The sequence below is a fragment of the Typopeltis vanoorti genome, chromosome 2, assembly GCF_054136105.1.
Source record: "Typopeltis vanoorti isolate ZY-2024b chromosome 2, IOZ_Tvanoo_1.0, whole genome shotgun sequence".
In the NCBI taxonomy this organism is placed as follows: Eukaryota; Metazoa; Arthropoda; class Arachnida; order Uropygi; family Thelyphonidae; genus Typopeltis; species Typopeltis vanoorti.
In genome coordinates, this window is record NC_143550.1 from 44,551,525 (window position 1) to 44,839,882 (window position 288,358).

Consider the following 288,358-nt stretch of genomic DNA (forward strand, 5'->3'; position numbering starts at 1 on the left):
TAGCCCTCACTCCCTTCTTGGCGGCCGTCATTCTCAGCTTCCAAGGATGCCCTCTCGTCCTTTCCCCACCTTCCATAAATTGAAAAATTCCATCAACTGAAATCCTGTATGACCCTTTCAGAAGTTGGCAAGTCTCAATCATATCACCCCTCTTTCTGCTAGTGTCTGCAGTCTACAAATTCCCAATCTTTCTTCATAATCAGTATTCCATCATCCTGATATCTTTCCATTGTACTCTCTCCAATATATCAGAATCATAACGGAAACCAGGAGACCAGACCTGGCACAATAGTCCAAGTGAGGTCTTCTTGTCAAGGCCTTGTAAAGAGGCAAAATAACATCCTTATCTTTACATGTGAAAGTTCATTTGAACATTGCAATTATCTTTTGAGTTGATTCGCAATATTTGATTTGATACGTGGGCCCCTAAACTTCAACTTCCTATATACTACCACTCCAAGATCGCTAGCCTGATCAGTTTCTTCTAGCATAATAAATATAAATTTAGCAGTAAATAAAGTAAGCTTATATTTACAGATATAAGTCTACTTTATCTTGGCTATCTGAATCTTTTCCAATAACATCCTACAAAAAATTATTTATATATTATGTGGGGTGATCATTACCGATGTTACTCACAAGAAGTAGTAAATCTATTTAGGTTTTAGCAAGGAAAATAACTTTAACCAACCATAAAATTAATTAACCACTAATATACACATTAATTAGAAAGGAAAAATCATTTGTTCACTGAATAAAGGTCTTCTTTTTTGGGGGTTAAAGAATTCTTCTTCTTCTTCTTTTTTTTTATCTTGCATATTTGTTAAAAGATCTTTTTTCACACAAGCTACTTTATTAATTAATTAATGCTAGAAGGCAAAACGTATTTGCAGATTTTTTGCGACATATATATTAATGCGTATTTTGTATTACTAAAATTAAGATAAACGCACCTAAACCTCCCATAGATATAAAAATCAAACTTTGGTGAAGAAACGCTATCAATAAATGTGCTAATATCGTATCAAATACATCCTCAGTATTTATTCATGAAGTATCTGAAAAAAAGTGAAATGTGACACCACGCTTGTAAGTATTAAACTTTAACTGCGCGAGATATTCTGTAATGCATTCGCCAGTGATTGCTTACTAACTGAAGCACGTATTTAAGCGTAATAACTTTTGTCAAATATGAGCCAGGAGAAACATTATATCTACTAAAAGCGAAATTTCAAAGGGCAAGAATAGAAAATAAAAAAGCAACAATAAAATGGGTGTGGTGTCATGTTGGAAACAATGCTTTGTACACGTGTCACGCCTACCATTTTTATTCTGGAGCTTTCTTGAAATAACAATGAGCAATTAAGGGGTCATGTCACGTTTGGATATGTCCTATTTTCTACTGATTCTCTAAACGCCAGAGATGAATTTCATCGTCGTCAATGGAAACTAAAAGTTTAAATTTCATCGAAATTTAAACTTTTAGTTTAAACTCAGAAACAGTTAAAACGTTAATTACTGTGATTATCTAGTGTTAATAACTACTGTCAGACTCAACTGCTTCCTTCATGAATTCTTGCATGAGTTCGTATTGAATCCATAAAGTCATTTAAACTGGCGTAATCATCCCTACAGATCGTACAAGTACACCATAATCTTGGTTTTGGAAAATACTCTGTGTGCAAGTTTTTGCTTCTCTGCAGCCACCTCTTCATCATTGGAAAAATAAAAGTTTAGAGTCTTTACTCTATGTAGGATGCTGTAGACTTCAAAGCATGTCATGCAGCACCAGTAACACACCACCTTGTGACAGCAGCCTCGGGCATATACTGCAGATAGCTTTACCCGCATAGCATTTCACTGATAGCTACACTGTTTATCGAAGCATTCCTTTCCAGTATCGGTCTTTGTGAATCTCAGAAAAATTTGCGCATCACTTTTCCTACAAAAATTGCGATATGAATTTATTTCTATTCTAGTATTTTCTATTATGAGTTCTAGTTACAAATTCTAGCTTTTGTAGCATCGGATCTACTTTTTTGTCATCAGTAACAATGCACTTCAAGAAGATGAGATGCCATCTTCATTATGATATATTTATTCTTTAAGTGGAGTTAGCTGGAGAGAAGTGACAGCAATAAGTAACAGTGATAGAAAGAGTAAGAAGACTTTGGTGCATAATATTGAAAACATGCAAGAAGAACAACAACGTTCACGACACTAGACCATCGTTTTATATCTACCACGTGAATATGTTCCGAGACAGATTTTATTTTGCAGAAAGCCAGCCCTATCCTCTAAGAATGGCTAACCGAGTCTAAAATAAGCTTAGAATAAGTCCTACGGTTTCTTCATGAATGTCAGTATTTCAAACAAGAGCGTGTCGTGTGTGTCGAAAAAGATAGACCTGATTAGCTTCGTTGTTTATTTAGATATTTTAAAAAAAAATCGAAATGACATTTAAGTTGGATTCATTTAAACCTAAATTTTATGATTTGTCTACTATATATTTTAAATTAATGATCAGTTACAAAGAACGCACATTTCCTGAGATCTTTGTGGCATTTTCTAAATGTTTCACTAATGAACTGAAATTCGCTAGCCCCAGCTCAACCGTCACCCGAATTCAGTTAGAGTGGATTTCAGAACGAAGAGGAGCTTAACCTGTCTCACCAATTACGTTGTAAATGTCAGCAAGGCAGCCCACGATATATTTCCTGTCGCTTACTGTTTTAAAAGCAGCCCGTAACCCAATGTACTCAATGTAACCCTTTCACTCCCAAAGCGTCACTTCTTGTTTTGGATTCCTGTATTTCGTGACTCTTCATCCTCCTTCTTTACTGCTCTCTTGTGTCATAAATTTTCTGTCTCTTCCGCAAGCAATTCATGAGAAATGATTGCACTTTAGTTTGCCAATATTCCATTATCTTCTAGGAAAAAAAAATCAATGCCGCGGTGACTTCTATAGATGAATAGAGCAGGTGTCACATATAGTTTAGTTCACGTGGTTCTCTGTTAGTAAGTGATGTAAGGCACTCTTTCTTCTCCTATCAGCCATTTAGAGTTGAACCCATCAATACTACTTTCGATGTCTTTTACTGTGTGTAGATGACTTAAACACAAAAAAGTACCGGTGATGGGATCAAAAGACACTTTTATATCATTATACGAGATACAACAATTCTCACTGAAAAAAAAACAGAAAAGAAAATTTTCTGTAAATACGGAGTTAGTTTTTGCGAAAATAAATGATAAAAGAAAATATTATAAGACGGTATTATTCGTATTTGATTATTTCTATTATTTCTGTTTAATTTAATTTATTTATTTATTATGACTGTTTTCAGCCTTCCCTTTGAAATCATGTGCGTGTTTCAGATGGCTGTGAGATACATTGGATAATATAGTTAATGCTCACACCCGTACTGCAGATCAGCATCGAAATATAAGGGTGTAACAAATTCACCATGTATTATGCCTTGTTCTTCATTTTACATACGTCTTTTGAATTCGGACCCTACTAAAAGCAGAATGTAGACCCTATATTGTTGAACAAATTACACTCAACTGGAATTCACTTTCATATTTTCAAACTCATTTTCAGTCCTGTCAAACAGAATCCATCTAACGAGAATAGGCACCAACTATAGTATAGCTATTCAAATCGAACACGGAGTCTCTCAAGGCACAGTGTTATTGCCTGCTCTTTTCAACATATAAATAAATGATATTCACAACTTCTCTCCATAAAGAGCCAAGTAAATCAGTACCAGATGACATTCCACTATTATCAATCCGCACAAACAATCAAGATCACCTTCTCTCCAAAGCACAAAACTTAAACGAACGGACGAACTAAGTTTTATAATAAATTAATCATAATATACAACACTAAAACCCAAGTGTTATAAAAACCTCTGAATCGCGTACCTTACACCACTTAAACCCTACAAAGTCACACACATCACTTCATGAACAACGCCAGTAATTGCTGTTGTCCTGAATCTACTCCCTCTAAATACCTCTACCCTTATATGGAGTAGAACCTCTATAGCAGGAGTATCAAACTCAATTGGTACCGCGGGCCATTCGCTATAAAAGTGTATCTCAAGTGGGCCGCAAAAAATTTTAGACTAAAAAACCTTCCCTAATTAGAATCGAAGGGAAGTGAAATAATGAGTATAAATAAATTGGAAAATTAATAACAAAACTTTTATTTATTCTAAGTTATTACAAGACATAAAATATATATACTATTATATATAAAATAATAGTATAATGATTATGACAACTAAAAAAAATAAAAGAATATTTTTATTATATTTATATTATGGGAATAAAAGGTGTTAGCTGAATTTCTTTTTATTAATATTTACAACAGATGGCACTTAAAACCAATTAAACCGAAATTAATTTTATTGTTGCTTTGCATTGAGTTAGTGGGCGCACTCACACACATCAAACTGAAAACAACAGTTTTTAGTTAGATACTGTGTTTGCCGGTGCAACCTGTTGCACCGGCAGAAAAAAAGGCACTTTGAGTCTAAACAGCATGGTTAATGTAGGAGGAGACATGTGATTCATTAGTTAGTGCCTCGCTTATCTCAGTTGTTTCTAATTGCACCAAAGAAATATATTAAACATGTCGAGAAATATATTACACAGACACCAAATGTCTCTGTACAATAAAACTATTGTACCACTTCAGTGGTATAATAAAATTACTTGTTTTCCTTACATCTGCAATAGAGTGGCAGTTGGAGGAGGGCATGTTGCTCACCGCACGGAGCGAGTTATCGCCCCAACTTGAAAGTGGTTAAACTTTATTTTCGTGTGCGATATATATGCAAAACTTTTAAATTTATTTTTTCGTAAAGTAAAATCAGGGGTGGGAGTGATACGCGATGGCGAGTTATATTCGAGTAAATACGGTCTTTCTGTTTTATTATAAAAAGCAACCATCCTTTTTTTTCCATCTTTCCTTGAGGCATCGTGGGCTGCAAGAGATTGCTTTGGGGGCCACCAGTTTGACACCCTGCTCTATAGCTTCATATGGGAGAGTTTGCAAATTTTCGCTCTATTATATATATATATATATATACGAGATCAGAACCCTTGGTTCTGGATCAGAACACACACACACACACACACACATAATATGCGTGTGTGTGTTTTCTTACGACAATGAATTTTATCTTGAGTTAACACATACCTAATTTAATGCCAGCCATGTGTATATTACATCATTTATTGCCTTAGTACATTATATGTGTAATGATACATAAATATCATAAATCAACTAACTAAAATACAGAAAGTGAATAAAACAGGATAAAAGCAACTTTAATTTCTCAGAATTGGGTCTGTTGTGAGTGGTGAAGTTCTTCTTAGATCTCTACTTAATAGAAACCGTGAAAATAAAAGAACCCCGTCTTGTGGTGAAGCTACGTAGAAGTAATGCCATTTATATGTCAATCATTGCAAGGGAAGCTATTTGTTCGATTGTGACCATGGAAACGAAAACAGATTGCATAGTACCCGAGTTGCGAGTCTGCCTGACATGGTTGTGGTTATTGTCATTCGATAACATTCATTACTGAACAAATCTATGTTCGATGGAAACCATAGAAACAAAACACAACGAAAAGCACATCTTTCTGCGAAAACTATGTACGTATTGGAATTAATAGGTCACTAGGTGTTTCTCAGTGTTACAAATTTCCTAACTATTTTCACAGAAGACTAACACGGGACTTTTATTTTTAAAAAAATATGCTTTAGAGAGATAAATGAAATAAGAATATATAAAAATATATTGGATTATGTAATTTTCCTAAATATTTGTATCTGTAAATTACATAATATAGATAATAGTCAGTTATTGAAAAACTTTCACTTCTTTTTATAATTTTTTTTTAAAGTGTTTCCTGATAAAACGAAATCTTTTGAGCGTGGCAGTCTCTTGTATTGTTCGATGTAAGCCGAGTGTGGCGACATTCTGGCGTGATTCAAATACCCATTAAAGTTACGTACTTTCTACCACTGAAGAAAAGGTTGAGGAATTTCTTGTCTACTGAAGACAGTTAAGTAGCTCTTTGGCTTCTTACTATCTACAGCCCTTTGTTATCTCCCCATCGGTTTCTGCTGCGTGCTTTGAGTTTTTCTTACGCTGTTTTCTGGTGACTGCCACGAGACAAGGTTGTGAATGTTCTGAACAAATTCCTTTTCTTTGGTTTCTCTTTTGTTTAAGGACTTTTCGATCAGATTTCCTTTGGTTTCCTACATCAGTCATTACGCGTAGTTGCTTTATATATCACTGACTCTCTCTCTTAACTTCGTTTTGTTCTTTTATCTCGTGCTTATTCAATAGATAAATATATCGACGTTTCTTTGAACTTAACATTTTGGTTTAGATAAAGTTTTGAATAAGAGCAAACCATTATTTAACTTTAAAAAAAGAATAATTCTTTCTATACAATTTCGTTAACATAATCAGGGATCTAATATTTAATTTGAATATCTTATTTTTCTATACAAAGAAATCTGTGTGTGTGCGCGCGGACACACACACACACACATGTAACAGCTCATTTAAAAATAAAAAGATACAACCGTCTTTCTTATGCATATCTTAGCTGGAGGTGGTCAAAAACGAGTGTTTTCTGATAACCAGGTTGCTCTCTCTTATGGATAGCATAAAATATTTTAGCACCGAGTCAAAGGCAAAAAACAGTGTTCTAAAAAATGATTTTTTGGAAGTGGTATGCAGTTATTAGCTATAAGGTCGGCGCGGTTAGCCTAGCGGCTGTGCGCTTCGCAATCATATGCCTGGGGAATGAGTGTCCTAGGTTCGATTCTCGTCGCCGACTTGAGGAGCTTAAGGATCTTTCTCAGCCATAGCCAAGTTAGCCGGTCTTGGGCATGGACAGCAGGGTTTTTCTCCCCAGTTTATCTGGGGGTGTTTCATCCCGAAAGCAGGCAAACCGGCCCCGTGAACACACTCAGATTACAGTCAGGAATACTTAGACCAAACCATAGGCCTGATTTTTCAGCTATGCCGGTCCCTACCTCAGATAAAATTTTGCGGGGGATTGAGATAGTGCCGTACTTCCCCGTAAAAGGGATCTCACGGCCGTTATATCATCGTACGAATAAATAAATAAAAAGTAGCTATAAGGCTCTAAACTATAACTCAAAAGCAGTGTTCTAGGCAGAAAAAAAAAGGTGACTTTTGGGGGTACGAGAATGTGATGTACACAGTATGCTCGTTAAGTAATGAGACAATTATTATGTCAAAACAAAGAACTATATTTGGAATTGTCAATTACACAGATTCAAAATAATCTTCCTCCAACTCCATACGACGTTTACATCTGTCGTACAGGTATTCGAAGGCACGACGAAAGTCCTGAAAGGGAACCTCCTTCAGCGACATACAAAGCGGGTTACACAGCTTTGTATGTCGCTGAAGCGCTTCCCTTTCAAGCACAAAGTCTGCGGGAGTCAAATTTGGCGAATCAGAGAGGGGCGGGGATGTTCGATCACACAGATCGACTTCGAAGTCAGAAACTGATTCGCAGTCAGCGTACAATAGTCGCTAATTAATTGGTGGGTCTAAGCGTAGCCAGAATAGTTTTTGATTATCCCCATCATTACTTTTGAGAAAATCGAAATGTTAAGTAGAATTAATTCAATAAGTACAATAATCAGTAAATATCACCGATATATATTTGCATTTATTCGCGTTAAAGACTCCCCTAACTGTTTTAGGTATCCAGCGTGATACCTGAAAGTAAACACAATACGGTATACTAATGCTTCATGAAGAGGACACATTTCGACGCGTAAATATTGCATCAGATTCGCCTTCATAGTCCAAGTGTGCATTCAAAATATATATACCTTTGGTCTCTTTGAAAAGATGTACAAATAGCGTAGCGGATCAAATTCTTAGCGTTCTAGTAGTGTTAAACCACTCAGAAGGCCAGACAGTTGAGCTCTGAGACAATAGCATTCAAAGCTGTGATTGGTTATTGTGTCAACCAATCCAATTCAACGTTGTTATTTTTCATGAGTTGCTGTTTTTGTTTTCTGGGTTTCATCTGTTTTGCGTGCGTGAAGTGTGAACTGACGTAAGTTTTCATATATAATATAGACAAGTTTTTATATATAATTTTCGATAAATTTATAACTTATTTTGCCCATATTTACAATAGTCAACAGTATCGTAGTTGAAAGAGGTAAGCCTTTTCCTTCTCTTCCAAATTTTACACCTTTGAGTAATTCAAATATACCAACCAAATATAGCATTATCTTTCATTATTGTTTTCTAATATACAATATCTTAAAGCAAACACATTTTCCCGCATGTGCAGATTTGGTTGCAATCAAGGGATAAATTAAAGTATTCAAAGTTATTCTACAATTAATTGCAGTAGACCAATTAAGACGAGCACTGATGTGCTATACACGCTTAAAACTACTGTTTTTTTTTTAATAGTTGATTACTTTATTGATGTCCTTTATCTATAGTTGAGACCTATATTTTTCTCAACCTTTCATCACTAAAACATCCCTTAAAACCAAAACACTTCACAAACTTTAACTCGTTTACCAGTACCCAATTTCCTTAAAAGTCATTGGCGACAGCGAGTTGCTACAACATTGAGAGATAGGAGGAACAGGCACAGAACTAATCCAATAGTGACTTCTTACAGTTTCTGAAAAGATATCTTAATGTGGGGCATGAGTTTCTTCATTGCATAAGATAAAGTTTAACGATGTCATCGTCAAATTCCAGAGCGTTTAAATAAACATTGAATTTTGCTTACTCCGTCTTAAATGCACTTTCAGTTTTCTGGTATTCCAAATTATGTGAAAAGCACTAAAAAAATGTGCGTTTTATTATGCAGTGCACGAAACAAGCGCTTGCACGAGCACCTAAAAAGACAACATTAAAATGGCAACTGGTCTCCGGATGAATATAATTGTATTAAGCGGGTCCAACATAATCAAGGAAAAGTACCGGCTTCTTCTCATAACGTATTATGATTGTAATGCTGAAACTGTCATTCCGGATAATAGTCAACAATAAAAGATAACTGATTATGACGTCATCCGGGGATTCAAGACAACGATCTCATTTCGGTTATGAGATGTAAGGTTTTTTTTTTTTTTTTTTTTTTTGAGTGTGGGTGGGTGGGTGGGTGAAATAGTACTTAAAGAAGTTGGAATATTCGACGTCATTATAGCGTACATTATAATTTTTATTGATTTTAAATGCTGAGATATTTTTAACATTTTACAAGCCCTGAAAGATTAAAAAAATGAACTAAGACAAGCAAAAAGAATTAAATGTAATTTGAATCATACTGAAAACGAAAAAACAGAATTCCCTTTCGGATTGTTAACCGCTTAAATTCATGCTCATGCCAGAACGCACTTTTAGCTTGTTAATTATTTTTTTTTTATTTGATTATTTGTATTTTCCTGTTCGTAACTAAAAACGTGTACACTATGCCATCCGTTCTCTCATTTAACGGACTTTTCTTTTAAGCCTTCACTCTTCCCCTCCAACACCCCCCCCCTCGCTTCACAAACAGTCACGTTTCTATAAATAAATAAATAAATTTTCATTCTGGCGTCTCTAAGTCGATGTGGGCGGACAGGTTACTCGAACCAAGTCCTCACGGAATTCCGACTAAATATACGGGGTGACTATTCTTTATGCCTTTATTGAATTGGATTGTCAATTGCTTTAGACACAAAAGATTTTTTTTTTCACATTTTTTTAAATAAAATTTTAAGAAACAACCATTATTTAACTTCATGCTTGCACATACTAAGGAATGCACATAATAGGGTCCGCTTTTCTATTTGTCATCTTGGATATTTATCGCCCTATTACAATGTATGCGATATTATAAAAAATGACATCAAATTCTTCAGACTATTTTTTACTTGATACATGTATGAAGTGCTTTAAATTAATTTTAAATTTACAATTGCATTATCATTAAAAACGATGAATGCTTAAAATTACTTTTAAAGTGCTTCTAAATTACACTCAGTTCTAAATTCAGACTGTTCCATTGGAATAATTGCAAATGTTAAATTATATCGAATGCATTCGAGCCCAAATTATTATAATAAATTAATAATATTTATTATATAATGCATTTTTAAAATATATTTTAAATTTCATATTTTCAAAATATAATTTTCTTCGTTAAAATTTTTAAATAAATATTTAAAGTAAATATTTTCTTTAGCAAAAATAACTTATATTTAATAAAATTAATGATTTTATTAACAATTATTACATTTTAAGATTAATTTGAAAAAAAAAAACTAAAATTATTACATCTTATGCGCTTCACTAATAACTATAAGATTTATCGCATTTATTGATTAACACATGATTTAATTTAAAAAATAATCTATTTATTTCTTAAATTGATTTCGAATAACGCAACGTTAAAAATTTGAAATTCTGAGTGAATGTATTTTTGGAAAATATTTCGTCAGAACACTTTCAGTGAGTTGGAAAATGAAAATAAAGTACGCAATTTAAATTCTGTGGTGTAGATATATTATGATTACGTGATCTTCTATTCCATGGTAACGTATTCTCTAAAGAGTCGACAAGTAGCTTATTTTCAATTAAATTTCAAATTTTACTGACTGGAAGATATTTTACTGAGATATTAAACAGACGTTGCTCAAAACGGGACATGCATTTTACTGAGGAAAAATTGAAATATTTCTCGTAAGGGAGTTCCCACGTACACACCAACGTGCGTATGAAAGTCATGACCAATGACGCTCAAAGGATCTTAAGATGACATTAAAGGAAGCACATTATTAAAGTGAAGGCATTTGCATGCACAAAGTAAAGGTATTTATAATGAATATTAATAAAAGCGTATAAAAACCGAAACGTATAAAAATAAAATTATTTTACATCAGTGATACTTGTTTTGAATGGTACGATATAGCAGAGCTTTTTTTTTTAACTATCAAGTGTAAGCAAATTGCAATATATTTATTTTCATTATGCACGTGTGAGAATAATCCTATTGCAGAATCATAAGAGCATAAAGCTGATTGCTTCGGAGATGTTACAAGCATTATATTTCTCGTTTGACACTTTTTATGTGACGAATGAAAAAATACGTTACGTCAATATAGAAAAGAATGTGAGAGAAATGAATTTTCTACGACAATTTAACTCACGCTTGTAATTCACGTTATTGAAAATGGTTACCATAGCTACCAGCTTACCTGCATTGTTGGCTACAAAACTGCCAAGCAACTGTTTTAATTAAAAGGCAGTGCATAATAGAAATAAACTTTGTATGACGTCAGTAATCAATGAAATAGAAAAAAAAAGTAACAGCATGGTCACGTGATGAAGAGTAATTGTATGCCAACACAACAGCCCTAAAATATTCGAAGTTCTTACAATATTTTGGATTCATGCGGTGAACATCGATTATAGTAAGTTTAATTATTTTATTATCTTTTTCTATTTATTTCAAGGTCTTTTATTCTGGATAATTTTGGAAAACCAAAGCAATTTTTGTGTGTATATGATTTTTAACTGGTTTTGGTGATTCATTTCAGATGCACAGTGAGGATGATATTTTTTATCTCTCAAAAAGGTTACTCACTATGGTGGAAAGACACACTACAACTGTTTGTAGTATGTCTTTAGGGCTGAATATAAGGTTAATATGAATCCTAGAAGTAAAAAGATAAATGAATAAGACTTATGAAGACACCCGTTTTGGAAAAAAAAAAACGTGCAGAATATAATGGAAATTTTATTTATATTTATTTATTTATTTTTACAATGGAAAGTGTGCTCCTTAACATTTATTCTCATGTCCTAAGATCAATTTCTTAGAACACGAGATATTTCTTCGGAATTTCTTCTTCAAACGCATACCAGTCACTGAATTAGAAATCTTTATGTAGATGTACGTAAACATCACTTTCGCAGCGTGTATGCAAAATGTTTTCAGGTACGAGATCGCGTCGTCTGAGAACTCTTGCACTCACAAACAGAACTTCCTGTGTGCAGCAATTAACCGAAACATTTAATGAAAGCTTTTTTCTGACCCTCATCTCACTGAACTATGCTCAGGAAACTGAAGAGGATGGGTATGCAGACGCATGCCTATACAGAAACCACTAATTTCTGCAATGAACCGGAAAGTTCGTCTACAGTGGTGTCAGAAACACCGTCATTGGACACTGGAAGACTAAAACAAAATCATGTGGTCCGGCGAGTCACGGTACACCTTGTTCTATATCGACGTTAAATATTTTGCATGTGATGATTTTTGACACGTTTGCGTTATATTACTCGATTTTTATAAACATAAAACTATGTTCGGGTGGAGAGAAACCTTTGGACGGAAAGACTTACGGTATAATCCCGTTCTAGCCTCAAGGAATTATAAAAACTTTTGAACTGTAGGAGGAGTTAGTCTCATACGAGGAGAGCTAAGATTTTTAGTAATAATAATAATAAAAAAAACAAGGAGAAAAGGAACGACAGGCGCACTCCCTGGCCGTTATTAGACATGATAAACATGTCTCGTAGTCTTAATTCCATCATAATGTTACTAAATAACAACATCTCACATCTCCCAAACCTAGTTAACTTCCATACTCACTGATATTTCAATATCTGTTCTCCAAACTTTTGATAGCCAAAATAAACACCAACGGAGAATAGACTTCCAGACTACTTCTATAATATGAAACGAGCACAAGGCATACTGAACCTTCCCCGTCTGTTTATATTATAGCTTATATGACAAGATGCATAGTGAAGTGTTGAAAAAACATCACTCAACAGATTTCCTGTAAGCATGATAATGGTATTCCCATACCAGGAGATGAATGTCAATTACTACCGAAAGATAGTACTGTAGAATTCGAGTCTGCACTCTGTTAGCTGCAAAGTTGATATATAAGTAGAGAAGACATTTTATTCTTTGTCGGATGTGATTTTGAATTTCTGCATTCATATAAGTAGATGTAAGTAGAAAATGTATGGTAATGACTTGCTTCAGATGTTGATGATGTATATTTGGTGAAAGATTGGGTTTCATTCTTATAGTCAATCCAATTCGGCTCGATGGATTACTGAAAGTGAAGACTGCTATTAATATGAAGCAACAGACATCCGTCTGTTGCTTCAAACGAACTTTATTTATTATATAGAGAGATAAATAACAGTAGAAAAGTATGGATGGTAAGTCTCTTCACTAAAATACTGCGTTGGCTTATGCACGGTATCTATTTCTTTTTTATGTTTAAACAAAAGTTGCATATAAAAAAAGATCTAGACCAAAAATAGTAGCAAGTACTTTTCAGAATGACGATTACAGTACAGTGATCAAGGTCTTGCTTTGTGCGAATATATCAGTCTGATGTTGTTCCTGTCCAACACTAACACAACCTTTAAAAACTGTAAAAACTGCTCTGTCTGGGGAAACTAGAAAAGATAAATACAGTCACACATTGCCCTAGGAAATGTTTAAGGCGGTTTTTCTGTTGATAGGTGCAGTTTACGCTTTAATGACAGCTTAAATGTGTCCTTCAGGCCTCTTTCTAAAATAAATGTTGCAAATACCAGTGCATGGCTCATGATTGCGAAATATCCTAAGGGAAAAGTTGTTCTTGGAATAGAATGGTTCATTTTGGCATTTATATAAGGATGTTGCTGAAAAAATAAACAAAATTTTTTACACAGAAATTCGCCATCTTGGGCATTTGCTAAATATATTCTAAGGTGCTCTTGAATTTCTGGGTTATAATTGAAAAGAACTCTTTTTTTTCTTTTTTTTTATTCGTTATACTTTCCGTCATAAATTATTTATCCACAGGCAATTCTGCGCATCAAAAGTTTTCTTCTGTTATTTTTTTTTTCACGTGAAAATATTGTGACGTAGAAGGTGGGTGGAGATAGTAAGAGAAATGACAACAATGAATGCAGCACGTGGAAGCTCAGGCTTGCGAAAGAATATATGATATCTTGCAAATTGCATGTATATATATATACACACACACACATATACTATAATTGGAAGTGTATGTTTATAAATAAAGACACGGGAAAACATTTTCCATAATCTGTTATTTGTTAGCTTACAAATGATAAACGAATCCTACAATGACAAAAGAACGTACATGAGAACAATGTCAATATATGAATTGAAATGATTCATGATACTATAGATACGGTGGGTCCTTCAGTAATTTTAATAGTTTTTCTCCTTATGACGATTATTATTATTACGATTATTATTACTATACCATTAGTTGCAGTACTGAGCAATACTAAATCAAGTTTATCACCTAGATCAATTAGGGAAAAAAAAGCTGAATCACTATTTATTTTCAATGCTGCATTTGATAGCCAGGAACCAGTGCATTAAAATCAAGAAAAACACGCAATAATTACGTAACAAAATTGTATAAAAGGAATTAAATTAAACATAATAAATACGACAGGTTTTTGCTATACGTGACAATTAAATTTTAGCAATTATTAACAAAAGATTCTTGCAACTGTTCAGTAGTATAAAAAAATTAATAAGGCTTAAATGCAACAATTCTTTTATATCTCTACTCTTATTGCATATCAACATTATGCTTTTATGTCTGGTCATGACTGCTCACACAATATATGTTTATAAAATAAATTTATCATTGTAGCAACAATTATGCAAATCGCCATCAAAGCCAGCAAGACTGAATACAAATTCTTCCAAAATTACAAATATAATTTCATATTGTTTATAAAAATACAGCCAAATGTGCGCAGAAGTATTATATCTTTGGGGAAAAATAATAATTATATACCTAAATACTAACGAATTATTATGGAACTAGGTTTTGTTTGCAATTTGCATGTCATTGCGCTAAATTATTATGAAATACACCAAGTGATACATCAGTGCTTAAATCTATACAAATTCTGGAAATTATAATAATTAGAAAGCTTTAAAACTGGTAAAATAATATGGTAGAAAAATTAATGAAAAAACGAATATTTTTTTATGAAATGTATTCAACGCTTAGGAAAATAATCGTGATTTTTTGTGAAGACGATAGGTAAAAATATAAAATAATCAATTATCTTCAGAAAATGTTACAAAATAAGATTAACGTGAGAAATACACAGCGCGCTCATTACTAGAGCGTTGAGTGAACTAGAAAACGTTCTACCTAAGTCCAGGTAATATGCTACGTACAATATATACATGATTTTACATCATAAAGAGCAAATGGCTATGTCTTTATACACAAGGCAGCAAATCTATCCAAATTGCCGAGAATGATTCACTTTTATAAGTTCACTTAAATAACAGGCAAAATGTATTAACAATGGAATAGATTTTAATAGACCTCTGGCAATAAAAATAAACTCACAGAGATAAATTTGTTATAACAATCCATCAACATTTGTTAGAAAGCTCATTGTTGACTGCGAGTATTTTGTACTGTATTATGTAACAATAGTTCATTGTAGATGGCGAGCATTTTGTACTGTATTACGTAACAGTAGCTCATTGTAGATTGAGTCTTTTGTATTGTGTTACGTAACAATTAAACCATAATGTAAGGTAAAGTCTTACATTAGTTTGCTTTCTCTCTCTCTCTCGCTCTCTCTGTTTGCAATATCAACTAAGATGATGGGTGAGTTGCATGACTAATTGTTTAATTTTATAAACTACAAAGGATGTTTGCTATTTGAATAAAGCCTAATGGACTCTCTCAACGCCGGCACGATGACTTCGTTAACACCCCCCCCCACCCCCCACACACACAATCTAATTTCTTTCGTTAATATTATTCAATTATTATTTTAATCTGAAATATATAGCTATGCTATTTTAATATTTAGGCATGGTTATTGAAATTTGCTTGAGAAATGAAGGCTCTTTAGAGGAAATGACATCGATTAAGTGTGTTTACTTTAAAGTTAACGGTTTTATTAATTTATTTATTCAAAGTTGAGATATTTCGAAATTGATCATATTTAGAAAAACGGATATTGTGTCAAATGATTATTAGGTGATTTGAAATATGTGAAATCGTGGTTACAATAAGTAAACCAAGAGCTCATTATATACATTCTCATAAATATTAAAACATAAAAAATAAAAACTGATTACAAAGGGGGAGTTCAAAAAATTGAAATCCAAGTAATGATTTAGCTACTGTATACTAGCGATTTATTTATATAGTAAGGGTGGTTTAAGTTGCAAATGTGTATAGAAATATCTTAGATATACTGCAATCTTGAAAGAAGTTAGACTTGTATGTCGTAAAAACACGACTAACTGATCCTCTTATTGACAGTACGATAATTAAATGAAGTCGCTTCGCTGTATAAAATAGAAAATGGCCTGGCTTTAGCTTGTAGAAAATACTACATTCTTCTTAATTAAAAGATGCCTTGTAATTGTAAGCGGACTCCAAATACAACTTCTAGCTCTTTATCCAGTTTGGTCAAAAATTTGAATTATTCCAAGAAATGGGGAAAAAGTGATAAAAATATGACCAGCGTATTAACTGTGTGTTGTTGTCTTTACGGCTCAAACAGTTACACTCAACAATGCGGAGTCATTGTTATACCAATCAAACGATGCTCCTAAATTGAATAATTTTATATACTGCATTTAGGTACTTAGTACAAGGATAGATGCAGACAATTTTTAAGCCTAAATAGAGTGATTGTAATGTACGAGGCACTGATATATTAAGTTTGTTCCATACTTACCATCATTTAGAGTAGGTGTTCATGGATATTCAAGGCAGTAGATTAAAATTATTTACCGATTTCTAACGAACACGAATTGTAACCGGTATTGTTCAGTTCTGTTGATGACCCTTTATTATTGTTGAAATTAAGATTAATTCACGCTTAATTTGAAGTCGATGTCATTATTTCCTCTTCTCTCATCTTTGTCTATTTCTATAGCGCTTTTGTGCCTTCGATATATATACTGACACATACTAAGATTGCCTTCCTGCTCATGTATTGCTAATCGGAGATAGGAAATTCTTTGTCATTGGCAATTTCTGTGGTTTTATTTCAGACAAGCGAAAACTGACGTTTATAGCATTGATGACTTTTAATTGTTGGCAGGCAATGTTGATTTAATTATAATGATTTGATTGTTACAATTGTTACGTTTTTAGAAACTGGCCATTAGAAATTCAACTCGTTTTAATTGTTATCTTTTCATTCGACCAACAATACTTCAAAATCTACCATATCTCGGCATTTCGCATTTTGGATTCGCTGCCTAGAAAAAATAAAATAAAATAAAATAAAAATTATACTAAAATATGTTTAATGCTAGCAATCTAGGGATGTTGAGTCCGTTGTACATGATTTGTCCCTATTTGCTTCTTCAGGCACATCCGACTGAGAACTTGGAGAAGAAGAAGTTAACATAAGCCTCTTGTTTTTGATTCCGCTTGTTCTAATAAGCGGAGTATCCTCACAAGGGTGACTGTCAGAATGCGATGGTGAACTGTAAGCAGTAGCTTCCCTTCTTAATAAGTCCGATTTGTCCGTCTTGGGAAGAAACTCCGATTTCGCAGGCGACGAAGAAACACCACCGGAGTCGGTGTACGAAGTGGAGTCGAAACTGCACCTCGGATGCAAGAGCGGGTTCCTTTTTGGAAGAAGAAGACGGCGAGATGACGTAGCCGACTCGTCTTTTTCTTCGCTCGAAAATTCCCGTGGGTCTCTGCTGTGCCAAGGAGATCCATCGGAAGAAGACGAACCCACTTGTTTACCATCTGAAGTGGAAGGCATGAGATTGTAACAAGCAGGATTCCCACCTAAAGCACCAGGCGTCCATTCACAAGGTTTTTTGGACGTTGTGTCGCCAATGGTTGGGGATGTTCGCAGTGATTGTCTTTCGGGAAGTTGCAGTCCTTCATCACCACTGTCTTCCAGGGAATGAGCTTGCACAATCGAGAGATTCGAAGAAATCCACGGAGCTGGTAGTTTCACATCGCAAGAATCGTCTGCTTGAGGATTCTCTCTGACGACAATGCACACGTCACTGGAAGCTATCAATGGAGCTTGAAGAGTGGAAGGTGAAGCCGAGGTTACTCCGAATGGTAACGGACTAAGATTGGCCACTGAAACCTTACTGTCCATTTCATCCGGAGATGCCCGTCGCAGATTGACATTATTGATTAACGATGATGGAGTCGAGGGAGGGCAGGAAACCACAGGAGTAATTGTAGATGGCGAGACATCGTCAGGGTCCTCAAATACACTGTCTGAAACATCACTGACCAGAGCAATTGAAGAAATATCCAAGTCTGCTGGGGAAAATATCGAAACAAATATTAGTTTACATAGAGGACATCTTAATATTTAAATCGTTAATTATAAAAAATAATGCGATGAATTTGTTTTAATTTTATATTTTCAATTGAATTTCGTGTGCAACTGGAAACATAAAAATGAGAAGCTGAGCACTTTTTAACAGTAAGCGTTAACATGAAATCGCAGAATTTATTTGTATAAGAAAAATAATTATTTGATTTATTACAATTGATAAATTTTTTAAAATGCATTGAGACATTTAAATACATAATTCAAACCAAAATAGGGATAATTTCGGAGCAACCATTTCATACACAACACTATGTAACACGGAGTTTTATAAATAAATAAACGCAAAAGGTTACCAGTACGAAAGCATATAAAAAGATGTAAATCCCTTTCATTGTTGTGATGTTCTGAGAATATAAATTTTCCAGACGTAAAATCTGAACTATCAATTTCATTGTGTTGTTTTGAGAATGTAAATTTTTCAGGCGAAAAATCTCAGCTATCAATTTCATTGTGTGATTTTGAGTACATTTTACGGACGAAAAATCTGAACTGTCAATTTCATTGTGTTGTTTTCAGAATGTAAATTTTGCAGACGAAAAATCTCAACTATCAATTTCATTGTGTTGTTTTCAGAATGTAAATTTTGCAGACGAAAAATCTCAACTATCAATTTCATTATGTTGCTCTGAGAATGTAAAATTTGGAGACGAAAAATCTCAACAATCAAGTTCGTTGTGTTATTTTTGAGAATGTAAATTTTGCAGCTAAAATCTCAACTATCCATTTCACTGATTGCATATTGTTATTACCTTCTGGGCATATTTAATTATGAAACTGTCATGTTATATTATATTTGAAATGTTTGTTCCGAATGAGAAAGAGTTTAAATATTTCTGAACCTATTTAGCGAAGTGGTGACTCCACATTGATTAAAATCTCTAGAAGTAAATGAAACTCGAGGAAAAATTGGACAATTAAATAAATTGCTCCTAAGAGAAATCGCCATAAGAATTCTTTTACGTTGTAAGGTACTACTCGAACGTTTGCTTTAGTTTAATATTTCACTGAACACTCTTTAATCAGAATGGGAAAATAGCAATTTATCTAGTTAATTAGAAGAAAACGGGTTTGTCGATGTCAGTTTGAATTCAGATTTTGAAATTGATTAATTTAACCAAGAACAGAATTCAAGGATTTAAATGAAAATTGTCTTTGAGTAGGGTGTATTGCTGGGTAAGTTAGAATATCTCTCTATAGTTCTTGTCTTTTCAATAATACAGTAACAAATGAAAATGGGAATGAGAGCGAGAGAGAGAGAGAGAGAGATCTGAAGGGGGGGGGGGATATGTCAATGGATCGGAATGTTTAACCCGGCGTTGCGGTTTGTCGATCGACGTTTAAAATATTCCACAAAATGTAAACTGAAGCCTTTTGAAGATGAATGACATTTAGGGTGGAGGTCGAAAGCGTACAAAGTTTATTTTCAGTAGGATAACACGGGTTGAGAGTCTTAACAGAGAGCTCTTTTATAACTAATGTAAAGTAACTGATAATATCTATATTAGCATTGCGGTTCTGAATAAGAGTTTTATTTTGCTGACAGTTTTACGAGAAAGAATTTCTTTAAAATTTTATATATCTAGACATTGACCAACATTTCTAATAAAAAACGATTTTACTAATCAATTTCAAATAAAATACTTTCAAGGATAGCGAAACATTTTACTATTAACATGTATATATTCATTTGAATATATAATAATTTATAAATTTTATCCATAAAAAGAAAAGCAGTATCAGTATCTGGAAAATGATTTGGGTTAATAATCATGACATCGTTCAAACAAATAAAAATTAAATCATACATTACCATCATCGCCATTCATAAATGTAAAAATGAAGTTAGCAGGAAGCGAAGCCATTTTTACAACTGGATGATGAACAACTGGCTTGCTCACAACGACTTTTCGATGTTTACGGCGACATTCCTAAGAGAAAAGAAGGCGTTATTATTATTATTTGTTTTTCATTTTTATAGCGGATAACTTAAAAAGCCTGTCCATTACTAGAACACATTTAAATGTAACTCCACATTAGCTAACAGATAGCTCATGCACGATTGTTGAATGCATTAGTTTGCACGCACAGTATTATTCAGAATCACCTGACATGCGCTGAAAGCAACTAATATTAGCACTCTGGTGAGTGTTCTGTAGTTCTTTTATTTATATTGAAAATGCAAAACAGTAATGGAGAATTTCATACATTATATTAAACGATATTCGACTATATTTAGTTGGAGGAACAGTTCAGCTGTTTAAATTTTAAAACAAGTTTAAATTCTGCATTAAAAATATATCATCAAAACCACTGATGGTATATTTTCTCCATATTATCTTTCTAAAAAATGATAAAGATAAAGATATCTATAAAAATAATTTTTTTATCTTTATATAAAAAAAAAAAGATAAGTGGAAATCTTAAATCCTATTTCACACAATATCGAGTTTAAAAGTTCGTGTTTTAAGATGTTGATGTTGAATAGAAAAACAGAATATATTCTTACGTGCACTTTTCTTTCGCCCATTTCTGCTAACTTCTTTTCTTCTTCTTCGGCTGCCAGCAACTGCTCTATTTCGGCTTCAATCTCCAGATCGTCATCCATCTGTTTATGAGAATCTTCCAGGTGTTTCATGAGCACCGCAACAACCACATTCACCAAAACAAATTGAGCCATCAACACAAATATTACAAAATAGAGTGGAGCGACGATCTTCGATGTACAGCAGTTACTAATGCAATCACTAGATTTGTCGCAGTTATCACGCAAAGTATCCTATAACAAAGAAAAGGAAGATATTTTTTATTACTATTGTGGTAATAAATAGCTTTACTGTGATTTATATTGATGCAGTTTAAGGCCGAGGTTCTTAATGTCATCAGGCCATAAACATATTGTCAGGATGAAGTTAAAAAAAAAAAGAAAAAGATAAATAAAAATAAAATAAATAAAATAACAAATTTCAGGACATATTTTTCAATTGTTATTTTTACATTGTTTTCATCCACAAAATGATGAAATTTGATTCTTAAAGGAATGCGGAATTAAAGCTTGTTGTAAGATGTGTTTTATAGCGAAGAATTTATTTTTAAAAAATAAAAATTTCAAACGCGATTATAACGATTATATTTTGTAAGTTTCGAGTGACTAATAAGAATAATTTTAATGCTATTAATTAATGTGACACTATTAATGTGCGGAACACAATTGTAGTTATCATCAAACTTATTATGAACAAAAACGTACTAAAGATAATAATGCCATCAAGGGTTATTATTGCCATATGTTACAGATATATGTAAGTGCTACATAAAGATAAAGAAAAAAGGAAGCTAAAATAAAGGAAACAGAATGTGCACTCATGAGCCAAAATTATGACCATGTAACCTGTTCCAGCCAACCAGACCAGCATTGAGTTTATCCTGTTATGGGGATTGTTTTTATGCACATCACTGAGTCATCTCTTCCCCACTGAACATATCTTGAGCGCTAGTTCTTAGCTGGGAATAGTTTCGGACCTCCCTACATAATGACAATATGATTCGATGGATCTTCTGACTCTTCCAACAAGTGTTTTCATGAAACGCGTTATGCAAGCATGGCTCAAAGAACATATCCAAACTTCCCGTGTGTTCAACTGGTGTCCTAATTCTCCTAATGTTAATCCCTTAGAACCTTTGTCAGATCATGTGGAATACAGCATCTGCGGTAGAGGCCAGTACCTCATTCGATTGTTGACTTGCAGGATATTATTCTGTCTAGTTTGTTTGTCTAGATTACCTCAGCACACCTCTCCTGATGTACTGCAGTCAATGCAAGACAAAACGCGATATTATGTTTTTCCAAAGGAGACCCAACACATTGCCAGGAGAGTTAGTCATAACATTTTGGCTTATAAGAATTTATTTAGCTATTCGTTTATTTTTTTTTTTTCGTTTATTTCAATGTATCTTCATACATTGAAAATTTCGTTAAAAAAATCAAATATTAACATAGCTGGTGTTACAAGATAAATTCATTCTAAGTTGAGTGAATTAATTAAATAAAATTTCTGAAAATAATACAGTAATTCATTCTGGAATAAAATAACAGATTTCAGAATTAGATCGCATAACTTACAACAGCATTTATGGAAGACTTACCTTCATAATCCCATTCCAGTTGTCCCCAGTAGCCACACGGAAGAGTGTGAGGAAAGCCATGCCAAAATTACGAAAGTGCGCATGTTCACCCAGACCCTCACATGGGTAGTTGTCATTGCATTCTGAAAAGAAAAAAACATCGGAATGATATTTGTTGAAAGTTTTTCACTTGGTTATAATATAAATTAAAGATACAAAGAAATTATATACTTGGCTTAATCCAATATCCAAGTGTAAGCAAACAAAGTTTGCGCCTGAAGTATCATTCAGGACTGGAGCAACTCGTGGCAAAGGTGGTATAACTTTTCATCACTTGCCTTAGTATCCCATAATGCAAGGCAGATCTCCTTGCTTACATGTATAATGCTATGCATTATGGGAAGGGTCACTACCCCGACCACCTTCAGGCGCAAACTTTGTTTGTTTACACTTGGATAATGTATTAAACCAAGTATATAATTTCTTGATATCTTTAATTGAATATAATATAATATAGGAAAATATGACTTCTGCATTACTTCAACCTTGGTATCTCACCTTCGGGTCTGGCTCCCACTGATGAGACCTCAATAAAGGTCGAAACCGGTCAGGGTCTTGACCCTTCTCATAATGCATAGCATTATACATGCGCCCGCAAGGAGATGTGCTTTGCATTATGGGATACTAAGGCAAGTGATGAAAAGTTATATCACATTTGCCACGAGTTGCCCGTCCTGAAAGATACTTCAGGCGCAAACTCTGTTTGCTTACACTATGATAATGAGTAAACCAAGTATATAATTTCTTGGTATCTTTAATTTATATCGGAGTAATATAGCTATTAATTTTGTGGAGATGATTTTTTAATGAATTAAATAATATAAAATCCTAACGTGAGTTAGAAATTTAGATAAAGATGGCACAAGTGGAAGTGGTATTGATATATTCTTGTATAGTCCGAAGCAAAATGGAAGTGATCTAGACTGACTTATTCTATGACGAATGTGAATCTAAATTCTAAATCGTTTAATCTAACTTCCACCCACGAAAGTCTGCATATCTATAAAGTAATACCTAGGGCGAGCTGAGGATAGATAATTCGATGATTTTACTCTGGACACCAAATATAGAAATTTTTTTCAAGCCACCTCAAGCTCCAGTATACAAATAATTACCTTAAAAGTAAACATTTTGAAAACGTTTTCAAGTGAATGGGAGTAGAAAATTATTATCGAATTCATTTTCATCGCATATTAATTTAACAGAAGAATGATTTTCAAAAAAAAAAAAAATATAGAAATGAATTGTAGTCCTGGTTTGCAATGTGGTTAGTGTATCCGTTCTATACTCAAACAGGTTGCGGTTTTCCAGTTCTGCCATGGCAAGGACGTTTGTTATTGTCTTTAGGTGAGAGACCGCAATCCCACTTATTGAGATGGTGGTCTTACACATCCCACTTATAAAGAAAAAAATATTTAGTCTGCACACTGATCGAATGTATTATTGGATTTTAAAAAAAATCTTTGGGTAGAACTACACATAAAAATACTAATTACAATTTCAAATCAAAGTTACTTTTCACATAAAACTTTGAACTTCAACCATTTAACACACACACCCGCACGCAAAATTAAGAGCGCTTCGAGGTACTTCCTTCATATTTCATGATTAAATGCTGTGGTATATTTAATATAGTCACACTGTTTAGTATGACAAATAAGATCATTAAAATCCATCAAAAATCCTTATACTGGAAAAACAACGCCTACTTAATGCAGTACACTGTTGCAATTATAATGAGACAACTCGTATATTAAGTTGTACTAGTTCTCATTTACTATTACACACGTCATCAAAAAATAAACATCTGCAACTAATTTTTTCATTATTCACTGTTATTATTCCCACACAATATTAGATAGGGGGAGATAAACAGTATTTAGCACCGTAGATGAATTAAAGATCATATGATCCGGGTCCTCCAACTCTACAAATTTTCCGAAGTTATCAAACATCGAAGAGTGGAAAGGTGAAGGATTTTGAAGAGTGGAAAGTTGTAAGCTGCTATTTAGGATTGAACCGATCTACGCGTTTTTGTCGATATGAAACAAGCTATTGTGATATAAAACTAATATCTTTTATCTCACAACACAATACTCAGATATCAATCATTCGTGTACATCGAAATAATGACAATTTATAACACATTTGGAAATTCATAATGTATTCCAAGTAAGTTATTGCTTTTTAGATTGGGTTTAACTCTTCTGTTTTCTTTGGAAATGACATGAATGATTGTCTACGTATATCACTCAACATTTGCTTGGTAAAGCTTTGGAGTGATTCACCATGATATATAATAATAATAAAAAAAATTGAAATGAAACATAATAATATAACACAGTCAAGTCGGACTCTGTCCGCGCGGTTAGCCTAATGGCTTTGCGCTTCGTAACCATATTACTGGGGAAGGAGTGTCCTAGGTTCATTTCTCGTCAACGTGAGGAGTTTAAGGATCTGCCATAGTCAAATTAGCCTGGCGTGGACAGCAGGGTTTTTCCCGCCAGTTTATTTGGTGTTTTTCATCCCGCAAACCGGTCTGAGAACACACGGATTACAGTCAGGAATACTGACCCAACCATAGATCTGATTCGTCAGCCTATGCCGGTCCCGGAGCCCGGATAAAATTTGGGGGGACTAGATGGTACTGTGAACTCCCGTAAAAAGGGGGAACGCAGTATCATCACACGAAATTTATTTTAAACTCTTTGTTTTTGAAATTCTTCTTGGGATCCCTGAATTTCAAATCAAAGAAATTTTCCTTTATACGTAAGAAATTTAATAACATATAAATCACGGTGAAAAGGAAATATTTCCAAAACCAGTATATGTGAACGAAGCAATAAAAATGTTTTCTTATAAGTAACAAATACAAATGACTGCATTGATCACTGTGTTTTGAGTACTTGGAAATTAAGTACTCAAAACACAGTGAAACGCAGAAAAATAATACTAATTTCCTAAGAATTTTAGACACGAACTTTATTTTCGGAGTCAGTTCTGTTAAACTGAGGTTTTCTTATTTATTCTTGAAATAGTCCAATTTCGTTTCCGTATTTTCTTTTTTCTCACTCCATTTGAAACACTTACGTAAAGAGACCTTACATGTCATTCAGTATGAGTCATTTACACCATAAACTGTCTGTACGTTGTGGAAAAAAAGTGGATGACTCCATTATTTCTGAATCGAATATTGTTCGAAATAGCATTCGAAGACGTTTTCTTCGCCAAAGAAACTTTGATTAAATGAGATGATTTATAGGCGTTTTTTTGCACTCTTTTTTTTCGTTCTTTTACTGGATGTTCATTCTACTGTTATTTTTTATTTAGTTCAAACAAACAAAAAAAAGAAGTAAATCACTTTCAGTTGGTTGCCGCAGAATGACCCACATCATCGTTAGAATAGGGTGGAAGAATCGCTTTAAGGATTTCGAAATTGTAATCTGAAAATGATCACCCACTTATAAACGTGAAACGATATTTTTTTTTAGTTGTGAGAACAATAAAAAACAAAGAAAAGTAAAAATTCCAAGTGATCTTGCTATTTGTTGAAAACACAAAAGTCCTCTTTTAAATTCTGCGATTATAGTAAGCAGCTTTTTTCCATTGAATCGTAACGCTCTTACTGACCTCTCCTGAGTTCAATAACTTGAGTTCCTTAAAATAAAAATGTTAAGGGACAGATTTGCGGAATAAGAATGATGCGGAACAACAGCGGTGTTGTTTATATTAAGTAAAGTGAGTGAAAGAATTACCTTAGTGGAGAAAGAAACCAATCCCTAGTTCTACTGTTAGCGTTTATTTATTTTTTATTTTTATTTTTTTTTCTGTGGACGTTGCAGAGCGTCTGTCTGGATATGTTGTTAACAGTTTTTGATGTAAGAAACAAAGTCGTAATTTTTAATATACGAGAGGGGGGGGGGGTTTGAAAAGTGATGATAAACACCTAGAACAAAAAAGCAAAGGATATATTCCCGTATGTAAAGAATATTCATAAATAAAAGGCAATTATCCACGATACAATATTCGATCGAGTACAGCAGTTATGATTTTGATTAAAATACGCTTAGTAGGTCTCACTGTAGTCTGTTCCATTCAAATAACCTTTGAACTTTTGATCCAATAATTATGACACTTCGCATGGCCAACAAGCCAACCCGGATCATTGCAACGTACGGTTTTTTTTTTCAAAAGCAAGGTGGCAATAGTAGAAGTTCTTCGTGGTATTACTGCAATAATAATTCGAGTTCTTTTACGTTTGGTTCGTAATGCGTTGTATTTAATAGTATATTAGGTCAAGTAATTTTATAAAATATTTTGATCATTTCTTTCACCGTAAGTTTGCTTAAATAACATCTTCAAATAGTGCAATGGAGTAAGTACTTACCAAGTCTTCCAAAGAGTTCAACACCCAGAGCTGCAAAAATAAAGAACAGAAGAAAGAAAAGTAAACCGAGGTTCCCAACCTGTGGAAGCGCCTGCATGACAGTGTCCAGCAAAGCTCTGATCCCTTTAGCCATCTTTAGTAGCTTCAATACTGAAAGATGGGATGAAATAATAAATCCACAGCTCATGACAACAACAACAACAAAAAAAAAAAAAAAAATATATATATTTAAGAAAATTTTCTTTTAAGATGCAAACAAGAACAGTATTTATAAATAAATTGAAGAAAATTCTCTAATAAGTAAGCTTAGTAATGTCACAGTAATAGGATCTATATGGCCCACGAGCGGTTTCCTCAAAATATCATTTATTCCGGTCCTTTTTATATATAAATTGTGAAGAAAAGTTACGGGCTATCATGTTTTTCCGTTTAAGATTATGAAAAACATGAAAAATTGTGTTTAAAATTGTAGTTCTGAGAAACTGTAAATTATAAGATGCATGTGTTGAACAGTATTCAATATACGTCCAGTTCATCTTTATTTAAATTGATTTAATACAAGCCGTTATAAAGAATGTTTTCAGATTTGAGAGGAGCTCCAGCAAATGTAACGGTAATATCTCCAGGCATAAAATAACCCTACTTTATAATCTGGGATTTAAATTCATGGACTGCCAAGTTGAGATAAGGAAGACATACCTCACTGTTTCGGGACTAATTTATTTGGTAAGTGCTTCTTTTGGACATACCCTCTAAACTTGCCGACTGCCTGAACTCAAAATAATTGAACTTTAGCAAGCATTTAATTTAAATGGTTATTTTCTGACCTCTAACACAATTTATATCCTTTGAAAACCTGTTGAGAAAACAGAAATGTCATGTTGAATTAAGCCCATATTAGGTTCGGAGGAAGAAAGTGTCTGTTCAGAGAATTTGAAGTTATTGATAAAGTTTAGAATTGCAGCGGAAGAAACTAAGGCTACGAAATCATCGATTATATGTAACTACGTGTTCTGTCAATTTGCCCATTCTGTGGGATGAAAAAAAATTATTACAGAAACATCAGATTATTCTCTTCGTTTTATCATCTGTCAACGTAATAGTTTTCTAAATTTACTAAATAAATAATTAATAATAATAAAATAATTCCTCGGATATTCAAGCATTTATACATGATTTAAAATACACTAAACATGAAGCACTTAATGCTGAACATTGAAATATAAAAAGTTATGGTAGATAGTATTCTGATGATAATTTACCTCTAGCTATTCTTAAAACTCTCATGACACGGATGATTGTGGGATTAATAGGGATCAAGTCGGACTCCATCTCTTCCAGGATTATTCCCACAATGGACAGATTAACAATTATCACATCCAGTTGGTTCCATCTGAAAATAGTCCATATCGTTAACTTCATTGAAAAATGTTGACTTCATAGAGTATACAAGTGCATAAGGCGAATTTATTATTTTAATACAATTTTAAAATTGACAGTTATGAGGTAAACCAAAAGACTGGTATTAAAATGGAATCACCACGAAAAATGTCGAATCCATAATGTGAATTGTCGTAAAAAATCAATAAACGCTCGAGCACTTTATAAATGTTATATTTTTTAATCATTGTTCTGATTCACGTAATCTTTTATGTATAAACTTCATTCTTCATTTTCTGATATCAAATGTGAATTACGGTCAATGAAAAAAAGGGGGCCTACAAAATAAATACTTGAACAATTTCTTGAGTTCATTGCAATAAATTAATTATCATATGATATCATTGAAGTTTATTATTTAAACATTGCACACAATATTAATAATAGGAGATAATTTCATGCATATTTCATGTACATTGCAGCTCTGTGGGAAGATTAATACAATTGATATTGCACAAATGTGGTCATTATAATTATATTTCGGAAATTTTATTTTTTGGGATTTCTCTGAAGTGATTTTAACTAAAAAGTCCTCGTGGCTATCACTTAGGAGAACGAGAGTACTAATTCATCGAATCAGTGGCTTTTCAACTCCCTTAGAGGTTTCAACGCCTCTATATTATTCTCCCCAATCGATTGTTACTCATCAATTTTATTCTCTTGAATAGGTTGCTCCTCCTATTATTCCTCAGTATTATCCTCCTCAATAAGTTGCTACATCTCAGTATTATCTCCTCAATAAGTTCCTTCTCCTCAGTAGTATCCTCCTCAATGGGTTGTTCCTCGTCAATGCATAAACAACGAGGTGTTGGAAGAAAATATTAAAGAAAGAGATTTATCTTAGTGCACTTAAAGAAACAAATATAACGTATCTCATTCATACAAGACGAAAAGTTGCTCTCGCCCACTGATCAATGAAAAACATTACAGCACCAGGTGATTTATGATGGAATTTAGCTTCAAATATCTTATAACAGATAATGCCTAAGTAGTCATGGAAAATCCGGTTAAAAATATTCATGCTTCACTGAATATTTTAGATCGACTTCTGTCGTCAGTCTTATTATAGAAACGTGAAGAATTATGTCACAGTTAAGGTTTTTTCTGTCTGCGCATTCTTTCGAGTTTCCTAGTTCTTTCTTATTTTTATCGCTTTTATCTCTTGTTTCGTATTTATTGCATATTTCAAGATCACGATCTTTAACACGATCACCTGAAAGGCGCTGTGTCTTGCTGACTTTAGATCTCATATATGCGTATAAGAGCGGAGACAAGTCACACTTAATATATACTGATAACGGTTTCTCCATGAAGTTGTAACAGGGAAGTTGTAATATAGGCTATTAAATGAACTAAGCGTAGTAAATTAAGAAAATGTAAATATCTTACTTGTCCTTCAAATATCGTGGTATTCCTAATGCAATCACTTTCATTGCCGCTTCAAGAATAAATACTGCAGTGAAGAAATAGTTGAAAATTTTCAGGGCATATTCCAGCTCCTGAAAGTAGATTTAACAAATTATATTGTAAAATATTACCTTTATTATTTAAAGAAAATTTTATTTTAGAGATGATGTGGGTTTACTTTTTTATTTTTTTAATTTCCTTCTAAATTTCCTACGAGTTAAATATGATAGTTTAAATTGTCACTTACTGCCATACGAGAGAAATGTTTCTGTCATCACACAGAAACAAATATGCGTAATGAACAACAGTTCGGAGACATTTTCATGTCTTAGAACTTCCGTTCACATCGTTTTAGCCAATTAAAATGCTGTTATATGCTAATGTAAACTTAAAATACGTAAAAATTAATGCAGAATAATAGTATGTTAAGTGTATACAAAAAGAAAAAAAAAACTATTGAAAAAAATCACTTCTGTGAACAACGAACATATTTTTATCGACTGTTCATTTTCAGTTTAATATTTTGTCCGACAGATGGCAGCAGTTATGGTAAGGAAAGATGTATTTTATCTTCCTACGGGTTATCTTTTATCTTATAAATAATTCACCGCTTTAAAATGAAATAATTTGAACTCTTTTAATTATCGGAAACATTAACAATTCTTTACGTGAAATACAATTATAGAAATCGAGGTATAAAAAGTTCATGTAATTTTTAACATGAAATTATAACATAACTGCTTTAACGTAAATTTGATCACGCCTTTTACTAAATATTTAATTCGCAACAATTGAGGTAAAAGAATAATATCGCAAACAATTAAGGTAAAAGAATAATATCGCAAACAATTAAGGTAAAAGAATAATATCGCAAACAATTAAGGTAAAAGAATAATATCGCAAACAATTAAGGTAAAAGAATAATATCGCAAACAATTAAGGTAAAAGAATAATATCGCAAACAATTATACTGATATTAAAATGATAAATCTAGCATTTAACATTTAAAATGTTTCTCAATTTCATTTTTATTTACAAATGAAAAGAAATAAACAGAATAAAATATTTTTCTTTAAATATAAGATTTTTTGTTATATAATCTGGAGAAGCATGTAACGCTTACCGAAGGCATCATATAGAACTCCATTGCCATAGTTACGACATTGAGACCAATTACAGCAGCTATTGCAAGGTCGAAGTATTTGCTGGTAATAATATTATGAGTAAAGAGACGAGGCTTGGAATAATTCATATAATATGGAGGTTCCCGCATTTCTATAAAATAAGAGCAATATCAAGTTCAATTAAGAGAAATGATTATTTTTATATTATGCATGTAATGGTAGTTTCCTCAAAACAGGATAATAGTCAAACAATGTGATTTCTTTAGAACGACGCAAAAAAAAAAAAAAAGAGAAATAAAATAAATAATAATAATATTTGGTATTAATTGCGTATCTTCAAATCTTAATCTGGCTAAAAAAATTCCAATTTTGTAATATATTTAAAAAAAAAAAAATTACAAGAAAATTTTGTTATGAATTAATATCCTATCTTTTCAACTGTCTGAATATATTTGTTACTGTGCCACGTTCATGTGTTGTAATTAAAATTATGCATTGGGTGAAATAGTATAACGTGTATTGTTGTTTGAAAGACAGGAAATTTACGCTGTCAAAGAAAATGGCTAAAAAGTATTTAGAACATCATAATGACCGTGATCAGTCATTGTGACTGTAACGCTTAACGTTTTTCACTTCTTGATACGTCAAGTGTTTGATGCATTGTGTTCTACATAGTTCCGAGCTTCTCTAGAGTTAGCAATGATGCTAATTCTAGAGAAGCTGGATTTTAATAACAACTTTTCGAATATTGTGTTTAGGAGTGCTATGTTTATAAATGTCTGACGAAACTGACAGTTTTCTTAATGGGGAAGGAAATAAAATTTCATGGGGCTTATTTTACAGTTAATACGATTTAAACAACAGTCAGAAAAGAAAATTATTTTCACTAAAGGTCGCTTTCATTGAATAAAGATGATATCGAGGGATTCGCTTTACAAAGAGCTTTCAGGGCACTTCTATAACTAATGATGTTGTATAATAACCACAGACTACAAATTAGTTTCGTATCTATTATGTATGTAGAAGAGTGGTCAAGTGTCTATTTAGGGGGTTGATTACCGTTATGAAATTTTACGTTTCAATTAAAATAATCATTCATAGTAGGTTAATAATCAAATTTATTGCATGAAGTTTAATCGTTGATTGAAAATCTAAAACATCTGGTAACTCATGTACGTGGATAAAATTGAAAACAGTTCACAGCAAAACATTGAGAACTGTAGACGAACCTCTTTTCATATACAGACACGGCAATTTTTTAACTACTGACAACAGCAACTTCTCCCTTGGTATTGTTCTAAAAGAAATTCATGCAATTGAATGCAGTTTTCATATTTCTTATAAATCACCAAAAAATCTGAAACAAAATGTGATTATTATTTCTATAAAACATTTTCTTATATAACCAAGAACAAAACAATTCCTAACGTACTTTTTTATCCATAGAGCCTGGCTTCTGGCCAATGATAAAGAGAAACATCCTATAGAGTATATACAGGGAGTTAATATAACGAAGAAAAAGATGTGAAATTCGTAGGGAGGAGAGAGAGAGAGAAAGACAGGGAGAGGATGAGCTCACAAAGAAGAGAGAAAGAACAAAGTGAAGTAGATGAAAACAGAGCGATAGGAGTAGTGTCTACGAGGTAGGAGAGTTTGAGAGGTAGAAAGATAAAAAAAAAATACATAAATATCTAAATAAAAATGGGAACGATGGCACATAATATGATAGGAGGAGGTTGTCAACAAATAAATATGAAAACTGGAAATAAAAGATTGAGGGCTTTGCTAACGCAAGGATTTATGTAACTTATATCTATCTATGATTATAAGAGGGATATAAAACTGTGTGTTAAAAACAAAACTGTTAACGAAATTATTACAAAATTAATACTACTGGAACAGATATGAATATAGGTCTTTTACTAAATATGTAATGGTTTGTCTTTTGACATATTTTATCAGTGTATGAACGTTTACATACAGGCACTCAAAGATGCGGATATTCCTCTAGGAAAACTATTCCAAAAAGTTAATAAAAGATCTGTGTTATCTTTGTTATAGAGAGCCCCATCCCCAAGGAGAAAAAAGTGTCTCTCTACATAAAAGCCTATATTTCCTTCACACCACGAATTATTTACCATTAAAGATCACACACACACACACACACACACACACACACACACACACACACACACACACACACACACACACACACACACACACACACACACACACACACACACACACACACACACACACACACACACACACACACACACACACACACACACACACACACACACACACACACACACACACACACACACACACACACACACACACACACACACACACACACACACAGAAAGAGAGAGAGAGAGAGACTTAGAAAATAATAAATTAAATAATATATTTATTAAATAACACGATGTAGATCATACGATAGATTCCCACACAACAAAATTAAATATATGAATTTCGTGCAATTTAAATTAAAAATAATGTCAGTTAAATTTAGTCGATTATTTTTAAACGCCCAACACAAGAAAACTGACAATAGAACTCACATTATTAGGACAAATATATAGTGTTAGAGTTATGCACTACGAGATGGCGGTAGTTGTCTGACGCAATCTCCCTTTCAGATGACTATTAAAATCAATGATATCTGTCGGTCAGCTGTCAATGATTGGTTAATGCAATCTTCAAAATGTTAGTTTGGATTGAACAGCCTGCAATTTCCTTTGGGGGGGGGGGAATTAAAGGCATTAGTAAATTTATTTATTTTCAACCTTAGGTTTGTGTCAGTAATAACAATATGTATATGATTTACATACTGGCATGTCTTTTGAATGATTGCAGGTTGTCACTTATATCTACTCAAGTTTCAAAATATTAGAGGATCATGGTAGAATTACAAATTGAAGATCAAAACGCTTATGGAAATATCTACAGAATTCCCATTTATGTGAGAGAACATCAACAATATATTGAAGAATGAGAGAAGATGAAAGAACAGAGAGCTGAATACATCAGCATGGATTCAGCAGGTAAGAAAATAAAGCTTATTCATACTTTTAACTGCTACGTAAGTTAAAGCATAACCTTCTATAATTTAATTACAAACTATTTTAGCAATGCCCTTAGAGGTATAAAAAGAACTAAAGGTTAAAGCATACAGAATAAGAAAAAAGGAGAAGTGGAATATGGGTAGTTAAGATGAAGTTTGACGACAAGGCTAAGAAACAGTGGCACGTTTCATGGTGATTAATTCAGCATTATTAGCCTCTATGCAACGGTTTGTTATGACCATTTAGGTGGATCTGATATGATACAAAAAGAGCCAAGATAGAATCTTGAAGAATTAATTGAAATATGGAAAAAGAAATAACCCTGTGTGAATCTGTGAAGCACTGAAAAGAAAACAGTTTAAACAATTTATAATACTTTTTCATAGAGTAGCGATATTATCTATTATATAAAGAGTGAGAAAATTGTCAACTGTGCTTATTTGGTCATGCAATCGAACGAAATTGAACTCAAACCAAATAAAGAAGTGCAATGGGATATTTTTAAAGATACATAGTAAATAAGCCTGATAAAAGTTTTCTGTAGAATTTCTACTTTCTGTTATCAATTACTTGGCTAAAATTGCATGCATACGATGATTGAAAAAAACCAATCCAAAAAATCCTACGGTGGAAAAATCCTACGGTATTCCTTCACTCAACGCTGTACACGGAAAAGCAGAATTCACTGTATTCAACATACAGACACTTTAAATTGAAAGCAAACAATGCTAGAATAGATATGTTATCCTTATCATATTATGACAGATATTTTGTAGAATTAAAAATTGGTTTTTATTATATTATACAAAACACAGACGAATTCATCAGTGACATCACAATTAAAAGTTCAACAATTGAAAAGATGATCCAATAGAAAGGAAGGATCTGTTAATAATTGAACAATAATTGAGTAATAAAGTGAACAATAATATTTAAAAAAAAAAGGATATTTGTGAAAGATGACGAAAATTATAATCACAGTGCAAAAAATATTGCTACCATCTTATAATTAACAAAAGGCTGATTCCCGATGCATGCAATTAATTGGTAAGGATTTTTTATGTAATCAGCTGAATTCGAAAGTGCTTTTAACGAATATTGGTGCTGCTTTAAAAAGCTGAAGCAATAGCAGTTTTGTTACTTCTAAGAGCCTCTGCATTATAGCCACTTAGCCTTGCCGTACAGCCAAAGCCAGACTCTCAATCTAACTACCGACCCTTTTGTTGCATACTTCGTCGCCTTTTTTCGAGTTTCTTTGCCCTCTTAGCAGCTCTTCGAGCTTTTTCTTCGCGTTCTTGTTCTTCGCGACAACGGTGAAAATTTTCCACTACAACTCCAACGAACATATTTAGCACGAAGAAAGCGACCAACAGGAGGAAGGAAATGAAAAACAGCAATCTCCACTCGTTGTAATTTTCCTGAGGCTGCAAACAAACAAAAAAATAAAATAAAATGATGTTTAAAATTACCGTTTGATGGTAATCTGATTATTTATGTACAACAACAATAATAATACATTTAATGAATTTTACGATATATAATTATTTACATAAAGGTCAAAGACAAAATGACCGACTTATAGAATGCATTGATGAAATTGTTTGATACTTTTATTTGACACCTAAAATGTTATTTTAGGTGTCAAATTTTATTTGACACTTAAAATATTCACACTGCTTGCTTGAATATTACCAGATCCTTCTGAAACAATGGCATAAATCAAAGAAAGAGCAAGAAAAAAAAATCTTGGATGATCACATCTTATAAGCAACATGCAAATGGCAAAGTTTGTCGTGTAGTTTCTTTTCCATTTTCGTTAGCATATAAAATGGCAAAAGATTTACTGCGACCTCTACATATTTCAAACCACGTTTTGAAATTATTATCATCTTTGATATATCGCCGAATTATAGAGCAATAGTCAAAAGACGTGTCTGGTTACCAGCATGGAATAGCTCGCGTGATGTGGAATTTAACAATAGAACTTACAAGAAATATTTCAGAAAGATATCCGAGAACTAAACCAGAGCAATATGTAACATATAACAAAAGAAAAATTAGGACTGTTCTGAGAATGCGGAATATCTTACACACGTGAATGCAGTATATTTCGATCGACTGTAGCTATAATTTTTTTTATGTAAATGAATAAAGTAATAATATTACCATGTTTTAAATACGCTCTCCATCTTATCGTGTAAAAATGACATAATAATAGTAAACTTTTGTTTTTAGTATTGATAGCAAATTTTTCATCTTCTAGTTTTTGCAAAATGCGCATGTGCATTTTTAAACATTCATGAAATGTCGAATTTAAAGAATATAGTTTATATCGAGTTTAAACACAGTTTTACCTTGTTTAACTTTTCCATAATAGAACTGAGGTCTTATTTATAATAAAAATTATGGATAAGACCTCAGTTATATTTTAAGGAATAAAAATGTTATATAAAGAGCATTAAGATACATAAAAATGCTCGATCAAAATTTAATTCGTTCTTACCTGGATATCTACTCCAACTGCATCTAAACCGGTATACATAATATTCACCCATCCATCTTTCGATGATAGAACAAACAATGCCATCAACGCCTACGGGAAAAAAAAACAAGATATATATATATAAACATACCTAATGAACAGGGATATCCAAGTACTTAAAATCAGAAGAGATACACTTAAAACAGGATCAAATTATAATTTTTTTTTTCATTTTTTATAATCCGGAAGCCCTGCTCTAGATACCAAAACATGAAACTTTTTACAAGATACTTTAGACCTCCAAATAAGCAGGGCCTAAGAGCCTGTGTAGCTCAGTAGAAAGTGGCTCATTAGAAAGCTCAGTAGAAAGTAGAAAGTAGAAAACACAAACAACAATATCAAAGGAACACATATACACGGAGAAAGTGACGCCAAAATTTTGGCATATGCTGATGACGTCACTTTAACACTAGGAACACAAAAATCCTTGGACACAACACTCAAAATAATAAAAGACTTCAGCAAAGCCTCAGCACTGAATGTGAATCTGGCAAAATCCCACTGCAAAATAATTGGCAAGTGGGAAAACCAACCAAGGATTCCTTCAGGAATACATGTGAATAATTACATACCAGTTCTGGGCATCAACATCGGAAGCTCAGAATCACACGAAGAACAGTGGAAAGAACTCCATGACGGCATAAAGAAGAAAATTAATGCAATGCGCCCTAGACAGCTGTCCGTCAGAGGAAGGGCCCGGGTTTGCAACATCTACCTAACATCTCGCCTGTGGTACAAGATACACAACACCCCGTATCACGGAAGGTGGGCCGAAAAAATACACAGGCTCTGCGCTACATACATCTGGGGCTCTCAGTATGAACCGATGCGCAGATCAACGCTCTTCCATGAAGTTGAAGCTGGAGGTTTAGCATTGCTAATCATCCATCTGAAAACTCTCATCGGCAGGGCAATAACAGCAGCCCGAGCACACACACAAAACCTATCATGCCTATGCGGCAACATTCTTACAAAAGTGTTTGCCGCATAGGTTTATAAGCTCACTTCTAGATATAAAAAAACCAAGCCCGAGAATGTTCAAAGAAATAGCCGAAGGGTACACATATATAATGAAACACTCAGATACCGAAACCTTATTGACAATTAAACCAAGAAAACTATATAAAACATTAAGTCAAGTGACATTCCCACCTCCCCAACACAGGGAAATAAGAAAAGGAGAAATTAGGCTAAGTCCGGTGCTTAGCAAAGTTTTCCGACTTCCAATATCACCAAAATACAAAACATTCTTCTATAAAGTACACCATGCCTGTCTCCCCACAAAAATGTGGTGTGTAGCAAAAAAAAATCCCACTACAAGGCCCAGCGAAGTGTCATTTCTGACCCGACCCAGAAACAATATATCATATTATGATGTTCTGTAGCAAAACGTCCACAGTATGGAACACCATACAGAAATTCCTACATAAGACACAACCATTCTCTGAAAACACATTATTTGGTTGGAAGATCAAAAAATGAAAAAAACAGAACTAATAATCATAATAATAGCAATGTATGCAATATGGTCCCACAGATGTGACAAAATACACGGAAGAGACACCAGACCAGACATACTAGCAAAAATTAACAATTATTTAAAGGAAATTATCATAAACACTACACAAACCAAAAGCATAACAACACAGCAATGGAGGAAACTCGGCCTAATTGAAGAAGGAGAAGTAGAAGGAAAAATAAAACTTATACCGATAATGGAACCCCAGTAGTTAGTGGTAGACAATAATGATAACCCACTATCTGAACAAAAAGCATAATCCCAGACAAAGGTGCTGTTAACGTAGGCCCATTCGCCCCACAATGAGAGGAATAATGACAACAAGATATCAAATCTAATAAAAAAAATAAAATAAAAATAAAAAAATTAAAAAAGTATATATGTATATAAAATAATAATTAAAATAAATAAATAAGTAAAAGTTTAAAAAAATAATTAAAAAATTAATAATAATATATAGATACGCCTATATATAAGGGATAAGAATGTTTTATATATATGTATATCTAATTGTGTAAGAAAAAAAAAGGAGAAGTAAATAGCAAATTACTCCTTAAGATAAGTCAATACTACTCTAGTAATAAATATGTAGATTAAGATATATTACCACAAATATGTATATGTTCTTGTATATACAGACACAAGGACGGTAGAAATGTCAATTGTAAGAAATGCAGATAACATAAGTTCATAACATGATAATAACCCAAAATGTTAATAGGATATATTATCCATTTATAGACCTGTAACTAATTCTGCAATTCAGAAAACTTTGTATATAAGAAATTACAGATTTACCTCTTAAGTTAAGCAAACAATATAATGTTAAAGCAAGATGGAATTATTTTTTGTAAAAATAAGCGTGCCCACAAAAAAATAAAATCTGCATGAGATATAGAGATACTACCAAAATATATGCATATATAAATGTAAATAAAAACATAAGCAATGTATTTATTTTAAGAATAAGATGTGCATTTAAATTAAGTTAATAAAATAGTCTTCCAAAATATGTGAACAAAGATATAAAATGAAGATATATGTAAAACGAATTGTACATATGGAAAATGTCAATGCTGACATATATATGTATGTATATGTGTGTGTGCGTGGGTGTGGGTGTATATGTATATATTTATGTATATGTGTGTGTGCGTGGGTGTGGGTGTATATGTATATATGTATGTATATGTGTGTGTGCGTGGGTGTGGGTGTATATGTATATATGTATGTATATGTGTGTGTATATGTATGTGTATATGTATGTATATATGTATATGTATGTGTATGTATATATGTATATGTATATGTATATGTATATGTATATGTATGTATGCATGTATATATATATATATATATATATATATATATATATATAAACGAGAATAGACTGATCTGATAATGGAACTTATAAATAGACTGAAATCACTATGTAACATATACAAACAAAAATAACAGCTCAAGCAATTCAATAGGACAATAAGGATAATAGAAATTGAGCATGTGATGTTGTATCTTATTAAACAGTGATTGTAAAACAGGTGTCATAAGTATATTGTAACGAGTAAATGAAAATGCCTAATAGAATTAGCAGCCTATGTACAAATTGTAAATAGCTGTATATATATTTATTTTTAAATGTACACAGCTGCTGTTGTTGATACAAATAACCTCAGTAGAAGTAGCCTCAAGAAATGTAAATCAAAATGTCAATTAGAATAAACATTCTATGTACAAATGTATATATTGTAAATAGTTGTATATATATTTATTTTGATTGTACATAGATGCTTTAGTGTTAATAAAAATATACTCAGTAGAAAGTGGCGTTTGCACTCTACAGCGCTTGACCGCACGAAGAAAGGATTTGGTGGTTCAAATCTAGTCGCCGACTAGAGGAACTTTTTCTAAGCCTTTTTTCGGCCGGTTCCCGAGTTAGTCGATCTCTGGCACGGGCTAGCGGGTTTTTTTTTTCCGGAAACTCGGGATTTTCGTCCCGTAAACTCAAGAAAATCGACCGTAGAACCCACACTATTTTCAGACATTAAAAATATTGTGTTAGGGTTAGAGACCACGAGATGGCGGCACTATCTTGCGGCCTTCTTCACTGCGTACCGATGAATCAGTGATACCCTTGAGCTAGCTATCTCTCTGATTGGCTACCATTGGAGATTGAACTCCCCCACTGTCTCCAAAGTTAGATTGGGTAAACGGCCCCGCCTACTTCCTATACGGGAACAACATAGGCGTTAGCTGATTTTTTTTTTTTTTTTTTTTAATAAGCAGGGCCATGGTCTCACACCGAGCGATGAAATTCCTCTCCCACCTAAAAACAATCACAAGCATCCATGTCCATGGAGAAATTCGAACCTACAACTTGTTGGTTGGAGAGCTCAATACGTTAACCACTTGGCTAACCAGATAAGAATGATTAAACATTTAGTTCTAAATAAATCAAAATAAATAAATAAAATCATTCATTTAAGATTACCTAATCTACAGGCCATTAATTCTCAAACTGATTTGCGAAATACTGTGAGTAAAATCTAATTGAAAACTTCTATTATTTGCAAGAGTAAAACTAAAGTTAAACGCGAAAAACAAAAATAAATAAAAATAAAATAAACACATTAATTGCGAGTAAACTGTTTTATGTACATTTCTTTATTTAAGAACAACATTATATAAATATTCACTTCATTTCCAATGCATGACAGTTAGAACTGTTTTTCCCCTCTCTTAAACTGTTTATATGTACAGGGCTTACATTTCTCTTAAAGTCTACAATTAAGTGAAACACATTAAAGTTTCCCATTAGGTTAGAGTTCATCTTCTTGTTGAATCCTTTCCGCACATGAACTAATGCGCCGTTCTAAGCGTTACAATATCAATTTTTACATTATACATCTAGATTTCTATTCCAGAATGGCAAAAATAAAATTACTGCAAAAATAATTAGTATGCTCATTAATATTCCAATATTATTAAAGTCAAAAAAGGTCGTAGGCGTCGACGGAGGTCTTTCTTTAGCTGATCAGCTTCTGAACAAATAACTGGTAAGTCGTGATTTCTCGATTAATCAAAGTACAGGGTGGCCATAAAATAACTTTCCCTCTTTGGAGGCATCTGTAGCTAAAACCAATAAACGGAATGAGACCAAATTCTATATTGAAACTTTTGAAGGCATGGGGAGATGATTTCCACTAAAAAAATAGATTTAGTACCAAAAGTCGCCGACAGGGGAAATTTTAGCGCTGGCGGAGCCGAAAACAAGCGGATAATTACATTAAAGGCAGATAAAATGGAATAATAACGAATAAATATTAATGGAATAAAAACGAATAATAATAATAACGATAATGCATTTTGGACAACCAGGCCTTCTTGAGCAATTATCAGGCTGTAGGTTCAAATTCTGCTGTAGATTCTGCGCATTATTAGTGTCTTTATGAGCAAGATTTCGTTGCCCGGTGAGAAATGATCATTCTGATTTTTGGAGGTGTAAAGTGGTTTGAAAAAAATAGCATATCTGTTGTCTGCAGCAGGTTTTACGAATTCTCTAATCCTTATCCTACCCGCATATATAGGCCAAATTACTTATGAGTGTGGAATTATTATTATTATTATTATTATTATTATTATTATTACTGGCATTACACCAGGAGACCGAGCCCATCTAGGGTAACCACGGCATAAAAACAACGAATCATTTACATACTGTAATGCTTAATTATCGCTGTATTCAAATGCTACCTGCCGCACAAAATCTTCACATTATTTTACTTTAATTTAAAATTTTTTTTCGATGTTTATACACAGTCATATAACAATACCACCATGTTCAACACTGTCTGATTAAAATATCTGTATACAAATGTTTAAAATTACCTTATCAGACAAACACTATAACTATCTAATTCTTTTTTTAAAATTACACATATATATGTGTGTGTGTGTGTGTGTGTGTGTGTGTGTGTGTGTGTGTGTGTGTGTGTGTGTGTGTGTGTGTGTGTGTGTGTGTGTGTGTGTATAATATTCATCAAACCTTGATTTGCTTCCTCAGTCTTAAGTAAAAGGCTGGTTATATTCCACTAATTCGAGCCCTACCCAAAGACCTATGAGTTGTGGAAATGCTTTCTGAAAATGAAAGCTGTGCCGAACAAAGCGGCCTTTTGCAGCTGCCCAATTTTTAATTCATCTAACTCGTGTGCTTTTAGATGTTTTTTCAATGTTTTAGGGATGACGCCTAAAGCACCTATTATTATGGGAACAACTTTCTTTTTCTTTTGCCAGATTCGTTCAACTTCGACTTGCAAATCGCGATACTTTGTAATTTTTTCATTTTCTTTGTCGTCAATCCGACTATCTCCTGGTACTGATATTTCGATAAACTTAACACCCTTGTTTTCACTTTTTTCAACCACTGTAACATCGGGTGTATTACATTCCAAGCTTTTGTCAGTCTGGATTTTGAAATCCCAGAGTATTTTAGCTTTTTTCATTCTCAATCACCTTTTAGTCAACTTTATGCTTCCAATAGTCTTTAGATACTTTAAACCCGTACTTTTTACATAAATGCCAGTGGATTATCTTAGCTACGTTATCATGCCTTTTACGTACTCAATTTGTGCGATTTTGCTGCATCCATTGATAATATGGTGTACCGTTTCATCCTTTTCTTTGCACAATCTACATTTACTGTCTTCTTGAATATTTTGTATTTTTGCCTTCATAACGTTGGTTTTAATGGCCTGTTCGTGCGCTGCAAAAATTACCGATTCTGTTTCTTTCTTTAGTGCTCCATTTCTCAACCATTGTCAGGTCAAGTTGCTGTCAGCGCAATCCTCTATGCTGTGAAGGTATTTTCCATGCAATGCCTTATTTTTCCATCTTTCAGTTCTCACTTTTATTTAGTTGGTTTTGCATTCCAATTTTGTCTATACGGGTTTAAATAAACCCTCTTTCCTTACCTCAATTAGAAAATTTTCCGTTGTTTGCTGCAGATAATCATTCAAATTTCGTTTTTCTTTTTCAATAACTTGCTTTGCTTGTAATAATCCTCTACCTCCTTTTTTTGCGTGATAGATAGAACTTATCAATGTCACTGCGAGTATTGAGGGCATTGGTGCATTGTCATTAACTTTTTAGTTTTTCGGTCTAAATTTTCCATCTCTAGCTGCGTCCATTCAACAATGCCTGCTGAATATCTCAGAACAGGTATGGCCCAGGAATTAATTGCTTTTATCAAATTTCCAGCATTAAGCATTGACTTAAGCAATTTTCTTAGTCGTTTTATGTATTCTGCTCTAGTTCTTTCTTATTGTGCAGAATTTCTGATGCTTCTAAAATTCCCAAATATTTGTAGGTCTCGTCAAATTTTATTACATTGATTATTTCACCATTGAGCAACTCGATTTTGTTCATATCATCAAAATTTCTTCTTGTTATTCCAGCAATTGCACATTTGTCTAAGCCAAAATCCATTAATATATCTTGACTGAATATGTGCACAGTATTAAGCAATGATACGAGTTCATTCTCTGATTTTGTATACAACTTCAGATCGTCATTGCATAAAAGGTGAGATATCTTTGCACTCTTTTGCGCAGTTTGATAACCATGAGCAGTTTTATTTAAAATTCTAGTTAAGGGGATTATTGACAAGATAAACAATAGAGGAGACAATGAGTCTCCTTGAAAGATACCCCTTTTTATGTTTACTTCTCCAATTTCTATTCTATTCAGGACTAACGTTGTTTTCCAGTTTTTCGTGCTGGATTGCAAAACATTTTTAACGTTTCGCTAATACCGATTAGTTCTGTGCATTTTAAAATCCACCTATGCGGCACCGAATCAAACGCTTTTTTATAATCTATTCCAAGCCATATGAAGGTTGGTTTTTCTACGTTCGCAATTTTTCAGAATCATTTTATCAATAATCAATTGGTCTATATATATATATATATATTGAGTGTGATATTGGTCTCATAATAATAATAATAATAATAATAATAATAATAATAATAATAATAATAATACATGTCGAATGCAAATTTTGAGATATGTAATTTCAAAACGCAAAATAACATAATTATTAGTAATTATGAGAGAGACACAAATGACATAATTACCAGCGTATTATTTTTGTTGACAATTATCAAGTTACTGATAGTTTCCAGTTATTTGAATATTCTTCTATTTAAACATTCTTCTGTAAAGTTATAGCTTCCAAGGTCACACCATCTGCGCAGCATGATGTAGGGTCTATCAGTGAATACATGTGTTAATTTTCCATAGCTATTGAAAGGGAATGTAGTTCACTGTTGCTACAGACTAAACTGCTTTCTGCTGTCAATGGGCTGACTATACGTTAATTCGTCGGCTCACTTCCATTTCATTATGTCGTATTATGTGGCGTGTCTAATACCTACAAGACTTGCAATCAGCGATATTTAGTACCTCGTATTTCCAGTTCACTTAACTACACACTGGCGGTAGGAGACACTTTGTGGCACGTGGGTATTAGCTTACCAAACAAAGGCTTAGCGGGAGGTAAGGATTCTTAGAATGCCACTGGCACACATATTGTATATCTGATTGGGAGTGACAAGCTGTACACTGTTCTTAGAACGAGCAAACCCTGTTGATAGCTTTGCTTAGAATAAATTGGCAAACGTTAGAAGGAAAACAAGTTAGTGCTATATAGAAAGATGGCACCTTGATATTCGACTTCTCAGTTAATTCAGTGCTTATGTAGGAATGAAAACAACATGAATTATTTGTATTTATTAGAGAATACTTGTAAAATGTGACTCTTGAAAATGCACTAGGGAAAGCGAGAAAGAAAAATGTTCATATTTGAAGTGAATGTTATGAATACTGAAATGAGATACAGAAGTCAGCAGTGAGAACAGCAATCTTTTGAATTCAAGAAAGAGTAGATAGAAGGAAAAAAAAACTAGCCGTTTTAAGAGGAATGTATGTAGGGTGGGGGGGGGAAGGGATTGAGAGAGTATTACTTTCTGATTAAACTTTACTTTTTATTTTATGTGAGTATGACCCATGAATTATTAAAATGTTTGATATTGTGATTAAATTTGATAGTGTCAACGTATTAAGCTGAAAAGGCTTTTCAGCTAAAGATGAGTTAACCAGTCTCATACGGAGGTGGCAGTAATTACCTATATTGGAGCAACCTTAACGAAGTTAAGGTTGCTAGGAAGGTTATAGGAAGAAGAGGAATCATAATGCCCTGATATCCTATACACCCTATTGGTTCATATCGGGAATTGGATTGTTCGTATCATCATTATTATTATTCTATTAAGTAAAATGATATCACAAAAGTCGATTTTTTTCAGAATCCTAATAAATCGATAAAGCTACGAAAGAACTATCTCATGGCTCGGTGGGTAAAATTCATAAACGGAGTTTGCTAGTAACAAGTTATGAAAATATGAAACGGGCGACTTCGTACCTAGTTGGTAACGATGATGCTATTTTGTTAAAAATATATAATGCTTTAGAATTCCTTCTAAGACGAGAACAAACGTTTATAAGAATTTTCTGCCGAAATATGAATTATCTGGTGCCACGAAAGTTCACACACGTTGCTATGCACCCTCAGGACTGAAGCAATGATGGATTTCCTATTTCTATAACGATCTAATTAGAAAATTACCTTAGGGTGCATCTTACAACCTACCAGTTGTTCTAAGCTCATTCATGATTTTATTTCATTGGTTTACAAGGTATTGACACTAACCTACACTACCACATTCAGTCGTGATTGTTTTAACTTCCTACCGCTCATGCGTGGTAAGTGAATGTTAAATCTCTTAGCTTTACTGCAGCTTCCCAAAGGAATTTTTAGCATCACGCTTTTCGTGTAAATAAACGTTGTTTTCATGTTATAAAATTATTATCATGCTTTCGCTCAGCAGGATTTGAAAAACAACAATTTTATTATGATATAAATAATTTTATTTTTTAACTAGAATATTACTTAGCACTAAAGCTGTAGTACAATACAGGTCAATTATAACAGAATTGACACTGTGATATTTGTTTTTGGATGAAATCAAAATAAATAAATAAATAAAAATAAACATCACATATCTAAATACTGATTGGTGATTTGTATTCCATACCTGAGGAAGATTGTCAAAATTGTACTTCCTATTGATCCAATTATTTCGTTTATCAGCTTCACATTCACTTTTGTTCTTAACGTGTCTAACGTCTGGTCCATCACAGTAGAAGAGACTACCTTTGAAAAGCTTGAAAAAAATCGATATATTTATTATATATTAATGAATAAAATATTCTTACATTAAAGGTAACGCAAAATATAAAGGAAATTATCTATCTTTAAACATAATGGTAATTCCAAGATTTATCTTAGACACAGGCACATGTTTGTTGTGTGTATGTTTCGCTTTACATTTATATATATATATATATATATATATATATATATATATATATATATATATATAATATGCTCTGCAAATTTCGTCGCCTGAACTAATGTCGAAAAGGTCCACTATCTTCATGCACTCAACGACGAATGATTAGTCCTTTTGAAGAAACGAGATCGTTGGGAGTTAGACCTGGTCACAAATCAATCAGTTCACAACAAGTGAATGAAGTTGCCACTGCCGTTGTGGAGCAGGCCATGAATAACAGCGTTGGTTCCTGTAGTGCACGTGCTGTATCAAGACACATGCATGTGTCTTACAGAACTGTCTGATAAATTCTATGAAAGATTCTACCCATTCAAGATAACCCTCACGCTGGAGGCGTGCTCGCAGGACTTCTAAAGTCGACTGACATTCACTTTAACATTCCTTGCTCGAGTGGAGTTAGACGGTGCGCAGCAGTGGATGATTTGATGGAGAAATGAGGATCACTTTGAAGTGCGATTAGCCACAATTTCTGAGTGTGGGCTAAGTAAAACTGGCATACAAACCAACAAATTCCTATGCATTCACCTAAAGTTACTGTCTGGTGTGGGTTCACAGCTTCGTTTATCATTGGACTGAGCAGGTCACAGGATCCAGTCTGGTCCTGTGGCCTGCTCGGTTGCTGCCGAGATGCATGGCGATAGAATAAACAATTTTGTTGTGCCATGGCTATAGCAGCGTCTTTGCATGGACTCAATCATTTTCGTGCAAGAGAGGGGGGGCCCCTCCTCCACACATCGGTCAATCCATACAGGAGGTTCTTCTAGAACATATTTCACGGAAGCAAGAGTGATCAGTCGTGCGTTGCTGCATGGCCGCCTCGTTCACTTGATCTGACCTCCTGTGACTTCTGGGGATTTCTCAAAGACATCGTTTATTGGAACAATCCTGATAACTCGCCAGTGATAAAAGATGGCATAACGCAGCATGTGCGCAACATCAATCCTGACCATCTGTGTTCCACAGTTGAACACTCTCCGCAAATTTTTGGCATACCGGGAAGGGCAGTACATTGAACAGTCACTGACCGTAAATGCATAATAAAGTGAATAAAAACTGTTATTTATGCTTGTGTTGTATTTCTTCTTCTTATTCACACAGAAAAATCACTACATCTACATTCGGTACATCATACAGCAGTGGAAATATCAAGGGACTACTTAAATTTCTCCAACCTCATGTTATTTTATATAAACTGGAAAGTATCATTATATGCAATCGAAATATGAAATAGTTATAGCTTATCCTCTGTTAATATAAAAGGTCAGCAACTCCCCCCCTCCCGCAAAAAAAGTCAGCTTATCGTCCCAAAAATCAGCAGCTGGATTGCTGACTTTGGGAGGATAAGCACTAAGATAAGCATTTCTCATCGGCTGGTATATCCAAATATCCGACAGGTTAACAATCTTGAATGAAATAGAAGAAATCTAAAGATTACAGAACTGTTTACAAAAAAAAATGAAACTCAATATTTTACAATAAATAGCTTGCCGGTATTCAATTAGGAGAGTGCCAATCGATTTATGTGCATTGTTTATAAAGAAATAGTTCTGCGAATAATACGAATCGCAGACTACATTATTTGCTGATTTAGTCTATATAAGTTCTCGAAAATTCCTTAAGAAAAAAGCGACCTTTCTCACATATACATAGCAGATAGAATAACAAATAATATTGTTAATGGTGGTGAGCAGCTATGGTGATAGCAATAGTATTGTTTTATATATACATGACATCCATATCTTAGTAAGTTTCGGCGAAGCGGAAACAGATTAAGCTATGGAGGTAGGAAAGTCCGAGATTTCAATCCCATATAGGACGAAAAGTACTTTTATCAGCGATTTTCAGTTGAAAATGAATTACTCAGACTCATTCCGTGGTGGAGGTGTTTCGCTTCCTGGAAACTTTTTATTTTTTTATTCCACAAACCTTCGAGGAGTAACACTAGCAAAGATAGATTTTTGGCACAAGACTAACCAACTTTTCTTGAAATAATGGTAACGAAAGTCAAAGATACTTAATAAGCTATGGACTACAAGGTTCTATAAGTACTGTGGATTGATATCATACTTATTATCGTAAGCATACCAAATCACGCACGTTCTTAATGCGGCTTCGTTTTCTAGTGTATTAAGATGGCTACAAAGTTTGAAAGTGTTGCACAGTGTTTCCACCAGACATGCTGAAGACATTGATGAATTGTGGAAGTATAAATTGTTTTCAAGTTATGGGCGTTCGATGTTCAAGTGTGGTCTGTGATCCCCAACTATAACCAAATAAAGAACATCTCCCTTTTTAATAGCCAGCAGAAACTCATAATAATAAGGTGAATCATGAAGTGTAATAAATGTCAAAAGGATCTATCGACTGAAGGAAATTACGCAATGCTTAAAATTACCTATAAAACTGCACTTTAAATGTTCTAGCCTTTCACGTACACTTGGACTTAAAAGGCCAGAATACGAAAAGGTATAAATATAATGGTTTTTACTATATGAGAAACATAGAAACGTAGCCAAACCTCTCTACCAGCTGTGATGGATGAAATAGTGATATCAAATTGCACTTCTTATCCATGTTATTGAATAGGTGTTACCGAATCGTATCCAGATTCTGCTGGACATCTATAGACATCGTGGTCGGTTGGGGTGTTAACAGCACGAAAAATTCTGACAACAACCCAAGAATAAGAAAGGTAATTTTGTTTTAAATTCTTTATATTGCCTAATCGAAGACGGACTTGGAGTCTTGTTCAAGAACGTTTTGACTAGGCAATATAAAGAATATATTCTATCGGATCTTGTCAAATATTATAATTTTGCAGTGGAAGCAGCAATAAAAACTTTAAGGCATATTAAAATAACGTTCATGTAATAAGTAAGAGACAATACAGTCTAATAAAAGAGACAGTCGAAGCGAACTACTCCTAGAAATTGACTTTAAAACTGTGAAAGAACTTTTAAATCAACAACAATATAAAGAACATCTTATCATAGGCGGAACTTCTGAAACTACACCAGCAGGAAGCCTAAGGGACATCATTCTAAAGTTAAATCATTCTATTGGCGAACCTCTGCACCTAAATGACATTCATTTCGTAAATAGTCACCCTCCTCGGTCAGATAAAAAGCAAGTTCACCAAAGACAATCTCATAACAGCCATCTGAATGAAAAGACCAGTTGCTGCAAAGAGTGAACGAATCCCAAGATAATACTTCAATCTTCTTGCCTAAGCATTTAACATCATTCTACAAAAATCTGCTACGCAGGGCAAGAAAAGAAAAACCAGACCAGAAAAAAAACTATTTTTATGGATCAGACAAGCTAATATATTATTGAGAAAGTGACAAAACTCAAAGCCAAAAGAAATCAAGAGATCCGAAAGAAAAAAAAAAAAAATAACACACTATCGCAGTGAAAGCGATGTATTTTTAACTACATCGATCACTGATCCAGTGAAGGAGCACTCTTTTCTACACATACACATCAGAAGCATTAAAAATTACCGACTTATGCTACAAGATCATCTGAAGAACCATATTGGCATTATTGATATATTAGTCTTAACCTAAAGTATAACAATACTAATAATGAAGCAACTAATTACAAAAATATAAACTCCTAACTAGATACGCACTGTTGATAACTTAAGAAAGGGGTTGGAATATTAATAGTCACAAAACAAAAATTATTAATGAAAATAATTAACTGTAAATTTAAACATGCTGAAGATATTTGCATTAAAAGAATACAAGGAGTTTATCAACAGCGCATATTTATCAATATGTTTGCAATATTTATCAACATAAATATTGCAAACATAAATCACAGCAACAGTACACAATATTTCGCCTCAATATCTGGTATAACTTTATGCCATCAATAACTTCATATACACTAGGGAAAAAGCAGCCAGAAACACTGTCATATCTTCTTGAATAGCCATAAACGTTAAGACACCATCATATACTGTAGCTATACATCAACAAGCATAAAATGAAAACTCGAAGTCGTTCCACCACGATCCAAATATGCACAGCAGAGCATAATCTTTTCAATGTTCTCAATCTGAAAACAGTTCGAAAAGAATAATCAACGTGGAAATAGTTATTTAAAAGTTATTTAGAAATTATCTTCAAAACAGAAAACAAATCACACGCATCGGATCATCCTGAAGTACACAGTTAACAGTAATAACCTTTGAAGTTTCACAGAAAGCGGTTCTTTTTCGCCTATCATTTGTAGATCTATATGGATGAGTTAATCAGCTACCACTCAGAGGAAAGATCTATTTTAATAAGCAGAGGACACGACTATAGTATTCATTCAGAGTGAAGAAGGTGCTTCTGATTTATGAGAATAAAGAGGTTTCTATGAGAAATCAGATTGTAATAATGCGTAAGATAAACACACACACACACACACACACACACACACACACACACACACACACACACACACACACACACACACACACACACACACACACACACACACACACACACACACACACACACACACACACCCTACCCTTACGCTACAGACCTAATGCAAAACACTTTATGTGTGTGTGAGTGTGTATCTTAAGCGTTAGTACATCCGATTTATTTTTTCCTCCCTCCTTGCTGTTTTTTGAGAGAATGATCTGTTATCATTGTATATTACTGAAGAATATTCCTTTATGATTCCAACGGCCCATTTTTATATTTTTTATATTTCCTGTGTACCTTTTAAATTGTATTTGTTCCAGTTTTTTTCTTTTCAACTCAACTGAATTTTTCGATTATTTTTGCGGACTTTTTCTTATAACTTTATAGAGTTCCATAAATCCTATTTTGCCGCCTGGTTTACTGTCTTCATTTCCTTCAACTTTTTCCATTCCGTATTTTGGTTTCTTCCGAAATTTTATTTATCTTTTAGTTCTGTTGTCTACTTTGTCACTTTTTTTCCCGGCCGATGTCGCTGTAGTTTCGATTGACTCTTTGTATCTTGTCAGACTTCAATATTCTTTTGCTGTAATTGCTTCTCTTATACTCTTACCGTATTATTCCCAACAGACTTTTTTTTTCCTACTATCTTTTTAGCTTTTCTTCTCGTTCCTATTTTTCGTTTTTTTCTTACAGACATTCTTTTGTCATTTAAAATTTCTTTTATCCATAACTGTTTAAATTGCAAGAGCAAATTGATTAGTAATTAGTTAATATTTTTTTTATTCGAAATATTCAGAAACTGATTTTATAGCTTTTTTTCCCTCAGCAAATTCATCAAGTTTGTTTTCCTTAAACCTTTTCACCTATAAAATCATTAAATATTATTATTATTATGCTTACACCGTATAACATTTTGAACATATAATTCCATACATACAACCTTTTATTTCACAAATAATTTTCTTCTGTTTTGTTTTTCATTATATTTTGTTTTGTCTTTATGTTACTGTGAATCGTTTTAATGTGAATTTTTATTTATTATTTTGTCATTGTTACTTAATAATCTTATTGTTATTATTAATGAATCATCTTGTTGTTAATCAATAATTTCATCGTTTATTGTTATTTATTCCTTATATTCTTAATTAATTATTATATTGTTATTTTTAATCGGTTATTTTATTTTAATTGAATTTCACGTAAGTATATACACTTAGTTACCTTTATTTCCAAATGATAAAAATCCATACCTGAACACCAAGGATTCCAAAAATAATGAAGAATGTACAACAGATGAGAACGATATTTCCAATAGGGCGTAAGGAAGACAAAAGAGTTGAAACAACTAATTTCAGGCCTGGAGCGCGATTGATGACCCTGCGATGCAAGCAACCCAATGGTCATTGTAAAATAAACAACACAAATAAGTTTAGTGAGAGTACAAACTATTAAATGAATAATAATCGTCATAAAACTAGCATGCTTTTGTTCGATAAAAATTCGACGTATATTTTTACCTTAGAGGGCGCAGTGAGCGAAGAAGGCGGAAGACTCTCAATATCCCAAATATTCGTGGGCTACCTTCAGCTACAAATGATAAGAAAATATCCACGAGGGAAATCCCTACTACGAATCCGTCCATAATATTCCAACCACTCTTGAAATAAGCATTTTCGCCATACCATAGCCCACACGCAACAACCTAATATTTTAGAAAAAAAAAAGTAATAAAATAGTTGGAGTAATATTATATACATATATATATACATATCATTTCACCTCTCTCTCTCTCTCTCTCTCTCTCTCTCTCTTTCTCTGTGCTTATTGGCTTACCTTGATTCCCATTTCCACCCCAAAAACGATGGTGAATATGTAGTTAGCGGCAGTGAGAAATTCGCGTTCTTTGCTGTGAGGTGGGATGGTTGGTCTTTCCATAGCTAGGGTTATGCAGTTGAGAGCAATGAACACTAAAATGCCATAATCAAACCATTTCTCTTTAGAGATCCGAATGCACAACAGCCTGAACCTGAAATATAACATGGTATGTGATTGGTTACTTTTTAATGTTATAATCAATGACACGTCTAAATATAAGATGAATAATTATAATGGTTAGTTAATATCGATCTACAAGCTAATAATATCTAACATTTAAAATAAACTATTATTTTCAAAAGGGACTATTATTAGTAGACTTTATGGCGTTGTAAAGTATATGTAAGAACATATTCGACGTGTGATAATTATAATTAAAAGTTATGCATTTATGGACATTAAGAAACAAATTACATAAGAAACAAATTAAGAAACAAACAAACAAATTCTAATATTAGTTACTTCACAGAGCTGAACATATCTGCTAAGTTAATAAAGATAAATTTGCATTTTTTTAAACACAGCTTACCAACTTGTTGGGGAAAACAGAAAAAGAGAGTAATCCTCCCTCTCCTTCAAACATCCGCGTGGCTCAACAAACCAGCAGAGCTAAATTAAAACAGTAATAAAATGAAAGATCTTTAGTATCTACCTCAGAGGAGAGTAATGAAAATATAAATAAGAAATTCTCAAGAAGATAAGTGGTTATAACGAATAACTTATTTACTTTTTAATACGGAAATTTTCACCAAAACTAACATTCAGTATAAATAGCATAAATAACATAAGTACAGATAAAATTCTCATACCTACAGACTAGAATATAATGTAATAATAGAATAGAATAAAAAGAATGTAATAAAGAATGTAATAATAGAATAGAAAGAATGCAACAATAGAATAAAAAGAATGCAATAATAGAATAAAAAGAATGCAATAATAGAATAGAAGCTAATAGAAAGAAAGTAATTATAGAATCGAAATTAATAGAAAGAAGGTAACAATAGAATAGAAACTAATAGAAAGAATGTAATAATAGAATAGAAAGAATGCAACAATAGAATAGAAAGAATGTAATAATAGAATAGAAAGAATGCAACAATAGAATAGAAAGAATGTAATAATAGAATAGAAAGAATGCAACAATAGAATAGAAAGAATGTAATAATAGAATAGAAGCTAATAGAAAGAAGGTAATAATAGAATAGAATAAAAATAATGTAATCAAGAATGTAATAATAGAATAGAAAGAATGCAATAATAGAATAGAAGCTAATAGAAAGAAATTATAGAATAGAAACTAATAGAAAGAAGGTAACAATAGAATTGAAACTAATAGAAAGAAGGTAACAACAGAATTGAAACTAATAGAAAGAAGGTAATGATAGAATAGAAACTAATAGAAAGAATGTAATAATAGAATAGAAAATAATAGAAAGAATGAAATAATAGAATAGAATAAAAATAATCTAATAATAGAATAGAAAGAATGCAATATTAGAATAGAAAATAATAGATAGAATGTAATAATAGAATAGAAAGAATGCAATATTAGAATAGAAAATAATAGATAGAATGTAATAATAGAATAGAACAAAAAGAATGTAATAATAGAATAGCAACTAATAGAAAGAATGTAATAATAGAATAGCAACTAATAGAAAGAATGTAATAATTGAATAGAAACTAATAGAAAGAATGTAATAATAGAATAGCAACTAATAGAAAGAATGTAATAATACAATAGAATAAAAACAATATAATAATAGAATAGAAAGAATGTAATAATAGAATATAAAAAAAAAAAAAAAATCAGCTAACGCCTTTTTATTCCCGTATATACGGGAGTAGGCGAGGCCATTTAGCCCTATCTAACTTTTGGAGACTGAGTGGGCAGTTCAATCTCCACTGGTACCCAATCAGAGACAGATGGCCCAAGGCTATCACTAATTAAGCGGTACGCAGTGAAGAGAGACGGCTCAAATGTGCCGCCATCTCGTGGTCTCTAACCCTAACACAATATATTTAATGTCTGAAATAATGTGGGTTCTACGGTCGATTTTCTTGAGTTTACAGGACGAAAAACCCGAGTTTCCGGGAGGAAAAACCTGCTTGCCCATGCCAGAGATCGACTAACTCGGGAACCGGTCGAAAAAAGGCTTAGAAAAATTTCCTCTAGTCGCCGACTAGACTCGAAACCAAGACTTCCTTCGTGCGGCCTAGCGCGGTGGTGTGCAAACGCCACATCCACTGAGCTACACAGGCTCCATAGAATATAAAATAATAGATATAATGTAATAATAGAATAGAATAAAAAGAATGTAATAATAGAATAGAAGCTAATAGAAAGAAAGTAATAATAGAATAGAAAGAATGCAATAATAGAATATAAACTAATAGAAAAAAGGTAATAATAGAATAGAATAAAAATAATGTAATAAACAATGTAATCATAGAATAGACAGAATATAATAATAGAATAGAAAATAATCGAAAGAATGTAATATTTGAATAGAATAAATATAATATAATAAAGAATGTAATAACAGAATAGAAAGAATGTAATAATAGAATAGAAGCTAATAGAAAGAAAGTAATAATAGAATAGAAGCTAATAGAAAGAAAGAAATAATAGAATAGAAGCTAATAGAAAGAAAGAAATAATAGAATAGAAACTAATAGAAAGAATGTAATAATAGAATAGAAAGAATGCAATAATAGAATAGAGAGAATGCAATAACAGAATAGAGAGAATGTAATAATAGAATAGAATAAAAATAATGTAACAAAGAATGTAATCATAGAATAGACAGAATATAATAGAATATAATAATAGAATAGAAAATAATCGAAAGAATGTAATAATTGAATAGAATAAAAATAATAGAATAGAAAGAATGTAATAATAGAATAGAAAGAATGTAATAATAGAATAGAAAATAATAGATAGAATGTAATAATAGAATAGAAAAATATTAGATAGAATAATGGATAGAATGTAATAATAGAATAGAATAAAAAGAATGTAATAATAGAAAAGCAACTAATAGAAAGAATGTAATAATAGAATAGAATAAAAAGGATGTAATAAAGAATGTAATAATAGAATAGAAGCTAATAGAAAGAAAGTAATAATAGAATAGAAAGATGGTAATAATAGAATAGAAACTAATAAAAAGAATGTAATAAAGAATGTAATTATAGAATAGAAAGAATGCAATAATAGAATACAGAGAATGCAATAACAGAATAGAGAAAATGTAGTAATAGAATAGAAACTAATAGAAGAAAGGTAATAATAGAATAGAATAAAAATAATGTAATAAAGAATGTAATAATAGAATAGAATAAAAATAATGTAATAAAGAATGTAATAATAGAATAGAAAATAATAGATAGAATGTAATAATAGAATAGAAAATAATAGATAGAATGTAATAATAGAATAGAATAATATTAGATAGAATAATAGATAGAATGTAATAATAGAATAGAATAATATTAGATAGAATAATAGATAGAATGTAATAATAGAATAGAATAGAATAAAAAATAATGTAATAATAGAATAGAAAGAATGCAATAATAGAATAGAAAGAATGCAATAATAGAATAGCAACTAATAGAAATAATGTAATAATTGAATAGAATAAAAAGAATGTAATAATAGAATAGAATAAAAAGAATGTAATAATAGAATAGAATAAAAAGAATGTAATAATAGAATAGAATAAAAAGAATGTAATAATAGAATAGCAACTAATAGAAAGAATGTAATAATAGAATAGAATAAAAAATAATGTAATAATAGAATAGAAAGAATGCAATAATAGAATAGAAAATAATAGAAAGAATGTAATAACAGAATAGCAACTAATAGAAAGAATGTAATAATAGAATAGAATAAAAATAATAGAATAGAATAGAATAAAAATAATGTAATAATAGAATAGAAAGAATGCAATAATAGAATAGAAAGAATGCAATAATAGAATAGCAACTAATAGAAATAATGTAATAATTGAATAGAATAAAAAGAATGTAATAATAGAATAGAATAAAAAGAATGTAATAATAGAATAGAATAAAAAGAATGTAATAATAGAATAGAATAAAAAGAATGTAATAATAGAATAGAATAAAAAGAATGTAATAATAGAATAGAATAAAAAGAATGTAATAATAGAATAGAATAAAAAGAATGTAATAATAGAATAGAATAAAAAGGATGTAATAAAGAATGTAATAATAGAATAGAAGCTAATAGAAAGAAAGTAATAATAGAATAGAAAGATGGTAATAATAGAATAGAAACTAATAAAAAGAATGTAATAAAGAATGTAATTATAGAATAGAAAGAATGCAATAATAGAATACAGAGAATGCAATAACAGAATAGAGAAAATGTAGTAATAGAATAGAAACTAATAGAAGAAAGGTAATAATAGAATAGAATAAAAATAATGTAATAAAGAATGTAATAATAGAATAGAAAATAATAGATAGAATGTAATAATAGAATAGAAAATAATAGATAGAATGTAATAATAGAATAGAATAATATTAGATAGAATAATAGATAGAATGTAATAATAGAATAGAATAATATTAGATAGAATAATAGATAGAATGTAATAATAGAATAGAATAGAATAAAAAATAATGTAATAATAGAATAGAAAGAATGCAATAATAGAATAGAAAGAATGCAATAATAGAATAGCAACTAATAGAAATAATGTAATAATTGAATAGAATAAAAAGAATGTAATAATAGAATAGAATAAAAAGAATGTAATAATAGAATAGAATAAAAAGAATGTAATAATAGAATAGAATAAAAAGAATGTAATAATAGAATAGAATAAAAAGAATGTAATAATAGAATAGAATAAAAAGAATGTAATAATAGAATAGAATAAAAAGAATGTAATAATAGAATAGCAACTAATAGAAAGAATGTAATAATAGAATAGAATAAAAAATAATGTAATAATAGAATAGAAAGAATGCAATAATAGAATAGAAAATAATAGAAAGAATGTAATAACAGAATATCAACTAATAGAAAGAATGTAATAATAGAATAGAATAAAAATAATAGAATAGAATAGAATAAAAATAATGTAATAATAGAATAGAAAGAATGCAATAATAGAATAGAAAGAATGCAATAATAGAATAGCAACTAATAGAAATAATGTAATAATTGAATAGAATAAAAAGAATGTAATAATAGAATAGAATAAAAAGAATGTAATAATAGAATAGCAACTAATAGAAAGAATGTAATAATAGAATAGAATAAAAAATAATGTAATAATAGAATAGAAAGAATGCAATAATAGAATAGAAAGAATGCAATAATAGAATAGAAAATAATAGAAAGAATGTAATAACAGAATAGCAACTAATAGAAAGAATGTAATAATAGAATAGAATAAAAATAATGTAATAGAACAGAATAAAAATAATGTAATAATAGAATAGAAAGAATGCAACAATAGAATAGAAATAATGCAATAATAGAATAGAAAATAATCGAAATAATGTAATATTTGAATAGAATAAAAATAATATAATAAATAATGTAATAATAGAATAGAAAATAATAGACAGAATGTTATAATGGAATAGAAAATAATAAAAAGAAAGTAATAATAGAATAGAATAAAAAGAATGCAATAATAGAATAGAAAGAATATAATAGTAGAATAGAAACTAATAGAAAGAAGGTAATAATAGAACAGAAACTAATAGAAAGAAGATCATAATAGAATAGAATACAAAGAATGTAATAAAGAATGTAATAATAGAATACAAAGAATGTAGTAAAGAATGTAATAATAGAATACAAAGAATGTAATAATTAAATAGGAAATAATAGAAAGAATGTAATAATATAATAGATTATTTTGTAAAGAATATTTTAAATATTTTTAAGATTTAAATAATTATTAAAATATTTTAAAAATTTATAAATTTTAATTGACTATTTTAAAATATTTTTGTAAATACAGAAAATATTAGTGAATTAAATTCCAATAATAATTACAAATGAAATAAATTCTAATGAATTGTACCCACTTATATGGAAGAAATGAAAAAGATACAATTTATCGTATGATCGTATACAAGGGTCGGTTATTCTACAGGTAATCAATTACGGTTTATAAATGCATCAATTTATCTTAAACATGAACCTATAACAAATTACCTTTCCATTAATTTCTGTCTTGTCTGCAGACATTCCATTTTCAACCTTCACTTGGAGGGAATCTGCAAGATTATTGGGCTTGAAATCGTCTTTGTAAGAAGACGCTGAAACTGAATTCTGCCTAGTTGGAACGAGACTGTTTCCACCATGAGTAGTGGGTGGACTTAAAGTATTCTGACTAATTATACTACTGTTCAGAGATGTTTGGCGACTAGGTGGAATATGACTGTTCAGTGGCGCCACCTGGGCAGTGCTCCTTGGAGAAGAGGAAATGCTTTTAATGGAATTCTGTGGACTCAGAGTTTTGTTACTGTTAATGCTGTTCTGCTGAGTCAAAATTGGCCGTTTGTTATTTGGGGTATTGCGAAGGGTTGGTAATCCTCCGTTGCAGTGCGTATGATCTGTAGCGATGACGTTGCTAAGGAAAAGAAACAGACATTTAATTAGTGAGCGTATAATTATCACCTAATATGTAAACTATTAGAATGGATAAAATATTTGATCTCAAGATGACATTTTAGAAGTTATTTTAAATGGTATTGTTGACTAAAATATGGATTAATTATTAAATCTATCAAATGGAAGGTTTTCTGTGAGAATGATATCCCGCAAACCGAAAGAACAGTAACTTTTATTATTCGAATAAACAATAAAGAAAATTCAACAAGAGTCAACAATGCGATTGTGATTTGAATAGGTTTACAACCTTTTATGGGTGGGATTCACAAATTTTATATTATGCGGTGGACAATCTAGTGTTAAATAATCCAGAAACCTACATACACCTGCATGTTGAATTTTTTGGGCCACTTTCAACATAAATTAATAATCTCTCACCAGAAAATTAATTTCATCTTTCACATATTCACAAAATATCCATGGCATAGCGGGACATCTATTGCTTTGAAAGTTCAAATGTTATCCATTTAGCCTCTCAGCTGAATATATATTTCTAAAAAAAAAAATCTCTGTATACGAAATTTTTTATTATTATTTTGGGCCATAATTAATGATTATGGCCATGAGTTTAGATTTTTAATCTCGTCATCTAAAAGTTATGATTATTGACAAATACTCATGATTGCATACTTTTGAGTTAACAGTTTTTTTTTTCTATAAATCATACAGGTGGCTTTTTTGTATGGAAGTTTCTAGTAAATGCTCTTGCTGTAGAATTTTGGAAGAAATTGAATAGTTTGTCATTAAAATTATGTAGCGAAATTAACCGGTTCGGATAAAACAAAAAGCCCAGAAAGTGTGGTGAAATAAGTTAATGGCAGCAACATTTCCCCAGAATGAAAGCATAAGTGGTTTCTGGTCATTAAACTGTTCTGTTTATATCGCTACTTTTGTTGAAATGTAGATCATTTCTACAGTTATGAAAGAAATATAATTTATGCGTATTTAGGCAACTTTAGCCAAAGAGAGCAGCAGCATCATGGAAAGTTTGCTTGTTCATGCCACTGACTCAATAATTACTCCTTAAACTCTGAGATACTTATGTGGACTTTTATGAGCAATCGCACTTTTATATTCTTTAGTTAGTCAGAGGAGAAACCTAACTTTTTTTAAAGGATTTTATTCCATCTGTATATAATCTTCTGAAATGAAACTGTGATGAAATTTTCGACAACTTTGTAGAGAGAGAGAGAGAGAGAGAGAGAGAGAGAGAGAGAGAGAGAGAGAGAGATGGTCTTATCAGTATTATTAAGATGGCATGAAATGACACCATTATCCTGTGTCATTTCCTTTAATTGAACCTCTAAAATACGCAGACAGTTTTAGAGCCAGTTAGTTTCGACAGCGCTCTTTGATTGAAAAGATCCTCGTTCGAATGCCGTGTAAGACGCGAAGAACTTTTATCAGGGCTTTTCAATCAAAGGTGAAGTTAGCCGGTCTCCTTATAAGACCGACTAAAAACAGTTTTGCATTTTCTCTCGAAACTCTGGTTTTTTTCGCCCCTGAAAGCAGGAAACACAATCCCACGAGCACAAACATAAAATACTTTCTGTTAGATATAGGGAAGGTCGCAGCTGAGGAAAGGATGGATGGATGGAATATTATATTTATTGGTCTGAAATGTTTTGATATATCTTTCATGCTGAATTTGATCTATGCAGAATCCTTTCAGATAGGCAAATGTACAGGGCCGGCGGAAGCGAGCATGCAGGGCATGCGGGCGCCGCCACCGGGGAAGGGTTTATAAGTTCATTTTTAAGAAACAAAATTTTTATCATAAAAACAAAAAATTCTTAGAATGATCAATATTAAAATAAATAAGGCCAGATACACCGAATAAAAATTTAAAAAAATTGCATATTGCCGCCTCTTTGATCAGTCGGCTGTTTACAATTTTGCAGCGAGAGCAGGCTAAACTTGCTTGCAGAATGGTGTGTCTACTGCAGTCTATCTAAAGTGAAACGGTGAACGGTTTTTATGCGCAAAAACAAATTTTCGTACAATATATTTGTTCCTAGTTAGCCAGTCATATGGTACGCATCTCAGTAGGCTACTGAGATGCGTACCATATGACTGAGGAAATAGCATCGCAGTGCGGACTATTATTTCGTCTCTGTGTCGTGTTGTGTAATAATTTCTTGTGGGTATAAAATAGAAATGGAATCAAAAATTAAAAAAACGTTATCCGGTGCACAAAATCGTAAGCGTCATGCTGCGAAAGAAGCAGTTATTAAGAAACAAACTGGGGCTTTTAATAAATTTGTTAAAATATTAAAATATTCTGATGCAGATTGTAACCAACTGGATACATCAGAAATCAGATTTGAAGAACCGTGCACATCATCCAGTTTGCATGAAAGTACTATTGCAATTATTAAACAAGATAACAAGACGCATGATTTAAGTGAAAAACAGTTAGGAGAAGATTTAGTTGTAGTTGACCACGAAACTAACACATTGTTAGTCTCTGTGAATTTAGAAGATCCAGGTGAATGGGGAAATATTGATGAAAATTTAGGAGTTGTTTTAATTGAAATGGGGCCTGTTCAAAAGAAAAATATAATATATCCCAGAGATACATATGGGCGTAAATTTGACGACAAGTATTATAATAGAAAAATGGAAAACGGAGAGCTCGTGCCAAGAACATGGCTCATTTATTCCGAAACTTTAAATTCTGTTTTTTGCTTTTGTTGCAAACTTTTTTGCACCTACTGAATCAAGTAGTCTTGTAGAAGGTTATAAAGATTGGAGAAATGTAAGTACAACTTTGCATAGACATGAGACTAGTTTAACTCACATGAAAGATTTCTTAAAATGGAAGGAACTTGATTTAAAATTTAATAATCAAAACTACTATTGATTGCCAGACTCAAAGCATGTATGAAATGGAAAAGAAACATTGGACGAGTGTTTTAAAACGCTTGATTGAAATTATAAAATTCCTTGGAAGCCGAAATTTAGCTTTTCGCGGATCATCTGATAAATTATATGAAAGGAATAACGGCATTTTTTTTAAAATTAGTCGAACTGTTTGCGAAGTTTGATCCTGTTATGGAAACCTCATGTTGAAAGGGCCCTACATCGAAATAATAGAGTACACTATTTGAGTAAAGACAGACAAAATGAAATATTGGAAACTTAAAGTAATGCAATCAGGGATACAAGTTTATTATCAATTCGAAAATCTAAATATTATTCCATAATTTTAGACTGCACACCTGATGCAAGTAAAACAGAACAAATGACCATTATTATTCGCTTTGTTTCCTGTGACAATGGAATTGTCAAGATCAGGGAAAACGATTTAGGTTTTGCAGATATATCACATTCCACAGGACGTGGTTTATGTGCAACAATAATGGAACAACTGGAAAAATGGAACATTCCCATTGAAGACAGGCGAGGTCAAGGGTATGACAATGGGGCAAATATGAAAGGGAATAAAATATGGGCTCCAAAATTTCCTTTTGAACAAAAATCCTCGAGCTTTTGTGCCATGTGCTGCTCATACTCTAAATTTAATCACTAACGATGCAGCCAGAGTGAATGCAGGTACAATTAGTTTCTTTGCAATTATTCAAGAAATATACAATTTCTTTTCATTCTCTTACAAACATTGGGCAATCCTTTTAAAGTTCGTAAAAAAGTTAACATTGAAACAGCCATCAAAAACGCTATGGGAAAGTAAAATTAATGCAATCTGCCCTCTACGATATCAGTTAGGAGAAATTTACGATGCACTTTTTGAAATTTTAAATAATGAAAATTTTCATTAAGAAACTCAGCATGAAGCACAAACATTATGTGCTAAAATAAAGGACTACACATTTATTTGCTCTCTTATAACTCGGCATGATTTAACAGAATAAACCCTGTGAGTAAAATGCTCAAGACAAAATATGAACATTACACTTGCTTTACAATCTATCGAAAACTTAAAAATATTCTTACAAGAGTATCGATCAGATACAAATTTTAAAGAAGTTCTAAAAACGGCAAAAGAACTAAGTGAAGAGGTGGATAGAGAACAAGAATTTAAAACTGGCACGGAAGTTCGACTACGAAAGAAGAAACGACAATTTGACTACGAGCATCATGACGAAACGCCACAATCGCCAGAAGATAAATTTAGAGTGAATGTGTTTTATACACTTCTAGACGTTGCAACGTGTTCGTTAATAGAACGTTTTGAACAACTAAAAACATATTATGATAATTTCAATTTCTTGTATAGATTACTACAAATTAATAACGAAGATTTACGAAAAGACTGTGACGATTTAGAGATTCTCTTGAAGGACTTCGACAATAAAGACGTAAATGCAATAGAACTATATATCGAGTTATGTGCTTTCCGGGATATTTTCGGAAGGATAATTTAAATATTCAAAACCCTTTCGATATTCTTAATTTTATTCTGTCCAATAATTTATTTTTCCCTAACTTTTCAATTGCTTTAAGAATACTATTAACCTTAATTAACTGTTAGTGTAGCGAACGGTGAACGTTCCTTTTCCAAGTTGAAATTGATTAAAACCTACTTAAGAACAAGTATGTCACAAAAAAGGCTTTAGTTTGGCGTTAATAGCTATTGAAAATGACATATGTGCGGAATTAGACGTTAAGAACATTATTTCTAATTTTATGAATATTAAATCAAAAACCCAAAAATTTTAATTTACAAAAATTTCAAGTATATTTATGTAATTTAATTTATTTTCTGTTATTCTGTAAAGATATTATTTTTTGAATACTTATAATAAATGTTCTAATTATTTCTGAATTATTTTCTTATGTTCTCATCTATCTTGAGTTTCTTTTATTTTCCTAAAAGATAGTTCCACTTATAAAAATTATTCAAAAAATTTTACAGGTTACTAAGAATTTAATAACTTGTAAAATTCAAGAATTTTTTAAACTTTAGTTAAAATAAATTTTAACTTTAATTAAAATTCATTTTAATTTTGTTAGCGATTCGGGTCGGTGAGAAGGCTATAATCCCTGTATCATTATATTCAACGATTAAAGTGAAGTGGCTTTATCAAAATTTGCTTTAACTTTTGAGAATTTTTTGAATATTCGGGTTTTTAACGATTATCCTGCCTAGTCAACACTCCCAGTTTGTTACATTTAGCGAAACAACGTGTGGCCGTTCTGTCAAAATTTATTTAAGAAATTTCAAATAATTTAAATTTTTATTATCGTAAAAGAACCACACACGCCCGGATCGTTACAGGGGCGCTTAGATAGAAATTGTATGCGGGCCCCAAAGACCCTAGCGCCGATTCTGCATATGTATATCCTCAATTAATATATCTACATCCTCTGTCCAAAAAGAAACCGAAGTTTTCGAAAATAGAAGAAACTAGTGGACCACCTGTTGTATCTTTTTGTTGTCGAAAGCGGAAACTTTCATTAGTGTTGTGTCAATTGTTTAATTGACACCACACTAATGTCAATTAGTGTTGTGACATTTGTTTCATTAGAAGCCGAGTTATAGTGCCAAGAGTGACAGTGTGTTTTGACGGACGGTCGGAAAATGAGTTTCAAACAGAGAGCTGCGATTGACTTTTGTGTTAAACTTGGTAAAGGTTTTACGGAAACGCATGAAATGCTTCAAAAAGCATACGGTGATGAATACTTATCCCGTACTCAAGTTTACGAGTGGTTTAAGCGATTTCAAAGTGGTCGTGAGACGCTTGAGGACGACGAAAAGCGGGCCGTCCAAAAACTGACTGAGCGAAGTTAACATCCAAAAAAGTGCGTGATTTCATCAAAGAAAACCAGAAATCGTCCGTGAGATTGATTGAAGATGAATTGGGGATTCCAAAATCAACTGTGCACAACATTTTGATCGAGAGTTTGGGCCTTGGTAAATTGAATTCGCGATTTGTTCCCCACAAGTTGACCGACGACCAAAAAAATGTATCGAATTGAACACTGCAAGGACCTCATTAAAACCGCACGTTGGTGACGAAACGTGGTGTGTTGAATATGAGCCCGAAACAAAGCGCCAGAGTGCTGAGTGAAGACCACCAGAAGAGAGGCATCCGAAAAAAAGTCTCTCAGAGAAGTCAAAAGTAAAGACAATGCTGATTTGTTTGTACGATTCCATTATCCACAAGGAATTCGTTACGCCTGGCCAAACGGTCAATGGTGAGTTTTATCTCGAAGTTTTGAAGCTATTGATATCAAAATTTCGTCGCGTACGGCATGAACATCGTGACGACCGACCGTTCGTCAAAACATACTGTCACACTTGGCTCTATAACTCGGCTTCTAATGAAATAAATGTCATAAACAGTTGACAGTTGACTAATGAAGTTGCCGCTTTCAACAAGATACAACAGGCGGCGCCACTAGTTTCTTCTATTTTCGAAAAGTTCGGTTTCTTTTTGGACAGAGGGTGTATTTCCCCTCCCTTATCATGCAAAATAAATAAAAACAATCAAGGAAGTAGCGTAGTCGGTAGCGGTGATGCGCTTTGCCTGAAGACTCCTTGGTTAGGGTCTCTTCCTAATGCAAGAGGACGATTTATGTGAGAGGGGTTCATACAGGAGGTGGAGGTAAGGATTGCTGCTCTAAAATTCGAGAGCACTTCTAGAAAATGTATAAATCGAAAGAGCACAAAAGCATTGAGACAGGGAAACTATGGACACAAGATTAAACACTCATTCACATAAAAAGAAACACACATTTTAAATAAAATTATTGTTAATACAAAATTATTTTAATTAGTAAATAAAAGCTAAATCCAACTCATGAAAAAGAGTTGTGTTTAATTTTTAAATAATTTACTAAGCTGTAAAACATGATATTACTTTCAGCATGAACATCATGAACAATATTAACCAAATGTTGCTCTGAAGGTGGAGGATTTCAATGTTCACAATGTTAAAAGTGTATAATGGCAGTTTTACCTCTGAATCTGGCTATTGGTCATATTGTTGAGAACAATGTCTTCCTCGCTACCCGTGTCAGCGTCAGAATTACACCCTTGTTCTTTATCTCTGTTTATTTTTTTGCAGTTCTTCGAGCCCCGGATACTACCGTTTTGATTACATATAATGGCGCTAGTTCGACTAATCTGACTTTCTTTTCTTTGTAGATGAGGCGATAACCCTGTGGATTTCTGAAAAGAAAATGTCTATTTATCAGTACATCGTCATTTTTGCATATACCAATAAGGATGAAATTGATTATGGTGAAGTTATCAAAATAGGAATGTGATTATTTTTGTAGAGATGTATTTTAGTATTATATAGTTAATTTATTATGGGTAAAAAATTTAATTTTCTTGATTAGCTAATAATAATTACCGACTAATGAAGAAAACCGAATAAGTGTCGTTTATAAATTAGTTGTGTCAATTCTTAAAATTATTTGGAATTTCTTGAAGTACATAACTCATCCTAGAGATGGCAGCACCTGAACGATTTGATTAGCGGTCTAATTTCACATCAACGCGAATAAACTTCTATTTATCGTTTATCATTTTTTTCAGATAATTTTAAATTTTAGTAGCAAACAAATAACGAAAAAAAATTGCTAATTTTTTTCTTTATTTGTTTCTATGGCATAAGCCATCTACAACATTTCAATACCATAACTTTTCATACTTATTTTTTTAAAAAGTAAAGTAATGCGAAAAAATATTCTTAAACCTAGCATATTCGCGGCACTTTAATTCCAACATAGCAGCGCCATCTTGTGTTTCGATAGAAAACTTCTTTAAAAAAAAAAAAAAAAACTACCCAATTTGAAATATGGCAAATTAGTCTTCGAACGCTATCGCCACCTGTCGTCGAGTGTTAAAACTACATGGGCTAAACAACTTATTTGTACATATACCAAATAGCAGAATGAGTCAACTTTTAACGATCGCCATAACCCTGCTATTCATAGAGTTATGCATCATATCTAATATACTGTATTCACCATTAGTAATTAGAAGACAAACATGTTTCTGTTTACCTTTTTACTGTTGTTGGAATGAGTCAAACTCGGTGATCTGGAAAGTGCCAAGGACAGACTGTTCCGCCTGGATATCTGAGGAGAAAAGGAGGTATGAGAGGGGATGTTTAGAGTCACGGGTGGTGCATTTGGAACACTGGTGACATTGTGGTGCTCAAGAGGACTAGTAAAGGATGCCTCACTCTGATTTAACAAAATAACAGTGATAATGAATAAGCATATTTATTAGTGCTAATTCACAAACAAACAAGCAAACTTAACAGTGTAAATAAGCAAGCATATTTAACAGTGAAAACAAGCATATGCATATTTATTTAGAAATGCGTTTAAATTTCATTAGAATATATAATTGCAATATTTTTCTGTTGTTTTTTCTTTTGAAATAATAATGATAATTCAAATTTAGTAAATTTCAAATTATATTGCGAGTTTTGTATAATTTTTTTTACTCATCAAAATTTTGTCATTTTGCTTCTCTGAATGTCTTCATAATGTGATATTTTTTATATGTAATATTGAATACTTTAAATGTTGTTAAAAATTATGCTTCTTAGTTGATTCTTCCCTTACTAAATTATGCAAACGATGGATAATAGGAAGAAAATTACAAGACGAAAATAGATAACACATTTCTTTACGTGCATAAGTCAATATATGGATGTACATTTTAAAGGTTATATTTCAAGGAATTTAGTTGGTTTTGAGAGTATTATATATAATTTCATTAAATAATGCAGTCAAATATAATTATGCTTGAAATCATTACTGCTAACCTATATTCTATTATTTCTACTAAGAGTTAACTAAGATCTACATAAAGTATTCACTTCCTTCATCATTAAATATTCCATTATAAATCTCATCATCGTCCTGCTGCCAAAGAATATTTTTGGATATAATCTTAAGCAATTCATTTTTAGTATATAAACGTTCACTGAGCACATCCGGACAGATTTTATTTTAAATCGGGAATTTAATTCACATTCAGATGCCTTTGATTTTATTTTACCCTCCAATCCTAAAGATTCTTCTGCATTTCAATGAGTCTGTGAATGATTCCGCTTAAGAATGATTTGCAATTGCCTTATCGCATTCAGTTGTACATATGGGACGACTTAAATTTGTTTTCTCTTGAAGGTGTTTTGAAATGTCTCGATATGCTTCGAAGAACATTAAGTAGATCTCGGATATTTGGATGCTATTCTGGTTTAAGAAATGGGCGGTCAATATGAAGGTAAAATTGACTGCTTTCTTTGAAGCAAAGAATCTAATGAGTGAAAAATTTCTTCCTAAGAAAGACCATGATTTAATGAACAGAAGATAATTTTCCATCATCCATCCCTTCACTTTGTTGTACATATCACCGAAAACAACTTCCCAAAATGGTCATCCATCTTCTCTTTTTTTTTTCCCTATACCAATCGGATTGGATTCGGAATTTTCAGCAAAGTATCCTCAAGAACTTTGCTCATTCAATTTGGGCCCCCTCCACAGTCTGAAAATCACTTTCAATAGAAAATAACTTTGAGACATTCAAGGACTGTAAAGATAATCAATTACTTTGCGTCCTAAAAGAAATTCGAATCGACTTTTTCTTAGCCGACATAACTCTGTCGCAACCAGTGACAGAAGATTTCGAAATATAATTTAATATGTTCGTTTACGTCATAAAACACAAATTCATGTTTGTTCTGTTAAAATAGAGAGAGAGAGAGAGAGAGAGAGAGAGAGAGAGAGAGAGAGATAGAGCGAGAGAGAAATAAGTCATTACATATTTGTTTCACTATTTCTATGAAAGTCATAGCGAAACAAGCGGGTTAAGTGTTCGAGAAGCCTATTCCAAAGACCAAACGTGATTTTTAGTGTCATTTCACGCTCCCAGTAATCAGAATAAAGATGGTACAGTAGAAGATAAAAGTCTGTAGCATTTTGTCCTTTCACAAGCCTCCATGCTTTAGTGAAATTCGAATTGATTGCGTTCGGTGGAGAAGAGTAGATGACCTTACACTCCCTCGAACAATATGGCCGCATAAAGCTGGAAGTTTTTCTACTTATCACTTGGCAAAGACCCTCAAGAGGTATTTAGGCTGGTAATCATCGCGTTTATTTTAAACAAATGACCTAATGACAACTTCATGAAGATCTTTTTTTTATAAGAAAAAAAAGAAATCTCAGAAAGAAACTGACATAAAATCGAAGACAATATGATAAAAGTAGTTAATGATAGGCTTGTAAATATACGTATATGGCGTAACTTGTTCGTTTCTGATAGGGCCTCAGTAACTCACTCAGGTAATAATGATGCCCTTTGATTGACCCGGGCTCAGATTTGTCTAGAACGCCAAAAATTTTACGTATTTTTTAAATGAATATACTTTAATCGATTCATATGAAGGTGGAAGGGTTTTTGGAAGAACACACGTGATTAACATTCGTCGTACACCGGCCACAAAGCATCAGTTGCTTACACCTTTTCGATGTTAAAAGAAAATTAGACAGTATGACGTCACTGATTATTAGATATCATCAAAATCTACTCAACTGTTCTCTAGTCGTGTAATCCTGATGTATTGGCATGACTAATTTAATAGGCTATACTTACAAAAGAACGCATGTAAAAATAATGGTAAAATTCCCCTGAAAATAGAAAAAAGAGAGCAAAGCTTCTTGCAAAGATTTCAGATAACTTTTGTTCGTGAATTGATCTGTTCTGTTCTACTGTAGAAAGCAATTTTGTTCTGATATGCAGTGTCTAATATGGAACTGAATCCTTATTTCGTTCTAACCCTTACAAAAGCTATTTGAGATTCGCAAATAGTTAACTCTTATCAGTGGAATAAAAAAAGTTGAAGAGGTGCAAAGATGTTTTATTTTAACAAAGAGATAAACATTCTAACCCAGCAGAGTACTGCTCATTACTACTATGGTTACGTTTTGTTTTGTTTTTTCTCTGCCATAATAGGTATAATAAAAGATACTGAAGAGCAAAGTTATCCACTCGCCTACAAAGAAAGTCTGCAAACTTCCAAAAGAAACACAAATAGCTTCGATTTCCGACCTAGGCAGGATTTCCGTTAAGTTTCCAAGGTTTCTACTTATCCTTTTCTGATGAAGCACTAAAACAGTAAGAATTATGTTCTCACGAATCAAACACATTTATCCTTAAGAAATGGTGAGTATGCAGAAAATTAAGCTGTTTAAATTTTGTGATGAATATCACATAATAAAGTGATGCTTTATTTTCATGTAAATAAACAAATTGCCATTTCGTATTGTTTTTTTTTTTTTTATTATGAGAAATATCAGGGCCTTAGCAGGTTAAAAGATTGCATTTTTTACCTTCATTTCTTATGAATTTCTTTTATCCGTACTTCAATATTGATAAACTGTGCAATACTTTAAATATTGTGTAATTATAAACTGTGCAATACTTTAAATATTGTGTAATTATAAACTGTGCAATACTTTAAATATTGTGTAATTATAAACTGTGCAATACTTTAAATACTGTGCATTGATAATCTGCGCAAAAGTGTAAAATGCTTGCATTCATATACTGTACAACAGTGTGAAATAATATGCATCGATATCCTGTGCAATAGTATAAAATACTGTGCAGTAGTAAATTCTAAGGTCGTATGAATTTACCATAAAATCCAATTAATGCAATAGCTACAATCTGTTAATTAAAAATTAAATACATTTTTAAATTAATAATTGATTATCTGATATTTGGTTTTACTCAGAGGTAGCTTTTATATCTACTTCCGACAAGTTACTAAATGCCTAAAAATGCATTGAATTCATAGAATAAATGAGATTTTAATAATACATGATGATTATTTGAAATACTGAAGGATTATTACATCATGCTATTGGATGATGTTGAATAAAGATTATTATTTATAATAATTTGAATTATGAATAACTTTAAATAGAATAGGACACTTACAGAAGTTTTGCCAATAGAGTCAATGGACGGACTGTTCACTATTGAAGATTTGACAGGGATGAGACGGTTAGTAAAGTCTTTCTGTAAAGTGAGGGTGGCATTGGGCGATCCTTGAGGTGTGGCGGCTGTGTGAGTGATTATGGGTGGAAAGCAAAACGCATCTGTCAGCCGATCCTGTTTCCCAGCTGCATGGGCAACAGCAACGATAGGAGCTTGATATTTCATCCGGGTTTCTGAATGGAAGAGAAACTCATAAATAAAATGAAATTTTTACAAATTCTCTGTAAATTAATAAAGTGCGATGAAATTAATATAAATGATTATTAAAATAGAAATTATTATAAAGTTTCTGAAAATGTCGAAATTTTATGTCAGTGTTATCAAATTTATTAAATATTCGTTGGAGTTTAGTTCAGTGACCTAAAGAATAGATTATTATTAATAATAAAACGACATTTGTGTGTTTATTGTCACTTAGATTGAGAAACAACTTTCCCATTGATGCTATGAGTTAATTACAGCGAGATATCGGAATTACCTTAATTCCGTAATTATAGCTTTTTAATCGGATACACGAGACTCGCTAATTCCTATGAAGGTTAATAGAAAATTTCGAAGAATGCACGTCGATTAAGATGCTACCAGCAATAGAGAAACACTAATTCTTTCACAACGCGAGATTAATAGAATCAGATCATTTAGTAAATTTTCCAGTCATTACCGAGGATTGTTCCACCAGCTGTGTTTCGATAGCTTTTCTTCTTTTACTGGAAATTGCGAAAGAAATCAGAATACCTTTATGTCTAATGGAAGAATGGAAGTCTACTTCTCAGAAGAAATAATTATATTGCAATTGAGACTTGTTTGTTCTTATTTTCACCCATGATCGAATATTAAGTGTCTAATTATATCATTTAGGGGAAGAATATTGATTATGTTCTTATGTTCTTGCCGGCCTGGTTGGCCCAGTGAGTAGCGTATGGATGTTTGTGATTGTCTTTGGAAATACCAGTGGTGGTCGGCGGTAGATGGCGTTGATGTACTTGTAGTCAGCTGGTGATTGAATGGTGGAGATGAGGTTGTGATGTAGTTGTCCTCCCTGAATGAGTCCTTGGACTCCCTGGAGGTGTCAAATAATAATAATAATGTTTAAGAAACTGAGCATTTTTGTAATCGTTTTGATTTTCAAAGTGAATTGAAGAATTTCATAAGCTTAATAGCTTTTCCTAAATATTTACTAATAAAATAAATAGAAATAGAAATTTTAAAAAATATAAACAACATAAATAATAATAATAATAATAATTACCTTTCTCAATATTATCTTTAGGATCATCCTCTTTGGGATTCCATTTTAGTGGTTCCTTTTCTTTATCTCCATTAAGCTCATTCCCTTCTTGGTCCCTGGATTCATCGATAGATCCGTCCTCTGACTCGTTTTTGATTTCTTCCTGAAAACCAGATATTAAAACCCTTAATAATTTGAATGAACAGAATATTTATCTTCTAAGATATTTGGCAAGATGTATTATTATCATTATCTATATGATTTTATTTTTTTTCGTTTTTCTTAAAATTACGTAAATTCTTACCTCTGCAGAGAAACCTTCAACTAAAATGGCTACTAATAGATTGAAGAGAACGTAATTTCCAAATGTCATTAAAGCAACAAAGTACAGAGCGGCCCAATGAGAAGTCTTTTCCATCCCATTAAAAAGAACAACATTCCAATCTTCTTGAGTAAGGATCTGTTAGATAATGAAAACAGTTCTTTGGATCACTTGAAGCTGTAATAACTATTACAACAGGACTAATGGTTTATATAATAAATATTTATTTTTAATGAAGCGAAAGTAAAAAGATATGCAGTTTAAATAGTAAAATTAAGCAGAAATAACGGTGCATCTAAGTAATATATCGTAACAAGGTCAATCTATGTTTGTTATTTTTAAAAATTACACAGGAGATAAGTTTGAAATGTTTATCATTTGTATTTTGAATATTACATAATATTATTTCTGCACTCCTCCAGGGGGGGGGGGGGAGCGCTGTTGTTTGCAATCAAACAATACAAGAGTAAATGCTTACCTGGAAAACTGTCACAGTAGCCCAAATAAACGAATCGAAGTGTCTTCTATCGCATACACATCGTACAGAGGGGCTCTGAGAATGCCCACATGGACAAGGCCCTCTGCCATCCACACGGGTACAAAATTTACCACCGAATAAAAACATGCCTAAAATACTGCAGGAGTGAAAACAACACATCATATAATGAGAGAAACATACGCCTTCTTCATATTAAATTTTATGTCACAAACGATGGAATATGAGGGATTGTAATTAGGATTACTTGATTTCGATTAATTCGAAATAAAAACGGAATGGCCAAATTCAAGTCGTCCACGAAATGCTCCGCAGTATACTTTATCTTGAATTACGATGCCAACATTGAAAATAACGTTGACGTTTTGCACAAATAGCCTCTGCTGTTGTCCGAAGCCAGAAAGAAGAGCTTTTAAATCAATGAAAGAAGTGATAGAGCGGAACGAAAATGTATCTGTATAGCAGAAATTATTACCATTTAAGAAGGGCAAATAATTCATCCAATAACTACATCGTGAGTCTCAGAATAACTAAAAATAAACATCCTGTCTCCAGTAATTCCAGTCTTGTTTCTTCTAAATGGTATAAAAATGCAGATTCTTTCTGAATTTTAAACGGGTATATTATTTGCCTTTAATTTATAAATAAACTAGAACTATATATTAAAAGGGAAAGCAATAGTGAACACTGAAAGGATATAACGCTAACACTTTCGTCTATATCATCCAAAAACAGCGTAGTATTCATTTGATTTATTTAAAATGAACAAACTTTCAGAAGCAAACAGCTAAATGATATATTTCCATCAAACATCCTTCAGCAGTCAATAGAAATACACGCTGATTATCCAGTCAGTGTATTTCTGCCAACTAGAAATTATTGGGCAGAACGATAACAATAGTAAATTATTAAACAGTTGGCAGAATGAGAAACTATTGTTGCGATGGAAACATGAAAGATCATGCCATTGTCAATAACAAACAAATAAAAGTAGCTTATTATAGTGGATGGTACGTCTCATTGTCGATTCATATAGTAGGAAGAATGACTTGCTATTGGTGACAATGTGACATTCCTAATTAACCTAATAGACTTAATTTGTTGGATACAGCGATTAATATGCACATGGAAGGTTACTGACGCTTCATACGGAGGTCATTGAACTTTTCTTAAAGAAACTGGGGTTGTTACATGCGGAAAAAGACAAATTGGCAATATTTTCTTCCTTGAGACGAAGTTTTCCCTTGGTTTATTTTTTATCTTACGAAACAAGCAAATCGGAAAACTCACACACGCAATTAACGTCTTAATAAAATCATTAATAAAATAAAATCTTAATTAATGATTGATATATTAAAATTTAACCGTAGGTGACTGATCATTGACCAACGAATTGAGGTGTTTAGATACACAACGTTGATACAGAACATTAGTTTTCGTCTATGAAATCATGAAACTACACAATGAGAACCAGTGCGGCAAAACTGGAAAATAAACTCACACTGAAGAGGAAAATTATATTATTCACAAGACGTTCCGTGAAAAGGACTTTCCTTTCTCAATTAAAATAATAACCCGAGTTAATGAACCAATACAACGCAACTTTCATTTGGCATGACAAAATTTCATTAAAAGCTGCATATTTATAGCGTGTTTATCCTAATTGAAAAGGATCGTTTTCCTTTGTCGCTATCTAAAACCCATTTCTCTGTCAACTTGTGAAGATAACTCGACATTAGCAGATAACTTTAAAACTAAATTGTGGAACAAATGCGTACGTTTCCTATTGTTAGGTCGTGCGGGGAATATTTAAAACAGATAATAGATTAATGAACGCTTCTCGTGATAAGCTAGCAGAAAGTTTCTTAACTTGTACGTAGATGAGTTCTTCCAAGAAACATTTGTAATTGGAGGAAAGATAAGCATCTAGAAATGACAGAGTAATCATTGTTAAATACTACCGTAAGATGTAGTATCATCGATGTAAGGAGGCCAAAGCGAAACTAGCTTCTGAGAGAGAGAGAGAGAGAGAGAGAGAGAGAAACAAATCCACAAATGCCACTGTGCACTAATACATGTAATGTTACGTTTTTTTTTTTTTTTTTGAAGCGGAATTAATTTATTAAAAATATTAAAATATGATAAAAATAAGATAAAAATAAAAATCAGATAAAATAAAAATGTGATGAATTTAATTTAATTTTATTTTTTATTTTTATTTTTGCTTGGATTATATAATGATACCTTTTTTTTTTTCTTATATACAGGATGGCCAAAAAATAACTTTCCCTCTTTGGAGGCATCTGTAGCTAAAACCAATAAACGGAATGAGACCAAATTTTATATTAAGACTTTCGAAGGCATGGGGAGATGATTTCCGCGAAAAAAAAAAAAAAAAAGTGTCAAACGTCGCCGATAGGGGAAATTTTGGCGCTGGCGGAGCCGAAAACAAGCGGATAATTACATTAAAGGCAGATAAAATGGAATAATAACATTTCGACGGTGTAAGCGACAGCCACGTCACTCATTCCAGCCGGATATGTGGCGCGTTACAATGATATGGATAGAAGTGAAGCATTTTCCGTAAGATTTTCCAGACTGTACCATAAGCCATATCAAGTTTGCGAGCTATGGCACGAGCGCTTGGACCAGTACAGGTCGGTGTGTCGTCGAACACCGCGGTAGCGATCTGTTACTGTCTCTTCTTGCACTGCTTTTCGTCCTCTGCCAGGTCTAACTCTTAGTGATCCAATTTCTTCAAGCTTCTTAATCATAGATCTCAGTGCTACCGCTCATATAGGACCTGCACGCTGGTTATGAAGCCTTCTAAATTCCCGAAGGGCCACTACGGCATTGCACTGTTTAAGCTAAAACAACTTAACAAGTAAACGCATGCTGAGGAAAGGTGGGACGCATATTGAGGCACAATTCGTCAGTCATTCGAATAACTGCCTGAACGTTCCCAATCCCTTTTTAAGTGGAATTGGTGGCGCTGCTGACACGTACGCACAGTAAAATTTGCATAATCCTTTTTACCTGCGTTTACTTCAAATATTTGACTGCTTTTGGCTCCGCCAGCGTCAAAATTTCCCCTATCGGCGACTTTTGGTACTAAATATTTTTTTCGCGGAAATCATCTCCCCATGCCTTCGAAAGTCTCAATATAAAATTTGGTCTCATTCCGTTTATTAGTTTTAGCTAATGCCTCCAAAGAAGTGAAAGTTATTTTATGGTTGCATATATATACTCGTTTATGCAGTGTATATATATATATATATATAACGAAAAGTATTTGGATATATGGGTGTTATTAAAGGAGGAAAACCCTTCTTATAAAAAGTTTAGAATTCCCGAGTAGAGTCATGGTATATTTATGTTAATGAATTACATGCATACATTTTAAGGGTACGTCGCAAAATACTCAAGGACCGAGCTCATTCATTTTATCCATCCGTCAATTAGTATGTCCGAGCACATCATATTTTAATGAAATATAGTGCTTCCAATTACTATGCCAGTTGACCGAGTTATGTCCGTTGCGTTTTAAATTGGAGCAGTTCTAGTGGTGTGGTCGGGCAGAACGATTCGCCTTGACACGAGGTACACATGCCGTCCACTGAATTAGAACTTCGTACAAATTAGTGGTTTCCTTATACATAAGCGACTGCTAACGCCGATCCTTTTCAGTTCCTTGCGCATAGTTCCGCCAGATAAGGATCGGGAACAGCCCTTTATTAAATTTTTGTTCAGTTGCTACACACAGGAAGTTCTGTTTATCGATAAAAGCCTTCGCAGACGACGGCGATCTTGCTTCTTACAGACTGTCTTACGACCACAGTTACTCCTCTTAGACAAGCAATGCGGGTTATTTTTCTACTGATTAAACACCCGGGATATCTCATCTTTTGAAACAGCAGTCAGCTCTGCTGCTTCAACATCGTGACTCCAGCCAGACGACTGTTTCATGTCGAATGTGGAAGTAGTACCAACAGCAAAAGATGACATCCACACCATGTAAAACATAGTAACCACAACAACACTCGAGCATTTTACCCGCATAAACAACAAACAGCAAAAATAGTTATGTTAATCCCAACGCTTTAAACTTTAGTAGAAATACACTGCTTCGTCAACTCTTCAGCTGTCAATATCAAATTATTTATTTTACACTATAATTATAAAAATAATTGATAATCTTATTTTGTCTTTAGTTGCGCTCCGTCTTTTTCTCCCAACTTCTTTTCTCTTTCCTTCTATTTAATAGTAAAAATGATCAGTTAAAAAGATCCTTACGACAGTGAAACAATGGACATGTTTAAAACTTCAGTTGTCGCTTATATTTCGCCAGCCAATAACGTTCCACCAATCATAAGAGCCAGTATTATTTTTTCAACTCTCAACTCATTAACACCACAGATTTGGAAGAGAAAAAAATAAGCACTACTGAGACTATAATATCATGGTATTAGCATATACATGAGAATGTTGTAAATTCACTATAAAATTATTATAACGCACAAAGAAATCATACAAAAATGAGCAAAGCAATACGGAAAAGCATTGTAAAGGAGGAAGTATTGCTAGCATAATACAACTGATAAGAGCATATTTTATTATGAATATTAATATTTAACTTGTGAGAAATGACTTCACTATTAGAGACTGGAGAGGAATAATGCACGTACGTCCATTTTAGTTTAAAACTATGTCTACTTATGCCTACCTCTTGGAGAAGGTTGCAAACTGAAACACTTAATTAATCTCAGTCTGGATGATTCACAAATGCTTAATAAAACTTATATGATTTTCCCAAAGAAACCGTAAAACTTACACGATTTCGTAAATCTGTTGATTCTTCAGGAGGTAAGCTTATGGAATAGTTTAAGGAATTAAGAGTGATATAAAAGTAGCATGACATCTGTTATCTTTGTTATTACGTTTGATAAAAGTACATTTTAAGGAAAAAATCTTATTTATAAAGAAATAACGTTATATTTTATAAAAATATTTAAAAAATTTGCATAAATTTTCAAAATCGGTCTTATTTTATTTGCACAAAGAAATACACCTTAATATTTATAATATGTATGTATATTAATATTTCCTTTCAAGTCCCGTGAGATACGGTGATTGATTTTCAATCCAATACTCTTGGAGGGTAATGGGTGGCAATGCTGTAGCCAATGAAGTTCTAACTGAGGCTCGGCTATTGCTGTTACCCTCCTGCCATGATCAGAGCTTTAATTAATAGCTCAATAACACCTTATCCCTACACTGTCCTCTACAGATAACGGGGAATATGAAAAGCATTCTTGCTTCGCCCCTTTAAGCCAGTCCTTATAAGGACTGAGGCTAGGAATATTTTAAACCCTGAGAGGGTAATGGATGACAATGCTGTAGCCAATGAAGTTCTAACTGAGGATCGGCTATTGCTGTTACTCTCCTGCCATGATCAGAGCTTTATACAGCTCAATAACACCTTATCCTTACACTGTCCTCTACAAATAACGGGGAAGATGAAAAGCATTCTTGCTCGCCCCTTTAAGCCAATCCTTATAAGGACAATAGTTTCCCACTTCATACCAGTTTAAGAGATTCGGGGTAAAAACTCGTGTGCATTTTCTATTTATATTTATAATGTTATTATTATGCAAAATAAAACTTTAAAATGAAGTAACAATATGACTAAATATTGCTCTTTGTATGACATGCGTGTCCACCTGTTCCATTTAACGTATCTGATCTTATGGACGAGTATGGATAAAAAATATTCTCTCGCTCTCCGCATAGTCCTGAAACCAACAATACGGACTTCGATACGAAGCCAGTGCTTATAAGGACTTAAGCCAGTCCTTTTAAGGACTTAAGTTAATGTACTGGAGATGAGTGAATCCAGGCTAACGGATGGCAATGCTGTAGCCAATAAAGTTTTAACTGAGGCTCGGCTATTGCTTTTACCCAGCCATGATCAGAGCTTATAACTAAATAACATAACACCGCATCCACACATTTTCTTCAATCAGATGAAGGGATAAAGAGTCAAGGACTCAGTCCATCCCCCTCCCTCCCAAAAAAAGTTAACTTATTAAGGAAGATCTCCAGAAATGGCAATGCTGTAGCTAATGAAGTTTTAACTGAGGCTCGACTGTTACCACGCCAATACCAGAACTTATAGCTCAATAACACCCTATCCATACATTTCCTACTACAGATAATGGAGAATATGAAAAGCATTCTTGTTTTAGCCCCCCCCCCCCAAAAAAAAAGTCAATGTTTTAGCATTCCGTTTGGTTTAAATGTCCAGATTATTAACAGAAAGATAGAATTATACATGGTATTTTGACATTGTTGAATAAAATATCTCTCTGAGACTTTTAGAAGCTAAAATAAACGTTTCTTACAAAAACAAGAAAGCAAATCAGTTTAATCAGAAAATCAGCACAGTGCACGTGCAAAAGAAATTTAGGAAGAAAGAAGAAATAGAAGAAAAAAAAATGAAATCGCTTTTATATCATAATTAAGTACTACGTAAGTATGATATCAGTCTTCGGAAGAATACGTTTTATGTCATTTGTTTTGCGGGTAATGTGGAATCACCGTAGAAAGTACGAGTAATTTCCAGTTGGCTACGATTGTAAACTCCTATTCGACACTTACACGAATGCACTCGCATAGATTATAAATTTAAGTGGAAATGTTTCGGCTAAGTACACACCGGAAATTATTTCTGATTAAGTTACATAAATCTTCTCCGGCGTTCATTAAGTGCAGGAATTTGTAGAGCTCTGCTGAAACTCCAGCTGAGTCAATACCTTTAAAATGATTTATAATTCTCAAATACTCAGAGATATTTGTTCCCAAGAGAAAAGTTCAAGGATAAGATTACTGCTTGAATCACTTGAAAGGTATGCACACATGTGTTGTTAAACTCAACATTTATTTCACACATACAAATTTATATTCCATCAATACAATCTCCATTCTGCTGCCCAACTTAAAGTAAGATTTGTATTTTTTTTTAATTTTTTATCAAGCATCCTTCTTTGTTGGTACATTCGGTAAGTCAGAATAGTTCAGCAGAAAGTAGTGAATCATATCTAACGAAGTGGTTCTTTTAATTTAGGGAATAGATCGAAGTCCGTATTGTTGGTTTCAGCACTATGCGAAGAGCGGGGAGTGAGAGAATATTTTTCATCCATACTCGTCCATAAGATCAGATACGTTAAATGGAACAGGTGGACACGCATGTCATACAAAGAGCAATATTTAGTCATATTGTTACTTCATTTTAAAGTTTTATTTTGCATAATAATAACATCATAAATAGAAAATGCACACAAGTTTTTATCCCTAATCTCCTAAACTGGTATGAAGTAGGAAACTATTGCAACTTCCCAATGACCACGCATGCGCGGTGTACAAAACTTTCGAAATCTCAACACACTCAGTGAGTTACATATATTTCATTATTTTTTAGAAACAAACTTTTTACTGATAGTTTTGGAATTATACATTATATATATATATTCCTGAAGTTGTTTGGATCACCTATCACTACAGGAAAGATAGATAGATACAAAAATACCAGCAACACTACCGCCAGCAAAAACGGATTCGCGAAACGCATGAAAAAAGGAGTTCAAAAAATGAAATTCCAGCAATGGCTCAACCACGTGGCTGAATGACGTCATAGAGTGAACGTCCTGCTCTAACTGCTCCTCCATTATCTCACAGCAGGCATGCAATCCGAAGGGAACTGCCTTCAAAAACAAAGTACATGCATCCGAATTGGCTGAAGATGTATTAATCAGTTGACGTGAAGGTTCACATCGAAAACGCATGGAAAAAGAGAAGACGGGAGGAGTGCAGATTTCTTTATGCATCACGTTACTTCAGAGGGTGGTAACTTACATGGGAACCTTAAGCATCAATATGGAATATTCTGCACCCATTTACTAGCAGAAGAATATTCTCGGGGGTTTTCATGACTTTTCAGAATGCACCTTTTCTTAAAACGTGGATGCCTTCTACTTCTCACAGAGAATGCACTCTTCCCAATGGACTGGCAAAATATGAATAGAAATGCCGGGTCTGATCTTATCGGATAATGCTGAGAATATTTGAGTGAGTGCTTTTGAAATGAAACCAATGCTCTATATTTCTTTAAGCGCATGAATGTAAATATCATGTGATAAAAACAGCCCTCATGCACAAGTACATTTCAGTAAAAAGTTTAATAGACTCCTCGTTAGTTTTTAAGAACTGCTTTGTTAATACGTGAAAAGTCACCTAATGACGAATTGTTGACTGGGCCAAGCGATTGAGCAACCGATACCCTTTTTCTGGTAATGCTTAGTTCAAAGATAGTGTATAACGTCTAATCAAATCTGTGCTGATAACTAGTTAACACTAGACTCGTTAACAATACACCATATGTATTCTATGGGTGAGAAGGTTTTGTAATTTGATAATTACTTTTTTTAATATATATTTGCATTTTATGAGGCTTGTTAAGAAAATGAAATGGGTGTATTTTGTCCCTTATTTGAATTCTGTGGATTCCTTCTCAGCAGAAAAAAAAAAAAAAAAAAAAAAAAAACTCGAGTTTCTACGCATTACCAGCTAACTAATGGAAACTCCTTATAAATGGATGCAATAAAGATGATCTTATCTTTATTATCGGTTTATCAATGCATTCCACTTACACGTTTTTTAAAATATAGCCTTAATGTATTAAGAGTATAATCAGGACTCATTCAAATTATTTTTAGAGCCGTTTTCCTTTAAATCACATTATTATTAGATTAATATTGCATTGATTGAAGCTTAACATGCTCATACATGCAACTATAGAAAACGTTTATTTTACAGTTTTTGTTAATTTTTGTGTTCCTCAGCAATTTATATAATTCCTTCTAAGCGTCTGTACAAATTAGTGGTACGAAATAAATAATAATAATAAAAGTAATTCAGTAATCTGATGTTTTGACTGTATTAGTTGGTTCTTCGATCCGTTACCAGCAAAAGAAAGTGTAATTAAGAAACCTTGTGCCTCTCTCTCTCTCTCCGTCACACACACACACACACACACACACACACACACACACACACACACACACACACACACACGCTCATTTGAAATGGACGAGAACAACAATTCGAGCAATAGCAAAGGTTATTTCTTATGAAACACGTGGTACATATCGGTTTACATACCTCTGTTATTCGTTCAATATTACACTGCCTTGAGAAAAGAAGCCTTCCCTGGGTATTCTATTACTTATAAGACCACTCCTTTTATGAGCTGTTATACACGAAAGCAACTCAGCTATCCCTTATGAAAACAGACATTGTTCTAATATTTCAATATCCATTAGACAATTTTGGAGCAAGCATTACAACGGGATTATTCAGCCAAGCCAACATATCTAGTGGGAATTTACAGGTTGTAATCGGGTTATTTCTAGGATACACTTTGATTAATCTTTTTTTGTTATCTGCAAGGTGTAATCTTGCGCACTCTTATGTAGAGAAAAATAAAACAAATAAATAGGACTGGCCTGGTATTTATTTTCTTAAAAACAGAATTTGTTTTACTTCATATGAAAAACACAGAATTACTTCTATCGACATAGATACTATAGTTCGCAGCAAGTGTTGTATTTCACATAAGAATGTATTTGAAATCCGGAAAGAAAACATAGCAAAACACTCTTGCAATCGTTCACTCAATCAGATTGAAGTGATGTTGTCTACAGTAAAGTCTTACGTTGGAATCTCACAGTGTAATAAGTCAATCAAAAGGTGTTCATGCAGTGTCTACAACACCAATTTCATGCAAAGATACAGCATGCAAGACAAAGGATAAAGGTTTCTAAAGATGGGTAAGGCAAGTTGTAAAGTAAGGAGTGAAAGAATACCTGAAATACGGTAACAATGGCCCAAAGCAAGGAGTCAAAGTTCTTTCTATCACACTTCACTTCTTCATCATTTAGCTTTCGACAAAATTTACATCCGAAGAGATTCATGCCTAGAATGCTAGAAGGAAGAAGTCAGAGGAAAAGAAAGTATCAAATTACGTGTACAATCACAGTGGTTTACAGTAATGTTATAGTATTCAAGTTTTTTTTTTCTTTTATAGGTTAAATAATGATCAAAGAAGAGTAGGAAAAATTGTTTGGTTGTTAAAAACAAGGAAGAAATAATAGAAAGAAGTAATCAGTAGCTTTGGAAGATAATTATTAATGACTGGTGATTTTCGTCCATACATACACATTCTCTCATCCTACATAGAATTAAATATCCGTCTTATTCTCTCTATTATTTTCAAAAAGAATATTTGTGAAGTTCAAGTGCCCATTATTACATTGATAATGAAATTTTTGATCACCTTGAAGCTCACAGTGCCTTTCAACATGAAGTCTTCCATGAAATCTTCTTTCCAACATCGTATCTAGGGTTACCGTGTATCATTTTCAAGCGAAATGCCAACTTTTTATCTGGTTCTGGTCGTTCCGTGCATATTATGGTAGATGCTCCATTTCTTCAGATTTCCCAGTGCTGTAGTTTCCAAGATCTCTGTACTTTTACTCATACTCTTTCCCCTATTCATAAATAGCCTTCATCCTATTGCGTTGATGATGGCAGTACTCACCGTTCCTGTTTTACATCTGATAGCGTTTATAGTACTCACATATTACAAGCTACAAGATTTGCCTTAAATACTAATATCGTCTAGCCATAATTCAGTGGGTGAGAACAACCTTGTCACTAACATGCAACCTTCTCTTTTATATCATCAAAGAAAGGAAGACCATACACACAAAAACTGAGAGATACACGTAATATCAACTATTTCTTATTGGATTGGGAGGGACTTCATACCTGTAGTCTTGTAATCACAGTATATTACATCTATCATCTGTTTCTGCCACCAAGAAAATGGCTGTTGTATGACATTATTTCACATCTAACAACGTATAAATCCCAAATCTGCCTTAAGCTGGGATACTGTTTTGCAATAGTAAAACAGTATTATTATTATCATTATTATTATTATCATTTTAGTCACTTTCTTGCAGACCTTCCGTTTTCGCCTGAGTCGCAGTGATATGATGACCTTCTCTCTCTCTCTCTCTCTCTCAGATTCATTTTAGCCACTTTCTTGCAGACCTTCTGTTTTCGCCTTATGTCTCCTTTAAGTATTTTTAGACACCGTTCCGGCGAATGTACTGACACAATTCCTAAATTTTCTCGAAAGTCCATAAATACACCAACTGCTAGTCAACATGAGTTTAAAATTCAGTCCAAACTGCAGAAATCAACAATTCTCGTAGACTTTATTAATACCATCTGACTCTATGCTTTGGATCGGTCTTCGCCACAAAGTTTTCCCCTTAAGAATACTATAGCCTCGGAATATTCTTGATATGAAACTATAATTGTACAAAGCAGTATAGTGATGCTACATGAAGCAACTGCTGTATGTAATGTCTTCTAGAAATCACTGTCAACAATGTTTATTATAAAACATTCAATTGCTATCGGTTTTGCCATAATAACTTTACATTCACGCAGATTAGCTTAATGATGCCATCAGGCTAACCTGCGTCCTTTCTTGCCATCGTACAAGCTGTCGATTCTAATCCCACTGTGGTCATGAATATTTATGAATGCTTTTTTGGTAGTAGATGATTTTCACTGTTCCCGTGAGGCCAGCAACTTGCTTATTAAAGGCCTCAAGCGGATTGAAAAGTGGAGTGTATGCAGAGAGATTTCCAAGGTATCCTATTCACAGCATTAATGCTATCGTCGTAAGTTCATAATATTTTCTCGTGGGAATTGTCATCAATTAACTCCTCGGTATCGACTCAACTCATGCTGAAACATTCTATGAAATAAAAAAGATTTTTATCCAGTTTGTTTAATAATCCTTATCCAATGTTTATCTTGATTGAATCTGAAGTATAACGGTTCTGATCACAATACGTTCTCTTTGTTTTTCCTGATATGGCTTCCATTATACTTGCTATTTGCCTATATTTTTAAACCTGATAGTTCACCTAATTTCTGGAGATAACGGTAATTTTAGGGATAGAATCTGCTATATCTCAATTTGAAAACAATTTGAAGGTGGAGTTGGGATTAGTTTTGTGGGAGATAAGATAGAAGTATCTGAGAAGATCGGAACACAGTTCATTCCAATACAGATCGTGTATTCTGATGACTCACTAGAACAGATGAATTGCAACTACTGTTATTATTTCTTCTTTTAATTCTACTATTGCAGCAACAACAATATCAATCAACTACTTTTGACTACTACTACTATTACTACTACTACTACTAACTACTACTACTACTACTAATAATAATAATAATAATACTTAAGCATATTAAATGTTTTCTTCTTCCTATTATTATTTTTTTTTTTTAATCTTTTTTTTTTGGTCGCATCTTATAGCCAACGGCGCAGATTGTCTGTTAGTATGTTACATCGACTAACTGACGAAACACGAACATAAGCTTGAACCGGCGATGCCTCAAACGATTTTCATGTTAGCAGAAATGTGTGTAATCTGTTGTTTTTATGATTTGCTTGTAAGAAGATTGTTTTCGGGACCAAAGATTCTGGCTGAAGATTAAAAAAACATCCAAAGAAGTCATGTCTAAGATTATAGTGCTTAAAAGTTCTTGCCAAAAAGGGGAAAAAAAAGATGAGTAGGAGATAACTGGAAATACCTAGTCCCGTTACACTGCACATATGTGGTGCAACATGAACTTTTTCTGCCAGTAGAGAGGATGAACTCCAGAGAGAAGCTGATTAGCTAATCATACGGAGATGGCACGATTTTCTTCCGGAAACTCCTGATTTCCTTCACCATAACAGGCGAACCAGATAAAATAACACTGGCCTCTTATTAGATGTTTTGGCTGCTAATTCCAGAAATAGTAGAATAAGCAGAACTGCAACAGAAGCATTTTCATAATTATTTTGAGAAAATATAGTAGCAGGATAAGAAGAAAGAAGGAATTTGTTGACATGTTTCCTATGTTATGCACGTCATTTATCTGTGTAATTAATAATATGACAACAGTCAAATATAGGCGTATAAGAACTGTTCCGTTATAAACAGTTGTCGCTGACTTCTGAATTTTTGTATCTATTTTAAATGGGGAAAAAAAGTAAGAGAATTCTTATTTATTATACATTTTAGCCACAATTCGCTAAATTTAATTTCCCCTTTCCACAAATCGATCATAAACCATCTTTGACTTCACGAGGTAATTGCAAGTAATAACAATAAATGCACAAAGCACGCAGCAAGGTACGCGATACCGCGAGAACAGTGGAATGATTTTTATGCGTGATGAATTGTTCGATTACTTAAAACGAAACGGCTAGTTAGTTAGAACACAAAAGTCCAACAGTTGAAAGGTACTATTGGCATTTTAGCTAAAGTGGGAAACGATTTAATATTTCAGCAATGGCCGAAGTTACAGCTCTTACTCCTCCTTCTCCTGCACGTTCCCTTAGTTCTACTTCTTCAATAAATTCTGGTTCTTCGTCAGCATCTAGAAGCCGACCTATTATCAAAAATATGGTGCTCGCAGCTATAAAAACATTAAGCCATGGCGGAAGTTCCAAACTCAAACACATCCAAGGATTTATTGCAGAGAAATACAATATTGATGTCGACAACATAATCATTGAGACGAAGAAGTTCTTGAGGACTGCTAAAAGACAAGGAACAATTTCTTATTCGAAGGAGGGTTACAAGATCGAAGCCAATCCTGTACACAAGAAGGCAAAAACAAAGCGTACACCTAAAAAGAAAGTTGAAAGCAAAGAAAAGAAATTGATGGCCAAGCAGGCAAACGTCCCAGTGAAAAAAACTACTGCAGTAGCCAAGAAAGTGAAGATAGATACGGCTGCAAAGAAACCTGCAAAAAAGATTACAGTGGCCAAGAAGACTGCAGCAAGGAAGAACCTTAAAAAGGATAACAAAGTTCAAAACAAGAAGCCAGCGAAAAAATGGAAGAAACCAGCAAAGAAAGGTAGGAAATAAATAACCGTGATTTGAACTGTTTTCAAAATTTTGTTTGTTATTTGTGCCTTTTAAAGACTTTTTCCCCCCATGGAATTTGGACTTTTGAAGCAGTGGAAAATGTGTTTCTCGATTATGAAGAGAAATTTTATGAATGTTCAATTTTGTGTATATTAAATGTGTGGAATGATTTTAAAAAGTAATAAACTGTGTTGATGTATGTAATAAATCATTTTTATGTTACTACTACTTTTACAATACCTATTAAAACAACAGTAACATGAACAACAACACAATAACGACTACTAATAGTAAATTATTTAAGAAACTAAAAAAAAAAAGAAAATTTTATTTTTATTCTAATAAATGCGACAGGAAGAAAGTCTCCTTCATATGAAATAGTTGTCGATCTTAATAGACAATTGATTAGTAGATATTTATCTCATTTTATTTTAACTATTACTGAAAGGTGCAACTTGTGCGCAAAAATTAATTTATTTGTCTTTTATTAAAGCGTTTGTTTGAGGGTTTCACTGGTCAAGGAACTTGTGCTAAACTTTCAGTAACCTTTCAACGTTCTATAGAGAAAGATACTCGACTTATGAAACAATAACATGTTATTGTTGTTATTATTTTTAGTTTCTAAGGTCAATAGGAAGTGTTTTAAGTTCGTTTCTTTAATAACAGTAAGTAAGGTTGGAGGAGTGTTTGAAAAATACAAAAGTAAATAATTGAAATGCAAATATCTGAAAATTAATGTCACTATTATTCCGAAGGTTTATTTCTAGCTGAAATGTTTCATATTTAATCTGCATTTCTATATATATCTTCTTTCATTTAAGCGTTTTCCTAAATTTATAACTAGAACTTAACTAGACAAGCATGTGACCTAAACATTATATATATTAACAGGTCTTTCTGTAATGTTGCATATATATACATTGACCGACTTACCTATCCTAACACTTGCATGTTAACTCTCAATCATTACAATAAGCAGAAAAAAAATAATAAATTACGTTTATAAACATTTTTATCGATATTACACGACAAGAAATTATATTTAAGTTAGACATTAAATTCATTTCTAAAATACGTGCAAAGAACTTCAAATGATGCTGTTAATAATCCAGTCTTTTGATAAGCGATGAACATCAGTGAATAATTCTTTGTAAACATCATCACACAGACAAGTGAACTACAATACATGAACGACTTTAAAAAATGTGTGCGTTTGCTTTTATTACGTGTTTCTCGTTATGTCAATAATACAGATACAATTCCATCAGTGCATGTTGCTTTAACATTCATTTCTACCTCTGGTTGTTGATAATATATACCAAGAGAAACGTGATGTTTGCAAACCTTCCAGCGAATAATTAGCACTCCATTCACAGTAACGTACTCTCAAGCAAACTATAATAAAGTTATTTATATATCTTCCCAAAGGCCAAATATCACAGAGTCTCTCCAAGTGAATAATTACAATCCCTCATTTCCATAATTAATTTCAACTTAATTAATCAAGTAGGCAATCATGCTTAATAGGAAACTTAAGAGAAATTTAATGAATTACTTAAATAATTATTAACAACAGTATTCTAAAAAAAATGCTGTTTAGAAATTACGTTAAAATGTGTAAAATAAAAACCAAAAACTCATTAATTTAATTACATTATGCAATGAGAAGTTTTGATAGTAAGAAAGGATGTATTAGATATTGCTCGGAATTAAAGGTTTATTTTGATTACTTGTTCGTTATATAATTATGATCGTATTTTTATATCGTCTATAGTTATGAAAATCATCGTATAATAGTAATTCAAATGTAGTATTATGGTAAACTCTCCCTGAAAAAGATGACTGGAATTCGCACAGAAATAAGTATGTCATGAGAAGTCCAAATTTACAAGAAGTCTCATATCAATTGTGATTTGTATTCAGTAAACGGTTTATATCATCTGTGGAGAGAAAAAAGGAGAATTTATCAGGGAAAAATAATTGCCATTTCTTCAAGAGACTGACTTATGCTCTCCTAATAAAGGTCTAGAAGAAAACTCTTGAATCTTACATAGAATCCGGGTTTTCCTAACTGTAAATCATTCTGAATACTCCATTGAGAATACTGAAGTAGAAGTTCCACTAATATTTCATTTGAGTGGGTTTATGGGTGAATATATTGAATACTACGAAAATATCTTCGTATTATTCGATGTTAATCTGATTGTTAATTCGAAGAGTTCTTTAATTAATTTTGTTTTTCGTGCCTCACAACATGAATTATTCATGATATATTGAATAATATTTTGTATAATATTATATTTTATTTTTATATTTTATATTTATTTTATTTTTTATTTGTTTTCAAAATAAAATTCATTTAAAGAAATATAGTTTGTTTGTTCTTTTTTTTACTGGTTCTCATTTCGCTTTGGTAGAAGTAATTACAATATCTTGACATTAATTAGTTTTCTACAAAGTCAAGTTACTTGGAGTAAGAGGTAATTGAGTTTAATACAATAAGGAGAAGAAGTTATGAGTCAAATGTTTATTTCGTGCTACTGCATTGAATTTGTGTCCCTAATCAGTCTATGTTTTCTTCGTTTATTAATGACCAAGGCAGAATATAACAACACTTAAAAGATATATTGCGCGAATTACAGCAGCTCTTAAACCTACTTTTGGAACACATGATGAGGCTACGTAAAGTGATTGATCAACCAGATCATCTGAGAAGTTGCAGTTATTGCATGATCACAGAATTCACAGATTACTGACCGTATGGAGAAAGAAAAAGATAAGGCACGACCCATTGTTAAATTTCAAGCATTGTTAAAAATGGTATTAATATTATTACATGTATTATATGAAGTGCGTTGATGAAAGATGTGCACGGAAGTAATTAAAATTGACTGGCTATACGGAATACAAATCATGACGTAGCTATGTTCCATAATTTAATGTTGAGTCTGTGCGGGTCCCATCTCAGATGTGGCAAACATCTCGGTTTACATTAGGTTTTAAACTGGGCAATGTGGTTGTTCTATTTAGAGATTATTTCAGTGAAATTATTCAAAATTAAACAAATACGGACCGCTTCTTTACCTGAATATAAATATGAAGAGAATGAGTAAGGCAAAGAATACAGCCACATTATCCACAGTCCTCAACATCACTACAAGCTGACGTCTGAGAGCTGGCATGAAACGTACCAATTTCAGTATCCTCAACAGACGAAATGTGCGCAGTACAGAAAGTCCACTACCACTACTCTGACTCAGTTCCACCAGGCTGTAAAATATAGAAAAGTGTCAATGATTTGAAAATCGCATGCTTCCAAAAACATGTTTCATAGGTGAAGAGATAATTGCTTCGGTATCAGGAGAGTTCATCGAAAAGGCAATTCATCGAATGAACAATTCATCGAATGACAATTCGTCGAAAATGCAATTCATCGAAAAAACAGTTCACCTAAAATTTTAAATTTCCTAAAATGCTATGAAAAAATTGATCCATTTAGAACAAAACTAAACCGTGCAGAGTGACATAGCAATGCTACTTTAATAGGGAATAAATTATAGAACAATATGTTTTTTGCAGTCTTTCTTGTCCGATAACTGTTTCATGTCTGTTCATGGGACTGATTTGCTGTTTCCGGGAGGAAAAGCCCAGCCATCTCCGTGTATTATGCCTGCTAACTTATCTTTAGCTGAACAGGACTGATAAAAATAATGCGCGTCCTAAATGGAATTCCAACTACTCAGGTCTTTCTAAATAAATGGCTTCGTTTATATCTACTGAACTCCCTTATTATTACTGTTGCTAGTGGTAATATGCAACTTCAATACAGCAATTATTGTGGGATGAATTTTACTCAGTTTCGGTATTTGAAACTTTTACAAGAAAATATCGAATCATTTTCAGTTCAGCTATATTCGGGGAAACAAAGAAATAACGTGTCCAAATTATGTGTTACAATAACTCTCTGACTTAGCGGAATTAGTAGAAGTTGCCAGTACAAGAAGCTGTCGGCATGGTTCAGTTTTTGTTCTAAATGGATCGCTTTTATCATAACATTATCGAAAATTTAAAATTTTCGGTGAATTGTTCATTCGATGAATTGCCTTGTCGATTAATTTTCTTGGAAGCAACTGTTTTTGATATTGAGATTTAAAATGCATTTTATTATTTATTTATTGTGCTACTAATTCAATAGGAAATATAATAATATTATTAGAAAATTAAATTAAAAGAAAAGAAAAGAAAATCAAATTAAAAAATTAATTAAAACAGAATGTTTTTTTTTAAAAAAAGTGAAATTAATTATATGTTCTTACCTAAGCACAACGATGACACCATCGAAGACGTTATATCCACTACTAACATAGGAAAACATCCCTTCTGCAAAAATCTTCAGCATCATTTCCAAAAAGAAGACGGCTGTGAAGAATAGATTGCTGATTTCTACTGCAAATGTCAATTCATCTGGCTAAATGAAAAAAATTATTTAAAAAAAAATCACGAAATTAATGTTGAAATATTATGTTGTATACAGAAAATTTGTAAATTTAAATAGCCGAATTTTGCGCTATGAGAAAAGAGTATATTTGTTTAAAGAACTGAAAAAGGTTTCAAACTGGACGGTACCCTCTACCCACTTTTAGAATCTTATCAGCGCGTAAGGGTTAACCCTAAAGACACGTACCTGATTGTGGTATTCTATTCCCATACTGAGAGTGTTGATCAGGATAGCGCAAAGAATTCCACGTTGAAAATAATTGTGATCCACAAAAGATTTTAACTTCGCTTGCTTCTCTTTCCACCACTGAAAAAACTGCCCCTTAGATGAATCGCATTCTTCGTCTTCCCTTTCTAATTCAGAATCGAAGTCTGATTCCGTCCAATATTCGTCAGTGGTCAGACGTACGTCTTCCGTTTCCGTATCTGGACTATAGAAGAGTAGTTGAGGGGCCGAATAATGCTTTTCTCCTACGAAGTTGGAAAAAAAAAAAAAAAACTTCCATCATAAACAATTCTTTGGAGTCGTACATACTTTGAATAATCGTAAACAATACTTTGACGACTTTTGACAAAATATTTGCGATTATCTGTTCCAATTTTTATATTTAAAATGTTTGTTTCGAATTTTGATAATGCGATCAAGGAAGTAGAATTTAAAAAAAAAAGTGTGGAAACGTCAGGGACGATTACTGTTGAAAGCAAATATCAACCACGCTAGGCAAAACAGGTAACAATAAGTATTTACGTTTACTATTTTTGATGGTAGATGATTTTCACCTCCCGGTGTGAAACTGCCAACCTGAATGAACGGAAGTGGTTGAAAAAAGTACGAATTGTGTTGGAAAGTGATATTCCTGGATTATATCGTCTTTAAACCACAATACTAATCTGTTTTAGTTGTAGTTGTTACAGTCTTTTTTTTCTTTTTTTAGGGGGGGGAGGGGATAGGATTGATATGAAATATATTCAGACTCTCACATGCGACAGCAGTCCTATTGTACAATAAAAAACTGTCTGTTTGCTTGTGAAAATTCAAAACGTTTAAAAATGTATGGTGTAACAACTTGTTTAAGTGATAAAAAGTTTAAATCAAATCTCTCACTTGAGTGCGCTGATGTTTTCACCGTACTCAATACAACAAACCAAAATTTATTTTGTTTCACGTCTAGAGTTTGCAAAAAAATCTTCCAAAAATAACCAGTCAAAACTTTAAACCAACATTTTGAAACCTAACGAAACCACAAAATTGAAACAAATCATTACAGTGTTCTAGTAGTCTGCAATACGTTACACGTGTTGGTGTTTGTTCCAATATGTGTAATAATAGTTAAATCATCACTAAATAATTATCTAGTTTATCTTCGTATATGATGTTGCAACACTGCCATCAGTTTGACCTCAGTTATTGATATTTAACCTGTATTTTCCCTAAAATATTTTTTACTTGCTTAGATGACACTTTTCCTAAGATGCAATTTATATTGATATCACAATAAAACTAAAATTTCGATTCTTTTCTTTTTAATGTCACATTTGAAATATCCCTTAGTAGTGTTAATACGGGGGTGAAGATTTTGTTGCATTGCCGTAATTGTGGCGTTGGTTCCTCCTTACGGTAAAGTTTTTCGAGTCCAACTTCTGAAAGGCTGTTTGGCCAATGGTACACACTTTATTCACCACTAAGCAAGGGGATGTCTCGCATCAGGTAATGGAATTCTCTGTCCAAGTAGAAACAAAAGAATTAATGTTGAACTCATTATATTCTTTTAACTTACACTCGTCTGATATTATGGCTGTGCTGTATTTTTATAATCATAAAAATCATTTTGTTTTAATCTTTAAATAAAGAATATTTAAATTCCGTTTAGTTTTGACATAACTAGTAATTCTCTCAAATTTTATTATTCAAATTACACGGTTATATTTCAATATTTTAAGGTACATTGAAAACATGCAAGGTTAGCATTCAGTAACTAAATCCCTTAGCAACAGTTACCGTATGGCTAGTCGTCATGACAACAAGAAATGTAAATCGACCTTAATAGATTTTTACAGAATTGAGTTGTTTACCATACATATAACGACATGAACAAAGAGACTTGCGAAGATTTTTTTTTGAAAAATACACTCGAAAAAAAAAGTGAAGGAAACTGACGAAGATTGGCACTGAATTAAAGTTAGATTAACCAGGGAACCATACTCTAAAGACCAAATATATTTATTTTAAACCATTTCAGAGGGGAATCTGCACACAGGACAGTGAAAATAATGTACTTGTTCAAAAAAAAAAAAATAAATAAATAAATAAATATATATATATAAAAAAAAAACAAAAAAAAAATACAAACATACATGCAATAGCTGGGTTCAAACTTACGTCTATTGGATATAAGAATACCACCATTGACTTGGCATCTTAGAATTTCACATTAATTTATAGAATTTATTTTTTTTTTTTCATTTTTTAAAAACGAAAAAAAAAAAGGAAAGGAAATCAAAAAGCATGAAAGGTACTCCAGGAAAGCAAATTTATTTATTTATTTTGATTTTATTTTCGGAAAAATCAAAATATTCTAATAAGCAACACTAATGATCTTTGGTGAAAAGCTGATCTGCATGTCTAACTCCGCACAGCTCTAATTCAAATAACATAGTGCTGCCATCTGCCGATCAGTATTGAATACGATGAGCGATTTTTAAAATTAATTATTTTATTATAATTTTTATGTGAAGCATGAAAACATAACTGAGACGCAAATTCATTTAACTACTTTTTTTAAAACTTAATAGTATTATTTTATGTTTTCGTCTTTATATATTATGACGACCATGTAATTCACTAACCTAATTATAATGCATTAGTTATGTATAATTGTTAAGAATTATATTTATTCGAGATTAATATTTACGTTTTTGTAAATGATTAATTCAATGAATATAATAACTATTAATATATATTAATTAATCAAATTAATTATTAATTAAATTATAATTTAATTGTAATTTAATTGTAATTAATTTAAATTTCATTCATTTAAATTTTAAAATTAATTAATTTTAAATTAATAAATTTAAATTTAATTCGAATTTACATTTTTAATTTTAATACACTTTGAAAAACTTATAACAATTTTATAAAATCAATATTTAAAGATAATTGTTAACTATATTTAGCCAATATTTTTATTAGTCGTAGGCTCAATTATTATCGACGCAAGTGATTTTTACAAAAGAAAAAAAAAACATGAAATTGTTTCGTAGCGTCAGCTTTTAAGCTTCTATAATCTCTCTTTTCCTGTTTTTCTCGCTCCTAATTTAATCTCAGTAATATTCACAAACAAGCAAGATAAAAAAACATAACAATTAAACGAAACATCAGGGAACCTAACCAACTGTTGGTGTTGTAAATAAATCTGCTTTTCCAGTGACTAAATTAACAGTTGTTGACCGAGAGTGTGCAACTGACAGCACGCTATTGTTATCAGTTTGTGTGCTAGCTTAAGGTGGAAGTCACTTGAACAGAACATTGTTGAGATACTTCGTAACTGTCTTCGCGTAAGTGCGAAAAAAAAAAAAAAAAAAAAACATCGCCACATTTATTTATCTCGGGAAAAATAAACCAATTAAGTTTTGGGTTTTTAATGTTTATGAAGTCGTCCTTCCTGTTCAAGAGAAATTTAATGAAAGAGCTGTCAGTTATTTCGGAAGCTATTGAATACCAACACAAAGAGCGCGGATTATTCTGACTAGAACTGCAAATTCTATACAGATAGGTGAAGCTTTGAAATTGCGATTGTGGTGAAAGACAGTAAGTACATGGGGAGTTTATAGTCTGACATTTGGTAAACTATCTCTTATAGCGGGGACAAAGAGTAGCAGCTTTCAAAGCAATTTATTCCTGTTGCAAGCGACCTCTATAGTCAGTTTTAAAATTTCATTTAAAATAATAATATTATTAATAAAAGTGAGATGCTCGTTGTAGCAAATGATTATTCTTACATTAATTAATGTTTCTGAGTTGAAGGAATAAAAAAAAGTGCTAGAATTATAATAAAAATATCTTTACTTAGCATGAATTTTCAAGCAATATACATAAATATTATTACTTTGTGATCGAATTATTGGCAATACTAAATTTTAATAATAATAATAATCATTTAATAATTATTATGATACCTCCTTTATAGTATGCTTTATTTTCGATTTTTTTTTCCTATTAAATAAAATAGGCAGGCCCTTGTAAAGGTTCCGGGAATCGAATCCATAGCTAATATCATCAATTACTAATTGTGTTTTGATGCTTCTTATAGAATATTATTTATTATTATTATTAATAACTTTTTAAACATTTTATTATGTCTCAGATAAATTAAATGCATGCTTATAATAATAATAATAATAATAATAATAATTTATATATATAATATTTATAATACATTGCATTACATGAGCACAATTGTGCATAAATGATACTTGCATGTACAATAATATTTAATTTTTTTTTAAATATATATATTTTTTATTGATTGCTAAAATATTTAGACATACAATAAACATCTTGTGTGACATTGCACCTTATAATTTTACAGAGTTCAGCAATAAGTGCTGCAATTCCCACATTGGATTTCAATTAAAAATTTTAATAATACTTTTTTGCCTTTATATTATGTATTTACAACACATGTTCTTCTAATATTAACAATAAAGAATATACAGAATTTTTTGTATAATTTATTTTTTTGTTTTTCAATGTTTGAGAAAGAGCGATTATACATACGAATTTCTGCATTTGCTTATAAGGATTACTTGTAGATGAGTGAGGCAAGTTAATCCCACCTACTTCGAAGCCTGGGTTAGCTTTTATGAAGAGAGTGGGATTTAGCCTTCACTATTTGTGTTGTTGCTACTGTTTATGTATGGGATGTAGGCATTGGATGCTAGTGATTTGTGATGTGTATATTAGTGTTAATGGTTTCTTAACTTTGTTGGTATATTTTCAAGAGTTCGTTTTTTAATTTTCTGCAGTTATTTACGTGTTTTAACTTTCTTGGTAGGTTGTTGAATTGCGTGGGTATCTGATGTGGTCTCACAAAAGACCCGTATGAGTTGTTGAAGGTGTGGGGATGTAGAGAGTTGTTGTAGGTCGTGTTATACGATATGTGTCTCTGTTGTTTCGATAGGTGATGCTGAAGTAATTCCTTGTTAATGGCATGTAGTGTTTCAGGTTTTTAATGCTCAGAATTCTCTGTATCGCCATGTGCTTGTCGGATATTGGTTGTTGCGTGTAAGGTGTCCAGATCACTGTTGATACGATTTTCCCGTGTAGTGTTTCTAATTTTGTTAGGTGGCTGTTTGATGTATTTGCATAGACTGCTATTCCATATCTGAGTAGGGAATCGCAGATACCGTGATATAGGAGTTTTTTTTTTTATGTTGGGTGGAATAATGTCTTTAACTTGGAAGAGTTTTGCTGCGATGATCCGGAATTTGGTGTGTAGGTATTCTATATGTTTTGTCTATTTCAGGTGGTAATCTATATAGAGACCGAGGTATTTTACGTGTGTTACAGGTTTGATTTCGGAAAATTGGCAGGTATTTTTGTTGTTAATGCAGTGGTATATGTGACAATGTATCGATAGTGACGCGGGGCGCATGATTCTTGGGTTGTGTATTATCAACATCTGTGTTTTGGTGCCGTTGATTAGAATTGCGTTTAAGTATGTTGTGATTTAGGTCTTGTTGTGCTTTGCAGAGAGCTGTATTAATGTCTGTGTGGATTGCTAGTAGTGCAGTGTCTTCTGGGTATTGAAATATTTGACTTCTTATGGATATGTTATGAACATCGCTAATGTATATGTTGAATAGAGTGGATGATAATATGGCACCTTGAGGTACACCGTGTTTTACTTGTGTACTCCGACTGTGACATGTGCCTATTTTTGTTACTTGTGTTCTGTTTAAGAGGTAGTTCTTGAACCATGTATGCAGTTTTCCTCTTATACCTATTGAGTATAGTTTGGTGAGTAGTATGTCATGTTCAGGTGTGTCAAATGCTTTGGTTATGTCCAGCAGTATAAGGACGGCGTACTTGTTTTTGTCGAAAGCTTTGTTTATTGTGTCGGCGATATCTTCTAATAAAGTAATGGTGCTTTTTGTTTTCTGAAAGCCGTATTGGTTTTGTGAGATGATGTTGTACTTCCGTAAATAGTTCTGTAGTCTGGTGTGTGTTATTTTTTCTCGAATTTTTGAGATGATTGGTAGTGTAGCTATTGGTCTGTAGTTCTGAGTATCGTTTCTTTTCCCGTGTTTGTATATTGGCGTAATTACTGCAGTTTTTTTGTTGTTGTGGAATAATGCCTGTGTCGAATATTATGTTCACGAATTTCAAAAGTATTGGATTTATTTGTTCAAAGTGTGTTATAAGGTCTGTGAGTCTTATTTTATCTATTCCTGAAGTGGTCTTTGGTTTTAGTTGTAGGATTGCTTCTTTCAGTTCCTGTTTTGTTATGGGTGGAAAATACATCGTTTGTTGTTGACTTTGTGTCTGTAGTTTTTTTGTTGATCGTTGGTAGTTTGTCTTTTATGAGTTGTGTGATGTTGTTTGTGAAGACATGGTTGAATGAGTCTGCTAGTTCCTCTTGGTTTGTGTCCCGACCGAAGCTTTTTGCAATAAAATCTTGTGCTGAAGTTTTCTTTTTTCGGGTTACTAATTCGTTGAGTGTAGCTCATGTTTGCTTAATGTTGTCGTTATATTCCATGAATTTTTGGAAGTGGTAGCGTCTTTATGTCCTACGAATTTTTGTTGTTAGTTTATTTCTTGTGTTTTTGTATAAGGTTTGTAAATGTGTGTTACTGGGTGACTTTTTAAGTTTTTATATAGATTTTCTTTTACAATAATAGTATTTAGTATGTCGTCATTTATCCATGGATTGTTGTCTGTTTGTCGCCTCGTTTGTGTAGGTTTTGTTGCTTTTTTGTATATTTCTGTGAACTTTAGTTGAAACTTCTCGTATAATGTTACAGGATCGTTTATTTTAAGTAGGGAATTCCAGTCTGTATTTTTTACTTGGTTATCGACAATGCTCTTTAGTATGATCGAGTTTTGTCGACTTTTGTGGTGGTGGTTGTGTGTGTGTGGGGGGGGGGGGGTAGGAAACGTAATAAAACGAAGTTGAGACAAAGTAGTGATCGGCAATTTTTACGTTAATTACTAATGATGTATATGTATGGATTGGGAGCCCGTATATTGATATGATCAATGCATGATTGTGTTAGTGAGTTATTGAGTATTTCTTCTCTTGTTGGGGAGTTAATGGTAGGGCTTATGTTTACTGACTTAGTATATCAAGATATGTGTTAGTGGTTGAAGAAGCGTGGTCAAGAGTATTTATGTTAATATCTCCTATTAGGATGAGCCTGTGTGTTGTACGCGGTTCGATGCCGCTTAGCCATGTTTCTTAACTCGTGAAGAAAATTGAGTGGATTATTATCTGGGGGTCTGTATATTGTGTTTATTGTGTACTTGATACTATTGTGGCTATTTGTGATTCCCAAAATTAGTGTTTCCGCATGTTCGAAGTGAGTTTGTTTTTCTGTCACATTGTATTTTTTTTTTCTTTGATGAATGCCACAATGCCACCTCCTCTTTTGTTTTTTCTACATAAGTTGTAGGTTTGGTAATTATTAATGTTGTATGCGTTGATTTCTGTGTCGTTTATTGCAACTTCGGTCAGTATCAGCGCATCTATGTTTATCATGGTATAATTGAGCTGTGCTATCAATGTAAGCCAGTGTTTTTTTATACTTCTTATGTTTGTGTGTATGATAGTGAAGTTAGTGTTGGTGGAAATGCTGTCTGACCATTTCTTCAAAGTGTCAAAGACCTTGAAGTTTATGTTGTCTGACTGGATATGTTCGCTTATGTTTGAGATCTCCATTATATAGTTTTTAAATGCGTTCTAATCTTATTTTTAAGGATGTGAACAAAAAAATAATAATTTATATATATAATATTTATAATACATTGCATTACATGAACACAATTGTGCGTAACTGATACTTGCATGTACAATAATATTTTTAAATAATAATAATTGTTTACAACGTAGATTATTATAATATTAATAATGATGATTATTACAGTTTTTTTTTTGCATTTTACACTCTATATATATAATAACAATAGATATTATTTCTCTATATAATAATTTTTTTAATAATATTTTTTTATTATTAATATTAATATAAATGTAACATATTACATTTTATGCTCTGTACAAAATTCTGTACAGAATTTTACAGTGTAAAATACCTTATTTCTTTTTAATATTTTTTTGTTTAAATATAAATACACAATTTTTTTGTTCATATCAGTATCATTATTTATTATTATACACGGTATCGATATATACATTACAATAATTTGCAGTCTATGATTATGAGGATTAGTTGATTGAGGCGGACTAACCCCCCTACTTTGAAGCTAGGGTTAGCTTTAATGAAGAGATTAGGATTAGCCTTCACTATTGAATATAATATACAGTAAGTAATTATTACAGTAATTAATCAGCTAAGAAAACTTTAAAATATTGAGTAACAAGAATTTTTTTTTTTTTAAATTTACGACGTCTTAAAATTTTCTTGGCTATTTTGAAAATTATTCTTAACCGAGTCTGCAACAATGCAATGTTCCAGCCTTATTAATAAAGAATGTTGTCAACATCCCTATCTAATATCATCAAGTGCATGTGTTATATCTGTCCATCGAGTGTGTTGTTCATGCGATTTATCTCTTTTATGGGAGGGGAGGAACTGATACCATTTATCTCACCACGAGTTAAGCAGATAAAGTTTTGAATTTTCTGATTTTTTTTAATTTTTATCGACTGATTTTAAAAATTACTACAAGTATTGGTTTATATAGCGCCTACACAAGAAAAAAAAAACTGTCTCGTAGAACGTACAAACTCGGCTAGTTTCGTGTGCATGAACCGAATACTTTGCGTATCCCCCATTCTAAGGACATAAGAACATCTAACGTTGACAATCCCTTAGGGTAACGGGAACAGCATGAGGAAAGAGAATAAGCAATTTATACGATATCCAGAGGAGCCTCACCTGTGAAACCCTCGCATATCGAATCTTAAGACAGAAGGGGAAAAAAAAACTTTTCTGATTATTTCTCTCATGAACAAGATAGAGATGGGGGTAGGGGAGTCCAACAACAGCAAGAATGATTCCAGCCGAAAGACAGAGATAAACGATAGGGTCCTTGAGGTCTTAGGCTCTTTGTCTCTGCATACAGACGTGCTAAGACAGAACTTATCTCCGAGGATTTCAATAAAGGTTCTGAATTGCTCATTATACGAAGAGAAGTGTGTCTAGATCTATATAAACGAGGTATATTCGTAGCTGTTTGCCTTTTAGGAAATATCTTATCTTAGTTACTGCTAGAGCAGTAACAGAAAGCTTGTCTATAGTGGCTTACAAAACTCATATTTTGGCTGTCGATCAACAAGTAGAATAATATTTTGGCTTGTATTTCAAAATGACTACGTGAATGTCTTAATCGAGATACGTTACGACTGTGGATCAACCTGCTGTTCAATCGGTAATGATTTAAGAGGAAGAAAAAGTTTGGGAAGGAAAATGTACTGCAGTGGTCTAAGAGAACGTGACTTGTATTCATGTTTTCAGCGTGATGTCCCCTAATTTGAATATTGTCGAACAAAAGATATTTCAAGAGGCAGCATATAAAACAGCAATAACAACTCTCTCTCTCTCATCCAAATCAGGTCAAACTTAGTGATACTTGTGTTTCTACAGCTAAAAAACGGTACAGGACAGAACTCACAGTTTTACATCATCGCTATTAATTGCAAATATGTGATGTTTATTTATCATCATTTCGTTTATCTATTGAGTTGGTTAGTCGGTATCTGTTCAGGAAAATATGGGATTCACTAAGAGTTGTATTTTTTCCCCTGAAAGCTCAGGAATAAATCAGAAAAAGTCAGGAAAATCAGTAAAATTATAAATAAATCTAGAAAAAATTGAGTAAAATCAGAAATAAATCAAGAAAAAATCGGATAAAATCAGAAATAAATCAAGAAAAAATCGGATAAAATCAGAAATAAATCAAGAAAAAATCGGATAAAATCAGAAATAAATCAAGAAAAAATCGGATAAAATCAGAAATAAATCAATAAAATAATAGGGAAAAAACAGAAATAAATCAAGAAAAAATCGGTAATTATTAGAAATAAATCAAGAAAAAATCGGTAATAATTAGAAATAAATCAAGAAAAAATCGGTAAAAAGCAGAAATATGAAACGAAGTTTTACTAACTAAACTTTATTCTTCTTATTAGTATTGTTGTTGTTGTTGTTGTTGTCAATTTGTAACAGTAATATAGAAGTTCTATTTCAAAACTATCGCAACAGGCTGTGTGACCAAGCTAAAATTATTTTAAGTAACTAATAGCTACAGACTCTGTCTGGTTATTTAATTAAAAAATATTAATAGCTTATAAATTATATATTATTTAGTTTAAACATAGTTAAACGAAGTTTTTATCGATTAAGCCTTCAGTGTCACGACATAGGAATTCCAGTCAAGTGTTGCATGGCTATTGTTACCGCTTCCAAATTACATCAGTGTAAAGGTAATAGGCACGCAACATACCTCTCTCAGGTATATTGTTTCCGATAAGATGTGGCGATTCTTAACTGCTTTACAACGCCTATCCTTTATATCTACTCAGGCAATTTTCGAAGAAGGACTCGGGAATTTCTCTACTGATGGAAGCAGTATTCAAGCAGAAAATTGCGTATCCAACAGATAACGTTAATAGTGAATTAGATAGAAGGAAAGTTTCTTAAGGGGACGATATAAATAACTTTCTTGTATAGAATCCTCCTTTGATTGCACATTAGATTAAGTAGTAGATGTCTTTTTTTGTTTCGAAAACTAAATTCGATGTCTATTAGAGAATGAAACGAAAGAAAAATCCCATTTCCTTTCTTATTTTTATTTCTCTCTCTCTCTCTCTCTCTCTCTCTCTGTGTGTACTTCTGTTTCTTTAGTTTTTCTTGTTTTGCCCTTTACTTCATGGGTTTACTCGTTATTTATGTATTTCTTGTTGTTTTATATCAGTTCTCATTAATTTTGCTTTTTCAGTAAACATTCTATTGCCTAATCCGTACAACTTGGTCTATTTTTTATTGTTTTGATTTATTATGAATAAGCAGACGAAGTTTCGATGATTCATTGTTTGAGGATGAACAACGAAATTATCGTATTATTGCATTCTGATATTATTGCTTTCATTAGACAACTGAGTTAATCTACATTCGTTCCAGACAACCTATCTGACGAAACAATCTAGCCTGAAAACAATAATTTGATCTTCAATAGACGCAATAATTTTATGTGCATGAAGCTGAAAATTATTCTGTCAAAATTAGGTACAATAGGATAAATTGTTAAACAAATTGGCAATAGAACTAATTAGGCTTAATAAAGAAAATAATAATTTTATCCATTTTGAATCAGTTTCGCATTTTCTTATATTTTTTAATTATTTATATATACTTCTAAACGACGTTTAATGCCAATATTAATTAATATTGTAAATAATTCAACCAAGTATCTCCAAATCTTGAAAGTTGAAGAATCTAGATTGTAATAAAATATTTCACTCGTGTGCATTTTAGATGTAGGATTGAAATAGGTGTCGTTTTAATAAATATGTCAAATGGAAATTTCAGGCAGACGAAGTTAGAAAATCCTCACAACATGAATATCTTGAGAAGTATTCGTATATGAAGTCAAGATAGTGGACTGTTTCAAGCCAGTTGGAGAGAAAGAGAAATGAGATGAAGTTACAGGAATTCATTTTAAATAGATAAATGTTTTAAACCTAAATGGTAGGATCACAAAGATAAATGAAAAAGGTGTTCAATTTCTTTCTGGGACTAAGCTACAAATTTGCATACAAGTGGAATGAATCTGAGAGCCTCCGTAGCTCATCTCAGTCGGTGTAGACGAAGCTGTTTGGTCGGAAAGACCTGGGTTCGATTCCCGTCTGCGATGTGAGAAACCTTTATGGGATCTCTTTCGACTAAAGGTGAGTTAACTGGTCTTATATGCAGGTAGAGTGTTTTTTTGTCCCTCAGAACAGGCAATCTGGTCCCTTGAGCACACGGATTTACAGCTATGAATACTTACGATAATATGTGCAAGAGATAGGGTCCTCACCTGTTGCAGTTACACCCGTAGTCATGAGTTACATCTTCGTACGCAACCTCCCGGATAGGAGACAGCACTTGAATGGGATGGAGCATGACTTTGCAGTATGTATGAATTTATTTGCAGTTAAGAATGCTCACTAAAAACCGACTGTTAATACTTACAGTAGAATGCAGCATTCAGTCAGCATCAACGATGAATTTTGATTTGATCTGGAATCGAATCCTGCCTAATAAGCGAGGTGAGCTAGACGGTCTGTATGGTGGTGGTGGTAGTTACTTCTTTGTCACTAAGTAAAGTAAATGGTCTCATAGTCTTAGATACTCGAGCGTAGTTCAAAACAATACCGCCATACAGAAGCATATAGCGTATTCTAACCGGAAATGTACGTTGAATTTATAAGCTTTATTTAGAAATTTTTTATGTCACATGTTGTAACAAAGCAGCTAGTGGCATACGTCATTTATTAACCTTTCCCGGTAAAAGTTTCATGACGTAACAAACCTCTTATATTCTTATCCCAACGTATTGACGGAAATTTGTATATATATTCCTGAAGTACGTTTTTCTGTTGTTTTCCCCATAATTTCCTTACCTAGAATAGGCAAGAACAGTTACTGTTGCTCTTGATTATTACCGAAATATGTCTTAGGCATTGTAGGTCTTAATGATGAAAGATCATCCCTCTACTTATGCTGAAAAAATGTTTCTAAAAAGAAATCTTTGTGTCATTCCCCAAGGTATTATAAAAGGAGCATCTGGGTGTTGGAGACTGCGCAGAACGGACAGTGCAAGCCATTAAATTTTTATTTGCCAAACCTTTCCTCGGAAGATTTTGAGCCCAAATGGAGTTGTAAAATCATTCTGTGACGTGTTTACAGCGGATGAAACTTCCTTTTAGTGCATGTTAGGCAGCTACTTTTACCAATAAAGGTGATACACGAGTTTAACATAATTCGTCATTTTAAACAACTTCTTCTAGACACTTTCAGCTAGTTATTTTTTATTCTCTTCCTTTTTACTTACGAATGAAATAAATTATATAATTATATATTTACATCTGCAATTTAACATTAGATAAAATAATTTTTAAATTTGAATTTTTAAATGTTGACTCCTTTCTTTCGTCATATTCTGCATGTTAAATGTAACATCCAGAATATATGGTCGTTTGAGATATCGATAAAAAAAATCCGATGTAAATAAAGCCCCTTACAATCAAAGTATTACGAGCTTACATTAGTAAGTACAACAATTATGCTCATTTTTAATTTTACCTCACTTTTATGTCTGGAGAGACATGAAAAAGTGATAATTCTTTTACTTTAACTTGGAACAGACTTGATCTTTCACGTTCCTTTCACAGAAAACGACCTGATTTTTTTTAAAAAAAACCTATAAGCCTCGTTTTATTAAAATATATTTGTTTTCATATCCCAGCAGAGCCTCCGTAGAGCAGTATAGACGAATCCCTTTGGTCGGAAAGACCTGAGTTCGATTAACGTTCTAGGCGTGAGGAACCTTGATCTGGTCTCTTTCGACTAAAGGTGAGTTAACCGGTCTCATACGGAGGTAGGGAGGTTTTTTCACCCTGAAACTCGGGTTTTTCGTCCCCCAGAACAGGCAGACCGGCCCGGTGAATACACATAGATGACAGTCATGAATATGTCCCAGCTATATGCAGGTCCTGAGCCCGGAAAAAAAGTGGGGGGAAGCAATGGTGAACTATCCTGTAAAAATCTCACCAGGAATACTTTTTGGGCAATGCCCACAGAGTCCCCTATGGTCGGAAACGACTGAAAGGGAAAATCAGTTCAGATCATCTCCCATTCACTGATTTTAGTTTTACCATTTTAAATCTACTTCTTCGTAAACAACTAGTTGCTGGTAATAAAGTTGACTGCAATATTCAAGCCGGATTTAAGTACCACATGGACTGGCAGATATGGACGAATGAAATACCAGTGCACAATAATAGGAGAAGTCATTCTCTAGAATTTCTAGAAATATTTTATGATAATATTGATAAACATTAACTTTTTATGATACTACTATACTGCAGTTTCATATTGTCGAGTCTGATCAAATTGGTGTAAGACATAGCTCTTATACAACCCTATGAAATATCTAATGAAATCTAGCAATTTTCCTTGAGAGAATTTACTTGGCCATGGATCTGTAATCAGTAATATTCAAGACTGGTAAGCATATCTGAGGTAGTCACCGCGTGATAGTATAGAACAGTGCTCAGAAAATAGATACAAAGAGCTAAGGTTGGCTGTGCTATGTTTTGTATTGTTATGTGGCTTCCACCTAGGAATGAATGCAAACCTATAGTGCATTATTATCTTGGATTAAATTATAAGAATTTAACCCACCTCATTAGCTTATCGTTGAGATGAAAGAAAACTTTAGATTCTGCATCACAATTATTATGTTAATTTGAAAGTAAGGAACACTCTTACACATTTTATAACGTTGACACCAGAATGATTTGCATTTTATCACAAGTATTTTGCTTGAGTATTTTATACTCAAGTCCAAAACTTTTATGTAAAAGTTAAAAGTTAAAGTGAAGAAAGCACGGATGTAAAGCGATATTTCCATGGCAACTACAGGTTCCTCTTTTATTTCTGAGTAGTAAGTTTTGCTCCAAGCATGTAGCCTTTGTTCGTGTTGATGATACTTCACACATATTAATAAATAAAATTAAAATAAATAAATACTTTAACACTTTTTTTCAATCCTTCATGGATTTACGGAACTCTTTAAGACTTGCATTTACTCTTCTTCAACATTGGTAGCTGAATTCATCCCTACCAGTGATTCGTACATGTAAGGCTGAAAGAGATGGACACCAAGTGCTGGCATCTCGTATACACTATTGTGTGAAATCCTGAGTTGCGGATTTAAAACTGGAATTTCGAGGGGAAAAACCTTATTTACCTGCAACAAAAAATGAACTAATTAAAGAATCGACTTAAAAAGAAAGAAAGAATTCCTCCATTCAGAACTAGAACTGAACTTATATCAGTATTCCTTCTGCCGATCTTGATTCACAGAAATTATAACGATGTTACACAGCCACCGTATTTTAAATGAGAGAGAGAGAAAGATATCTATGAACACAATGAGAACATTTTGAAATGGCCTCCATAAAAAATAGTATTGTCCGATATGCAATAATACTGCACTAACATATTGCCTGATATTGCTTTTCGCTTGTGTTAAACAATATTTCTTAAACACGTCGATTATTTTTGTTTAGCTTGTTATGTCTGCATTCTAATATTTCATTCGTTTTGGACATTTTGGCCTTCTTACAAACCAAGTTTAGATACGAAATACAACCAATCTGCAGGTGTGTTGTTTAAAAATGCACAAAGGTTCTGGATGAGTGGGAAACAAGTGGAATCGATGGACTGTAGTCAATATTTTGAATAGTTTCCAGAGTAAATTTGTAAATTCAGACGTGCTTGCAGTTTCTGATAGTGTAAAACGTTATCACTGTACGTTCTTCTTTTATTTAGTTATATTTTCTTTTGTTTATTAACTGTTTTAAAACTTTCTTTGATGAAAGTAATAATAATAATAATAACTCATTTTCAAGTAGTGTCGTTTTCATCTTAATATTGATCCTACATCAGTAAACTACTGTGCCATTCAGAAGTTCTCTGGGGTAGAAGTAAGCTCAGTAATCAATACAACTGTGTTTAGCATCCCTTAATCAAACGCTTTTTTATTTATGATATACAGAACCCTAATTTGTTTTTGGTGTGGTCTGAAAATAGCCATTTTTTCCATCAACAGAAAATATCTAATAAGCACCAGATACGCCGTTTAATAATGAATACAACAGCAAATTATTTACTATCAGTTCCTAAGTTATATATTTTTTAAATTTCTTATTCTCTTTCTTGTCATTTTCATTAAGGCTTATTCTGTCTTTGCTAATAAAACTTTCTTTAACCAATTATAGTTCTATATGGTGCTATATTTTAAAACTGCGCATCGATTTATACTAGTAATATGGAAAATATATTAATCCAATGCGAAGAAAACTTTGTCCAATGAAAATGCTTCGAATTTATGTATTGTTGCTGTTAATCAGGAAAATCCCATTATAAATGTCATTTTGAAAGGCAACATATTTCATGGAGGCACAGCATTGTTTAATTAAGGAAGTGCTACTTTGTTATGGTCGTTTAATATTGGCATGAAATACACCATACGAAATACAAATACTATAATTCGTGATAAGTATAGAGATGTATGATAAGATATAAGCATTTTTATATTATTTCTCAGTCCAGAACTAAGAATCTTTGTAAAAGTGTTGGTTGTTATCAAGAAAAAAGTTCAGCATAAACGAAAAGAAACATTACAAACTAATGAACTTTGTTTAGTTCAAAATAAAAGAGTCTCCTTATAGGAAGCAGTTTTAATGTTGCACAATTTATTAATCAATGAAGGCAATATATATCATTATCCGCGTCACAGGAAATAACCTGGGCCACGTGCATAGTCATAAACGTCATTTCCTCATTACATAAACCATTGTTGCGAATTCTACATTGTGTAAAATTTGCAGTCTTGCTTAATGTAAGCTAGCTTAAAGAAATTCTGATACAATTTTTTCTGTAACGAAAAGATTTTTAGTTTTTTTTTTCGATCTTACCTTTGCTAAAACTTGAATAAAAACGATGCATGGCATAGTTGTTTGCTATTCCTGCTGCAAGTGCAGCTCCTTGAGCACCGGTAATTGCTAGAAGTTCGGCACAAGTTAACTGGGATGTTCTTCTGCTACTTCCGCTTCCGCAAGATGGCAACTGATGCGTTCTAGAGACAGGTAAATTTCGCACTTGTGGTTGTTGTTGTTGCTGTTGATGCTGTTGCTGAAGAGCAGGTGGTTTATTTTCAGCCGATTTTTCTACAAAATAAACAAATGAAAGTGTGGTAGTAATAATAATATTAAAGAATAACACTAAATTCACTGTGAGTCCGAGGAAATTACAATGAGCTCCATACTTAGACATAGATAATACAGTACAATGAATTTGGTAAGATCAGATTTCAAGTTATAATTCGGGTAGGCTTAACCAAAACGAGTACGCGGTTTTCGCCCTAAGCCCAATTACACAATTGTTCTTCCGTTTTTCGTGACAGGATCATATTAAGGATTATTCGTCTTATGATAGAAGAAATCAACAGAATAAAAAAATAAATAAATAATACTTGATGTGTAAATTGAGAGAAAAAAGTTAGTTTTGGATTAATTATCGAATTAGTTTAGGGGAATTGTCCATCCCAAGAATTTCAGTTTTTATGAAACATAAAAATAATTCAAAAAAACCTAAAAAAAAATGAATAATCGTAAACACTGAATTAGTTTTCAAAATAAGGAAGATAAATCATAAATGTTATGGAATAGGATCATAAAGAGAAAAATAAAATGTCTTTTGATGAATTAAAACCATTAAGGTGTATTCAGTTTTCTGTCTTAAATGATATTGTAAGCTTTTCCACTATACTACACACTGCTTAGAATGTGAACGTTATCCTGGATGATTACTTTTCCGTTCGACCTGTTTTCTACACTTTCCTTATCTAGCTTCAAAGGATTTCTTGTTATGGTCATAAACACTGAGCTTTTATTGTGAAAATGTCAAACTGCAATATCGATAATATGGATGAGGGGAACGAAGAAATATACCTTGCAAGAGAAATGTGCTCAATATATTGTTATGTTCGGTTATGTTTGAAGGCATCTGTGGTAATTTATTCACAATGTAATATTGCAATGAAAAAGCAGTAAAGTACACCATACTGATAGTCGGTGTGTTAATTCCCAGTTCATTCCTACAGAAGATTACCTTAGAATTGAATCTCAAGATCACTTACATCCAAATTATTTCTCTTGGAGATTTTTTCATAAGCAAAAGCGATAGAAAAAGACTACTGGCGTTAATAAATCAACAGGAAAAGGAGAAATGAAATTTAATACACAAAGATTCATATAACAACTTACCTTTTCTTTCCTGTATGGATGAAGATTCTTCGGATGATTTAATGCCTTGGTATGTACGGGATGCTGTGGAGACATTTGTTGCGCCTCTTGGAGATGCCACTAAATCAATATCCGACACTTCAGGACTAGCAACAGGGGCTTGGGGACTGTGGTCAAGTGGGAGAGGAGGAAGAGCGGCACTGATCTCACTAGAGTCGTTAACATAAGACATGGAAGCCACAGATTCGGAGTTGTTGTTATTTACAGTTTGTTCGCCGTTGTTTTTCATTGAACTCTGTCCTGGTTTCCAGGGTGGGCGAACTCTTTTCGTGCGAAGAGAAATCGAACAGGGTTGTTCTTCTTCTTTCCGTCTTCTGCGAACTTTTCTGTACCATCGCAACACCATACGCCTCCCCCTCCTCCACAGATGCGCCAAGTACTTAATAATTTCGGCATAGCAACCCCCATTAGGTTCAGATGCAGTAGTACTGCCCAGGGTGCTGTTGGAATGGTAGCGAGAGCGTTCCATTCTCATTCTTTCCATCTCTCGCTTCTTAGTCTCTGAGAACTGAGTAGCGATCACAACTAGGCACAAATTGATCATGAAAAATGACCCCACCTGATAAAAGAGAATTTATAATGTTAAACTGGAATAAATTATTGTTTTAAATGTTTCAGATAATTATCTAGATGTTTAATAATTATCTGTAGTTTGAGATAATTTCTGCATGGCTCAAGAGCTAAAGTCAAGAATAACGAGATATTATCGATAGTTATTAAGTCGTCTAATTAGTGCATGGATGGAAAGATTATAGAGATGGAATCGTTTGTGAATAATTATGAAAATATTATTATATTATTAACAGAAAAACATTACTCACTCTACTCTACCTATAAAAATTAAACATCTTTTCTCATTTAGTAAATTTGAAGATTTCGGTACATATTTCTTTATAATTAAATCTAATAGGAAGCTATAATTTAATTAGAGATAACCTCCTGGATGACTTATGTTCATTTCTCATTAATTATCTTGTACTTCATTTCTCTGTTACTCCTTTAAGACATTACTTAAGAAGACTGCCTAGATTGAGCCTTGTTTATTCAAATTTAGGATCGATTATGTACTGGACACTGCAATGTTCCGATGCTGAGTCCGGTATTGCTTTAATACAGCACTATTTTGTTAGAAGCTCACCGTCATGTATATGACACAACTATGCAAGCCTCTCGCTCCTAGCATCTTCACAATCTAAACACATCCATCTGAGTGGCTGACTATATAACCAGCTTGTCACCACTATACAAGACCAGTTTCTATTAGTTAATGATTCAGATTCTTCACGCTTTTGCTCATATCAGTTAATGATGCGCGTATTAATTGTTAAGAACAATTAATACGCATATTAATTGTTAATATTGAAAACTGCAGTTATTTCGTTATAATTCATGATATGTAGTAGCCCTCTTGGAAACACTTATGAGATTGCGTTTGACACACACCTCTCCAAAAACAAATTTTTCAGGTGTCTGAGGATGAGATGAGGATGCCTTGTAAAGAACTCTCCACTCTTCTCAGTTAGTATTTTAGGCTTTTCTGATCGTATTTGATTCATGTCACCTATGGACTAATACTCCTTCATAATAGTTGGAATACGTACTTATTCGGTAGCATTTTCAGAGAGTTTTTTCCAAATAGCATTACCCACTTAAATTCCGTTTATAAAAGATCGGTATTTCCTACAGGATATCCTTTAAAAGCCACAAAATTTAAATATTGCGTTGGAACATCCATTTCCCTACATTTGGAAAGGTGTCCGTTTACTTTTATTGTGATAGTGTATTTCCTTTTGCTATTTATTATTGCATTTTCTATCATCTGTCAAATGCAACATTACAATTATTTTCCATCGAAACCTTTAGAAGATATCGACTTCTGTAAAACTAATCAGGAATTAATAAATTGAAGTTTTGACTTAACTTTCTACAAATAAATACAAGATCGCTGTTGTTCGGGAAATGTTTGTAAATACCATTTATAAACGAGCAAGTATCTTATCTGAATCATAAGCTAGTTCACTTACAAATACTTCTCTGTTGAATAAAACGAGAAACTCATTTTCGCAAGAAAGAAGGAAGAAACGAAATAAATTTATTTGTTTTTTGGTTGCTGCCAGATTAACGTTATCCTGATGTGTCAAGAACTTATTTAATTAATTTCTTTTACTATCTTCGTTCTCCCCAATGATAAATGAAATATATTTTGACACACACACTCTCTCTCTATCTCTCTCTCTCGCACTTTTCGCGGTATAAGAAGAAAGCATTTTGAGTTAAGAGAGCTGGAAAATGGAGTAATTTGTATTTCGTTTAGGAAGATATATAGACTGTTACATGAGTGTCAGGGTATTGAAGACAGTATCGCATCTTTTATTTCAGCTATTCCGACGCAATTTCACTGTTATTATAGATTACATAAATAAACCATAAAGTAATTCTTATGACATAGTCGGAATAATACTAGATTCATTTGTACATTCATACACATCGGTCATATATTTTTTCTTGATAATATAATACGGTATTGATCAATGACATCTATTGAAATACCAGACGCAGGATGGTTAATTTGTAGAGAGAAAGCATTATGATTTCTGATGGTTGAAGACTGTGAATTTTTTTAAACTAAACCCTGAATTCATAGAATAAATGCGCAGTCATACGGAAAAAGAAAGGATTTATGGGAATTTAAACTTCCTTTTTCACTCTTGCCATCTATTAATTAAAGATGTCTTCCGTGATCTCGTCATAAATACAGACGTTCAAAATATTAACGTTATTATATTAAATTTATTAACTCAAGCTCATGTGAAAATCAAACACGTATTCATTGCTATTTCTGATAATATGTCATTTATTAGGATCGTAATGAATTCATTATCTTTTACATTTTACTTTCAGAGAATAACATTTTAAGTAGACATTAATTTGAAATTAGTATTACATTTAATATTAACAAAATAACAAAAACTTTAAAACTGAAAAATGTTTAAATCTCATTATATTAAATTGACTCATTCATGCTGTCCTTTTCTAACAGTTTATTTATACGAAAAAAATCCGGTTTCAGTTGAGTACGTAATATTTTCGATCCATTAATCACACTGTTTACATTTCCATGTTAAAGTTCAATCAGTCAAATGAAAAGTAACACCATTATTTCAGATACAGTTTCACATCATGTTAATAAGAAATTTAATTCATATTCATATTTAATAATCAGATTTCGTTACCATATCTTCAATTAGTTTGATCGCTACTTACCACAATGAGTAACACAAAGTAGATCCAATCCCAAAACGAATGAGCATCTTGGACATAGTACATAATATCAGTCCAGCCTTCTAAACTGATAACCTAGCAATAATGAGCAGAAATGAAAAATAAACACGTATTATAAAAATAATTCCAGAGTAAACCTTTATTAAAGTTATTAAATAAGCATATTGTAATGAATCCTAACAGACTATTTTTTGTTTTATATAATACATTGCAAAGAAGCATTTTGGTCGATGTCTATGTTAAAGCTAGTTTAAATATATCAACTACAACTTTACTTTTAGTTTTACATTGCAAAGTCAACGGAACAAATTTGAATAGAAAAGTTTCCACTAGTATGCTCATTTTAGCACGCACGCACGCACGCACACACACGCGCGCGCATGCAAAGTTAGATGTGGTTCTCTGATTTACAATCGAATGAAAACAAAAAAAAAGTCAGATGCAGAATGAGACACGAGATGTGCAGGTGGATGGTTTCTCTTGCTCATCCATTCTCTGTCAAATTGGGCTTTTTTATTCTAAAAGTAAATTTTTATCTGACAGAATAATTTATTAGTCGGCCTAAATAGTGATTGTTTCTAGTAGATTCCGTTTCAAAGATAAGTGAAAATGAAGCACGATACCTTTTGATTTATTTATTTATATCAAAAACTAATATTTTGATAACGAAAATTTAGAATTAGAAACACAAACTATTTCTCTCTCTCTCTCTCTTCTGAAATGCAGTTCTTATTTTTCAATTGTTTATTATTATTACGTTAATTTTATTATTATTATTATTACATGATACCTCCAGGGAGTCCAAAGACTCATCGAAGGAGGTCACCTACTCTACAACTCCTGTCTCGTCATCTACACGAACGCCATCTACCGCCGACCACCACCACTAATATTTTCACAGACAATCACAAACATCCATGCCCACGGCGAGATTCGAACCGCAACCTTTTGGCTGGACAGCGGATATGCTTAACCATTCGGCCATATATATTTCAAACAAATAATGATGATGTGATAATGATGATGATAATGATGATTATAATAATAATAATAATAATAAAAATCAGCTAACGCCTTTTTATTCCCGTATACGGGGAGTAGGCGAGGCCATTTAGCCCTATTCTAATTTTTGGAGACTGAGTGGGCAGTTCAAAATCCACTGGTACCAATCAGAGATAGATGGCCCAAGGCTATCACTAATTAAGCGGTACACAGTGAAGAGAGACGGCTGAAATGTGCCGCCATCTCGTGGTCCCTAACCCTAACACAATATATTTAATGTCTGAAAATAATGTGGGTTCTACAGTCGATTTTCTTGAGTTTACAGGATGAAAAACCCACTTGCCCGTGCCAGAGATCGACTAACTCGGGAACCGGTCGAAAAAAGGCTTAGAAAAATTTCTTCTTGTCGCCCACTAGATTCGAAACCAAGTCTTCCTTCGTGCGGTCAAGCGCCGTGGTATGCAAACGCCACATCCACTGAGATACACAGGCTCTTCATTAAAAAAAAAAAAAGTTATATTTTTTTAATATAAAAAATAAAAAATAAAAATAAAAAAAAAATAATAATAATAATAAACTGGTATTTCAATTTTAGTTGTTGTGTGCTAGTAGAAGCAACTAATTCTTTAAGTTCAACGTATTACGTTCTGTTTGTGTGTTTTTGTTGTCTGTTTGTGAGTAGAAAAAAAATAGAGTATAAGGTAGGAAAATCCCATTCATCGTATGAGACCGGTAAATATAAATCGCAGGAACAATACATCAAAATTCTGAATAATATCGTATCAAAATTATTGATCTTAAACAATAATTAATCATATAGATCTGAAAATTTATAACACTTACTAAAAATATGGCTACCCAAGCTAACCCTATGTTATCAAATGATATGGCTCCTTGGAAAGGATTTCTATTTCCTGCACTACATTTGGTGTAATACTGGTTCCAATTGACACATGAGGAATTTGAAGGGGTGTTATTGCCAAAAGGAGCAGCTGGATTAGTACAAGTTGTTCCTTGATAGCGGGATGGAGGTAGATGAGAGCAATTGTGCATTCCTCTGTCTTTATCCTGACTGCAAATGAAGTCCCTCTCGGCTTCCATACTTTGATAATATGATGATATGGGGCTGAAAAATAAACACATAAATAAATAAAATAAAAAAATGCGTTTAATTAATATATAACGGAATCAAACATAGTGAAAAGTTGAAGTATTTCTATTCTGGGATTAGTCAATTTGGGAATCTTTTGCATTGCTTTCTTTTGTGATAATTCTTACAATTATAATGACGTTGTTTGAGTCGAATAAAGCCGTCTAATTGGATCGAATGGATCACCGGGATTTCTGTTGTAATTAGAGCGATCTTAATATGCATAAATAGCGCTGACTTATACTAATGATAAACAATCAACTAATCTTGTAGAATAGGCGTCTGGCTTCCATTCACGTATAATTCCCTAGATTTTAAAACGCGATTAATGTTAATACTAATACAACTAATAACAACTTTTACTAATACGTAACAGTATTAGAGATTACATTTGGAGCGAACAAACGAAATATCTTGTTAATTAAAATGCTTATTCTCTTCAGAACTATATATATATATATATATATATACAGTATATATATAGTTCTGAAGAGAATAAGAAGCTAGAGGATTTCTAGGATAAAATAAATAAAATAAAGGAAAATGTGGGTAAAAATGTTTTAACGTGCGTCTTAAAAAATTACCTTTCTTAAAAATTACCTTACGTTTGACTCTTTTTAGGTAATACTCCAAGTTAAACATCGGAGTGAACTGAAGTAATATTTCATATTTTCTTACAGTTCTTTTTAATTTTTTATTTGAAAATATTCCCGAATACAGCCTAAATTCCTCTCATCTGTACTAGGGTCATAAATTAATTCACGCAAAGTCATCGATTTCTCACCCTCGAAACACCTGCTCAGGATAAGTCACTGCTTCGCCATGTTTTTGCAATGTGCGAATATCAGCAATGTGAAAATATGAGAAACAGCGATGTAATTGATTAACAGTAGACGAACAACAATAAGATTGAAATAAAATAATACTGAAGATAATAAATTAATAAGTCTAATAATCAAAATAGAATTAATTTCGTGTAATATATCAATAGTTAAAGCTCGTACTCAAAAAAAAAAAAAAAGAAGGAAAGTATTTTAGTCATATTATGTTATATTTTGCTGATTCTTTACACCTTTACGTACTTGATTCTTCATTAAACACTTTGATCATTAAATATAATTATGTCTTAAATGCATTAAAATATGGCAATTAATATCACATAACCAATACTGTTGCACTCGACATTGCAGATATTAAAAATTTCGAGAGCAGCCAGTAAATGAAATTTTATTATGTTAAAAATGAACAATATTTACGTATATGCTTCTAGAATATTTTTTTCCGATTTAAATATGCTGATCGGAAAGAATGCTCAGTTCCTTAAAATGTGATGACCACAGACGTATTTTATGTATATGTAATTATACACGAGTATCATTTTACATTTCTAAATGGAACAAATACGTTCTCATCTAAAGAGATATAAAAGATAAAAAATTCCTATTTGCTTTATGAACAATGAATCTCAACAATGAATTTAGCTGTTTATTTTTTACTTACTTGACGACTTTCACTTTTTCCAGATAAAACGGTGAAATATGCCTAAAAGAGTATAACAGTTCAAAATCTATATGTTAATATTTGCAGATATTTTTATAAGTTGAAAAAAAAATGCAGTATAAAATAAATATTTACTAAATCATCTGTATAATGTTGCGTTTATAAAAGTAAACATAAAAAGAATAACAGTTTACATTTTCTGTATGTATACCATCGTGTTTTAACAGGTATACTATCCTGGTAGATTGAGTCTATTTCGTTGTCAAAAGTTTTATAATAATAGAGATCCACATTGCTTAAGCACGATTCTATCATGATCATTGAAATTTAGATAGGAAACAATCAGTTTAGAAGCTTCACTAAAATAACGATCAATAGGTAGTCTTATAATAGTTCGAAATCACATTATTATGGTACGTTATTGTTAAGAATATGAAAACTCATTGTCAGTCATTTTAGGCATTCGAAGAGAGGCTAGTTATCTACTATAGACTTTTCCATAGAACAAACATAATGCATCCCAACTTTTGAATGTCTAAGGATGTTATTTGTCATTGGGGGAACAGACATCTTGTCAAAATGCGTGAAAGAAGAGTCTATTTAGAGCAGAAAACGCGTTATTTTGATGTCTAGGTGTTTCAAGATAGTGACATTGGGTTCATCATCTTTAAAAAGCAGGGGGGACTTTCAAGCGGAGTTTCCTTCAATAGAAGCGTTAATAGGTTGTTGTTCTCGTATGTTCTATGGATATTCAACTCCTTATCTGATTTCTGATAAACGCTGGAGACTTTTTAAGTGAACAGATTGCTAATTATATCTGGACTCTCTTTTTCAGTATTTCGATTACGACTTACACTGAATGACAGAAAGCATAATTTTTACCTTCACACTTCAGTAACTTTTTTGTATTTGTGTCGCCCATTAAACAAATATAATTATTTACGAATGCTCATTTCATGAGTGCAGTTTGACCAGGACTTTTCATATTTCTTTAGATATTTTTCATAAAATCAATCCACATAGGTCGTAATAGAATTAAGAATTATTTCATTTCTATTTATAGAATTGCTTCTTTAAACACCTTCAGGTAAAATTAGTTAATTTTATCTGAAGGGTAGGTTTTATGATAGATAACCTAATGTTCGAAGAATAAATAGGTTGGGAGTGAAATGGATGTGCAGCCTTATTAAGCAAGAGATCCACAAGAAGAAGATGATCTGGAAAGAATATCGTGAGAATAAGAGTGAGAGGAGTTATGACAAATATTAAGCTCATACCATAAAAGTAATGAGTAGTGTGAGGAAAGCTAAAAGAGTATGAAATGAAATTGGTCATGCAAGCTAAAGGCAATCCAAAAGAATTTTATCGTTATGTCGCAATCAAAAGAAAGAATGAACGTGGAAGAATAACTGTATTGAATGCAGATGGTACTTCAGTGTCGGAAGCTAAGGAGATTGTTCATTTAATGAGTGCTCACTTTGCTAAGATATATCAAACAGGTGTATGTCGCATAGTGCATGGTGCTACTGCTACGTTGGATGAAGAGTTAGAGGTTCATGAGAATGAGGTTGAAGAGCTTTTGCATAACCTGGATAAGAATTTGTCAATAGGGACAGATGGAATATCTGCCCGTTTGTTAAAGGAATGTTCAGCTGAATTGGCTAGGCCTTTCACACATTTGTATAACTTGAATCTCAGCTCAGGAATGATACCACGGGCATTAAACTACCGACCTATTAGTATCTCTGGTGTGGTAGTGAAGAGTTTAGAGAAGTTGGTAAGAACTCGCATACAGAAATGGGTAGACAAGCATTCTATACTCTGCAGGGAACAGCATTGGTTTACTAAAGGAAGGTCATGTTTTAGCAATTTGCTCATATTTTATAACAATGTTACGGCCGAGTTGGATAAACGGAATGGATACACTATGATAATATTGGATATTTCTAAGGCATTTGATAGGATACCACACTATAGGCTGTTGTGTAAACTGGAGAATATGGGATTGTAATATAATCTATTGACTTGGATCAGGGGATGGTTGAGAGACAGATATCAAAACGTAGTATACAGTGGGTGTGAATCTGCCAGATTTAGGTTAACCAGTGGTGCACCTCAAGGTTCAGTCCTTGGGCCATCATTGTTCAATCTATACATTAATGACGTCAAGCAGGGCCTATCATCAGATTTCAGTTGTTTGCTGATGATGCCAAGATAGACAAGGCAATCAGGGATGCTACTGATATTCATCAATTACAAAATAATTTGAATAGACTGGAAATCTGGGAAAACGAAAATGACTGTCAGTTTAATGTTAGTAAGTGTAAAGTTATGCAATTTGGCGTGATTAGAGTTCCAGCGACATATTATATTAGCGGGGTTATGCTACAAGAAACTGAAGAAGCAAGGGAACTTGGTGTGTTGGTGGGTAAGAATTTAAACTTCAAAGGTCACATACCAAAAGTTGCAAATACAACTCAGAGGATAATTGCGATGTTGAAGCGAACCTTGACATGTAAGGATAAGGAAGTAATGTTGCCGCTTTATAAGGTTTGATAAGACCACACTTCGATTACTGTGTGCAGATTTGCTCTCCCGGGTTCCGAGGGGATAAAGAAGCTGTAGAAAGGGTGCAAAGAGGAGTTACAAAGATTATATCTTTGTAACTCCTGGGATTTAGATTATGAGGGAAGATTGCGAGTATGTGGATTACAGACTCTGGTTAACAGAGGAAAGTTCCATATAACGAAACATTTCATCATTTGAAATGATGAAATGTTTCGTTATATGGAAGGTGGGGAAAGAACACTGGGGCATCCTTGGGAGTTACATTTATTTGCAGTCAAGAAGGTAAGAGCTAGGTTTTTCTACCAGAGAGCAGTAAATGAGTGGAATAATTTGCCCTTACTGGTAGTGAGTGCATCTAGTGTAAATGAATTTAAGGGAAGGTATGATAGCTGGGTTAGGTAATTTACAGCCTCCCTCGATGAGTCCTTGACTACCTGGAGGTCTTAGATAATAATAATGATTTTTTTTTAAGTTTGAGAAAGAATGATTATACACACAAATTTCTGCATTTGCTTATAAGGATTACTTGTAGATGAGTGAGGCAAGTTAATTCCACCTACTTCAAAGCTTAGGTTAGCTTTTATGAAGAGAGTGGGATTTAGCCTTCACTATTTGTGTTGTTGCTACTGTTTATGTATGGAATGTAGGCATTGGATGCTAGTGATTTGTGATGTATATATTAGTGTTAATGGTTTCTTAACTTTGTTGTATATTTTCAAGAGTTCGTTTTTTTTTTAATGTTCTGTAGTTATCTACGTGTTTTAACTTTCTTGGTAGGTTGTTGAGTTGCGTGGGTATCTGATGTGATCTCACAAAAGAACCGTATTAGTTGTTGCAGGGTGTGGGGATGTAGAGAGTTGTTGTAGGTCGTGTTATACGATATGTGTCTCTGTTGTTCGATAGATGATGTTGAAGTAATTCCTTGTTAATGTCATGTAGTGTTTCAGGTTTTTAATGCCCAGAATTTTGTGTGTCGCCATGTGCTTGTTGGATATTGGTTGTTGCGTGTAAGGTGTCCAGATCACTGTTGACACGATTTTCCTGTGTAGTGTTTCTAATTTTGTTAGGTGGCTGTTTGATGTATTTGTATAGACTGTTATTCCGTATCTGAGTAGGGATTCGCAGATACCGTGATATAGGAGTTTTTTATGTTGGGTGGAATAATGTCTTTAACTTGGAAGAGTTTTGCTGCGATGATCCAGAGTTTGGTGTGTAGGTATTCTATATATTTTGTCCATTTAAGGTGGGAATCTATATAGAGGCCGAGGTATTTTGCGTGTGTTACAGGTTTTATTTCGGAACATTGGAAGATAATAATAATAATAATAATAATAATAATAATAATAATAATAATAATAATAATAATAATAATAATTCCCTATTAAAAGCAGAAGTCCATCAAAAAAAAGTGGAGTTCGTCATAAATTCAGTATTTATACAGTGAAGTACAGTAAGTAAGTACAGAAACTACAGTAAGAGAAGTACAGAAGATTTATAAAATGAAGAACAGTAAGTCCATTCAAACGACGGAGGAAATGGCATCCTAAACTCAAGAATAGTTATTGTAAATTTAGAGAGAGAGAGAGAGAGAGAAATTCGAATGTAGGATTACCTCAACAGGTGGTTTAACGTCCACCAGACTTGGATAATAATTTAAAGCATTATATCCATCCCATCTTCCCTTTCTCTTGTGAGACTCGATGGTCTGTTACGGTCAAGTAGCTTGTCTTCTTAGAAATGTGCTTACTTCTTATAACAGGTTGTTAATTCTTCCAGCATCGTTTGCCGTGTCTGTTCTTCCGACTGGCTTGTATGTGTTTGCAGGATGAAAAACTCTAGTTTTCGGGAGAAATGAGACTAACTCATCTTCATTTAAGAAATCCAGATGAGATTCTTTGTGTTCTAGACGGGACTCGATCCCAGGTCTTTCCATTCAAAGGCTTCCTCTATAGCGTACTTGCTTCAGGTCATTCCAGTTGATGTTAACCCATTGAAATAATATTGCTCCTGTCTCCTTGAAAAGCTCTTCTAGTTTAATTTATATCAATATCACAAAAAAGTGTTTATACTTAAGAATAGGGATGGAATTTCCCATTGATATCAGTCACGTTTTGAAAATAAACATATAATAAATAAAAAAAATAAAAAAGGTTGATGTTTTGATGACAAAACTCTTGCGGTGCATTAGAATGATCCTTGCAAATTACACTGCTATGAACCAAGTAATGTCAGCGTTGCATTTATGATGTGCAAACAGTACTTATCGATGAAGCAGTTAAGGTAACCATCTCAAAGATATTCTCTTCAGAAGGCAGCATATCTTTCCTTACCATTTGAGATTACCATAATGCTGTTATTTTTCAAGACTCTGAAATTGCCAGTGTCATTCACGGACAGAAAAACACAAATTTTTATTGCGTTGTTTTTTACTAATCATAAAAGGCAAATTGCTGTTATCTTTCACAGATTTCAAGAAAATGATTAATTTCATATTCCTGTTATCTGATCTCATTATTCGCTGTCACAATTCCCTCTGCTTTCATACTGCATGTTAAAACACGCAGGGGATATGGCGCTAGGATGTTATAGTTATTTTTCATAAAATCTGGGTAGGTAGTTTTTTTTATTTGAAGAAGTCTAAATACTGTGTAGAATTCAGAATTAATTTCACATCACAGTTCTTAAACATGAAAGAAACCATTGTGTTTTTTTAAATAAAAACTATGCATTTTAGTCTCTTTACCTTTTTATATTTCCTTAATATTCTGATGTTTCATTCTCATCAAATTACGTTATGCCAGAGCTAAAAAATTAAGTCTTTAAATGAAAAGTTTAAAAATAACAGTATCCACAGCAAAGTAGAAAAAAAAATCTTAAAGAGCTCGTCCTTCAAGGAGATGACGAGAGGAATGTAAACAGTTGTGATTTTTATAACTTTCTTGCTAACGATCAGCCTATATATATCATGCAGCGTCATCTTGGATATTGTACGACCTCAAAGTCCTTTGTGAACGTGCCATGCATTTGAGGAAAGATTCCCTAACTTTTATACTGCGCCACAAGACTTCGATTGTTCGGTCTGTTCAACGAAATTAATAAAAAAAAATCGTGTTTCTAATTTAAATATTCTCTGCCTATCTCGACAATATAATAAGGTTATATATATTTCAATGATGTATACAAGATAAAAATTAAATAACAAATAAATATATCATCTAAAATCATTTTATTCCCGAAAGGGAAAAATCAGAACTATTTTAGCTATGAATTTGGATATAGAAGCGACCTCTATCGACTGTTTCGTTTTCACCGATAGTCGAGTTCATTACTACTAATGATTTGTAAGTAAAAAAAGTACATCTATTTTGTGTTTTTAATTCGAAACATTACTACTATAAGAAACAAAGTTTTTTCCTTCTGAGTTGTGGGGTTAACATCCTAGTCATCAAGAGAAAAATATGTTCCTGCACAATAACGATCAACTAACTGGCGAATCCGCTAGGAAAGAATTATTCTGCATTTTTTTTTCAGGCAGCTGCCAAGCTAGTTGATCTCTGGAGTGCAAACAAATAAGGTTTTATGGGGGTTATCGTTATGTATGTATCTCGTTATTCTAACAACTTTTCTCTTGCTGAACAAATTTATGGAACGTGTCACAAAGTTATTCTGATGCGGAGAAAAATAAATCTATTGAACTTAGTGAATTGTACAGATCGGATTAGACACAGGTCCTGAGAACGTTGAAAGTAACCAAAAATGGATTGACCATAAATGGAAATTTTTAATATTCTTTTCTGTGCAGGAAGACAAACATTGCATTGGCTATCATGGTATCCTAAACATGACCTCTGTCTGGTCTTTGTTAACATCAGAAAAACCATGAAGCGTCATACTTTTTGGTCCTAGATTTTCACTCTAAGTATTATTTTTTGCATAACGCCGGTTTATTTTCAAGTAATGAACTAAAATTATTCAATTTACTCATAATAAGGTGATTTCATATTCATTATAAAAATACAAATGCACCTTTTCGCAATGTTGCCATCCATTTTTCAGTTGCTCACAGAACCAATTTATCTTCCACATTCTCCCCATTCAGAACCCATATTTGGAATGCCATGACGCGGTTCCAGAGTAGCAATCAGATGGAAAATGCATGCATATGTCATTCATATATATTTTGAAATTTCGTAACCCTAACATATGTGAAATAAAAATAACATTGTTGACAAATGGTCTTCCATAGGCTAATATAATGATGATGTCACCCAGATTGATATTGCAATATTTACGCGTTCAGTTTCATTAACATGCGCAGTTGGTTATATTCCTCTCTTAATATGTATTAGAATGCCATCCGTTTAGTGGCTACCTTCTTATAATCCCTGATGTTCGATAAAATGCTGCAAAAATCAATACTACATTCTATACAACTAAACTGCTAATTTTGGAACCATATTTTATAGTCATTTTAGAAATATAGTTTTCCCAACAGCATATACTGTTTCTACTTCCGACTATTTCTTCCACTTATCTCTTCTACACCGACTATTTGTGAATTCTTTAAAACCTAAATGTTCCTATATTTTCCATATGTTTTATTAAACAAAATAATGAAATTAATTTGTTTATACGTCATTTTCCTTCGGTAAATCCACATTTCTCTTTGGCCTTAATTTAATATATTTGAATGTTATCTTTTATTAAAGTATTATCTCTTTCCATTACCCATCTTCAATTTTATTTCGCATTTGTTATATTCGAAGAGCGTGCTCTAGATTTTTATTTATACACCTGTTCAATGATAATTGGATCTCAATCTGCATCAAATAATCTTCTTAAAAGACTTGTGCGTGCTTTCGCCATGATTATCAACGACATCAAGCTAAGCAGAAGAAATGCAAAACTACGGTAAGAGGAGAGCTGTGTGTTGTCATTCTTATAATTCTGCACGCGTTTATTACCATAGCAACGTCTGCAGCATTATAGTGACCTTTAGTAAACAGATTTCTGTCACGTTTCGTCTTTCTGTAAGCCAGATATGTTTTTTCCGCCCACTATCCCTTGCGTCCTTCGAAGAAGTAATCACCTAACACCAAATTCTCATATCCAGAGATGGTAGGCTCCAGACTCAATCGCGAGAGTGTTTTTAGATGTACTAAGGATTATATAGAAAACTTCAGGGAATCTGTGTCGCAATAGATATAAATATTACTTATAAGCATATTTCATATTTAACTTTTAAGAATCGATTGGATTTGGATTTGGTTTCAGTTCCTACAAAAGTAAATTTCAATAAATCGATCAGCAAGTATAATGATTTTTATTCCAAACATAAAAGCGATGCGATATAACTTGAATACGATGTAAAGATGCCTTTCTGATCAATGTAGGTGTAACTATTAATTTTGAAATAAATAAAGTGAATTAAATAAATCAAGGGAAGTTAGATGAATATTAAATTTAATTTATATTAATTAATAAATAAATTAGTGAAAATAAAAAAAATGTGCGATTAAATATTAAGTAATTCAAACTCTCTTAATTAAACTCTGAGAGAGAGAGAGAGAGAGAGAGAGAGAGAGAGAGAGAGAGAGAGAGAGAGAGAGAGAGAGAGAGATATTATAAATTACGTTTTGTCTGTTTAAAGAAATTAGGATTATTACTAGTACATGTAAAAATAACAATAATAGAGAGTTTCGCCTATAGAGGGCGCAACACTTGGAAACGATTTTAACACCTTTTATATCACGTATTGATTAGACCAACGTTTTCGTATATAATCCTGTGAGTAGAATGAAATTTAACGATGCAAATAGGTGGGTAGTAGTATTAGGTTATTATACAAAAGACATACTTTTAAAAAAAGTTTTGATTTTCAAACACAGTTTTTTTTTTTTTTTTGCTAGGGGTGAAGCAAGAATGCTTTTCATATTCCTTATCTGTAGAAGGAAATGTATGGATAGGGCGTTATTGAGCTATAAGCTCTGGTCATGGCGGGGTAACGGCAATAGCCTAGTCTCAGTTAAAACTTCATTGGCTACAGCATTACCATCTGTTACCCTCCGAATTTCTTACCAGAAACATAACTGAAGAGGTTTCGGTAAATTTCAAAAGTTTAATTTAAAAAATACTTTGGTAGATTAACAAAAGTTTATTTTTTATTTTTAAAAAAGACTTCGATGGAATTTCAATTGATTAATTTTATTTAACTTCGATTTAAAGATACAGTTTAATTATAAATAACTTTATTTTTTTCAGTTTAATTATAAAAGTGGTTTGATCTTCCAAAAATTAATTAATAATTTCAAAATAATGGCATAACGAATAATCACTATGATAAAGATTGCTGGATGTATAAACACTGTAGAAAAATACTGTATATTTTCATTTGCGAAGCTACTAAATGGATGCAATAGGAATGAATAGTTCAATTAATAAAATTATTTTATAAAAGGCTACCACTTCTTATGCAAGAATCTAAGCGACTCACCCTGGATAAGAAACATTTTCCGGAAGCTCAAGATAACACCTTTGTCGCAACAGTCCTGCCCAAAGTTGCACACCAACAATACCAAAAATAAAGAATACAAAAAAACACAAAAGAAGAACATTCCCCAACATTGGAAGGGTGTCGAGGAGGAGCATCACAAGAATACGCATACCTGTAAAAAGAAGGAAAAAATAATAATTATTATTATATACGAATTAGTAATAAATATTGGTGCAATGTTATTTAAAGCCATTGATTTATGAGTCAACGGTAACCCATTTATTCAACAACGTAAGAACCATCAAAGCAGTTTGGATATTTTTATTATATTAAATTTTGAATTTTTCACTGGACAATGAATAAATATACTTGATCGTAAAATTTATACTTTAGAGGAAAATTATAAGGAGTATATGTCTATGTGTGTTCATATTGAATTAATTATTCATGTTTGATTCTGAATAACTTTCATTTTGATTAATTCAAATTATCTGATTTGAAAGTTTCAATTTAGGAGTGTGACTTTTGTCGAAACAATTGCAGGAAAACTGGAAAGTATTACTCTTTCATTCTGGAGCGTTCCCTCCATCATTCTTGAGACCATTTAAGCTGCCATCCGAATTATGTTCTAATGGAAACTGTAGATACTAACTTCAACAGCTTCAAGGCTCAACAGTGGCTATCCAGATGTTCTGCTTTGGCATCAGAACAAGCTCACATCATTCCAATGTTAATTACGAATTGGTTTGAATTTCTTGGAGCTCCATCATACGTACTATAATCTGTGAGGAAATGTGGGTCTGTTTCAAACACTAATACACAAAAATTAAGTGAATGAATGAATTAATCAGACCGTAGCAGCATTTCCAGGTAATAGATTTCCAGATAATAAGACGTTAGAGATCGATATTGTGTGTGTGTCTCTCTGTTCAAAAAGTGCGTCATCGTTATTGTAAACTAGGAGGCAATAGTTAATTGAAAGCGGCACTGTTCCTTAAGGATAAATGTTAGGCTGTATACACAACAGTTCGCAAGTGAGAGAGAGAGAGAGAGAGAGAGAGAGGAGCTGGAGCTTCACTTTGTATCTTTAATCAATATGCTGTTTTATCTATTATATGTCAATGAATTTGAAATTGCACAATGAAAATTGCATAATCCTAAATGAAATTTAATTGTCCAAATTATTTTCAATTGTGTGTTGCACTTATGAGGATGTTTAATTACATTTTAATTTTGTAATAAATATTTGATGTCACAATATTTATTCTCTGTGATTTGAATAAAGTATTAACAAGTCTGTTCAAATTTGTAAATAAGTCCAGGTAGCTTTAGCTTACAGATGTAAATGAGCTCATTTACATCAGCAAATGCAACAGAAATTCCTACAATGGAACTTCAACACCTAAACCGTACCAGTCCAGAAGCTACTTCTTTGTATCTGAAAGAGAGGCCCTCAACCATTTTTCTATTTTTATTCCCATTGGAAAGAATAATTTCCTAACTTTAACGTAACTCTCTCGGTATCATCAGACGTGCGATAAATTCACGGTGATATGATCTTCACAAGTAATGAGCTCGTGATAGTTTAATTAATCTGAAAGATAATTGTCGATATCAAAAGAGAGAAAATCCATTATGTGGTCGGTTATCGTATTCACATATCAGTAAAGTAACATCTGGTTTTTGTAGATTTTTCAAATGCTTACTGAGGCGTAAAATGACAAAACTATAAAACATTTATCTCAGCAGATAACATGGTTGAAATGATAAAATGTAGGCAAGAAGTATTTTAAAAATAATGAAAAAAAGAAGGAAAGAAAGAGTGCAAAGTATGGAATATGTACGCGAGCATGGTAATCCCTGATACTGGAAGACAATAATTACGAAATTATGATTTCGGTTTAGTATTTTTAACTTGCAAATACAACATAACATAAGTTGGTTTAAAAATACAAAATTTTCATTCTTTGAATAGAAGAAAATTTCCTGTTTAAAGTCAATGTCTGTTTCTTAGCAACAACAGCTTATTCGCCACGCCCACCACACAGATGCCATCTATCATCTTGACAGTCTTTGATTATTATGAATATTGCTATACGAAAACGAATTATACAATTCCAGCTCAACTGGCACGTATTTTAGCAAAGTATCAGAATTTGTATTCAATAAGATATATAATGAACTATACAAGTGTTGAAAATGAGTTCTGTATTTATTTGCGAACTAGACCGGTCAGTGGGGAGAATTATTTGAAGTGTACTGTGCTATAGTTTGATGTTTCGCATTTTCCTTTTAACAATGCAATGTTAATGCATATGGGACATTTTCCATCATTTAGCTATTCACCCTCTCTCTCTCTCTCTCTCTCTCTCTCTCTCTCTCTCTCTCTCTTCTAAGAACGTGGAAGTCACAGAATTAATATCTGCTACATTTTCATATCAGCAAAGAAGCAATCGCTGGTCATGATGCTTCCAAAAACCACATGAACAGTCTTTAAATGTCGATGGCCCCATAGAGGTTGCACATAGTGAATCAGAAAATACCGTTCAGAACGTGGTCCAATTGTATATTTATTCTTCAAGGTTGATTTTTTCTTTTGAAAAATATACAGTAGAATTTATTTTTGAGAGGTTTATTTTGGTCGTTTTATGAAAACTCAATCTAAAATATGAGGGATATCCCCCCCCCCATATGTCACCGTAGACGAAATGTAGCATGAAATCTGAACAGGAAAAAGAATCGTAGTCATTATACTTGTATATGCTCCACATGCTCGTGGAAGCATACGAAGATGTCCTTCGGTGGAATATGGCCAATAGCAAGTGCACGGTCAAGCGCGTGAAGCACGCCTCTTCGCTTTAACATGTTTGCGTTGTGAGATTGACTTGATCTCCAGCTGTCAGCTTTTATCTTCTGTTATGTCCCACGTATTTGCCTCCTTTCTCTAGTGGTCCGTTACGTGTTGTTTATTCAAGGGGAAAAAAAGTATTTATTGCACACCACAAAATTTTAATGTAAGAATTACGTAAATAAACTATTTCTGAAAGAAGAAAAAAGCTTCATTGTGCATTTTATATTGTTTAAGTCTAGAAAAAATATTATTATTAGAAAATAATTTCTAGAGTAAGTTTAAAAAAATTAGATAAAATATCAAATATTATTTTATTTAAAAAAAAAATAAACACTTACTTGGTATCCTGTTAATGGCACGTAAAGGCCTTAATACCCTGATTGTTCTAATGGCAGACAGGTTAATATTTCCTACATCTAGACAATATTCTAACGACCTAAGTTTAAAAAAATATATATAAATATAAAGCAATGATCAAAATATGTCTGTAGAAGAACAATAATGTATTAAATTTCTATAACATTGTTAATGATGAACTCATAGCAGTTATATAATGAATGAAAGTATCTAAAAAGAAAAAAGACAGAAAATTCAATTCTCAGAAAATATGGGACGTATCCAATGCTCGGATCCTGGTGTGTCTGATAAGTGATAAAATTTCTATTGCTTACTATTGTTTTTTTTTTCATTCTTTCTTTATTGTTGAAAACGATGTAGGTGAATTAATATTTAAAAAATATTTTAAATATTTTAAAACTGATTCAACTTTATGGTTTAATTAAATGATACGAAGGCGTGTGACGTGATATTTTGGTGATATGCACACACACGCGCGCGCGCGCGCAGACACGCACACACACACACACACACACACACACACACACACACACACACACACACACACACACACACACACACACACACACACACACAGTGTTTAAGCCTATAACAAAGGAAAGTGTGGCCAGTCGTAATTGCATGTTGCTACACTGTTGAAAGTCTCACTGGCTATATACTAACCTGTCGTTATAATTTCATCGTTGAATTTTCAAAAACTTTTATGTCTAGGATTTCGTGATACACACACACACACACACACATATATATTTATTTAATTACGAGGCCTGTTTAACTTTTATCTTGGTCTTATGTCATATCTGCAGGAATGAAGTTTGATATCATTAGCTCCTAATGATATTAAATTTCAACTGTTAAAAACTGTTAGGTTCTTAGCAAAGATTAAATCTTTGGCATGATTCTTATAAACAAGGCCATACCAAGACCTGATAACCTAAAAGATTCCTTCTTTCTTGAAGAATTTGTCTATTTTGAAGATGACAATGTCCCCCTAGATCTACATCAGTTGCTTGAGAAAAATAATGACGAAGTCAGACATGTCTTCACATTTCATTAACTTCTAATATCAGTAAATTTATTTATAAACCGACAAATGTTATGAACCGACAGCTAGAATTCTTCAGGGAACATGAAGGAAATTACAGTTCTAAAGCACTGGTTTATTTCTGTGCAATAGTTCAGCCTACGTGCTCATCAAGGTGTAAACTGCTGAAGCGTAATTTATTGCAACTGGCGTAGAGTTATGTATTGTCCAGTACATACCTTCAGCAGCACTCTCAACATTCATATTTATAATTACTGTATTTTAATTTCTAGGACTGCTCGGAACTTTTGCTGGAACCCTTGTCTCTTGTACAGAGAGAAAGGCCATGCGGGTTGAAGTTTACGAGATTGTCAGCAGATACAGCATGATTTGTTCAACTCGAGTTCTCTGGATAGTAGAAGTACGTGATATTACGAAGTATACGAAGAAGACATTGTAGAACATTCATTCGCTGTAATTAATACTACGCAAGTAATATATCCAGAAGTCACGTTCAGATATCTTTCGTGGCCATCTTAGATCCCACCAACTGAGAATTCATGGGATTGATTATAATTTAGCGTACGCTATCAAAGTTCGTTACCCTCATCATCCTTTATTATAAGTATTATTGAGTCATGAGTGCCTTTAAATTACTATGTATCTGGCATTAATCTAGAGAACTTATTGGATCCATTTGATGAATGCCCAAAGCGACAACATTTAGGAACAACTCCTCTCTTCACCTTGCAGAGTAGAGAATATATTATGCTCAAGGATTCACTCTATATGGTTCCTTAAGTTAATATTTCGTCAATCAGGATTCATTTTTTCTAAAGGAAGATAATATCTTACTATGAAAACTGTAATTTGATCTCAGAAAATCAGAACAGCTGTTAATATGCAGTCCAAGGTTGTTAATTACAACAAAAGCGGCTAAGGATATGCGATCTATGTATTTCTGTTGATTAATTATGTTGTTTGATCGGTTTGACTGTTTGGTGAGATTAAAAAATCCCCCCAATTTGCTGGGATGTATGAACACTAAAATTACTAGTGAAGAAATAAAATCTAGTCAGTAGATCACAAACAGAAGCAAAAATACTTCGCGAATAAGGTTCTTGAAAAGATAATGCAATATTGCAGTATCCGGGAACAATTAGCTGACACTCTATTACAAAACTCATTCACTTTTCTAGGAAATAGAAAGATAACTTTAAGCATATTTGGTGTTAAAATTCAAAAACATTTCAAAAATCAGACACATCACGTAAGTCAATCACCAATGAAAATGGTTTGAAATTTTTTTTTTCTCTTACCATGCCATTAGTGCAATAATTCTATTCACATATGATAACGAGGAATTTAGTTCCATCACAGAAGACGAAATAAACTATACTGTATGTAATTTATTCAAATTTGGTAAACAAAAGTTGGAAAATATTGGCTATTACTTTAAGCGCGTCTTAATGAAGATATAACTGATATAGTTGCCATGATATCAACAGAAATTTCAATAAAGCGTACTGACTGTACAATATAAACGACATTTTAAGTTATTCATGAAAAATAAAAGATGTGGGATTATTGCCAACGGTAAACAAAAATAAATAACGATTAAACTAATAGGTAAATATCTAATGATGCTTGAAGTGTTCGTGGAGGAAGTAGAAACCTTGGCTGAAAAAAACAAGGTTTCTAGTTTATCCTTAATCGGCCTATAATTATATATATAGAGGCATCATCACATTTACTAACCCAAAACACCAAACCAAGAGTAACTCCCATTTTACTGTTCAACAATAAAAATTAACCGAAGAAGATCACAACTCTCTGCTTCAAAAAAGTATCCAGAATTTTGCAATATGGTTTTAGACATTCATATAGCATACTATTTAATAACACTTTCAAGGAAAAACTATAAATTTAAGACCAAATCTACCTGAACTTGAAAAATAAACAGTAACAGTATTTAAGCACTGTATTCACTTAATACGAAACCGCTTTCGAACACTGGCTTCGAAAGATGTAAATGGAACTAATTATCCTATAACAAATCGAATCAACATACAGCCTTCATAACAAGTAATTATAGCAATACATATAATAGAGCAACTCGACAAGTCATACTTTCCATACCTACAAAGAGTGTGGAATATATTTGGCCCAGAAGAGTCATTTGGTGGTTTTTGTACTCACTATCTGGAAATAATAATGCTTCATATTACTAAACTAGCGACATCAGCCGGTGTAGTTGGCTCATTGGTTAATGTATCCACTTTCCAATCACTAGCCTACAACTTCGAATCCTGCCGTGGATAATCTTTGTAATTGTTTTTAGCTGGAAGATGAATTTCGTCTTCTGGTGTGAGAGATTCGTCCCGCTTATTGGAAGCCTGAAGTGGTTTGAAAAAGTTCCATGTTTGGTCTCTCAGATTTTCCGGACCAGGTAAAAATGAATAAGAATAAATAGTAATAATAATAAAATCCTTGTGATCCTTATTCTGCAGAGGTACTAATGTACAACAGGTTTCCAATCTTTCATGTATGGAGTCACAAAGTTATTTTTTTCTACTTCTGAAAAAGGAAAATAAATATATAAATTTAGCATTTGCGCATGTCTGCAAATGCTAAGTTTATTTTGGTAGGATAAATTGCATAGAATAACGTAATAAATATCTGTTATATATTACAAAATATTATTGTTTAATTAAATAAGCAAACATATCTAATTTTATTTAAACAAATTAATACCTACTGACCATACCTTTATTCAGCTTCCAAAGTAATTCCTTATTCTTTCACGTATCAAACATTTTCCAGCAAACTTATTCTACAGAAAACCCTTTTCCTTTCCCTCTTCTGTCTCTCAAACAGTTTTCATTATTCACTCCTTATTTTCATTATTCAATCCATATCATTATTCAAATTACAATAATTTACAATCCACAAACTGTCAATCTATCTTCATACCAAGCATTTCATAACATAGTTTTGCTTTCATCTTAGTCAGCAGCTAGAGAATACTCCCTACCACTTCATCTTCCGAAGAAACACAGGCAATTAAATCCGAACCAGAGTAGATTGTAGATGATAAATGTCTAATAAAAAGTGACAGTAACTTTCTCATTTCTAGTCGTTAGTGTTTCTCAACATCCAAGAGATTCGTTTTGCTATTCGTATCCATTTATGGCATTCCCTCTGATCTTCAGCATCCTGCCCACAGTTACTCCCAAATCCTGATCTCCTCAATCCCTAGTAACCTTCAGCATAATATATAGCTTCTAATCATTTCAGCATAAAGCGCACAACTAGACATTTTGCCACACTGTATTTGTAATCGTAATTTTCCACAATGCCAGTGTATTCACGTCATCTTGCAGGAACAGTATGTCATTTGTATTTAATATTGTCCTTAATATATCCTCATTAAACAACCAGACATTACACAATTAAAATTATATCCAACATGATTAATGTGTGAATCGAAAAGTACAAAGTTTTTCGGGACATCATTAGTTCCCTGCCACCCATTCTCTTATGCATCTTCAGATCACCAGCATCATGTATATCTCCATTTGTTCCGGGTTTCTGTACTTACCAGAATGTCATGGTCAAATTCTTTTTTTGAAAGTCCAACACTATCAGACAATAACTATTTCCTTTATCAGTTACTAATATAGAAGGAGAATAAATGGGTTCGAACCCGGCAGTGGGCATGGATGTTTGTGATTCTCCTTAATGGAAAATGAATTTCATACGCCAGATAAAATTCATTTCTGGGGAGGTGGTCTCCCTGGGGTGATGGTGGACTACTGAGGAGGTGGTCTCCCACCTGGCGATGACACCGCTTATTGGATTATCTGAAATGTATCGAAAATTTTCCATGTTTGTCTCTAGGACAGGGTTTTCTAATAATGTAAAAAAAGAAATAAACAGTGATGAAAAATAATAAATTATTTACAAGTAAACAGAAGAAGTAATATTTATTAAATATACTGCCAAATATTTTAGTTTGAAACTAATAAATTATCATCAATGGCCTGAACGACATTTTTTACAAGGTAGAATGCAAACAATTGAATTATTCAAAATAGTACGAGCTGCGTGATGTTATATCGCTAATGGAGTTATACTTCACTAAAGAAAAGTCTAATCATAAAAGTGATTAGAAAATAATTATATAATTTATATTATCATCCAAAAATTTAATTTATAATATACTAAACAGATCATTAGATAGATGCAGTATCCAGTGGCTTCTTAGGATCTATCTTTGTATATATCACTATTGGTCTTAATTAAAAACAAATTGATGTTTTATTCCGATCAAACTTTCCCATATTTTTGACAAGGATTGGCAGTCATTCCCATTCAAGTTAGGGCGGTGAAGTAAGGCCTCAGCTCTCTGTTTTAACAGACGTTCGAATTTATACCGACATCTATGTAGAAAACGATTTTTGGACCAGAATGTTATAGTTTGTCTCTATTCCGTGTTGTGCTAATCCAGACTTTTCGGATTTGTTGTGTTGAATATAAGGTGATGTTTTTGTATTCGTTTTTTTCTATTGAGCGTCCAGTTTGTCCAAAGTAGGAAAGCTGGTAGTCACATGGAACTTGAAATACATCAGGAAGAGACACAGTTGAGAGTTTATCTTTAGACGATGGGAAATACGTGGATAGTTTATTAATGGGAATATAAGTAGCACTAAATCATATTTCCTCAGAATTCTTGAAATAAGCTCTGATATGCCGGAGATATATGTATGGGATCGGAACTCGATGTATTGATTCTTTGTTATTTTGGTTCGGTTTGTAGGAGTCAAGAAGACGTTGTGTGGTTCTTTTGGAGAAGCCATTTAGTTTCATATACTGTTTGATAGTAGAGAAGTCTTCTTGTAACCGATGGGGGAGTTGAACAATTTAATTATAGCTCGTCGAATTAAACATTTTATGATTCCTGCCTTTTGAGAAGGATCATGTGCAGATTGTTGGAGAAAATATCGTCCAGTAAAAGTGAGTTTCTATAAACTGATGTTAAATTACCTGATGGTGAGCGGATGAGAATAATGTCTAAAAAGGATAATTTGTTGTCTTTTTTAATTTCCATAGTGAATCTGATAGGCGGGTGTAACGTATTGATTTTAGCAAGGTCATCTAGTATATCTAACCCAAAATGAAGGTTTAGGGTTTATAGATGAAAAACCGATTTCTTCTAAATGCTCTAAATAAAAGTTGGCTAAAGCAGGGGAGAGTGGACTTCCCATTGCAGTTCTTTCTATTCGGGAAATCCATTCTCCTGGTTTATCAAGGGAGAGTGGATTTCCATGTTGTTCTATCATGTTGTTCAGGCCACTGATGATAGTTTGTTAGTTTCAAACTGACATATTTGGCAGTATATTTAATAAATATTACTTCTTGTGTTTACGTGTAAATAATGTACGATAAAACTATGACACAAGTTTCCCTCAAAACTAGAATGGTGAAAAATAGCCCACCCATGGTATTAATATACTATTGGTTTACGATCTTTCATCAGCGAGACACATACACACGCATAGGGAGAGAGAGAGAGAGAGAGAGAGAGAGAGAGAGAGAGAGAGAGAGAGAGAGAGAGAGAGAGAGAGAGAGAGAAACTTACCATGTTGGGTCCCCTTTTTGCCAGTAGCATATGCTTTCTAATAATTTTTTTATGTCCACAAGTCTTTAGTTTTCTTGCAACTCCTGATTAATGAAGTTATCTGTACATTTAATATTCACTTAATTTATTCTCCTAACCTTCTGTATACAGTATGATGCAACTTTTCTCAAACACCTATTTACTCTTTCCCATTCACTACAGCTAACATCTTTCTCTTCTTCATATGTCTGGCGTACTCAAATCCACTTCATTTTGAGTTTGTCATACTCGCCAGCTGTCTCCCTTCTAAACTGGAAATTCTAAATAATGCGTTTTTATAATAATTTTTGAATATGATATTTAATTTCCATAAAATATCTTAAAATAATGCAATAATTGCTCAAAAGTAGCTACACAGCACTTATAGGCATATAATATCACCCGAAATTAATGACTGGATATATTTAACTATGAAATCAAAACGTTTTCTTATTTTTTAATATCTTGTTTTATAGAAAGTTCTAAAGCTGTGCTATAAAAGGAAATTTGGTTCTGAGCTTAAGGGGAAACTTCAGCAGGAATAGAAATGTTTATCGCCGTAAAGGGAATGAAATTGTGCGAATGAGTTTCTAATTTCGAACTTTCATATCGAGAAGAAGTAAATCGAATGTGTCCTTGATTTTAAAAAAAGTTCATCATTATCTGTTTAAAAAAAAATGTGAAATTAATTTTCAACTTCAATCGGTTGGTTTCTGCTTCGGTGATCTGATAGAAATCTGAAGACCGCGAGGCATTTTTTTTCGAACACACACACACACACACACACACACACACACACACACACACACACACACACACACACACACACACACACACACACACACACACACACTCGTACAACGTCAGATATTTGAATTCTTTGACGAGAACAAAGAAGAAGAAAATCTACAATTTAAACCTCTGGGCAAATTAGGAAATATAAAAAAATGTAGTTCTAAAGTCCGTCAATAATTATTGGATTTTTCAATGAATATAATTTATCATAAGTCTTCTTTGTTTGTTTGTTTTCGGTTTTAGTTGTTTCGGTCGTCGATAATTCGGTTTCAAATTAATCAAAGTTAGTCAACACTAACTTGGGTTAATTTACTTTAAAATTGTAACAGTACAATCCTCTAGTATTAACAGAAAGCACAAATACAATATTCTTATTTGTGACTGTAATCAATCACTAAGCACCCCTTACCATGCATCCATTGGCCATATTGTGTGTGTATGTGGTGGGGGGAATAACCATAGTATCATGAGTGGGCAAAGATTTTTATTATATTATACTATATTTTTAATAGTTATTTTTTTATTTTTTACATATAGATTTTTATCTAATCTCATCTTATTTTGAATACGTTAGACATAATTATCTAACATAATATGTTAGACTGTGACAGACAAATTACTTGGTTTAATATAAAGCCACTTTTAATGCCACATACAATTCTGTTTGTAGAGTGCACAGAGCTTATCAGTTACGTATGTAGAGAAGCCCTGCTTTATGGGATGAAGAAACCAATGATTCCTAAGAAATATCTCATACCTCACTCCACCGCATGAGATTGAAGAACTGAACTTCAGCTGAGAGGCCTTTAATAATAAAAATTTCCTCGGGTTTTAGCGAAATTCAAACTCCGCTCTTTACAACAAAGAATATTTTAGTTACTGAGTAGGGTGAAAGTGCAATATGGTTTACTTTAAAGATTCCAAGAACCACATTTTTTTGAACATATAAGAGAAAGAAAGCAAAAAATAGTATCTGCTGACGTAATCATTTCAATCGCCAACTAATAGCGGATTCCTTGACACCAGACATTTACCAGAACCAACATTGTGGGGTTCAAGGCCAATCCAGACATTCTTATGCTGAAAATAAGTTTAACTAAAAGTGGGTGTTATTATTCTACGGGCCATTTTGGTTACCAGTACCTACCTTATTACTGCACTCAAGAACTACAAGATTTTAATATTAAAAAAAATCATCTTGCTCAAATTATTTATTTCAGCAAGATGATTTTGAGCATTTTCACACATTCTGAGTTAAAATGTCATCGTTTATTATCAGCGTACTTAGATTCGAAAGCTTAAACAGTGCTACAATCACTAAAATAATAACCTTAATTTTGGTAATTAGCTTAACTCATCATCACCAAGAGCTTTATTACTAATTGGGTTGGTAGAACAAGCATAATGTTTTATGGACAGAATAATAGGTTTTTAAAGATATTAAACTGCAATACTGGTAGAGGACTAACAGAATACTGTTCTAACAATATTCTGACTTACCATCCTGGAAAAGAAAAAAATAAATAGAACTCCTATTTGTAAACAATTCCAGTTCAACTACGTTATCATTGCAATAAACGCACAAACTATTTGAATAATACAAACATTTTGTTCCTAAATCATACTGAGCATGTCATGTACTCTAAACCACAACTCTTGCTGTCGATAACTCAATACTCACAAGTTGAATTTATCATCACGATAATTTCTTCTATGAGATTAATAGAAGATACATTGGACAATTCTGAAACATTTTATACTTTTTAGGTAATTATTTAAGATGATAAGAAAATAAATATGTAAAATTCAAACTTACCCTGCAAATACGATGAAGAAATCTAGCCTGTTCCACGTCTCCGAGAGATAGGCACGTTTTCCAAATATTCCTAAAGCAATCATCTTAATGATCATTTCTATAGCGAAGAAGGCAAATATAATGTTGTCGAAGTGTTGCAAAGTTTTACATCTACTGTCCTCACATATCTCGTCGGCACATGGTTTGTACATTCCTAATGTAACACAGTTTAACAAGATCACCATCATACTCACTCGTTCAAACCATGTATACTTGAAGTTAAGGAGAATATCAAAAATAAAACACATTTTAATCAAAATTATTATATAATTTATCTTCACATTTGGACATATAAAAACGTATGTATAAGTTAAATCATTCCTGTTTATTAAAACTTGGATAATTAATATTTTTTCATATTCTTGAATAAAGTTTAGATATAACTGTCGAAACTTTTATTGTTGTATTGCACTCTCAGTAAATTTAAAGGTTATGTTACTTTGCGAGGACCGGAGATCCGAAAAGGTCTTCGTAATTTTTTAAAATCATATAATAATTATAAATTATTATAAATAGAAAATAAATGCTGCATTATTAAATGTTATTGAACACTGCCTAAAGGATACATAAAATAATATATTTACAAATGTAAATTACCCCACAGATAAAAAGATAATGCTACGGCTCTGACTTTTGAAAATCCGTAAGGATGTAGATCAGCATAAGAACACTTAAATCTACATTTGAAAAGATTAGCATGTTTATTGTTTTCAATAGTACAGAAATCATTTAAAATCTAGATAATCAATTCAAATTCTATTTGATAAAATTCCTAATCCAAGAGTATATTAAAGCGGATCTGATCTACATTGATTAGAATCCTAATTTGCATAATTTCAAATTTAAATCATAATAAAGGGAATATAAAATCGACAGTAATTACTAAATGATAAAAAAAAAATAAATAAAAACAAACATTTTTTTCTGTTATTTTTAAATTTAATTTAAAAACACATTTTAAAGCCGTCTTTTTAATTTCAAATTAAGTGCGACTTTAAACTAAGTGCAGTCCTCGTACGATCCATTATTTAGCTTAATGTCGGGAATTTTTCTTTGCTTGAAGAATTCAAAAATAATGGCTGCATGCTCTTCAAGGAAATGAATGTACTAGAACAGCTACAGAGTTGAAAAAAAAAAAAAAACTTTGGACTTGTAGGAAACATTAGCGTGATCTTGTGTCGAGAGTATGCAGCATTTGCGCAATATCTCATCGTTTTCATCGGAGTCACAGACTTTGTAGATGCTTTCGGAATATGGAGATTTCCTCGTTCTAACTTGAACAAACACAGTAAAACGCTGTCGGTGTCCTTTCTTTCGTTAATGCCCCTTTTCCTTCATAATTACTTCAGCCAGTGTTGCCTACCAGAAGCTTGCATCTCTCGTTCTTTTATATTAGTAATCTGATATAATCTTTTTTTTTTAGTTACAACAATAAACGCTTTTCAGGTTCAAGAAGAGGGAAAAGATAAAAACGTTTGGTTGAGATATATTAAGTACTTTAATTAAAATAACTCAGTAGATTAAAAAATCCTTTACGTCCAATTTCTTGTAATTACTCCTCTTTGAAGATTTCTGCCATTATAATTCTTGTTCAATAGATAAAATTATATAGCAACAGGTGCAAACCAGTAGCAACTATTTTATTTATCTAATTTTTTATATATTTTAATATGTAAGTTCATTCCGTACATTACACATTGATTTTTTTAATTGCTGTTTTTCGTTTTTAACTTTTCTTTTTTTTTAATATGTTGATCAAAACACTTCATTGGTATATTATCTTTGATATAATGAAGTCTATATTATTATAGACTTCATTATACCAAAATACGTGTTCACTTATTTATTTATTTTGTTTTACTAATAGCTCTTACTCAAACATATACTTCTTATGATTTAATAGTTTACTAAGAAGGAAAAGAGAGAAAGTATTAGTTATGACTATCAGATCATGAACAGCAACTACATTTTCAACTTCAGCGTGTAAAATTAAAAAAAAAAAACGTCACAGGGAATTAACGTAATAAGAATACACACAGTCGTAGCAAAAATCACGAGGCGATTGAAGTAAAATAGATGCAGCTATACTATATGCAAATTTGATAGTCTATAACGGCTGATCATTTCCATCTTGTTCAACTTTTGCTATCAGTACAAGACAACCAGCCTTTCAGAAAGAGAGAGAGAGAGAGAGAGAGAGAGAGAGAGAGAATGATAGTGAAATTTCATTTGGATGAAATGTCTACTTCTGCTCATAAGATATGGGTGCATCCTTTCTCAGAATGCTTTAAAGAAGGTATGGAACAATATTTCATCAATTTTCTTCCAGAAACCGATATATGGCCTTCCATAACGCATTAATGTGGCAATTATTAATGCTAAAGATGCACACTCAACATCACTCTCATCAGTGTCAGTGGACCTAACATTCCCTTAAGCGCCCACGATCTTTCAAGTACCATTAGATTTAGTAACCATAGTTTTAGGATTGGATTGTTAGCCACGTGCATATCTTATGTTCAAATTGTGTGCATTTTTCTTGCCGATTTTCTTGATTGTGAGATGAATAACCTGAATTTCTAACAAGAAAAAATCCTTCGCCACCTCCGTATGAGACTGAATAATTCACTTTTAGTTGAAAATCGAATGGCATTGCATACTGAGATTACGTTATTAGTTTCTGTCATTGGTACACCTGCGCACACTCTATGTTCAAAGTGAAACCAGTTGGCCAATTCTTGTCATAGTCTTTTCATTTAATCTAAAAAAAATAAAGATATAAATAAAAAATAGAATAAAATAAATAAATAATAAAAGTATTAAATATACAAATTCGTACTCTTCTGCAGTAACTTTCACGTTACTACCACTAGTATTTATCAATCTGGTCTAAGAAATCTATTTTGCTTGTAATCAGTTAAAATACGAAACCAACAAAGGAAAATGGACGATATGCTTCTAACCGTTTATTTATAGAAAGGAATTATAAACTCCCCCTTCCAAGGGAAGCCATACTTAAGAATGTAGGGAGACATGACAAAGTTACTTTCCGAGACTGTAAATCGATGGAAAACCTCGACAGTACGTTTAACTTCACCGTTAGTCGATTGGTAGAGCCTCTGCTACTAATGGCTCAGTTAAGTAAATTTGAGCGCGGTTAGTAGTTGGAAGGGGACCAATCGTTCGATGCTGTTGGCACACTCTCCTTCGATGAGTCTTTGGACTCCCTGGAGGTATCAAATAATAATAAAACACAACAAGAAATATTAGAATCATAAGTTTCAGAAATAATATATCAATCCTTCGCAACCGTGTATCACGTGTGTATTTGTTCTTGTTTATAATTTCATATTTCCAGTTGAAAGCTATTTCAAAAAGTTAAAACTACTTATTTTTTTTTTAACATTCTGATTTAATATACTTTTATTCGTATTTAATTGTTTGCTATTTTCATTATAAAAATGGAAGCAAATCTCGTTTATTAACGAACTTCTTAGGAAATATTATATGACCAGTTCTTGTTCATAACGATTTTTTCAGGGGATAAAATGATTACCTAAAAAGAATAAGATAACACGATTTGAATTTCAAATAGTCTAAAACATTATAGGCAGGTGATCATTATTCTTCAAAGGTGATTAATAATAAACCTGGTGTCCTAAAAACGTGCGGTTGGTATCCACCTTGTTAACACTAAGGACGCGAACTTAGCCAATGTAATAAGACGCCATAACTATTAATAACAGTCAGAGAACGGATCGATTTTATCTGTGTGAAGTTCATCACCTACCTATCCAACTGTACATCTATCTTTTTTTTAGCTCATTAATCAGACTTTTTTTTGTACTTTATACTCACACAAAGCTTTTACCCAATTCTTTTTATCCTTCTGTTGGAAAAAAAAGTACTATATCAACCATGGTATAATTTTGTGACTAACAAGAGTTATGTGCCAATAATACAAGAACTATATAGAAATCATGGTTTTGAAATTAACGATTATTGCCACTAGATGGCAGTCGAGCAGAATAATTCGTCTATGGTTGACTAGGAAATAAGTAAACTTTTGCGTTGAAATATTCATATGAAACTCTTATATGAGCATTTCCTGTTCACCAAAATTCAGTATTTTTTTTGTCGTAAATATTCAGAACGTGAGGTGAATGAATGGCAGTCTACTCGCTCTTAGCAATGACGTAGTCATTTGGCACTAGCATGGCAGACACTCGCCAGAAATGACAGTCTATACACATATTTCTATAGGATATAAATAACATCTCTAAAGAATGGAATGCGAAACCAAACGTTCCTCTCCACATACACAAAAAAGTGGTAATTTATCCTCCCAAAATAACATTTATAGGTCAAAGAAATGGTTAATAAACGTTCATCAATCGGTATATAAAATGACATACTAAATAGAATAAATACAAACTAAATCGAGTAATTAATTTTTATTAAAGTGATATTTCAACAGTAGTTGAAAAATCAAACGCCATTACGTGTATATATGGATGGATTTATGTGCGTTATCGGTGATTTATTATATGTTATTTAAGAGCACATTTTAAAATGTGCTCTTAAATAACATATTTAAGAGCACATTTTAAATTCAGCTATGTATATTAACAATTTATAATGCGTAATCTTCAAAACCCTTTCCTTGATATTTACATCCGTCAGCAACTTGCTCTGCTCAACATTCTAGTTAATGCATGATGCTATTAGATATCAGAGAATGGTGTATTCCTCTGTTCCTAATACCTCCTATTAGCCTTTAAACACGTTACTCGATACAAACTTAAGCGAAAAGTTTCTTAAGTGGATAACATTTAATTTCTGTTAACGATATCAGCAAGTCATCTCAAAACAAGATATGCAGTTATAGTTAAACAACCGAACAAATGTCCACTTGTGTGTTTAATTAATGTATTTCAGCTTTGAAATTGAAACTAAGCCTTTTATGACTTTATACTAAAATTTATGAAAATCATATATTGAAGTTGGCTTTCGTAAATATAAAAGTTTATCAATTATCTGCTATGTTAATTTGTTGTTAGAAACTCTGTTCAAATATGTATTAAAGGATAAAAAATATGTATTGAAAACATATTTAATCAATATTCCGGATCAGTTTTATATTTCAAATCTTCATGTTAATATAATTTATACTAACGCGTTATATGAATATAGCAGTCAGCCATACTGTCATATGTAATCATTGAATGATAATTGTGTTGAGTTCAGGGAACAATCTTGAACGCTGTAATATTAAATGTTATTACTGAAGTACTTAGTATTAAAACTAGATCCTTTAATACACAGAGAATAAAAAGCGTTCCTTGTAATGCTTAAATAAATGAAAATTCTACGTTGGAGTACATGTGATAAGAGGCTAATTTTGAACACCGGAAACATGCATCAGAATACCCATCAGGAAGAAAATCGATATATGACCGTTGTGTCGAAACTATGTGTAAGCTGATTGTTCCACCTAAAATTCTATTTGGGTCGACGATAAAACTAATGGTGTAAGAAGCAGCCCAAATTACTGCACGAGCAAAGAGAGAGATGGAACATCTACGACACGTTTGAATTTCTTTGGCAAGAATTCCGTTTAGCAGAGGAAGATATCGCAAGCTTCCTTTATTAAGAAACTCAGAGCACGTTATGAAATCAAGGATAAACGTAAGCCACCCACTATTAAACGTCATTTGATGACACAAAACTGTCTTGTAAACAACTACATATGTGTGTGCGTGCGTGCATGCACGCACGTGTGTGTGTGTGTGTGTGTGTGTGTGTGTGTGTGTGTGTGTGTGTGTGTGTGTGTGTGTGTGTGTGTGTGTGTGTGTGTGTGTGTGTGTGTGTGTGTGTGTGTGTGTGTGTGTGTGTGTGTGTGTGTGTGTGTGTCGTTTAACAAAATTGACTGTTCACTACAAACATGTTTATGTTCCTTTGATGACCTCATAAAATTTCTATGAATGGTCTTAAAAGAACTTTCTGATTATTCTTTTATCTACTACCATAGGTTTCCCTCTTTGGCAATGTTAACAAGTGCAGTAAACCTTATTCTTCATCATGTAAACTTAACAGGCTTGAAGAACATTATGGAATGTGAAATACGTAAATTATTCCTTGATTGTTCAGTAATAAATTAGTTTCCCATTACAATATCATTTATTTTAAGGCTGTTTAATATTCTTAAACAGTTTTGCCTGCTTAAGACACTTTAAGAATGCGTCGTAAGATTCGAAATCATTTACCGCGTGAATTACAAGTCAATGAAATGATGCTGACCTTTAAAAAGTCAAGAAAGGACATTCGGTAGTGCTTTTTTTAATATTTTACGAATCCTATGAGTTTATATTTGGAATAAATTTTTTGTTGCCTTAACTGTACTAATATGTTCAACCTACATTTCTTACTTTTTATTATTTACTTTTCAACATCACATTTTTCTACTCCTAATTAACAATTTTCTTTAATGAGCAGTGCTTTATCTATAAATAAATATCATTCTATCTATATTTACATCTCCACATGCTTCTCTAAAGATAATAAGAAAAACAAGAGAAGTGACAGAGGGATGTGCTTGATGAAAGAATTGCTTACGCTTGTCTTGAAGACAAATATTCCACACAAATCAAATTGTGACACCTGTCTCGGTTTCTACTTCTCGTTCACTTAGTCACTCGACAGACAGACAGACAGATAAATATACTGACTGCTAAAATTGCAAATCTCACCCTTTACTCACCTAGATAGTTTCCTTTATGTTTATTTTCTGGTTATGCGGTTGTTGGCAGCACTAATGCTAACCATTAATTTAACTCCTTGAACAGGGTAAAGTCAAAGGACAACGATGAAGGCAATATTCCACTTGAATTATATCATATATTCATTTCTTTGTTAAATAGAAACGTGTAGTGAATATCTGAGATCCAGATATTTTTTTTCAATACCATTATGTGCAAGTTTACGTCTTCATCATTGATAAAATCATTAAATACTTTTATAATTTTAGCGTTAGGGATTAGGTTTCCCCCTAAGGTGAGCTGAAACAGTTATCTGCATATTTCTCATGAGTGGTAATGGTCCGGTAACAGAAGCTAAATTTAATGTTCGCATTTGTCCATATTTCAAAAATAGCCTCACTTAATCTAAACATAGGTTAGAATTGCATGGTTAGCCTCCGTTTCTGTCGGTTTTCTAAGAACACATGGTTATTTATGGTTACATGCTGTGACATTTCTACTATAAATAACATCAAAATGAAACATCTTCCTGCGGTGTATATATATAGGAAAGGTGGAAAGACTGTCTCGGTCAACACATTTATAACGCAATAGCCCCCTTTTATATATATATATATTATCCCTCTTTAGTTCTCCTTACTCAGGTGTCCAAGAAGCAATTTGTCAACTAAAAGGTTTTTGAACTTCCTCTGCCCTCGTTAAAATGCAGATATCCGTTTCTGTGAATGAGTTGGGATTTCTGGAGAATAATCAGATGAACCTGAAATGCTGTTGCTTGAATAGTTGTAATTTAAGACTTGAAACATGGCTTATTATTTCATGAAGAATATCTGGAATATGCATACTTTCGGACATGGATTGCGTACGTCGTCACAAGGCGTTCTGTTAAGTGACAGCTTTGTGAGCATGCTCTGACAGCCTTCATTTGTAATGATATTGTAAATTATGTCAAAGAATGTTGTCTTTCTGTGAGATATTGGTTTCAGAGATGACTTCACTTTTAATGAAATTACCTAAGTATGAAATCAATCTAATAAAACTTTTGTATATTTATTCAAAATATATTTACATAGATGTCCGGTTATGAAAAATACCATGAAAATATATATTCCAGGGAATACGAGGATAACGTTATTTCGAAAATAGTTATGCGATTTACTACAATTTTTATTTTTAAACTACGTCTTATATCGTATCTTATTAATAATTATTTCTTCAATTTAAGATTTCATATAAGTGCCAGTATTATTTAAATAGTTTTCAGTTGCGAACTTGGGCTAGGTTTCAATTCAGTATGAGTTTTTAACCAGTCAATGTAATAATACAGTATTTGAATTTCGAGTAGTGGCGCTATCTGTTAACAAGAAAATGAAACAAAATAAAACTTGACTGAAACTGAAATTTGAGGTTGTATGAGTGAATCGAGCTGCACCATTGAAGTCCTGTTGTTGTACGCATTATTAATTAAATTATATTATAGAGAAAAAAAAGAAATATATCATTCCATAAGACAAGGATATAATAAGCTAAAACTTAGCAAATAACATTTTTACTTTTTGACAAATAATATTATTTTAATCGCAGACACTTGTTAATGATATTAGTGACCCAATGGCTAAATCATATCTGCATACTAATGAATGCAGATATTACAAGGTTATTATATAGGTGCGCACACGCACGTGCCATGTTAAGTCAAATACCTTTCTGGTAGGCACACTGATCCTGCTCACTTAACTACAATTGTGAATTATTCGAATTACTCGTCATGTGACTTAGCTTGTGTATAAAACTGTGAAAATCAACAACGCAATTTAATTAGTGAAAAGTTTTTAATTAGAATCGTTTTCCAATATAATGCATAAATGCATGATATTGTTAAACATGAAAAGTCTGAGTATTTGATTGTTAAGCATGAAAAAGTCTGTGAATGGTATTGTTAAACAAGAAAAAAAACTGCACATTTTATATTGCTAAAAATAAATGAAGAAACTTTGACAAAATGCACCTTTCATATCTACTTTAATTTTAGAAATTCGTTCCACCTCCTTTTATTACACACAAAAATCCTTAGAGAGCCATTGATTAAAACTAAAACGTAAAAATATTCAAAGCATGAATGTAAGTGTGTTTGCATATTGTGCAGGGTGATGTGTCAACTATTGAATTTATAATTCAATAGATGATACATTAGCTTTAGTTGATAGCACAGACGCTGTCAATTAACAATTGTCCTATTTCCACTATTTGTATTTGCGCTATGTAAATACACTCAACACGACTCTTTGAAAGATCTTTGCATGGAAACATAATTCATTTTACTTGTATTTCCAAACAGAGGCACAACATTCTGGAGGGATAGCGTTATTCAAGAATATTTTAACTGAAGAGTAAATAATTTTATAATTCAATAGATGCTTTTTCCCCTCTTTAAATGAACGATATGCAAATAATAAAAACTGATGGTATTATTTATCAGACGGAAAACATTCTCAGATACGCTGCTGAACAGATTGTTAATTATATAAGTATTGGAAACCAATCTTATGTAACAAGTAGAACAGCCTTAAAATTTAACTTCTGCTATCTCATGCACGAGCCTCTGGAAACAGATTCATTAAAAAAATAAAGAAAAAGAAATCGCGTGCTGCTTTCTTGACAAGAAAATTTAATTATAAGGTGAAAATCTTTTAAAATATAAACGTTTCTTTGATTCCCTCGTGATGAAATGTTTTTGAAAATCCTTCAGAGAAAAACGGATATTTCTACTGTGTGACAATTGTGTTTCTTGCTAGAAAATATTTTATCGTCAACCCACGAAGAATAAAATGATAAATGAAGGTATGAAAAAAAACATCCCGGGCTTCGACATTTGTCGTTACGTGCGTTGTCAGTGAAAGAAAGATGTAATTTTGAATGCGTCACTATTACATGATCGATCTTATAGTAAGTCGAATTACTTCCTGCTAGTATCGCAAATCTGAAAAACCGTCACTGGTAATTTCCTGGTAAGAACATCACCAGGTGGCATTACAGGACACTGCTTATTATCCTAACTTTTACTTCGACAGGATCCATCACCAAAACAGAAACGTTATCAATATATATTTAAGTTACTCTCATCTTTATTGTACAGCAACATAAAATATTTAAAGTAGTAACATTCATTGATTTGCTTTCTATAGAAATCAATTGATGAAGAGGAGATAACTTCATCTTAAGTTTCTTTCATTGTATATGGACGATGAGAACGAGAAGACGAGTATCGAAGTGATGTATTGAACTTCTTCAAGTTTTGCAGCGTCATTCAGTGCACTTCGCATTAATCGCTGAATAACAATGGATTTATACAACAGCGATTTATTAAATATATCACTGAGATATATTTGTTAATAAACGGTTTAATTCCACTAATTATACTGATAGATGGCGCTGATACAAATGAAAGGTTTGAAATGAAGGATGTATGCTTGTTCTTCTAATTACAATTAAACTATCCGAAGAGATATGTTAATGCATTTATTATTCTTAGTAAGTATATTGTTATCCAACTTGCACAAAACTGTCGTGTTAAGTTAACTTTTCATTAATTTTAGCCTAGAATAGAAACATCATTTGTTTTTAAAAAATACAAAGAATACAAAACAAAGAAACAATTATCCACGGATACATGCCTGGAATTTCACAGCTCTGAACCGCCGCAAGCTGCAAACAGTTACACTAAACTTAGTCTGATCCACACTTCGGTAAAGAGTAACGTGCATTAGGAGGCATTAACGAGATCAAAGTGTCGTCTGGCGTTGAGGGAATCGTTTGAAGTGTCAGTACTTTGCCTCCAGGAAATGATGACATTTCAAACAAGAGAAGTACCTGAAAGCCGATGTCACTCTGTTGTTAACTGCATCTTGAAGTCTAAGTTAAGGTGAAGCACAGAGGAAGGCTATATTCAGATAGTTGCATTCTAATCTCATTCCTGATTTGTTCGATATTGCATTCTCATATTGTTTATTACTTTCTGAAGTTTAGGATCCTTTTGTGTAGATCCACTGTGAAATAATAAGTTCCATGGCTTATCTTCAGTGCACGAACTAATATGCATCTGTTGTTGAGAATATATGTTAACTTTAGGTGAAGGTTATCATTCTATTTCTATAGGCCAAAGGGTTATTTCTCTTGTGAGATGATGACAAAATGTTCTATCATTCTTCATTATAAATTCTTTCTCACCCTATGACTTAAGTTCACAATCTAACTCATCATCATCATCATCAAAAACATTTTGGCATCATACATTAATTATATTATTCAAAATATCAGTAAAATGAATACTTATTCTCCATATTATCTCATTGGAATCTAGTGGTTTGTAGAAATTAATGGAGAAATTTTCATTGATTGGCTTATAATTTTAAAAAAAATGGTTTTGACGTAATTGTATAAAGTGAAGCCACACACACACACACACACACACACACACTTTTTATTCCATGATGATCTTATCTCCATGTGTTCTCTGGACATGTTGCATGTTTGATGAGGAGGTGGGGAAATAATCCATCTCCGTACGAGACCGAATTAGTAACCTTCCCAAGAAAAGTTGTTATAAGGGTTTCAAGCTTCATAGATACGGCCAACTCACACTATCGTGTTTGCATTTCACTGTTTATTTGCCAAGATACTGCGCTCAAATAAATAAAATTAATTAAAAATAAAACTGACATTTCCAGGAATTTAATCGTATGTAATTTTTTTAAATATATAGTCACTTATCATTATGAAAAATTTAATAGTTATCATTTCAGAAAAATTTTCGCCGACAGTACTTAGTGTAACCTATAAAATTATCATTAACTAAACTTTCGGGCACATTAAATTTCATTGAGTATTAAACAAAAAAATCAAACTGTATGCCATCTTTCTCATTTTACAATTGAAGAAGGATATTTTTTGCTGTCGTTTCTAATTAAGGATAATTTTCAAAAATATTTTTAAAAGCTTAACATTCTTCAATAATTTGGATATCTTTTGGTTATAATAAAAATATCCATTCTTTCTTATACGCTATCTCATAATTAGTAAGTTTTTAAATGTGAGTAGATTAACAGTGTTCAGTAGGAGTAAATAAACTTTTCCATTCGTTTTTTTGTTTCTTTTATGTAAGCATTATTAACAAAAAGGTTAATCGCAAATTCATTATCCCTGAAACTAAAACAAAAAAATCAAAATAATACGCCATATTCGAAATACATAAAGAGGGCAGATGTTTTCGTATTTCGTCTGTCTATAAATAACATAAAGAGGAATAAAGAAACAAAATTAAGAGTATAAAGATTAATTGAAAAGATTTTCATCCTAGATGAATAACAGCTACCAGAATGATAATTAAAATCCCATGCACGTGTAGGTTTATACACATTTTCTTCTGCGTTTTTTATAACTAAGCTTTATCTTCATCTTCTTTAAGCAGTTCTTTCACTTGCATGGTCGCATGTAATGAGAGATACATTCCTTCGTCGCTGGATTATCCTGTTATTAGTGACGTACTTATTATTTTGTATAAAGATACGTAGTCTACTTACTTTCAAAATCTACTTGTATTTTTTTACTCGTATGTGTTTTCCAACCATGAGAGGTTTTCGTATACCCTTAACCCACACACCATATATAACTTGCATCTCAGTATGAAACTGGCTAACTTATCTTCAAGTGAGAAGCCCTTATAAAGGTTCTTTGCACCTCGAATGCGGGTACGAAGTTAAAATATTCTGTCTTTCTAAAAACTTGCTGGTTTTAAATAGACAGAATGAGAAATCTGTTCATTAATTACCGAAAATGAATGAAAACTAGCAGCTGCTCTTAGAAGAAAATAAAAGTATGGCGATAGACGCTGTGTACTGGAACTTATTGTTCATGGACATTCCTTCAGAATAGGATTCAGGCAGAAATGAAAACAGAAATATGAGAAAGTGATTTATAGATATAACAAGTGTCGTCAATTAATAGGCTGTACTCTTCTGAATAGCATCAAGCATGCTTATGGTTGCTGTTTTGTGTATCACCCCTGATGTTTATATGTGCGCGCGTGCGTGTAGCGCTCCAAGTTTGGACAACTTTAGAATTTTTCGCATTGGTCTTTTGATCTCAGGTTCTTTGGATTTTTTTTTTTTTTTTAATGTTGAGCCCATACAAGAGAGGTTGGTCAATCAACCTATAGTACGTTGGTACCGTGTATTGGTAGTGGGTTGAAAAAGGAAAAAATTGTTTATATTTGATTTAAAAGCCTGTATATTTTTCCTTGGGAATAATGTTTTCCATTAGGAAAGCTTGTGATTCCTTGGGAAACCCATCAGAGGGAAGAATGTTCCACAATACATCAGAGGAGGGATGAAGGAGGAGGAAAATAAACTTGTTCTGTGAGTCTCAAGGTGTACTGTGAAAGGATGTTGGGCGGCAGCGGCACGTGATCCAACAAACTTAGTACTGAGTTGGAGAATTATGGACGTTATATCAGATGAACATTTGCCATGAAAATATTTTTGGAAATGTGGCGCTATCAAAACGCAGTCTTGTTTTCTTTCTTGAAAGGAGAATTTCGCTTCCCTATTTCAACTGATGATGGTTCTCTCCATCAATACACAGAGAGTTGCGCCCAAATCTGCTCACATATGTCACCCATCTCTGGAAGAGCTTTTTGGACCAGCTTTCTTAATGGACGCACGCTATGTGTGATGGTGAATGGTTTATTATCCTTTCACCATTCAAATAATGCAGGGTCCCACAAGTTTCTGTTTTCTCACTAAACCGTCTTCCGTTTATATGCCGATGACCTACTTCATTTGACCTCCAACCTAATATACAATATGCAGAAACCAAATGTCTGTGCGAACGTGGAGGGGAAGTGAGTGGTAAGAAATGGATTATTCCATCCATCCGTCCATCAGTGGCTTTAACAGGCACTTAAGTGCCCAACGCCTTCTAAGCATCCTTGGACTTCCCAACCGTGTTACGAGAATAAAGCTGTTACCTCTATGCCTCAGAGATGGGTTATTAGTCAATCTGTTGTAATTACTCTCATCTGTATTGAGTTAGAAAAGATGGTAAATTAAATATGGAAATAAACAACAGAATCAACAAAGCTGGTATGGTAGGAAGTCAACTGAATAAATTTATATGGAATAAGAGAGAAATTAGTCGGAACACTAAATTAGCTCTATACAGGACAGTGTTCAAACCAGTTTTAACTTATGGATCTGAGTTAGAAGTAAAACACCTGACCAAAGACTAGACACCACAGATATGAGAGCAAGATTAGGGACATGAACAGACGACATCAATGGCAATATCATATTAAAAACGAGGATATTAGGAAAGAACTTGATTGCATCCAGGAATATGCTAGTAGAGCTAATCTCTGGTCGTATGGTCACTTAAACAGAATAAGAGAGGAATGATTAGCGAAACAAGTGTTCTTTGCCAAGTTGGCAGGAAAAAGATTCAGAGGAATACCAAGATCTAGGTGGATTGATTCAGGACTCCAAAATTATTAAAAGACAGAAATATAAGATCTGATAATTTTGGAGTCTTGACAAATAACAGATTATCCAGAGTAATTTAATAATAAGATGAGACACCTTTTGGCAACTCGTATAGGTAAATATGTATTCTCCATTACTTCCACCTTAGTAGAACCACCTCTGGGTCTGGCTCCTACTGACAAGACCTCAATATAGGTCGAAACCGGTCTGGATAGTGGCCCTTCCCTTAATGCATAGCATTATACATGTCCGAAAGGAGATGTGATTTGCATTATGGGAGACACTTCAGGGGCAAATTTTGTTTGCTTACACTTGGATAAAGGAATGAACTAAATTTATTATAAAATAACAGATTAATCTGGAGGAAAATTAGATAGGAATTAGTGATGATGTAAGTTTATCAGGTGGTACTATCATATCCTGTACACCCCTTGAGGGTTCATCTCAGAAGTTTTATGATGATGATGATGATGATGTATTGAATTAAACATTTTGAGGAAGCTTTCAGGGGGCCCCACTCCAAATGTGAGAGCAGTATTCGATAACTGGGCAGATTTGTGATTTATATAATGTCAACAGCTGTTTAGAGGTGAAGCTTGAGCGGAAAAGAAATCCTAATTTATTAGACGCTGAGGATGCAATGGTTGTGTCGTGTTTATGCCAGGAGACACTTGATGTCAGGGTAAGTCCAAGAAGAGAAATCTCATCTTCTTTGGAAATTTGAGCGTTGTCCAAGGTAATACTTGGAATACGTGAAAAGGGTTCTTTTTTTGTGAGAAATAAGACAGAACTGGGTTTTACTAGCATTGAAATTGACGAAGTTATCTGAACTCCATTGGAGGATGGCTTTTGGAGATCACAATTGAGGGCAATGGTGGTGGTTGATGTTCTGTAGGTCGGGGTAATTTGGATAGAGTAAGGTTTATGAAATAAAAGGGAACAGTGGAATATGCTGTCGTCTGCAAAACTGTGTATTGGGTTGGAGGTTAAACGAAGTAGGTCGTTGACATATAAATGGAAGAGGTGGTTGGTGATGAGAACAGAAATTGTGGAATCCAAAAGCAATTGAATGGTGAGAGGATAAAAAACCATCGACCATCACACATAGTGTGCGTCCATTAAGAAAGTTGGCAAACCAACAGGAGAAGTCCTGTGACAGGCCAAATGGTGGGAGATTACTTGGTAAGCCTTTGTGCTAGACTCGGTCAAAAGCTTTGGAGATATCAAGTACAACTACTTGAGATTCACCAAACGTCTCCATCGCACTCGTCCATAGATGGTTGACATAAGTGAGCAAATCTCCTGTTGATCTACAATGATGGAATCCATACTTCTGGTCTTTATTAGCTGGGCATCTCTGGGTTTTGATGAAGAGAACCATGATCAGTTAGAGTACGAAGCGAAATTCTCCTTTCAGGTAAGAAAACAGGACTGCGTTTTGATAGCACCACGTCTCCAACATTATCCTCTCTCTACCGAAAGGTAGTCATCGGATCAACATTTTAGGTGTTGTTTACGGAAGATGCCGACTCTTCGGATGACTGCGCTCTCAACCCATATCAAGAAGAGAAGAGGAACGGAGTGTACTGTCATCATTGCGAAGCTATGGATATGATTTGAAGTCAGTGATTTATGTACAGAAGGAAGAAAGGTGCAGAAGCTTGTGATACTCTAGAGTTGGTGGAGAAATCTGAGGGAAGGAGAGATGAGGAAGCCATCAATGGTGACACGTAGAGAACGATCAGAAAGAAAATCAGCGAACTACTTGGAAACGAGTAGAAAGCAAACCATGGGATAACATTTTGCTGAACCAGCTTTTGTTCGAGAGCCAAATAGAATGTTAAGAACGAACGCATGGGTTTCTTTCCATACCTTGCCTCCAAGGATGGATTGTTATTGCTAGGGAAACAGCTGTGAATCGATAGTTGAGAATGAAATTAGAATCCAACTCATATGGTGCATATGAGGTGGATTCTGATTTGACTATCATAAAGGGAGAAATCTGAGAAATCCTTTCATAAAGGGAAAAAACATGATATCACAATCTTCTGATGAGAAGATTGTGATATATATAGTGATTGTGATATATATGAGAAGATATATATATATATATATATATATATATATATCATATGTAAAGAGAGAAAGATTAGTATACATAGTTGCATCTAGAGCTGTTAAATGGATATTTTAATGATAATTTTATATTATATAGTGCTGAAATAATTGTATACTTTATTTTCAACATAGCAATTATTTTTTTTTGTCTTTGTTATACGGAAATGTAGGAATTTGATTACTTTATAATGTACTATTGCACATCGGTAGTACATACATGTATATAAAATTGTTAAATTGATGCAGTATATAAAATACCATTGCATCAATTTAAGAAATTGATTTGTAATAACAATGTAATTTTGTAATGAAAAAAAATAGTATTGATAAAAAAAAATGCTTTTGACTCTTAAAAAAAGTTGTTCATTGTTGCAGTATAGGCCGAACCCTGATCAAGCTTCCAGGCTCCGATTTACCCTGCTACGGCGCTGATAGCAACTACGATGTTTTGACCCTTCTTAGATTGCCATGGGTTAACAAGGATTTGTAGGCTTAGTGATAAGGGATTTTGGATGGATTGGTATTTTATAATTCATATTATAAATTTTCTTTTATTCTATTCTACTAGAGAATAATCAGTACATGAAAAGGGATAGGAGAGTCACGGAGGTCATCAGTTGATACGGTGGTTATATCAAAAGGCACGAGAGTGCATGACTGTGCAAAGGATGGTCTATAGGAAGAAAACTTTAACGAAGTTTTGATCTGAATCACCAACCGAGAAATTTTACAGGAATACCTTTCGCATTAGGATGTTTAAATCCTATGAATAATTAAGTCTTTATGAACGCAGTATAGGAAGCCTGCCTAAATTAGGATTGTACAATTAACTGTCATTACTTATATGCTTTTCTTATATGTCAAACACTGTCTAAGTCCAAGAACATTTATAGGAATCTTTAAAGCTGTAGTTAAATTAATCGGGCAGATAGAAGGTAATAGGTTTCGCCTTTCTGGAAATTTGGATTTTTTCCTTGGAAAATAGGCATACCTGATAGTAAAGTGATACGCTATTATTATTATGTTATGTATAATAATGATGATGATAAATGGCATTTGAGAATTAAGATGATATCCTATTAGAATGCTATTTACAATTATTTCAACCAATTAATCAAAAAAAAAAAAGAAAGAAAGAAAAGAAAAAGAGAAATCACTTTCTCTTGTGAAGTAGCTTAATTAACCCCTTAGCGCAAACTATCAGTTTTATTACTTCGTTGCAGAGGTACCTGTAGTATTATGTGCTCTGTTAACGAAATACTCGTTGCTGGCAGATTGCCTATGTTTTATTTTTTTTCTCCTCTCCTCTCCTTAAAAACTATTGGACGATTCCACTGGATCGTAAGAGAAATTCTAGTCACTTCATTTATCTTAATCAAAATGCATTTGATTGCAATGTTTGCCATTTGATGTCCATTATTTGGCCTTAGAAATATAATTTCTTCCTTCTATAACTTTTCGTAATTGGTATTCATATAAAGAGGAAGTAATAAAAACAAGTGCCAATATTCATTCATGCAACTTCAGCCGTGCATATATTTCCTAGAAATCGACTTTTTTTTTTTTTTCTGAAAGTTTTCGTATGATAATTTGTAAAATTCTAAATCACTTTTATGTTTAACGCCATAGGAACCTAATGGTTAGAATTAATACTGGAATTTAAAAGTACAGTTTCAATTATATAAGACGATGAAAAAGTAAAACAAAGGCTGTAGAATACTGTCGAATGCATGAAATTGAGAGTGTTTGTTCCTTCCAGTAGAAGCAAACACAAAGACCTTCCTACTGTAGGTTTGCGGTATTGTTTTAAATACACTTGTCAAAATCTTGCATTAAATATCTTGAAAATTGATAATACTGTACATTATCACGTGATTTTTTCAATTTTTTCGCCTGTTATTTACAAGAGCCTCTGTAGCTCAACGTCTATACCGTGAACAACCTTTATCAGATCTTTCCAGACAAATAATGAGATAATCGGTCTCATACGGAGGTGGAGGGTTTGCTATCCTAGAAAATTGGGTTTTTCGTTCCTCAAATCAGGCTAACCTTCCCCGTGAACACCCAGATCTACAACCTTAGGCGATGGAGCACAGGAATGGCAAACCGGCTGCATAAATTACTTAAAATTCCTAATTAGGGGAATCACCACATCGGGATGGACGAGATTTGGACGTGCTGTTTATATAGCAAACCCATAAAACAATAATAGGAAATAAAATGGGCCTCTGTCACTCTAAAATTATTCTTCAACACTCTTACCAAACAAAAAAAAAAAAAAAATTCTCTCGCATAACTTAGATCATTCCTGTTGCTAGCACATAAATAATCTAGATAGGTACAAATTTTGAATTCCAAGACAAACGGAAACAAAGGACTCAGAATTTCATGCCTAAAATTTTAAATATTAAAATCGGAACTTATTTTTATATACAAAAAAAAAGTTGGCTGTAATATATTCAACAATATCACCTTATGATAATATCAAATATTCACGAAGAAAAGGAATTCCTCAGAAGAAAAATATTTGAAACAAAAATACATAAATTGCTACCACAGATATACAGGAAGCAGTTATTGGAAAACTTAGTTCCGAATAATACCACTAGGTGTAGTCGCATTCGATATAATATACTGAATTGCTCGATCGTGCTAATGAGACTCATCATTCTTTTCTTAACGCTTTTTTTTTATCCCACTACGAGTTACTGAGATTAGTGATGCAATCTCCCAAGATTTAATGGAAAAAATAGCAAAAGGATAAGAACCATTTTTGAAATGCGATAAGAATAAAATAAGTGGAATGTATATAAAGCTTTAAACTTTTGTCATTACCTGAAAATTGTGCTGAAATATATATACAGTATATATATCTATTTTTTTTCTTTTCTTTGGATAATGGGAATAATATAGCTAATAAGTTGATCACTCAGTATATAATATAATCTAAAAAAAATCAACCATCCTTAAAATTGGTGTTGGGTTATACAGATAAATGAATGTTAAGATATCTTTCTCTAGTTGCTTACAGAAATGTAGTAAATTCCAGTAAAATCATTAATTTACTAGTAGCACGACAGAGATTTGATTAATGATCTGCAATCTAGTCTGTACATTTACTTTTTCTTAAAATATGATTCAAGAGTTTTTAACAGAGCAATACATCTTAGATAATTACATTGACATGACACAGTTTCATATATTTCCTGGGATAGATTTTACATCTTTGCAAGCAGTAGCAGAAATAAAAGGGTAAAACCTTTGGCGATATGTAATATGCATTTGCTTGTTTCCCCCAGCTATGTTCGCTTCAACAACCTTTTAAAATGACATTAAACTTTTTTTTTTTGTACAATCCTTTCCCTCTTTGGTCGATGATGGATGTAAAGACAAGAAAGAGACTCTGACAGTACTTTTACAGGAAAGCAATTGTTCAGCTTTACATTTTTAAAATATGAAAATCCACCTTTGATAACGCTGCAAAAAAAATAAGCCGATGTCTTTGTTTCCTTTAAAAGTAGAGGAAAGGAATGCTAACGATGCAAATGGAACTCTATTTGCAAATTATTGAATTATTGTCTGTAGCCCGAAGTGTCGATAAGATATGTATTTGTATATAGTATTGGTTTTCTTTCGTAGTTGGTGATACAGACAATCGCTGCGTATCGGTGAGGCAATGGAGGATCAGACAAATATAAAGAAAAAATATAATAATAATGATTCAGTTCAAAAATGAACTTTTTTTTTTTGCTAAAATATATATAAGAAGAACGGTGCATTAATTGAAATACGCATTCAAAAACAACATTTACTTGGAATAATTTTATGTAACTTTTTTTCAACAAGTAAAATTACATTATGCAGTTTTGTTTATCATTTTCACACGAATAATCTATATTTATACAACACGGGAACAATTTTCCCTTGGCAATTTAAATATATAAATTTTCCTCTATTGCTAGACGAGCTCTTTCGGTCATTGACCTAAAATCATCTTGAAATGCATATCAGGTGTCACATACGTCTGTACACTGAATTTCAACTGCACTGGCTGTTTAGAAACTATCAATATCAGAATAACCAATGATAAGCTAGAGAAGCTTGCGTGAAGTATTGTTGAAGCTAGGATTGATCATCAAACCCATTATTTCGGACGAAATGTTCGTGCTTAACATTAACTGGTCGATATCAACGGAAATGCTGTATCACGTATTTTGCTCATTATTACGTATACAATCTCAAAGTTAATTAATTGTAACATATCATAAAATAAACTGAGAATGTTAAAGCACCGATCCTCCTAAATTATAATGCACAACTAAAAATATTTTCCAAGATCATCTTGGGAAATATTTTTATTATTATGTTTTTTTATTCCTTCTCCTGCGTTTCATCGATCGACGACTAGCGCACCCTACAGTGTTCCCTTAATTAAGCCAGTTATTAAGTAGATAATTCTCGTATTAGCTTTTTGTAAATTGAACTGCTACATACTGTAAACAAATAAATATAAAAATACAATAAATAAATAAAGAAGGGTCAAGGCCAAGTAAACTGGCACTTCTAAAACTTGATTTATTTTTAGATAGTCATTAATCCCAAATACATAGTTCATTAATTAGGGCCGCCAGTTGCGTGTGTTCATCTGACGAGTTTTACTGTTTTGCGGTGAAAAACATGTTTTTGTTTTTTGTTTTTTTCCTCGGGCTTATTCCTTCCTGATATCTCCGCATGAGATCAGATAACTAATCTTATGTTGATTAGTTAATACAAGTTCTTTGTCTCCTAAAGGGGATTTGAACCTAAGTATTTCTAAATAAAGGTCATTATGGAAACCCACTGAGATTCGCATCCAATAAATGATATTTTGTAGGTTCATATGAGCCTGAATTAGACGTTCTTCCTAAACTAAAAAAAATTGCACTCTCTATAGCTTTATAAAATGTACTTGATGTATGAGACATCACTTTGAAGAAACTTTTCAGAAAGGGATTTTTAAGTAAATATTACAAACAAATAATAATTTTTGAACTCACTAATATTTCAATAAGAACCCAAATATAAAAATTGAACCACACCACGTTTTGCTACACTATTATTTTTAATTGAAGTCATGAATATACTATTTTTAAAGTAATATTTTCTGCAAGCTAGTGAGCTCATCTAGTGAATAAACCTTTCTGTAAATTTGACAGCGTTCAGCCAATGACAGCTTATCACTTAATATTTAAAGGTGGTAATTTCCGTTCCAGTACACGCTTGTCTTATCCAATTTTTACACCTCTTTCTTTGGGCCAATTTTCTGTGCCGTTCTAGTCATTTATGAGAATTTTCCTGAGTTGGGAAAACACATGCAGAGGAATGGGGGAAGAACTACTTCATTTATGTTTACAACCTATTTTATTCGAGTTTAGGTTTAATAGAATGCATGGAATTTTGATAGAGAAAAATATAATTAAATGAATAAAATTAAGTTTAGCAGTTAACCTATATTTTATTTAATTCGTTTATTTAAATACACCGCATGCGCAGCTTCTAGTAGGCTAATTGCTGCGAACCATTTTCTTCACCCATCTTTTTTCTTGTAATTTAGCCACATTATTTTCACTATTGCAAACGAACACAGGAAGTTCCTCTATCTGTACAGGAAAATGTTATTTATTTATTTAGTTATTTCTAAATCCCATCTACCTTTTAGCCAAGTGTCTCTGTTACATTTATCAAGATTTATTTATTCCGCTCTTTTTCACTCTCGACAACCCCTTTCCCCTATTTACCAGCAATGTAGTGTGAGTGGGATTGACCATTCATCATCATAATTCAATGAAGTGCCTTGGATGGAATGTCAGCCTTCTAGGTGGCATTGTGAAGGGACAGTAAAGGAAACCGTTACCATGGCATCCGCATTGTCTGCGGCTTTAGGTGAACCACACAACAATGCAAAAGTTTTACTTCTCTAAGAGGGCATGTCGCTTCCTTTTTTTTTTTTTTTCCTTTGCCGCACTACACACAATGAAGGGTGTAGTATTACCCAAAGATTGCATTTTCCAAAGGTAAATCAGGTGCCTTTAGTCTACTTAGGAACTGCTGCACATTATAGGCGAACAGTAAGCAGATTTGTTTTATATCGATAGGCGATCTTAAATCGAGAATATAATTAGAGTTCAATGCATGATATATGAGTATAATTGCAATTTCCGTGTGTTGGACCATGATAATTATACAATTAAGTAATTAAGATCATTGTCCTTCAGTCAGACTTTGATCTTTAAGGATTAGGTTTGATTAATCTCTGCCTGCAGCGGAGATTATGTTCTATCCTAATTTAAAGGGGAAGACTCCTGCAAGAACAATTTCTGAAACTGTGGGAAAGAAAATTATATAACTGAATCATCATTATTAATTTGAAAAAGATTCATTTCAATTGAAATCATTATCAGTTGATCGGTATAACAGTTAAAAAGATAATTTTTCAAAGCATAATAAAATTTAAAACCAAAAATTGTTTTTAATTTTTATTATGATTTGAAACAAAACTTTTATGATAGTTTGGAAAAATTATTATGAAAGATTTTATTATGCTTTTAATTTTTTTTAATAAAAAAATTAAAAGCATAATAAAATTAATAAACTCGTCTTCACACTGCCCAGTGTGAAGATGAGTTTATTAATGAAAGAAGAGTTTACGAATGACTTGAAAAATTCAAATTAAAAACAAATTTTTCATGTGATAACGAAACCAAGGAAACGTATCAAACTTATTTTCGAAAAAGACAACAATGTTTTTTTTTTTATTAAGTTGAAAAGCTTCGTGAACAATTAAAAAAAATTCGGAAGAAAAAGGAAATTGACTGCATTAACAATTGGTTTCTGCATTTAACCATTAGTTTTAGTTTAAAAAAAAAAAGCAGCTGCCATTAAGTTGAGAAAAAAAATCTGTCATTTACTTTATTCATTTATTTAAAAAGTTAAATAAATATTATAAATACATAAAAAGTGAATCAATCAATAAATAATGACTTAATCGTATTCCGAATCTGTTGTCCGTGTGTTAATAAATAAACATTTAGGTCATCGGTTGTCTTTGCTAAATTCGTTATAGTTCTGTAACGAAGTGTATGCATTTGCATTTCTATACCGTTTACTATTATTAAACATTCATTAAACATCTGCAATATTATTTAGTTCATAAATTTAACGAGTATATATTTATTCGCAATGTTGAATATTTCTAGCCGAATATAAGCATCGATTGTGGATAATATTATTCTAAGAAATCCAAAGCGAGATTAATACAAAAAAACTGTTATATAAAAAAAAGGAAATAATTTAATAAAGACAGTTATTCTAGTTGCATAACGCTCATTATTCTCCTATTTAAAAAAAAGTGCTTATGCGTATAGATAACCATCATAAACCAATCGATCGTATATGTAAATTACCGATTTTATGATTTTCATTGTATTTTTTCTTGTTTCACCAGTTTGGAGGGTTGCCACATGAAAAAATGCCCAGTTTGCTAAGGAATTTGGCAGAGTCGGAGGTTTAGTGAGCATGAGTAATGAGTGTACTTTTTCAATGAATAAAATCAATATTTTTCAAGTGCAAGAACCTCACGTTATCTCGTGTTCTTCCTCTTCTAAGAAAACCCAGTTCTGTTGATTTGAGACTAGAGGTAAGGGAACTGAATATTTACCTAAGTAAGTACTCAGATTACAGAAAGGTCAAAACAGACAAGAAGAATTACATTTCCATACCAACAACCTTTTTTATATTACCTAACAGGCACTCCCGAATTATTTTTTTCTTGGAATATTACTTATTAGTTATCTTAATTGAAAAGGCCATCGACTCAACTTAGCGAAAGGTATTGCACAAGATATATGTATATATATGCCTACAAGTCAGAATTCATTGGAATTGAGTCGTTTCAACAAATTACTTAATGGCCATTATTATTCGGAAACCTTGTATGGGTTTATTCCAGAATATACTTATGTGTTGCACGCAAGTACACTCATGCAAAATGATTCCTTGTTTTGTTGCTGCTTTTATTGTTTCCTTTGTTCATTTTTATAGTAACTGCAGTAACGCTTCTAGATTAATGCATAGTACCGTCTGGTGCCACACCTGCAAATCCACCATCTGCACTGCAGTCATCTGCATGCTAGGATTTTTTAAGTAAAAAGAATGACTGCCTTATAATATTTTCCTAAGATTTATATTAAAGAATGACGATATTTAGATATCTGAGAAATTCTCTCTTACTCACTACGGCTCTCTTCTTTTCTTTTGCAGATTTTGGGATAAACGAAATGACTAATTGAAGAATTATAATAGTTTCAAGTTTTCCACTGTTTTCGTCCGCAATATAGGTTACGTATTGTGTGAGTGAAGGTTATTACGCCCTTCCTTCCGTTCTATATAAATCTCATTAAATTTTCGAGGAGTGGCTACTGTGAATTCCAGGTCGTTAATCTTTCACTTTTGAAACAAGGCAAAGGACCAACCGGTGTTTGATCAATTACCATTAGTAAATGGAGATTTAGTTATTTAAAAAAGTAATAATAAATCAACTTTTATTTGAAATTTCGGAAATAGCTTGCATCAAATCATCAACAACAAGTGTGTGTGTGTGTGTGTGTGTGTGTGTGTGTGTGTGTGTGTGTGTGTGTGTGTGTGTGTGTGTGTGTGTGTGTGTGTGTGTGTGTGTGATAGTGTTGTGAGCCAAGCTACTTTTATATGATTTACAGTATAATATATCTTATGCTTGGAAGTGATAATTAATAACTGAGATAATATTTTAAAATTTAAATTCATAAAAGGGATTTCACAAAAGGGATGGCCTTTTACTGCGATGCTCAGAACATGTGACATGCTTGGGTGAAAATGATATAACTAAAAAGATGTGATATCATAAGAATCAAAGAATTTTCCTAGAAAATAATAATAATACTTTTTTAATAGAAAGGATATAATACAGCAATGTGGATGAACTTATGTATATAATAATTGAGATCTGCAATATATATATATATATATATATATATATATATATATATATATATATTGCAGATCCCAAATATATATATATATATATATATATTGCAGATCTCAATATATATATATGTTAAATATACCAAGTTATTTTAAACCTGATTTTTACTCCAGTTCCCAAGTAAGCAAACAGACAAATAAGTCAAGTTTGCGCCTGCACGTAGTGTGAGTCTAACTGACCCACAAGATAGTGCAAGTCTAGGCAACTCGTGATAAACTATTCTTAATATTTACCTTTAATATTTACCCTTACTATTCTTAATATTTACCCTTAATATTTACCCTTACTATTCTTAATATTTACCCTTAATGCAAAGCCCATCTCCTTAAGGAGATGTATGATGCTATGCATTAAAGGCAAGAGGCCACTACCCAGACCGGTTTCGGCCTTTATTAAGGTCTCATCAGTGGGAGCCAGGGTAAGAAATACCGAGGTTACGTAATACAGAGCTTATAAGTATTTTACCAAAACAAGTTACCAAAAGGTGCTTTGACCTTATTAAATAAAAATATCAGGATGAGAGATAGATGTAGAAAGTTTTTTACCTTGGGTATAATATATGTTAAAGATACCAAGTTATTTTAAACCTGATTTTACTCCCTTTCCCAAGTAAGCAAACAGTGTTTTGGTAAAATACTTATAAGCTCTGTATTACTTAACCTTGGTATTTCTTAGCCTGGCTCCCACTGATGAGACCTCAGTAAAGGTCGAAACCGATTTGGGTAGTGGCCCCTTGCCTATAATGCATAGCATCATACATTTCCTCAAGGAGATGGGCTTTGCATTAAGGGTAAATATTAAGAATAGTGATCAGAGCTTATTCCAACTTTACCACGAGTTGCCTAGACTTGTACTACGTGCAGGGTTAGCTAGACGTGCATTACATGCAGGCGCAAACTTGACTTATTTGTCTGTTTGCTTACTTGGAAAATGGAGTAAAAACCAGATTTAAAGTAATTTGGTATCTTTAACGCACACACACTCACACACACACATATATATATGTTAAAGATACCAAGCAATTTTAAACCTGGTTTTACTCCATTTTTCCCAAGTAAGCAAACAGACAAAAATGTCAAGTTTGCGCCTGCAAGTGATGCAAGACTAGCTGGTCCTACAGGTAGTGCAAGACCAAGGCAACTCGTGGTAGAGGTGGAACAAGCTTCGATCACTAATCTTAATATTTACCCTTAATGACAAAACACATCTCCAAGAAGGGGATGTATGATGTTTTGTATTAAAGGCAAGGGGGCCACTACCCAGACCGGTTTCGACCTTTTTTGAGGTCTCATCAGTGGGAGCTAGGCTAGAAATACCAAGATTTAGTAATACAGAGCTTGTAACTATTTTACCAGAACGAGTTACCATAAGGTGTTGTAACCTTATTAAATAAAAATCTCAGGAGGAGATCTAAATGTAGAAAGTATTTTTACCTTGGGTATAATTATGTTAAAGATACCAAGCAATTTTAAACCTATATATATATATTATATATATATATATATATAATATTCATCAAAGCTTGATTTGCTTCCTCAGTCTTAAGAAAAGGCTGGTTATATTCCACTAATTCGAGCCCTACCCAAGGGCCTATGAGTTGTGGAAATACTTTCTGAAAATGAAAGCTGTGCCGAACAAAGCGACCCTTTGCAGGTGCCCAATTTTTAATCCATCTAACTCGAGTGCTTCTAGGTGTTTTTTTTTTCAATGTTTTAGGAATGGCGCCTAAAGCACCTATTATTATGGGAACAACTTTCGTTTTCTTTTGCCAGATTCGTTCAACTTCAATTTGCAAATTACGATATTGCTTTGTCGTGTACACACACACACACACACACACACTGTTTTTTATTTATTTGTAATTGGCATCGCTGATTTTTGTGAGAAACATGGACTTTTTAATGAGTTTTTTTTTTAATTTTTGAATCACTAATTAAATGAGTTTTGAATGTTACAAAATCATCGGATTTTCAGTGAAAAACGAGAAATAATTGGAGAAGTAAATATCAAACATTTGAAGCTTATGAAGTCAGAGGGATGAAAAAAAATCCCTAATAAACTTGAAGAGCGTATCTTAATCAATTTACAAAAATGTCTTTATTTCAAGAATCCAAATACTTAATTAATTCGAGGTCATTACTGAAAAATCTCTTCGGAGGCTTAATTACAATCCATAATACTTGAATCACAAGTGTTACGATATCGATTCTTTTACTTATAAATATATTCCCTTTTTCTATACAATGTATTGTATTAATAAACACCGAAGATGCTCTGAATATTAGCACGCATTTTGCTCTGTTTATCCATTAACTTTGTACCTTAAATACTACCTTCGGAGTTTTCACTTTGCCTCCCTTTTATCTCATTAAGAATTTCTTTTTTTTTTTTTTCCTTTTTTCTTTTTTTCCTTCCGTTCTGATCCGAACAAAGGACATCTTAATGCTATATCCACCATACGGAAGTTGCTAAAGGAGTATTTGTGCTTCTTAACTGAGCCTTCTTTACACAAGTTAAAAATTGCCCAATTATTTTTAATCAATAAAGCGAACTCTGAATTATTTTCTATTGGTTACATAAAGAAGTACCGAGCTGAGCAAAATGTGATAAGGGATGTTACGGAAATTTAATTAACGTAATACACCTTAGAAGAACTGTTCCCTTATTCGCATGTAACAGAGTGTAATAGTTGCCAATGCATGCAAAGAATAAGCTGCCTGCGAAGTAAAATAAAAATCATAATTAAAAAAAGTGTTTTGTAAGTTTGAACGATGAAAGACTTTAACTTTAGAATTTTAGTTACTTAAATAACATCAGAGCAATATAAGTTCATCATTGGTTAAAGCGCCTGGATGAGGAACAATCAGTCAGTGACTGTTAAAATAAATTGTTAGAAAAGTAGATATTTTGTTGATAAGTTCCGTGTATTACGTTTTTTTTATTTTTTATTTTTATTTTTCTATACACATGTAGTTGATTGTTACGTTGGTTCATTGTTAAAGATTAACTTCGGTCAGATTATCGTTTGTACTTTGACATAGCGTGAGCATGCTTCCATTAGGAGACTGTTGGATATAAAAGTTCGCAGTAGCACCAAAGACCGGCTTGTTAAAGTATCGTAATGCTGAAATAATAGTCCCCAGTATCTGAAAGAACTGTTTTTTTTTTTTTTTTCTGTTGCGAAAAACGATAAAAGATTTTACATGCTTTGATAAAGGCACACATGAATTTTAGAAGGTATCGGTTAGGTTTATTATTATTATTATTATTATTATTATTATTATTACATTTTAAACTAAATTGATTCAATATATATATCTGTTATCTTTTATTTTAATATCTCTCACTTTGTCCCCCTTGATCCCTTTCTGTCCTCTAAAATGTCAATATTAAGAAAATAATTGAAACACGTGATCATGTAGTCTCGATTTCAGGCTACTAGAAAACATAAAGTTTATATCGTGATCCGAATTCCATTTAGCAGGTGCCTGGTAACTCTGCCTACACTTAGAAATCGATAATCTTAAAACCGAGCAACAATTTTCGCAACACTTGCATTGAGAAATAACAAGAAGGTTTCATTGTTCCATTATTTTGTATAAGCTCTTCGAAAACACTACAAAAACAGAAGATCAAAGGAACGCATTTTCGATTGTTAACATTCTTATTATTGAGAGAGAGAGAGAGAGAGAGAGAGTGGTGCAATCTTCTTGAGAATTCTAAGAAACAACATCTCAAAGGTTCACAACATCGTCTACTTTAAGAAAAAAAGAACAACCCCTCGTTAGCATTTCTTAAAGATAATGGAAATCAAAATAGATAAATGAGACGACAGAAACGTAAACAAGAAAACACAATATTGCCTGATTGGGATGGAGAGTTTTCGAAGATGTTTACTGTATTATAAAACATTTACCAGAAAACAAATTTCACAGTGAAAACATATCATTTTCCATTCCCGATAAAAGTGGTCCTTCGCTAACAACGGAATTGCTGAATAAATAACTGTTTATCGAGTTCTCCATAAAAGCATTCGAGACCGTCTAATAGCCACTAAGTAAATCTTTAGCTCGAGAGCGCCAGAATATATGGATTTTCTATTTTAAAATGCCTTAATTTATATTGCAAACACTTGATTAGACTATGAATAAGCTACAGAATGATATTCTATACAGCGGGAAATGAGATTGTTCAGCAGTATAAAATATCATAATGAACTTGGGTGAATAACGATCGACATTACTAAATTTCATCAACATTCGTCAAGCGATGTCAGACATGACTAACATGACTAACATGACATTCGTATACAAAAGCGATTAAGTCAGTGAATTAAATTTAATTCTTGGATCGAATATTTTTTGTATTAGTTACTTCTCTACACTTGACGTCGGTTTTGTTCACAGTATCGCCGTTGTATTAAAGGGATGCTACCCCCCCGTAGAGTTTGATAAACAGAAGTATTATGGATGTTAGTGTTTGTGAATTCCCAAGGGTCTCCTTGAGGGAATCCATACTCACACCACTCCATAACAAACTCAATTAAGTTTAAGATACCAAGCAATTTTATAAGCTAGGTTTTAATCCTTTTTCCCAAGTAAGTAAACAGAGAAGTCAAGTTTGCGCCTGCACATAGTGCAAGTCTCAGGCAACTCGTGGTAAAGGTGGAGTAAGATCGGATCACTTTCCTTAGTATTTTCCCCTAATGCAAATCTTTCTAAAACTCAATTAACTCATTAATTTGTAAATATTTAATTGTTAATTAAATTATTATTTCAACATTCTCTCGTTACAATTGTAAAATATTATCTTGATTACCTTCATGAACCTGTTTCATTCTGGGTGTCTTCAAGAATTCAGGTGGAGACCTCCAACTAGATGAGAAGACCCTGTAACCAGAGTGACAGGAAACAAATGGATAAGAATGGCTCACGATCGCCATTGCTGAAAACTTTGCGACCTGCATTGGAGACACTCAGAATGAAACAACAGGTTCATGAAGGTAATCAAGATAATATTTTACAATTGCAACGAGAGAATGTTTCATTACATGATGAAACATTCTCTTGATTACCTTGATGGACCTGTTCTTTCGTTCTGGGTGTCTCCACGAATGCAGGTCGCAAAGTTTCCAGCAATGGCGATCTTGGACCATTCTTATCCATTTGTTCTTATCACTCTGGTTACAGGGTCCTCCCATTTAGTTAGAGGTCTACTGGGTTTTCTCTTGGTTGATTTTGGATACCAGTTTGTGATACGGTAGGTCCACCTGTTGTTGAGTCTTGCAATATGACCTGCCAACTGTGTCTTGTTGTCATATATGGTCTTCACTATTTCTTTTACTCTGGTTAATTTTCTGATAGTTGCATTTGTAATGGGGTCTTTTTGAAACATATCCCTAAGATTCTCCTTTCCATGACATGCTGAGTTTGTAGACTAAGTTCTTCTTTTTGCGTGGTGCTCCAAGTTTCGAAGGCGTAGGTTAAATATGGGAGGACACATCTGTTGAATATGCTAGCTCTTATTTTGATATCTAGCTTAGGATCTGTGATTATGGATTTGATACGGTTAAAAGAGCTCTATGCAGCTCTTTTTCTTTTTGATATTTCTTCGGAAATATTGTTGTCCATATTTACTGTTTGACCCAAGGTATATGTAGGATTCTACACTTTCCATGGTGAAATTATTTAGTTGGATGGTGTACGTTTGGCAGTATTTGTTTCTGATCCATTTAGTTTTGTTAGGGTGAATTTTTAGTCCTAATTATTACAGTCATCATGCACTTGATGAAGCATTGTTTCAAATTGCGGAGGGTCTTGAGCTAGGAGTATTATATCGTCTGCAAACATTAATATTTGGGGCAACTCTCCATCGATTTGTATGCCACCTTTTAAGTCACTTTTACTTAAAGTGCTTTCCAGAGTACATGTAAAAAGGTTGGTGATATGACCTTTCCTTGTCGCACACCTCGTTTTATGATGATAATTATAGGGTCGTCGAATAAGGTTATTTGTGTAGAGCTACCAGTGTTAATTTCTCTAATTGGATTGATGTATACTGGATCGATGCCTTGTTCTTGAAATACCTGTAAAACTGCCTTATGTTCTATGGCATCGTTCACTAAGTTGGGTGACGACTCGTATGTGATCTATTGTAGAATATACTTTGGTGTGATCTTGCATGTTATTTAATATTATTTTCTTGAAGGATGGCTTTCATTCTGTTTGATATAATTTGTGTCATTAACTTATGTATATGTGATAGCAAACATTTTAGAATGGTAATCTTAATGCCTTTTTTGAAGAGAAGAATTGTTTCTGATGTCTTCCATTTTGATTGTATTTTTCCTTCTTTTAGGTACCAAATAAATTTTTCGGCCAGTGCTTTATAAAGTTTTGGTCCTTCTAGTTGAGTATCCTCAAATTTCATCTGATCGATGCCGGGATCTGTATTTGGTTTCGTGTTTTTGAGTGCATATTCTATTTTGTCTTGGAGCACTTCTGCTACATCACCTATATTATCAAGTTTTGGTTCTGGTAAAGGATATTTTGATGCATATAAGGTCATTGTAGAAGTCTTGAACTATCTTTTCCATTTTTGTTCTGTTTGTATGTCTTCTTCCATCTTGATCTAGTAGTGCTGCTGGGATTGGTCTTCTCACAGTAAAATTGTAAAATATGCTTATATTTATTTGCTATATTAGCCGTACATACAAATAAATAAATAAAATAATCAGAATCCGGTTATTTATAGCACTCATGTAATAAGAATTCATGTACGGTATATCAAATCTTTCTACCAGGTACTTTACAATAACGACACACAGCGCCCCAATCTCTTATAGAAGACGAGTGGCAGTGGAAAGAACTATTAACTGAAGTGGGAGTGAGACAATTGCAGCTTGGTAGAAATCCGATTCCCTACCGGCGTAGAGTCTACATGTGGTAGCAGGCAGGGAGAGAATAAACCCTTGGTAGAATAACTTCACACCTCTCACCAATTTCAAATAATCTTGTTGGTTTTTTTACAGCTGATGTAGCCCGCGATCAATTAATAATCTCTTATAGAAACAGTATTTTGAAGGTGGAATTTTGTTTCAAATTTAAAAGAAAATTATTATTTAATATATGAGTACAATGACATTGTGGTGACTCAGTCACGTTATCAAGGAATTAATGCTGACTTACTTGAAGTATCAAGAGCAAAATACCTTATCCCGAAAGAAAATGAGCTCAACTTCCCATGAGACATTAGCTGTGCTCACGAGATCAACTTCGTTCGCTGAGCAGTGTAGTTGGTGGTGATAAATGATAGATGAAGGACTTTGCTACAAGATAGACTTCATTTCCTTTAGTCATAAATCCATTTGTGTGAATGTAGTGACAACAGGAGAATCTCCCCTTTTTTTTATTAATGTCCTCCCCTCTCCCTTGTAAATCATGTGACTTTGGACTGCTGCCATTATCCGCTTACTTCATATGCACTTTTACATATTCGTAGAGCTTCTGTACGCAATTTGGCGACGTTGTCGTCCATTACATTTTCTATAGAAATCTCGTGACAGCCATTAACTAAAGGGGTAAAAAAAGTGCAGACGATGAGAACATACAAATGAAAGAATTGAGAGATGAAGGAAACGGATATTTTTTGAAGTTTATTCAGTGGAGAACTTATAAAATTAAACTAAAAAATCACTAAGGAAATTTTTAGATTAAAGTTTGTCTAAAGGTTATACAAAAATTTAGATTAAATATTCATTAAGGTTAACCGAGTGGTTATCATAGAGGTTGCAGGTTCAAATCCTGCATTTACCATGGATTTATTTGTGTTTGCCCTACTGACTTTGTGTGGAAAGGGCATCTGGGAATCCTTACCATTTCTTCTAGCACGAGGCTTCACTCAGAAAACCGTGTGAGGTACGAGAGTAATCATATGGCATTCAATGACATCCAGTGACGTCATATGTGAATAACTAACTAACTATACAACTCAAATTACCTGTTTTGAAGACAATGTCCAATATATACATTGATGTTTCTGAACCTTCTACATTGCTACGATGCCTTTAGTTTGAAAATCTTGAGTTCAATTCCCGTCTAGGAAGAAACAAATATTCATTTGGACTTTTCAACTGAAGGTGACTCAAACATCGACAGAAAGAATGCACTCCTCTCCACAGCCTTAGTTGATTTAATTTAGCCATTGAAAGTTCGCACCATACCCATTGCACATTGTATCTTGTAAGACTGGCTTTCATTATAAAGTACGCAAGAACACCACCAGATAGTGTAATCGCTGATCGGTGCATTGAGAAATTATTGTGCGATCCTATCGATAGTCGGACAACGTTGTTTTAGAAAAGACCAAAAGAAGAAGACCAAACGACCACCATCAGAATGGCCTAAATGCTGACGGTGTAGACCATGAACATTATAGACTGTTTTCTCTTTGACAGCTAATTTATAAGTGATACTTTATTTTTTTAAATTTTCTTTCAAAGAATTGAATTTAATATTTAGACCAATCTGAGTCCTGTATTACTTACAATAGTTGTAAGATGCTCGACTACATCTTTCACTGCTACTCTACAAGCGAATACGTCATCTTTCATGTGTTTAATCAGTGTTTAACCATGAAGGTTAGCTTTGTTGTACGCAGTTGGCAAAGACGATGCACTTCAAATTGAAAGAGTCTGGGTTCGGTACTTTCTAGGTTGCGAGGAGCCTATTATCAGGCCTTCTTCACTTGAAGGCGAATCAGTAAGCCTCATAAGATAAGGGTGATGTTTTTTCCTCTAAGAGTCTCGAATTATTCTTTCTCCTTTAGGTATGTCAACCAGCTTGGGCAGTGTTCAAAATTTCGAAGTACAGAGTACTCTAGTCCTTACCCAGGAGTTTACCCGCTGCTTCTCTTCCTTAGAAAATCGACGTAATATCTTATATTCTTAGCCACGAATGCTGCTTTACTTATGGATTCAAGTGATTTTATTTATTTCTAGCAGTAAGCATTTTCTATAAAGAGCCCTCCAAACTATTTGAATTTTAAACAATTAATTTGATTATTTGATTCAATCATTTGATTGAAGCGCTGCGTTACTTTGGTCATTATGATACACATTTTGGATTGGTCATATTTATTATTTTATATTCGTTTTCTGATGTTTAAACATCAATTCAGGTGGATGATGTTTCGACCTATTGAGGAAAACTCACCGTAAATGCTTTGGGAAATACAGGATACACTCAAGAAGTATCTCGGGCCAATAAGAAGACCAAGAAATTCATGGATATCAGCTTCAAAATGGTATGTAATCGAAGGAAGTGGATTGGAGAAACAAAAACACAAACACAGAGGAACTGAAGCACGTACGAGATTATATAGAGAAGTTAGAAGAGCTATCAGGCAAGATAAGGAAAAGTTTTATGCTAACAAATGTGAAGAGATGGAGTCGCAGATTAGGAGGCACAATTATAAAAGGAAGTTTCTTTGATTTGTGATCTAAAGCACAAGTTTAAATCCAAGTTGAATGTCATCTAAGAGAGAAATGGAGCAGTACCAACAGAAGAAATAGAAATCAAAAGCAGATGGAGAGAATACTGTGAAGAAATGTACAGCAGAGAGGATAAAGAAAATTTCCAGGAACATCCACTTATGCATGAGGTTGAAAGAGAAGTTAAACAGCTTAACAGCAATTAGGTCCGGAATTAGAATCATGGCCTAGAGAATAAAAGAAGTCGGTTTGGTTTTCATACCACAACATAAAAGGGAGATTGAAGGATTGTAAGAACTATAGAACTATGAGTCTAATCTCTCATGTAATCAAACTTTTATTAAAGATTATTCTAAATGGGATTGTCATCTAAATCTAAATGGAATCTCAGGCATCTCTGCCTCAACTTTGTGTTGAGGCAGAGATGCCTGAGAAACAAACAGATTTTAGTAAAGGTAAGGGTTGTAGAGATCAAATTCGTTTCTTTAGAGAGACTAATAAAACGTATAAAGAATTTAGACTCCCTATGGTAATGTGTTTCATAGAGTACTCTAAAGTTTTTGACTGTGTTCAGCATGTGAAACTGTGGGAAGTAATGAAAAAAAAAATGGGTTTCCTCAACACACTATCAGGTCGATAGCTAAATTGTACAGGGGAGCAAGAAGCTTTGGAAAAGAACAGGTGTTGAATTAACTGATTGGCTTCAGCTTGGAAAGTGAGTTGAGTTAGGCAAGGATGACTACTTTCTCCTCACTTGTTTAGTATCTGTGCTGAGAATATCATGCATGTGGCACTGAATGAGGCTCAAGAGAGGAACTAGGATAGGTGGTAAATTGATCAATAATCTGAGGTAAACTGATGATACAGTACTACTTTGTAATGACAAGGAAGAACTAGGACAATTCTTGACAAAATTACCGAAATCAGTAAGAACAAAGGACTTCAGATCAATCCTAGCAAGGTAAAATTATGATGCTCAAAGGAAATAGAGACAAGGAAGCTCCTGAAAAACAAATGTATTTTAATGGTAAAGAATTGAAGAAGTCAGCAAGTACATGGACTCCATGCCAAAAATTCATAAGAGGTCAGTAGAATATTAGAAATGGCTACAACGACAGTCAGAGATTTGTCTAAAATCTGGAAAGATGGATCTATCTCCACGGGAAAAAAGTTGACGATTTTGGATGCAGCTGTTTTTTTTCAACATTGATTTATATATGTGAGACGGGGAGACTAAAGAGGTCTGATAGGTAAAAGATAGCTGTTTTTAAGCTGTAGTGTTACAGAAGCTGTAGAGGATTTCACATTCTGAAAGGGGGACAAAAGGATGGATGCCAGAATGGATCCGTAGAACATTAAGGACACGGACAGAAGAAAGTTGAAATTCTTTGAACACATTGATAAGATGGAAAGAGGACTTCTCAAAACAGTAAGAGATGTTCAAGTTCCTCAAAAAAGAAGTGGTAAACTGTCAATGAAATGGATGGTGTGTCCGGAGTGGCTGATCGTCAGAGGGTTGAAATCTCTAGAAAAGAGTACAGCAGGACCACATGAAGAGGGATAGTGTGGCACATCAACGAGCATCTGAGTGACTACGGCATCAGTGAATGTCGCATAGTCATTCAGGGTCACTCAGCCATCCATCCATTTGTTCAAATTTTAAGAGATGAATGGATGGCTGTTTAAATTGTATATCATTATGTCTGAGTAATTTTTGATTTGGATGATAACACCCTCATTTTCAAATCATAGAAACTTGATCGTAAATCACTGGCATTCGTCAGTGTTCTTTCCTTTCATGTTATATGCAAAAATAATGAAGAATATCAGTGAAAACAGGTATACTGTTTGACACACGCACCTATTGCGATGTTTCACGAACTCTAGTTCTAACACCTAATGAAACAACTGATTTGTTTGCTCGCATTTGTAATGAAATATTTTATTTTGTTTTTTTCAGTTCCGGATACTACACAAATGATTAGACACTAGACCTTCCTAATTTAAATCCTGGGACTTCCACAATCATTCTATTGCTATTTTTTATTGTACTGTGTTGTTGCTTTTATTTCTTTCATTCGTTCTTTCATACTTTGTTTAAATCGACAGACTCTGGCTGTTCTACACTAATATTTTAACAATATTTCCTTCGTTTTTTCGTTCTCTTTTTTCATTCCCATTTTTGTTCAGCTTATATTTCTTTTTTGTTACTTAATTCTGTTTCATTTCGGTTTATATTTCTTCGTTCTTTATGGTTTATGTCGTGGACATCCAACGTTTTCTTGTTTTTTTTCCCTTTGCCATCCAATATTTTTAATTGTAACAATTTTCTCTATCAGGATTTTCCACTGACCTTCTTGTCTGGTGTTCACTCCTGGAACTTAATTTTTGTTTTCCAATTTTTCATCCATCTTACTTCTAATATCAGCTAGCCACAGGAAATTCATTTCTCTTCAATTTCTTAAGTGTTCATGTTTTTGAACAGCACTTGGTAGAGAACAGAACGACAGAATTTCCAAGATAAATTATTGGATTTTACTTGGTCTTTATATCCATTTTACACAAAGATATAATAGAGTTCTTATGATTACCAATAAATACGTACGGAGAATGATTTATTATCACTCAATAAACTGATACTAAATTTGTAATAAATAATAATATTCCATTATCGTAAGGAATTCCCATTCAATATTGATTTTTTTTTTCTATGATAAATCCATACATATGAGGTTGTGCATTCTATAACAAACTGGCTATGAATGAACACAATATTTAAAGGAGAAAGAAGACTGAAGCTAAAATTGCGTTTAAAGAGCTCTGTTCTTCAGGAGATACATACAAGGGAAGCGATTCTCAAAAGAGTAGTAGAAAGAAGGATGGAATGAATAGAATGTTCTGCTGTAAGTGTAAATTGTAAAGAATTGGCAATAAATAGTGCAAGTGTTTTTAAACAGTTAGTGGGAAATTATCGATGACATTTCTGATGTAAAGTTATGAAGTAACCATTATTTGTCGAAAATTCAAAAACGGAACATCTAAATTAAAGAGTGAATTGGGTAGAGTTCCTTCCTTAATCAATCCAGTTACGAAATCCTGGAACATACACCAAACGTGAAAACAGAAAAGTTCATTAATGTGGGTTTTTTTTGAAGCTTTTTTTTAAGTATCGTATTACTTATGAATCACCCTAAATGTTGTACCAGTTTGAACATACGCTGTGAAATTTCCTACTTGGCAAAATCTTTCGCTTGGTCCAAAGATGGGAATATTGTCTTTATATAATTTCATAGGTGATGATTACATTAGAAACAAGATTTCCACTAATGAAAGGTTGTAAGCCTATAGTACAGTAGTTCCGCGAGTGGTCTAAGGATTTTGTTTTCATTTTTATGAATTTTTATATATTTTCGTATTTTTATTCATTTTTACGTATTACGGAAATTGTTATAGGAACCAATCAGGGAATTTTCATGAAGCCACTTCAGCCCTCCCATAATTGAAACTTTACTCAAAATCCAAAGATGTTTGAACCAATCTTAGGAGATTTTTAGTATATAAAAAGACAACGGAAGGCGTAGATAACAGAAGTCGGAAACCTCCCCAAAAATGAAGAAGACATAGGTTTTGGAAAGCTTTAGTAATCCTCACTTAATAAGTTTCTGTTGGAGGTCCAGATAATTTTGTTTTCAACTGCTACTTCAATAAAAAATTAAACGATCATTAGAAGAGAAAACATAACACCGCTAAAGGAAGGATACACGTTTACAGATGATTTAAAGTAAGTTTGAGAACAGCAGTTTTGAAAATATTACACCAATTAAAATTATCGGCATTGTCTTCAAAGTAAAGCCCAGGTCATCCTTATATGTTCAGTTTGATTTTATGAGTTTTTTTGTTTACTAGTAAATCTTCCACTGCAAATAATACGAAATCAAAAAAGTTGCAATTTAAGTTCCATTCACTGATATACACTCATTACCACATTATGCAGTGTAAGTTGTTATAAATATTGCTTTGCTTGGCAACAATGAGCAAAACGAAAAGGGAATCCCAAATCGCATGCTAACAATGAAACGAGCAAAACAGGATATTGTTGATATTATTAAACATAAAAGACAGGTTTCGTTATGACGTCATAATAAGATATTTCTTGCCAGGTCTATAAATACCCACGTTCTACTTGCGAAGTTGTCCATTCCAGTGGACCCCTGGTGTTGTTAGAAAAAAGGTTTGGCCAAATAATTTTAGTGAATCCGATTTTTTTAACAATATCATGGGTATAGATGTAATGATTTCTCAATCACAGTTTGCAGCAGGAGACTATGATGGAAATCACAGCGGGTGAGAATTCGGGTGGGTTTTGGTTGAATTTTTAAATAAATTCATATGGGTTTAAATAAAACTATTCGTTTTGTTAATATCATTTAGTTTATTTTTTTTAAGAACTTCAGATTTGAAAACATTAATATAACGATATCAAATTAGTGTGAAAATTCTTCGTTAATCTCGTATATGTTGTCTAGAAATTCTAGTTATTCCGCTATTTTACTTGTATTTCTATGCAACTTCCATTGTAAACTTGCAAATTTCAAGTAACATTGTCGCTTTTATTTTTTCTTTGTTTTCTAAGTATTCGCACAGTTGAAATCAATAACACTTGTATTATGCAATGTCGTGGTATGAATAAGGGCATGCGTTTTTTATTTTATTATTATTTTATATAATTAAATTTAGAATTTGCCTTTACAAGGTGCTAAATGAACTAGTAAAGAAGTTTGGGGTTCTGAGCAAAAACATAGGGGGAAATTACCACGTTAATTTTGTGCATCTACACAGGACATGCAAAAGTAGTTCGTATTGATACGAACTCGACAATCACTATATCAAAATAAGAAAGCAATTAAAAATTATAAACTAATGAAAATTAATTAACATTACTAATTTAGCCATCATACGACACTTTCCCAAACGTAAAGAGAATGAAGTAGAAGACCTCAAATTATAAAGAATTTGAGGTCTTCTATTCCATGGTCTGCGAAAGGTAACTTTCAGAGATTATGGAGTTAGTAACATCACCTTGCTCCAGAGGAAAAAGAATTTTTATTTTTATTTTTACTCAATTAGAAAACTCTGACTATACGAATTTCCAGGTAATTATGACATACTTAATTTTGCAGTATATAAAAAACATTTTTTCTGCAAAAAAAAAAAAAAATCGGAACAGATTTGTATGTTTCGAATTATTGCTTATATTTGTTGTTTTTAATCACTAGACCAGAAGGCAAATTTAGAATATCTATAAAATTGGTTTATTTGAATATCTAATTTGCAATGTTTCATGTTTGTACACAGAATACTAATTCAAAATATTGCACAAGCGATCATGCATTCAACCTCTCCAGCAGTTAATCTTAGCGTAGAAGTAAAATATAGACTTGCGCCTACAGAGATATCGCTTACCTCATACGGGATTAAGCAAAAATTATAACGGAATATAACAGATTAATTAGAAGCACATCCTTGTCAATTAGCAGGAGTACATATCCTTCCATGCCATTAGTTATCATTCTTGATAAGTGCTATCTCTTGATTCCGATTTTGACTCAATTTGTTTCTTATGTCTGGGTTTTTTACCTTTGCTAAATCAAACTTTTTTTGTTTGTTTCTTAAGTATAGCTTTCAGTCTAAGTTTTAACTCCATTACCAGTAGATTATGATCAGAAGCAATATTCGCAGTAGGATAGGATTTTGTACTCTTTATGGAACTTCGAAATCGTGGATTAATTAGCAAGTAATCAGTGTGGTTTTTCTGACTATATTTGCACTATTATCCTGTGGTTATCGCCAAGTATATAGCCGTCTTGTGGTAGCTTAGACCACATGTGATTATTAGCTCATCTTCTTGGCAGAATTGATTAATAAGGTCTCCTCTTTCATTTCATGTTCCCAGTCCATATTCGCCAAGTATATAGCCGTCTTGTGGTAGCTTAGACCACATGTGATTATTAGCTCATCTTCTTGGCAGAATTGATTAATAAGGTCTCCTCTTTCATTTCATGTTCCCAGTCCATATTCGCCAACTATATCTCCACTTCTACCTTTGATGTTAATATCATGCTTTTTTGTGCTTTTTATTAGTGATGAGTTCATAAGAATTCAGCAATTTCAACAATTACGGGAGTGTGTAACAAGAATAAACGCAAAAATATAATATCGGTGATATTGTTATTACGCGGGGGGGGAGAGATGCACTTCACACCTAGCACATCCTCATACGCCCCTGATAAATACTGAATGCTAATGATTAATTTGATAGACTATATTATAAAAATTAGAAATATTTTTATGTTAGCGGAACAGAAAAATCATTTTCTGTTAAAATGGTACCGAATTACAGCAATCATATTCGAAGGAACAGCCCAGCTTACAACAGAATGTGAAATGTATACTACGAGAATTGCTTTAATACTTGAAGAGTAAAAAATAGATATACATGATCTCTATCGCCTTGGAAATATTTAGAGTTTTATGACAAATTTTAAGGTATAGGTGCAGGAACTATTTGTCAGCACGCAAAAAGAATACACAACAGAAGCTCTCTGTAAAAACAGGGGAGCTAAAGTTGACTGTAAAAAGAGTAGCATCACCTGTGAATGTTAATATTGATACCAGTAGCTCATACGGAATTGTTTGCCACTCAAAAAAGGGGTTTTTAGAAAGAGGTGGCAAACGACTCCGTATTCGCTAGCAACTTAACGACCTAAACATGTTTGTGGGGTCATAACGATCTTTAACATAATTGTATTCATTTGTTTGTTTATCATGATGTAGGAACATGGCCAGCCCTAGGAATTTTGTCACCCCGTGCAATACCATATTTTTCTGCCCCTTCCCCCTAAAAAAAACTCTTTTAATGACGTCTTAAAAGCCATGATGTTTAGCTGGGCTTCAACATGTCTGATCATAAATTCCAAATAGATGGATTCCATCCATCCATCAGTGGCTCTAACAGTGCACTGAAGGCACTTAAGCGCCCATGGCCTTTCAAGTATCCTTGGATTTCTTAACCTTAATACGAGGATAAAACGGTTACCCTCCTCCAAGTATTTTTGTCTGTAAATTGGGTGTGTTCTACTGGCTGGTTTTCCTATTTTCAAGGACGAAAAACCCGAGTCTCCAGGAGAAAAAACCCTCTACCCCGTATGAGACTGGCTAACTCACCTTTCGTCGAAAGAGATTAGATAAAGGTTCCTCATGACATGGGCGGGAATCGAACCTAGGTCTTTCTGGACTAAAGGGCTTCCTCTATACCGACTGAGCCACGGAAACTCAAATAGTAGCATTAGCTAATGAAAATTCATAACGTAATGAAAATTATCATAAACTATATTTGGTACAGAAAGAGAGAGAAAATGAACCCTTTAATGGTGGAATTTTGTTCTGAAAATGTTCATCTGCATGGGTAATTAAAATCAATCGAAGACCAGTATACTCGTCAAATGCAGAGGAAATGCACCTGCTGTAAATTTTTATTAAATTATAACAAAGTGGCAATTATTAAAAGTTAGTTTATTTGAAAAATAAACAATTTTATTGCTCCAAAATTCATTATATCACAAATATTATCAACACAACCTAAAAAGTATTGTTTTTATAATGTATTACAATTAACGTACATGTAAGTAATGCTCATCACGTCATGTAGAATGAAGAACTGCTAAATCACAAACACGTAACTATGGTAAATACATTTTTTTTTTTACATTTTAGAACACATGTCATGTCTTAACATAAATTAATTTACATTTTCACTGTTAAAATGTAAACCTACTGCTTAAAATGAAACTTTTTTTTGCTTTCATATTCGCAAAATGACAAATATGGCTGACCGATTTCACGTTCAATTGAAATCATAGTAAGTCCTTCCAATTGTGTTTCGGCAATCGTAGAAGTAAATAAGTTTTAATAAGCTTTAGTTTTGAAAGACTACGCTTACCGCTTGCAAATATGCAAAGTTATTTTCAACTATACAACGTAGCACTTCACTTGAGGCGTATTTTCTAGTACTAAGTGGGAAACTAGCTCAGTGTCATCGATGTCTCTATTTTCGTGATGGGTTAGAATACTTTCTAGATTTTTACATTTGTTTAAAAGCTCATTTGTTGCCTCAGATTTCAATTTAGGGATATTATATTAAAACGAAAAATGTGAACTGTGGTATTCCAATTGCCCAAATCTTTCGTGGATAGAACTTTGCTACATCAATAATAAGAAAGAAAAACTCAATTCTAAATTTAGTTTTGGGATCAGAAATAGGCTCGTCTTTTGCTTCATAATCAGGTTGTTTTTTCTGCCGACGCACTCTAATACTTACAAATCACATGCTAACAATGAAATGAGCAAAACAGGACATTATTAAACATAAAAGACAGGATTTCATTATGACGTCATAATAAGATATTTCTTGCCAGGTCTATAAATACCCACGTTCTACTTGCGAAGTTGTCCATTCCAGTGGACCCCTGGTGTTGTTAGAAAAAAGGTTTGGCCAAATAATTTTAGTGAATCCGATTTTTTTAACAATATCATGGGTATAGATGTAATGATTTCTCAATCACAGTTCGCAGCAGGAAACTATGATGGAAATCACAGCGGGTGAGAATTCGGGTGGGTTTTGGATGAATTTTTAAATAAATTCATATGGGTTTAAATAAAACTATTCGTTTTGTTAATATCGTTTAGTTTCATTTATTTTTAAGAAGTTCAGATTTGAAAACATTAATATAACGATATCAAATGAGTGTGATAATTCTTCGTTAATCTTGTATATGTTGTCTAGAAATTCTAGTTATTCCGCTATTTTACTTGTATTTCTATGCAACTCCCATTGTAAACTGCAAATTTCAAGTTGCATCTTCGCTTGTATTTTTCTTTGTTTTTAAGTGGGTATTCGCACAGTTGAAATCAATAACATGTGTTGTGGTATGAATGAGGGCATGATTTTTTATTATTTTATATGATTAATTTAAAATTTGCCTTTACAAGGTGCTAAATGAACTAGTAAAGAAGTTTGGGGTTCTGATCAAAATCACAGGTGGAAATTATCACGTTAATTTTTCCAAGAATCATATCTTTTGGTGGAAGACATAAGAATGAGAACAAGTGTTGCAAGAAGATATCTAAATGCACCAGAAGTGTTCTCTTTGGATGTGAGAGGCGAGGAGAGACACAGGGAACGGTGAGATCCTCAACATATACGAATTATTTTAATTTGTACAACGTCTAAGAGATTTTATCAATCGCTTAGAAGTAAGAGTTATTTTAAAATGGGGAAAAAATCTCTAGAAGTGCATGTATACAGGACATGCAAAAGTAGTTCGTATTGCTGCGAACTCGACAATCACTATATGTCAAAATAAGAAAGCAAATAAAAATTATAAACTAATGAAAATTAACATTACTAATTTAGCCATCATGCGACACTTGCCCAAACATAAAGAGAATCAAGTAGAAGACCTCAAATTATAACGAATTTGAGGTCTTCTATTCCATAATCTGCGAAAGGCAACTTTCAGAGATTATGGAGTTAGTAACATTACCTTGCTCCAGGGGAAAAAACAAGAATTATTATTGTTTTATTTTTACTCAAATAGAAAACTCTGACTGAAAGAATTTCCAGATAATTATTTGATACTTAATTGAGAATTGCTGCGGTCGTAAAGTTTCAACGTTGCAGTCTATTCTACAAAGGAAAAGTGAAATAAAATCCAACTCGTGAATATTATGATATGCATGAAGGTTTGATATTTCACGCTTTATTTTAATTTTTCATATGTAATAGTATAATAATAAATGAAGAATTTTAATTTTTAACGCCACTTGTTAAGTTAGTATGTAAGAATAATACGAAGAAATTATGTAAAGTGTCTATAAAGAACTTAACAGATTAATTGGAGACATATGAATTAACAAAAAAATAATCGGAACAGATTTGTATGTTTCGAATTATTGCTTATGTTTGTTGGTTTTTTTAATCGCTAGAGCAGAAGGCAAATTTAGACCTAGCTATAAAATTGGTTTATTTAAATATCTCATTTGCAATGATGCATGTTAGTACACAGAGTAATAATTCAAAGTATTGCAGAAGCAATCATGCATTCGACTTCTCCAGCGGTTAATCTTAGCGTTGAAATAAAATATAGACTTGCGTCTACAGAGATATCTCTTACCTCATACGGGATTAAACAAAAATTATAACGGAATATATCAATCCCATTATATTCAGTGAATATAACGGGACTATTAAAGAGTACATATTCTTCCATGTCATTATCTACCTCACTGGGAGAACAGTATAACTCAGATGACAACAAAGATGTCCTTTGGTTATAAAGATCTGAGTTAGAAATTCGTCAAAGATGCAAAGAATGATCATAAAAGAATACTTCCTACAATATCTGAGTTAGCTCTTCCAAATGCATGTGAAAGGATCCTGAAAATTAGAATTGCATGGGAATGAACATATGACCCTCGCAATAATAAGATGTGGGATCGCATTTTGCTGGAAGGACGGCAGAAATCTCTAGACATGATTTCCACGAGCATACGATACCAATCAATGGGAATTTTGGACCGTTCTTCCTGTGTTCGTGTAATGAGATCCTGGACTATTATGAGACCCTTGACCTCACCCGGAGCTCTACTTCATCCCCCATTGAATCCTATGTAAAATAGGGTTGAGATCGGAGATCGGTGGAGGATTGTCATGATTCTGACCTATGAGAGGTTGTAATCCAGACAAAAATGACTTTTTCTCATTTTTGTGAATTTTTATATTTTTCTCATTTTTAGTGACTTTTACGTATTATTGAAATCCTCTGCTAGGGACCAAACATTGAACTTTCATAAAGTCACTTCAGACCTACAAAATTCAAACTTTATTCATAATCCAAAGATTTTTAATAAAAAAGTTTGGAAAATTTGTAATATTTCAAAAGACAACGGAAAGCTCAGGTAAATAGCAGTTCAATACTACCTCAAAAATGTAGAAACATTCTAGTTTTTAATGATAATCTATGTACATTGACTATTTTGCTGTTGGTGATGTCCTGATCATATTTTTTCTCCATCTGATTTACAATAACAGATTAAGAGGTAACTGAAAAGAAAACATGACAACAGTGAAGGAGACACCATCGTACACTGGTGTCCAAAAGTTACAGATGAAATAAATTTATGTCCACATCAGGCTGTAGTCATGAATACGACAAAATTTTCATGACAACAGCTAAATGTGGATATGAATTTATTGCAGACATACTAATAAATTATACTTCACAAAAAATATGTTATAAATTTCGTAAAAAATAAATTGAAGTACGTTTTCAGCAAACGTTTCAATCATGTTTTAGTTAAGGAATTATTTTAGTTAAGGAATGCTTAGAGAAATCTATGCAATAAAAAGACATTTCAGAAAAGAATACGATTACCTCTAAACTGCGATGCACTTGACATAACGTGGAACAACGCTTAAGGAGATCTTCAGGCAAACGTGCACACGTCTCCTTCAGAGCAAGGATAAGGTTTTGATTTCTGGAGGGGAATTTCAAGCAGCAAAGCGACTCTATTGAATCCCAAACGGGTTCTGTGGGGTTGAGATCTGCGGAATTTGCTGGTCACACAATTTAATTAATATCTTCGGTTTCCAGAAATATTTCGCTGCTCGTGTACGATATGGTGTGGCATTTCCATCAATAAATTGAATTATTCGCTTACAGAACCACGGAACAATCGAACATAACGTTGAAAATCTTCCTTGCAGTATCGTTCGCCGATCACAGTTCCCTTTTCCAGCACTTGTATCTCGATACCCATTAAGTATAAAGTCTCCTCACGCTATGACCCTAGCACCACCGTATCTATCCATTTCAAGAACATTTGCGTAATGATAAGGAGTGCCACCTTCACCTCAGATCAGGTATGGTCTAGAATTAGAGGAAACACTAAAATAACTCTCATCTCTAAAGAGTAAATTAACCCATTGGTGACTTGTCCAATTTTTATGGATATGCCACTGACAACACGAGCAACGATGAGTAGCTAAAGGGATTCAGACTGCAGACCTTCGTTTCATATAGGACATTGGCGCCCTCTATCTGAAAAAAAAAACACTATCACATAAGTCTAGAGTTCTACAAAAAAAAAAAAAGAAAAAAAAAAAGGACCACAAAAAAGATACGTCCGGAATTATCATTATGGCAAGTCGGGCCTAGCAGACCATGCTCTGGATACCCCTGCACACAGGATCAGCTGGAAAAACACAAAACTACTACACAGAAACTCTTATAAGTCGGAGAGATTGTTCTTAGAGGCGACAGAAGCCCTGAAACACACTCCAAATCTCAACAAACATGGCTGTATTAACTTGTCTAAGATCTGGGAGACAGTCATCCTAAGAAAAAACTAGTATACTTTTTTTTTTTCAGATAGAGGGCGCCAAAAAATCAAGACTCTAATCTTTGTGTTGCTGCTACAATTTTGTTTAACCAGTCTGCTGATTACACCATGTTGTCATAGTCTCGCGTATTGTAACAAACTGTGTTTTTGTGCTCTGAAGATGCTGGTTATAACACCAGCGAAATATCAGCAATAAGTTAATAAATTAATTATTTACTTAGTTTCTGTGTTCTAATATATACCGTAAAAAAATAAACAACATGTTCGACGAACACATAAGTCTGTCCACACGTTTAATATTAAATGAATTAAAACAAGTTGCTACTTCATATTTCATTTTTTTATAATATAATACGTGGTATAAAGCTCTACATAAATTTTATAATATAATGAACGACATAACAATTTAATGTGAAGATCCTTGTACTTCAACTACGAGACTATCAATATTGACGTTAATATTACTTAAGGATAATCGCATAGGATTTTCGAGGTTTTCGTCCGTTATTCTTGTCCAAATGTTTGATTTATTGTATTTTATCCTTGAAAAAAACTATTCAGACATATGTGCTGCCGAAAAGACAAATGATGTTTCTTGAAAAGGAGCGCAAATTTGTATATTTTTCTTCCACCAAATAAAATTTATAGAAATCCGTCAAATCCATGTTGTTAAATTGTGATTTTAGCACTAAATCCGCCTGAAGCTCAATAAGTTCCATCTGTAAGTTTTCTGGCACATTATTTACATCAGTGTCCATCGGACGAGCAAATATAGCGAATGTGGAGTCCTTGTTTTTGAAGTCGGCAAACCTTGTATCAAATTGCTCTATTAGTGCCTCCAGTTCATCTCCATAACACTTATAAGATATATTTTTATGAGTTGCTAGAGTTGGAAAATTATAACAATTTTTAGCTCTTATCTGACTTTCCAACAATCTTAGTTTATTACCAAAAGCTTTGACATGTCCAGCAGTTCATGAACCAATTGTCCTTGTTTTTGCAATTTAAGATTCAGTTTGTTTAGGTATCCGGTGCCATCTACAAGGAATGCTAAATCACACACCCACTCATTATATTTTACTTGGTTAATTGTGTTTCCTTTTATGTCCATAAAATCTACAATGTCTTGTCTCAGATCATAAAATCGTTTTAACATTTTACCTTTACTCAACCACCTCACTTCACAATAATAAGACACATCTTCATAATCCGAAAATAGATCCGCCAAATACTCCTTAAATTGGCCGTGATTAAGTGCACGTGACTTAATAAAGTTAATACTGGCTACTACAACCTCCATAACATTTGTGAATTTAATCGATTTTGCACACAGATTTTGTTAGTGGATAATGCAGTGAAAATTTGTTAAATTTTCCGGATGGATTTGTAGTTCTATTGTTCTTTCATGAACTATTCCAATAAATCCCTTCTGTGCACGAACCGTTGCAGGGGCTCCATCAGTGCATATGCCAGATAGTGAACTCCATTTAAGCCCAAATCTCTCGAAGACTTTGTTGACTGTTTCAAATGTATATTCACGGGTAGTTGTTCATTTTAACGGCCGAAGCGCCAATAATTCTTCTGTGATATTGAAATCCGCATCAACTCCTCAAATAAATATTGCTAGTTGTGCTGTATCGGAGGCATCGGTGCTGTCGTCCAAAGCAATTGAAAATGCTTCCAATCTAGCAATCTTCTCTTTTAAACTTTTTTGATATCAGCAGCCATAATTTCTATCCGTCGGACAACAGTACGACTCGACAAACGAATATTCTCGAAGTCTTTTTTCTTTTCAGGACATATTATACTTGCAACATCCAGCAGACATTCTTTGATAAATTCTCCTTTACCAAATGACTTAGAATGCGTAGAGATTTTTTCGCTTACCACAAAGCTGGCTTTGACAATGCAAAGTTTGACAATGCTGTCATTATTTTATTATTATTATTTTATTCCGAATAAAATAATAATCCTGTGGTGCTGCGTTCTTTGCTTGTTGAACATTTTCTGCTCGGTATCCAAGTTCTTCTTCAAATTCTGCATTTCATCTTTTTTGTAGCTGCCCATCAATTTTTGGGTGATCTGCATGTCTCGAAGTAAAATGTCTCTTCAAGTTGTATTCTTTGTTGACGGATACGGATTCGTTGCACAGCAAACATACAGGTAAACTTTTATTCCGAATAAAATAATAATCCTCCGTCCAGTTGTCTTAAAATTGACGATTCTCTGCATTTACCTTTCTTTTTTTTTTTTTCAATAACCCTCTGACGTTGTTCGAAATTTATAAGCGATATTCAGAACTGTCAAACAAAACTGTCTTCTACGCCGCAGGCACTGAACAGAACACAACATCAACGCAGGCACCGAACTGACACGTTGCAACACGTTCACACACGCCGCTAGTCAAAGCGAGAGAGACCTTGGTTGGAGAAAACATAGTGTGTTTTGCGCAAGTCATATGACGTCAGCTTAATGTGAGTTAGTAGAACACACCATCTTTTCTCCCACCATGAATCAGACAAATTTCGCTGAAATAGATTAGGGCCGCATCAAAAGAAGTAGCGAGCCGCATCCGGCCCGCGGGCCGGGGGTTGCCCATATGTGATCTAGGCGATGTCTTTGAGACATTACAAGACATCCGCGTTAGCAAATTTATTCCTTCATGAAGAGAGCTTCCTTCAAACACAATTCGCTTAGCTTAGAGCAATCTTTAGCCTTTTATCCTGTCGAGTGCTTCCACATGACCTTTTTGTACGCGATTCTAAAATGTGAATGTGTACCCGCTTTATACTCGAAATCGTCAGTTATACCAATTGACACTAGCTGATTCGTTTGAATCTCTGGTAGTAATATTCAGAAATAGTGTTCGTTCGCACTAGTGTTCATGCTTTAAAATTAGTGTGAGGACACTAATTGAAATTATTTTCATTGTTTTCTAAGTAAAGCTTTATGTTTAGCTTAATTTTATGATATATTCTTTGTTTTCTAGTGCCTTTCAATAGATTAATCCACTGTAAATAATATGAAATCGAAACGTTGCTGTTCGAGTTAAATCCACTGATGTACTCTCATTACCACATTGTGCAATGTATATTGCTTTGTATGGCAACAATGGGCTAAAGGAAGAGGCAATTCCAAATCATATGCTAACAATGAAATTAGCAAAACAGGACATTATTAAACATAAATACAGCATTTCATTATGACGTCATAATGCGATATTCCTTGCCATGTCTATAAATATCCACGTTCTACTTGCGAAGTTGTCCATTCCAGTGGACCCTTGGTGTTGTTAGAAAAAAAGGTTAGGCCAATTAATTCTAGTTATCCCTAATTTTTATCAATATCATGGGTATAGATGTAATGATTTCTCAATCACAGTTCGCAGCAGAAAACTATGATGGAAATCACAGCGGGTGAGAATTCGGGTGGGTTTTGGATGAATTTTTAAATAAATTCATATGGGTTTAAATAAAACTTTGTTTTGCTAATATCATCGAATTTCCTTTTTTTTTATATATCATAAAAAAATGAAATCCAATTAATTGTTGTCATAGTCGAAGTAAGATAGAGCTATTTGAAAATTAAAAAAAAAAAAATTAGAAAATTAGAATAGTACAAAGTACTTATACACAGGATGTGGAAAATGAGTCTGACGTCGAAACAAGAATGCAAATAGAAAATTATAAACTAAATTTAACTAACATTACCAATTTAACCATCATACGACATTTGCTCATACCATAAAGAGAGTGAGGTAGAAGATCTCAAATTTTACATAATAAAAAAAAAGAGTGGTAAGAGGTGAAGGCAGTGGCTTAGCTAGTGCTTTTGTCCCCCGGGCAGTCCCTGATTTTGTCGCCCCTCTCAATACACACCAAAAATACTACAAAAAGTCAAAACCACGTATAGGGAAATAAATTAAAAGACTATGTTTATTTTTGAAGTAAAACTTTAATTTCAACATTCTCAAATGTTATTTTTCTTGCTTTTCTGTTAGCAAAGTCGTCGATGACATTAGCGAAGTCTATTTCATAGTAATGTAGGTAATTAATCAATTTTATTTAGAAAAACTCCTCTCACAATTAGCAACACTTAACAGCAATTGTGAGGAAAATTCATAGTAGTATTACAATATTTGGAAATGAGTTCTCGAGACAGTATTTTAGAATTAACTGTAAAAGTTCAAAAAGTCAAAGTACCGCCCGGGGCAGACGGCCTCATCCGCATCTCTATATCTACGCCATTGGGTGAAAGACTGTGAAAGGAAACTTTTACAGATTATGACGTCAGTAATATTACCTTGTTCCAGAGAGAAAAAAAAATATTTTATTTTTTTACAAAAATAGAATACTTTGACTATAAGAAGTTTGAGATAATTAATTGAAACTAATTCGAGAATTGCTACAGTCGAAAATTTGCATTCTGTTCAAGAAAGGAAATGGTGCAATAACATAAAATACAACGCATTCTAAACCGTATTGTGAATGGTCCTGGACTGTTAACAATTATGATGTTTTGGTATTTATTTAATTTTCTCATCAAAAAACATAGTAGTGAATTACTATGTTTTTTTTTTTAATTACTGTGTTACTTTTTAACGCTAACTGTTAAGTTAGTAGATAAAGATAATACGAAGAAATTACTTAACCACTCGTAACTGAAGCAAAATAATTTTTGCACAGCATTAATTAGTGGAAAAAAAATTCATTAATAGAGAAAAAAACGTGGACTGCAAAAAGAAAAAAAAAATCAGAACAGATTTGTATGTGATAAAAATAATAAAAAACCTCCAGCAATCATTCGGAGTATAATTTCCACAAGCGTATAATTTACACACAAAGATCAATGGGAATTTTGGTCCATTCTTTCTATAGTCACGTAATGAGGTCCTGGACAGTTTGGGGGCGGACATCCCTTCATCCTACGTTCCAGTTTGTCCCACATTCAATCCCATGTACAATAGGGTTGAGTTCAGGTCTCTGTGGAGGCCAGTCAAGTGTGCTGATATTCATGTCCACAAACCACTCAATTACACTAGCGACCTTATGACTCGGTGCATTGTCTTGCTGAAAGAGACCATGGTCAGTTCCGTAGAAATGTCACAAAATAGGATACCTCTTTTAGGTATACTATTTTATGATTTATCCCCAAATAGGTCACAAAATAGGCGGTTCAGACACCTCTCGGAGTTCGATGTTCGTGGTTTACAGAATTCAAAACACCGATTCAAAACAGATAAACAGCCCACACTATGAAACTGCCAGCTGCGAATTTCATATGTTAAGCACGCTGTAGGCACTTTCATGTTAAGCACTCTGGTAAGAAACATTCGCGGGGCACTTCCCCCCCCCCACACACACACCTTCCATCTGGTAGATAGAGGAAATAGCGTGATTCTTCGGTCCATAAGACAGATTTCCAAGTTCCTTATTTGGGTAATGTGGAGTTGGGATATATTGCGATCCTCTCATAGAAAACAGTGTTGTGAGCCTCGATTCTGAATGTGTTTGTGCAGATTCTTGTTGCAGTCGTTGCCCGGAACTTTGTATTCAGCTTCTTGGGAGAAGGAATGGAGATTTCTACATATCATCCTTCATAGCACGGTACTTTTACAATTAACCGCCTCTTTTTTTTTAATTCATAAAAAACGAAATAGTGAAAGTCTAACAGAAACATGGTTTGAAAGTTTTACTTTCACTATTTTTTCACTATTTTTTTTTTTAATGTTCATTGTATTTACCTTAAAACGTGTGAACACTTGATCGAGTATATTTCGTAGCTACAAGGAATATTTCGAAAAATCTATCATTGATAGTATCCTACTTTAGAGGAGATGATCTAAATGTGAATCCAAATACTCGTTTGCTTTTCGTACCCTTAAAATATCTTCTTCAATATATCCGTAACTGTCACTTTTATACGACATAACATTTCTAATAGAATTTGGAGTATATAGCCGTTGTTAACCTGATGGTAGTAACTGATTTTAGCTCCACTGCATCATTTACCTGAAAACCAACTATTGCATGAGGTTTTTTATACAAATCATACAGCCGTTTTCCAGTGTAACAGAAATTATCCATTCCACTGAATCGAGCACCCTCAACTAAACTGCGATAATATTTCATAATAAAATTCGTTGGGTTCAAATTATATATACATTTGCCCTCAGACTTGCCAGAAACGTCAAAGGTATTTGTTTCAACAGAAATGACTTATAGTTGTATTGGATACAGGTTTCTCTCACATAATCACTATCACAGTAAGATCATTGTTATCGTTAGTTGGAATTAAATCAGAAAGCTAAGGATACAAGAATACGATATAAAAAACTGTAAGAAAAGTGTTTCGCCATTTGCTATTCTTTGTTGTTCCTGGTAATGATGTTCCCGAAATTTCGGCTAAACAGTCTCATTTTATGTAATAACAGTGATACATACGGATGGAATGCAGTAAATGAATGTTTCTCGTATAAATATTGTAAACTTTGCTGCGACTGGTAGTAAATCCTAGTTCTGGCATGTCTCAATTTAATTGTGCAGCTAGTTCATTGTTTTTTTCCCAGCATGCTTTACGATGAAAAAAAAAAAGAACATGGGATCTATTTATTTAATTGTGTTTTATCTAGATATTCGTGATCGAATATAAATAAATATTTGGTCTAGATATTATTCTAGTTTTCGTCTATGGCATGAACATGTTTATTTCAATTTCTCCTCTATCTGAGTGCACTGTAGCTGAGGTTTCGAGAAGAACTATATAAACAAATGCTTCTTCTGATATTTATCTATGTATCTCAAGCGACACGTCCTCAGGGAGGTGTCTCTTGAGATACACAGATTTGAGATACGCTATGTTAGGGCCAAACACCCAATATGTTGATTTATTGTTGATTACGAAAGGAATAAAATATACAGAAAAATCAAATTTTTCTTCACTCTTTTTTTCTCAAATATAAGTTATGAAGCCTGTCGGTGAAGTTTTTCATAACTTATATTTTTCTCAAATATAAGTTATGAAGCCTGCTTCAGCTTGTGAGCTTTCAAGAAAGCTCACAAGCTGAAGCAGGAAGAGGTAGATACTCAAAACATCAACTCTGGAGAATTGTTCTTAACTTCTTGACGTTTGAAAACTTCCATGAATTTTGCATGGAGCAGAGTCGGGAAACCTTGATGCAGTCTGAACACAGGTGAAGAACAGATTTTGAATGGAACGAAGTCACCCTCAACAGTAGATGAATCAGATAATGAAGGAATTGCAATCCTAGTCAAGTAGGGGATCTATAGTCACATCTCATTTATCTCCAAACCTCTGAGAGAATAATGGCCATAACGTTAAACTCAAATCCAAAAGCAACAATAAACTGTACGTACACACCCACCAAAACTTCAGATGAAAACTCCAAGAATGCTTTTACAGTCAAATCTCAGCCTTTCTCTACTCTCTCCTAACACACAATCATTACATCATAGGTGGAGATTTTAACGCACAAATAGGATCAGATGTTTCAGGAATCACAAAAATATAAAGAGCGTTTTATGTATCACAGTACAACAAATGCAAATGGATACTTTCTATCTGAACTATGCAACACTCGACAGTTTCAGTCTACAGAGACAATTTCCACACAATTCCAGAAGAAAATTACCTGGGAACATCAAAATCAACGGTGAGTGAGATAAGCTCAAAACTGCAGAGCTTACGATAGTATAGAACTGAATTCCGATCATACAGTAGTAAGTACAGATACAAAACTTAGTCTCAATGCTTTTAAACCTAAAACAAGAATAACAAATAAATACCACTGGAATGACTTAACTCTCCCTACCATATAAACTCAATATAAAGAAGCATTAGAACAGAAACTAATGGAATTTTCGATACCTGAAAACCCATCCCTGAGCTTTGCTCTTATTGTGCAATGCATCCGTGAGGTAGCTTCAAACAGTTTGGTCGCCAAGGCTTCTTTTATCTTCTAAAGGAAATGGGTAACACACACCACTGAAAAAGTGTTTCATATTGAACTGCCAGATAGCGGGGACTGAAGAGCCTCGTAGAGAAGAATGCTCCACATAACAGTTAATATTATCAACAGCTTTGGGAAAAAATGACTCCGAAGATTACTCAGATATACATGGCAAGATAACATTCCTAATATTGTCATTCTTGAAGAGAGCCAGCAAAGTCCCCTACACAGAAACAATTAGCAAAAATTAACTGGAATGGTTGGGACACCAACATAGACATCCACCTTCAGTGTTATTGCTCTATATAGGTCAATTAATGGACACAAAGAGAGGGAAGACCAAGAAAACAGTTTTTGCAATATATAAGTAAACTTCTCTTTGAAGATGAGGCTCATGAATCATCTGCCATTTACTAATTGGCATAAAACCGAGCAGTCTGACTCATTTACATAATTATATTTTATATAAAAAGGGATCAGTAGAGGTGATATCAATAACTATTCAGTTTGCTATCACTATGGTACGAAAGTTTTATGTTCATTACATTAAATTGAATCACAAAATTTTGGATGACGCTCAGCCATATGAACAGATAGGATTCAAAGCAAGATTATTTACAACAGATCATATCCGCACTATTAACTATATAAAAACAAATGAATATGGACTTCCTGCATATCTGATGTTTGTAGATTTTTTGAAGGGCTTTCATTCTTTATAGTATTCGGCAATAATAAACTGATTGAATCCAAAAGCCATCCCGGGAAGCAAAGGATATCAGATTATCTTGGAAGGATCAGATTACCTTATCAGGAAGCAATTGGCAATTGCTTCCCATGAGGATTCAAAATCACTCGAATTGTTTTCTGCTGCATTAAAAGAAGAAGAAGTAAGTCTTTAAGAATGTTTCATGGGAAAACTTTGCAATTAACATCAACAGAATATATTTATATCTCAATCACGTTTTGCAGATGACATTGTTCTTTTAGCAAAAATAACAAAAATGTTCTAGAAATGCTTAATGACTTTGACAAAGAAAGAAATAAAAAAAAAATCAAAGATCAACATATCTAAAACATAACTGATGAAAAATGTAGGTGAAATGGAGTGAAAATTAGCGAATAATCTATGAAAATTGTGCAGGACTATAATTACATAGGTCGATTATTTAGTTTTAAGGAAATCCATGATAATGAATTAAGTAGAAGAATCACAGAAGGAAATAAAGCATTTTAGCTATACAAAGCAAACGAGCTTTGCCTGTACGTTAAAAAGGAAGCTGTTTAATATGCATTATTCTAGTGTTTCATATTGAACTGAGACATGGCTTAAAAACAATATGCCAGATAGCGGGGACTGAAGAATCTCGTAGAGAAGAATGCTCCACATAACAAAACGGGATAGAATAATAAATAGGAGAATTAGATGATTGTAGTAGAAGCTATTATGAAAGATTGTAAAGCATGAATGGTCATATTAGTAGATCATCAGACGCAAAGTAGAAAAAAAAATAAGTACCGAGTAGATACCAAGAGATGGAAAGAGAAGGAAACATTGACAAACGAAAAGATGCGAGGATGATGTACGAAGAGTTGATATGAGATGTGGACATATCCTGAAGACAGAGAGAATTGGAAAGTTAATCAGGAGCAGTGGATAAAAAGAGACTAAAGATGAAGGCTATATTAAAAAGACACTTCATAGGCTCAAGCGTTTTAGAATCCGTCTTTCTATGGAAAGCTGCTAGAGATGTGTCTGTTTCCATGGTGATTTCTGGCAAAGTCTGTCACATCACCTTATGCGAAAATTGAATGGCTAAATATCTCCAATTTAAAACGGTTTTGAAAACCTTGTGGAAATTTAGACTTACAGAAGTCCCAGGATATTTTTATACATCACAGAATGTAACTTCTTCGACTACAACAATTTCGATGCTTTGAATCATTTGTTTTGAAAACACGTCGCGATTGTATTGAGTTGATGACTCAACAGAACTCTTTACTCCAGTATTTGTAGTATATTCTGGTCGCTTATCTTCAACTTAAATTGTTTAAATTAATTGTTATTAAATAAATAAGCAACAAAAGCAGTGATAAGTGATAAAGAGAGAATTCAGACGAGAATGGGGTTTCATTTCAGTCGGTATTTTTAGTTGCTTTGTTTCTGATTAACCCACAGCCTATCTACGCTACTACCTCTAATGGATTATAGGCTAATAAACGTTTATTCGCTAGGATTCATGGATCACACAGAATTGTCTTTATATTTTTGCAATTATGGATATTGTGCATACGTAGTAACATAATATACTGAAAGTATTTAACACTTTTTAGTAGGAAAACTACTGTTAAATAAATACAAAATCTGCCTGTCTTAATCACTACGGAAAAATATAGAGTGATGTCTGATCTATAATTTAAAATGCAGATATCTTTTATATGATTATTATGCGATAAAAAGGTCCTCTCGATAAAACCAACTGATACTTAGCATTCTGTTTATTATCCACCTTAACCCATTCTGATTCACTTTCCTTTGGTTAGCATCGATTTTCACCCGAAATTGCCACTGCCTCTTCCTTCGTCTAATATGACCTTTGGGGACTACTACAACAGTTTCTGCCATTCTTCGTTCCACTGATGCGATTAATCGACTTTAACGTAGTGCAATTCACAAAAAATCACGAATGTACTCTTGTATAAGCTCAGTATAAAGAGGAAAGTGCTAGAATTTCAAATAAATCTGTTGCTCTTCGATAAACTGCTCTTGGAAACCGTACACCTGTAGACATTAATAGGTATTACAAATTAGATAATACCAACAATTCTGTATTATTATGTCATAAATCCTTGGAAAGGATTTATGAAATTCAGTTTTGATGCTTTAATTGTTGATGTTTTGGGTGCGACTGCGCTTTAGATGTTCGCATTGTTGTAAATCAATTTCAAATGCCAAGAATCTTGTGCCATTAAATTGGAAAGAAAATGCGTGTAATACAGCCTTCATTCATTTTTTTTTTCGTAGAATTTTTATAATCTTATCGCTTAGGAAATCGATGGCTGTGTGACCATTCACACCTCATATATTCTAGTATGATTACTGTTCCAAAAGAAAGATTAATTTTCCAGGATATTTGTGAAAATATTTGTTAGTAGTAGCTCGTAACAGAAAGTGGATGTTGTGATTAACTAGGTTGGTTTTAAATGGTAGAGAGCATCTAAAGTTAAAATTTTCATGAACGTACTCTGTCAGTCTTGCTTTCATCAGTCAGAACTCGCTGCATTGATGTAACATTTATGCTAATTGTATTTCTCTTAGCGAACACTAACGAATCCACCTGATCATCCTTAGAATATTATTCGAGTCAAAGGTTTCATTTTGTTCACTGAAAAGTTAAATAACAATAAACATCAGCCAGGAAACTGGGAATATTGCAATTTACACACGCACACACGCACGCACACACACACGCACGCGCGCACACACACACACACACACACACACACACACACACACACACACACACACACACACACACACACACACACACACACACACACACACACACACACACACACACACACACACACACACACACACACACACACACACACGCACGCACGCACGCACGCACACGCACGCACGCACGCACTGTAGGCTTTCAATGATTTATCCAAAAATAAATATGTGATGACATGGGAGAAACTCAAACTAGTTAAAATTAGTTGTTGTGTTTGGAAGGTTAGGCAGAGGCACATTGGACGCAAATGAGTTGCGATATGCATACTTGGTAAATTACTTATTTAAAAATACAATGAATGACATTTCTACTATACTTCATCTTTAAAAATGCAGAAAATAGTGTTTGTTAATTCCAAACTATTTTCCATATTAATATGGATAATTTTTTCCATCTTGTAATACTCTCAACCAATCTCATTTCAGCAATGTCATGTTGCTGTGTAACTTGACAACAGCACGAAATGCTGTTGTCAAGTAACACAGCAACAGCAATAACTGAGGCATTTCCTGTGTTCTCGTGTAACGAACCAAATGTCGAATTACCAAATACACTATCTACCAATAATTGTCCGGATATTTTAGCAATTTATAGTTGATGCCAGTAGGCAGATCCTAGTATCGGGTATCTTCACGTGTGACTTTGATTACTTCCTGCACCCTTTGAGGGAGTATTCCAATGTGCGGCAGACCTCGGGTGGAATTTTTCCCCATTCCTCCATCAAACCAGCACTGAGTTCAGCAACAGATCGAGGATGTGCTGCTCTGGGCCTCAATCGCCGCTCCAATTCTTCCCACAGTTGTTCGATGGGGGTTGAGGTCAAGACTCTGGGCAGGCCAGGACAGTCATTTAACACCCTTCTCTTCATACCATTCCATAAACAGCTTCAGCTTTGTAGCATGGGGAATTGTCGTCATGATAGTAACACGGGTCCGTTCTATAAACTCCACAGTGTAGGCAGCACCTGATTATTCAGAATATCAAGATACTAAGCTGCCTTCGTGGAACCACGGACAACGACCATTGGTCCCACTCCAAACCAACTGAATGCACCTCACACCATTACTTAACCACCAAAATTTACTGTGGATGCAACACACTGTGGTAAGAAGCGTTAACCAGGCTGTCTCCATACCCTACCATCAGAAGGGAAAAAGGTGAGCGTTGATTGATCGCTCCACTGTACCGTTTTCCACTGGTCTATTGTCCAGTTTATACGCTCTTTGCAGAGGCCAGACGAGCCGTCACGATAATTGTTCTGATTTTCGGCTTGTGTGCCGCTTCTCTTCCGTAGAAACTCACTAAATGGAGTCATTTTCGTATAGTATTAGTACTCTCCATGAATGTTACTGGTGCTCTTTTACTGCTAAACGCCCTGGATGTTTTCCTGCACTAGTAATGACAGAACCTCTCCATTTGTTGATCACATCGCTAACCGTTGATTTCAGTTGCTCCAGTTGAGCGGCAATGGCGCTTATGGACATGCCACCAATGTGACAGCCAAAGATGACACCTCGCTCGAAGTCACTGAGTTCATGTCGTGTTACCATATCACCTGTATTCGACTGCTACGATGAAATACTATTCTTACTATCTGTACACAAAATTTTCCAAATCTCAAAATCAGATAACAAAAGCTTTCAAATCTCGAAACCGATAGCTTTGCAATTTCTAAATTTCTAAAACCAAATTGAATTGATGTGAACTAATTATTATTTTTCTCGAATTTTAAAGCAATTAATTATCATTTAAAGAATTATCATGCACGAGCATATCCTGCAGCATAGATTTTCATTTTTCTAGTTGATTTATTCTTCTAAATAGCCTCTTATAGTCTTACAATGGATATTTTTTCTTCATTATTTTAAGCAATAAAGTTTTGTATGCTTTAGTTTTGAAATGACTTCCAGTTATGCAGTTTGTGATCTTTTGATATCAATTGGCAAAATCAAACCCGATATATCAGATTTCCGTAACTTGACATTGCCTCTAACTAAAGTAATTACTGATTATATGTAAGAATTATTAACCAAATAGTAATGCTGTTGATCATTCCTGATTACACGGGTAAACTTTATTATTTACTGATTGTTTCTAGTTACTATTTGCTGTATAAAAGTGACATGTAAAAGATGAGTTAGAAGCGTATAGTATGAAAAAACTAAGGAATTTACTTTACTTTCCAGCACTGGCGACAAGAAATCGACTTACGGCGCGTCTTTAAGGTTACATTCCAAAAGATTAATGATAAAACTTCATTTTGTAGTAGAATTACAGAAGAAACGCACACAATAGTGAACATTTCAACACAGAAATTGAAAATTCTATACTTTTTTGTGTGTCACTTAAAGTGTGACGTCATTAGCAAAATGTCACGATAATGTCCCGTGATTTCCAGGCGACAGAGTTTTTACACTTGTGAAATCAGCCATCATTCCGTCCCCATCGAAAGTTCGCACTCTGTAATATTTATTATTTTGGTGAACAATTTCTTATTTTCTTTCTTCATTTTTCAGTTACAGATTTTAATCTATCGATCCACCTTTAAGGCAGCTTAGTTATTATTTCTTATTATTAGAAATAATAATAAGAACCTATTTGTCTGCACTATGTCGACCTTCAAAGAATACTTGTTTCACAGGCAATGTTTTGTTTGTAAGACTAGAAATTTAAGACTAGAAATTATAACTATTTATTAGCATTCATATTAATTAAATTAGGGAAACAAAACACACGTGTTAAAAAGATTATTTTACTGATTACAAATAAAATAATAGCTTTACATTTCGACCTCTGTATTGAGGTCATCTTCAGAAGGATACATTCAGAAGTAAAAGAACAAGCTACATGCTGTAGCACACTACACAAGTAAATTACATCTACGTTGTTAACTAATCTTTTTGTCTTAGCCTGCCCTCTAGTGGGAAAAAACCTACAATAAACTCTGCTAAAGTCCTCATGTACTAGGATTCTTCTGGAATTATACAGTTATATTACGATTATCTTCTGGATTTGTACAGGTTGCTATTGAATGTTCAAGAGAAAAAAAAAAACACTTCACTGGGTATTGTATTGAGATTTTTCTTTGTGGTTGCTATGAAGGTTGTAGATGGGTCCTCCACATTCTTGGAATTGTTAGACCATCGTTTTTATTCAGATTCGGATCATGTTTGAGCATTTCACATGCTTCCTTGAATTTACGCTCAAACCAGGTTTTGGTGCGGTGAATTTACGCTCAAAACCTGGTTTGAGTGTAAATTCAAGGAAGCATGTGAAATGCTCAAACATGATCCGAATCTGAATAAAAATGATGGTCTAACAATTCCAAGAATGTGGAGGACCCATCTACAACCTTCATAGCAACCACAAAGAAAAATCTCAATACAAGACCCAGTGAAGTGTTTTTTTTTTTCTCTTGAACATTCAATAGCAACCTGTACAAATCCAGAAGATAATCGTAATATAACTGTATAATTCCAGAAGAATCCTAGTACATGAGGACTTTAGCAGAGTTTATTGTAGGTTTTTTTTCCACTAGAGGGCAGGCTAAGAAAAAAAGATTAGTTAACAACGTAGATGTAATTTACTTGTGTAGTGTACTACAGCATGTAGCTTGTTCTTTTACTTCTGAATGTATCCTTCTGAAGATGACCTCAATACAGAGGTCGAAATGTAAAGTTATTATTTTATTTGTAATCAGTAAAATAATCTTTTTAACACGTGTGTTTTGTTTCCCTAATTTAATTAATATGAATGCTGATCACCGTAACCTTAAAAGAAAGAGTATTTATTAGCATAATACTTAATACCTTTTCAGTTAACATCAATCTACTTTGGCAGGTGAAAATCAAGCAGGTTTAGAAGTAATATTGCAATAACACAATTTACGAAGAAAAAAGATGTAAAATTACTAGAAGTAAATCACTGAAAAGTATCCAAAAATTTGGTAAAGTGGGCTCTAATAAATTACTTTAAGGTTATTTAATTCTATATGATTAAATTTTATACCGTCATCTATTCAGAATGTAATACAAATCATTCTACGGTAAATTGCATTTCTTTGTTTGGATCTGGTAAGAGCATCAGAAGATCTATCTAAAACTGCAGTAGCAACTCCACATCTGATCGGGGAAAGTGACCATATAGACTTTTCCTTCTCTTCCAGAACAAGTCTGCATGGGCTTGTCTCAGGACAATACCGCATAACCTTGTCCTATGAGGTTTCTCAACATGTGGAAATTTCAGTAAAGAAAGGGTTTAATCGGAACTACAAGGCTGGGGTTATGACAAAGTTAGCAGGCAATTTGGAGCAGTGTCGTGGTATAAGAAACATGGAATGAATGCCATTAATCTGCTCCAAGAGAGAAGTAGTACAGACCAATTACAGACCAATTAGTATCTCTAAAGTGGTAGTTAAAGTATTGAAAAAGTTGGTTAAAAGTAAAATTCGGGAATGGGCGGATAGGAATATGATACTTTATAGGGGACAGCTTGGCTTTGTAAAAGGGAAGTCCTGCCTCAGTAATTATAATAACGTGACAGCAGAATTGGATAAAGGTAATGGCTACACTATGAAACTGCTGGACTTTGCTGGAAAACTATTACATACGTTAGAGCAAATGGGAATGGATATGAGTCTGGTGGCATAGATAGAGGTTGTAACTGATAGACAGACTTCAGAGGGTGATGTATTGTGGAGTTGAATCAAGGCGAATGAGGGTGACTAGTGGAGTGTCACAGGGCTCTGTATCAGGACCACTACTCTTTGCTTTGTACATGAATGATCAAAGCAGAAGATTTGAAGTGGGTCATTCAGCTGTTTACGGATGATGAAATAGTTGATAAAGGTGATGTAGATATCTTACAGGATGATTTAAATAAATTGGCAGTGTGGGAAAAGAACAATGGTTTTCAATTCAATGTTGTAAAATGTAAAGTAATGCACTTTGGGATGTAAAGATTACACTCTTTGTATTATATTGATGGTACTGGTTTACGGGAAATTGATGAGGCTAGAGATGATTGTGGATAGATATTTGGAATTCAATTCAGAGGATATATTGCAAGAGTTATCAAAATAGCTTAGAGGATTACTTGGATGCTGAAGAACACATTGACAAGCAAAGTTAGGGAAGTTATTATCCCTCTTTATAATCCCTCTTTATAAGGCTATTATTCCGTTACATGTTGACTACTGTGCACAGATTTGGTCACGTGTTTCTTGGTGATCCGGAGATAGAGATGATTCAGGGACAAGTGACCAATCTAGTGACAGGTGTGTGTGTGTAGTGTTCCCTATAAGGACAGTGAGGTTATGTGGGTTTCAGAGTTTAGCTGACAGGCGGAGGAGAAGGGATATGACAGAAACTTACAAGTTACTAAAGGGATACTAAGACGGATAAGATGGATACAGAAGTAACAAATTAGTACAATTAGCAAGTGCAGACCAACTAGTGTCTCTGGAGTGGTAGTTAAAGTATTGAAAATATTGGTTAAAAGTAAAATTCGGAAATGGGTGGATAGGACTATAATACTCTATAGGAGGCAGCCTGGCTTTGTAAAACGGAAGTCCTGCCTCAGTAATTATAATAAAATTGTCAATACATGTGGAGTAGGGGGGAAAAAGGGTCGCACTTGGAAGTTGTCTAAGAGTGTGGAGTTAGTAAGCGTGTGAGCAATAGATTCTTTACTTCGAAAGTGAGCGGAATAGATTGCTAAAGATGGTTATGAGGGCCCCAACAGTGAATAGGTTTAAGGAGATGCATGATAGGCATTGCATTGAGAGATAGCGCGGGTCTCCCGCGATGAAATAAATGTTCATAATATCCGATGTAAATGATAAGTTATAAACTACGTTTATATGTATAAATATATAAATTAAAGATGTGAAGAAATGATATTCTTGGTTTTAACTCTTTATCCAAGTGCAAACAAACAAAAGTTGCGAGTGAATATAACTTCATGATTGGGCTACTTGTACATAAAGGCTAATGATTTCACATCAATCGCCTTAGTATCCCATAATGCAACATACATATCCTTATGGACATGTATAATACTATGCATTATGGGACGCGCAAATTTTGTTTGCTTACAATTGGATAAAGGATTAAACCAAGAATATAATTTCTTCGCATCTTTAATTTATATATTAATATATATAATCCTAATTTATAAGTTATCGTTTACATCCAATATTATGAACATTTGTTTCTGCTTTGCTACTAATGGTTTTCACAGTTCAGTCCAGAAAATACCTTATGATTACTTTAAAATATCGAAGATATTTAAAGAGCTATATATTTAATCCCCGAATTTACGTGTCCTGTTTAACTTCAGTCAAAACATCAATATTTTATCCTACACTTTATGTGAATCAGCAATGAATAACTGCTAACACATACAGTGACTCACCCTATCACATACTCGCACCACTCCTTCATAGTTGTGAGTGAATAACTGCCACGTGTTATTTCTTTTCCAACGTATGACGATATGCAAGATTTATCGCGAAATATTTTGCATTTAGCTGTTTAACTACCACCTCCACCGAGATGCACAGCTCCTATCTAAACAGTGGTCGTTACTGAGAGTACATTTACACCCACAACATCTTGCTCACTAACGTCAAACTACAAGTAGTGCTTTTACGTAGTTGTCATTTTCTTTCTGGGAACAGTTAAACTCATTTGTCAGACCGAAGAGAAAAATCGACGTGTCAACGATTTGCTAATGTGACTTAGAACATACACATATACATCCCTTACCGCTACTCAGGTATCGTTGCCAAATTCTAGAGATGTTTCCCATCCCTCCATAACTTGTCTTTCAACCGTGACATGATCCATTCGTCCCGAGAGGTACCAATGAAGAGAAAACACAAAGATGAAAGGAAGTGGAATGGAGTTAGTGTCCCAAGGTATGAATCACTTTCAGGTTCCACTAGGATGGCTATTAGCGAGAGGTAGTTGACACTGCATTTATTCCGCTACATTTCAGGAAGCTGTTTTCTGAAGTATTCTGAAGTGTCTGACACTGTGGGAAGTAAACGGATACTCTGACTTACTCCAGACATACCGAAATAGAAAGGGATACTGTAAACGTAGTATGAGAATGATGGTAAAAATGAGACCGAATGTAAACCATATAATACACCTAATCGGGATATAAAGGAACGAAAGGGATTTTCGAATGCTCTGTGGGTCTACTCGATACCACTCTCTACGATCTTTATTCGTAATTTACGTGTACATCAACACAGTTTTACATAAACTCTAAAAGTGTTCTCATCAAAGCAGAGGACATTATGAAGTTTTAACGTGGGATCAGGAAAGGTTGTGAAGAATTAAATCAGGAATTACACTTTAAAGATCGATATTTACAAGCTACGATAAGCGTTCAATAAGAAAGATATCACAAGAAGACGTATACTTTATGTTTCACCAAAAACTTTCTGAAAATATGTCTTCATATGGAATTCAAAACCTGTTCAGTTAACGAAGCCTGAAAATTTAATTGTGCGAAAAAAGGCATTTTTGGATATTACATCAAGTATTCGGCTCACCATTGATTGAGAACTATCTCATTTATATCATCTACTTTCATTATTTTAAGAAGTGTTGATTAAAAAGCATTAATATAACGATATCGAATAAGAGTTGATAATTCGTCGAGCTTTTACAAACCACAATAAAATTTTATCCACTAGATTTCAACAACGTGATGGTTCACAGTATCAAGCTTCAATAATACAAGGTCTGAAGAACATACTGCATTTATTTATTAGTGGAGTTAATATTTAAATTACACTGTTTATTAATGTTAGTTCAACCTGTCTGTTATTAATAAAAAAAGAGTTATCACCGCTATTTTCTTATTGAAATCTTTGCATGCTATCACTTTTGGAGTTCGTTGTACAGGAGAATAGAAAAATCAGTAGCAAAAAATTCTGATAATTATCCGTTCTCTTAAGAAAAACAGAAGAAATTTCTGTTAATCTAAAATTGTCTTGTAAGAGACTGTTTCCTCAAATTCCCATATTTATTCTCTTCTTCGACATCAATAATTCCCGAATTTTTTTGAATATCCTAATATGTTTTAACATTTCATTTTTTTAAAATCAATGTTATCAAAAACTTAAAAACGACACTTTCAAATAAACTAAACACTTATGCATCAGCTATAAACTCGACTTGATACAAGATATAACAAAGTGGAATAATAACTACCCTACCCAATCTTAAGAAATTTCTACATTGTAAATTTACAGCTAATATTCAAGCAAACAAACAAATGAAAATTAACATACCCGTGTTGAAATATAGTTCCGATATCTTTAGTGAACAGATTAGGCCATGATACCTTAATATCAATAGGATGAAGGCAAGGAAATGGATATTCATATAATCTCTTATGAAAGCACTTTATTTGTTCAGTAGATTGGGGATCTGTTTAAAAATATTTTGACCGATGACCGTTTCCTATTTTTGCAAGATACATTTTCTGATTGCTGTTTTTTCAGCTGTAAATTGTGCTACAATTTCATAAGAAGATATAATGATACACTTTGTTGATAACACTTAACTCGCTTTGCTTTGGATGTATGAGTTAGAACACCCGTCGAATCATCTGCAAGCGGTTGTAGTTAAAAGATAACGGTTAACTTATACAAAAAACTGTATTGAATCTAACACCGTTTTATCATTTAATTTTCGTATTTCTTCCAATTATTTATCCTGCTTACTCCTTCAGAGAACGTTATTGTTATGATTCGCATCAAGAACCAACTGTGCGTGCTTTTTTTTCAAATAACATCCTTGCATAAAATTTGGCAGAAAATTATGGAGTACAAGAAACACGATGATGCAATGAAAAGTTCACGGATAGAGTTTTTTAATGCACAGAGGTTAAGTGGGTTATAACTGCATCATCCTCTCATACGAGTATGGATCTAATAGCTACTTATAAGCGTACATACGTTTTCCCTCAGACTTGTGCCAAAGGTATTTGTTGAGTTGAACTTTCTGCCGAATAGCTTCTTGTTAGACTTTACTTTGGAGTAGTTAATTTGAACAACAACCAAGGATTGACTACGTATCGGATGCAGTGCGGTAAATTAATCCTTCGCACATGTAAATATCATGCAGCGTCGTCAACATTGCTGTCACTGAGCATACATTTAACATCTGGCATGTCTGAGTTTAATTTTGCCACTAGTCCATCGGTTTTTTAGTTGCTTTGTTCCAGATTATCTAACTCAAAGCCTATCTATGGTACTACTGTATTATGGGCTCCTAAAGCTTTCCTCGGCAGGATTCATGGGTTACATGGAATTATCCCTATATGCAATACAACGAATATATATTTGAAATGAATTTCAAATGTACATTTGTCAGTTCAACAGTGTTTTAACTTATCAAGTGGACGTCGTTTCGTTTTCATCAGAACAGTTTAATCTGTGTCATCAAACATTTTACATGCACCTTTTCAAAAAAGAACAAGTACTAACAAATACGTTCGCTATCGTACACGATCATGACACTAAAGATATTTGTTAGTAGCACCTCGTAACAGCAACTATTTTGTCAAACTTTAGAGACAGACATCCGCTTTAAAAGAACTCGATGCGCTCTAAAATGCAAGGAATATCTAAAGTTAAATTTTGCATGAATATACATTCATGTAGTCTTGCTTTTATTAGACAGAACCTGCTTCATTCGGATGACATTTATGCTAATTGTATTTCTCAAAGGAGAACACTAACGAATGCACCTGATCACTCTTAGAACATTATTCAAGATATATTTGTAATTCATTCGAAGGTTTCATTTGGTTCGCTGAATGGATAATTACTACAGACCTACAGACTTCGCCAGGAGACTGAGAATACTGCAGTTTACGCACGCACGCATGCACGCACACACACACACACACACATGTATGTTTTCAACAACTTATTTAAAAGATTTATAAGTGATATCGTGGGAGAAATTCTAACTAGTTAATGTTAATGTCTGTCTTTGTTGGAAGTTAGGCGTAGGCACACTTGAAACTGGAAACGAACGCACTGTAGATATATTAAAAATTAATTATTTAAGTCCAATGAACGAGATTTCTACTATATCCTAGCTGACAGAAACAACATCAAAATGAAGAAATAAGTGTTTGTTAACTCGAAATTATTTTGCATAATTGTCACTGATAATTAATTATCAAACCTTTTTTTCTAGATTGCAATATTCTCATTTCAGATATAATTAAATATTTATTTGTTATTGATTATGATATAATTCTAAATTTTAAATTATAACTTCAACAGTTACAAAACCAAAAATTTCCTGATCTCAACACCAGACAGCAAAAACGTTCTAATCTCAAAACCAATAGTTTTTAATCTCGAAAACCAAAACTTACATTCTATTGGATGCGAAAGAAACTAAATTATCGTGTAAAGAATTATCATGCACATGCACACATTGAATCAATGTTTTCCATTATTCCATCGTCATGTTTATCCTTCTAATAGCCTCTTATAGTCCCACATTTTTTTCCTTCATTATTTCCAGCGATAAAGTTTTCTATACTTTAATTTTGAAATGACTCCCAGTTAAGCCGTTGGTAATCCTTTGATATCCATTAGCAAAATTAATCACGTATATCAGATCTGTAATTTGGTATTGCCTAATGTACTAATCGCATCACTTTGTTTGGGATTTAACCATAATATATATATATATATATATATATATGTATATATATATATATATATATACACTTTAAGGGAGAGCATTCATTACTGTAGATGTGTGTGTGTTCACTGGCTGGTTGGCCCAGTTATGAAGGATAATAAACTGAGTTCCATGGGGAAAAAACCCTGCTTCCTTATTAGCCTGGCTAATAATGAGCTATGTAGACTTCATATTTTATATAACTTTTTTTAACTCCTTTTAAGAATCGTATAATTATTGTTCGCTAATTGTTATTTATCCAATTGTAGGCAGATTAATGTATTCAAAACACAGTAAAATATCAAAGATATTTAAAAAAAATAAAAATAAAAAAGAAGTTATATATATAATTCCTGAATTTACGTGTCGTGTGTAACTTCATTCAAATCATCAATATTTTATCCTGAAATTCATATGAATCAGCAGCGAATAATTGTTAACACATGTGTAATTCCTCATACTATCTTATCTTCACACAACCCTGTCATAGTTAAGAATGAATAACTATTCACTGGATTCTTTTCAAACGTATGACGATATCCAGGATCAATCACGAAATATTTTGCATTTTCTGAATACAGTTTAACTACCATATCCTCTGCGGAGTACAGGTCCTATCTAAACACCGCTCGTTACAGTGAATACATTTACACCTGCTATATCTTGCTGACTAACGTCAAACAGGAAGCAGTTATTTTCCGTAGTTGTCATTTTCTTTCTGGAAACTGTTAGATTTCTTTGTCTGGACGAAGATATATATCAACGTGTCAACGATTTGCTAATGTGACTTAGAACATATACCCCTTACCGCTACTCAGGTATCACTGCCAAATTCTAGAGATGTTTCCCATCCCTCTGTAACTTGTCTTTCAACTGTGACATGATCCATTCGTCCCGAGAGGTACCAATGAAGAGAAAATACAAAGATGAAAGGAAGTGGAATGGAGTTAGTGTCCCAAGGTATGAATCACTTTCAGGTTTCACTAGGGTGGCTGTTAGCGAGAGGTAGTTGACACTGCATTTATTCCGCTAAATTTCAGATTCTGAAGTGTCTGACACTGTTGGAAGTAAACGGATACTCTGACTTACCTCAGGCATATACCGAAATAGAAAGGGACACTCTAAAAGTAGTATGAGAAGGATGGTAAAGATGAAACCGAATGTAAACCATATAATACACTAATCGGGATATAAAGGAGAGAAAAGGAATTTTTACTCTGTGCACCATTTACACTACATTTCTTTATTCGTAATTTACATCATAATCTCCAAAAAAGTCCTCATCAAAGCTGAGAACGCTAAGAATTTTTAACGAGGGATTGGGAAAGTTTTTCACGGATTAAATCAAAAATTACACTTTAAAGATCAATCATTGGATTTTATGAACAGTCTTCGAGTCTAATAAACAGCATGTTAGTGGATCACTAACAAGCAGAGGCAAATATTCACCGCCGTTTTTTTAATGACATTGTAGATCTACATGATCTAGCCATATTTCTAAATTGTTCCGACAATATCATCGCTTTTCATGTGAATTCCATTGACAAAATCTTTAAAATCTACTTGTACGTTTAAAGATCTACTGGTGGACGTAGGATTAGATTAAGAATGAATTAAATTGGTTTGAAGAGCAACACAAATACAGGACTCTGTAAGCAGCTTGAATCCTCTAGTAAGTACAGGATATCACACGAAGGCATAGATTTATTTTTCACCTAAAACATGTTAACAGCAGGTTAACGGTAGTTCTGTCTGTCTACTCGGCTAACCAAGCCGGAAAACTAATTGTAAGGAATAAAAGTATTTCTGATATTCAGTGGCTATTTGGCTCATCGCAGATTGCGAAATATCTCATCGTCTTATAAGAATTCTTGTGTCATTCAGCTTATGCTGCTTTTGCAGATGGATAAAGGCTGGTTGGTGTGTATGGAAAGAGTTTTAGGAAATAAAAATATGTCCTTTTAAAGCTAATGGGTCTGGTTTATCTACATTATTAAATAATCACACATATATAAATAATTACCGTATTTGCCGGCGTATAAGACGCACCGGCGTATAGGACACCTACCTTTTTTTGTACACATTTTTTAGGAAAAAATCTTTAACACTGAATATTATAATGAATTTACAGTATTTGAAATATAAAGTAATAAGTAGGTCTACTTTCAACAAATACCTAATCTAACTAGGAAAGGGTACCCAACTTTTAATCGTCAAAACCCAGAAATTCATCTCTAGAGCTAAATGAAGAGACACTTGAAAAAACCTTTTCTAAATCAGAATTTGAGTCCTCATATAACGAATTGTCCTCTGTACCATCCACTGCATTATTAATTCCACACTTCTTAAGTGATTTAACCACTGTCCCAGTTTTCACAGCATCCCATGAAGCTTTGACTTGACCCATTCACAAACTTGAGAAATGTTAGGCCTCTTCCTTCTTCCTGATGGCATAACCTCAAAATCTGAAGACTCCATCCAGCTGTTCCACTTCTTCTTCATAAATCCCTTAAATGGTTTTTTAATACAGACATCTAAAGGTTGAAGCTGACTAGTTAGACCTCCTGGAATTACAGCTAACTGAGTTTTCAATTCCTTGAGTTTATTTGTAACATCTGTTCTGTGAAAACGAAACTGATCCCATACTAGCATGGCAGACTTCTTCAACAGTCAACCAGGGCACCTAGACCAAATTTTATCTATCCATAACTTCATTCCTCCTCCATCCATCCAGCCTTTTGCGTGAACATGTACAAACATTCCTTTAAGCAGTTTTTCTTTAGGTAGCGTCTTCCTTTTAAAAATAAATAGTGGTAGCAATTTTGTCCCATCAGCACAGCAGGATAAAGCAACCGTGTAGTGAGTTTTTTCGTACCTCGAAGTTTTAATAGTAACACTTTTAGTGCCCTTGGAATCTACAGTTTTCTTTGAGGGCACATCAAAAGTCAGCGGAACCTCGGTCATGTTTCCTATTCGTGCATGTTTCCTATTCGTGCAATTTCCTATTCAATCATTTTTTCTTCATATTCAGCTGGCATCTTTTGTGATTTTTCGTTTTAGTCCGCATACATAGCTGGTTTCTCTTCATGAATCTTGAACACCATGATGTTGATCCAGTAAAGTTAGCGATTCCTCTGTTAGTGGCTTTCGTTTTCGCTTGATGAATAATCATTTTTGTAGACACTGAAAGTCCCGATTTTCTGTGGTCTAAAATCGAAGTATTCAGTTCTGCCTCAAGTCCCGGCCATTTTTCAGTTCCACTTAGTAGGTTGTGCTTACTGTGAGTTGATTTTTTTAAATCCTTTTCCTGATTCCGCCGAGTACTTATCATTTTCTCAATTGGTCCGAAATGCCTCTCTGCAGCCCTGTTTCCATGTTATTTAGCATACGCAATCGCACATAGCTTGTATGCAATATTGTAACAATGCCGACGTTTTTCAGCCATAATTTGCCAAGAAATTTAGAGAAAATTTAACGGCAGAAATTTATCACCGTTCACAACTGCGACAACAATTAGAAAGTTTAAACGAACAGGACACAGCTGTGATCATCGATGACAGTGCATCCACTGAACTCTATGTCAGTGTTCCTCAAAGTGTGGTACGCGTACCCCCAGGAGTACGTTAAAGGTCTTCAGGGGGTCAGTGGTAATTTTCGGCTAAGCATCATTAACGCATAGAATAAAATCCAATGTATCTGTGAAGTTCGAGTCGTAAAACATTCCTATTGTATCACTGAATAAGGTACAGAGACATCTGCAGGCTGTGCAGTATGTTTCTCAACAAACAGTGCAATTAGAGACAACTGGGATAAAAACGGCACTAACTAATGAATCGCATGTCCCCCCTCCCACAGAAAATGCTGTATGACTCAAGCAAAACCATATGTTGCCGGCTTTCCATATGACTCAAACAAAACCATATGTTGCACTCAAACAACATATGGTTTTGTTTGAGTGAACGTGTTAAAACGAAGAAATATATAGTGAATGTGTTTCAGATAGTATACAGGGTGTCCCAAAATTCACGCAAGATTTAAATTTAGCGCCATTTGTGCGGTAAAGTGTTGCCAATGAGAAAAAAAAGACAGCATGAGAGCTGACAGTTCAGGGTTATTAAAAATGACCACACACACAGCGAAGAGAGTTCATAAGAGTGTTGCTGAGAGTCCAGGAACATCAATTCGGCACCGTGGTCTTGAATTGGGCATTTCGAGAAGCTCTCTACAGCGTATTCTTACGAAAGATTGGCATCTTTATGCTTACAAAGTTCAATTGACTCAAGAACTGAAGCCGACTGACCACACACAGCGAAGAAAGTTCGTTGAATGGATTATGGAACAACAACAAGTGGATGCTTATTTTTCGAACAAAATCATCTTCAGCGATGAGGCTCATTTTCATCTTGATGGCTTCGTTAATCGATAAAATTGCCGCATTTGGGGTTCAGAAAATCCACGAGTGATTGTTGAGAAACAAATGCATCCACAACGTGTCACTGTTTGGTGCGGATTTTCGGCTGGAGGCATCATCGGTCCATTATTCTTCGAAAATGCGGCTGGTAAGGCAATAACAGTTAATGGTGATAATCCAGTTTTTTGTGCCTAAATTGCAAGATATGGATGTGGACGACATGTGGTTTCAACAAGACGGTGCCACATGCAATACAGCCCAAGAAACAATTCAATTACTGCATGAGTCATTTCCTGGTCGTGAAATTTTCCGTTTTGGTGATCAGAATTGGCCGCCCAGATCATGTGACTTAAAGCCGTTGGACTTTTTCTTTGGGGTTTTTTGAAGTCTAAGGTTTTATGCCAACAAGCCCACGACTACCCACGCCTTGAAGGAGGAAATTGAGCGCTGTATCAACGAAATTCAGCCACATTTGTGCAAAACGGTCATGGAAAATTTCGACAAAAGAGTGCGTATGTGCCAGCAAAGCCGTGGAGGCCATTTACCCGATATGCTATTCCATGCATAACCCTATACTGTATACTTTATGAATCAATAAGAAATTACAATTTTTAATTAAAAACCTGTGTTTTCTATCAAAATTACTTCTTGCGTGAATTTTGGGACACCCTGTATAAGGAATTCGGTTGAAGAGAATTAGCATTTCAACTCAACTGTCGGGTTGTCTTTGTCATTTAGTAGCACGATCTTTTGTTAATACCGCACCAATCATATGAACGCGGATGTCTTAAGTTTCAGAAACACTGCTCTACGTAACTGGAATGCTCTCTCTCTCTCACACACACACATACCACAAAGAACCAATAAAGAAATCGCGTAACTCGGAACAGAGAAAATTTCCAGAAATGAAAATAATAAAAAAATGAGTATCGGCCTATAAGACGCACCCTGTTTTTCAGACCTATTTTCAAAGAAAATAAGCGCGTCTTATACGCCAGCAAATATGGCATATATTTTAGTTGATTGTTTAAGATAGTTTATGAATACATCCATAATTATGAAATATATAAAATAAATGCCAGTATAACCGATACTCTTCATGAATAATGTTAATAGTGAATTTCGATACAAATCATTATTTAAAATATTAATGAATCTTGATCTTTTTTTCGTTTAAAATATCGATGTTTCAAAATAAGGATATTTAGCAAGCAAGTTATTTAGTTACCTATTTTCACGTTTTGTGTCATACAAAATGTCGGCATCTTGCGATCAATAATAATCAGTTTTTTTTCGTGTAATGTGATTAACATAAAAATATTACACAACTTAGTATGAACGTTCAACGTGTATTGCAATAAAGTACACAAATCAAGAGCCTGGCTTATATAAGCTTGTAATACTCATAATAGAATATCTAATCGTATGATACTCATAATATATGTCTTATACGTTTATGAAGGATAGAGTATAAATTATAATTGCATTTGTCCTGATACTACACACGTAATACATGTTAAAGACAGTATCTGGGCCTTTATAGTCACTTTAAATGGACCAAACACATTGAATACCTTTAAAGGAAACTTCGTATTACTGCAGCCAAATTGTTTCAAATTGTATGATACCAATCAACACTAAGAAAAATTTTTACCATGTCATCTGTGATACGGCAGAGTAGTCTATGCGAGCACAGCAAACAGTCACCTTTCCAAATTAGAATCGTTGCACAAAAGAATAATTTCCATGGAGAGCCAATACACACGAAACACTGACAAACTCTTTAATGGCTTCACACAAAATTTCATGCTTATCAGACATGAGATAATTCTTAGTCATATTAAAAAACTATCTCAATAGCGATTACCGTTATAGAGATATATACTGTATCATGAAGCCCACCACGATTTTCTGCACTACCAGGCACTTCAACAATAGATAAGGATGGATTATAAAATAGCATCTTATATCTGCTGTATAGTCTTTCAGTTCTACGAGTGTGTTGTGCACGATTAGCACACCGCACTCGTTGAACTGAAAGACTAAACAGCATCAGTTATCTAGGAGACTAAAGGAAAAATACATGCATATAATACACCAAAACCACCAACAGTAAATACGCAATAATCTCTTGTCTTCCCAAAAAAGCTTATTTTAGTTTTGAAGATGGTTTGGTTTATAAGGCCACACTATAATCCTATCACTGCAATTAATTTTCAGGTCACATTATCATAACTGATATCCTCGATAGAACCTTGTCCTTCTTCCTGATCCCTTAAAGATGATATTTACTCCTACGACAATCTGTTTCATACCTTGTGCATTTGTGCATATCATAATATATTTGTCACCATCTATAAGTATTCTTCATAAATATTTATCTAAAAATGAATGTTACACTATCATATCATTCATTCCGTAACAAACAAAAACATCATCTGTATATCCATAAAAATACACTTTTTTCTCAATTGAAAATATCGGATCGAAAGTGAATTTTATATATTGAAATATATACAATTTTAATATATATACATTATATTTCAATATATATTGAAATATATACAATGAAATATTTGCGATATATACAATCGAAATTGTATATATTGTAAATAATTTTATATTAACACTGTCAACTTTTGGGAAAACTAAAGAAATTTGTGTGTGTTATTATTATTATTATTATTATTATTATTATTATTATTATTATTATTATTATTATTATTATTATTATCTGAGACATCCAGGGAGTCAAGTACTTATCGAGGCTATAAAACACTCCAAACCAGCTATCATACCTTCCCTTAAATTCATTCACACTAGATTCTCTCACTACCCCTAAGGGCAAATTATTCCAGTCCCTCATTGCTCTCTGGGAGAAAATCTAGCTCTTATTCTTTATTGACTGTGAACAATAGTTAACCAGTCTGCAATGCACATACTCGCAATCTGTCCTCATAATCCTCGTAAATCTAATCATCCGTTTATAATCTTTGTAACCCTCCTTTCCACCCTTTCCACAGCTTCTTTATCCCCTTGAACCCGGAAGATCAAATCTGCGCACAATAATCTAGGTGTGGTCTTACGAAAGCCGTAAAAAGAGGCAAAATGACTTCCTTATCCGTACATGTCAAGGCTCCTTCAACTATTTGCAACTTTTGCTAAGTGACCTTTGAACCATAAATTCCTATCCACCAATACGTCAAGATCCTTTGCCTCTTCAGTTTCTTGTAGCATAACCCGGCTAATATAATATGCCGCTTGAACTCTAATCACACTAGAGTGCATAACTTTACACTTATTAACATTATTAACATTCTTATAAAATATGAGCAAATTGCTAAAACACGACCTTCCTTTAGTAAACCCATGCTGTTACATGCAGATTAACTAATTTGTCTGCCCATTTCTGTATGCGAGTTCTCACCAACTTCTCTAAAATCTTCACTAGCACACCAGAGATAATGGTAGGTCGGTAGATAAACACATCAGTTTTTGTGTCACCAAGGAAATGGATGATAGCTCCATTGTACAAGGGTGGTGTACAATGTAACTATCATACATTTCTTCCATTCCTGTGGTATGATTCCTCAGCTGAGACTCAAATTATAGCAAACATGTGAAAGGCTTAGCCAATTTGGCTGAACATTCCTTTAGAAAACTGGCTGATATTCCATCTCTCCCCATTGATAAATTCTTATCCAGGTTATGCCAGAGCTCTTCAACCTCTAACTATTCATCCAATGTAAGAGTAGCACTGTGCACCATGCTACATACACCTGGATGATATATCTTAGCAAAGTGAGCACTCATTAACTGAACAATCTCATTGGCCTCCGACATTCGAGTGCCATCTGCATTCAATAAAGTTATTCTTCCACATTCATTCTTTCTTTTGCTTCCTTTAGCTTGCATGGCCAATTTCTTTTCATACACCGATTTTGCTTTCCTCACAGTACTCGTTACTTTTATGGTATGAGCTTAATATGTGTCATAACTCCTCTCACTCTTATTCTCACGGTATTCTTTTCACATCATCATCTTCTCGTGGATCTCTTGCTTAATAACGTTGCACATCCATTTCACTCCCAACCTATTTATTCTTCGAACACTATGGATACATTCAGATACTGCCTCATTTAAGCACTTTTTCAAAGATTCCCGTGCATTGCTGACATTTTTCCCATTCAGTAACTGATACCATGGGACCAAAGATAGTATTCTCCTAAGTTGATCATAATTTCCAGCTTTGTAGTTCAACAAGTTACTTTTTTTAATCGGAGCATCAATACAATTAGATACTTCCAAAGAAAGTACACCACGATCACTGTCACCAACGTAGCTCACAAAATGTAAGCAAATTTGTAAAGCATGACTTCCCTTTAACAAACACATGTTGACCACTATAGAGAATCCATTCATTTAGCACCCAACCTGTATTCTATTAATAATCAATCTCTCCAAGACCTTAATAACCACTCCAGAAATGCAAACTGGTCTGTAATTGGAAACATCCGTTTTGCTTCCACCTTTATGTAATGGAACAATCTTGCCTTCTTTGCATTCATTAGGGATGGTTGAAGACACTAAACTCTCAATAAACAACCGAGTTAACGGAAATGTTAGTTCCTTAGCATATTCTTTCATAACACGTGGTAGTGAAATTCTTTCCAGTTCAATAGACGTATTCACATCAAGATTACTTAAACAATCATAGACTTCTACCTCATTCACCTTCAAGGAAGTGGGTTGAAGTATTGATTCCTCAACTTACTGTTTCCTTGGAATAATATCATTACCATCAGTATGAAAAACCTTAGAAAATTGATCAGTGAACGACTCCACAATAAATTCTTCCTTGGTCACTCTTGCACCATATCGACTCAGCAGAGTTATCTTCCCATAATCATTCTTTATCTTGCTGGCTGCATGACAGAAAAACTTTCTGTGCTTTTTCTTAGCATATTTTGCTAGTCTCCTCTCATAATCTAATTTCGCCTTTCTTGTTATACTTGTCGCTCTTCTTGCTGAACTTTATAGATTTCATTTAACTGTTCACATCTTCAAAGTTTATATTTTCTGCATAATCTTCTCTTCTTCTGCGATTCCTTTTTAATTTCCTTATTCACCAATTTAAAACCTATTTTGTTAATCCTTTTTTGATTTACGCACGCACTCCGTTATTGCCCTCATTAAATATTCTTAACTGTGATCCACGCCATCTTAATCACTTTTCCTTCAAGTCCTTTTTCCCCTCCTTCTAGAACTCCACAGAACTCCTTCAAGCTATTTTCTGAGTTTTCTATAACCTCCTACCCTATAGTTCCACATGTAACCTTTTACTCTTGATGGCTCTGCATGCTTTCGCAACTCCCGACATTATTACTAAATCTAATACATTTTGCCCACGAGTTCCTCCCATCACCAATTGTATGAGATAGTAATCTCATACAATTCCAGTCAAGATATCATTTCCAGTCCAGCACGTTTCCGATATTCCTATTATCTGAGGTTGGACTATAATAACCAATGCTATAAACTCTTCTGACTTATTCCTTACTTCTCGCATTGGTATATAAACAGAGGGTGGTGTTTTGTTTTTATTTACCCTTGATTTTCCAATATCCCCCCACATCCCTGTTATTTTGTAACAGCATCCACATTCCCTTTCATCGTAATATCTCTCGTTTTGGTGATCTAATACCACACGTTTTCATTAAACAGTAACTTTTGTAAACATTTACTCCCACACTTATTTAAATGCAGACCGTCATCAGATCATAATTCCTTTCTCCCATAAAACTCATCCCATACATCCACATACTAAAACACTCTCTTCCTACACATTCTAGCTATTATTTCATTCATCATCAACGCCCTTTTTCTCAATCCTCGACTATCATATCTAGGCAGCACACTGACTATCCCAGCACTCTTAAATCTAAGAGTCTCCAACGTGTTTCTCAAATTCCTTTTTGCACGATTTACGCTGCTTCTCAAATCATTCAGCCCAGACATTACAAGCATTTCATCTACATTCTCACTTCTCTTTATATTTCTTGTCACACACTTTAAAGTACCCCCCGGCAAAGATTCTTTAAACACATCTCTGCTTTTTTTACATTACGAATCATAGCATCCCCTAGCATTATTTTCGTAACTTTTCCATCCACGTTTTTCCTCTCCTGCCTGTCTATTTCTACCAGATCCATTCTTTCCATTCTAATTCCAAAACGATCTCTTATACAAACCTTGAATCTCACTCTGTGCTGTCTTCATTGAGCTCAGGAGCGCCCCCAATCTATTTAAAATCTCGGTTCCACACTTCGATCTCTTCACTCATCCCAGAAACATCCTCTCTTTCATGCACATTTTGCCTTATGTTTTCACGTATCATCTCTTCTATAAGTTTACATTTCTCATCATACAAATCCTCCTGAATCTCAATCCATATGATTTTTAAAGCCTGAATTATATATCAAACGAATAAAACATTTAACATTATTTTTGAGCAACATATTCTTAAGTACTGATGGACGGAAAAAAGAGATGTACTATTACTTATTCTGTTAATTAAACTTTGACTAAAATCTTTTCAATTACCTGATGTTGTCCCAATAATCTTAGTATCATGTAAAATTCTTGCTCTACCAAATTGATTTTTTTCCTTAGTAGATGTTGCTAATATAATAATAATATATTAACAACAATCACTGAGGTAAGGCCATCGGAGCATCTACATTCATCTACATGGATATATATTAGATGCTTATTTTAAAAAATAGAAATGATGCTAAGCACTGAAATTTAAAAAAAAATCTGCATATTAGCATCGTTAATATTCTAACATTAATTATAATTTTAATTATTCAAAAACATAAGAATTCCTATCAAACATCAATACAAGGACACAAACAACCTTTGCCCTTCAAACTGCAGTCTTGTTCGTGGGCACGTTTGCTAGCTAACAAGAAAAAATGTACCTATATAATAAAGATTATAAAAATTAAGATATATAAATGTAATATATCTTTATATGCATGTAAAGATATATAGCATATATAAGTGCACTTTTTCTGGTCATATGAACATAACATATAAACAGTTAAATTCAACTTAGCAGCCGTGGGTACTGAAACAAAACCATGAAATCACCGCTATCTTCCTCCGATAAGCTCAGCACAAGCTTCGGAAGACAACAAAAACGCCACTCGAGCAAACAAACATACAAAAGAGTTCGGCGCAGCAGTAAAAAAAAAAAAAAAAAAAGAAAATGACAGATATTTATCAAAAAGAATGTTCCCAGTATTATGTATCTAACAGTATTGAAGAGAAAATGAAATATTTTGTCTTCAGCACAAATTATTACAAAACACTACATTGTGATTATTATTTACGAAATTCGACGAATTCAGTGCCAACATTAAGTAAACATGGTCTACACTTAATAAATTATTAAGACGAAAAAGGAAAGCCTCTCCACAAGATTTTATCACCAAATCTTCTGTCAAGAGAAAAACCACAAAGAACTCGCGGAATCACTTAAATGAGCCTTCACAAACAGCATTACACATAAAAGATATTTTTCCTATTAGACTCAACGCAAAACTCTTCACCCAAAGTCAACAGAAGACCACGTACTTTCCTCCCGTATATAAACTGGAATTGAAGGATGCTCCAGCACAAATAAAGCGAAAGACGAATCCAGGAATTGACAATAACAGACTTAATGTCCTGTTAACATATTTTGAACAAATAAACACTGTACTTCTCAATCTTGAGAACATGATATTTAACACTGGCGCTATTCCTAAAGATTTAAAAGCCATAGTTACACCTATTTACAAACAGGGAAAAAGAAATGACGTACACAACTACAGACCTATAACTAATTTGCCTGTCAATTTCTAAACTTCTTGAAAAAAAAAGTAACATACACAAAACTACAAAACAACTTACAGAAATATAACATCGTCTCACAAATCAGTACGGTTTCCAGAAAACGAAAAGCACAATCATGTTATTAGAAATGAACTAAATAAAGCTCTTGGTAAAAAAAAAATAACTTTGCGATCTTCATACATCTGCACCTAACCAAAGCATTTCTCACACTTGACTGAAATATTGCTTTCAAGTCAGGGATAGATTACTTCGTCTCATCTTATGCTGCAATTAGCAGCAAAGGGATGACGTACTAAATATTAGCTGAATATATCATTTCCATTCCTTTGCATTATCCTATGCAAAAGGAAACGGAAATACTTTTACATAGGATACTCAAATTAATTATTCAAATAAAGTTCTTAGTCTTTTATAAACATTATTTAAAGTGAACAAATAACCGAAGTATTTATTGCATCAAACATAAATAAATTAATACTAATACAAAAATTACTAATTGTAATAATAACATTATTATGTAAAATATGAATATTACTAAGTGTAGTGTATTAATATAATACTATTACTATGTAATCTATGAAAATGTCTATGTATAATGTAATCTATTAAAATGTAATGTAGTAAAATATTAATATTGATAAAATTATATAAATAATGAATTTATTTTGTACTGTATGTTGGTACGAAATAAGAAATGTAATATATTAATTGCCTGTATGTAAATACTGTATATAATCACGCTTTCTCATACTTTGAAAAAAAAAAATGTTAACTGCAACGTCTAATATTATTTAACTTGAGTAACTGTGAATTATATAATTGTAAATTATTAATGTGATAATTATTAATAATAGCAACACACGAATGATTATTTTATACTAATTGCATGCAATGCAAATTACAATGATGTTATTTAAACTTTGTACTGAACCACAAGCAGTAAAATGTAGTATTGTTTTCTAAATTGTGCAAGATATATATATATGTAATTACGTGTAATTTATTTGAGAGATGAAAATATTATTACTGTGGTGAAAAATATTATTTTTTTTTCTATTAGTAATAGAAATGGAAAGAATATTTAATGAAAACATATCCACATATCTAGAGAATTTCGATGTAATATCCAACATTCAATACTTATTTCATACAAATAAAAGAACCGATATCTTAAAATGTAAATAACGATTGTAAATTAAATGCATAATACGCAAGCAATGTCTAATTATGTTTAGCACAGAGGTAAACAGTAGAATTTTACCTTACAAACTAGACTAGTGTAAAAAGAGTCCTGATACGCATGCGTATATGAACAATGTCCTGACTGACATTTGTTCATATACACACGATTACGATGTAGAGGCACATATGTTTATGCTTGCTCTTCTTGTATGCAAAAATATTATTTATATATTTATTTTTACGAACTTTAAATCCTGAATTTCTAGGATTTACTATCAGAAACTCATCTATAGGCGACCAAGAAAGGAAATACTGCATACAAGTAAATTCGATCAGTTTTGTGTTTCTTCCTTGTTGCCAGTAATTGCTAAAATGTTTATGGAAACCCTGGAACCTTCTTCCTTGACTACTGAGATCCTTGACCTGGTCATCAAGTGGGTTGTTACAATTGAAGTAACTCAACAATATCCTGTCTAGAAACGTTGGAAAACAACGACACGATTTCAGACTTATTAATGTTTAAAAAGAACAGTTAATGTCCTGCGTGACAGGATAATGAACGTGGCAGCAATACTAAGAGGAATAATGCTGAATATACGGGAAGAATATCTCTGCACGAAAATATATATAAAGCGAGGTCGTTTCAGCGAATGTTGACTCCAATTTACCAACTATAGAAACACGAACTTTCTAGTGAAAATATAAACATGTTTGATACAAATAAGGTTTTGAAGAAGAATACCGTAGGGGAATGGTACGGCATTGGCTGGCACCAGTCTACTTAATGCTAGAATCAATATTTTGTAAACAAAAGAACAAAATTCTTTTGTTTACACAAAAGAACGCCCCACCCGTTTGTCTGTGACTTATGAAAATCCACTGTTAGTTCAAGTTGACAAAAATGATTTCATTAAGTTTGTAGATCAAAATGTTTTAACTCTACACATTTATTATATTTATTATTATTATTTTTTTTATTATTATTTCTTTTTTGTTAAGAGTGTAAAGGAAAGGTAGGTCAGAGACAGAAAGCGTCCTTTTCTTATTACAAGCAACACTTGGAACGGAAATTTGCACATGCAGCAATAATTTATAACTGCAGCTTGTAATTTTTTCGATATACATACATATATAGGAAATTAATTCTTTATGATCATTTAATGCAATTTTAGCTAATAAAATCATCTATGACGCTACTACTTACTCAAATTTCTATGATGGAAAACTGTATTTAGAGAATATTAATTATGTTTCTCATATATCGATTTCAAAAATGCAACGAAACTTTAACAATCATAAATGCAGGCTCGAATCAATAAATGAAACGTAATTAAAAGTGAACCACCATGCTCTAATTATGTATGCAGTCACATGCAATTACTGAATATTATAAATAAAACAGAAGTAATCACGCTCAGAAAACTGATTTTAAAATACGTTCAAACGTGATTTCATATTTTTATTCTAGAGAAGTGAGTATAACGCATTATTATGACGTCATAACAATTGGGTATTGTGACTTCATAATAACGATGTTGCCTGGTAACAATTAACTGGCTATACACAACAATGGATACGTTCATAGTCAGTCTAGCAAACTAATTATAAGAATGTGCATTGCACTGACAATTTTATAAACACCACAACGATCCATCCTGGATCAAAACACAATATATTTTTTCCCTCTTACACAATTCATAAATTAATTCTGTGCCATTGATCTTGTACACAATACTAATGAAAAACATAGTGCAGATAATAATGTGGATAATTTCAAGGCTTCCACAAAAGAACTGTTTCAAATACTGCAGTCTTAAGGCTTCTTTAGAAAATTTTGGCTGTGTGCCTGATTCTTTTGCGCCCCACCCGTTCATCCTCATCTAGCGTTTGGTTGTAGCGAAAATTTATTTTTATTGAGAAAGTCCCGTTTGTGGAGAGGAACATATATGTCGCAGGAAAGATGTCCATTTTTCTTAACCAATATGTGTAGACTTAATGTCTCTTTCGACGCCGGCCGTCCTTTCACGTGTTGGCTGTGTGCCACCATTGTTAATCGGGGCGGAAGAAATGTGACTAAAGCGCTAGCTGCAATGTATGCAGGTTCTCTTTAACTGAGAGAAAAAGCACAAAAACTGGAAGAAAAGGACAGAGAGAGAGAGAGAGAGAGAAAGGGAAAGAAAGGGAGAGACCGTGCGTTTAACCCTGTTTCTGATTCAAGTCTTAAAGGAAGCAAAGAAGAGTGAAATCATGACTAAGGTGATAGCACATTTTGTGCAGAGATAAATGCTATTAGAAGATTCTTTTGAAGTTAAAGACATACTTAATAAAACATCTTCGAGTTAAACGTTAATTTGCAGTGCTTTAAATAGTACACGCTAGAAAAATAAATATGGTTCGGTGCAATCATCCAGTTTCCCTAAGGACTACGTAGTCAGGGGAGTTGAGGTCCTCGTTGGATAGACTTGGGTTTGATTCCGTATTAGGATGAAGCAAGTTATAACCTGTTTTTCATTGAAATTGAACCAGCGGCCCTCATAAAGCTGTTTTGAAATGTTCATTAATTTGTTGTGCTTTTAAAGAGTTACTGCTCTTGTTTTCAATTGGCTTTAACTATGAAAGTCATTACTAATTAAGCAGTTTTCATGTGACTTTGGTAGAGGTCAAGTCAAATTATTCAGCACGAAAGAACCTTCGTAGCTCAGTCTGTATAGAAGCCATTTGGTCAAAAAGGCCTCGGTTCGATTCTCGTCTATGACGTGAGGAACCTTTAGCAAGTCTTTTCGACTAAAAGTGAGTTCGCCGTCTCATACGAGGATAGAGGGATTTTTTTTTCACACGGAAACTCGGTTTTTATCCCTCAAAACAGACAAACCGGCCCGTGAACACACACGGATTTACAGTAATAATAATAATAATAATATATTAATAATAATCAAAATATATATATACCGTAATAATAATAATAATAATAATAATAATAATAATAATAATAATAATAATAAACATTACACAAACACTATATAAACAGAAAAATCAACTAAGAGACAAAATATGCATTAAGTGAAACAATTGCTTCCAGAATAAATTCTCTGCAGACAACGGCAAAATGAAAAAAAAAAAAAAAAAGTGAACACTCAACGAACTGCTTAAAACAAAACGCAAGACATCCCTCCCAAAGACTCCAAACCTTTTTAAACCCCATTACATCACATTACTCAAGAAAGAGATCTCTCCGATCACGCCCAATACCAAACCAACCTACCGCAGTCAGCAGCAAACCATATTCTTTCCATCTGTCTCCGAACCAGCACAAAGGTTATCTCCCCCATTTAAACCCTAAATCTAGCTCAGGGATAGACAATATCAGGATAACAGATCTTATAACCCATTTTGACCAACTATATCCGGTACTTTTGAAACAGATCAATGGAATACTTGATTAGGGTATTATCCTCGGAAAATTAAAAACAGCAGTAATTACACCTCTCTACAAACAGGGTAAAAATGGCATACAAAACTAAAGACCCATGAACAATTTACCCATAATTTCAAAAAACACTAGAAAAATATTATCCACTCGAACACAAAATTACTTACAAAAATGCAACGTAATCTCATAAAAGCAATACGGATTCCAAAAAAAATAAAACTCACAAACACATTAGTAGAAGATATTAATAACATTCACAATCCTCCCATACAAAGCCAAATATATCATTATAGACGACACTGCGTTGCTAACAATACACAGACATTAATATCGCTCTCTCCAAAGCACAACAAGATGTTAATGAATTAACGAGATATTTTCATAAAAATTCAATCATAATAAACAATACCAAAATTAAAATGTTAATTATTAATAACCCAACATTCAGTACCAATTACACCGTATAGTCACGTGCATCATTCTATTATCAATGCCAGCAATTGCGTTTTTTACTGAAACTATACCCATAACACGTGTTAAATACCCGGGACTTCATATTGATCACATTGATTCAAAAGAAACGTCGCATTATTGCACCAAATTATCAACACAAAGAAAATTGCGCGAACAGAGCAAACAGTCACCTGTCCAAATTAGAATCGTTGCACAAAAGAATAATTTCCATTGGGAGGCAGTACACACGAAACACTGATAAACTCTTCAATGGCTTCATAAAAATTGTATACTAATCAGACTTGAGATAATACTTATTCATATTAAAAAAAAAACTACTTGAATAGCGATTACCGTAAACATAGAAAGTACCGTATAATAAAGCCTGCTGCCTTTCTTCACACTACCAGGCACTTCAACAATACATAAGGAAGGACTATAAATTAGCATCTGATACTTCAGTTCTACGAGTGTGCTGTGCACGATTAGCACACCGCACTCATAGAACTGAAAGAATACACGTGATCAGTTATCTAGTACACTAAAGGGAAAACGCATGCACATATACACTAAAACACCAACAGTAAATAAAACATAATCCCACTGTTTTCACAAAAACAAAAGCTATCTAAGCAAAATTCAGACTATCGATTTGAACTTTTATATCGTAGCAACAAAATTTGAACTTTTATTTTCTTAACAGTGCAGAGGAATTTTAATTCGAATCTCTATTTTTCATCTTTAAAATCGAATATTTTTAAACGTCTTTTTGATGAAAAATATTGTTCATGTTATTGTTAATTAATAACTTTACGATTAATATTGATTAGTATTTTAGTTACAGTAATAAATATATTTTAAGTATTTCTTTCACCATTCTATTATGGATGCTAATAAATGCAAACGTTTTTTATTTTTATTTTTGTGCAGTTACGTGTGAAACCGGCTAATAATTATATTAATATTAATATAATTATAATATTAATAACAATGATCGCTTGATCATATTTAACTCGATCATACACGTTAAATGACAAATTATCTCGGAGCAAATGTTGCTCCATTATCACATTCATTTGCTGATATCAAGTCTTAAATCTTTTTTTCTTTCTTCAAAGAAATATGAGCAATTTATTCTTATCCTGTACTGAGCTGATAAAATTTATAGCCTGTTCCACCCTAAAACGCATAAATGGCTTCTAAAATACCTTTCATGGATTATTCCATACTAAATATCCACTTCGCGTAATTAAAATCAAAAGGCATTATACAAGAAATGTATTCTCAAAATAGCAAGTGCAAATGAGCTACATAAATTTAACCTTAAAAATATCAATATTGGTGTGGCAACTTAATAAGCGAATTTAATAATAATCAAGTCCAATTCGCCATTATTTGCGTAATTCAGGTAAGAAATGTCTTGGGGCTAAAAAAGAATAATTGGTAATTACAATGAGAGAGGAAACGAAAGATATCGATTTAAGAAAAATCTCTTGACATAAAGGCAATCCTACAACCGATAACAAGGAAATGTAATGAGCATTCAGGATAAAATATCCAAACAAGAATCAGGAGAGAGAGAGAGAGAGAGAGAGTAATAAAATTGAATACTAAATAAAAAACAATGACTATTTCCATAGAAAACTCTTTTTAAATTCCATCGTTTATTTATGTGGTATATTTATAATAATAAAAGCTGGCTGAACCTGCTTAAAAAATTTTATTCAAATTGTTTTTTAAGCAGATAGGTAGAAATGGTCGAAACTTTTCTCGTAAAGAAACAAAAAAACATCCTGTATTTTCTTTCTTACGAATTTGGTTTAATGACAGAAAAATAAATGAAATAGTTCCTAGAAGATTAACACGAATATTTAACAAAGTAAAAAAAAAAAAAGAAATGAAATAAACAAGACATTTTTGAAGAAAAACAAAAAAGCGATGTGAGAAAATATGTTCCATTCAGAATATAAATCGAGAACAGACTGAAAGTCACCTGTGTATCGTGTGAAAGCTGCTAACCTTCGCAGGGCTGCTTATGTAGGATTAGGTTTGAAATTGGTTGCTATGACAGCCAAGGCAAAGAGGGTCACGAGATTGCCTTGGCCGTCATAGTAACACAGAATTAACAGACATATTGTATTATGTTATGTCTGCTAATTCCGGGATTTCCAGCATTTCTACTTGCAAGGAGAAAAAAAACATTGAACCTAGCTCTATCTAAGTGGTAAAGATTGCTCCAAACCTCAGAAACTGTGCAACAAGGTAAATTATGGTATCGTGCTCATTTGCATAGTAGTACAAATCGGGTGTCCCGCTAAACTAAGTAAACCTGAGTTTATTATGATGAGAGAGTTGCTAATTTCTATTTTAACGGCTCAAGAAGGAGATTAACTACCTGAGTCATTGACTTACAGACAGAGTCCATACTACACATATCGGCCACTGAATTAGAACCCTTCATGCTGGTGTACGTAAACATTACTTAAGCAAAGAATATACAAAATACTTGATCACGTGCGTCACCAGGTGTTCTAGTCAACTATTTAAGAATACTGCTGGTCAGTAATCGTCGACAGTGTTGATCACAATGGGGAAAAAACAAAGGATCTTTAGGAGTTCGATGAAGAGTTTATTGTGAGTGCCGGTCTGGATGGAGTCACGATTTTGAAAACAGCAGATCCGACTGGTTTCTCAAAAGGTGGGATAGCCCCGAGTGTTTAATAGCGGAAAAATAACCTAAAATGCATGTCTAAGAGGTGTAACTGTGGTAAAAGCAATTGACCGAAGCATGTAATGAAGGCTATTCCCAACCCACACCTCTCCGAAATATGAGCAGAGAATGGTTTTGGCAGTCGCATGCCTATACGTAAAATAAAAGTCTAAATTCAGTAACTGGAATGTGTGCTGTAATATAACGGTAGTGATTTGAAGATTTCGGCAATCGAAGAAATACTTTATGTTCGTGTGCATTGAAAAAATCTGTGATAATATGACTTACTTTCTTTATTATGTTTATTGAAAGTAATCAAAATTAATTCCATCAAAAAAACAATTAAAAATATCATCAATAATCCTATAGAATGGCCCTTATGGGCCACCCTGTATACACACACAAAAGAGAGAAAAATGAAAAATTGTCATAAACATAATGCCATCGAAATCAAAAATAATGCACGCAGAGGAACGCAAAAATACCATCAAGTCCCATTAAGAGAATAAGTGAAATGATAATATCTTTTGATTAGAATTATCCTTCAGATCAAAATGTACCAATCGGATTGAGATCTACTTTTAACATAAATATTAATTAGCAATATTTGCTTAGTTTAAAGTATTGCCTGTTTCGCAGATTGTAGAGTAGAGAGTTCACACATGGGTATTCATGGAGAACTAATTAATTAACAGTGACTTCATGTTTGTTTAAAACAGACAAGCCTATCTATAAAAGAATCATATACCCGGTTGAATGCTTATTATAGAATTCCTTATTAGTCCTTTCCAGATAACATTGTCGGAAAACTTCTGATTTAAAAACTTACATTTTCAGTCACCCTCTTTATCAAGGAAGCGATAAAATTAAAAAAAAAAAAGACTTTAGTTATAAGGACACTTCAAGGGTAATGCACTAGTTTCCGTAATACACTTATCCTTGAAGAACTGGATCTTTACCAAGGTACTTACATCATATATTCTCCCGAATAATTGTATTAAAAAAAGAACATACATAACTGCGCCTCTGCAGACAGACAGGATCCGCCTCTCTATGCAGAAGAAACTAGGTGGGACCTACATTTTCTCTAGTTATTAGTTAAAGACCTTTATTATCTTGTTATTAATTCAAGATGAGTAGGTTAGACTTAGGGGATTGACTTGCAGTTCATTCTGGTCATAATAATTTATACAGAATACCAATGTACTTCGAAAAGTCTCTCTAAAGAAAACATGGTTTTCTTCTGATACTTCAGGTTCAAAGTAATGGATCTTAGCTTCGCTATGTCTCGCGTTTTCAAATGAAGAATTCTCATCTTTGCTTTAATGCGTTTGTTAATGCAGTGCTTAGCTTTAAGCGATGTTGTAAAGTGTTCGTACGGTTAAAGAGGACGCATCGAAAGATTGGGCACAATGCCAACCTTTACTGCATGGTAGTGTGATATGTACAGCCTCCAGACATTATAATCACCAGTAATAGGTTACAAATGCACGACATAGTTTAATGACCATATGGTAGAAGGAGACTTTTGCTAGATGCAGTCGTTCCAAATATCGGAGTGGAATATAGCCAATGGAAAAACAGTAATATTATTTCGATGTTGTATTTCTGTGAAATAGCACAACAGATCAATAATACTCTGATTAAACAAATTTGGTTTGATAATAGTCGCAGATATATGAGGATAAGCTAATCATTCATTTTGTTTTGTTTAAATATGGTTCATGTGAATCAAATTTAAATATAGAATTCTTAAAAGGTGACGTATAAAATAGAGCATTCGTGATTTGGGAAACATGTTGTCGAAGAGTTCATCACTGATGGCACAGACATATTAACAGTCATGCCGGCCGACCTAGTTTCCTCGTATCCAAGGCTGCACGGTATCTGAAAAAGAGCCATGTGGAGCACGTGAATTCATAATTCATTGCTTCTTTTTATGACTGTATTTAAACAGCAAAGTTTTCTTATTTGATTTTTCAATTCGGAACTTTTTTAATTGTTATGTTATATGAATGTGTTCAATGTGATACTGTTTGAATGGATTGAAATTTTTTTGATATGAAACTAAACAACAATCACACTTTATCTGGAATACTTGATATTTATAGGTGGAACAGGGTGATCCAAATACAAGTACATTCTTTGGTAAAATATAGGTTTATATTATGAGGTTTTGTATCATTTTAAAATACAAGGGTATTTTAGTGGAGAGTAAGTCGGAAAGAAAGAAAGTCTCAAATTTACTGAATTTAATCATCAAGAATATTACATTCCCATAAGTTTTCTAAACTGGTTTCGTATAATACAGGGTGTTTCAAACAAAATGTCCCGTACGGACAACACATTGAGCATTTATAATTGTGGGGAGTGAAACTGTAGGCCTTACTTCATACTTGGTAATTTATTTTGTAACTGTATCACATTTTCATTATTAAATATAATTATTTGAAATCGGGTCATTCTTTTTGAAACATCCTTTACAATTAGTTGCTTGTTATCTACAGTTAGCTGCTTATGGTTGAACAGTTAGCCACTTGTGATTCAAATGTTAGTTGCTTATGATTCAGCAGTTAGTAGCTCATATCCAATAATTTTTACTTATGGTTCAACAGTTAGTTGTAATCTACCAGGATAAGCTATACATAATATTCATCACGAAATACCCATCTCAACTATTAGGATATATTTGGACATTAACAAAAATAAATCGAAAATAATTACCCACAATGTAACAATCAAAAGGAATTATCTTGTCTACTTTTTTTGTAAGAGAATTACCAATCCAGTATTGCAACAAACAGAACTGCTGCTATTTCTTGAACTAACTTCATTACTAGAAATCTTTTCTCAAGTGTACATTCTATGTTAGTGCAAGTACTTTACGTGGTATTGTGTTATGGTTGAAGAATTACAGTCTGCGAAGTTCTCACAAATTATATTTCTACATCCATTTTCGTGATGCAATCGGTTTCGAACCAAGCCCCAGAGATAAGTAGAAAACATACAGACAGACAAAGGTATATATATATATATATATATATATATAGAGAGAGAGAGAGAGAGAGAGACCCTAATTTTCTTAGAGAATTCGCTAGAGTTTTAACTTAGGCTTTGTGGAACTAAAGTAATTATTTCTACTCCATTTAAAAATTTAATTCTAAAAAAAATTCAAACTTTAAAAAACTTTAATCTTCTCTTTTAATATAACTGGATAAGAAGAATGAATGCGACAAACAAAGAGCTTTTTTCAGTATAATATCTCTATTCCAATAATTATTTGTATTTATTTAAAGTACTCTCTTGTACTAAGAATCAGTTTGCAACAATCTAATGAATAAATTGATATGCCTTGTTATTCAGCTCTGATCGTAGTAGAATAAGAAATTTAATATTAAACAGCAGAAAGTATAACTGGATTGAATTGCATTTATGAAACTGTTTTCGTTATCGAGGATGATGGTAATAACAAGTTGCATCCTTCTTTTTCATATTTTATTATATTTCTATATTTCCGGTAGCAGTGATTTTTTACTGTATGAAAACAAACCCTGGCTTCAAATTGTAGGATGCAACGAACCTTCATTTAATTTTTTTGTTTCGTGAATATCAGGTAGTTTTCACTGTACCTTCTTTCTTTGTTTCGTACTCCAAACTAAAGTAGGATATAATATCCTTCGACTTCATCACGGTATTATTTATTATCACTATTTCATTCTAAAAGACAAACTCACTAACTGCTGAGAGTAAAAACCTCTAACTCCATTGGAATTCTTCTAAAATGAAGACGTATATTTTAATAAACAATAATATTACCTTAATAAATCTAGTTTAATCCTTTATCCAAGCGTGAGCAAACAAAGTTTGCGCCTGAAAGCATCTTCGGAACTGGGGTAAGGTGGTACAACACCATGGCACTCCTTGCTAAGGTTGAGCAAGCTACCAACACTCCTATCTCAGTATCTCCCATAATGCAAAACACATCTCCTTGCGGATATGTCTAATGTTATGCATCAAGGGAAGGGCCACAACCCAGACTAGTTTCGACCTTTATTGAGGTCTCTTCAGTGGAAGCCAGGCCCAAGTGGAGATACCAGGCAGAAGCATTAGCAGGTCATCTCTACCTATAGGAGTTGCCAAATGGTGTGCCACCCTTTTTTTTAATAAATTACTCTGGATTTAGAGAAAGATCTTGAAAGTTTATTTTTCACTTGGTTAGAGTATAATAAATGTAGTTTAATCCTTTATCCAAGCTTGAGCAAACAAAGTTTGCGCCTGAAAGTATCTTCAGGACTAGGGTAAGGTGGTAATTTGGCTACTCCTATAGGTAGAGATGACCTGCTAATGCTTCTGCCTGGTATCTCCACTTGGGCCTGGCTCCCACTGAAGAGACCTCAATAAAGGTCGAAACTAGTCTGGGTTGTTGCCCTTCCCTTAATGCATAACATTAGACATATCTGCAAGGAGATGTGTTTTGCATTATAGGAGATACTGAGATAGGAGTGTTGGTAGCTTGCTCCACCTTTGCAAGGAGTGCCATGGTGTTGTACCACCTTACCCCAGTCCTGAAGATACTTTCAGGCGCAAACTTTGTTTGCTCACGCTTGGATAAAGGATTAAACTAAATTTATAATACTCTAACCAAGTGAAAAATAAACTTTCAATAATATTACCTGATAAACGTATTCACAGATATAAAGCCTCCTGACTTCATTCAGTAATCAAAAATGATAAAAGTTGATAAGAGATAAAAGGTATTGGCAGAGAGTAATGAACAACTAGCTTGTCTGAGTACCAGTCAGTGAATTTATTGTCAAAAGATACTTTTCTTTAAAGAAACATTCGAAAAGAATGTGAGTTGTATTTCAAAGTAATCATGGTGTCTGGAAAGTGAAATACTTCGAACTCCTTGAGGTTATTTCCCCGGAACACTGACTGATTATCCCCAGAGCAAATGTTACCAGATCCATCACTCTTTCAGAGAACAACTATTCCACACCATACAAAGTGATTAATTGCTATCTATATTTTTCTAATCCTTTTACTTGAGGAAATAATTCTTCCTGAAAGAAGATGGTGTGAAAATCTGAAAACTAATTAACCAGGGACATTAAGGCTAATTAAGAATGATATGTCAAGTGGTAAATTTAACCACCTGTTCACTTCCTGTCTGGGGTTATTGGATTTTCTCAATAGTAATTCATCATTAAATGAATTCTCTAAAAAAGGCAATAGTCACCAATCAAATCGGGTGTTTATTAACTCAAAAATACCTGATAGAGTGTTACGTAACTATCCCATTTAATGTAGTACCATTAATGACTTATTCTACTACTGACTGAAAATATGAACTCATTAAAATTTAAAGGTACAATAAAGAAACTTACATATTTCTAATTCATTAAAGCTTGTTTTGAAAAAAAAGCATCTTTTAAAATGAATTTTTAAATATATAACAGTGTAAAATTTTTTTTAAAATTATAGATCTTTGGATAATGTATATTTCAGTAGTAGTTCTAATGTTTATCCTAGAAGGTATGGAAATTGATGATACTATAACTTCACTGAAAACGCAATGGAGTTCAATGTCCGCCCATTTTATCATTACGCGTAGACTCACTCCGTGCCATGAAATCAGATCCAAAGGAATAGGCTGATTAATCCTTATTCTCGAAGTAGCGTGAGTTCTTCTGGCAGGGTCACCTGTTTTGCATGATAAAAACTCGAGTTTCCTGGCAAAAAACATCCTGGTGGGAATTCAAATCAGATCTTTCCAAACGAAGGACATCGTCGAAAGTGATTGAGCCAAGGAGACTCTGACCACATCTAAAGTCATTTAAATACTAATTATGCCGAATTGCTTTTCTTATCAGCACAAAAATGACATATTTAAGTCAGCTTGACTTGTAATTTCTTACAATGCAAACGGTGTTAACGCTAGATCCGCTTTATCAGACATCTAGTGTTTTCCTTAGAAATATTCCGATTTACAGGACAAAAATTCCGATTTCCAGTAGGGAAAATCCCTTGCCACCCCTTATAAAACCGGAAAGCTATTGTGTAAAAGTTCCTTATAAAGATTCTCTTGATCCTTGTATGATAGAGGAAGCACGCTGAAACTTTATTCAAATAATATTATTTTTAATTTTTAAAAATTTGAACTAATAGTGATATTACTTACATCTAATTTTTCTATAGTCTATTCCTTGCATTTTCGATATAAAGAATTTTAAAATATTTCATTTCCTGCATGTACATTAAACTTTCATGTTGCTACATGTACATGTAGCAACATGAGAACGTCGTTTTTTTGTGTATTAGAAATCTAAGCGAAATATCTCAAATAAAAAAAAAATCATTTTATTTATTATGGTTCTACAACATTCCCCAAATATGTTCTCCATTAGCGGATAATTATGCATCTGGTGATTAATCGCTTTCAGAAAATATTGTTTCTATTTCCTAGTGTCAAAGTCAAGGTTGAAACACACCACAAACAAATGAATCGTAGGTTGAAAGCTTCGCCAGATTCACCAAGAATGCAGGAACCAAAAGCGGCAAACATAAAAGTGCGCTCTGCTCAGTGGACACTGACAAATTTCATTGGAGCACCAAAAGTCGATGAAAAATAATTTATAATGAGAGTAGAGGCAGAGACTTTGCACGCTGAATGGAATACGTGATGCAACGAAACAAACTTTTGTACTGAAGCGTAAAAGTGGACCGTAAGAGACAGATGCTTCTATCCAATTGTTTTGGCAAGGTCGTATATCAATGGAAAGAAGTGGGGACTTGTCAACAATCATTTGGAAAGTTGCCTGTTAGTTTATTTTTTTTTTATTTTTGGAGACAAACGACTAGGAAGTAAACTCGAATATTGTCATGATCTGGGAACATTATAGACGTTCTAGAATTGCTTATGTTTCCACTACTTACAAGAATTACTTCACTGATGAGTGAGTTGATTATGTTTACAAGTAGGATTGACGTCAAATTAGCAGAAAATTGACGTTGTTGAAGCACTAAAAGTTTTCTGTAGTATACATTCAATAAAATTGAAATTAATTTTCAATTGTAATCATCTAAGGAGACGTTCGAAAGTTAGCTTTTCAAACTAGCATCTATAAAATAGCTCAATATGCAATGCATTGCCGCACACATGTTCTTCATGAAATTGCGACCTCCTATAGGTTTTCAAAACGTTCACTGTATAACGGCCAAGTCCTTAGGTTTTCCATAAACCTAATTTTGCTATTGATTGGCAGGTCAGTCCTATTTAAAGTTTACTACGGAGTGCGTGCTATTTGCAGGAGAAAATGAAAGTGAATGAATGAAATCAAATAAAAATATAACAAGACATAAACTCTTAACATAGACTTTTGCTCGTTCTTATCTTTTATGTCTTTAAATTGCACTTAGATAATATCTACGTGCAATTTCGTCATTTTTCCAAATTTTTAATTTCATTTTACTCTTCTTCTTCTTCTATTTTTCGTGTGTAAAATTTATTTATGGCAAAAATGTTTTCGGGATCTCATTTCATCAGCTAAACTTTATGTTTGCTTCCTATCATCAATAGGCAATTCATCCTCTTTTTTATTTTGTAGCTCTTTCATTTCAGTGTCATAGGCAAAGATATCTGAGGTTCACATCTAATTGTTATGCCTATGAAGCCGAGTTAACAGAATTACAAAAAAAAAAAAAAGAAAGAAAGAAAGAAAGTAAAAGAATCTGCATTTCTATTAATGATACGAAAGAGAGTGGAATTTTAAATAATGAAATGGAACTCGAGAAAACGATTAAGACTACTGCTCTTCTTACTCATTTAGCCTATGAAAAAAAAATAGTGTTTAAAGACCACACCCAATTATAGTGCCTATGAAATTGCTATTTGGTTAAACTGTTTGGTCAAATGGAATTACTGTAGCAAGTTTATATCTTTAGTAATTCATAAAATGAGTCAGAGAGAAAGAAATAGAGAGAGAGAGAGAGATGAACGTCATGGGTCGTTGTGTTTACTATCTTCAAATTCTTTGAAGAAAAATATGAATTTTTGAATCAAAAATTCATATTTTTGAAATATGAATTTTTGATTCAAATACCTCTATTCGGAATGAATTTATAGTTTAATTAATTAATATGAGAAATAAAAGTATCATTTAAAATGATAAATTTAATATTTTATCATTTAAATATTTTTATTTATATAAATACTAAATAAATTTATATATATGCTTATTTTCCAGTCTTTATCCCGTAGCTATCAACGATAGCTTAGCCCTAGGCTACCGCTGAATTTGAAGACATCGGGGATAGAAAGTACGCAGGCAACTAGGCATCTAAAATCATATTATCATCCTGAAGCCTAACTAATATATGACTCTCTGAAATAGTGTGTGTTTTATGGTCGATTTTTAGAATGGCGGGATTGAAGATATCCAGGTTTTCTGGATAAAAGTATTCACTTGTTTGTTCTAAAATATTGACTAACTCTGCAACCGATTGAGAAACAAATCTTAAATTTAGGTCGAAATCGAATCTTTAACGCTATTTCGACTGGTAATTTCAAGCAGAAACATTGCCGCATGGCTAGACAGTTCTTCCTTAAATTTATAATTTTTATACAAATACTATAAAAATTCCAATCTGTTGACCATGAGAAATACGCATATCATCACTGATTCAGTGACCTAAGTTTAATAGTTACATCATTTTGATGATGATTTCATGAACTATAACAATGTCGTATAGATATGTAACAAACATGATTAATTTTTAAGATTTTCATAAATTATTGACGCATTATGTAAAGAAAATTCTCAAGACAATTTGTTTTATTTTCGTTGTCATGGATAACAAAGCCAACTTAATCTCATAATTTATATTAAATGAAAGCAAGACCCATTCCAGTTAGTTGTAAGCTTGCTTTCAATCCCATCGAGCTATTTATTTGCTATCATAATCATTGTAAAAATGTACATAATGCAAGTGTTTCTTACAGAAATAACGAAATAGAGGAAAGACAAATTAAATCAAAATGTATTTTGATAGTATTGAAATATACAATTTAATTCCATATATTAATATTTTTCGATTATTAATAAAATTGTGTTAACTAATTTCAGGATGAATATGATTCCTCAGAATCCAATAAAGAGAAAGGTATGTTAACAAATCTCTGTTACTTTTATTGTATGTTAACAAGTCTCTGTAAGAGGTTCCAATGTAGACCATTTTATATTTTAAAAATCATCTTTCTGCGTTACCAATCTCAGAGAGAAATGGTTTCTAAGTAATAATGTATTAAATGAATATAAAATATTCTACAGTATCAAACATTTCCCATTTTTGTCTTATTTCAAATCAAATAGAACGAAAAATATATGATTAGGAAAGAACAGATATTAACTCAAGAAACATCACTGAAAACTGAGAAATGCTCTCAAACTAATCGACTTGGAGACCTAATAATGAAGTAATTTAGTAGTTAATTTAGAAATACTCGCCTTACAGTTCTTCATGAAGTTTTATATCATTGCGTGTAATGCGACATTTGCTAATCTACAACTAAGGAGAGAAATTACTAAAACTTAGGTATCGAAGGAATAAATGAAGCCCACGATTCATTGTAATTCGGTAACAGCAGTAAGTTCTACAACCTAATTTGCAATTATTTCTTCCAGTTCCTTAATTAACAAACTACGATTTCTTATTACTCAACAGATATAATTAAGTTATAGGAAACGAAATTTGTCTTGAGTAGTTTATTAGTTATCAAGTAGTTCCATTGGTCGGCATTTTTCTTTTGAGTTTTGAATTAAATTACAAAATTTAGTTTGGAGTGTCATTTATCTCTCAAATTAATAATTCATTTGTAATAATACATTCATTTCATTATTCCGTGCAATTTTCAGATCAAATCTTTGAAGGCCGACTTTCTAATTCGTTTTATAATGCGATAAATTCTATTTCACTGATGCAGTGTTCTTAAATGTGTGATTATTTATTCATGAAGAGTGGTGAACTTTTATTTATATATGGAGACGCCTTGAGAGCGGTGAACGTTTTTTTAACAGCTTTCCTTACATGATGATAAATGTTAGTGATGATCGTTATTGGTTGTATTCGCAGTTTAGGTGCATTTAACTTAATCTTTCGCAGATACGAAAATATTTTATTTATTTATTTTTCTTTTAAATTCTGTATAAAATTTATAAAATATTCTTAACTAACATCTTAAATATTTTTATATTTTTTATGACGTCAAACATGAAGCTGATAGCATGTGACTGTAAAGATCTATTCTATGACCAGTATTATGAAACACGAAGATAAAGATCAGCCTTTCTTTGCATCCATGCAATAGAAGAAACTGAAAAATTAAAAAAAAAAAGTAAATTATAAAAATGAACTTTATGCAGTATTCTACTGCATAAATCGTGAATTCAATGTGCAAATGCTGTTGTTTTTAAGCAGGCGAAATATTTTACATCTGCTAATGAAGTATCTGGCACATAATCTAACTCTGGTGTATTTCGATCTTGGAAATATAATCTTCAAGAGAAAGGAGTAATATTGATATAAATGCAACTATATTAAAGAGCTTGTTTTATATAAATGAAAAAACAATTATCAGAAATTGGATAACCGAAAGACGTATTTTACTACTGAATTTAATATGCACTTAGTAATAACCATAGTTATAAACTGTGCATTTATTATGAGAAACATTATACTAAAATTCATCCTGTTACCGTTGGAGGCACAACAGATATGATGAACAATCACGATATGATTATGAAGTAATTTTGTTCCTCAAGAACCACTTTTTTAATTTAGATGAACAGGATAGTACCATAATAAGCCAATTGGAAGAGAGACAGAACCTTCCAAGTGGAAAGTAGCTTGTGAATCCTGCTTAGGACGGCAGGGGTCATTGTAACAATTCTTTTCAGTTGAAGTGGGTTCCCTACCGACCTAAATACTTACTCTATTCTATACAGAGTTCTATTTAATATATGAAAACTTAGATACTCAAAACAGTTACAGGATATGTATATTAAACAATTAGATATTCAACATAAGTGAGTAATTATTATTATTGAAAAAAAAAAAGATTATCAACCGTTATAACCATACAAATTTAAATATCTGAGTAATAGTTTATCAAATATCAATCTATTACTATTCAGTAATTTGAAAATACTTACATTAAATAATAAAATATGAATTCAGTATTAAAACTGAAATATTTTGCTTGGAATCTGATTAACATACAAACAGCTTCTGAAGTAATTTTGCTTGGAATTGTCCCAGTTCTGGCACTTGCGACATATCCGTTGATTTCTTTAGTCCAACACTGGGTGTAACGTATTATATTATGATAGATCTAAATGGAAGACGATTTTCAATGTCACGAAAGGAGAAAACATCCGTACGTCAACATGTCTGGAATTTTTCAGACTGGAATTCTGTTCAATTATGATTCCGTGGAAGGAATGGCATTAAGAGAATATTTGTTGTTGAAGGATCATTTCTTGAATATTTACCGCCCTTCGTGGTGTTCAACCATGTTATGGAAGAAAATCTGGCTCTAAAATAGACATGGTATTTACCCAAGAATTCTCTGTCTGTCTGTCGTTCTCTTTGGTAGATGTCAGTTTAATACCAATACGAGCTCATCGCATACAAATTCTTTTTTACTGCGAGAAGGTAAAGAGAAGTTGCAATGTGTTTGTGCAGAAAACTCTATTGCTTTCAGAAATCAAAAAGTGTTAGTGGGAGGTCCAGATTAAATGTCAAAACCGTCTGGGTTTTTTCCTTTCTCTCTCTCTCTCTCTCTCTCTCTCTCTCTATTGCCTGAGTAAATTCAATGTTTCTCATTTTTATCTTGTTTTTCTTCAGCGGTCTCTTTCATTCCGTTCACGCATGCTTTCTTTCTAGTTCTGCCAACCAGTGGATTTTGAATGTGCGTAGTTATCTTGCTTTTTTTTTTATCTCGTATTAACTCTACCCCCTCCCTCTCTTTTGATATATTTCTCAGCTGCTTTCGTTTCTATGAACTACGGTACGTCCTTATGTTAAGAGGATTTATAAGTTTCCTTAATAGCTGATAAGTAAGGAGGACAAGGAACATCTAACGAAAACGATGCTAGAAACAAAATTCCCTCGTCATTACTGAGGTCCATTTAAAGCTTCTAATGATGAAAAACTTTCAGGTAGAGTAGTCTTACCGGAACTCAGGTAATAGAAGACGATAAGAGGCAAAATGGGATGTAGAAGATTAAGACCAGACTGACTTTTGTAATTTTTTCTTGCATGACATCGTTAGATTACTTTAGCTGATTTTTTTCTCTTTTTTTACCTTTTGGTACAGGAATGTGAAAGTCTTAAAGCTCTATAAGAATAGTGTGCTTCATAAAAGATAACAAGTTTGATTAATCAAATGATATTACGTGCGCCATGGGGAAGTAATAAAAGCAGGCAAAAGAAGAGGATATCCTGGTCGATTTGTTAATCCTATTTTCGGATTATGATATTTTTTAATCTTTTATTAAAAAAAATTACATTTTAGCCTTTACCTTCCTTTTATCATTTTCCGACTTCACATTTTTCAAGTGCTGCTATCATGAATCATTCTACATGAGTCGACTCTTTAAAAATTGTACGTTTAAAACTTATAATTCAACTGATCTCGATGAGTATAATACAGTTAGTTGTTCATCAGTTTTCATATTCGTTACATATTCGGGCACAAACACTAAAAAGACATGAATGTAGAATTAATTTGATGGTTTCATGGCCTACTTGTAATACGTATTGGATGAATTTTTTTTTTCGAATCTCTATGACCAAAGTTATAATAGGTTAATCAGGAAATTAATGTGTTTTTCATTATTGTATATACATTTTTTCATCTTAGTTCGCGCATTTCAAACACAAAATAATAAAAAAATAAATAAAGACGAAATCTTTGTTTATTTCGTTTTGTGAAAAACAAATCACTGTTCCTAATTATGACTGGAAATTGTCCGCGCGGTTAGCTTAGTGGCTTTGCGCTTCGCAACCATATGCCTGGGGAAGGAGTGTCCTGGGTTCGATTACCATCGCCGACGTGAGTAGCTTAAGGATCTCCCTCAGCCATAGCCAGGTTAGCGGGTCTTGGGCTTAGACAGCAGGGTTCCCTCCCCCCAGTTTATCTGGAGTTTTTCATCCCGCAAGCAGGCAAACCGGCCCCCTGAACACACATGGATCTACAGCCATAAACACTTAACCCCCCCATAAGGGGGCTCAACTCGCCCCAATAGGGACAGGGGGGGAAAGGGAGGAAACTCCATATGAATAAATTGGAAATTGCAACATTTCTAACTATCAAAGAAGGTTGACTGGACATTAGAGCCTATCATTCAACGAATTCAATCATCCAAGTTACATAGCACTAATATTGCTATTTAACAATAATGATTCCAATATCCCAGTCACATTTGAAGCATTATGATATTTCTCTGGAGACAACATACCCAAATCTTCTCTTGGCAGCAGCAAATTTCTTTTTATATTCCTTTGGATATCCTGCCTAAATTTCTTTTTATTATGTTCTTTTGGAGAATACGTTTCAATTTAGTTTTTTTTTTGGCTATAGAAATACAGGAAATTCATTTGTTGTTTTTATCAGAATAAACATTTTTAACTGGAACGAGCACAATCAGCCAGAAATTCCATTTCCACTGAACATCAAATCTTTAACTGACTCAGAGGCGCGCTGCATTGAATCGGTTCAGTTATACTGTGATACGTGGAATATTGTCTCAATGATCCATCCATTTTACCTACTAATACATGCGATGCTATACCTATAATATCATATGATACATGATATGATACGAAAGCATTTAATGAACTGAGTATTCACAGTATGTACAGCATATAAATACATTTTGAACAGCATTTTTAAATGAACGTATACGTTAATATCATGAACGAACTAAAAGGAAACAAACAAACCAAAGGAAAAACCGTTGAAGTTATTATATACGGTATATATTTCAAAGGACGTAATACTCTTCATGCTTTGTCTTTTACTCTAGTCTTATTTCACTTTCGTGGAATATCCTTTATAATTGTTAATCTTTTCGGATTAACAATTGTATAATTTCTAGATGACATCACCCATTAAACCTGTTATAACAATGTTAAATCTTGAGGCAAAGAAAAACACACGGGCGAATTTTATTTACTTTATAATAATATTTTTTTCCCAGAAACAACATACCTACGGCATTATAGACTAAAGTTCGTGTTTTAACATCACAGATTTCAAAACCCCAATACGACAATTTCTCCATGTTCTAGTACATTGCAAATAAAATGCTAACGAGGAAGTGGGACACTATGACTTAAAATTACTTTGCAATATCCGATCAGGATAAAGTTTACAAATCTGAGTGCTCCTTTCACAAGTTATTTATCCTAGGAGACGTCATTTTTTTAAAAAGGAAACTGCTTTTTTCTACTCGAAAGAACTCGAAGTCAAATGTTTATTTTTTGCAACAAATAGAAATACCTTCAGGCAGATTTATGGGAAACTCAAGGACAACAAATGGATCCTTCTAGTACACTATGCTATGATATTTTTTACACATTTGCTATTCCGTAGACGACAGATGATTTAAATGCAGCTGTGCAACCATATCTCTCGGTAATAATTTATCTCTTGTGTTCGTACAATTCCATCGATAACTGGAAATCATAACATGCAATTTAAATCCAAAAATCAATAGACCTCGGTAGCTTTTTGACATAAATTCTGAATCCAATGCGGAAGTTAGAGTAAGCAAGGAAGTGACCTCATTGTGGCTATTTTTTAAGAGATTATAAATGTTTGTTGGCAAGAAAAAAATTTTTTTTACTGAAATTCGATTTTGTCGATATAAGGATTTTTTTTTCTTTTTCCTTAATTTGAATTTAAAGTGGCAAATTGACATTTTCATAATTTCAATTTAAATATTGATAACAAATTCCAATGCATTTCTCACATACCAAAATAAATAAAATATTAGGAATACCAGAGAGAGAGAGAGAGAGAGAGAGAGAGAGAGAGCTCGACAACGGAAATTACCAGAAAAAAAATGTATTCAGTAAGATTGACTAAAATGAATTCATGCTAATGAGTGAAACTATTTTTTTAGGAAAATAACTCAAAATATCCAAATACATATCTGAGAAAGCTTCATATTTATTTAATATAAAATTAATTCCGTTATAAATTTAATATAAAGTATCCGCTCTCCAGCCCAAAAGGCTGCGGGTTCGAATCGCGCCGTGGGCATGGATGTTTGAGATTGTCTTTGGAAATATAAGTAGTTGTGATCGGCGGTAGATGGCGATAGTGTAGTTGCGGTTAGTTGAGTTGGTGGTTGAGTAGTGGAGACAGACAGTTGTGGAGTGGGTGTCTTCCCTCGATGAGTCTTTGGACTCCCTGGAGGTGTCATATATTTAATATAAAATTAATATTTCTCTCGTTGGTTCGGCCATAATCTAGTGCAAACTAAAACATAAATGGGTTGACCAACGGAGATAAGATGTCAATAGTTGTTATTAGATTATACTGACTTATTTCTATGAATTAATTTTCCTTTTTAATGTTTTCTTTTATGTTTACGGCAACAGATTTCGTGTCATCAACATTTTAAAAAGCGATGTGTTGAAAATAAATATCAGTAGTATGACAAAATTTGAACCCGGTATGCATGCATGCATGCACAGTGTCATTTATGCTATGTTGAAAGAACCAATTTACGTTTTAAAAGAGTACTGAAAATTTGAAATATAACTCAAACACACAAAACATTACATTGTTGTTGAAATAGTGTAAATGTATCGAGAAAATAAAATTATATCGAAAAGAAACATTCAAATCATCTTAAACTCCAATAATATTTTCTTGTAGGTGTATGTGTGTGTGTGTGTGTGTGAGTGAGTGAGTGAGTGAGTGAGAGAGATTCCAAGCTACGAATTTTCTTTCTTTTTGTTTTGTCATTTCACTCTTCGAGCTATTTATTTTCTATTCCATTTCTAGTCTTGTATTTACACACTTTCCTGCTACATGAAGCCACACTATCCTCAATGATTGGGTCGCAGTCTATATAAAGGTAGTTGTCAAGCACGTGAATTCGTTGTCGACTGCAATTCGCGTAGTGATGTTTTTTTTTTATTTTTTATATGTAGTGGATAAAGGAATTCCTGTAACCTCAGTTATTCCCGGCCTTGCACTAGTTATTGCATTAGGTTTTGCCTCCGACCTAGGTCGTGATTTACATCTTTGTTATTAATCAAGTTGCATATAACGACATGATGAGTGCTGAACGAAAGAGGTAGCTTAGTAAATAAAGAACGACTATTCCAAAGAGTGAAGTAATACAACCAAAATGAATATGTAAAGTAAAAGAAAAGACAAAAAAAAGTGGTTTAATATATTTGTGGTTAGAATATAAATGATTGATTTGTCGTACCTGTTTTCATATGGTTATAAAAGTGTGATCGAAGTCAGATACTTTGTTTCCAGTATATGAGTAATGTATAGCACTGAATAGATGAAGGATGAAATTAAAATATAAAGTATGATCAACAAATGACGGGAGGCATTATTCAGAAGAGGAAGTCTGAGAGGAGAAAAAATCCATGTTTCTTTTATGAGGTCGGATCTGATCATTCAATATATATAGGGAAAAATAGCTGAATAACAATGCTATCATTTAATCATAATTCTTAGCTTTATTAATTTCCCTATATTGTGTCCACGTTAACAGGAATATTATCATATAACAGTGAATCTGTTTTTCTAAAAAGATGTACTGAATTAGTAATGATATTGTAGTATGTATTTAATTTTTAACAAGGAAATAATGCAGGCTTTATGCAGCATTAGTTATAAGAGTCATTTATCTTTCTCCTCTCACCCTCTGGTCTATGTCTACACTCCATTACTTTTAAGTTAATGTTTGAAAGGGAAAAATCTTTAAGTATGCCTTCCTTGCGTAACTGACGTGGAATAAACAGTCCATTAGAAGCACTTTTGAGTGGATGCTCTTAGTCTCTACCTTTGAGAAGTAACATTTCCTTTTCAACTTTTTTTTTATTTCTTGAAAACATGACAAAAAAGAAACGAACACTCCAACGAGCTGGTCTTTCTATATTGAGTATCATATATTCTTCTGAGTTGCAGGTAAATCGCTCATAAATATTTTTTGCATTTAATTGTCTTAACTCTACCAGGAATGCCTAAACTGCATTCCACCATTGTGACCGACACTTTTTTGAGTTGGGCATACTTCCAACAAGCAATATTAAAATATGCGTTTTCCACAAATAAGAAAAAAAGGAAAATGTTAAATATATATTAATTAAGCATTTTTCTACGAGTGTATTGAAGAATTAATAATTTTTGTATCACCTTTTGGAACACAACTTTAAATATGCAAAAATATATATAATTACTAACCAAAAGACAAAGAGGAAGGCCAAGATCTAAGTGGACTGATAAAGCAAGAAGTTCCGTAGAAGATCGAAATCCCAGATTTGATAATATGGAGTCTTGAACGATAAGAGATTAATTTGGAAAACAATTGTTGATAGGAAGTTAGAAGTGATGTAAACTTTTCATGTAGAAAATCACGTCTTGTACATCCATTGAAGGTGCATATCTCCAAATCCTTATGGTAGACAATTAAAATTAAACAAAGTGCTTCTGGAGGGCTTTGTTGAGGTATAAATCGAATATACTATACTCAATACAGTGCATAAGTTCAAAGGTTCCACTCATGCGGATGTTGTAGCAATACACTTTGAAGTTAAATCTGTGTATCAGACAAATAAATTGACGTCAGCAAACTTCCTTCTCTTAGCGTGTTCAACCAACTCCTAGTTGAAGGAGGGTTTGTTCTCTTCGATTGATTCTGTAGAGCAGTGCATTACTTTTGTCTACCACCTGTCACCCTGTTTGCAGAGCATTCTCTTATCTCGTTACCTTGATTGGACACCTTCCCAAACGTCATAAATCCTTCTGTGTTCCACCGACATGTGTCACCAAGACATTTTACACTTATTAGAAGCGACAAAGAATTCTTCCTTTCTTCCCAAGCGTTGAATTTCATTTTCCTCTGAACAAACTGTCTTTGAGGATACGTGTACAAAAAGGGGGGGGGATGGAGAAGCACATATGAACATACGCACGAGCACAGCAGGCGAACCGTAATTTCCGGCTTCGACGTTTCAACAATTTTCGCAATTGCCATGCGACTGTATTAACAGATTTCGTGTTGTTTCGACGCCTGCAGTGATTCTAGTTATCAACCCACACGTGACGTTTTGACTTCACCCTATTGTTTCGTCATTTGGCGTTTGAAAGTTGGAAGAATTTTGGATATTTTGTTTTCATTTTAAACAACTCTTAGTTTTTGTTTGCTGAAAACTCTAGCAACTCGCATAGCATACTTTCTTTCTTTCCTTACCAATTTACTCGCCCAAGTCTCCCTCCACTTCCTGTTTCTAATTATGTATAGATTTGTTTCATAAGTTGTTTATCTTTTCCGTGTTGCGAGTTCCATTACAGAATGAGCATTCCCTGTTCTAGGTTCAGATTTTTAAATATTGACCCAGCATCTTTATGCGTTTTACAATCGATTTTGCATCGTACTTGTATAATAATTAGCATTTGTTACAAACGATGAACGATTAAGATATTAAAACGTTATGTGTATTTCATCCTTGTGAATGCATACAAAAGAAATAATTAACTCTTTGTGTTCATTCAGCACATATGATATGTAATCACGCTGTAAAATGATCACTCAGATCACTCAGTTTCATTTATAACCAACGTATCGCTTTCCTTTTCGCTTCATTCTTTATAGGGGCAGTCTAAAGTAAAACCTGCTTTTTCGCGAGCTTTCCTTTGGTAGAAAAGGGAGAATATCAAATGCAAAAGTGAATGAATGCGGAAAACAAACGAGATAACTGTCTTATAAAAGCATGACATAAATTTGCAGCAATTCGGTATCTTTGGTGTAAAAAAAAAAAAACAACCGAGCCCACTGTACTGATGAAGATTGTTTTAAGCGATCCCATTCAGATTGCAACTGTGAAGAATGCAGGATCACTTTTGTGGCAAAGTTGAACTGCACTGGAGCATGTCAACTTTAATGAACACTAGATTTGGAAAAAAACTTTCTGTTATAGAATACAATAAGATAGTAGACTCATTCATAAATCAGTTCACAGCTTACACTGATTGATAGTTCAACTGAAAACATTTCAAAAATACTTAAAAAATGCAAGATAATTTTTAATGTTTGATATGAAAAGATGAAATTATTTTCAATACACAACACTTGATAAATACACCATGTAGATTAATAATTTGGAGTGGATATGCAACTATAAATTCTCATTAGCGACCGTTAATTAAATTACTGTGCACTTACTATAAAATAACAGACACTGTAATTAAAAGTTATGAAGGTGCAAATAGTGAGTAATACACCTTACGCAAAGCAGAACGTGTGTGTTGTTTATTTAATGAAGGCTGTGACAAAGGATGTCTTCAGGAATAAAACTTTAATGTCTGCATGGTAATTACGTTGTTTCAAATCTTTCATTAAAAGTCATTAAAGGGTGTTGTGTTAATTAAGATGCTGGCTTAAGCGACCCTAACCCTCGCATTCTTCATTACATGTCAACAGGAAATTGCATTTCACCAACTAAAAATTTGTGAGGCTCCCTCCAATCTAAACAGAAATCCTAGAGATAGTTCCAATGATTCGATACAATTAACGACATATAACTACATATAAGAAATGACCACTGTTTTGGAAAATCTTATATTTAAGAAAGATAAAAACGTAATATTAATAATATAGCTTCAGTGCACATTCCAGGAAACATGCAGTGAAGTGGCCACACAGGTGCCTTAGAATACTAAAATATTATGTCTGTGCGAATACTATCTTGGAATTTTAGTAACTCAAGCAGACCAATCACGTAATTTAAAAGATAATATTAATAATCTCTGCATTTATTAAGCATTCACTTTAATGGTTTCAGACGCTGTTAAATTATGTCATTAATTTGCTACTAATAAATTTAAAACTGAATCTGATGCGATCTGACGCTTGATCGGTACTATTTATCTTTTATCTTTTGATAAGTTGAAGTATAAATACATCATTGCAGAAGATAGTGAAAAACATAACTTTCAGTAGATCATCACTTCAAGTCTGCCTAATACGTTGATTAGTGTTGATTTTTTAAAAAGGTTGATTATTTCATCCAATTACTTTTATGTAAGGGAAAGAAAACATCTATTAATTGAAAGAGAAGCACAGAAGGGTGTAAATCATTTAGCAGAATAACTAGTACTCCTCTGAGAATTGACACAATTAAGCGTAATGGAATATAAAGCTGCATACCAAATTTAGAAGATTTCATTAGTCAAGTGAATTAGTATCAACCGTTGCGATAGATTTTCAGAGGAAGATCAGAAAATAACCATATCTGTGCCAACAAACAGAACATATAACAAAATTTATATTCAAATGATTAGAACAAACAGGATACAGAATATATATACTAATTTCTTTAGGCCTTCCTAATTAGTAGATATTGAATTTGTGGAAATGCTAGAGAGAGAGAGAGAGAGAGAGAGAGAGAGAGAGAGAGAGAGAGATTTAAAAACATGTCAGCCAAATTATAATATCTCATTGCTGGTTATATGCTTATCACTGATATTCGGATGGACTTCTCTATATTATAGTATATTAAAGATGTGTCACTCATAAAGGTTTAAATACATCTAATCCTATTTAAAGGAATTCTCAAGGATTACTGCTACTGATAATGATTACATATGTTTGTTATATATAAACATCTTAATTAAGTATCATATTATGTATTAATTATGTTATTTATTGTCATTTCTGAGTTTCTAACAGAATAAATTAGAATAAATACAGATAAATCTTGTAAATATAATTTAGTACAAGGAAGGTATTTCAAAGGCATGTATTAATAGAAAGAGGAAAGCTTACGTCGGGTAAGACTAATTACAGGTAAATTAAAACAGTCAATATCATACAATAGACTTTCATAAAATAAATGGCACAACTCATTGGTTTGTACAGTAGTTTAAGTTGTTTTTCCCGTTTGTTTATTAGCACTTTCTCCTCTGAAATAAAATATCCTGAAACAGAATTCTTATTGGATCTCTCTCGCTCTGAATACAAATCTCAACACTTCAAAATCAGTAACCCGAAAACTAATTTGCACAAAAAATACCAAAAATGTTACCGTTTCGAAAAATGAACGAACTATTGATATACTTAACTCAAAATAACCGAATCCGTTAGTTCTGATTTTAATTTTTTTTCTATTGTAGTTCCGGTTCACTAATCTAAGTGGAATTTGTGTTCATCTTTCAATGTTGTGGCATTCCAGATATAACGAAAAGAAAACGTCCAGATATAACTAATATAAACTAAATAAGCACCGCTTCTAAAATTATGATCATCAATGACAGCCAGTACTAGGTCAAATGAAGCCACATCTTTCCCTAAATATCTTGCTAGACCGTGAAGAGGAAAGTGACATAAGCCATTTTTGTAATAAAACTATCGTTGCGATATCTATGAAAATACTTCCTGGTACATCGGGAAATAATTTCCCACATAAATACATTGAAAAAATAATCATAATAAGAACTGTATTGAAATTTGTACAAATATTTAAACTTTCAGACCAACTTATGGAAGGGTGTCTTCCTAGTCTTTTAATAATTTCTATACAAGCTTTTGGACAGACTTTGAAAATAGTGTTTTCGATAGTGGAAAAAATAACAGAATCACATTGATTTAATTTTATTTGTTATGGTTATTTTATTATTTTAAATAACATTTTTAAACATTAAAAGATAAAAGCAAAAGAATATTATACTCTTCAATACTAAACGCAAATGGCTACACTACATTTCTTTCAGTGGTGTTAGCTACCATAGAAAACTCTTAGCAGAAAATCACGCCCTGCGAGGTATATATATAATACTAGATCTCATTATAGTGATTGCTTTGATTTCCTGCTAGAAGGACTTGCTTTTTTGCTCTTGTATGGGTCTCATCACCCGGGGAAGCTTGCAGTAATGAAAAGCAAAATAAGCTACTCAGAGAATTGCTTTTCCATTATAGGTTATATTTCTGACACATATATTGTGCACAGTTGTTCATAGAAAGGAAGCCATAGAATATGCATTTTCTTGTATGTCTGATACTTACGAAATAACTAGCGAATGATTGAATTAAAAACAAGATATTATTAATAGAATCAGGCTATCAACAAGTTCTGTGTATTATTTTGTTTTAATATGAATCATTTCTGTCGAATTATTTTATTACGTGGAAGGAAGTTTTGGACAATTTAAGATACAATTCTGATAGAAGCTGTTTTGTTTGAAATTTTGGTTAAATTAAAAAAAAAACAGTCTTGTTTGCATGAAGAGCGTTTGGTATAGGATGTTTTATACCTTTGTATAGAATTCGTTATTATTATCCCAATTATTAATTGCAGTTAATTAATAATTAAATTAATAAATCTAAATAATTCAGATTATAGTTATGAAGTTATGTTTGTCATACAAGCAGGCAAAATATTACATTATATTGTCATAAGCCCCTGCATAACGAATTAGGTAGCTAATGATGCCCCGTTCGCTGGAATAGCCAAAGCTTTTGATCCTGTCAAACAGGCCAGGAATACTCATAACTGCTTCTCAACTTATTAATTACAGGATTTCAGAGAACGATAGCGGGGAATTTTTATATTCCAGAAAGAATTTTATATTTCCAAAGGGGAAAAAATCTTCAAAAGAGGTTTCCAAAATAATATTCATAATCCAAATCTTACTAATAACTGCACTTATAAAAGCCAAGCTATTTGTTCAAGAACGATTTGATTTAATACCTTAAGGTGATGTAATGGAACTATATTATAATATGAGCAACATTCTGAACTCATTAAACTCAATAAGGTTTGAACAAATAGCTGGGCTTTTATAAATCCAGTCTTATAAGTCTAGATTTGGCAATGCTAAATTTAACTGGTTACCAATCTATGCAGAACTATATAGTTATTCTGCAATTTCGGTCAAGACATGCGTTAACATAGGTAATAATAATAATAATAATAATAATAATAATAATAATAATAATAATAATAATAATAATAATAATAATAATAATAATATATAACAAATAAACATGTCATGATTGATCTTCATTTTAGTACGATCATGCTTAAATCTTACAGAAAGTTTATAGACACATTGGCTGAACTTTAAACAAATATCTGCTCCATTTTATCAGAATATTTTCACTAAAATTATGAAATTTTTCAGACTCATTAGCCGATTATAGAAGTTTAATATTGTTTGGATAAGGAAAAGCCTGCGCTTAACTTCAAGATGAGACGATGTCTCAAGAAAGATTTTTTTGTTGGCATTTTATTTCTAACGTATTTCCAACTTTGAAAATAAATGGATTATATTATGTTTTGCTGGGTTGTACTAGGGGCTCTGTCCTCCTGGTGCCTACTGCGTCCAACTACCCGAGTTCCGGGCTGGAAAGCCGGAGACAAAACGTGACATAAAAACGTTTAAAATTTCGGTTTATCTTTATATATGTATATATATATATATATATATATATATATCGTGGGCTATGGAGAATTTTTTTCTTGCGACTTAAACAATGCAGTTGTAGCAAAAAGAAGAAAAAAAAAGAAAATTTATCAGGCGAAATCGTTTCTGCAAAATTTTAATTTTAAAATTAATTTTTTCCTTCTATTTATCATGGATTTAGGCCATATGGCCTGTTCCATCCAATCTCAACCATTCGCTTTCTATTTCTCTTTCCATTTTTTTATACAATGATTTTTGGCAGTCTACTATTGTCCAATCGATTTGGATATTCTATCAATATTTGTTTATATTTACTTATGTAATAAATTATTGGTTTTTGTAATCAGAGATTGTAACATGTCTCATTGGTTTGGGGTCCATGAAGTATATTCAACTGTTTCTCTGAGGACTCTCTTTTACCCATGTTAAGTTCGAGTTTCATAGTTTTTCCTTCCCTTTTTTGGTGAGTGTTTCTTTTCCTCAAAACAAAGTTCTTTATAAAAGACATTATACAGCCTGATGCTAACATGTTTTGTACTATTAATGACTCTTGTGATAGGTCATTCTTTGATTTATATATTTTCACTTTATTATCACTATTTTATTCCGGAGATTCTGAAAATGGTTTAGCCATTTTTATAAGTTTAAGATTTGAAGTTTTCTTTTTGTTCATGCAATTTATTATTTTATACATTTTCGGCAGTGGCTCTGACATATCCTTTTACAGTTCTTATCAAACTGTTTTATCTTTCTCTATGGTTTTTTTAATACTTTGATTTTTGTTTCTCATGTCCTGGAATTTAGCCATTTCTGATATTTTTGAGGCGGGTTATTCTATTTTACTCTTCATTTCTAAAGTTATTAGAGTATTTTTTCTCATCTGGATTTGTTTCAGATTTTCCCATGTCACAGTCTTTTTAATGATTATTCTGTGGTTCTGTCTTCCTTATAATTGGCCTTTCGGTACATATATATATATGCATTTTATGATGATCTTGCCATAGCACAAAGAATTTAAGTAGAATATAATTTTTTAAGATGCTTATGTTTCATTTTTTAAGTTTATCATTCATTCTGAAGGATCGCTAAATGCTTCTATCCATTTAAAACAGTATTTATAATCCGTCTTTCAGTATATGTGTTCGGTGATTTTTCGGTCATTTTTAATACTGCAACGTTCAAATATTTATTTGTAGATTTAATGTATTTAACACTCTGTATTTTATACAGCAGCATTTGTGATTTAATGTATTTAAGATTTCTGTATTTTATGAAACAGCATTTGTCAACATGCACGTCAGTTTAGTTTCATGCAAATGTTGCGAGAACAGTGCTAATACATCTTTGAGAGTAGTTAAACCCTTGTAGAATGTACATAATTGATTTGTTTGTAGTTGCTTATGTGAAGGTAAATAGCGTTCTGAGCCTAAGTCACCTTTAACATCCAAAGCATCGTAAGTAATTACTGGAAACTCACCTGACACTAACTTCCTTCACAACGAATAACTATGTGTGTGACACATAGGCCAACAGAAGTAGACATGCATGCAGTGTATGAGAGAGATGGGGGGAGGGAAAGAGAGAGGGAGGGGGGGAGAGATGTTTACTAACCAAGCCGGAAGTGTTGAGGCTAGATTGAGTGAATTATTAAGTGTTTGTTTTGCTCTCTTTCCTCAGCACCCACGTTATTTTATGACTGGATCTACGCCAAACGTGTCCAAAATCATTTTCAATTTTACCATATTATAGTTCGTGATATTATAGCATTGTTCACTGTTCAAGGGCTGTAGGAAAAATATAATGGAAGTGGAAGCGAAAATGCCATTATTTTCTTTAAGACATTTTGCCTATTTCTTTAATGTTTCCTAACAAAGAACGTTGTAATATTGTTCATAACAATATTACATTTTAAATATATTACTTGCTTTCATAAGCCTGTGTGTAATGCAATATAATTAATGAAATATCATTGGGCATTATGGTGTTTATAATGTACTAAGCAGACATTACTAGTAAGGAATCTTATACACACACGCGCATCTCTTAAAATTTTCATTTGTTTCAATTTTCCTATGACAAACATATCGACTTAAAGTTGACCATTATCTCCTTTAAGACACGCACACAAGGCCATGTTATCATATGTTTGTCTAGTCTTGAATATATGGCGTCTGAACAGGCAGACGGCTGGCCAGTGACTGTTATGAAATGTATAGGACCAGAGACACTGCAATGTTTTCTATTTCCAACCATTCTGGCTGTTTGCCCAGTTGGCTAACATGGGATCAAACAACTCATAAAACTTAGAAAACTCTAAAACATATCGTGATCGAAGGTGAAATTTAATTGACTGGAAAGAATCTGTTTTTATCAAGGGTATCAATCGAACATACAACACGAAATATATATAAACGCATTGCAGAGAATCATGAAGCCAACATCTACTCATTTACTAGTCGATCGTAGTAAAGTAAACTAAACGAATCACACTTAATTAACTGTTGTTATCAAATCACGCAATACACTTCCGTGACCCATAAAAACATTTCCTGTCCATATAGCTGCAAGTTTAGTCAAAAATGGGGAATTATTAGGAAAAATTTTTATGCGCAGGTGACAAAGAAAATGAGCAAGGTGCTGGCGTTTTCAATTATTTAAGTTACAGGTCTGAGCAGTTAGTTCATAACTGTGATCATTAACAGGAGAGAAATTGCAGTAATGAACTCGCGACGAGTGTGTTTATCTATAATTCATGAAGGAAGTAGAATGTGTTGTTATAACGTCTAGAGATGTTGAGTGACACGCACAATTTTTGGAGAAGTTTAAAATGGGTTGTCAGTACTTGTTTATTTAATTATTCAATGGCGAACATAAAAATTGTCACATTCAACAATTATTACATGAAAGAACAATCTTGGAGAGATAGGATTTTATATGTATAGTTTTTAAATGCATAGAGATGAAATACTATCGAATATGCTTAATTAACTGTTTAAAATAAGATTTTGTTTACGTCAGGTTTTTAATATGATTTTTTAATATGATGTGGTGTACTAATACACCTTGTGTGTGTTTACGTTATTCAGATAACGGCGCTTTTAAAGTTCAAAAAATAAAAATAAAAGAAGTAGACAGATAAAGAAAGGACAGCAGATTAAAGAGGATGAACTGCGAGTATAAATATGGGAACATAAAATGAATGAATCATATTATTCTTCACAGCGCACATTAAATGCCAAAAGATGCACGCTAATACGAATCCATAATGCAGATAATGCAATACTATAATGAAAAATAGACAAATAGGAAAAGGCCACAAGAACGAATAAAATCATCGGTTTAAAGATTAATTATTAATTAATTTATTTTTCTGCTTGATCTTCCTTATACGAAGTTTTCCTTTTTAGTTTATATTTTACCTTTCTTCAAATTTTCCAATAGAAAATAACATAGTCAAAGGCGGCTTTCATAATGCAGCATGTCTACTATATTTTACTGATAAAAAAGAAGCATGGATGGCTGAATAAAAAAAAGAGGATCTCTGAAATTTAATCCACCTGATAACGAAATGCTTGTGTGTGGGTGGATGCGTTAATTAGGTTTTCATTCAAATTTCTATAACGACTTTGAGAAAACTAATTAACGATGACATAAGCCTGTTTATCCTATTTAATTTCAATCATTATCTTTTTTTTTAATGTGAAGTATCACTTCAAATGAACCTTCAGTAATCTAATGATGATAATATACGACATTTAGTTATATTTTATATGAATTAAAAGACCTGAATTCAAACGCAGTATATTCTAGGATACGGGAAACATTATAATAGCAATATACCTGGAGGCGAGATATTTGGTCTTAGACAAATACAAGATTTTTTCCTACAGTAAAACAGAGAAATCTATTGAAGAATAAGCGATTAAATGACATAATGTATATCAACTCATGGCTTTAGTTTTGATGGAATCAACTGCTGCTGATACGATTATTTAAATCTAGAGCATGAATTGAAAATAAAAAATATAAAAAAAATTAAATTAACAATCATCATCATTCTATAATATCAGTAGTCATTTAAATCGAATTCTGTTCTAAAAGTTTTCAACAACTAGAAATGGCATTGATGTAAATTGCAGTTTGTGACTTTATACACTACTAATTATTATAATGGATAACCTATTACATTGCTTTAGTATGCTGAGAGAAGAAGCAGATAATACAAGTATAATTATATTTGCGATACTTATTAATTAATTAAATTAAAGCTTAATAATTAGTCATTTGAAAGCTGAGAAATCTTACTGAAACATTGGATACGTTGCTGAAAGATACGCAATTTGTTCCGGAATTATGACAGCTCTTAAACTGAACTGAAGATAAAATAAGGATATTCCGTCTTGAGATTACTGTTTAATTTTCATTATATTTTAATATAATTGTTCCGCGAATTAAAATGGATTCTATGAAAAATTAAAAACTTTCGCCAGTTACATCATTGATATTGAATATTAGAAGTTAACATTACTAGTATATCAAAGAAGATTCGCCATTAACGAAGATCAGATATGTTATATGAAAATATGCTAAATTCACCTGATATAGATATTGATTAAAAGCGAAAGATAAAAGAGTTAACAAAAACAAGAAAATATATTAAAAATGCATAATACCAAAGGAAGGAGCGTAGTATAAGAACGTGATTTATTTTAATGGAAGCCAAAATCTTAACTGTATCTTGTTATTGATATTCTTCTTCTTCAAGTGTCACCCCCTAAAAGGAGGTTGGCAACCCACGGAACCTTTTTCTTTCTTTTGCTGCTCTGGAACATTTGTGATAATTCAAGCTAGTCCAGTTCTTAATGTCTTCAAACCACATTCTCCTGGAGCTACCTCTCCCTCTTTTTTCATTCAATTTCCCTTCTAATATTAATTTCTGAATACCTTCTTGTCTGGTTAGATGTCCAAAATATTTAAGTTTTCGCTCTTTAATTATTTTCATTAATGTTCTTTTCATTTTTGCTTTCTTTAAAACATCTTCGTTTTTCATTTTCTCTGTCCATGGTATTTTCAACATCTTCTGATGGTCCACATTTCGAAAGCTTCTAATTTTTTCTCTGCTTCATTATTTAGAGTCCAAGTTTCACTGTTGTAGAGAAGGCTTGACCAGATATAGCATTTTATTAATATTTTTCTTGTGTCTATATTAATGCCTCTGGATGTTAGAACAGTTTTCATATTTATGAAAACTGTTCATAAATATGAAAATATTTATGAAAATATGTTTCTTATTTCTTTAAGGGAATTTCCTCGGTCTGTAAACATTTGTCCCAAATATATATAAAGGACTGAACCTGTTCAATTTTCTTTTTGTTAACAGTTATGTTCAGTTTCTTATTTATTGGTTCTTTTGATATAATCATGCACTTTGTTTTCTTTAGGTTAATAATTAGTCCCATGTCTAAGCTTCTGTTGTAAATTTCTCTGACTAAGTTTTGAAGATCATCTTCAGATTCAGCTATAAGGACTGTGTCATCTGCATACCTGAAGTTGTTGAAGTTCCTACCTCCAACTTTTACGCCCGTCAGTTCTGAAATATTTTAAAAAACTTGCTCACTATATATGTTGTACAGTTAGGGTGATAAGACACATCCTTGCTCCTTTTTTATTTCAAACTTGCCAGAATATATATTTTTATATCTTATTTAGGCCATTTGATTCCAGTATATATTTGTAATTATACCTAGATCTTTTCCGTTTAGCCCATTATTTTGTAGGATATATATTAATATCTTGTGATCTATTGAATCAAATGCTTTGGTGTAATCAATAAAACAAAGATATATGCTTTTCTGGTTGTCAAGGCTTCTTTCACATAATGTTTTCAAATCGAAGATTCCTTCTCTTATACCTTTGTCTTTTTGAAAACCTGATTGAGTGTCTTCTATTTCTACTGACAAAGTGCCTTTTATTCTTTCTGGGATTATTCTCAGTAGTAATTTTGTAACATGGCTTGTTAAACTTATTAGTCTATATTCTGTACATTCAAAAGTTCTTGGAATTTTGGGAACAGTGACAAAGATGGATTTCCTTAGATCATCAGGGATGTATCCTGTATCATAGATGTCATTAAAAATAACCTTTAGGTCATTAAGTGTGTTTTCATTTACTTTCTTTAACAATTCAATAAGGATCTGATCAGGGCCTGGTGTTTTACCTGTTTTCATTTGACTTAGAGCGTATTATATTTCGTCATATGTAATTGGTTCACCATCCATATTTTGTATATCTGATGCGTCTGTGCGATGAGAGTCAAACAGTTCTTTTCCATATTCTTTCCATCTTTTTATGATATCTTGTGTCTCTAGTATCATTTTTCCATTTTGATCTTTTATACAAGGATTATGGTTAAAAATTGTCTTTTTATTTGTCAGGACTTGGATTGATTTATGCATTTCTTTACAATTGTATTTCTTGTCCAATTCCTCTGTTTCTTTACATTTTTCATTTAGCCACTTGTCTTTAGCCTTCCTACATTTATTTTTTATAATTTTACTGAGTATTCTATACTATTGTGTACTTTCTTTTTTCGTCTTTCATTCATAAGTTCTAGTATTGATTCAGTCATCCAGGGTTTTTTCTTATTGTATTTAATTTTTGGGATAACCTCGTTAGCTGTCTTATATATTGCACTTCTAAAATTTCACCACCTGTTTTCAATTTCCTCTGTGTTACAAAGTATATTGTCTTCTGTTTTATATCCTACATGATCTAATTTCTTCCTAATTTCTGAGATAAACACTATTATGTTGTCAGGTATATTCAGAGCTGTGAAGTCAAGTCTTTCAGTACGATTGTTTGAAGAAATGTTTTTTAGTTTAATTTTTAAATTAGACACAACAGGATTATGGTCTGAACCTATATCAGCACCCGGGTATGTTTTTATTTTGGTTATATTATTTTTGTATCTAGTATTTATCATTATGAAATCTATTTAGTTTCTTTTAGAGTTATCTGGGTTTGTCCAAGTCTGCGCTTTGGATGTTGTAAGAAAGTATTCATTATGCGCAAGTAGTTTTGAATGCAGAATTGTATCAATCTCTCACCTCTTTGATTTCTGTCGCCTAGTAAAAATTTTCCAACAACTGGATTTTCTTCCTCTTCTCCAACCTTTGCATTCAAGCCACCCATGCGATACACTATGAGTATCGCATTTTATTTTACGTATTCTATAGATTTTTGTAAGTTATTATAAAAATTCTTCTATTTCTTCATCATTGTAAGTCATCATAGGGGCATAAACCTGGATAATTATGATGTTAAAAGGCTTTGCGGCTAATTTAATAAGTATTATTCTTTCGTTTATGGACCACAGCCCCATTACACATTTAAAGATGTCTTTCTTAATCATGAAACCCACTCCATATTCATGCTTTTCTCCACCAGAATATACAAATGTAAAGCCATTTTTTTCTAGTTTTCCCATGTTACGCCATCTTGTTTCACTAATTCCCATCACATCAACTTTAAGTATTTTTATTTCCTGCATAAGGTTGTCAAAATTCCCTAGTTTATATAATGTTCTCACGTTACAAGTTCCAATTTTCAAGACGCTGTTTCTTGTTTTCAAACGAGGAATATCAGATGCCAACCTTCCTTTCGGATTTAAGTTGACATCATCATGGAGTACACTTGCTCGTTTTAATCACAGTTTGAGTGTCTTCTTCTCTGTAACTATTTACAGCTTGGGACGTTGCAGAGGTTCCAACCTCCAAAGCATAGCTTGTAAAATATTTCAGTTTTTCCATGGTCGATTATAGGATAGAGGATAATAACGTGGTGAGGCCCGATCTCTTCCACGTCTGCAATTATTGATATTAATAATAGTATTAATTAAAAAACATAATTTGCCTTTTATATATTACTTACACATACATACACACATACACACACACACACACTCGAGAGGTAGCAGAACCTATTTGATTTCGTTATTTTCAAAGTGTTTAATAAAATTATATATAATTAATATCTTTTACGACTAAGATAAGATTATCAACCTACTTGAAAACAAATTCATAGCGGTTACTGGACTTTACGCCTTAAATAAGGAACTACTCTATGCTCTCTGTGAGTATCTTTGTTTGCTGATGATGCGAAGATGCTGATGATGATGATGGCAGGGCAATCAGGGATTCTACTGATATTCAGCAATTACAAAATAATTTGAATAGGCTGGAAATCTGGGCAAACGAAAATGGCTGTCAGTTTAATGTTAGTAAGTGTAAAGTTATGCAGTTTGGTGTGATTAGAGATCTAGCGGCATATTATGCTACAAGAAACTGAAGAGGCAACGGATCTTGGTGTATTGGTGGATAAGAATTTAAAGTTCAAAGGTCACATAGCAAAAGTTGCAAATACAACTTAGAGGATAATTTCTATGCTGAAGCGAACCTTGGCATGTAAGAATAAGGAAGTAATTTTGCCTCTTTATAAGCCTTTGATAAGACCACACTTGGATTACTGTGCTCAGATTTGGTCTCTCGGGTTCCAAGGGGATAAAGAGGCTGTGAAAAGGGTGCAAAGAAGAGTTACAAAGATTATATACGGATTATGGGATTTAGATTATGAGGACAGATTGCGAGTATGTGGATTACAGACTCTGGTTAACAGGAGAAAGAGGGGTGATATGATAGAAGTCTATAAACTTTTGAATGGGTGTTATAGCATTTCAAATGATGAAATTTTTCGTTATATGAAAGGCAGGGAGAGAACACGGGGGGCATCCATGGAAGTTAAGGTTCTTCTCAGTCAAAAAAGGGGTAAGAGCTAGGTTTTTCTCCCAGAGAGCAGTGAGTAAGTGGAATAATTTGCCCTTAGGGGTAGTGAGTGCATCTAGTGTAAATAAATTTAAGGGAAGGTATGATAGCTGGGTTGGGTAACTTACAGCCTCCCTCGATGAGTCCCTGACTCCCTGGAGGTCTCAGATAATAATAATAATAATAATCTTTCATGTGACTCGATATCTAAATAATAGGATGTTGCTTTTGCTGTACAACACGCCAATCATCGCATTTCAGTAGAATTTACGTTTTGACAAGATTGGAATATTTGAGGAAATTATCAAGTTTTGGCTTCCTTAAAATGGTTAGCTTTTGCATCAATAGGTACAAAACTGGTTATTTCAACAATGTTCTTTTCAGATAAATTCACACAAAAGATTAAAAAATGAATGATCAAAAATCAAAGCACAAACTTGTATTTTCAAGAAAGTACTTCAAATTGTGTTCTATAGAAGAAAATCAATCTATAAAATATGCGATGAGTGAAAATCCATTAGTATGGAATAGGAAAGTAGTCATAATAATAAAACGATGATGCTAATTATCAGTGACGCTCATGAAAAGAACGGTTTTAAAAAACCTCACGTTAAAGTGAAATATCCATTCCGGTAAAGAAGTTTTTTTTAGCATTTAAATGTTTAAACCAAAAGCCATGAAATAAAATTATTTCGACACTTAGATTTTTTGTTATTGATTATTGTGGTGTGATCTCTCAATTTTAACCACATATTAATCAATTAACACTCATCCACTCCTGATTACATACACCAAAATGTGTATGTGTGCAGTGCAACGAATCGAAAGCCATTCTTCACAACAGCTAGAAAGGCATATATATAAACTTCAGTTCATTTATAAAATCAAGGCTAAGAGACGTAATTAAATGAGGTTTTTAATTAAAATATATTAATTTGACACACCTGCTTTATTAAGATATAAAGATGGTAAATAATTTAATACAACACGTGATCAGGGCAGAGAGAGCATTTCATTGAAAGTGCTGAACCAAACAGTTCCAGACTTTTGACCATTCTACTCTTATGTTATTCAAAATTTTTAAATACTAAACTATTATATGATATAATTTTTTAAATAAAATGTAACAATTTATGGTTCTCAGATTTTTTTTTAATCTGTATGACTCTTTGCAAAAAAAAAAGAAAAAAGGAAATCTTTGGGAAGAAATGTTACATTCAATGCGAGACCGATCAGTGTGATGCATATAGTGAAGAGACTACTCATCATATTTAAAGAATAATAATACAGACTGTCTGACTTGTATTATCAAGTAAATGATGGAAAGTACTCCTAGAATGGTCAAAAGTACGGTACTGGTCAAAACAATGCAAACATTCAGTTTATATGTTCACGTTACATGCTTCTTGGATATGTTGGACTGTGCTGCTTCTTATTTCGACATGATATATCTTGTGATATTCAGAATTAAATCTAAGCTATCATTTATATAATGATTTATATATTACAAAACATTCACTTCAGTTTTGTAGTCAATAATAATTTTTATCTTCAGTTCATAAAAATATTAAAATAACTGGAAAAAAATTAGTAAATAATAAAATCACTTGGCCGCGCTGGTTTACAGTTTGAACTGTAACTTTTCCATATAGGAAAGAGTCGAAAGACCTAGATAATGAAGTATTATTTGTTAAGCTGTTTCGTTATTTGCATGATACAAAGACAAGTCAGAGTTGTTACTTATTATCATATTGCCATTTTCATTTACTTTTTTGATGAACTTCAATTTATTTCCTCTTAATAAGAGAGAGAGCCGACTCGGTTTCTAATCCATTAGAATGTATTATTACCTTCAAAATATTGTCGGAATTAAGACCATGCACAGAATGAGATGAATAATTATAAGTTTAAATCCATGGATGGTTTGCACACACCGATATATATGATTGATATGTTTCATATTTTCCATCTCTGCACTTTAATTTCCCTTGCATATTTCTTCTTGATATTTCGAAATGCGTAATTAAAAAAAATAGTGTGGAAAACTAGCGTGCACAGAATCCCAAACTCAAATTACTAAATCATTCTGCAGTGAACAGTCGCAACTCAATACAGCACTTCTGAATTGGAACCACGTTGGGTGTCATACTAGCATGGTGCAACAACAGTACATGGACCAGTACAAGACGGTACCATTCCTTCCTTGGGATTATGCTAACCGCTAAAGGTATTCAGTTTAACATACAAACCACAGGTTCTAATCCACTATAAGTTTACAATCTGTTATGGGTAAGAGAAATTTAAAATGTAAATATTAAAATTAAAACCATTGATTGAATCCAAAGTCGCCATTCAAATTATTCGGTAGAACGTGTGCAAACATATGAGGTATATTTTTCTGTATGACCTTTATTTTTTTTCTTGTCTTTTTTTCGTTCTAGATAAGAAGACATAAAGTCTTGAAAAGATTACATAGTACGAACTTCATTCTCCATTAATTGGCTCTACTCTAATGTTAATAAATGTAATTATTACAGAGCCACTCGTCTGGTCAAATCTGGGATTCTCAAGGAGTTATCTGCTTGGTTTTCAGCAATAATTTCAAGAGAAGCCTTGAAATTATTCTTAAAAGTTTTAGCATTAATACGACAGGTCTACAGAGACTCGTTAAACTTCCGAAAACATCTGTCCCTGGACAGTTGGGTAGAAAGATAAAAGAAACGTCAAACTACGTGGCTACGTGAAGCTATGCATAAAGAAAAACAATGAGAAGAAAATAAGAAAAATAAAAGTTAGTTAGGAGGAGAGCCAGAGATAAAAGAAGAAATTGTATTTAACGTCACAAGGGCATGTTCTCCAAACAAATGATCTTTTCCTTTTTTTTAAAGGCAAATGAATCAACTACTCTTTATACTAATAAGCTGCAAAAATTTCATCTGACATTAATTTTCCATTAAAGTCTTTTAAACAGGAAAGAAAGTCTGTGTAGGGATCTCAAAGAAGGAGATTAAATTACGTGCGCAATTAAATAATTTAGGAAGAAAAAATCCTATTTATGAGCAATTATCAACTGCTTTGAGATCGCTACATAGACTTGTCTAAAATATGATTGAAAAATTATATTAATAAAGAACTGTTTAGGATTTCACAATAAGCCATTACGTTTCTTCTATTTTACTCTGAAAAATCCTTATATGAACAAAGTAGTTAGAGGAAGAGGGTAGTTGATCTACTTGCATTATGGAGGGAGCAGTTGAGACAATATTTGTCTGTTTTAAGGGATAAAAATTCTAGTTTCTATGATGAAATACCCTACCATCTACAGGCAATTCATCTTCAGTTGAAAATTCTTTATAACGTTTTTTTTTGTTTATGTTTAGGTGATTTTCTGGAGGGAATAGAAAATTCTTACAAGATATCAGGGTTGCTTTCTTGAGAAATACGTCGAAAACTTCAGTTATTTTTCTACAAGAAAATAGGCAAATAGGCAGGTTAGCTATAGAAATAGGTTCGAAAACGGAATCCGAGCAATGTAGTAAATGTGATTAAATTCCTTTCAATGATTTTGATTAACGATTCCAGACAAAGAATACTGCAGATAAGTTTAGATACGGGCAACGTTTTCTTAATATTTATAAGATGATAGATAAGAAGAAGCGAAACATTCCACTTGATATTAATCAGTCGATTAATATCAAGTGGAACAAGTGGATCGTTTAATAAAATATCATTGAAATGGAACATGTTTATCTGTTATTAGAGGAACTACTTTAATAGCGACCTCCTGTAGGCCCTCTTCAACAAGCTCCTTCTGTTTTGGAATGTTTCTCATGAATAAATAGTAATCAATTAACACTGTCATTTGTTTGAACGGACATCGACCATTGTGAGTTTCTTTAAGAAAGTCTAATGGTGATCGGTATTTTATTTGCCTCAAGACTATACTTTAAATTCTTTAAATTATTACAATAATTACTTTGTTACAAGAACATTGAGTGCTTGTATAAGAAATGTCAGCAAAGTTTCATTATAATAAAAGCTACTATAACTGTTAGAATAAAAGTCTCAAAAACTAGACGAAAGTGGGAATGTTTTGAAATGTAAAACTTTTAGATATTATTAAAGAGACGTTCTAGAAAGAACAAGAGAAGATAACGAAAGAAAAACCGTTCTCAATAGGTTTGAATTTATGATAACGTAAATGCCTAAGAAACTAGAGCATGTGTTTTAGCTATTTCTGCATGCTTCAAAAGATTATCAAACATAGTCATATACATCAGAAATTAGAGTAAAATACGAATATTGTCATTCGGGCGAAACTCTACCAGCCTACCGTAGTGCACAAATATGTATAATTGTTCATGCTAGCATAATTTAAATAATTATATGGGTGTGCAAACTAGTGTTACAGTTGCTCTATTTTTTTTATTCGTTACATGTTTTTAGGAAGGCAACTGTAACACTCTAGTGTTACAGTTGCCTTCCTAAAAACATGTAACGAATCAGAGACTTAAAAATATTGCACTACATGTAAATAATTCTGAAAAGATTTATTTATGCTTTTCACTCCTTTTGATACGTATAGTGAAAGAAAAATCGAAAATATCTATGATGTCAGTCAATAGTTCAATGAATGAAAACCTTTTGTTGGTAATAATGTTTACTAAAATTTTTATTATTTTTTTGTACATTATGTTAATGTTAATAGTCTTTTCATTTGAAAATTAACATCTCACTGAGTTAAAATATATGAGTTAAATCTAACCTACAGCAAATTTGATAAGCCTTTGAAGTCGTTATAAGCTAACTGCATCACTCTCTGCTGTCCTGGTAAATCCCTCAAAATAGTAATCAAATACATTATTAAAATTTGCTGATTATCTTTTTTGAAAACGAAATATCATTTTCCAATACAGAAAACACGAACATAAATGAGTGACAACGCCGTAAGTTATTCAGACTATTTTCATTTCTATTCAAATGAGAGCGAAACAACCTCAGAATGTTTTGTAATCGACAAACAGATAGCAGTGGATTTCACACCAGTGCATAGTGTCATCGGTCTTCTGTGATATAAAAGAAGAGACGAGACAGCATTGTAGAAAGCAGGTTTTATAAGGAAATCAATAACAGAAAGACTTGCTTTGATCTGAACGATAGCTGCAATCTTTCCCGGAACACTACTTTGCTTCGGACCTTATTACAGGACAGGGAAGTTGGAATTACATTATTCGACTTCCGCACCATGAAAGATTGTAAACCTATTTTTACTTTGAAATTTGATTTTTATTTATTTATTTATTTATTTCTGCAATCCTGTTCTAGAGACTAAACCAGGAAATTCTTAATCCGACTTCGAACGTCCACTAATCATGTCGGTCTCACACCTGACTATGAAATTGAAATTCATCCCCACGTGAAGACACTCAAAAAGATTCATTCCCATCATCGGATTGATTCTAACCCTTAGATTGTGCGTTAGGAGAGCGACGCTAACCACTCTGCAAGCCAAGGCTGCCAAACCATTGCTTTGGAACATAAAACTTGCGTCAATACTGAATCGGAACTCAAATCTAGAAGAGGATGTGGGAAAATCACTTATGTCTGGACATTTTCTTCCAACCATTTGCTTCCGAATTTGGCTATAATGGACGAAATATTACTGCGAATGTTGACGCTCTATGTAATTGTACATAAAAGCGTCTGAACAAAATGTCGAAATTTTTAACAAGTACCGAGCGTCTTCTGTATTATGAGCAACGATCACACTAAGAACTATGAGAATTATCTTCAGTGTATCACTGCATACAACGCCATTATTTAATAAAATCCAGTTAACATCGCAACTTCAGATTATCATTTTATATGTCAAGGTTGCAATAGCTCAGTGCTTAGAGACTTGGTTTACAATGAGTGGCGTTTAAATTCCTTTTAGGATGTGAAGAACCTTCATATATTTTAAATCAGAAAGTAAGTTATCCCTGAAACTAAGGTAGAAGGTTTTCCCTGGTTGAATCAGGTTTCCCCCATTGAATCCAGTAAAATAATCAAACCGGTCAAATTACACTGATTTCATTGCATTAGTTGTGGGCAATAATCCAAACCACATTCTGTTGATGGGAAAGATTGCTTAAGTGCCTTTAGATATTAAAACATGTCTATTAGAGTTGATTAATCTATCTCATACTGCACTGAGATGCCAAAAAACCATATATTATTATTTCACATACCTTCATCATTATTATTTAATATAATTTCATTTTATTTTTCTCTTCTCGTTATTTTCTTTGTTCATATTGTAAAAATATTTTAGTATTTTAAAACCAAAATTTCGGTATGTTTTTGAAGAAATTCTAAAATAAGGCATGCTTCAAGGATGACGCACTTTAGGATGATTTAATCCATTTAAATTATACAGAATGTCATTTAATACGGGAATGTAAGGTCATATCATTGAATACCATCAACCCACTGTCACACATTTGGATAAGTTCGTGGATCTTCGAGAGCTTCCCATTACAGCAGAATAATGCAATGTCCAACGTGTAGCCAGGATGGAAACATCGGGCCTTTCTTTTTTAAAGCGCATTCAAGCCGATGTATTTCCTGAACACCATCCGGGACAACTGGCTGGAATCAGTTCCTGATTTAATCAAATACCACCCTCCATGAGGATTAATTAAAAGGCTGGAACATGAACGCAGCGATGAAATGAGCATATGTAGCGTATCCGCTTTCCAACCAGTGTACATTTCTTTATAATATCGTTTTTGACTATCTGGAAAACGTCATGGGAGAAAAAAAATCAGAGGCGAAAGAAAAAATCTGTTATGCGTTTATTGAAGCGCTGAAGCTTGTAGTAAATGGGAGGAAAATATGGGAATGGTCGTTCCGAAAAACTCAATCAAATGAAATGAAGGAAAAGCAACGCCAGCGCCACAACTCGAGAGATGAAGAACAGGAGTTTCAATGGCTGCGCAGTCGCACTCAAGTTTGACATCCGCAAGGACAATGCCAAGATCTGCGAAGTGGTGCATAACTCATCACCATTGGACTCTGGAGCAGTGGAAATGCACTCTCCGGAGCGACGAATCATGCTTCATCAATTGGTAGTCCTACGGAAGAGCCTGTATTTGGTGGAGGAAGCATCACTGTCTGGGGTTAGTTTTCTTAGTTCGGACTTTGCTCCTTGTTCCACTGACAGGGACTCTTAGCGCTTCCCAATATAATGATATTCTAGACAATTCTGTGATATTATTTGATGGAAACAGTTCGGCAAAGGCCCTTTCTTCTATCAATACGACAATTCCTTCTTCCACAAAGCTAGGTCTGTACAGGAATGGTTTGTTGAGATGAGTGTTGAAGAACGTGACCGATCGGTGCAGAACCCTGATCTCAGCACCATCTAACACCAGTGGGATAATTTTAAACGCAAATTCGAGCCATGCCGAATCGCTTGACATCAGTGACCACTCACGAATTGCTGTTCGTGAGGGGTCACTGATGAGAGAAGCGAATTACCTCAACTATGAACCAAAATTAGTGCGAAAAACCTTCCGATAAGATCGAAGGTTGATGTAAGAGCAAAGAGGCTATTGATGTGATGAGTTTGTTACAGGATAGGTTATTTGTGAAAGCCAAATGTGAAAGATAAAAAGTGAAACTTATTTCGACTGGAGATGTTAGGGGAATTGAAGTTAGTGAGTTCTTTCTTCGGAGATTTAATTCAGTATTGTGTTTTGATGGCGCTAAATTTCTCAAGGTTGTCCTCATTCCACTGAAAATATTGAGAAGATCATTGACTAAGCCATTAGTAATAAGGATATTCCATCTACGGATCTCGTTTCTGAATGTATGCAAAAGTCAGACTAGTCCGCGGTACATAAATTGTCCATTTAGTACGGAAGACACATTTTCATATGCAGAATACTCTCTTTGATTTTAATTTCTCAATGATTTCTCAAAATCATTGAGAAATTCAAAATGTCTTTTATGCTTCTTTGCGCTTTTTAGGTTTCAGATAATCCTTAAAAACAAACAATACTGCTTTGAATTAAGGGTCCCATCATCTAGAACAGCACATAAATATCATTTTTAAATATCATTTTCAGTTCACTAGAAAGAATTCACTTGTCGTATGATGCAATTTGCTTCCACTATAAGTTTTAACTTTTCATTTATTAGTAGTACTGTGGTCTTTAGAACATATTCTGCAGTGATAAACAATACTTTCCACATTAGTCTGCTACCATGTACATGGCACACGCACATTCTTTGATTTTTAGTATCGGGGATTTTTAGCAGTGTTCTCTATATATTCTTACAGTTTTCATTAGTATCAAATGTATTAGTACTAACTCGTATGGAATTGTATCAAACATGCGAACGTTTTATTCATAAATAGGCTTTTGATGAGAAATATTGTTGTTTAGTTGCAGATGTGCGCATGTCAAAAGGGAACTCAGAGAAATACTTGTTTTGATATTCACCACCACCATCACAGATCAGAAGGTAACAACATGAAGTCCGAGGTTATCTACGTTACCCAATCGCAGGGCAGTCATCGACCGTTCTATCGCTGTGCTTTTAACTCAATGACTACAACAAGCGGACAATGTCCCGGTAGATTGTGTTAGAGCTATTAGAACAAGACGTGAAAAGCTTCGCCTGTAAGATCAACCGCGACACCGTACAAAAGCATGAGCCGCAGATCCTTGCAAAAGAGAGAACTGTGTTGTTTCGCGTGTGCTTTCTTTCAGAAGAGGTTCGCTCATATTATTCTGCTTTTGTTTCTTGAATAGTTTTCTTTCCCTTTTCTGAAAGATTTTCACAAAGGATGAGTGTTTGCACATTTCGATTTTTGAAACAATAACACACGTAATTTACACCCCCCCCCCAAAACGCGAATATTTTGGCGTCGTTAAAAACAAAATACTTAATTAGTACAAGTACAATTGATAATAACTAACTTTTTTAGTTATTTCTCTTTTCTATATTATTTGCTTCTTTGTATTTATTTTTAATTTATTTATAGTTAATTTTATTATTAACTATAAATAAATATAGTTATAATATAAATTATTTATAATTAATTTATTTAGATATTTTTTATTAGGTTACAAAGCGTTTAAACACTTTCATATACTTGAGATGTGGTTTATCATACGAAGAAGAAAAAGGCATAGACACTAAAATATCAAACTTTGTCAAATTAAATGACATAATAGATATTTAACCCATCCCAAGTAAAAAAAAAAACATAACATAATAGAATCAGAATCAGACTACATAATGTCTTGTCAAAACCAACTCTACTATAGAAGCGAAACATGGACCATAAAAAGGAAAGATGAAAAACCAATTCAAACAACAGAAATGAAATTTCTGTTGAAATAGCTGGATATGCCAAGTGGGACCATAAAACAAAGGAAGAAATTCTACGTTCTCTGAAGATAAAACCAATTAATTACTATATAAGACAATACAAACAGACATGGATAGAACATTTAAATGGAATGGACAACAGCAGAATACCGAAATTATTATACAGATATAAAATAAGTGGAAAAAGAAGAATCGGAAGGCCAAGAAAGAGATGGTATGAGACCGGAAAAAGCCACCTGACCTAAACTCCATGTCAGGAAAAAGATAAAGCGTTTATATTTTATTTAAAAAATTTTGGAAGGTTTGCTTTATGCTTCACAATTTTTTTTATCCAAGCACGTGACTAAATATGGCACTGTAATATACTGTAACTTATCTAATAGAATATTGTTTATAAAAATAAATTTACGGTGTGTGCACTGCATAGAAATCAGTATTGTGACCATTACATACTGAAGTCAGATCTAAATTATATGTAATATTATTGGCAGTACTACACGCAGTATTGCTGTCGTTAAATAGACGTGGCTATCTTCCCTAAAACTACTATGATACACTTGGACATAAAACGTTCTTGAAGCATCTACCACACCGACAACACTCATCTGTTCGTGTAAAGTGAGTGGTCACTATATAACAAGAACTTCCGATGATCAGTGTGTCAGTCACAATGCCCTTTACGCCAATAGAGTCTGCTATCCTAATTGGTATGGTGGATTGTTGGCTTATGCGCATTTGACTTTCGAAATGGAGATTGCGCAGAACTATAAACAGTATCTCATTATTAACTAGAATTCAATTTAGACACTTTCAACACTCCAGCTGATCGTTCCCAAATATGACTTGTAAATAACTTTAAAGAATACAAACCTGAATTTTATTGACTTACTTGTTACAACAATAATCAAAACAAATACAATATTAATAATAACGTTGATTGAATTTCTCAGGATATGCAGTATGTCATCGAACATCTATGTAAACATTACAGCTTATTCGTTGAAATTTTGAATCTCTGAAACTTTAGCTCTTAAAATAACACAGCGTTTGGACCATCATCATAAAACTACTGATCAACTTTGTTGTTAGTTACACGAGATCAAAGTTAGCTTAAAAGTGTTGCAAATGCCAAATACTCTTATGCAAGTTTTGTGACCAATGTATTTGCCCTGTTTTCTTTCAGTGTTTGTATTAACATACTTGCAAAATGCTAATATAAGCAAAATGTTTTATAAGTACGTTTATTTATTTATTTTTTATTTTTGGTTTCAAAGAAAAAAAATTCTATCTGTGTTTCCATCTTTAATTCCTATTTCTGTGTTTTGACTTGCCTTTAGATGGAAATCGGAGAACTCATTTTGCAGTTTACTCAGATAGATCTGTGAATGCGACCTTGCTGTTTAGTGTAATGTAGTTAAATGAGAAAAAGAGTCCTTGGATAAATAATTTTAAAGCATAAACATGTGCTAGCCACATGGGTTAGAGACTGGGAGAAGTCTAGTTACCAGAAAAGAAAATACACTGTTACTAAAATTGTCTGAATTATGTATAAACAGCAAGACTGTTGACAGTAGTGGACGCTTGAAATCAGTGGAAACCAAGCTTTTTTTCTCAAATTGGAAAATTGTAAAAATGACGAAAACCACATGAATTGAAATTGGACATTTTCGACAAAAGAAAACCTCTCTAAAAACCCGTTTTAAATCGATAAAAAATTGATTTATTTTAATAATTTATGGGACGAAATATTAAAAGCAACTAACTGCAGTTTTATTTGCAGAAATTTATAAAACAAAACACCTTCATAAATCTACTGTTTGAGAGATAAAATAATAATAAAAAAAAAATAATATTTGAGAGATAAAATGTGAGAGATAATGAAACCGGATATCCTGTCTTATTAGTTGAAATTGCAGTGAATCCTTCTTAATAAACACTTTGCATATAGTTATGTTTGACTCAATGTTTTAGCATCAAATTAATTTATATCCTATTACGGATAAATAAGATTGGAAAATGAAGTTTTTTTTAATATTTTAATTTATTATTTATCATCAGTTTCCGAATTAATTAATATTAAAATATGGCAAAATTTGTGAACATCTTCAGTTGGTTATATTGATTATATAATTTTTTTCTCAATTTGAATAGAGGGATGCATGATGGGTGTTTTGGGGGTGTTGCGCTTTTGCAAATAGACAATCGGTTTCTATAAGCGTAGCAGATATAAGGCGTTTGAATTATCCGAATTGAAGTATGTTACTAAAAATGTGTTTATATTTTCTTGAAGAGAAAAAATTCGCTTAGAAGAATAATCCAAATAGCTGCTTTCAATCCAAGTTACAAAAAAATGAAATTTATATAATCATCAGTTATCATTACTCCATGATAATCGACATATCAGACAGAAATAAGTTAGATTAAACTATGATTAGCAAATAAGGACACTAATCTTTAAAATGAACTGACCCCACGCCCCTCCCATTCCAAGTTTAGTTCAGGAGCTATACAAGCGTATGGCAGGAATGCATACCTGTTGTTTTCGGTAATTATTCCGAAATACTAGGAAGAGATCATGCGTAGGTGTGGAGAGGTAAAGGTAATTAGTTGCAGTTAATCATCTCAGTATTTCCAAAATATTTTGCAACAGAACACGAAATGCTGTTTGAATAACAAACTACATGAATTAAAAAAGCATTCCATCAGCAAGAGAGATCATTAAGTATCCAAAGGACATATTCTAATTTACTCATGCAGATAATCATCTCTAATAGACATGCTATACTGACATCAGTATTTGAGCATCAAGGTAATCGATTCTTAGTCTCAAGTAATAAAACAGAGATTAATTTTCTTAATTGTGCAACAACCAAGCAAACTAAGCTCATTTTAATCCATAAAGTTTATTTTTAAATTTATAGTTACTTATTGTTCTACAAGTCAGTATTCTTCAGTCACATGGTAGACCTATATATCGGTATATTTCTATTTTCACTTTAAAATAACCGCCGACTACCACAAGAAACATAAAGATATCCGAGTTGTGGACCATTTGCCTGTAAAATTTAGTCACATAACTGGGTTTAGAGTAAACTATTCAAAAACTTTTAAGACGTTTTGGCCAAACTAATATTCTAAGAAGTAGTTACACGCGTGTGATGGTGCTCTTGTGTGAGATCATGAATGTTGCCCTACTTACTCGGTAGTTAAATTTATTCGCCTTGTATTTCCATCATTATCTCACGTATCTAAACAGGGATATGCGGTAGAGAAGGTTTCAAATATTTACGTTTTACGCTAAGATCAAAGTGTAGTCGACTGAAGGAAATGTTATATAACATTACACTGGCCATTACCATAGAGAAAACACATATTTTTAGTTTTTATAACTCACATAGAATACTGGACATAGATGCGATAGATAGATAGATAAATAGATGGTGCTTAGATTTAGTAAGACATAAAAAGTAAACAAAATGTTCGGAGAAAGAACACTAGAATAGACTCGCTTTATGTACGTAGTTCCCGAATTTAATATATCTCAGAGAGTCAAGGTTATTCATTGAAAAGCAAGGAGGGGGTGAGCAAATATTCGCAAATGGAAACAGCATTCAGTGTGGCGAAATCTCTCTTGCGTGCATGTAATATTTCCACTATCTTTTCAGAAATTTCTCCTCCTACTCCTATTGTTGTCATTGTCGTCTGTCTATTCCTATCTCGTTGAACAGCTAATAATATATTTGGCACCATGCACTTCAGTAATCATAACCATCGTTTGACAGGTGAACCAGCCTCATTATGTTGGCAGGAAATATTTAGCAACTACAGTTCGACAAACATAAGGTGCACTCTAAGCATCGTATATAGCACCATTACAAACATTGCAGCGCTTTCAAGTTATTCATTAGAATATAACAGCGCAATAAAAATGCAAATTTCAAAATACACAAATTCTTTCTCTTATATCTATTTATATCTTTATCTATATCTTTATATAAGGTAAAATATATGCAATGTTTATATTTATTTTTATTTGCTTCTGCGATGTGTAATACATTTAATTCTAAACAGCAGTTTTTTGTAGAAAGATAGGACAATGCTTTTTGATTCTTTAGACTCTGATTGTACAGGATTATGCTGAACTAGCTAAGGTAGCCAGACAAGTGTAAATATGTCCATCCGTCCGAAGATGCGTATGTTCTTCGACTGTTTTTTTTTTTTTTTTTTTTTGAGGAGGGGATTAAAACGCTTCTAAAAAGAATAACCCTTCATCTATAAGACCAGATGACAAATTTTTCTGAAAAAGTCGATTTTAGTGTTCCTCATATTTTAGAAGGGATACGAACCCAAGTCCTTTCAAACAAATGTCATTCAACTGCACTAAAGATGCATAGTTTCTGTTTGTTCATATTATAGTAAAGAAAACTCTCAGCTTGTTAAATTTTTATTAGGTAAGCGTCAATATATACTCCTGATCATATAGTTTTGTTATGTAAAATATAAGACAGAACCGCAATCAACGTTTAATATATTGAAGTATTATTACATATCATAGCTTCAAACATCTGTCTGTTTCAGCAGTATCGTATTACATAAAAGCTTTATTGTCTGCGGTTTAAAAATACTGCAGCCTGCAGTTGGTATTGAGGAATATAGTTAGTATTGAGAAAACTCATCATCAGTATAGTTCTTCACTACTAATACTTAATATTGAGGATTATCAGTGTAGAAAGCAAGTCCTAGTATATTTTACACATCAACCACACGTCTCAGGTTAGTTAAAAAGAAACAAACTGCTATATTGCATTGCGAGGAACCTGTTAAGTTTCTGAGTTTAGTTAAGCAATATAAGAAGGAAATGTCTAAAAAAGTTCATTGCATTTTCTATATGATAATAATCTACATATTTTCAAATAGATAGTCACCTCCTGAACCCTAAGTCAGATAAAGTAACATGGTAAGTGCAGAGTGATATAATAACTGAACAATTGACTAATGACTGCAATAAGTGAAAAATCTTTCTTTGAAAAGAGCCTGACACAGTGATAAGTTGTTCTATATTCAACTTATTAGTTTATATTTATTAATAACAAAAATTTTATCTAATATTCAGGTTTAGAGAATACTGATATTATTTTATCAACCAGAGCCCCCTTAGCTCAGTCGGAATAGACGAAACCCTTCGGTCGGAAACACCTGGGTTCGATTCCTGTCTGTGATATGAGCTTTTACTGGTCTCTTTCGACTGAAGGTGAGTCGGTCCATACAGAGATAGAAGTTTTTCCACCTGGAAACTCGGTTTTTCTTCCCTCTAATCAAGCAAACCGTCAACACACGTATCTACAGTATATATATATGTACTTAATCCCTCATCAGGGGGGCTAACCCGTCCCCGCAAAGGGACGAGGAAGATATGGGGTAAATTATTATTACGCTTATTGAGAATTAACTACAATCTCCATTATACACACGATGACTAAAAAGTTAATTTATGAAACATATCATCGATTTATGTAAGTGATATAGTTCGAGTAAAACAAATATTTCCTAAGACTAGAATGAAATTTGTAAAAATAAATGTCTGAAAACAAAGACTGTGGAAACTTCTATCCTTTCTAATACCTTATAATATGCATAAGTTCCTAACTATTTTTCACTTTCGAACAGTAATATCCCCATAAATAAAAAAGATTGCTTATGAAACAGCGATCAGTATAAGATAAATAGTAAAACATACCGAGTGGTTTCAAAAGATAAGCATCTAGAGACTTAAGTACTGTGGTGAAGATTAATGAAGAATAATTCCCATAAAAATTTCCAATAGATGTCAGGAAATATCCATAATCCTTTTAAACTCAATTCTTAAGACACTTTCATCAAACATTGTCTTGTTAAGTAAGGGATGGCTTTTATTAGGTATTATTCATAGAGACAAGAGAGAGTTTTCTTTCACTTAAACCAATTGGTGCCACCTTCTTTGAATTAATTGGTCTCAAAGAGGATTACTGCTAGCCGTGTCTGTGATATGTTTTCTAAGATTACATTAGAAGTATAGATGGATAACTCTGGTAGATTACGTCCACAAGTAAAGTAGAAGCAAAGTTCTAAGTAAATATTTGTGTCATAATGATTTAGCACTTCAGAACTTTTAACTACTTGAAAAGATAACAGTAAAATATGATTTTTTTAAATTACGTTTTTACCAAAAAAAGGTTATCATACTTAGAGCACTTTAGCACTATTTGCAATCCACTATTATCGCCCGTCTGATGTCACTAAGATCACGACTTTTGCCGATTATCACAAATACGCATGAATGAAGATGCCTTGACTTATTAAAATGAAAATGTGAAGATGTCTTGTTCACGTGGAGATAATGTAACACCTGTTTACATATGATATTGCCAAGTTTCGTTAACGTGTGTAAATTGAAAGATTCTAGTTAGCGTAGATATATCCAATATTTATTACAGCGAGTGGGTTTTCTTTAAATGACAAAATAACTATGAGTGTTAAGTTCTAAGATTTATTTCGATCGAGAGAGAGAAAGAGAGAGACAGAGAGAGAGAGAGAGAGAGAGAGAGAGAGAGAGAGAGAGAGAGAGAGAGAGGGAGATGTAAACAAAGCTTGGCAACATTTATAATCGGAATTATTTAACGAGCCCTGACGTTAAACACTACACGATCTTGATGTGCTACTTATTCTTGTAGATTTAACATAAAGGCTATGATAAGTACTTCAAATGATGTTTCTATTTCTGACGTTTCAAGGACATCACTTTCGACTCTCCACTGTTATATATTCATGTTTTTATATAAATCTACAAGGACACCTATGAAGCTGTATTTTTTATTATTATTATTTTATTCTCTCATAGTAATTCTCTTAGGCGTACGTTTAAGTGTTTTCTAAAGGATAAGGCCTCTGTTTTTATTCTATCAGTCATTTCTTTTATTATATAAGCAGTTCGTTCTACATCTGCAGTTTCCCAGATATCAACGAAGCGATGTGGTCCATACAACATCATATTTGGATTCATTCCAAATGTTACTTCTAAGCAATCGTTTGCCAAGAGTTTGCAAAGCATTAGAAGCCGTTTTCAATTCATTTTTAATTCCAATTCTTCTTATAATTAATGTACATTAGCAACAGAACCGCTTCGGTTTAACTTAATATGATGATCATTGTTTTAACGAACCACTGATTGATTGATGATGTCATTATGCTAATGTTTGAATATAAAATGATTCATGAGCACATTCCAATAGTAATTAAATAAAGTTATTTTCAATAGTTAGTAACGATAAAGATGCTAAGTTTTTATGCTTTTGTTTTAGCATTAATAAAATATTTAATAGTCTTATAGTTTGTAGTTGAAGAATTTTCTTTCGGTATTCTTGCGTCATTTCTCAGTTTTAGTAAGAAGGATTATAATATTTTAATGGTCAGCTGTATGATTTCACGAACATTAATTAATCAGAAATGATTAGACTAAGTTACAGAATACGTTTTTTGTCTTTTTTTTTATAAAATTTCTTTATGAACTTTATCTGCAGATAGAGTGATGTTAAAAATCAATAACTCACTTCAATTGCTAATAACAAGTAGGTAGAAATTACTGCAAAAATACTTTAAATGTATTTTTTGTGCTTCAAGTTCGTACGACATACCCCGCAGTAGATCAGAAGTTCGGCTGGATCATATTGTGGCTCCTATTTATGCTCATTTTGGTCATCCCTAGTATATTGTTGTTGCAATACGATTCAGCATCCAACAAAAGAAGATTACTGATGTTTCAAATCAACGATGTTTTTATTTAAAAGTTTTATAGACATCTGTTTAAACAACCTAAAATACTTTAAATTTCTGAAGTTTTGGTTTGAAAGCACTTTGAAATTAAATGTTTACGTTATTTTTATATTTAATAATTATTTCGAACATGCTTTATCCTGGATAAAGCATCTGGATAAATCTAAATGGTAAATCAACAGCTACATAGGTATTCTGATACAAAGCAAGGCTCACGGTTTCTTAAATTTAGGAACCTTTCGTAATTATCTTTTAATGGTTACTTTTTATAGGTCCATTTTGCTTTTGTTAGGCATATTTCTACGTCATTTATCACACTAAAAATGACAGAAGGGATACTTTAAAAGTGATAAAGAGGACTTGTTTCCGAAGAGTAGCCAATATTAATATAAGTTCTTTGGTACATAAACTTTAGATTTGGAATTCGACCAAAAATAACAAGATACATTATATCCCTGCCTTACTGTCTTCTTACATGCGCCGTCGAAACTAATAAAATGCCTTTTCACTTTTTGATTTTCACTAAATCAAACCACACTGATGAGAAGAAACGATTTCATATTTTATCTTCCATTAATGTTTTAGGCCCAGTCTCTTGTAACAGCCAAGTAATCTGCATATACATGTAAACCTAATTAATATTAGATGAATAGGGCGGATAGTAATATCACTGTTGTCTACTATATCTATCTGTCTATCACTGAGTGTGTTCATCAGCCGAGTTGTATGCACCGGGGATAAAATCAATCTTTCATGGACCAAAGTGCTCAAGTTTAGATGAAAAGATTTTGCATTAATTAAAATAGAATTTTGGAAAATTCACATTAAATATATGTCCGTCTTTTCTGGTCAATGCAATTAGCTATAAGATAATTGGGGAAGTTCAGTCTCATCTCATCTTCTTTTTACCCTCTTTTACTATGCGGTGTCAAGGGTTTATTAATCGTCGGACAACCGTTCACAGGATAAGGTGGTCAATTCTTGGCCCCGGTGTATCCTATGTCCTGTAGTGTTGAGTTCTCAAGGCTGGTTTGCTTGCTTTGCGGGATGAAAAACCCCAGGATAAACTGGGGAAAAAACCCTACTGTCCAAGCTCAAGACGGGCTAACTTATGGCTGAGGAAGATTCTTCAGCTCCTCACGCCACCGACGGGAATCGAACCTAGGGCACTCCTTCCCAAGGTATATGACTGCGATGCGCACAGTCACTAGTCTAACCGCGCGGACTGGAAGTTCAGTTATAATTTTAAATTCAAAAATTTCATATTAAATTTATTTCATATTTCAAATTGTAGACTTATTGCCATGCATTAAGTATGCATCGCTGCATTCATCTTTCGGGATGCATGACTTTTATATAAGATGAAAAAAAAAAGAAAAGAAAAAGCACAAAATTAAAACTCCTATGACTATAAGATAATGTATAAAACAGATTGTTGACATTATACGTTAGTTTGAATGGATTCTAATTTGAATGTTAATTAACTTATCATTGATCTGTGATCATGCGTTTGATATCTCATGTCTGTTGTATTTATTAATTGATAAACTTGCAACAACCTAATGATGCAACTAATATTCATCTACTTAATTTTTAAAATTTCTTCGATTTTTCCACTGTGCCCTGCTACTTCTGAATACGAAGGATGCAACAGTGTTGTGTCTCGCTGGATTAAAGTTTTCTTCTGAAAGCAAGAACGGATTTAGAAATTTGTATAGAAATAGGAATTGCATTTATCCATTTATGTTTGAAGTCTTTATGAGTGAATTGTCCTCTTTTTAAGGATTTATGGATCTATTACTGTGCTCTTTGTCCTAGCAAAGATATTTAATGGTTATCAAGCACAGACGATGCTATATTCCTGGATACTTCGATGAGCTGCTTGCCTCTTTTTTATTAGCAAAAAACCAACCAGAAAACAAGTCATTGGTAGAATTTAAAAGATGCTTAGCATCTGTAGTTTGTAATGACGAAACCGGGTAGCTAAATATAGTTTTTTCATTATTTGATTTACTACATACAGCTACTTTTATGACACATGATCAGAACTTGTTAGTAATAACTACTTATTTGATTGTTCTTCACGATCCCGAAAGTAAATAGAATACTTGAATATGGATTTTTCATGCATTGTAGAAATCAATAAAGGTCTATCAAGTATTCTAAGTCTATAGAACGACACGCTGGACCGCGTGTTTAGATAGTTTAACCAGAACTAGCTATAAGTCAAAAACACACTCGCGATGGTAGGCAAATTTCCTTCTTTTGTAAATATAGTTTCACAGAAATAGCAAACCTCAGGCCTTTTAAGATTACAACCTTATATTCCTTACTTCCCGAAGACAGTACTTCTCACTAAAACTAAAGCAAAAGTCAATGAAATATTCATAAGTATACAGCATTATCTGCCCTTGTAAATAAAAATGCTTTACCAAAAACAAAGAGAGCTATCTTTAGAGAAAACCAAACACGAATGTAAAACACTGAATTTAAACACTACTCCATTTTAAAAGACATTTTGAAGACAAGCAGCACTCTCAAATAACAACATACAATTCACGAGATAATGCGTAACTGTTATTCAGAAATGCATAAAAGAAAAAAAAAATGGGGAATTTTTGTTCCCTATTTCCTTCTAAACCATCATATGAGACACGAAATTATTATATCACTTTTGTTAGCAAATGGATAAATTGACATATTATAAAAATCTTTATTGTTAACGTTTGGGTGTTAATTACTTTTCCAGTGGTATTTTTCTACATTTTAACTGTAATAGTTTATGTCTAATCGCTTATGATATAAATCGTTTCAATTTTTAAAATATAAATAGCAGAAAAATGACACACACACACACACACACACACACACACACACACACACACACACACACACACTGGATTTTCTACTTATTTTCTTGTCAGCAATGGTTCCTTATATTAGTGATATCAAGTTCCTTTCTTCGCCCATTAGTCATCTGCCAAATTGCACTTATCTCTTCTTGTGGATAAATCACTGAGATATGAAGAACAGAGACCTTATAAGTTTTGCTGCTATTACTAATATGAGTGGCAATGTCCGATAATGAATGTACGGAATGTACGTGGATGGCGAATATTTGTCAAATGTCGAAACTTTCTCAGAGCAAGCACAACGACAAAACTTCAAGATTCGACATGTTCTTAAGTTAAAAAAAATTGCACTGCATATCGAAGTACATTGTATAAAATATATATTTTGCCATCAGGTGTGAGATACTACTCCGTTTATGAGAGACTTGAAGTAGCTTGTAAACTTTCATGTTTCGTCTTGGAAACGATTATGATTACAAGCACTAATGTATTACAGGCTCGCAAATTTTCCCGGGTGGGATTCATCAAAAAACATTAATAAAACGAAATTCGTATTGGAAATTCACTTAATTATACAGCTTCGAAGTTTATATAAAATGACAGTTATCAAATATAATTAAGTTACGAATATCAAATAAGTTACAATTAAGTTATCAAATTTCGCATGTTCAGTTATTCTGTAAGTTATTTTCAATAAAGAAAATACGATGAAAGTAATGGAACTATAAAAATATGTTTAAATAATATACTAATGTGGTGGTAGATGATATTGATCGCTCGGTGAAACACCGTTTACACCATTACTGCTTTGCTTATTATAAGGCGAATCCAGTGAGTAAAGAGGATATCCTTTGGATGGACAGACGTGGTTTCGAATCCCATCTCTAGGAGACGATTAACCTTTATAAGCATTCTTCAACTGAAGAAATTAGTTGGTTTCATACGGTAGAGGAAGGGTTATCTTCTCCCAGACACTGGTTTTTTTTTCACTTCCGCAAAATAGTAATTTAGCCTAGAAGAACAGACGTCGTTAACATATTCAGTACTCGCTATTGCATTGTTTGCTATTCGGATTATTTCTCTAGCGCTTCTTACAAGTAGAATGGGCGAATCTTTTATAAAGATCATGTTGTACAACAGATACGTTTAGCGAGAATCAGCACCCAAGATGTTCCGATTATATATCTCTGAAGATCGATTTTCAGCAGTTCAAATACAAAAACAGTGAGTTTGTTTATCTTGGGAAATACAATGACCACAATTTAGTTTTAAGACTTACTAATTAATTAGTGACTAGTAATACGGATTCGGCAGTTCTCTCCGTCTGGTTGTCACTATCTGCTAGTGAACATATGCTGTAGCAAGGTTTGGAGAAACACGTGGTTATTTTTCACGTTTCTATGCCATTTTATTGTGTCTGACATTGCGACTTGTTAACCAAACTACTCCCTTATATCAGGCTTCTATTTTTTTTTTCAATCACCAATTTCATTCCTAGTAGTTCGCACTATTATATATGTCAGTGTGGGTGACTTCTGTTCCACGGATGTTTACGCCAATGGTAGTTTCATACGAAAATGCAGTGTTTTTTTTTTATGCCGGAAACTAGGTTTTTCATTACACAAAATGAGTAGATTCACAGAAAGTATGTAATTGACAGACACATTACTGGTTCTATAGCCTTACTACTTAGGCATGATTGAAAACAACAACGAATGTTGGAGTGAATCCGGGATCTGTAATTTCATGTACTCTTTTGTTGCCGTACATCTTTTTTCGTTGCCGTGACCTCAAATCTTGTCCACGGCTTTGCTTAATGATAGCACTCTCCTGTTGTCTTCTTCATAACAAATAAAATAGTGTACAACCAATCGATCCTTCAAGATCATACTTATCAGCTACCAAAAACCCAATCTGATCATATTTCTTCAACGATGCGAAGATAAAGAAAAACTTCAGTGCTTCCAAAACGTAGTATTGTCTTATTTCTCACAAGAAAGATCTCACTTCACTTCCTTTTACCTAAAATCTAGATAGCGCCCTTTTTTCATTCAAAATTTTCACTTGAATTATACATTTGAAATCTGCCCAGTTTGGAATACTTTTCTCATATTTAGGAAGGTTCACTGAAATCTTCTTAAAATACTTCATCGCATCCACTAGTACCTTCTTCTTCCTTTTACACATTAAACAGAAATCCCACTGAATAGGTCAGTCAATCCTATTCCAGGAGTGTCCTGTGTTTGTAGATGTTCATGGGGACAGTTTACCTGTTCTAAGGGACGAAAAACCCGAGTTTCTTGGTGAATAAATCCCCCATCTGCTTATGAGACCGGCTAACTCATCTGTATCGAAAGAGACAAGATAAAGGTTGCTCACGTGACTGACGGAATCGAATTCAGGTCTTTCCGACCAAAGGGCCTTCGTCTATACTGACTGAGCTATAGAAGCTCTATCCCTCATGTATGATAATGATTTTAAATAAATTTAAAATATATGATTATCATTTAAGAAACTAATAATTAAATAATGCTAATAAACGCAGTAGTCTTCTTGCAGTCTTATGTTGATTATGTAAGCCTGTATAAACAATGATATGAAAACATTTAAATGGAATATTTGTTGAACGATAAATGGATAAATATGAGAACAATCATTCATTTTCACTTCTTGTCTAAATACGTTATTTACAAGATGAACACTAGTAGTTCCGTAAGATACATATTTTCATTAGGTCAGCTTTTAGTGACATTTAGGAGTTCTTCCTAATAATGTTTAATCATGACATTATTAGGTTGATATTGGTGTCTATAATTCATCGTTCCCAATTTCTGCAAAGCTGTGTAACTATGACAACAATGAAATTAGATGGGTCTTCCTAGTTTATTGAATATTACTTGCCTTGGAAACACTCGATCAATAACTAACAAGCAGTCTTACATAAAGGACTAGAGTTTCTTACTGTATCTTTATGTAAAGCTTTAAATATGGTAAAAGATAAGAGAAAAGAATCCCAACCAGTCTATTGAGAGCACCGAAGAGTGTGATAAATGTTCCTAAATAGAAACAGGTAGAAGGAAATGAAGTATTCCCTATATTCGCCTATAAAAGAGCACTTCTTTCTTTTACATAGTCCTCATCCTCTAGAGGTCTTTTGTATTCTGTTTAAAAAAATATCTGCTACTTTTTATTCTTATACGAACAGCCATAGAAGACAAGTGGACTAAAAATGAGCGATTGTGTTTCATTCTTAAGATAATATTTATAAGGAAATAAAGTTGGACATAGAATAACAAATTCACATAAGAAATATCGTGGGCGTACAATATTTCTTATGCTGTCATGAAAATAGATTACTGTTTGATAATTCCATCAAAGCATTGGAATATTTGTATAAAAAGTATATTAAGAATGGGAATTGTAAGAATTGAAACACAGCGGTGCACAAAAAAATTGAACAATAATCATTACTAACTATTCATAAAATTAATACGATTCATTCCTGTTTCAGACATTTTCAATATATGGAATTTACCATACATTTCCAGCAATTTTTATATAATTATTCGATAGATATTTTTTATAACTTCCACGAACAATAGTAAATCTATAATACATTATTACTACGGGTGGGCTAAGGCTTTTTTTTATTACGTTTTTACTAATTTTTTATATAATTTTATATTTTTATTTATTAACGGAATCCTGCTGTAGAGATCAAACATGGAATTTTTTTCAAGACACTTCATGCCTCCAATAAGAGGTAGCGTAGTCTCCCGTCATGCGATGAAATTATCTCCCACCTAAAGACAATTGCAAATATTCCATACCTGCAGTGAAATATGAGCTTCTGTTTGATAGAGAGGGGACAGAATTCAGCAGTTCAACAGTTTTTGAACTTTGCAATTCAACAATTTTAAATGTAGAATTTCTGGAAATCTTAGAATTAGCACTTAAATGAGATGGTCGTAATTCAATTAGTCAGTGTATTATATTCATCGAACATATGTGCTTCTCAGATCAATTTACTCTTTTTATTAAGGATATCTCGAATATTCCAGGATAAAAAAAAATCCCTATTCTTTTGAGACAAAATATTACTCGAATCCTTGATCAATTATAGTTTTTTTTTACTTACAAGTCAAAATAAATAAACCTTTACACGGAATGCTTAAAAACAAAAATGCATCTTCCTTATTACAGGAAATATCAAAAACCGCTAGTTCGTAATTGGTCTACTTTACAGATGCAATATTATCGGCTTACTTAATGGAAATCTCAAGAGATTGAAGTTTTGCTTGAGTTCCAGAGCTGACTTCGGCGTCTATTTTTATACTTTTCTCATTTGCTCTTCTTTCATGTGTTCGCTTCATCGGATATATTCAAAATATTGCGAAGACCCATCACGACCACCATGCGTGGGTATTGATTCAAAAAAAAAAACAAAAAAAAACAGGATATCTTGTGATCGATTAGGACCATCTGATGGACTAGATGATCCGAATCAGTATGGTATCTAGACAATATGATGTCCAGATATCATACTGATACGAATCTATTAATAGTATCTTGACAAATAATTCAAAGTAGAGAAATGAATTTTCAGTTTTCATATAATGAAAATGGTTATTTTTAAGAATTTCTATGTTTAGAACCACTATAAATACCTGAACACATTTAGAATAAAAGTAAGAATCTTAGGGAAATATAAAGATGTATAATTTTGGTTTGTCTTGGTGAATAAGAAAATAATATTCTTGAGAAATAAAACAGCTTCATTAAAATTTATAAAAAGACACTTAAAGCAAGCTAAGATTCAGAAAAATAAAACACATAATTTGTACTAAAATTAAAATTCCTTTGCTGTCATCGAGGAGCGGAGAATATGGGATGCTTGCCGCGATGTTCGAGACACATTCCAGAGATAAGAAGCATCTTTTAACGTTATTTATTTTACATTGTAAGGAATTTAATTTTGACCCACTAAAACTTGTGTATTTTTTGTTTTCTCAGAAACAGGTAATTATGAAGAATCGTGTGAATGCGCGCACACTTTACACACATATTTCTAAGATTTCCAAGCGTTTACGTCTCATAATATATTATCGTGCAAATTTCCATCTTATTATCATTGTTTTATTCTGTAGAAAGTTGGTGAGGTAAATGACAAAAAAGATTGTTGACATTTTGTTTCATTTAATGGTTTTTTTTTTTTTTGCCGCTTAAGAGAGGAAACTATATTTTTAACAATATCATTTGGAAACAATACTGAAAGCAAGCAAAGACCACATAAACTTTGTTATAAAGGCCATTATCTAATTTTAATGTGCCCATTAGTAAGTATATAAATATTTACCTTAAACGAGTATTATTCATTGTAAAATATACTTGTTTATAAAAGACTTCTCAAGGTACAAAATATATAATGATTTCATTATTACTGTTACACAACACATTAGATTTTTATTCTTACAGAGAAAATGACTTCGTTGTAATTGCTTTTGCAATTAGAAGATGTAAATAAGAAAATATTTCATTATTATCCTTCCGCTGAATGCTTAACATTTCAAAAATATTAAAAGAGTTCCTTAATGTATCGCAGAGTTTTCATTTCTCTCTTAAATTGAAAGCGCTGCTGATGTGCAATGTTTTGATACAGAATATTAATATCACTAAATAACCCTCGTTAACAAATAATAAATTAATAAATGTACTATGTTAAAGTATTAGAACAATCCCATGTTATCAGGAACCACACGCACACACCGATTTCTCTATTCACATGTAGCCTATACTTCTGAATAAGGCAAATAAACACATCCTAAATTCACCAGTTTATCTATATGACGTCAATGACACTCAGACTTAAATGCCTTGTTACCATTGGATGCCATGCCAGTGACCTTGGTAAAAGACTACGTCATCCATAATGAACCTCGGACAAGATTAAGGCTGTACTTTGGGTTGAAAGACCTAGGTTCGAATCACGTTTAGAAAGCAAAGAAACTTTATAAGCTTTTTTTAACGTAAGGTGATTATCCGGTCTTCTACGGAGTGGTGGTGAATGCCGATTATCTCTCTGCGTTCGTCCACAAGAAAACACACGGTGTCAGTCGTAACTTCATCTTCTTCTTCATCGTTTTCTGTCCAATGCTGAAAAAAGGCGTCTCCTCTCCCAAAATCCTCCATTCAGTTGTATCTTGAACTATTCTATACCACTGAGTTCCAGCTCTCTCTCTCTCTCTCTCTCTCTCTAATCTCTTCCTCATACCATCTCCACAGGTATAACACTCTCCCCCCTTATAGCTTTATTTGCTTCGATTGTAATTCGAAATCAGCTCCATAATAAACTATTAGAAATATTTTCAGCTGGTGGTAACAGGAGGATGAGCGCAGCCGGGAACCCCTCAGAAATATACAAGAATCTGACATCAAAAGAACAAAGGTTGTTTGTGTTTATTTTTACACAAATATTATTTGTGTTTATCGTAGCTTCCCAACACAGCTAAAAAAAAAAAAAAAAACATAATAACGAACTGGTGGTGTCATACCCAGATAAACTTACATATAAGCTTCGAGGATGAAAGCAAATAAAATTAGTTCTCATCCAAGATGTATCATATGTAACCAAATGTATGTAATGTACGTATCACATGAAAACCAATGTATGTAATGTATGTATTATATGTAAACCAATGTACGTAATGTAAATATCATATGTAAACAAATGTATGTAATGTATATAATAACTGTAACAAATGTATGCAATGTAAAAAAAAATTCTGTTAAAAGTTTACAATGAGTTTACACCGTATGTTTGTGGGAATAAGGAAACATAATATTTAGATTGCATATGTGTAAATACTGTTGTATAATCACACCTTTTCAAACTTGAAAAAAAAATAGTAAACCACAACATGTAATATTATACAACTTATGTAACTCTGAACAATATAATTGTAAATTATTATTATGATTGTTATATAAAAAAAAACTGTTATCATCATTACTATTTAAATCTCATTAAAT

General features: G+C 33.0%; 2 protein-coding genes across 2 annotated transcripts; both read right to left on the minus strand.

Annotated features, from left to right (window-relative positions):
* Nucleotides 1-15,868: 15,868 nt before the first annotated feature.
* LOC150108976 (voltage-dependent T-type calcium channel subunit alpha-1G-like) lies at nucleotides 15,869-139,271 on the minus strand. Its single transcript, XM_090401369.1, has 35 exons — nucleotides 138,985-139,271; nucleotides 134,024-134,042; nucleotides 133,543-133,547; nucleotides 129,672-129,769; nucleotides 126,483-126,654; nucleotides 117,430-117,463; nucleotides 115,615-115,860; nucleotides 113,752-113,844; nucleotides 110,449-111,046; nucleotides 109,099-109,350; nucleotides 92,355-92,638; nucleotides 91,987-92,138; nucleotides 90,755-90,940; nucleotides 73,584-73,740; nucleotides 73,088-73,243; nucleotides 72,805-72,946; nucleotides 71,496-71,728; nucleotides 67,544-67,726; nucleotides 66,490-66,701; nucleotides 59,108-59,525; nucleotides 53,420-53,499; nucleotides 52,849-53,041; nucleotides 52,533-52,717; nucleotides 52,266-52,392; nucleotides 46,271-46,399; nucleotides 36,563-36,652; nucleotides 35,291-35,483; nucleotides 30,988-31,139; nucleotides 29,847-29,956; nucleotides 28,280-28,410; nucleotides 27,018-27,167; nucleotides 22,592-22,713; nucleotides 20,955-21,224; nucleotides 20,259-20,376; nucleotides 15,869-18,372 (listed from the first exon to the last, which is right to left on the minus strand). Exons 1-35 carry the CDS (start codon nucleotides 139,269-139,271, stop codon nucleotides 17,387-17,389), a joined length of 6,963 nt encoding a protein of 2,320 aa, XP_090257495.1. The 3' UTR covers nucleotides 15,869-17,386.
* A 31,404-nt stretch (nucleotides 139,272-170,675) lies between these two features.
* LOC150108977 (uncharacterized) lies at nucleotides 170,676-171,059 on the minus strand. Its single transcript, XM_090401380.1, has one exon. It carries the CDS (start codon nucleotides 171,057-171,059, stop codon nucleotides 170,676-170,678), a length of 384 nt encoding a protein of 127 aa, XP_090257506.1.
* Between the last annotated feature and the right edge of the window lie 117,299 nt (nucleotides 171,060-288,358).

Bases quoted from the DNA above. Each gene is read 5' to 3' on its own strand.
- LOC150108976 (XM_090401369.1), bottom strand. From the start codon at position 139,271: ATGTGTTTTATTTTTGATATTCTCCTTAACTTCAAGTATACATGGTTT. The intron at 109,351-110,448 runs GTAAGTTGTTAT...TTTATTTTGTAG, and splicing joins ATCCATACAGGAAAGAAAAG to AAAAATCGGCTGAAAATAAA. The intron at 46,400-52,265 runs GTATGGATTTTT...ATTTTTTTCAAG, and splicing joins TTGGAATCCTTGGTGTTCAG to CTTTTCAAAGGTAGTCTCTT.
- LOC150108977 (XM_090401380.1), bottom strand. From the start codon at position 171,059: ATGACCTTATATGCATCAAAATATCCTTTACCAGAACCAAAACTTGAT.